General features: G+C 44.0%; 11 protein-coding genes across 14 annotated transcripts; 6 read left to right on the forward strand and 5 right to left on the reverse strand.

Annotated features, from left to right (window-relative positions):
- Positions 1-4,172: 4,172 nt before the first annotated feature.
- B3GNT9 (UDP-GlcNAc:betaGal beta-1,3-N-acetylglucosaminyltransferase 9) lies at positions 4,173-5,420 on the reverse strand (the record flags this gene model as incomplete). The annotated part of the gene is made up of 1 exon (XM_084294722.1): positions 4,173-5,420. One exon carries the CDS (start codon positions 5,418-5,420, stop codon positions 4,173-4,175), a length of 1,248 nt encoding a protein of 415 aa, XP_084150848.1.
- A 14,522-nt stretch (positions 5,421-19,942) lies between these two features.
- TRADD (TNFRSF1A associated via death domain) lies at positions 19,943-27,800 on the reverse strand (the record flags this gene model as incomplete). Its single annotated transcript, XM_084294403.1, has 4 exons — positions 19,943-20,517; positions 21,847-22,033; positions 23,727-24,004; positions 27,659-27,800. 4 exons carry the CDS (start codon positions 27,798-27,800, stop codon positions 20,213-20,215), a joined length of 912 nt encoding a protein of 303 aa, XP_084150529.1. The 3' UTR covers positions 19,943-20,212.
- A 2,759-nt stretch (positions 27,801-30,559) lies between these two features.
- FBXL8 (F-box and leucine rich repeat protein 8) lies at positions 30,560-36,655 on the forward strand. The gene is made up of 5 exons (XM_084294946.1): positions 30,560-30,733; positions 30,901-31,047; positions 31,162-31,297; positions 34,039-34,269; positions 34,691-36,655. The coding sequence occupies exons 4-5, from the start codon at positions 34,106-34,108 to the stop codon at positions 35,664-35,666; spliced, it is 1,140 nt and encodes a 379-aa protein (XP_084151072.1). The 5' UTR covers positions 30,560-30,733; positions 30,901-31,047; positions 31,162-31,297; positions 34,039-34,105; the 3' UTR covers positions 35,667-36,655.
- A 729-nt stretch (positions 36,656-37,384) lies between these two features.
- Positions 37,385-58,347, forward strand: HSF4 (heat shock transcription factor 4; the record flags this gene model as incomplete). The annotated part of the gene is made up of 13 exons (XM_084294766.1): positions 37,385-37,507; positions 40,326-40,434; positions 41,220-41,347; positions 42,894-43,018; positions 45,681-45,756; positions 47,086-47,150; positions 49,470-49,569; positions 50,327-50,451; positions 52,699-52,917; positions 54,808-54,913; positions 55,920-55,985; positions 57,131-57,218; positions 58,151-58,347. The coding sequence occupies 13 exons, from the start codon at positions 37,385-37,387 to the stop codon at positions 58,345-58,347; spliced, it is 1,527 nt and encodes a 508-aa protein (XP_084150892.1).
- A 4,621-nt stretch (positions 58,348-62,968) lies between these two features.
- DNAAF1 (dynein axonemal assembly factor 1) lies at positions 62,969-76,044 on the reverse strand (the record flags this gene model as incomplete). The annotated part of the gene is made up of 12 exons (XM_084294842.1): positions 62,969-63,066; positions 63,361-63,730; positions 65,454-65,522; positions 68,213-68,322; positions 70,131-70,345; positions 70,931-71,052; positions 71,321-71,487; positions 72,227-72,448; positions 73,360-73,451; positions 74,942-75,077; positions 75,581-75,712; positions 75,909-76,044. The coding sequence occupies 12 exons, from the start codon at positions 76,042-76,044 to the stop codon at positions 62,969-62,971; spliced, it is 1,869 nt and encodes a 622-aa protein (XP_084150968.1).
- Positions 76,045-76,632: 588 nt separating this feature from the next.
- Positions 76,633-82,726, forward strand: HSDL1 (hydroxysteroid dehydrogenase like 1). The gene is made up of 5 exons (XM_084294908.1): positions 76,633-76,764; positions 77,512-77,744; positions 78,407-78,852; positions 80,873-81,100; positions 81,810-82,726. The coding sequence occupies exons 2-5, from the start codon at positions 77,525-77,527 to the stop codon at positions 81,909-81,911; spliced, it is 996 nt and encodes a 331-aa protein (XP_084151034.1). The 5' UTR covers positions 76,633-76,764; positions 77,512-77,524; the 3' UTR covers positions 81,912-82,726.
- A 1,268-nt stretch (positions 82,727-83,994) lies between these two features.
- On the forward strand, positions 83,995-110,042 carry MBTPS1 (membrane bound transcription factor peptidase, site 1). 3 transcript variants are annotated; one of them, XM_084294856.1, is made up of 23 exons: positions 83,995-84,046; positions 85,778-86,266; positions 87,777-88,034; positions 88,417-88,620; positions 88,985-89,095; positions 90,329-90,438; positions 90,818-90,934; positions 91,018-91,085; positions 92,135-92,237; positions 93,030-93,181; positions 94,236-94,397; positions 95,006-95,150; positions 96,226-96,414; positions 96,958-97,130; positions 98,029-98,144; positions 100,654-100,810; positions 101,704-101,828; positions 102,836-102,913; positions 105,300-105,440; positions 107,055-107,186; positions 107,456-107,582; positions 108,248-108,378; positions 109,411-110,042. In XM_084294856.1, the coding sequence occupies exons 2-23, from the start codon at positions 86,080-86,082 to the stop codon at positions 109,605-109,607; spliced, it is 3,183 nt and encodes a 1,060-aa protein (XP_084150982.1). In that variant the 5' UTR covers positions 83,995-84,046; positions 85,778-86,079; the 3' UTR covers positions 109,608-110,042. The 3 variants fall into 3 exon arrangements, with proteins under 3 accessions (XP_084150982.1, XP_084150984.1, XP_084150983.1); XM_084294857.1 differs by having other exon boundaries at positions 84,027-84,150; XM_084294858.1 differs by lacking the exons at positions 107,055-107,186; positions 107,456-107,582; positions 108,248-108,378; positions 109,411-110,042 and adding an exon at positions 106,985-107,010.
- Positions 110,043-111,345: 1,303 nt separating this feature from the next.
- Positions 111,346-114,973, forward strand: SLC38A8 (solute carrier family 38 member 8; the record flags this gene model as incomplete). The annotated part of the gene is made up of 10 exons (XM_084294843.1): positions 111,346-111,522; positions 112,024-112,222; positions 112,370-112,514; positions 112,654-112,758; positions 112,963-113,020; positions 113,147-113,261; positions 113,381-113,528; positions 113,614-113,813; positions 113,926-113,977; positions 114,877-114,973. 10 exons carry the CDS (start codon positions 111,346-111,348, stop codon positions 114,971-114,973), a joined length of 1,296 nt encoding a protein of 431 aa, XP_084150969.1.
- Positions 114,974-115,669: 696 nt separating this feature from the next.
- Positions 115,670-173,508, reverse strand: NECAB2 (N-terminal EF-hand calcium binding protein 2; the record flags this gene model as incomplete). Its single annotated transcript, XM_084294452.1, has 13 exons — positions 115,670-115,698; positions 115,805-115,896; positions 116,036-116,113; positions 116,295-116,407; positions 116,519-116,575; positions 117,034-117,113; positions 117,235-117,353; positions 118,353-118,489; positions 127,712-127,809; positions 129,588-129,613; positions 141,000-141,108; positions 165,926-165,950; positions 173,314-173,508. The coding sequence occupies 13 exons, from the start codon at positions 173,506-173,508 to the stop codon at positions 115,670-115,672; spliced, it is 1,158 nt and encodes a 385-aa protein (XP_084150578.1).
- A 16,439-nt stretch (positions 173,509-189,947) lies between these two features.
- Positions 189,948-199,816, reverse strand: OSGIN1 (oxidative stress induced growth inhibitor 1). Its single transcript, XM_084294562.1, has 6 exons — positions 199,700-199,816; positions 195,437-195,540; positions 193,138-193,274; positions 192,594-192,785; positions 192,188-192,279; positions 189,948-191,502 (listed from the first exon to the last, which is right to left on the reverse strand). Exons 2-6 carry the CDS (start codon positions 195,519-195,521, stop codon positions 190,512-190,514), a joined length of 1,497 nt encoding a protein of 498 aa, XP_084150688.1. The 5' UTR covers positions 195,522-195,540; positions 199,700-199,816; the 3' UTR covers positions 189,948-190,511.
- Positions 199,817-245,316: 45,500 nt separating this feature from the next.
- Positions 245,317-259,508, forward strand: LOC311214170 (receptor-interacting serine/threonine-protein kinase 2-like). 2 transcript variants are annotated; one of them, XM_084294639.1, is made up of 13 exons: positions 245,336-245,409; positions 245,875-245,976; positions 246,694-246,859; positions 249,044-249,197; positions 249,392-249,547; positions 249,683-249,831; positions 251,584-251,633; positions 252,685-252,846; positions 253,632-253,717; positions 255,219-255,287; positions 255,961-256,126; positions 256,566-256,712; positions 258,093-259,508. In XM_084294639.1, the coding sequence occupies exons 3-13, from the start codon at positions 246,708-246,710 to the stop codon at positions 258,410-258,412; spliced, it is 1,611 nt and encodes a 536-aa protein (XP_084150765.1). In that variant the 5' UTR covers positions 245,336-245,409; positions 245,875-245,976; positions 246,694-246,707; the 3' UTR covers positions 258,413-259,508. The 2 variants fall into 2 exon arrangements, with proteins under 2 accessions (XP_084150764.1, XP_084150765.1); XM_084294638.1 differs by lacking the exon at positions 245,875-245,976 and having other exon boundaries at positions 245,317-245,409.
- Positions 259,509-264,282: the final 4,774 nt, after the last annotated feature.

The following is a 264,282-nucleotide window of genomic DNA, read 5'->3' on the forward strand; positions in this document are numbered from 1 at the left end:
AGGCCAGGCCTGGGCTCAGACTCTCCTCTCTGGGTCTGCTGGGGTCTCAGCACTCTGGGGAATGTTCTTGGCTCTCATATTAGCAAGGGTTCTCCGAGGCGTTCGATTACTTTGTGCTGTTTGATTTCTGCAGTTGGGGCTTGCTTCCGAGAACCCACTGCAAAAGATGAATAATTAAACTGCAGACAGGAAGCACAGTATTTTAACACTCCATTACTTCAGAGCCGTCTTGGCTTTCTTTTTTATGGTGTCTAAGTCAGCGGTGGCCTGACCTAATGAGAGATCTTGGCATTCACTAGCGGTTTATAAGTTCGGAGATGCATTCAGAGGTGCTGAATGTGAGGTTCAGGCCAGCTCAGCTCGTTAGAATGACCAAATCTGGCTACTTACATACAGTAGGGAACAAATTGCCTGTGTGTGGATCCTTGGGATTCAAGAAAACCTACTATGCTCTATTAGCTTCGGATATTTATGTCTGTCTTGAGGGCGTCTGCTTGCAACTGGTGGTACCCACACAGGACGTTTTTGTTTTTTTCTCATCATGGTTTATAGTAACTGACATGTAAAAAATATAGTAATAAACAAAATTACTAAGCAAAGCTTTGTAGCAAAGCCCCACTAGACAGTTAATAAAAGCTGCCCAGAATTTCCTTCTGTAATGGATGATTTGGGTGTTCTGGGAGGCATCGTGAGGCCTTACAAAATCTGAGTAGATTATGTTTAATCTGTGAATTTTGTTGTGCTTACAGAGGTAAAGTGGAGTGGTTGGTATCTGCTTTTCACATGCTTAATGCATAAGTTAATGTGCTTCTGTGCTCTCTTCCTTGCAGGGAAAACAAATTTATATGGGAAGTAAGGCCCTCCATAGGAAATGCATAGTTGGTTCCGTTGCCACTCCTGAAATTAGGTACTGAAGTCCACGTCTGAGCATCTGAAGCAAACAGCTTCATTTCAGAGTGGCGTTTCAAGTGTTTCAGTGTTCTCTCAGTAGTCTCTGTTGCCGAAAATGGAGCCAAATGTAAGCTTTCAAATACAAGTTTGCCTGTTAGCCTATTATGTATATTTTTAGCATTATGCTTTCTCTAGGTATGTCAGTTTTCCCTTTCCTACTTGATGTGTAAGCTGGGCAGCAATGCTCTTTTTACACATCCTGCAATCTGTGTAATCATTACCATAACTGATCTATCTCTATAAAATAAGTTGCATGCTTTTTATTTCCGTAACAAGCTGTACCAGAGCGTTCGGAGCTGAGTTGGATCCACCTCTAGCAGTTTGCTTCAAAAGGAGGTCAGTAGAGGGTTTTTTCTACTCATTCTAATAAGCACCTCAGATTTTTTAGGGGGAAAAGCAACACATTTTTTAGGAAATAATCTTCAGTCGAAGACTTTTTGCCTGCTGTAGCAGTAAGAGATTAATAAATTGCAGTGGGTACAGCTGTGCCCTCCAGTGTTTTCACAGCACGTTATGCTGTCATTTGGGGTCTGCAAACTTCCACTTCAACTGCAGAAGCAATGGAAACTTTTAAAACCAGATGAAACGGGCCGCACAGCAAAGACTGACAAATAAAAGCAGATGTATCTTTCATTAAAAGATGTTAGATTCATATTAATTGGACAGAGAAATGAGCTATTCCACAGACTCAGGCAAAGAAGTGAGCAGTTTGACCTAGTTCTGTTTCTGCCAGCCACCAGGATGTGTGCTGGCACAGGAGGATGTTGAACTGCTACTTTAATCTGGGATAAACGTACTCATTAATGCTGTGTTGTGGGTAGATTGCAGATCTGAAGATGTTATAGAGGGAGGAGCCAAACCTTAATGCATCTCCGAACATAAAAGGAAGATCTTAATAAAGACTGCTGAACCTGACCGGCTGCTTTGTAAGAAATCGTTAGGTAAGCTGTGTTTGTTTTTCTATTGTTACCATTAAATTAAGTCCAGCATAAGGAAAGACTTACCAAGTTATCCAAAACAATGAATAATGCATTTTCAAGTTGCTGTCTTCATGAAAAATACATGTGGTGTTAGTCTTGTGTGTATGCAGATGCATTCGACAGACTCACTCTGACAACTGGAGGCATGCCTGCATGCTATCTTTTAATTATGGTATAAATAACTTCCCAAACTGTAAACTAATCTCAGGTAATACGTTTCTGTACAGACTCATAAATACATAACATATCACACACTTGAGCAGATGGGCACAGCTTTCTCCCACCACTGAGGCTTATTCCTACACTTTACAGAGTTCCTTGTGAAGCTTGCACGAGAATTTTGGATTTCAGGCTCTTGTCCTGAAAATATCCAAAATCGGATTTTGGTTCTTTGATTTCTACACGGCCAGCCTTTCCATGGAAATACGTTAGGGCTTAAACTCTGAAGATTATGATAACATCTAAGGCTCTTTTCAATAGTCTGTTGATAGATACTACCAGCATATTTTCCTTCACATTCTGTGCATAGTTAATTCAAGAGCAAAGTCCAGCCTGCAGCTGGATGGGAGGAAGGCTACACCCAGGTCTGAAGTGCAGCTGTACTGCAGGCTCTGTTTAAGCGAAAGCAGCTTCCTGGAGGTTCATGACACTGCGATTGCCTTTGAAGCTGTGTGGATGTGTCCTCCTGAAGGGGGATGGCATCTGGGATACTCTGATGAATAGATGTTTTGTTGAGGGGGGGGGGAAATTGCAAAAGGATTAGCAAATCCAGTATCAAAAGCAAATCCAGGCTCTTTGCCTCAAGTATACCATTGCTTTTTAACCCAGATTTGGAGGGATTTGCTTCCTCTTTGATATCCAAAAAAACGATGTTCTGGTATGGTAATCTGCTGCTGGAAAAACAAAGTGCTCTGAAGTATTGACAGTTCTTTGAAAAATGAAGCAGTCCAGTGTTCTTGTCGGATGTTTAAAATATTTATAAAGTTACAGACTAACTGAAACACGGAAAGTCATCTACCAACAGAAAAATTGCTCTGCTGCTGCTTTTTTTTGCAATAAGTTTAGAAAGGCTTTTATTCTGAAGCCCTTCTGTCTGAAGACTGCTTTCTTCCTTCCCATGACACCCACAGCAATGTTGAAAGTCTTGGCTGCTCTTTGCAGCTGACTGTGTGCCAGGAAGAGCACCGAGGTCTGGAGGAACCAGCCCAGTCCATTGACAAGTTTTCCTGTGGTCTGAAGGAGCTCTCAAAAGTGATGCAAGCAGCAGCTCTGTGATTTCACTCTCACAAGCAAAAGGCCAAAAGGATCTCTCCAGATAGCTTTTGGAAGAGCTGGATTACGTGGTAAGAGAGGTTGGATGCTGTTGGACAGCTCTGAGTCTTCACTGAGCGCCAGTCAGCATAATGTAGAGTCTGAGCTCGCTAAAGTGCCATAAACTGCTCCCTGAGTCCTGACAGCGTGTCAGTGGAGCATGTCTTTGAACTCGTGTGTTGCTACAATTAATGAAAAATCAAGACATGAAAAGGGATCAACTGAAAGTTCTTCTTTTCCTTTTTTAAATGCCCTTCAGTGTTCTTACCCCTTCCCAGTTACCTACTCATATGGCTTCTGCTCAGCCAGCTGTGTCAGCCCTAGCTCCCACGCTTGTTTTCTTGTAGTTCTGCAACATATATGGGACTCCAATTCAAAGCTGTTGTTTTCTTCTCCTCTGAGGCTCACAGAAAGCCAACCAGGCAGTGGTGATTTCATTTGAGCACCCACTGAGGACACCTGATTTCCTTTGCTCTAGTTAACTGTGTAGTTTGCTTGTTTCTCATTGAGTCTGAGTAATTCCAGTCCTAATCAAAGGAACAAGTTGACAGCAATCCCTGTGCTTCTTGGCCTTGTCTCTTCTTTCTCCTTCCATTTTGCACGTCTAACAATGCTGAAACATCTCTCCAGACTGCATTTTGCAATGTGTCTGTACACATTGGCCTGCTAAGCACTAGTGTTACTCTAATAAATAATAATAAATTAAAGATACTGTTAGGATTATTTGGGCACATTACTGGAGAAGGACCTACGTGGTACGTGTGTGCAAATGGGGAATTTTGGCACATTTCTGCAATAGTTTTTGTTGTCTGCTCGTAAATAGGCTGTGCTAAAGCCCTCTTCTTCTAAAGTCTGTTCATTTGGTTGCAAAAATTTGACGTTCCCTTTCTCAGCTGTTTTTCCTTGTGCTTTTGTTGCAGTCTGCCTGCATTATCTGAGGGGCGATGCCTGTGTAGCTGCTTGAGCTTTCCTCTTCCATTGGAAAGGCTTCTTCACTTGCTTCTTCTGAGTACAGGAAAGCCTCGGGCTGTGCAGCAGGTTCCACATCAGCCAGATCTCAGCAACTTTCAGGCTGTGAACTACCATGAGATCTTTGTAAAAACAGGGCTCAAACGTCTGTAGGTGCGGGGCAGCAGAAGGCTTGACGATCCCAAAGGTCTTGAAACCTTCATGCAGAATGGGTTTGAGGTTGATTCTCTGTAAGCACATGCCCAAGAAGACATCGTCGATGGGGAAGAGTTCTACCTCTCTGCAAGCCCTGGAGAGCTTCCTCATGGTGCAGCTGGAGAGCAGAAAACCTCCTCCTCCTGCGTAGGCAGGGTAGATGCTGAGCCCGTACATGGTCTCTGGGATATAATATTTACTCTTCCGAACGCGGATGGGCCGGGCGTTGTAGATGATGTCCCCAACAAAGAGGTCCTCGGCGGGGTTGTGTCTCTCAAGGAAGTCAACGATGTTCTCGATGTTAACAAAAACGTCAGCATCGCCTTTAAAAATAAACTTCACGTTGTGGCAGAATTCAGCAGCCCAGTTCAGGAAGTGGATCTCCTTCAGGGTCAGGTTGAAGAAAGTGTCCATGAAGTCCCAAAGTAAAATGTCGCGGTACGTCTGACTCTCCTGGTGCATCAGGGTCTCCCATGTGGCCAGCGCTGTCCTATTCCTTGGTGTTCCCAGCAGGAACACTCGCTGAATCTGCTCCCCGTTCACCAAACCCTCCCTGCCCCAAGTTTTCCGGACGATCTCTCGTCTGTCGAAGTCTTCAACTACCGATTTGATAGCGATGAGCAGAAAGGGACCTCCGGGTGTTCTCTTGCATTTCTTGGGCTGGTTGATGAGGAGGTTGAAGTTCCTGTTGTCCTTGTTGAGGAGATAGCGCTTGAAGTTGAAGGCAGAATCGGCTGCTGGGGCTGGGGTTATAGTTTGGACCCTGGTGTTAGCTGCTTCTGCTCGTCTAACAGTGGGAATTAACTGGGGTTTGGGTGCTGTTGCCTCTGCTGGTGTGGGTCTCCCAGGTGCTCTGGGGTCAGAGAGTATTCGCTGCGTTGCTGAGGGCTGCTTCTGCGTCGGCTCCTTGTGCCCTTTTGGGGCAAAATGCTCCAGCTGGGTGTAGAGTAAAGAGCAAAGTGCGACCACCAGGAGAAGGGTACAGATCGCGTCCCCTTTGAGACGAACTCTCATTGTCCCCGTGGTCTTCCTGGGACTGCTAAAAGCTGTGTCTGAGCTGCCTGGCACCAATGCCCATCTGTAAATAAATGTGCAGCATGTCACCAAGCAGGATTTAGAAAACAAGCCAGCAAATACATTTTACTCATGGAAACACCAAGACATGGTAAGGAACTCGCTAAGAGATGCAGAGGTCCCAGACCTAACGCAGATCCCAGTGATCTGGCTCTGTGCCTTGCTTAGGTGTAAGTCACCAAGAAGTCATCCAACATCCTGAAAACCAATCCCAAAATACACCCACTCCCAAAATACACCACTAATCCGTCCTTCCTCCCATGTCCCTCCCTCCGGAATGCATTTTGCCATTTCAGAGGCTTTTTGACCTTGCTCTTCCCAAAGCAGGGACCGATGGACTGTGCCGTACTTCCATAAATCGTTGGGTTTTAATTCCTTTTGACTTGGTAACTGGCTGCTGACAAGCAGGTTTTCAGTAGCTGGACAATCACTGGAGTTTACCCCAAATGCAAAGTGAACTCTCAAACCAACTGTGATTTATGCCTTCAAAATGAATACATTAGGCACGATCTTGAATGCACATAAGGCCCTTTTGCTGCCAGTAATCTTTATAAAACATTAAATTGTAATAAATTACTTCTCTTCCATTAATAAGGTTAGAAAGGGTACAGGCACGTTGCCTCTGCCAACCTGCTCCTAACCACTAAGCAAGAGATGCACAAATAAATCCCAAAACACAGAAGCAAGGCAGAGACTAGCATTAGGAGTGTTTTATTCACATGTGAGAGGTGAAGCTGCCTTTTGAAATACAAGATTTGATTCTCCACTTACACTTTTCCCAGAGATGATCTGTCTCATTCCATCAGTTCTTCAGCTGCAAAAAAAAAAAAAAGGAGAGTTACAAGAAGGCAGAAAGCAGGACGTAAATCTAGTTCAGGGAGGGAGCTGGCTGTAGCCACACCAGCAATCTTTTACACTCCTATGTGATTTACAAATCTGTCTTGCCTGTTCCATATTAGTAGAAGATATGTTTGAAGGTATTACAGTTTGCTGTCGTTGTCTTTGAACAAGCTGGGAAGATGTTATCCAAAAACTTCTCAAGCCAAAGCCGTCTGCTTGCACCGCAGTCTGTCTTCGCTTAAGGGACTGAAGCACTGAGGCAGGACAGAAGAGGGTGGAGGAGCCAGGACTTGTGGTTTTCTACACAATTTTTCCTGTACTTAACTGTTTTCAGCATTGTTAAACTCAAGAGCACGCGGGTGGATTCTCAGCCTCCAATCAAGCCCCGTTGCCATCAGGCTGACTCACGGCTCCCGGGCAGCTACGGACTTGTCAGAATCGTGTATTCCGACCTAAACCAGGACCCTCCTTAGCTCAGTGGCACCCTTTTCCAGCAAATCTTTCTTCAATGTCACAGGTTGTGTCCCCTGCTAATTGTTTATTAACCACGATTTCTGTATCAGGCATAAGATAAGCTTTTTGTAGCTCAAAATGAGATTGACAAGCCTGGAATGCCGAAGCATTAAAGTGTGGCATAGCCTTACCCCCAGGGATGGATGCAGCATTTCAAGATTTATGAAAAATTAAAGCTATTAAAGCAGTTGATTTCTTGGCCAGCACGTTTAAAATTGTTAGATGCACATTTCTTGGATCTCCGTATTTGAAAATATTTTGGTTTTTCCACTGCTATTTAACCCCCCTCTCCAAGTTGCTGTTGAAATGCGGAGCAGCGTGCTACCACATGGTACCAGCTCTCTTTTTTCCAAGCATAACTTTGCTGTACCTTCTGCTTCCCTTCTAGGCCAGGCAGATGTTTTAACCAGTCCAGCTTTCAAATTATCATTATCTTCAGCCTGGTGAAAGAGTCCCTTCGAATGCCTACAAGCTGTTTGCATTTTACATCTGTTACCCTTGGTGAGTCCTGACTGTGGTCTCTGCAGCAGCCTGCTGTGCGTCTCGTGTGCTAAATCGTCCTTTATCTGTCACCACACAGTTCCCAGCAGGCTTTTTTTCAAATTACCTTCAATAATTTTCCAGAAGCTGCAGGAAATGAAAGGCAGGTCTCACTACTCCCAGGGCATGCCACTGAATTGGACCTGCTAAGGAGACAGAAAGCCGTGCCGTCCCTCTTATGTGGGCACACATCAGAAGCAACAAGTTTTGCTGGGTGATATTCAGCCACCTGAAAGAGGGAGCTTTTCTCAAAAAGACTCCTGGAAGCTAAAATTGAGGATTTTTTCCTACTTCTGCTGTAATGGGATAGGCAACCACGGCACTCTGTAGCGAGCGGGAGATGCGCAGCCCCTGGCAGGATGGATCCTGGCAGTGCTGGGATGTCTGGGTGTCTCTGCTCAAGCTCTTTGTAAAATCTCCTCTCTTTCCCCTTTTTAATCACAATTTTTCTTCCCTTTTCTGTACAAAAGTTTGATCTTATTTCAGCTGCCAGGCTCCAGATGGTAATTAAGGAGCTGGATAAAAGTCCTGGCTCTTTCCCGTGTTTAATTTTATCAGCTAGGGTTTGGAATAAAACGTGTGTGTCATGAAACTCATGATTTCCATGACTTACAGATTTATCCTGCCAGCATCTCAGGATCTGGCAATAAGGGCCCTCAAAAAAGCCAAGAAAAGCCCTAAATTGTTACACGCCTGGGCTGATAGCCCAGATTTTCTTCTGTGTTTTCATTTATTGAAAGAAAAGAATCTGAAATAGCAATTTTCATGCTGAAATGAAGCAGTTCAGCGCTGAATATAGACATCAAATTTTCAAAAGGAGTTGCCAGCCTTTGATGTGAATCCTTGATGGAATTATATGGGTTTTCCCGTCAAGGTTATGTATTTCCTTCTTCTGGAGGAAATGTCCTCAATTCTAACACAGGTGTCGGCTCTACCCATGGACGTCAGTGTGGGAAAAGCTGTCCTGTCCCTCGCTCGAGAGCGATTGTTGACTCTGGCATGTCCTTGAGCCAAAAATATTATTCATCCTCCTTGACACTGGGGAGAAAAAAAGACAAATTTATGAGGCTTTCGGCAAATATTTGATGCCAGAGAAAAGAGCACAGCAGAGCGTTTCTCAGCACAGCATCTTGCCACCCGTCTACATCCAGCGTGGGTGCCCCTGTGCAGGGATGTTCTGGGGTTCTCTGTCCAGCTTGTGAAGCATCGCTGAGGTTATGAAGCTGCTGCATCAAACGGTGCCCCAGGGGAGGCTGGAGTGATGGTGGGAAGAGGTGGAGGAGCCCTAGGTGGCCCAGAGCACTTTGTTCCACAGGTAGTGCAAAGCAGAGGTGAGCAACCTCGAGTCCAAAGCCATCCCTCCTCGTCTGGTCCAGCCAGCCTCCCGGCTTTCATTTGTTTAAGAGAAGGATTCTGAACGATGGCCAAGAGGTGCTGCTATAAAAGCAGTTAAATGATGATTTAAAAAAAAAAAATAAATGAATAAAAACCTGCTAATCCTTCATTCTCAGTTGAATGACAGGAAGCTTTGGGCTCATCCTGGAAATTTCCTTCTCTTGCAGCAGCTGTCATGTCTCCGTTACTTGGCGTTCCTGCTCACACGTGGGGAAAAGCCTCTGGATCCCGTTCCTGGATTTCGGTCAAGACGCCTTGGTGATTCTGGCACGTTGCTTTGTGCCTGGGAGCGTGGTGACTCAACCTGCTCAGCCTCGGGAAAAGCAGCTGTGGTATCAAAGCAAACTGAAAACGTCAAGGAAGAGGGTCCAAAACAGCAAAGCGAGGCTGTTTGGCCCCAGAGCAGCTTGCTGCCCTGCCAAGTGTTCCCACCCAGGTCCTCTTCTCCTTCCTGAAGCTGGAACGGCTGCTGGTAGGTTTGGGTTGTGCACCAAAGGGGCTGCGGTTGCTGACGGAGGTGTTTTACCTGTTTCTCTGTACGATGAGCTAAAGAAAGTGTTGGGGATCCACCACCACTGGCTTCTATGAGTTTCTGCAGTCCTCAGGGGAACCTGGAAAACTGGGGGTGTCGGGGGTGCTTTGAGACAGCACTTCAGGTTTTGGCTACTTCTGCTTTGCGTTTGTTGAACCTGTTTCATGCAAACAAGGCTCAAAACCCAAAGCTGGGGCCCTGCAGGCGGCAGGAGGGCTGTGTGCATGTCCCAATCCCAGCTTGTTTCCAGCGGTTTTTCCATCCTGGCTGTGCCTGCTAGCTGCCAGCAGAAGCTAGATTGGGCCTCCAGCAGAAGAGGAGAGTTGTAAAACTCTCTCTGCATCCCTGTTCCATCTCCTCCATCAGCTCTGCTCTCAGCAGAAGTGGAATTGTTTCTGTGCAGCATCTTCCCCATGTTAAATCCACGTGCTGCTGCTCACCTCCCTGCACAAAGTGCTACTGCTTCGCTCAGCCCTGCTGCTCCCATCCTGCTGTGAGCTCCTGGGGCAGGTCCTGGAGGACCTCACAGCAAAACTGGTGGCAAGAGGCTGTGCTCGGCTGTTTTGCAACCCTGCCTTCCCTGCCAAAGTGACACTGACTGGCTCTTGTGCTGGGAAACCACGTGTCCTCGTGACCATGTCACCAACTGCCCTGTGCATCAGGTCCTGCGGGTGCTGAGGACCTCCTGGTCCCCCAGAAGAAATCTGCTCCTTGCTGCAAAGAGGTTTCTGCAATTTCCAGGCTGTCTGACAGCTACTGGGGCTTCAGCAGCAGGTTATTAGATTTTCTTTCTTCTTTAAGCCTCGCTCTCCGTGCTGTCCCTCCCCTTGGCGCAGCTGCTGCCCAGCTCTGGGACCAGGCTCCCCCTCTGCAGCCTCCGTGCTGGGCAGAGAAACAGAGCTGCCATTCACCAGCACTGCTCCCAGGTGATGCTGGGTTTCCTCCAGACCTTCCCCTCCTGCTGGCAACCGCTCTGGCCTCCGACAGCCCCTCAGGGTGCCAGGAGCATCCCAGGCTCCTTCAGCCTCCTGCTGCTCCAGCTTATGCTCCTATTAGAAATCCACAGCACCAGATTAAATTAAATACATTGCTGAACAGGCAAATGCAACGAGCGTGTGTTTCTGCATGAAAGTTAGTTGTTTGTTCCCTTTGAGCTGTGCCAGGCTGCCGTCCTCCTCTTGTAAAGAAATCAGAAGTGAAGTGCTAACACAAAGGTTTCAAAATCTCAGCTGAGTTATCCCGGTGCAGGGCTTGCCTGAATTTTCATCCCATGGGTGCCTGGGCTTTTTAGGGTGCCTGCAGGGAAATGTCAGCATCCAGTGCATCAAAACACGCATGAAACAACTCGGGTTTAACAGTTTGAGCTGGTTTTGTAGCCTTTAATGTGAAAAAAAAATACGGTTCTGTGTTAGCTTGCAGTCTACAGTTCAGTTTCTGTGTCTGTGTGTCATGTAACCAGCTTTTGTCTTGCATGGATTCTTCTTTGTTCTTGTTTGTTTTCCACAGGCAAAAGAAACAACAAAACCCTCAACGTTGATGCTTTATGTGGGTTTGGTGCTGGACACGTCCCTTGCCTCACAGGAGGGATGCTGAATGATTCGGTCGTGCCTAGAAGACAGGGCGGGCTGGAAGGGAAGAGCTGCCCCTTGGCGTGTGGGTTAGTGCAAAGCCCCAGAAAAATGAAGTAAGAAAAACAAACGCTAAGCTGCCTAACCAGAAAAAAGAGCCTGTCTCGTTCAATTTTAAAGGCTATAAACAAACCAAAACCAGGCTGGAGGATTTAATTAGCTGAATGTCTTAGCAGAGCTTTCCCAGGGCTCAGGAGCAAGAGCCAGAGCCGGGTGAAGGCAGCACAAGGCCGCCCATCGCTCTGCAGCCCCTGGAGCCTGGTGCTGGGTCTCTGGGTGTCCGTCCACATGCTGGAGCTGCTCAGAGGTTTTTGGCCAGTGCCACGGCTGCTCCTGCCCCGTGCAGCGTCACTGCTGCCATCGCAGCACCTGGAGGCAAAAGCTCTGCTGGTGGCAGAGGCACGGGTCGCACTGCAAAGGCCTCTTGCAGCTTTCCTGGCAGAGCTGCGAATGAGCAGATGGGCTCCCTGCTGTTGCAAGACAGGAGCCCTTATTTATCTCCCTGCTTTGCCCCAGTCCTGAAACATGTGGTTTCAGCAGCCTCCCAGCTGGCCGGCCCCGTTTTATCGCAGCCTCTCCTCGCCTTGCGACACCCTTCATGCATTGGCCTTGCAGACAGCTGCTCGGTTCCCTCCTCTTAGCTTCTACCTGCCTGGGGGAAGCTTTTTGTCAGGTATTAAAACCGAAACAGTGGAGAAACGTTGGAGCTCCTGCTCGGTGCTTGAAGGCTGGCATTGGAAGCTGAGGGTTCCCAGTGAGGGACCTGCAGCATCCCCGTGGGGAACGGTGCAGTCCCACGGCCCTAAATCACTCAGGTCCACGTGGCATGGTTTGGGAAGGGCACCTCTGCTCGTTTAAGCAGCACAGGAGGAGAATAACGCCTTGCAGGCTCACGGTGGGGTAAGGAAGAGCCACATCAAAGCAACCACCCTCCTCTCCCCGCCCTTTGCTTCTGACAGATCCTTCCCCTGATGTGGCACCACCAAACAGCGATGCCAGCGCCTTAGCGTGGCCCCGCTGTTACACCTGGGCACAGCTGCCAGAGGGACTTCACGCTGACCTGCTCTACGAATTTAAAGGCGATTCCCAGGGCGTGAGCTTATCACAATCAGCCAAAAGCTGCTCCAAGTCCTGCTCAGTGATTTCCTGCCTCGCTGCAATTGAACTTTGTTTTTCTGTCCCTTTTTACTGCAACATTCCCATGTTTCACTCTGAGCACACGACTGTAACCCCAGGGAAGGCTTCGTGTCCCCTTGCTGGAGGGAGATGATTTGCAGACATAACGTGCTGCTCGGGGCTGGGAGACAGCCATTCTCTAAAAAAAACCCCAAACTTTCTCCTGTAAAAGCAACTGAAAACACGCACAGAAAGTTCTTAAAGTAAAGCTCAACCCATGCAGCCTGGGGGAGGGCATGTTCGGGGCTGCAGCAGCTCTGCTGCGTGTTAGCGATTTTAATGGGGGCTTCTGCACTTAAAAACATCTCCAGACCCGCGGTGTGAAAGGAAAAGCTGGAGGCAGAGAGCAGCGTGGCAAGGAGGAGGTGGGAGAATCCCCCCGCTCGCAGCCCAGCTCCCCACAGCCCCTAGCAGATACTTACATCCCCCACGATCGCACCGATCCCGCGTCCCCCCGGTTGTGTCCCGGCAGCGGGCTGCCAAGCAGGCACATCTGGATGCCGTTAGCGGGAGACATTCCTCAGCCTTCAAGGGAAACCGAGGAAATCCTCGCCGAGCAGAGCGGGGCTGGGGCTCCCGTTTTCACCCCAAAAGCCCCGACGGCTCCCCACGCCTGTGTGGGGCCGGCAGGGGCTCAGCCCACGGGGCTCCCTCCCCACGGGCACCAGCCGAGCGTCGCGGGGCGATGGAGCAAGAGCGCTGGGGAAGGAGCTGGGGCTGGTTCCAGCACCGACACGTGACGTGGCCTGGGGAGCGTGGATGTCCTCCAGCCCCGCGGCATGGACGGAGAGGGATCGGATGTGGTGCCGGGCTGGGGGCTCCCCATAATTGCTCTCCTTTGCTCCTTAAAACAGCCCGAGGAACGGGTAGGGTTTTTTTATTCTAATAATAGTTTTGTTGTCAGTATTTTTTCCTTTAGCAATGTGGCGTTTGTTAATTGTTAATCCCGTTGTGATTATTTACCTTGTAAAGGCTCAGAATTAGAAACTGAGGTTTGGTTCAGGTCGGAAGGAAAATCCACCTCGGGGTTGTTTCTTCCTTCTAGTAGGAAAGCAACAGGAGCTGAAGAGAGATTTGAGGGTTCTTCCCAAAAGACTGAACCAAAAACCCCACTTTCTTTTTTTTTCAATTAATTTGAATTACTACAATACAAAACTTTATTTGGAGCCAAATGTAGCTGTCACTACCAACCTGACTGCATTTGCACCGTTCCCTATCTCTTGGTTTCTCTGCAATGGAAGCACCAGCCCTTCTTCCCCTTCTAGATAGCGGCCCCTTCAGTATGCAGATTTTTTCATTTACACCAAACTTGTCATAAAAACGGGTTTTGATCTACTTGGTTGTTTTCACAGTTACTTGACGGTTTTTCAAACTCAATGTATTAATGCTTTTTAATAAGTGTCTGTATTTTTTTTTTTAATTCCAGCTCACATGTTTTGCTTTATTGAACACGATGTCACTGGGAAAAGCCACGATGTGAACAAGTTTCCGGAGAGCAACCCTCAGCCCCTGCGTGTGGGTGCTCCAGGCTGGGAAAGCTATTTCCTCCCGATCTGCAGCTGTCTGACATGTAGCTGCTCCTTGCTGAGTAGTGCAGCTGATGAGAAACCTCGGCCATAAACGTTACACACGTTTGCACTTTCCCCGTGCCAGCTCAAGGTACATTTCTCAGTCTCCTCTGTAGCAGGCTATTTTCCAGCCCTCCCGTGTGACAGTCACGGAGGTAAGGGCTGTCCTCCTCTACTCAGAGCTGTGGAGCCAGGGGAACTGTTCCCTCAAACCATCGGGCTCTCACAGCCCCTGTTTCCACCCTATTCCCCCACACAGGTTTTGGGACTTCCTGCCCTTTCCACGTGGTGGTGTGCTCCTTAAGTGCACCACGCACCAGATGTCTTCCCACCCACTGTATCATCATATTCCTGGAGGTGCCAAGCCATGCAGTTGGGGCACAGCTTTGTAGTTAAAGAAGGGCTGATCTCATGATTAAAGTACTGCCCGAGACTTAAGTGTTTTAGGGTGAATTAGTGCTCTGCTAGAGTTTGTAGCAGAAGGAATTTCCCCGAGTTCAGCCGTCGGGTCAGCCAGCAGCTTCCTATACAAACCCACTGGAGAACACATGAAGTCCAAGTTCATTACCTCCCCACCCACAGGGCTGGCAACTTGTGAGAAAGCTCACTAAGAGCGAGGATTACAGTGGGATTACAGTGGGATTACAGTGATGGTGTGGGCCTGGAGGAGCCCCAGGGACATCACGGCACTGAAAGAAACACAGGGACTTCTGCCACACATCAGGTTTGGGACAGAGCTCCCCTCCTGGCTGTATTTGCTGAAAAGCTTCATCTAAGCAGTAGCTGGAAACTGAAAAAACAAGGTGGATTAGCTTGGTTTTGACTTGAAATTGGAGCCGTGAATTTGTAGGGGGGCCACCAGCCTTGGGGTGTCCCTAGAAACGTGTGACTTTGGGCAGGACCCTATTTTGCTCCCAGCAGCTTCAGCTGGATGCTCCTCACACAGCTGATGATACCCGACGTGGTCAGAACTTTAGCGAGCCCCCTTCTTCTTATGACTCCATTAAGTGTTAGAAAAGAAAGTTTCCAAGGCTCTTTTCATCAAAACTATATGTTTATTTATAAAAGAGAATGGAAAAAAATAGACCAAAGTGCTTTCTTCTATAAAAGACAATACCGTGGAGGTCGAATGCCTTAGACCTGAGTATCCATGGCATCGCAGCCCAGAGCTGGAGGTGGCTGATCCAGATCTGGTGCTGAATATCATGGAAATTTGGAATTAGAAAGGTCAGCAAAGGATTTTTCCACTGATGACTAAAGGACTTAACCACACATCTCCTACTGATTTCAATTAGAGATGTATGGCCAAATCCCTTCACTGGCTTTCAAAGTTCAAGCCCAGTTAAATCCAGAGAAGAAAAATATATAATTTTTTGACTCCAGGCCTTAAATTGCCTCACCAATTGGGCCCATCTCTATGCAAAAGACAAACGGCCAGACCCTCAGCCAGCAGAAAGCAGTGTGCCTCACCAGTTCCATTTATCCACTCCAGTGAGGGTCAGACTGAAGAAATCCATTCTAGTATTCCCTCTGTTTCGGCTGTACAATAGCAGAAGTTCACAGCTATACCAAAATTTTGAGTTTAAGTAACTGAATTTGGAGCTCCATGATGCTGCAGGAGCTACTTTAGGTTCTGAGTCCGTGGGGAGCTGCTGTGGTGCGACGCAGGGGTGGCATTAAGATCCCTTTGGAAATGGCAGAGGTGAGACAACACGGTCCCCCAGGCAGCAGGATGTCTTCTCAGTGCTGAAGAAGATTTCAAAGCGAATGGCAAAATTAACAGCTTAGGAAAGAAAGCACAATTTCCTCACCCTGGGAAAAAAAATCTTTGCCTGGAGCATCTTCAACACCAAGCACCAATGACTTCTCTGAACAAGTATTTTCCCTCAGCCTACGCACTCTTTGGCCTTAATGTTTTTTATATCTTGACAGCGGTGTAAAGTTTTCTGCCTCAGTTTCCCCCAAATCTTGAAACAGAGACAGTTCTGAGACTTCCTAGCTATGAAACTGCAGCAAACTCTGTTTTACTTGGAGGCTCACGTTTTTTCATAAAGCTCGGTAACCTGCAGTGCTCTGACATCAGCATCCCATTCTGCATTAAAAATAATCCGTGTATCTCTCTTCGACTGTAGGGCTGAAACTGAAAACAGAAACCTGGAAAGCATTGCCGCAAGCTGTCACTTGACATTCATTCTTAATTTGACTTGCTACGAAAATCTGGAAGTAAATTTTATGATTTCTTTAAGTTCTGGCTCATGATTTTTAAGTGCTTCCGATCAATAATGCTGAAACCCTTTCCTTGTTTTTGAGTAACCTTGTCTACTGCAAGCAGTTGTGGCTTATAAGAACTGAAGCTGCTGGGAGCGAGCACCTTCTCCACCCCTCTTGATTAATCTGCTGTGATTGTGCATCGCCATCTGCAGCAGGTAAACGAAAATCCATGGTGTAGTTTTAACAGGCATCAAAGAGGGCTGATGTTTTACTGACTCTGCCCTCCAGGGCGCTCTGATCTTTTTTTGTGACAATTTTGGATCAAGGTGTTCTCTGAGTTTTCTTTATCAGAAACCTCCTATCAAAGTCTGTGCAGTGAGCACTTTGACTTTCACTCTCCTTTCTGTCCAGCTGAAGGCTAGCTCAGCTATGCCAAAGCAAGTCATTCAAATTCTCCTTTGGATGCATCTTTTATTCCTTCTGGCAGACTGAAAGGAGCCTCCTTCAAATGTGAAACACTGCTAAAGCTACAAAAACAATCTCTACCACAAAAAAGCCCTCTTGGATCCCTTCCTGTGAGCGTGTTTTGGCCTGGTTTCTACTGTTTGTTTTATGTTTTGTCTATTTCATTTTTTTACATAGAACCTATTAGTATCTTTACTTGCTTTTAATGTTGTGTGCTGGTTTGATGCATGTTCGATTCTGCTTCCTCCCCAGCCTCCCCACTACCTAATATTTTTTTCAGGCACATCTCAATACATAGAGAAGAGCTGTTATGGGATGAGGCCAAATTCAGCTGCAGCACTGCTTATAGCTTATCTCACACACTGGACAAGAAGGAAGATAATCGAGATGGGAAATGTGGTCTGCACAAGTGTGCTCTTCTTTCAACAGCCTGGCAGCCAGGTAGCCACCTGGGATGCTTATTAGAGCCCTTGGGTCCATCATTAAGCGCTGAGTTTCCTGATGTAGTAGCCAGTAATCCTCAGCATTCAACTCTCTCCAGTTCTGCATATCGCTTTACTATCAGAGGTAAAGAAGATGTGCTTCTAATTTCTTCAACAAATCTCTGCTAATCTTTTTTTGTTTGTGAGTGCTTCTTCCTGTCCTGCGTGGTGTAAGATCAGGTGCAGACACGGTGGTGTAAAGCAGTCCATCTTCTGGATTAAACAGGCATAAGCTCAGGAGTCAAGCCATAACCAACTGTCAAATCAATGCAAACAACACTAGGTATTTGCGATCCAATTTATCTATTTCATCTGAAGGCACTTGTGAAAATTGTCTTTATCTATGCTTGTGCTGAATAATACTTAATAAAAAAATATCTCTTTTAGCAGGAAGGACTCTGCCGGAGACCAGAATCGAGTTTACGTAGCATCTAACATATGGCTGCTGATGATGATGGCTGATCACTGAAAAGAAGGTATAAAACGGCCCCTGCTAACGATCCTAAACCGTGCCACGTGCTCAGCACGATTCCACTATGGAATATCACTGGAAAACCCTTTTCCTTTGCATCTCTGCAATGAAGGTACCTGTGAATGCTGTTAGAGATGATGATATTCCAGAAAGGTTGCCAGGAGCTCCAGCACTTAATGGCACTTTTGAGAGGGAATCTGTGAGTAAGAGGAAACACATATGCCAAGTGCTTGCAGGGTAATAAAATGCACAAGGTTTGCATTAAGAAAAAAAGAGCATTCATGCTTAGTCCTCTGTAATACAGCAATAGCAGCAAAGAAAGTTTTTGGACTTGAAATAGATGCTGAAGAATAACTCTCATTTTGAGCATTAACAGATGATATAAAAGCCAGCAGCTCACACCAGTGGGTCGCTGCCTTATAACCATATATAAATGTGCACATGGATAGCTGTAGACTGCAAGCTTAGAAGGAGTTGTTACAAATGAGACAGAAGGCTGTGCATATGATCTTGTTTTCTAAAAATATTTTTTGCAAAATCAAGAGCAAACCCTCTTGCCCTTGAAAGTATTTTTCAAGTTTCTGATGTGTCTTTGTGTTAAAGTTGTTGCTTTTGTTGTTGTTTGGCTTGGTTTGGTTTTGGGGGGAGGAGTTCTTTTTTTGTTCATACCATTGGCTGGCTGGGTTGCTGCCAAGCAGAGTTTCCCAGCCAGGGTAAGCTACATGCTTTGAGGTAGGGTCCCATAGCAGCCTAAATTAATGAAGGTTCAGCATCGCTGTGCTGGTCCCTAACGAAACCTGGCAGAGGCACTTGCTTCCTTTTGGGGGGAGCACTGGTACTGCTGGAAGGGAGAGGACAGGACACAGCGGGAATGGGGAAGATGAGGCTGCAGCAGCACTAACTTAGAATGACTTAATAAAATGCCACGGGGCTACAGTCTTTGTAGAAATGCGTGAAGTCCTGCTTTCTTTGCAGCTAAGGGCAAGATGGAGACAGTTTGACACCTGGAAAACATTCTCCCCTTCTCTGACCCCTTCCACTTCTTTTCTACACAGTGTCTGTAACCTTGGGGATCCAAAACCTGCAGACAAATGCCAGGTTCCTCAGGTTATGCTTAGATTGTTTGAAGCGTGCAGACACAGACTGGATAGAAATTGGTCATCTAAATCCTGCTGATGTGAGTCTTCAGGGAGCTGATGCTCTCAGCATGCCTTTAGGAGAAGGTAAGGGAGCAACACCAGCCTCACGAGCTCAGATTTAAGCCCACACCTGGATCCAAGTTTGCTTTTCTCTTTACCAAGTCACAGCTTTGACTCCAGCAAAGGATTAAGAGGTGAGTTGTGGTTTATAAGGCCATCGGGGCTTGTCTGTCTGAAAGCTGATGCTGTCTTGACTGCCAGTGGCCTGATACTTGTGTGTATGCACGGGCTTTGCATGTGCTACAGAGCCACTTTCTACACCTGGCATAACTTCCACTGGTTGTTCCCATGGCTGGGAAGGTCAAAGAGGGAGAGAATTAACAGAAATGTATGTAAAAAAAAAAACAACAGGAAAGCATAAGGAATTTGTCAAAGGTAGTCAGTCTGTTTGCTGTGCTTCATGGAATCCATGTCGCACTAGAAACTTTTTGCTCTGTGCTTTCTTATAGGCAAAGGTAAAACTCTGCTCTGTTGCAGTCTGCATCAACACACCAGGAGACAGCAGGCTTATCCCACTGGAACTGAACGCACGAGTCAGCCCTGGGTTTTGGGTGCCTTCTCTGGTAAGCGATATTTTCCCCTCAAAAGCAGGGCAGGTAAAAACAGGCCTGGGAGCTGATGCCCAATTGTCACACAGTGACAATGCAGCAGGGAAAGGCTCGGTGCAAATCCTGACCCTTGGGACACACAAGGAGTGAGCAATCCCCTCTGGTGAACTCAACAGGCTGAGGGCAGGTTTTTAAAAAGGGAGCAAAGGCACTGGCAGCCAGCTGCTCAGAGGGGCTGGCTCAGCTCTGTGGGCTGGGCTCAGGGTGGTATTTGATGCTGCAACACACATAGAAGAGCAGTTCCAATCTGCAGCCTGTAGGGAACTTGCTAGACTGTGTATTTTTTCTTCCAACTCTGTGTTTTCCTTTTCACAGATGCAGGCTTCTTCAGATTGGTGGGAAGAGCTGAATGTGATCTAGTCAATATATTATTGTTCACCATGGTCCAGAAGGAGCTGGGAATGGTTCTCTGAATTTAAGCTTATCCATATTGCTTGCTCAGTGCTGGAAATGTGTTCTACAGCAGTGATGTTGTGCCCTGTGGAAGATTACAACTGTCCCAGGTAAAGAGGAATCTTCTGGTGGCAAGATGTGGGAAGGAGCTGTGCTGGGGTAGGGCAGCACAGATGCACGTGCCACAGATGTTCCTTGTTTGAAGAGCAAAGAAGGAAAATGATTTAAAAAAAAATTACTTTTCCTTTGTCTTTGCTCAGTGTCATGCCTGAGGGCATAAATGTCTTCAGTATAAAAATATATCTATATATTGCAGCTTTCTGGGTGATGGCCCTGGGCCACATCTGACAAACACTGGTGGTGTCTGCTTCCCATAGGAATTCTCTGAGATGCCTTCTTTGCTTTTCTCCTTTCCCTCCCTTCGGGCCCTTTAACTTGTCTGGCTGCTTCACTGTGAAGGAAGGAAGTCAGGCTGAAAGCCTCTCTCGCCAGTTCATAGGAAGGGAAAGCTGACTTCTGGAAACAGTGAAATAAGGAACGTCAGAGCCTTGTGCTGGCCTCTGTGAGCACAGAACTTCTCCTCCATGGCACTGCCACCGACACGGAAACCTGTGGTGATTTTCAGGGCTTTACATTCCCAGACACTGGCAGCAGTCTCAGACACTAGCTAAAGCAAGGAAGCCCTCAACAATGCCACTGCCCTTTGGGCTCTAGGAGTCCTCATGGGAATGGAGGCCCAAGAGCTCCTCGGCCAAGCTGGTGAGACCATTTTCTTCCAGGGCTGCGATCAGTCGTGCTATTGTGGCCTTCTTCCCCTCCGACTGGATAAATCTGAGCAGCAGCTGATAGGCTTGTTCGTAAAGTCCCTCTCGGTCGTACTCGAGGGCCAGGTTGTCAATGACAGGATCTCGCAGGGCCCGGCAGTTCCTCTGCAAAGAGCGACCCACTTGCTTCCATTTCTTGGACACAAGCTTGGCAAATTTCTGGTGGTCGTCTGGGGTGAGTGTTCTGTTGGCTGAAAGGAACAGAAGGCAGATAAAATACAAGGTTTCGTGGCTGGTGTGATGTAGCCAGGGCCTGGCCAAAGTTTACTCAGTTTTTGGTGGAGCAGGGAGTGTGTTTGGCATGCACAGTGTGTTATTAAACAGCTGTGGAGCTGCTCTGCTTGTCTGCTGGTGTTTTAACACCAGGAGAGCACTGAGTTGGGAGCAGAAATGAGAGCAGGGAGGCTAAAGGGACCAGCCCACCGTGGGCAGGGGCTTGTGCACTCAGACAGCAATCCTCCTCTGCTGGAAAGGGAGAATAAACCGGAGTCAGTGTCCCCACGTAGTCTCCCTGCTCTGCATGTACGAGCTGGACGTGTCCCCTCAAGGCCCCTGGGGATGCCCTGCAGTACTTGTGCAGGGAGCAGGCGGGAAGCAAGGTGCTGTTCACACCACTCTGTGATCCCCAGGGGCAGTGGTGGTGGCTTGGGTGGCAATTTACCTGCTCCCAGCCACCTGCCCTGGCACCTCTGGGCTCCCTGCCTGGCTCAGGTCATTCTCCTTCTGAAGTCTTTCCATAATATCAGGGCATATGGGCTTGTCCCCACCCCACAAGCTTGTCACTGTCTATTTTCTCGTTTTCTCCCCTGGGATGAAAATGCCTCGTAGTTTGCCAGAGCTTGCTTTTCTCTAACGGGCATCCTCTTTATTTGTTCATCCTCTTTATTTGTTTCAACCTTTCAAAAGCAACTCAGCCAGGCTTTTCTGACCAAGGCCCCCTTCCCTACCTAAGCATCCTTAAAATACTGAAACACAGAGCAGGAGCTCAGCTGTTTAACACTGGAAGCTGCATACACAGTTTAAACACGCTCAAAAAAAAAAAAGGTGATCTCAAGCTAAAATTGCAGTGTGAGACTATCTCAAAGCTGTCTACAGTGGACAGACACCAGAGACAGACAGACAGTTGGTGTGCCTCAGAGAGCCTGGACTTAAGCAGTCCCAGCTGGAAGCGGGGCTGGTGACTTCCACAGCAGCCTTCCCAGTCTGATCCAACCCTGTGCTGTTGACTCACCTCGACCAAGTGATGTGGAGGGAAAGAAAACTACTCTGTGATTTTTGTTTCAGTATGAAGGAGCTTTAAAATGTGAGGAGGCTGCAAAGGGACACAGACTCTGAAGCATCTGGCTCTGAGTCACCCCAGGAAGAAAAGGGCTGAGGTGTGTGGCAATATCTTATTACTAATCGACCTCCTTCCTTACAGGGTGCTGCAGATCCTTGATTTACCTGAGGTAGACCCCAATATGAACTTTCATCCTCCCCTTTTGCCTTGAGGGCTCTCTGGCTGCATCCCAGCCACTCACCAAACTGCTGTCCCTGAAAAAGGAAGGTGAGTTGCGGGGAAGGAGAGCTGCCTTGGGACGGTAGAGACGGGGAGTTGAGAGACGCGCAGTCCTTTGCAGGCAGGTTGTTGTTGATGTTCTGGTGAAGGATCAGGCTCTGGAGATACTCCTCGAGCTCGGTGATCTCCTCATCCCGCAGGCGGTCAGGCTGTAACACAAACAGCATCAGTGGTTGGGGCCGGGATCGCTGCCGTGCAAAGCCCTTGGGGTTTAGCTGGAAGGCACCTTGTTAGCGCGGCTCATGGTGATGGTGTTCAGAGAGAAGCAGTGAGGTGGCTGCAGCTTGGGTTGTAAATCGGGAATCGAGTGAGATAATCTAAAGGAGTGCTGGCCATAAATGTGTGAATTTGAATCTGTAATGGGATATGAAATAGGCAGTCTCCCCTGGGTTTCTCACTGCTCACAGGTTGCACTGAACTGCTCCTAGCCTGGGTTTATTTTCAGCAGCCGTCTGCAAGAAATAGGGTGCACCACAGGTGGTGGGGTTCTCTGATTTACTCCACATGAGGGTCAGACCCACAGAATAGGGTGGTCTGATCTAATAGCTCATGGCCACCAAAGCAGGCAGTTCCTGCTACTCCCTTTCTCTCTGTCTGCCCCTCCATTGCATAAGTTTTGTTGTTCCTAGCACTTTCTACATTCTCCGCAAGCCAATTTTTCTTGCTAACCACGACCTCCAAAATAATCTGACCTCCAAAGAGGTCAAGACAGGAGAAAGGGGGTAAAGAAATAAGTCAAAGCACATGGGAAGAGTCAAAGTGGGTGAGTGCTGTGACTTGGTTCAGTGTTTAGCTCACATACAAGAGGTTGGTTCCAAGCATTGCCCCCAGCCAGTGACTGATCCTTCTCACTGCCCTGCTGTTGGGCAGCGGGCAGACTGAGTCAGTTGTGGGGAACAAAATAAGCCCATCTCTTTGTCCAGTCAGCTAATTCAGCAGAGGGAGGGAGCAGCAAGTAGAACTTGATAGGGTTTGTGATACGTGCTTGGTCCTGGGCTGAATGGTTTGCATTTCATCTCCCTGCTTGCAGAGAAGCACCCTGCCCGAACACCCTCTTGTGCCTAATTGTCCCAAGGAGTTGGTGACCACCTACTTCTGGGGATCATTGAGAGGGAACCAGAACTTTCAGGTATTGCTAGTTCCACGTGGTAAATAAAAAAGGAGACAAGAAAGGCAAGGAGTTTAATCACATCAAGCGCCTTGGTTTTGTGCTGAAATGACAAGATCCCACTGTTCTTGCTAGCAGGATTAGCGTGCCAGTGCCAAAGCATGAGATGAGCAAGATGTTAGACGTCGTCCCTGAGAGAGAGCCATCGCCCTCAGAACGGCAGCCTTCCTGCTGGCAGCAGATGCTGCCTGTCCCCGCTCTGTCACAAGCCCTTGGTGCAATGTGCAGTGTGTGTCGTGCTCGTTTCTAGGAGCAGGTGCCACTGCTGCTCAGAGGAGGAGGTGTGCGAGGCGGGGAAGGAAGGTGCTGGGCAGCGATTGCTCCACACGGGACTGCTCTCCTCCCTGCCAGCCTCACGGGTGTGTCGAGACACGTTGTGCCTTCTGCAATTCCTCATCTGAGTGGTGATAACAGCCACAGTAACTGAGCCACACAGAGACTGCAGTGGTTTCACAGAATCACTGTTGGCCAATTTAGGTAACGCTGTGGCTCTTCCAGGTAAGTGCACAGATCATTTCTGGGGAAGGGCAGAGCTGTTTCTCCATAGTACAGCTGAGAGCTGAAGGATGGAGAATTCAACAGCCCAGCATGCTGCAGCAGAGCAGGATTTGCAACCCCCTTCTTGCCTCCTGTGCTCCTCATTGCTGCCTTGCTTCCCTCCCTCTCCCATTCACCTTTTCTCTGTAGATGCACTCCAGGCAGCGATCCTCATCCTTCAGCATGTTGTCGAGGTGCTCGTTGCCAGCCTTCAGCTCCATCTCTAGAGGCACCGTGGTCATGGCCAGGGCGAGCTGGAGGTGGTTCTGCAGGGACTCCTGGAGCACCCCTTCCCGGTAGCTCTGCAGGAAGCGGCGGCAGTTCTCCTGCTTGCAGAACTTGAGCTGCACGATCAGGTGCGGGTGGCTGCAGTGCACTTTGAGCATGTCCACACCATTCACGCTGCCGGTGGAGTCTGGCAGGGAGAAGCGAGCAGAGTCACTATCCAGGCATGAGACAGACAACCCAGACCCACTCCCATCCACCACCAAGCCTGCAAGGGAGTAGCTTTTGAATCGTCTTCTCTCTGTGATAAAGTCCTCGGGGATGGAAAACCTGTATGCAAAACCAAGAGGAAAGGATTAAGTTTTTGCTGCCCTGCTACCACAAATCCCCTGAAGTACGGTGTCCAGGTGGTACTACAGCCCAGGTAATTATCCCAAAACAGTTTATTGGGAGAACTTTTGAGTTCAAGTTTCCATTTCTAGGACAGAAATGGCTACACTAAGCAGGTAGCACAACAGAGGCGTGCATCTTATAGATGAAAATGCACAGTTCAGCTCAGTGCTGAGCCAGGTTCCAGTCCCTGTGACTAGAGTTGTGTGCAGTGATAAAGGTTCTGGAAAGAGACCTAGTGTTTCTTCCCCACCCCGTAACACAAGGTAGCTTCTGGCTGGCTTGGAGCCTTCGATGCATCTCAGAAATGGCAAACAACAGACCCAGCTACACATGACAGACCCAGCCACAAGAATTTTGGTTGCTTGAGAGTGGACCTTGACTAGTTTAGCTTCTTTGCACAGGGAATTAATTCATGGTAAAATCTCAGCAAGGACAAGGCAGGGTTGCACCCTCTAACATTAGTGCAGGGGGAGCATGAGAGACATGGATGAGAGAGAGAGGTCAGGGCTTTGTCTCCCTTCTCCCAGCAAAGTTTAATTTGGATTAGCCATGTACCCTGACCTTGTCTCCCCAGGGATTTTATATGCTGATGATGAAAGTTTAAAGTATGTGTTTTTCTCTTTTTTTTTTTTTTTTTTTTTAGCAGAGTCCCGTGGGAGGCTGGCTGTGGCTGTACCACTTCCAGACCCAAATTAACCTCCCGGCCTGTCATTGCACAGGGCGGTTCGGCTGTATCAGCGTAGACTGGCAATATATCAGGTATTTCTAAACCACACATTAAGGCATTATTTAGATGTGCCCAGGGGAGACTTAAGGCAAAGCAGACCTGTGTGCTCTGCGTTGGCTGGGACAAGTGACCTGGCGTTTAAAAGTCTGTGCTAATGGTGGCTTTACGGGGTTTACACAGGGCTGGTTGCATCAGAAGTTTTAGTTTGGACTACATCTGTGACTGGGACTCTGCACCTAGGAGAGAGATTTTAATTCTGATTGTAATTGCTGATCAGAAATGTCCTTTTGTTTTTATTGGTTCCTTCATGGTTTTTTTGTTGTTGTTTTGTTTTGTTTTTGTAAGTGTTGAGCAAACAAACGCTTATGCAACAGGGCAAGAGCTGTACATAAAAAAAGCTGTAAAAAAAAAAAGCTGTACAGACATGGAAACCTTTATGAATGGTGTACAAGACAGCTATTTCAAAAGAGAGAGGATTTTGCACTCATTTCTTCATGAAGCTTCTGACAGCTTCAGACTTCATGTCCTTTTTAGGTCTGAATGGCATGGTAGCATTTAACATTTCTGTGGGCTTTCCATTAAATGTGCGAGCAGATTCACATTCCAGTGAAACGAAGCAAGCATAAATCGAGCCTAACTGGACAACTGTGTCGAGCTTCCTGCTGTTTCAAATCTTGGGATCAAGCTGCAAGACGAGCTGGGCTGTACTGGATAAACTAGCCAACTTTGCTAGACTGATGACTGCCAGAAGAAATTACAGGATAGCTGCACAAACCCAACTAATCAATATAGGCTCAACCGTATGACAGGTAAAGAGCACTGTGAGAGCTGTTCTAGGTAAATATGATAAACTCTTCAAATTAGTCTGCAGTCAGATTGGTGCAAGGGTAGATACAGAAACATATTTCCATCGCCATCTGCGTCTCAAGGCTTTTTTTGATGTAAATACTGTTAAGTGCAGTTGAAGTTAATGTAATTGTGGTTGCTTATATCAGAAAAGAGCTTCTACTGGCTATCACTCATTTAAAAAGTAGGCTTCTGAAGGAAGAAATCATGTTTCTCTAGCAGAAATTAAAGATTTTTTCATACTAGTTGCTATCTTCTCCCCTCCCACATAAATGTGTTTAAATAAACTTTCACAAAGCAGGATAATTCACAGGACAGTTCAAGTTGGAAGGAAGCCCAGCAAGTCTCTGGCCCAACCTCCTTTGCGAAGCAGGATCAGCCCTGAGGTCAGACCAAGCTGCTCAGGGCTTTATCCATTCTGGTTTTGAAACCCCCCAAGGATGGAGAATGCACGGTTGTTCGGGGGAACTTCTTGACTGTCCTTGAGGGGAAAATGTTTGTCCGTATATTCAGGGTCTGCCTTCCTTCTTGCAGTTTATGCCTGTTGTCTCTCATCTCCCATGCACCACCACAGAGAGTGTGGCACTCCCCCCCTGTAGGTATGGGAAGGCTGGTGCTAGGTCCCCCTGAATCCTTCTCTTCTCCAGGCTGAACAAGTCCAGCTCCCTCAGCATCTCCTCACCTGGCAAACAACTGCAGTCACCAAGCATCTTGGTGGCCTTCTGGGGAACTTGCTCCACTTTCCCAACGTCCTTCTTGTACTGCAGGGCCCCAAACTGGGTGCAGTGTTCTAGATGTGGTCTAACAAGTGCTAAGTAGGGGAGATAATCACTTCCCTTGTTACTGTTGGCCTTCTTTGTTGGCCAGGTTCATGTTCAGCTTTCTATCTACAGAGGCCTCCAGGCCCTTTTCAGCAGAGCTGCTCTCCAGCCAGTCCATCCCCAGCCTGTTCTGCTGCTGGGGTTCTTCCTTCTCAGGGACCAGATTCCTTCTCAGGACCAGGGTCCTTATGAATTTCATGAGGTCCCTGGTGCCCCATTCCCCCGGCCTGTCCAGGTCTCCCTGAATTGCAGCCATGTCCTTGAGCACATCATCTCGTGCCCCCAATTTTGGGGTCACCTGCAAACCCGAGTCCTGCTGTGAAGGGAGATGGCAGCCCCTCCACGTAACAGGGCTTTCCTTCTGACTTGGCTGCCCCTGCAGGTGGCGTGGGCACCTGAGCACAGCACTGGCAGGTGTTTCTGAGCATCAGGATAGATGCTAAGCCCTGCAGTGCTGCTGATAATGAATCTCTTTCTTCTTTTTGTCAGTTCATCTCCTGCTCTCTCTCTGGCTCTCCAACAAACAGGCTGTGTGAGACTGCTCTGGATGGAAGCAGAAATCTCTGAAACATAAACGGGCTGTAAATCCTTGGAGAGGCTCCTCTGTAGCCTCCTAAGGAATAAACAAGCACAGTCCAAGGCTGATGCAGAATCCTGAGATAAACTGAGGTGAGACCTGCAGAATTAGATTGTAGCCAAAAGAAGAAACCTTCTCCTGACTACAGCCCATCTAGACAGATTAATAACTCCAGGAAATGGGCACACAGCTGAACACACCCGAGTGCTACAGCAGCAGTGGGTTCACCAGCTGGAGGGCAATAGATGGCCGTGCTGGTAGCCCATCTCATTTGCAAGGAAGATACGTTAGCAAGAATGACAGCAAAGGTTTTACATCCTGTTGTGTGTCCAAACTCAAATCCCAGCCCAAACCTCGGTGCTCCCCTCAATCTGGCACCAGATTTCCTTACCCCTATGTGTGACATTAAAGAAAGGCATGGCATTGCTATGTGAAGAGATGAGACGGTCAGTTTGCCAAGGTATCAGAGAGGACGGGTACCTGCTAATGCCAACTTCAGTGCCTTGAACACGCTGGGTTTCTTCTGGGAGCTTTCGTAGAGAGATGGCAGAGCGATAGTCTTGCACGTTGACTGCAGGAAGAGGTAAGCGCTGCCGATCCAGGGAGTCGAGCTGCCTGCCATCTTCAGCACCCTACAGAATCACACAGCTGGGCTGAGAGACTACAGAGACAATGGCCTGATACCAGGTGAGTACAGCAAGCAGTAAGCACAAGCATGAAGGGATTACAGGGATCCACCCTGACTTCTAGGGGAGGTAGCGATGTTGTCAAAACAAGTGTAACCTTTAAGGAGTTCATTGCTGTTCTGTAAAGCACAGCACAGTGTGACGTGGTGTCATTAAGACTTGGCAGCTCACAAAGCTCTGAGTTTATTTTCCACTGGATCCCCTTCATTTCTAGCCCAAAGAGACTCCAAAGCAAAGAGTTTCAGTCCTCAGCTAAGGCAGGATGGTTGGGGTGCTCCAGGGGCACCCAGCAGTCCTGGTTCTGGCACGTTCACCATCACCTGAATCCCTGCTGCACTCAGAGGTTCTGGTCCCCTGGCTGTCCTCACTGAGGGATACATTACAGTGCCCACAGCTCCCTTGCTGCCACATGCTTGTGGCCCCTCAGGAGGGAAAACTGTGTACCTGAGGGATCAGTGCACAGCCTTATTTCTCCCCAGCACAGAGCCAGGTTACAACTAAGCTGTACTCTGGGACCAAAGACTGCAGAAGGCAAACTGCAAGTTGATTTCCCTGAGAATTTAGATCAAAAAGGTGTCTCAGATCTCTCTGCACTGGTGAGCTTTGACTCGTGGACACTCAGCCATATCCTTTCATTTTACATCCTAGCTCATTTATGATTCTTCTCCCATTATTTGCCTCTTGCAGCAACACTCCTGGACAACAGCGCATCCAGCCCTCCATCTTCATCGCGCCTGCCCCTTGCTGGCCAGCTAACACAACGCTGCATCTGCTGCAGCTGCACCCAGATCTGCTTCCCAAGGCAAAGATAAACCAAAACACCTCCCAAACTCCAGCTGCTCAGTGGTGCTGACACCGGGCAGTGCCAGATCGAGGCTGTGGCTGCCAGAGAGCATGCAGGGGATGGCCACAGCACCGCAGGAGATGGGCACAGCACCACTCCTTCCAGGTGCATCCACGCTGCCTGAGCACGTCCACGAGCTGGTTGCTGCAAGCTCCCAGGAGCTGCTCCCACACAGAGTGGAGCTCACAGCCAGCCCTTCCCGCACATCACAGTGACGAGTAATTTGGGGACTTCTGGCTCAGCCCTGTTCCCAAGTCCTGCCCACTCTTTCTGACTACTTGCTTACACCTCTGTCACACCATCAGCTGCTTCCCCACAGGCATCCCTTCCCTCCTACCTCCTGCCTTCATCCCTTCTTGCCTTCTGCTGTGTTGTGGTGACCTGGCAGTGTCCCCCTCACCTGCTGTCCTTCAGATTATGGGTGTGAAGGTGGCCCCATCTTTGGTCACTGGGACTGACCACCAGAGTGGCCTGTGACCCATTGCCATCCCTTGCAGCGTGACAAGTGCACCAGGATGTAAATGGGGACCCACCCCGTTTCCTTACTATAACTTGAACTGAGCCCAGCATGGAGCCTTTTACTGGTTCAGAAACTCCAGGAAATAACCAGTGAATCATGAAGTTCATACTGAAACTCCAGGAGTTCAAGAAATGCCTGTGGGATGGGCAGCGAGTGTTTCTGGGTCACGGTCTCCCAGGACACACAGCCCTTGTAGAAAAGCATCTCACAGAGGTGAGATGGTCTGGTCTGAACCTCCAAACAGAGGGAAGTGTGGGACTGGGGCTCCCATCTCCTTCCATCTCACAGAAAGAAGGTAACAGAAAGCTCAGCAGCACCTTAGAAAACAGCAGATGGGGGATATTTAAACAATTTAACCCCTTAATTCATCATCTCTTCCAGTGCAGCCACCCAGCTGCCCCCTACCCACCCTGAGGGGCACACGAATACAAGACCCGGCTTGGTCCTGCTCCCACCACTGCAGCACGGACCCCATTTCCCTGCCCAGGGCAGGCTCTCACCCCTCTGCAACCACCCGGGCAGTGCCAGGAGGCCTGCAAATTACCCCCAGCATCGGGAAGGGGCCCCTGGCTCTGTCATGCCCAACGCCTCGGGGGGCCAGCGGGTGGCTTGCCAAGCGCTCACCCCATAGCAGGATGCTTTGCCAAGCCCAGCCCGAAGCCCCAAGCACCACGCCTGCCCATTCCTAGCTCCCTTTTTGCCCGCTTCTGGCGCACGGCCGGCTACTCAACGGCGAGCTGCGAGGGGGCCACCTTCGTGTCAAGGCAAAAAAACACCGCCGCGATTTCCCCCGCTGCCCAGGCATTTCTCAGGAGCTGGGACACAGGGGTCCCTGCCATGCTCGGCCCCAACCCTAGCCCCCTCTGCGTGCCTGCAGGGCATTCCCCCGGCCCCTCCAGCAGCTCCGGGTGGCTTCTTTACCTCCTGCAGCCACTGCCGCCCGGCCTCGGCGCCGCTGCTTCCGCCTCTGCGCTCCTGCAGGGCCACGGCACCGCCCGCTGCTGCAGCGCTGCCGGGATGGCGGGCGGGGGCCTGGGGCTAAGCCCTGAGGGCAGCCAGAGCCCTTGGGCTAAGCCCTGAGGGCAGCCGAGGTTCCCCCAGCGCTTTCCCCTTTCCTCCGGCCCCTCCGCGGCCCAAGCGAGCGTTGGTGCCGCGCCAAGGCCGGCAGCAGCCGAAGGGGAAGAAGAGAGGCTCTGGGCCTCCCTCGCCTTCACGCCGCTGGGCTGGGTGCCGCAGGGCGGCCAGGGGCTCCGGTGGCAGGAGGGTGCCCACCCTGCGGCCGCTCGCGTGCGTGAGGAAGTGTAAGGCACAAACGGCTCCCTTCAGGTAGCTTGGGAAGCTGCCCGTGTCCGGGACTGGGGTCCTGGTCCCGTAGGCAGTGACAGCAGTCGCTCGAGTCCCCAGTGTGGCTTGAGGCTGGCGGGTCCCGGCTGGCACTCGTCAGCTTTGCCCCCTGATGCTTCTGAGGAGAGCGAGTGGTAAACGGGAAAAGGAAGATTGTCTGGGTCAGTAATTAGCGAAGTTCAGCTCTCACCCCCTCCCTTCCCTACAGCTCATTTTAATGAGGTGTCCTGGGATCGTTTCGCTGGGAAGGCAGCAACCCCGCAGCCGGTACAGCCGCCCTAAGGAGTGCTGTTTGCTCAGGGTTAACTGTGCGGGGTTTCCGCTGCAGGCAGATCCAGCGGGCTCCGTGGGTCCCAGCATGGTGGGAGAAGGAGGAGAGCTGCCAAAAGAAATGAGCAGGAGCCCAGCGCTGTTTGTGAGAGGAGACCTTCGGGACCCCACTTAGTAGGGGCAGAGCAGTGTGGTGCTGAGCTTGGTGAGGGTGCAGGGACATCAGCCTGGTCCCCGCGTCTCCTGCGGGATGAGTCGGGCAGCGGGGTCCATAGAGGCGCTGAATTCAGATGACGCTCTGGTTTGCTCCTTCCTGCAGGGATCTGTGATAGATCGCCCGTCTCTGAGCCAGGCAAAGCTGTGGTAACTTCGCCAAGAGCAAAGCAGCTTTTGTGCAAATCCCCTGGTTCTGTGGCACGCAAAGCAAGGAGCTGGATTTGGATCCTCAGCCTCAGGTAAGAGCATCCTGCCCAGGTCTGGTGTAGGTGTCCTCCTATTTTATACACGTATAAAATACATACCTATTTCATGCCATTTTACAACAACATTTCCATGCCAGGAGCAAATTTCTTAGCTAAAGGAAAAATCTGCATGAAATAAATCCTAGAAGGGGTTAATGCAGGCGGGCTCTCCTGGATGCTCAGGTCCCCAGGCGCAGGCAGCACCCAGGGCCCTCAGCCAGGTGCTTTCCTGCTGCCAGCTTGAGACAGTGGTGAGTCCAGGTACCCAAGGGTTTGTGAGGTTAAATGGCAGCAGGGGCTGATCCCAAGCTTCCCCTATAAAAGACCAGGAGTTGCCTGCCAGGGCCAGGTGGGGACAACCAGGTGGCTTGCAGTGGGGGGCTGTCACCCATTTCTGTCCCCTAAACATCTTCCCTTTGAAGTTAACCTATGTGCAGCGTGCCAAGGGAGTGAAAGAGGAAAAGGTCGCTGATAGCAAGTTTCTCTTCCGCCAGCCCTTGCCGAGCGGTGCTGAGCGAGCATCCCGTGTGGTGAAATCAAAGTGCTCGATAAGCACTCCGAGTCTCACCCCATGGTTCCCTGTCTGGGGAGTGAGGCTGTCGCTGAGGGGAGAGGCAGAGACTTGGCCAGCACAAGATTTTGGGGGTCTGGATTTGGTGGGGAAGGCCGGGCTGGGGGAGGATGGGGGCTCCCACCGAGCCTGGCAGCTCCAGCGTTGTGTATTAAACCCTGGGAGGAGGGCTGGTGCTGAAGTAGGAGCCAGGCAGGCCTTTTAATGCGTGCATTCCCATAAAGCATGTCGCAGCATCCCGGCTCCCACCCCGTGGGCAGGGAAGCCGCCTCTTGGCTGTTATTTTTGGCATCTCCTCCTCCGCTCCTCCCTCTGGGGCGCAGGCTGGGGAGCTGCAGAGCATGGAGGAGGCCGGGCTCTGCTCAGAGGTAACGCTGCTTCCCGCTCGGGCCAAGGAGGCTGCCGGGGGCTTCCCCGTGCTCTCCTGCTCCTGCTGGGGCCAGGGCTGCCTTGGCTGAGCCCTGCCCGCTGAGGGCTGACGAAACTCGATGCAACAGTGGGCAGAGCCTCTCCTTCATGCGGTCGACACCTCTGATACCTCGGTGGCTCACATGAGCCGGCCCAGACCCTGCTGTCCTCACCAGGTGGACCCGGGCCAACCCACCGCATCCGCAGGCCATGAGCCACGCTGAAAGCCACGCAATTGCTTAAACTAACGCTAATTATTTTTTGCTCCCTGTCTGCCTTCCTGCTCTCTCAGGCCGTGTTTTGAAGCTTTTCCAAAGGATTGCCATGACTAGAAATGTTTTTCTACTTTCTCAGAGGTTCGCAGTCTTTTCACATGACTCCAAGGGCTTAGGCTTTAGGTAAAAATACATCATGAAAATAAAAGGAGCTGCACATGTGAGATTTTAGGAGTGGTTCAGCATTCTGGCAAATGTCTATTGGAGGGATTAAATGCAGCTAAAAGCAGGGTCCAAGCTGTCAGGCGACTGTCAGAGAAAATGACAGAAGATAGCAAGTTCCCAGGAAGGAAGCAGGACTGTATTATTTGGCCGCTGTAGCTCTCAGTGGTGGGTGGAAAGGGGGTTGTCGCTGATACGATGGTAGATAAGATAAAATAGCTGTTATGCTGCTGCTGTCACACAAAATAATGAGTCACACTTCAAAGCAGTGAATTCTAGAAAAATATTTAGTTCTTTTTCTCTCTGCATTGTTTTTTGCATCGCTGCCCTGTGCTTGCTTCATGTTTTTCAACTCATTCCCTACCTAAAGTACCTCTACAAGTGTAGGCTTTCAGTTCAATGAAAAGTGTGGTGCTGAGATAACGCTGTGACTCCTGGACCTGGGCCTTCAAAAGCAAGAGGGCATGCCCAAAATTCATAGTGAGGTCGTGAGACCTTGCCCAGTCTTCAGTGCTAGCCCAGGAAGGGGAATGTTTGCAGGCTGTAAAGTTCTGTCATTTAAAAATCCCTTGCTTCCTTATGAGAGGAATGAAAAACTCTCATATTGGTGGTTTTATTTGAGCAGAAATGTAGAAGACGGATGAAAGAATTCTGTACGATGCCGTCAACCTCAGCCTTTGTCCCAGGTGTTTATTCTTTTGCCTTGTAGCTCACGTGAAGGGTTAATCAAAATGTGCTCTTGCATTTCTAAGTCAGACTTGTGTAAATGCAATTTTTAAGAAGTGGATTAACAGTAATAAAATATTTCTGTCAAACTGCCATGTCTTATTTCCGGCAAGGGTCACTGTAATTAAGCTACCGGGTTCTGCTATAAGCCTTTTGTTTTGCAATCAGTAAAAAATGGATGTGTAGGGCTGTTTTCTGTGCAGAGCTTCTGCTTGCAAAGAGTTTTTTGTTTTTTGTTTTTTTCCCCCTACAGTTTGAGAATCTGTCTCAGCTTTTTGAATACCAGGGCAACAGTGCTAGAAAATTCCCTTGCATTTTTATTACTTAGAGTAGCAAAACCTTGCTGCAGGAAAAATAAACTTTTTTTTTTTTCCAAAGGTTTGATCTTACATCTTTAATTCTTGAAAGGTATCACGAGCTTCCTAGGCTTGGTTGAAAAAAATGTGTAAAACAATTGGCCAGTGAATTTTCCCTGTTTTTATGTTGAATTTCAAAATTTGATGAAGTTTCAAGTTTGAAAAAGTATTGACCTTCTCTGCGATCTAGTCATATTGGTTTGATAAATCCTAACGTGTCTTTCTTTTTTTGAACAGGGAGCTTTGAAAATTAATTGCCATTTTGGAAGTTTCTCCAATTTTTAAACTTGACTGACTCAGCAAAATGCTTGCTCCAGTCCCAGAACTGTGGAACTACATCCCAGAGGAAATCCTCATCCAAATTTTCTATTACCTTTCCCTTCAAGACAGATACACAGTCTTCCAGGTGTGCAAACAGTGGGCTAGAGCTGTTTCTTCTAGCTCTGTTTGGCATTTCACAGAGATCAGGTAAGAGGAGCGGTTTTCTGAAGTCTGAGCATCTGCAGGAATAACAAGCTCATTACATATTAGTGCACATTGAATATCTACACCCCATATACTATAACATCCACCCCTAGACTGTGACATTATTGACATTATTTTTGACTTGTGTGTGATAGTATAGTTCATAACTAGCACGTCTTTTTATAATAGAGGAAATTGTGTTATGCTGTTGTGTTATTTTGTTTGCTTTTTTAAAATGCTGCTGATGGTTTAGGTGTTGGGGGAAGTATTACATTCTCAGGTAAGTTCCTTTAAGTTGCTGTTTAAAAATGGCAAGAAACAAAGTTATTGAATAATCATCCTCATCAGGACACCTACTTCTCTGATGGGTCTTTTTGGAGACTGGCTCCTCTCGCTCCTCTAACAGTTTGTTTTACCTTTTCAGATGTGATTCAGAGGATGAGGAAAGCATGCTGCAGAGCCTGGTCCAGTTCCTCAGCCAAATCAAACACCTGAAGATTGTGTTTGACCAGTCCAAAGAGGTCAACCGGCAGAATGTGAGGCGCATCTTAGATCTGTTGGCAAAACAGAGTCACAAACTGCAGCAGCTGTGCATCGTGTGCCATGGGGAAAACCCCTATTTCTACTCTGGCCAGGACATCCTACAGAGCATACGGAATATATGTGATGCTAGAAACCAGATAGATCTGCAGCATATTGATTTCCGAAAAATGCCCTTTACCCTTGATGACGAGCTTGTTGAACTCATAGCTACCACCAACCCAAACTTGCACAGTTTGTTCATCAACAACCGCACCCTGGTATGCAACGTGGCACCGGACACCATTAGGAAAGTTCTCAGAGCGTGTCCCAAACTCTCAGCCTTGGGGGTTTACTACGCCAGTTTGTCTGATGATGTATTTCTGGAACTGCTCAAGCCAGAAAGAGCAGCTTTCACACATTTAGACATTTTCTGTGAGCGCCTGGACAAATATATACCTGTCATCTCAGAAGAGCTCTGGGCTGCTGTAAGTCAAAAGCATCCTCAGCTCTGTGTAGACCTGGAATTTGATCATACAGTCCCTGCCTGCAAAATACCACGGATCCTAAAGCTGAACATACCTGTGAGCACACTGCAACTGAACACCTTTAATTACATGGTAAATCAGATTAGGTTTGTCACCCAGAGCTACAGCAGTACTTTAAAGAAGCTGACACTACAGACCACGTCCTCAGAGGAGTTAAATTCCTCGCTAATAGATCTGGCTAGGCACTGCCAGAAGCTGCTGGAGATCCACTGCTACTGTGTGGTGAGCCAGGAGGTGGTGGAAGCGTTCCTCACACACTGCCCCAGCCTGAAACAATACACTCTCAAGATCACCAAGGAGCGGCACCCATGGAAACCAGTGACAGTTCAGTGACCTCCTGCCTTCCTGGGAAAATTGTGGGGAGCTGCAGGAGTACAGTGAGAGAAGCTTTAGGGCTATGAGGAAAACGCTGTAAAATGCCCTCTGAGCTTGCTGAGACCATGCTATTTCACTATCACTGACTGTTCAATATGATGCACGCCCATTCAGCGGACTGAACGTTTGTACTCAAAAGTGATAGATAAAGGGTTATACAGAGAAATAGAGTTGCCTATTTTAAACTTTTTTTTTTTTTTTTTTTTTTTTTAATTGGAATATGGAGGACAAGTCTATTTTCCTCTCTGCTTCTTTATTTAGCAATAGCAGGAATGCCAAACATCCGTCACGGAGTTTTACAGAGGACCCCAGTGAAATTTAGTTTTGATTTTAAGTTTTAAGAGAACCTCAGGCAAATATATTATGTCAGGTGTCCAGCAACTACTTAGATGGACAGTTAAAAAAGTAACAGCTTCAGTGCAGCCATTTTGTGTTCCCTGGGGTACTTAGCCACGTGGATTCTGTGGGCAATAGCAACAAACTGTGGTCATCTGATGGAAAATCCACCCTAAATTTGATAATTCCTCTTGTGGCATTTTTGTGATTGTGAGCTCACCCAGTATCCAGATGTCAGGTAACTCCAGTTTGGAAGGATCTAAATAGGTTGTGAATTATGTTAGAAGATGCAAGCAGGAAAAAAAGCACTTAAGGAAAAACACTGGCAAGGTAGTAATAAAAGGCAAGTAGTAGTCTGCAAATATCCTTTTCCATCCTTTCTTTCTGATTCGCAGGAACACAGATTTCCAGGTTATAATTTGAATGCCTTTTGCAAAGACTTTTGCTTTCATTAAATTGTTAATGTGTCTTAGGAGAAGCAAGAGCATTTACGGATTTTTGTACCACCTTGCACTCATCAACTAATGGCAAAGGTACCTTGAACCTGAATTCGGATGTGTGTGTGTTTGCCTGTTGTGCCAAAGATTTTGGTGAATTGTTATTTGAAGAGCAGTTTCTCTATGGAAATAATCCTGGCATAAAGCTACATTGCAAGCACCTATTTAGACCTAGCTTTAAAAAATATTAATAATAATAATAATAACAACAACAACAATAATAATAAAGTATGTTGCCTTGTAGATTGTATGTGTAGCTGTTTTCATCAGCCTCTCATCTCACTGAAGAGCCAGATCGTTTCTTCTGGCAAATAACATGAAATCTGTAGCCAAGCCAACTTACGGTTTTGACTTTTCAAAACCTTGCCAACGATGTGCAGCCCTGAGGTCTGGCCAGGCCTTGTTCATCTGTGCTGGCCGGCTTCTGGGGCAAGAATATTCCAAAATAACACGTCAAATGCTATGACAAACCCGACGCTGCTGTGCCGGGCATCCCACAGGCTCTCAGCAGGTGGATTCACTCCGGTGACTTGCAAACCTCCCAGCGCAAGGTGTGCGGCACGTGTTCCCTCTGCATGACGCTGCGTATTTATTCACAGCTCTGTGAGATCGGCTGCAGTGCATTTTCATTCTGTGTATTGTTCTCTGGGGCTGGTGATGCCATCGCATTGTGCTGAGTTTTTAAGAGTGCGAGCAGCACTGCTGATGTGACTCCCTGGGAGCCTACTTTCCACTAGCCCGGGATAAAATTCAGTGGTTCGTTCTCTGTCGGACGTACACGCGTGCAGGGAGACAGGCACGCCGACAGCGATGGGGTTAGTATAGCTGGGACACTGCGGAGCTATGCAGGATTCACCCAGCTCTCTGGTGATGGATGGGTACTCCAGCAATGTGCCAGCCTTCCTCACCAAGCTCTGGACGCTGGTGGAAGATCCCGAAACGAACCACCTCATCTGCTGGAGTACGGTAAGTGCAGCGAGTGCCGGTTGCCACTTGAAGTGCCTTGAAAGGTGTCTAGAACCGAACCCTATAAAAATCCAGGCTCTTTAAGAGTGAAAAGTTTTCCACCTTGCTTCAATCTGTGGTCCCCAAAGTTTTCTAGAAAAGATGCGGAGCCCTTAAAGGATTTAGCTGATGTTTGTGTTACTTCACCAGGGTTTCTTAGCAGCCTCTCACAAGTGCCTTGGAAGTAGGCAGCAAATTGCCACAGCCAGCCTTCAGACCGCAGTCTAAAGCCTATGGCTTAACCAGATCTCAGGTTTGCCCCTTAAATTATTTAGCATTTTGCAAGGGCTTTACTCAACTTTTCATCTAGGCTGTGTGATGGTTGTGGTTTGTTTTGTCTGTATAGCTCCTTAGTGATGGATTGCTTTGTTTTGGCTTCTTATTTGTCACAGGGGTTTTAATATACTGAGTGAAATCAGAGAATAAAAATGATTTATCTGTCCCCCTGGTACAGCATTTTGAAACCACATTGTATTTTTGACCTGAGTAAGACTTGCTGCAAATAATGTCATGATTTGTCTTCAGCAGGGACTTAGAGAAAATAAGTGTGCATAAACTTGTTCTCCAAAAATAAGAATCTATAACAAGAGGAGATTTAAAGGGAGAAAAAAAAAAAAAAAAGTCTAAAGCAGTCTTTTTGCCATGTGTTTTTGTCAAATATGTTTTTCAAATAAAACTTGGGGTGGAATTTAAGCTACATTTTCATCCAAGGGAATGTCTGCTTTCCAAAGCTGGTATTGCATGTCCATACCTCCCAGAACCCCTAAGTTTTTGTACTGTGTGTTTAGAACAAGGACTTTCAAACTAGCAAAGATTACCTAACATGTATAAATAGCCCCTTCTCTGTTACACGCACATTATTCCACATGTTGGTGTTAGGTTGAGAGTTATTTCTTACCTCCCACACTATGCTCTGCTTTCCTGTAGCCTTACACGGGCTTATAGCTACCTGCTTGAGTGAAGCTTTTAGATCTAAGGCTCCCACGTTGCAGCCTCCTCTTTGACCCATCAGTGGTGTTGGAGCTGAGGACTTGTGTGTGTCTGAGATTTCTGGATGTAATCAGAGCTCTTGGTAAATAGGATGTGTAAAGAGCAACTGAGTAAACTGTGGGTCTTACAGCCTGAAGGAGCAGAGATGGAGGGAAAACATGGTAATGCTTTATATGTACAGTAAAGGCTGGTTTAAGGTTAAAAAAAAAAAGTCTGCCTTCCGTGTCCGTGGCAGATGGGACAAGAAGTAATGACATTAATTTTTGAAGTGGCAGATTCAGTTAGGAAAAACTCCTAGGAAATTCCCAGAGTAGTTTGCCTGGGCAGGGCAGAGGGTCTATGGCCCATGGATCTGCCAAAACCAGGTAAGACAAGCATCTGCCAAGGCTGACAGGCTGTAGAGACAGTTTTGTCTTGGGCAGAGAAGACTGTTGAAGTGTCTCCCAGCTTGTGCTCTTACGATGTAAGACCACCAGGGCACAGCTGCCTTACGGGAACATGCTGGCATGTGCGCAGTGTGTCAGTGAACATGCAGCATCTCCAAAGTCTCTTTGCCTGTAGGGCCTTTCAACTCTCCTCCTCTATCAAAAACCAGCCTGATGTGAAACAACCCCAAGCTGATACATCACTTGGCTGCAGGTAATGACACTGGACACAGCAGGAGCTCTTGCTCTCTACACAATCAAAGCCGATGTAAGCCCCTAGAAGATACGTTTCTCTGCAAGTTTACAAAATGTTATGTGCACCCCAAACTCAATGTTTGATATCATAGTTCCTTCAAACTCCCCTGGTTGCCCCCATCCATCCAGAGCAGAGATGGGATTTAAGGAAGTCCCCCTGTCCCCATATCCTGGAGACATTGATGCTGTTAAGGTCAGGGATTCAGAAAAGGCTGTTTCTAAGTGTCAATTGCAGATGAAAATTAATTGCCAATTCTTCTGTCCCTTGAAAAGGCCATGTGGATTTTTGTTTGCAAAACGTTTTGGGACAGCTTCAGTGCACTGTGTCTCACAGGCCAGCAAGGAAAGCACATGGACTGCAGCGTGCCTGCCCCTGTCAGTGATCCCAGTCTGCTTTGTGTTGTTTTGCAATCACAACTCCTGGTGATGCAACCTAAAAAGGGATCTTTTATCCAGTTAAAATGCATGTTGCTAGCTTGAGCTGTAAAGCATGACTGTTATAACTTGTATGCTATGCTCAGCCAAATTTGGGGTTGCACTTGTGGCTGTATGTTTCAAAAATAACCAGGAGATGGTCTGTAGAGCTTCTGCATGAGTGCAGTATGTCCAGGGATGATTTGCTTTCTTGCCTTGCTGTGTTTCTTGTGCCATGTCTCAGGGCAGTGCTCCCTCGAGGACTGCTGTGCTCTGAAGCAGATGGGTCAGACCTGTGTGAGCAGATTGAGGGATTGTGATGGTGATTACTGCTTTCCATGACTTTATTCGGACACCAGTCTTTCTATGAGGCCCGCACGAGAAGGGGCATCAATCATGAGCTACGAGCATTTTGGATGTAAATGTCTGTAGTTTCTTTCTCTCATCCACGGCCCTGAACCAAGCAGTGGCAAAGCTCATTCAAAAAGGATCAGAAATGTGGTCATAGAGGACTGGCTGTACAAGGACTGAAAGGAGCACATCATTCACTACAAGTTGTTGTCAGTCTTCTCACCTTCAAGGTGACAACTCAGAGCATGATTAGTCCTGCTGTAGACCTCAAGGGAATCACCTCCTCCTGGTCTCCCCTTGTGGTCGAGGTGTTCTGACTTCCCCCATCCTTCTCGCCTTTGCAGAATGGCACCAGCTTCCATGTGTTCGACCAGGGACGGTTTGCCAAAGAGGTGCTGCCCAAGTATTTCAAACACAACAACATGGCCAGTTTCGTCCGGCAGCTGAACATGTGTAAGTTCAAACCACACTTCCTAGGCCACGCGGGTCCCACATGACACAGGGAGAGTGATAGAAAGCTGGGGTAGTACAGGAAGCATGGAAGAGAATTGTAGATAGAAATGCTGAGAGTTCACATATACACGTATATGTTATAGATTTTGCCAAAGAGGACCTTTCACTTAGATCCCAGGAGAGCAATGTCCTTCTGTATGAAATTTCTGTTAGATTCCATCATAAATTATGGCTAAGAAATTTCAGCTACTGGGTTTTCTGCTTCCCTTCAATCAATTTGATCACCCATTATTATTTCTTTTCCATTTCATGCTTTATGGGACTTCATCTAGCAGCCTGATACTGTGAAACCTCCTTCAGAAACTGCTTTTCTTGAGTGTAGCATGCCCAGAGCTTATCTGTTCTCCTGGCCCTATGGCTGAACTAAGACCAGGCAGTATTTCTCCCTGCAAACCTCACTAATGAGGCATTTTCATCCCTTAACAGAGGTTTAGGTGTAGCTGTCAGCCACATCTAGATGATACTTGTATTAAACCTGGTTCTTTTCTGATAGTTTTCAGAGGTACAGTTTTCTATTGATGACTAATTCACTAAGTTCCTTGGTAAAGTTTTATCTTTGCTATTTAAGCACACAATAGCAGTGTTGTAAATATGAAGACAGTTCTAAGGCAGTTTAGTGGTGTAGAAAACCTTTTAGGATTTCAGAGAAGTATCCAAAGTAGATTTCCATCGCCCTTGACGGGGCAGGAGGCAGGGAGGCATTCACCCACATGCTCTCTACGCAGATGGCTTCAGGAAGGTGGTGAACATCGAGCAAGGGGGGCTCGTCAAGCCCGAGCGGGACGACACCGAGTTCCAGCACCTCTGCTTCCTGCAGGGCCACGAGCACCTCCTGGAGCACATCAAGAGGAAGGTGAGGGGATGCCGGGTGGAGGGACACGCAGGGTGGGACCCCCTGAGAGCCCCTCAAATGGTGCCTTAGGGGCTGAGGCAGGAAGGCTCAAGGCGGGAAAGCTGAGGCAGAAGCAGCGACCCCACCCTTTCAGAAGGTTCCAGAAAGGCTGTGCGGTGTTTTTTGAAACACCCCATCATTTGGGACATCAAAACATCCAGTGAACCCCTCAAATGGTGCTTTAAAGGCTGAGGTGGGAAGGCTGAGGCAGCAGCAGTGCCCCCCCACACCCCTTCCAGAAGGTTCCAGAAGAGCAATGTGGTGGTTTTTGAAACACCCAAACATTTGGGATGTCAAAACATCTCCTAACAGTATGCCCCAAAACTTAATTAATGCTCTGTGTGGAGATGTAACTCCCTTGGTTCATTTTTAAACCTGCTGTCTCTCCTAATTTGGTTTCCCCTCGGCTTTCTGCTAGGAGAGAAGTAGCGAATACTTGTGTCCTGTTCCCTAGATGTCTCGAGCAGAAAATGCCATGCTTCTTCCCAAGCAAGAGCCTTTTTGTGCCTGTCACTGTGGCTCTCCACCCTGCACCTAACCCTCCTACATCTGTTTTTTTGGGGGAGATTGACCAGAACAGCACCCTATAATTAAGACATGGTCATTACATGGATTTCTGTCACCACAACTGCTTTGCTCTCTTGATGATACCTAAAATACTTGTTTGCTTTTGGACCACGGGCTGGCATGCTGTAGACTGCTCAGCATAACTGCAAGATCACCTTGTGATCTGATTTCTAACCTGGGCTTGATTTTCATCAGTTTTTCTTTTGGTTGGTTGGTTTTGGTTTTGGTTTGTTTGTTGGATTTTTCTCTGCGTTGCTTAGTGTCACGAGATCTTTGTGTAGTGCTCCACAGACAGGCTTGCTTTGCACCACTCTCTGGATTTGAATCATTATCCTCTTTTCTACAGAAGTACAACATATCTCCTGGGTCTCCCAACACTCATCTCTTGTTGTTTTAGAAGCAGTAACCTACTTCTGCCATCTGCTTGCTGCCTTTTAACAGGTTATTAACCCTCCACTAAGGAACTGTTCTCTTACTGAATTAGCACATTGTCTTCAGAAGGGAACTTCAGAAAAAGCATTCTGGTAATCCAAGCATAATATACCAGTTTGAAACAGTTTCTCAGGTTTATTCCTATAAAGCACAAGACTGAATTCAGGATCTCTATAGATTAAAAGGAAATAATTAATCAAATGACCTAGTTCAATTTTTCCCTGTTCCTCATAATGCCATTTTTTCCAAGTTGACTTGAAATACATCCCTAGTGGAGAATTGCTTCCAACTCTCCGTATGAAAGCATTTTTCCTGCTCTTTTCTGTGTTTTATTCCATTGGCCCGTGCAGTAATACCCAGACACTTGTGAATGTATTGCTTGTCCCAGTGTTTCAGCACATCAGAGCCTGGCTGGTAGAAGTCCTGCACTCAAGCCACAGCAATGACTGTGTCTGTCCACAGCCCTTCCCGTGTTGGTAAAATTCACTTTGGACTTTTTCTTCCTCAGGTGTCAGTAGTGAAAAGTGAGGAGACCAAGATGCGCCAGGAGGACCTCAGCAGGTTGCTATATGAGGTACAGATACTGAGAAGTCAGCAGGAGAACATGGAGTGTCAAGTGCAGGACATGAAGCAGTGAGTTGAATCCTACTCAGGCTGCTTCTTTTCGGGCATTTGCTTCTCAAGAGATGTTGGTCTTGGGGAATGCTTGAAAGGAGGAGCCTTACACACCTCCCTCCCAGGGAGCATATACTGAGTCAGAGCAATCTTTGACTAAGAATCTCCTCTTTGCTTAAATATCTTTGTCCTAACTTTGAAAACATGAGTTTTTGTTATTTATGTATCCTCTTAGCAGTAAGCATGAACAGAGCAAATGCTGACGCAGGCATATATCTTAAGACTGTTGTGCTAGTGCCTGATGTATCTAAACAGCTGACCTTCGTTTTAGTCATAGGGACTAGATCTGTTGACACGACAACATGTAGGATTTCAGTGCAGAGTTCCCAATGAGGTACAAAATGCAAATTCATCCTCAGCCTCTCTGTCTTCTGTGGAAGGTAGACATCCATATTTTCCCTTTATAGATGAGGTGAGCACAGAGAAGGCCATACAGGAAGTATATGCATATTCTGGGGACTTAGATAACTGTGTTTCCTCCAGATAGAAATGATGGTAAAAAGAGATACGTAACTCTTTCTCACCCCTAGGAGAGAGAGCAGTGGCAGATTTGCAGTGGTGCTCTATTCAACTGTTTAAAAGTCAGAAATCTAACTGTCATCCTCAACATCCAAAATATAGGCCTGACCTAAAGAATATAAGAATACTAGAGTGATTGTAGTTTAGATCACTGGACCCCTCGCTCTCTGAAGGCTGCATCTTCTGACAAGGCCAAAATTGTTGTGTAAGAGCAAGACCAGGCATATGCAGTACTTCTAGCATGCAGTCACCTGACCCTCCAGCTGTCTGAGGCTGGGATTTTCTGAGTCAGACACGGTCACTAGGAATTTATGAAATGGATAGCGATTTATAAATCAAATATCTGGAGAGGTTTTTGTCTGCATCCAGAATTTTAATTCTTATAAAACACTTAGATTTTTTTTTTTCAAAAAAAAAATAAAAATTAAACAACAAGACTCAGAAGTGGTTTTTTATAATGAAAGCTGAGATTTGTGTGTTGTTAGATGAACACAACCTCCCAGACCTTGAGAGAACATCAGATACTGCAAAACTTCATTGCAGTCCAGCACCTTAAGTGCAATAGCTAAATATTTTAATCCTTCCTCAGTTTTTAATGCTGTTGTGGTTTAACCCAGCTGGCAGCTAAGTACCACACAGCCGTTCGCTCACCCTCCCCTCTCCGTCTTTGGGATGGGGGATTGAAATGGGAAAGTGAAGCCTCTGGGTGGAGATAAAGACAGTTTATTAAGATGGGAAAATAATAATGATAATAATAATAATATTGATAATAGTACTACTAATAATAATGTGTATGAAACAAGTGATGCACAATGCAGTTGCTCACCACCCGCTGACCGATGCCCAGCCTATCCCCGAGCAGCTGGCCCCCCCATCCCAGCCAGACACCCCTATATATTGTTCAGCATGACCCCAGATGGTATTTGGGCCAGTTTGGGTCAGCTGTCCTGGGCCTGTCCCCACCCAGCTCCCGCTGCACCCCCAGCCTGTCCTCCACTTAGTGTAAGCACTGCTCTGCAACAATTAAAACATAAGCTTGTTATCAACACTCTTCTCATTCTAAGCCAAAACATAGCACCCTACCAGCTACTAGGAGGAAAATTAAGTATCCTACCTGAAACCAGGACAAATGCATTCCACGCTTAGCATATGTGTGAAATCACATTGTGAAATCCAGGTACAGCGGCAATAAAAAGAAAGAGTCTTACTGCCTAACGGATATGTAGCAAAAGGCTTTATAAATTGCACGTATATGGGAGGTTTTGCTGACCTGTCAGTTTTGGTACATCCATACACTCTTGATATAAATTCACTGGCAAAACCTTTTGCAGCACAAACTTGGCTGGAATCCAGGTTTAGAGGCAGAACAGCAAATAAATGCTGCATCTCCCTCATCCCACCTCCTGGGACTAAATGTTCAAGGCAGCCCATAACTCCCCTGGGTGCTGCATTTGCAGACAGAAACCTGGGCCTGTATATGCTCTGTGCAATTGCAGACTGGATGTAAAATGTGCTGGAGGAAATTGGTGACTCCCATTGATAAAGTCACTACATGCGTCCTAGTTCAAGGCTCTAGGATGTGGAAGCATCCCTTTAGCTACTCTGGTGACTCCCAGACATGCCTTTGTACCTCAACATGCATGAGGTCCGAGCAGGCAGAATACACACTCTCTATATGTAGATCTCTTGGTCTTTGGGAGCAGTAGCAGGGAGGCTGGGCTTTCTTTGCACCAGCAGGAAGAACAGTCGTGATGATCCAAATCATCCAAAATCACAAATTTGACCCTGTTGAAATTCTGAGTTTGGCCTAAACGTTCCACCCAACACGCGTCCTCCCATTACCTTCCCCTATTTATGCTGACTTCTCTTTATTTGTTTCTCCTCCAAGCTTTGCTCTGTAGTTCTGAAATGGAGCAAGAACAAGGAAAGCAATCCTGTGACCCTGGGTGGGATATCTGGAAAGTGCCAAGTGCTGCAATGGTCCCAAAGTGAGACCAACTTGAGACCAGCTTTGCCGAGTTGGGCCTACCGTGTATCATGGCAGCACCATGGGTTGTTGGGCTGTTTCTGTGCTCAAAGAAAGTTTCTGTTTCCCTTTCAGGCAAAATGAAGTTCTTTGGCGAGAAGTTGTTTCTCTTCGGCAGAACCACTCACAGCAGCAGAAGGTGATCAACAAGGTAGTGGTTGTATAAATTCAAAACTCACTTGTACTGCACAATGTATGTCCTCCTCTGATTTGTCTTGTCCTGTAGTCTTCTCCATGCTCTGATACTGCAGTATATGTGTTTTCCCTTTTTCTAATTGCATGATGCTCCTGCTTGTTCCATGGGTCACAAAGCATAAATTACACCCTAGAGCAAAAGATTTTAATTTCCCTGTCAGTCCATGCTGTGATGTTAGTAATCACTTTTCTGTCCAAGCCCTGAGAAAGAGAGCACAGCTCTCACTGTTTACCGTATATGAGACCACCCTTGTTGTGGTGGTACCAATGCCTTTGGGCTTCCCTAACCTTTCCTTTTCTTTTGTACAACAGAGGAGCCTCCCTGTGCTGCCAGCACTGAGGCTGCAGGCTGCAGAACTGGCTAGCCATTTCCCCAGGGGGAACCTCCAGCAACTGTGGCATTTTAAGGGAGCCATCTCCCTTGATATCTAGCATGACCTGTACAGAAGAGGCCTCTCCAGTGATTCCCAATGGTGCTGATGTGACTGAGCACGTCACATTTCCCAGTCCCTCTGAGAGCCATGTCCTGACCTTCACGTGGCATCACAGTCATAGGACTGGATAGAAATGCATGAGGCTATCAAAGCTTCCTCCAGCTCTGAGGCTGGACCAGCCACACCACTCATTGCAGAGGCATTTATGCAACTCTATTTTGTTACATTTAGCAGTGAGTAAGAGGCAGCTGTGGTATATTATATTAATGCTCTCTTTGTTAGGAGGTCAAAGCAGAGTTCAAGCTGACCCAGGAATATGTTGCTAAGTAATTCCTCTCCAAAGCCATCCTGCATCATGTTTGTTGTCTGGTTTTATCAGCACTGACCTTCACAGAGCTGAAAAACTCAAGCAAAACAGCTGAGACCCCCATCCAGGGTCTCCCCTAGAAGTTTCTGTTTTAACTTGCAAAGTCTTTATTACATTTTCTAAAGCCTCTTATAAAGGGCTCTGAAAACTTTTACGAAGGCCAAGTCTGAATCTAGGCCTAGGAATGTTTGGTTGGGTACTTCACAGACATGTTCCCAGGTTGGATAGGGCTCGTTGGTGTTCTGCACGCACAAGAGTGGAGAGGGCAAGCGTTGATCATGTGCATCTAGCCACCTTCACACAAGGGACTGTGCTCATTCGAGAGTCCTGTTTCAGGCCCCGGTACCTCCTGCAGTTTGGCTCCCATATTTCGTGGCTGCTCCCAGCTTTGGGGTGGTGTCAGGAGGGAGGAATGCGTGAGATGAGAGCGAGGAGTGCTGAATCACTCTGCTGATTAACACCGGACTGTGATCTCTCCTGACAGCTGATTCAGTTTCTGTTTGGCCAGCTCCAATCAAACCCTAGCGGCGCTGGGATAAAGAGGAAGCTGTAAGTACCCTTGTGTGGTGGTGCGCACACGCTCACGGGTGCATAATGCTGCCCCCTCGCTAAAAGCACAAGCTCAGCTCGGCCAGGCAGGCGGTCACCGGACCAGGGCACCATGGTAATGGGGAATGAATGGGCTGAACTGCCGAGTCAGACCTGCTGACATGCCCCATTCAGTGGTCTTTAGAGAAGCACCGTGTCAGCTCGTGACCTTTCTTTGGGGAATACAGTGCGGGATGGGAGATGGGAACACTCATTAGTGGGAGAAGAAAGGGCAGGACCCCAGTGCTGGTCCCACAGGCACCAGTTTTGCCACTTGTCATCAGCAGGAGCAGGGCTGGGCCCAGCCAGACCACAGGCACCTTTAGTTTGACCCATAGTCACTGAACGAGGTATGTATCTGACACAGGCTTGGTGACCTTCAGGAACCTGCCTCCAGTTCCACCTTTATTACTTTGTGGCCTTAGGCAAGTCAGAAACTTCTCCGTGCCTCAAAGGAGACATCCCAAGAATTGCTGCTCTAGGGGGTTGATTTTCTTTAATCAGTGTCCTCATTCTTTGCTGAAACTTCATGTCAGAAATGTAAAGGAAACAAAGGATTTGATGAAGGAGCTTGTAGTCTGTCTGTACAAGTAAGCTGGATACACTCACCTCTGCCTGTGCCCTCTACCAAGCCTTCTGGAAGGAATATACACTGCTCAGAGAATGGTAGCAAAGAAGGAGGTTCAAGGGGAGAACATCAACTGCTCTGGCTCGCTGAGGTGCATGAGTGAAGAGATTTTCTTCCTGTAGAATGGGGACAGCAGAGAAATGAGATGCTAGATCTGATCTCTGATTTCCATGTCAGTGCCATGTAAGAGCTTTGCAGCCCAAGAAACATCATAGACCACTGCTGTGAGGAAAAAAAGTAAATCATTAGTGAGAGACTGGACTGAAAGGAGCAGAAGAGCACAGAACTACTTGCACAGCAAATACATTGGCCTCCTTATAAAGAGGGATCCTGCTGATACAACCCCACTGCAATTTGCACAGTGTCGTGCCTGTTAATTGAGTTTCTGCTTCCTTGGAAACGTGAAGAGCTGTCCTCAAGGCAGCTTAGTTCTTTTGTCTATATCTGCACCTTTAGTGCTTTATCTTTCACAGTCTTGCTTTCCTGCTTCTCTTTTAAATGCCACCAGAAAGCTGTATCATGCAGCCCAGAGCAGCTGGGCACAGACCAGAGGAGTGCCAGCTGGTAGCTTTGGACAGGATGGCTTGGTCAGTGGGTCCTGCAGGCACGCCTGACCTGGGAGGCTGTTAGCCGGGTTAGGCACCAAAGTATTTTGGTAACAAATGTTGGACAGGGAGGTTCATTTGCTGCACATGGAGCAGAGAGCTGGGCACTTGCAAAGTAATAGTCACAGGGCTGGCTATGATACCTTGGTTTGTGCAGAAGAGTAGCTTATGCCATAACAAGGTCGGTGTCAGGATGATTCAAATATTCTTTCTCATTCTTTATCTTTGGTTAATGTCATGGGATAGAAGAAGGCTGTTAATCAGCACTGAGTCCTGCTGTATAATGTATAATCCCTTTGCTGTGGGATCTAATTGCAGTCTGAGCAAACCCATAATTTCTCCCAACGTACCTAGTTCCGGTGTCTGTAGGATGAAGGAAGCTAGGATGTTTTTCCATCACACCCGTTAGATGTGACTATAGAAAAAAACTGCTGACTTTCCCTGATGCCCTCAGCCAAAGTGCTGTTTTCTAAATGTGCACTGAGGATGCTTTTCCTGACCGTGGGTCAGTGAGAGGAGGAGAGGGATGTGCTAGGCCGCTTTATAGGATCAGCACAGCAGTTACAACAGTGGGTGTGAAGCAAAATTCACCAGTTCCCAGTTTCTCTGGGACCATCTTGCAGTGCTGGTAACATCTCCATCACAATAACAAGTATGAGGAAGGGCGGTGCCATTTGGAGGCTTCTCCTGGTTTCAGATTTTTACTAAATTTTTTTTTTTGATTGTGGGTTCAGGTATTGCCACCTTATCTGGGAAACAAGTAGTGCTCAATGTATGTTATTGGACTTGCCTCTTTCAGGTAAGGTCTAGAAAACCCAGATCTTCTCTGCATGGCTTAAAAAGACCTATTTTAATGGTGACCTCCTCCAAGACCGCTGCTTCCCTTTCTTCTCTATAACACTGAACAAGAGCATACCTTACACCTAAGGAAAAACACAGTACCCAGGGGGAAACAACCCTAGTCTGAAAGATGTTTCTTGTCTGAGCAGTCATTGACCAGTCAGTCAGTACATGCTGGGAAAACAAACCTCTTGTTTCTCTTTGCAGGCCTCTGATGCTCGACAATGGGTTGGCAGCTCCACAAGTGTCCAAGTTCAGCCGACATTTGCCTACGGACCCCCTCCACGACCCCTATTTCATACAGTCGGTAGGTTTACTCCAGCCTCCAGGCTTCAGGGAATTTCTTTGGCCAAGGATGGGAAAATGTATGAGGCAGTAATAAAGACTTCAGAGTAAAGAGTTTGCAAGAGTCTGGCAGTGAAGAAGAAGAGAGAAGAGGTCTGCAAGGTGGAGTGACATTTATTTTTCCTTTAGCTCCTTATTTCCAGGGAGAGAAGGGTGCTTGCACATGCTCATGCTGCCATATTCTGTGGCTGGCATAGTATGAGAGCGGAGCAGTCTAGGCAAAATGTCAGGCATGGCAGAACCTCTCAGTAGCTGACACTTCAGTCACAGTGCTTGTTTTACACCCGCACCTCTGTGTAGTTGGAGGAGAGACCAGAGGAACTTATAAGGTTGTACAGTGGGTAAGAGCTTTCTGTGTTCCTCTACAGGGAGGACTCAAAAGCAAAGGGGTGAACTCTCCCTGAGATGGGGCCCTGTACTTTGCCTGTTGCCACAGAAATCAGTGATAACTTGGGCTGCTTTTTTTTCCAGTGAGCTCCGGCCCTGTAGCAAGCAAGGGAATGGCACTACTTTCAGACAGGGTTCCAGGACAGAGTGCATACTACCATCCAGAGCTCTTGGGCAAGACTTTTGGAGGACGGGGCTGGGTGAAAAGTTTTCTCTTACAAATCAGTAAGCTGCCTCTCTTCCTTCTTGGACAAGCAGAGAACCAGCTGACTTATTAGTGCTCTCTACCACCACAGAAGGATAAGTCTATATTATTTTTGCTTTCCTCTTAGCCATCGACAGAACCTGCCTCTTGCTTAAACAGCCCTGCAGTCGTTGGAGGACCCATCATATCTGATGTTACAGAAACATCACCATCCAACATCATAAATATGCAGTCCCCTTCTGATAACGATAGGTAAACATCTTTGGGTTTGAAAACGGGCAGAATTGGGTGTGGACAAGAGTAACTTCAGAAGAGTGTTTCCTGGCTCTAATTCTACAAGCTTGTGTCTAAGGTGTAAAATTCTATGGATGTGATGGAATGGAATACTTTAAACAGAATCACAGAATCATCTAGGTTGGAAGAGACCTCCAAGATCACCTAGTCCAACCTTTGACCTAACATTAACAAGTCCTCTACTAAACCACATCACTAAGCTCTACATCTAAATGTCTTTTAATGACCTCCAGTTCGGAATGTGAATCAGATTTTCAGAACTAGGTAGGCTTAATAACAGCATGACGTTTAAAACAAAGTCATGGGTTTCATGCTGATGGGTTTCATGCTGAGAACTTCCACTCCCTTCCTTGGGAAGTATTCCATGTTTCTTTATATTTTTGTTCTCAAGACAGTGACTGTCTGGACTTTCTCAAAGAATGAGATACCAAATTTGTTGGGTTTGTTGAGAGAAAGAGGGAGGAAGTTTTCTCTTTTCTTTGACAAAGAAGAAACAGAATCAAACTGTACATCTTTCTGCTAATGAGAACAGAAAGGTTGCATCACAACTTCCGATGTTTGACAATTCTTCTGTGAAAAGGTCCCAGTAACTTAAGAATTGAATGCAGAGGTATTTTAGTGCTTATCTCTTCCTGCCACGCACATTCAGTGTACTTAGGGCTAGTAGCAGAATAGCTACAACTATGTCAGTGGAAAGTAAGTAGACAGATGAATCATGGAAACAGTTTCTCAGGCGTAGAGGCAAGGCAGCTATACCGTAGAAATTGTCTGTAAATCTACCTAATAATTGAAACCACAGTCATAAAATTAGCTTGAAGCATATAAGGAGCTCCAGTTAAAAAAAAAAAAAAAAAAAAAGCATGCCGAAAGCCATTTCTAAAGCAGAATTTTTTTTAATATAATCTTCAATTTGCTTATTTCAGCTAATTACTGAGTGCCACCTGGTGGCCTCTGATCTGTGCTGTCTGCATGGCTCGTGAAGAGAATCTGAGCCATAATGAGTTCAGGAGTGTGGTACTTGCTAAATCAACACGAGCTTCTGGTAGGAGTTTAGGATTCATAAGATGAAAAGATGATCTAAAAAAAATTCCCAGGAGGGCTTTGTAGTGTCACATACCTCCCACATGTGGGACGTGTCCACATGTTGTCTTACGGCAAAGCTAGTCCATAAGTGCTGTAAAATACTTTCTCAACGTGGCTTCCTGTGCACAGCGCCTCTTTATCTGCATGCCATTGTCATTTTGGCTCCAGTTGTGCAGCTTCACAGGGAGCTGTAAAGTATTCTGCAGGTGGCACAGGGTAGATTTTTACACACAAAATTGGAATGTTCAAACCTTTGATATAACATGTCCTTCTAGGAATAACATAGAGTGCTTCTCCCACTGAAAAAAGGCAAACCTCTGCTTCCAAACAAGTAAATGATCTGGCTGGGACTGTCAGATCTTGATAGCCTCTGTCCCAAATGCTTCCAGGCCACAAGATCCTCTCCTGTGTCACTAGGATCTTTAGGGAGCTTTCTGGTCCAGTACCAACCCCAGCATGTGGAGGTCTTTCTGATCCCATTCCTGTCTTTAGGGTGGAGGCTTCTGCTTTTCTTGGGTCACTCTGTAGCCCAGTGACCATTCACCTGTATCAAGTCTAACACTTACCTGAGGAATGATGAACACATGAAAGTGTATTTTCCATATTTTCAAGACAGTCTAATTGAGTAAATTGATTATAACCATGACGGATGAAGTGAGTGAAAGTACTCCAGCTGAGCATCTTTCTGATATGCCTCTTTACAGCTCTGCTGTAAAACGGACCCCAGGATGGGCCCCTTCTAGCACTTCTGTGGGTGGATGCCCAGCCTTGATCTGGTAGTTTTAGTCTTCCAAGCTTGTGTTTGTCTACTGCTTCTGGCTGTGCCCCAAAAACCTGCTTCACTCCAACAGAGCCCTGTGCGTGCACATGCTGGAACCTTGATAAAATATAGCTGCTGCTCCCTTGCTCCTTGGAGATTTTCCACCAACACTGACCTGCCTTGGAGATTGCAAAAGGGAAAACAGGGTTGCTGGGAGAGTTTATTTGGCTGTCTGAGGAATGGAAAGACTTCATGGGGCAGTTTGAGAAGGGGAGACAAGCCCTCGTGCTGTTGCCCTTCCCAGTAGAGCGAGGCCTTTGTGGAGCAGACGTGTGTGGTGCTAAGTCTTGTCTCTGATGCAGGGAGAAGTGCCTCATGCTGATCAAGGAAGAGCCAGTGAGCCCTGGAGTGAAAGCCAGCACCGAGCCTGACGTGCCAGGCTGCAGGGCCTGCCCCGAGCCCCCTGTGCTCCCAGTCGCCATGGTTCAGTCTGTGCTGGAAGGCAAAGGCAGCTGTGGGGCAGTGCCCCCAGGGACCTCGCAGCCACCAGAAAGAAGAGGCAGAAGAGCACTGCTGGACAGGTGAGGGGAGCGAGGGAGAGCTGTGGCCCTGGGTGTTTCGTGGCCCCCTCTTCCCATTACCAGGGAGTTGGGTAAATCAACAAAATTCTAAGGAGGTTGATTTTGTCACCTTGTGCAACCTTGTGAGCTCCTTCCTGTCCCCATGGCACCTGCTTAGGGGGCTCTTGAAGCCCAGGGGACAGTTCACAGGGATAGGGGGCCTGTGGATGGATTGCTTGAAGGCCCCAGTAGAGTGAGAGCTGTCAGAGCATGCACATCAGCCACGGGAACAGGAAGAGGCTTTCTGCAGTGAGGGGCATTTGCCCCAGGTCTGTGTGAAAACTTGAGCCCAGACCAGCATCCATGTCTGCTGACTTGCAGGCCACTGAGCCCCATGACATCCCCAACAGCTCACGATGCCTCTCGTTTGCCTTGCTGAGTCTTCAGTTATGGAAACTCTCACAGAAATATTTGTGTCTGGCATACCAATACACAGTCAGCGATGTTAGAGTACAGTTCACCATCACCTATACATATCATAGGGCGTATAGGCGATAAGGCAGCAAAGAATTTGCCCCAGATGTGGGCTTAAGAAGGAAATCCTTTGCTCCCTTGCTCCCTTTCTTTTCCTATTCTATGCTGGGCAACCAGATAGGGGCTCTTCTTTTTAGTCTGCTCTCCCTTTGCATCTCCTGTCACCTTTCCAAGGTGCCTTTCCTTAGTCAGTGCTAGATCTGCCTTCAGGGGGCAGCCAGTCCCTTTGGCACCATCCCATGGGCCGTGTGGTTCTGGGGAGGTACTGGGAGGCTGACACTGTGAGAAACTGCAGCCTCCCCATCTCTGACTGAGAGTAAAAACCCATGAAACTTAGCTGGGTTTGCTGGGCTTGTCTCCTTGAAGTGGAGAGGCTCAGTAAAGTGCTAGGCATTCCAAGGCATGCCTTTATGCAGGAAAAAAAAAAAAATCATAAAAATAATAAAATCAGGAAATAGCAAGTGAGGTCACACACAGGGATGGAGAGCTGGGAGCTTGTGTTCACTGAGTGCAAAAGTCTGTTACAAAGGGACAGAAGTTTTGTGGTTTTGAAGCCAGGGCATGTACGTATCTTGCATATGAAGAGCAGAGAGAATGATGCCCTCTTGCAAGGGGGATTAGCACCGTGGTGGATTAAATTAGTTAACTCCAGAATATGTTCCTGATAGCATCTGCATATGGTGTAAGGAGGATTGGGAGGAAAAAACAAAACAAAACAAAACAAAACTTATCAGAAAGGTGTCTGGTTTCCTTTGGGACCTACAGAGAACCAAATTCCTCTTTCTGAACCCCATTGGCCACTTAAAAACATGTTATTAGAAGAAAAATCACTTCTTTTTTATTTTAAAGAGTCTGGATTTGAAGAGAAATGTTTATAGTTTTGGGGGATTAAACACAGCAGGGTCTCACTGTTGCTTCTTTAGCTGAACGTCTCAGGTACATGCCTGCTGGTAGAAGTCACTCCCTTAAAAGCCTTTAGTTACCAGTAATTTAGCCATCTTGGACCCAGGATAATGGGCATGTAGCTGGTTCTGGATCCCAACCACCTCTCTAGAAGGATTTTCTCTAAGGAAAGCTTTAGTTTTCCTAATCTTAAGGAGATTTGTGCAGACTGCCCGTCCCCAAACCACATACATCACCCAGGAGAGGAGTAGTCTCACTCATTGACCATCAGCCCAGTCTCCTGCATGCTCTTTTGGGTTATATTTCTGAGATTAATCCAAGTGAAATGGCATAAACCCAGGCTGACAGTGGGCTCTTGTTTTTCTAACTGTGGTTTAAACATAAACCTCACGTAGGAAGGCTTCTCAGTCCTGCTTTCTCTATGGATCTATGCGAGACTCATGCGTGGCAATGTTTTCCCTTGTCTTTTCTCAGAACAGATATTTCAGACCCCTTGGAGGGCACCGACTGGAGTTTGGAAGGGGTGCAGCTGCTGCTGCGGAGCCAGCAGTATGGCCTGGAGCCTGCCAGCCTCCTGGACGTGAGTGCCAGCCCCTCTGCCTGGGCAGCAACGAGAAGAGTTGGGAGGGAGCCAGCGGTACCTTCGGGCTATTAAACAGATGGACCGTGAGGCTTAGTCTTGTGCAGCCTTGGGTGGCACTCTAACTGTCCCAGGCTGCCAAAGAAACAGAGCTCTTCTTTGAGCTGCTCATAGGAAATGGCAGGATTTCAGGCTTTAAATGATGCTTCGGAAATTTCTTGTGGAAATTCATATATTTGAACTTTTAGGAGCACGAAATGGTGCATTTGGTAAAGGTAACATCATGAGACCCACATCCAATCCAATTGGTAATTGCTTTGGCTGGGTTAGTTTATTTTTTACATATTCTACATCTTAGATACTTCTAGATCGTGCTCATCTTTACTACCTTCCCCTTTTCCTCACGTTCTGGGAAACGCAGCCAGTGTCAAATTCTCTCTGCTAAGATCTTCTTCTGTCTGCAGTTCTCAGGTCAATTTTGTCTAGAAATGGATGGTGACTTTTTTTCTGAAGTGTGTATGCAGATACATAAAGATTTAATTCTCTTTTACTCTCTCTCTTGTACATACATTTAGCATATGAAAGGTTTTTGCCAGTAATCAAATAACTCTGTATGTAGTGAAAGAATCTATCCATTGAGAAGATGCTTCAGATGCAGGCACATGGCAAACTTGCATGGATAAACAGGGATGAAAAATCCTAAAAAAAAATCAATCTAACTTGCTTAAAGCCAGTTCTAAAGCACCTGTGATTGATTTTGAGCTTACAGAAAGCTTTTCTAATGGCCTGCTCTGTCACTGGCTCTGCTGCTTTCTGTTTCTTATTTCTTATTAGGAGGTGTTTTCCTGTCACTGACACACTTTTCTCTGTGCAACTGAACGCCACAAGAGCGAGAATGAATCATAAAACTGTACCCCAGCTCAAGAGCTGTTTTTCCCGGATTGCTCAGGCTTCTCACGAAATTGGTGCGCCTTTCAGTGCCCTAATTGTATTTTTCTCCCAACAGGTCTTTAATCCCAATTTATCTATGAGTGAGTGGAATTTGGCTGAAATGGAAGCCAGTCTGTCCCCGGTAAGAGACACGTATTTCTGAGATAATAGTTACGTAAATCTGAAGCAGCGTTTCCTGTAGGCAGAGCTTGAACTTAACTGAAGAAAGCTCATTTCTTTATAGCCAGAGGGCAGAGTGTGGTAAAGCAGTGTGAGTAAAGCATCCCCTGGGCTTAGGCTGAGGGTGCTGCCTTGTACTTCTCACCTATCTTTCCCACTCAGCCAGAGATCTGGTTTAAGAGACGTGTGTTCTGGAGTCCTTGATTGAAGCTGGCTGCTCCAGGCCCTCTCAGTCTGGATGTTACTTCCTAATAATATCACAGATTCATAAAGTGCCTTTTGCTGAAGTCTTTTACAGACTGTGCCTTTACAAAGCAAAGCCATCCCCGTACGTTTCAGGAGCAGCAAAACCACACATCATTAGAACAGAAGCTCCTACACACCTACACAGAAGAAACTAGGAGGAATTCAGTTTGATGGGTTTTGTTTGGAATTGACATTGAAACAGGCACTTCTAAGGAGCATATAATGATTAGATAAAAAAGGATTTTTTTTTTTTTCCTGGCTTGACTGGGGGTGATTTTTCAAAGCCCTCACTGCTAACTGTGTGAGATAAAGACTTGGATGTTTCTGCCACTTTTACAGAAGTGCAAGCCAAGTGCACTCTATTCTAATGAAGTGCCAAATTTCTATGAACATTCCTCACGATAACACTATCCTTTTTAGGTTTTGATTTAATAATTTTGAATTTAATATGCTGTTGCATTTCCTGAGGGTTAGGAAGGAGATTCTCTAAAGGGTCAGATAATATTTGCAAGTCTTGGAAGCATGGGTAGGTCTCTTTTAAAATGAAAACAAAAAAAGGCTGAGAGGCTGCTGCAGCATTGAATAGTTCAATCTCTGAGTCCACTGAATTTCACAGCACGTGGTGCTGTCTGCCCCTAGGATTACATCTCCGTTAGCTCTCTCCCTGTCAGATGTATCTGCCCTTGAGCACGTGCTGCTGACAGTTTTTACAACGTGCAGATGAGTTTGGGAGGACAACTGGCATTGCTGGTGGATGTAATGCAGCATTGATGAAGTGCTGATTTTCAGAAGTGGCCTAGTTCTAACAAGCTCCCCTGTCTTTGTATAATTGTACATTGTAGTTTATATTTTTGCATCAAGATGCAGCGACTCACGGTGGATCTGGAGAAGAATGCAACTGAGCTGTCATCAAAAGTGTTCAACCCATCCTTCAACAACACCTGCACAGGTAGGAGCACTGGCAGCTCTTGCAGAGGCGGGAATAGGGATGTAATTAGGGTGTTAAACATGCCGGTAGCTGTATGGGTCCTGTATTTCCTCTGGCTTCTGATGCGGAGGTGATCTCAGAGCTGCCAGCAGCCAGAGGAATGCTTATTTCTCAGTTTCACCAGACCTGAAGGGAAACGTTCAGCTGATCTTTTTCCCCCTTAGTGACTGATGAAGTGTGTCAGTGACCTTAAGTATGAACCTAGAAGTGTTTGTCTGGTCTTGGAATAGTGATATATTATTATTTTCACGTGTATTAATCTGGACTAGACCTGGAAGAGAAGCTTTTGAGAGCCTTATTCTTGTGCATAGCCACCTGATCCCACCCCAGAGTTTTAAAGTATAGTTCAGGAACTTCCAGTCTCCGCCTTAAGCTCAGCATCTTGCATGAGCAAAAGGCTTTAAAGCCCAGCAATACTGGAGGGAATTATTCAGCAGGTTGGGGCTGAAATGCACAAGGGGTGCATCCCCTCTTTGCAAAGCCTTTCTTTTCCATGCAGTGGTACGGTGCTGGAATAATGGAGCAATCAGCAGGTGTCTCCTTCTGCAAAGGTGAGGAAAACCAGACAGTTCTCGAGTGAAGGCGAAGAGAAGCTGCTCTTGGCCACTTCTCCATGCCTCCAGCTATTTGGTCACACCTCTTTCACCTCTTGTGAGGCACCTCACTATTCAGGCAGAACCCAGCTAGGTGACCCACAGGGACTCCCACTGATTTTCATGGGCTTCAGAGTGAGTCTGTCTTTGACTCAAATGTTTCCAAGCACTTTTTGCCTTGAATGAGGTCCCTCACCTCCTCTTGCAGCTGTGGTTTGCCACTTTTCAGTTCTCCTTCCATAAGAGCTGGTAGTATGCCTTCCAGAAACTGAGCTTTTTGTTATCTGTTTGCATTCCTAGGGAAAGATGTCGTTCTGGAAAGTGCCCAGCAGTTTCTCACTGATCGTCAGTCCGTCTTTGGAAGTGACATCATCAGTTTGCCTGAAAATTCATCCCTTTATGTTCCACCTGAAAATATGGCTTCCTACCTGTCTTCTGTGGGTGTCCAAGGGGATATCCCCTTAAACCTGAGCTCTTCCACTGACAACAACCAGTGATGTAGCTTCCAAGACATCATCTCCCTCCCACCCATCCAAGCACCCACAGGTTTGAATGTAAAGAAACAAAAGTGACTCAGAAGACTCAGAAACCCACAAGAGAGTTATTGTGACCTTTCTTTTTGAGTAGATGGAAATGGTCAGTAGTTGTTGCATTACCTGCTCTGCCCCTGGGCTTCAGTGTTTGTCCAGGATAATGATTTTAAAACAAAATGCTTCTCCTGGTGCTTGCTCCTATTTGGGGCGAGAACTCGGTAGGAGCTGTTTTTCTTGAAAATGCTTTTACAAATTTCAAACCTTCTACGAAAATTTGGGTGACAAGTAGCTTGAAAGTCCGTCGAGGACATCCTAAAATAAAGTAATCCCTATTAGTGTCTGCAATGGCAAACTGTTGGATTTTACTGGGGCAGCACAGATCAGCTAAGAGATGCATGACCCTTCTGAATGCGTTTTTTTATAAGTAGGAAATTAATTCTATGTGCCAGACCAATGCTCTGAAATTATTCTCTTACTATCTGTTCTCAGTTTTTGATGGGATGTGCTTGTGCCTCTCCCTTATCTTCATGGGATGAGCTAGGAAAATGAAGATCCCTCAGAGTGTGCAGAAGATAGTTTTGTGAGTGACCTCTCCAAGAATGTGTCTCTGGCCCTAGGGGAGCTACAGACCATTGCAGACCCCACAAACATCCCATCCTGAGTTGAGAGGGTTGTTGTTTTTTCCCCCAGTTTATTTTCTCTAACATAATGGCAGGGCACTCCATTCTTTAGAACAAAATAAGGGATAGACTCTTCTGTACACGCAGTTTTCCATTTTCAAACAGGACTGAGAGGGCGCAGTCCTGGTTTTAATGCTGGCTGAGTATTTCATGTCCAGTCTGATGACATTTTTCCTTGGCCTTGACCTGTTCTATTTCCCCTGAAGACGTGCCTGTTGGTTTATTAACGTTTGAAATCTGATGAAGCAGTTTAATTGATTGGAGCCCCTTTTTAGGAGGACTCTCAGCTGCAGGTACCTGCTCAGTGTAGGACAGAGGCAGAAGGGTTAGTCTACCACGTCCCACTACCTTTTCTTCTGGCCTTTGTGCATTTGAGACCAGCCTCCAAAGGTTGAATGAATCTTCCTCTTCCATGTGGTTTCTGACGACTGAGTTTCTCAACAAAGCAGAGCTTTGTTTTTTTTATGCTGTAGTTCTAATGAGAACATATTATTTATCTCAGTATCCTCTAATTGAGTTGCTTTTCCTTAAGAAAGCCACCCAAATGCAGTTAGACCAGGAAATTCACCTAACTCAGGCCTTCTAAGGGCTTGGACAGGGAAGTATAAACCATGCCAATGTCATTTGAAGAAATGTTCTGCTAACTTCCATCGCCATGGTGATTCTTGGTACTAAATTGTATTTCTGAGCATCTAGAATGGTCAAGCAGCATCCACACAAAAATGTAGGATGAATGCAAGCTCAAATTCTCCTTAATAAGAGATGCATGTTTTAAATGGACTTCCCTGTCACAGCCCATTTCTCCATCCATTTCTCAGTGTGTGAAAAGTTCAGAAACACTCACTTCTGAGCCCGTTTCTTCCCAGCTAGCTACTGCGTGGTGGGAGCTCTGTCACCACTGTAGTGGGACAGATTTTGCAGAAGTGATGTTGTGAGAGCTTCTGAATTAATTCCATCCACTGTTTTTGTGTTCAGGACTAAGGGAAAATTCTGGCAGCCCCATTGGCCTAGTATTTAGATGATGTTCTTGAGTGTAGCATGGACAAGGTTTCCTTTTTGACAGATTTTGCTTAGGAAGCTCCTCTAGATCAGCCCATTTGCCACTGTATTTTGTCATTTCCAGCAATGGAAACGTGTTGAGTTGCAGTCCGTTTGCTTCTTTTCTCAAAGGAAATTGAAAACTCTCTGGTGTCTCTTATCACCTGATGGAGTATGTTATCCCTGTTCAGGTTTTACATCCTTCTTTGAACCTTCAGACACTAGATTGCCTTAATGTTAACGCTGAATGTATTGATTCAATAAGGTATTTTGAGCAGATGTATAACTTCAAGCTTTTGAGCAGTTTTCCTCATTTTTATCAAGTCTGTCATATGCCTGAAGTTGGACATGTGCTTGGGTGTCTTACTGGATTGTCTAGTTGTGGGTGAAAAATGAACCATTTAGGAGAGTACTTGTGAGTAGACAAAGGTAAAGCTCAGTCAACGAGGGGGCCTGGCACCATCTTAGACTGCAGCATTTTTATAGGGGTAAGTGGCAGGCTGTACTCGCTGTGAGCAGCCACTCCTGGATGGTTCCTGGGTTTTTCTTTAAGCTTTTTGCTCTGCTATAAACATGAGATCAGAGATTGATGGAGTGAGGGTAACCTCCAGGAGCAGCATTCAAGAACCACTCCTGTGACGAAGCAGGCTTGTGTTCCTTGGCTTTTTACATTGTTAATTTTACTTGAAGGTGATGTGCTGAGACTGTGTTTTTGCACTATGCTGTACATTTGTAAAGTTTTACAGAAAACACTAATTAAATATGTTTCCTTTTTCTCATTTAGTGCTGTTCTGGCATTTCTCTCACTACTTTCTCCCTACCCCTTACTCCTCTCCTCCTTCCCAAGTCCTCACTGCTAAGTGATAATAACTTCCAGAAACTGAAGAGATTCATTTGTGAGATAAAGTAGGGCCCACTGATGGACTGAGATCGTCTATGTTAAAAAACAGGAGCTGGAGAGACCTAGCATGTCAAATGAGCAAGCAGATGAAGTTTTTAGTCAAAAACGCTGGTCAATGTGGGTATATTTGACATAAGGTCAGGCTCAGAGTAAAGAAATCTGTAGTTCCTGAAATCTGACCAGCAATTTTGAATATTTTTTTCTTGAACTTCACTCTTGGTATTACTTTTGGTAAATCTTTTGTTTATAAATGGTTTATCTTTTTTGTTCATTTGTTTGTTTCAGTGTGTTTTGACAATAGGCTCCTTCCTGCTTATTTCATCTTAGTAAAGCAGGGAATGTCAAGACAGGCAGTAAAAGACACAAACTTGATGTGGCAGCTCAACAAGAAGATGGGTTTCCTCATCGCACTGTGAGTCCACAGTTCACTGCTCTGCTCTCTTGGGCTCAGCAATGTGGCGCTGTTGGAGCGGTATCTGAAAATGGGTCACCGTGCTCTTCTCCCATCCTGACCTGGCAATGAGTCTGGCTGCGACAGGTCCCCTGTGTGATGCCCAGCATGATTTCAGCCTGTGCTGACAGAGGTGTCAAAGGCACAAGCCCTGGAGCTGAGGCCCCGTGTTTGAGGGGGCTCAGCACCAGCACAGGCAGTCAGGAGCCCCCCCAGGCTACTGCACGTGCAGGCAATGCAGAAGGTGATCATGCTTAGTGCAATTGCATCCTGCACATGCTGACATTGCTGTTCACGCTGTGATGTGAAATCCTCTGTGCATGCACAATGTACAAATACATTTTGAAAGCACTGTAGAAACAGCACAAAAATACACAAGGCAATAGCCTCAAAGAAGAGTTTATCCATCCTTCTGTCAGAGAAGGGAAGCAGAAAGTCCTCATTTTTGAGGACTGAGATCACAAATTTTGTTGGAATAATTTACAGCTTTATAAAGAGAAGATTTTTATGAAGACATTTTAAGACAAACCTGTTCTCTACTTCAGAAGGGGCAGAAGGAAAGAAAAAAAAGGTGGGGGAGCAAGGAGAAGGAAGCCAGTTCAGGAGTCACTGCTGTCATCTTCCATTTCACTTTGGCACAAAACTGCCATAAAAGAGAAGCTAATGAAAGAGTATTTCTTTGGTCTGCTTATTAATAGCAAAACTGTCTATTACTGACTGGCTGGCTATTTTTATATTTGAAATCCAGATCCTGAGACATGTATCACACAGAAAAATAAGGAAAATGCCAGACATAAGTAGATGCTTCACCACAGATTGCCCTAAAAGGTAAAAACATTTTCCATTCATGGATGCAACTTACACATCTATTTTTGCATAAGCAATTACGTCTATGAATATCAGATTCTTAAAATGTCATTAGAAGCAATCGTGATCTGTCATTGAGGTCTATGTGGTATGACAAATATTTGTGAGCTGATAAAAGTTAAAAATATATCGGGTTACAAGTAGAATCTTTATTTAGTTAAAGTGACAGAAACGTATTACATTATGAATTGAAACTATGTAGGTAATGAAACCATAAGATACAAACATTTCTAGAAAGAGGCAAGGAAAAAGAAAGGATGTGGGAGAGGGGAATTTAACCTTAAAACACTAGTGCCCTCATTTTTTGTGGTAGTAAACGCTCCCAGCTGCCCTGAAGAAATGAGGGATTTCCAGCACTTCTGTCAGTGGGAACACAAGGCACTTGCTACCTGCAGGTTACAGAGGGTTATGTGCTGCTTTCATGTTGGCATCACCATATGTTCTGCCCTGAAGGTCGTACATTGGAGGCTGCATTGCCTCTGACTGAAACACTGAAGTCCTCATGGTGAAGGCAGTGATTTTTTATACCACAAAGTGTTACGTCAGTTTCAACTGATGGTCCCACTGCTGAACTTTGCATTTGGAGAACAACTCTAAGCAGTCAGGCAGGCACAATGTTCCAGGTTTGGTTTGTTTTATTCAAAGTGATTAATCTAATCCCCTCTTACTGTCCTTGTCATCTTGTGGTTCACGAGGACACTCTTTGCCTTCAGCCAGGGTCTGTACTTCTCCATCACTGCCATTCCCTGTTAAAAAGCAAGTGAAAGGCAAGTGAAACTCACTGATAGTCTTTAATACTGGAAAAAGAAATGTAGAGCCCAATTTAAGTGATACAAAACAAGGAATTCTGTGTAAAAAAGAGAGAAGCATTTTAATTCTTAATTTATTAGGCTTCCCACATAAATAAAAGGAAGAGGTGGTTGTTAACTAACACAGTGGATTTTAAAGCTTTTTGACAAGATCTCAACAAATCCTTAATGTTAGTGTATGTAAGCCACCCGCCTTTTACTCTGTGATTAAATGTATTGCTGTAATCTTACCAGGGCAAGCAACTGTAATCTTGCTGTCCCCTTCCCACAGGCTTGGGTCATCTGGTTGATTGCAGGCTGATGACAAGAGTAGCTTATCAGTAGGTTCAGAGATAACCTCTTGTATCAAGGCTTTCTGGGGGTTAGCTTGTTTGTCTTTGGTCTCCAAGTATCTTTCTGAATTAGAGGGCTCCATAAAGAAACCTTCAACAAAGGGTCTTAGGCGCTCATTTTCTTGTGCTCTATGTGTCTTAGACACATTTGAAAAAATTGTTGTTGGAACTTCTACTGAATGCTCAAATGTGGTTTTAGTGTTTTCCTCTAAGGCAGAATCGCTGTCGTTTGTCATTTCAGAAATTATTTCAATATTTGGGTGATGTTGCTGTAAAGGCAGAAAATGTAATTGAAAATATATCCTTCTAGATATAACAAATGAAAGATAGGTAACTATCTCCTAAATCTGTACAATTGTCATCCTGGATGTGCTTTTCTCCCCAAATGTATGGAAGATCTGCTTCACACCCACAGCTCTTCTCCTTTGCAGATTGATCTTAGGTTAACTGCATGGCAGACATAAACCATGAGCTGACCATGAACTACTAACAGTTCAAAAAAGAAAAAAAGGGAATATTTCAGCAATTCAGCAATGTGTAGCCTCTAATACTTTTTTTTTTTGATCATTTTATCAAAATGAGTACAAACACATTTAAAAAAATGACAGCCATCATAATTGTGTAGACTAGATCAGAGTAGTCTGGCTCTTTGATTTACAACTTAGTGGTTAGTTTCGATCCAACCTGAAAACAAATTTATTTTTATATCAGACAAAATAAAAACAAAGCCCCAGTTTCCCGAAACCTCATGCCTCAAGAGCAAGCCACTGACAAGGGCAAGAGGATTCATGGGCTCAGATGTATTATTTTACCTTTGTCACAGCAGGAATTTAACCTCGACTCTTCCACTGCTCAAGAAATGTCCTTAACTAGGAGGCTACAGGAATTCAAGGCTGCATTTCTGCTAAAGAACCAATGGTATTTCATATAAAGTGGAAGGTTTGGGCAGTGATGCAACACGATCAAGACCGAGAGGTTGACATTTCACCACTGTGACTGACACGTTCTCATCTTCCAGGATCTCTCACAATATACTGAGTCTTACTAGTGCTGTTTTTAAAATATTACTTAACAGACTCTACCCAGTGTCTAATCTAACATCTAACCTGACTTCATTTAAGAACCGAACACCCTTAGGAGCGTGAGAGTTGCTAACACACGTTCCTTTATTAATCCTCTTTGTTATATTTGTCCTATTCCTTCTCTTATCTTCTAAGTGGAGGATTTGTTGGCTGACATTTTGCAACATTTTTGTGATGATGTGACAAGATGAGCAAATAAAACCCATGCCTTACACAAATGGACTGTAGGAAAACTTTACAAGTTCCTCCAAGCTGTTGCAAAAATGTGTACTGTATCAGCCTGTCTCCAGCAGGGCAAGAATGAGCCATCAGCAACACTAGAATCAAAGCTGTCCTTTTAATCTCTCTCTCTATTTTTTTCTTCTTTTTCTTTTTCCTCTTTTGTTTCTGTTTATAGTCTTGTCTAGCAGCTTAGTCTGAGCATAGCACGATGCTGTTGGGAGCACGAACCAGTGGGGCTGGAATGCGTTGTATATCAGTAGTATTAAGTGAAGCAGAGGAGTTTTGGTCTCTGTATTTTCAGTTGAAAAGTCTGATTTTATTCAGTAGTAGGCTATTGTGCTATCTACTCAGTCCTTTGCAGCATATTAGTACTAGTAAAGTATATTTTATCAGTAATCTTCATTGAAAAGCTGTATACCACTAAGAAGTTAATTTTATTTAACTGTTGCATTATTTGACCTTAGTTTTTCGTTTTCCTATTTTTACAATGCAAAAATATATATAAAAAAAATCAAATTGAAAGAAGATTTACAAGTGGATATACGAGATCTGATGAAACATCCATTTTAGTTTATAAGTGCAGAACTGATTGTATCTTCCAAGACAGCATTTCACAACTCAGGTTGTCCTTATTTCGCAAAACATTCATAAGGGAAGCTTCGTCACTGGAATTAATTAAGAATCTTACCTTTTGAACAAAGATTTCCTCTTCTGGGGGAAATTCATTTCCATCTATATCTTCTAAATCAGGCAGTTCCTGAAGAGAGTCATAAAACCAGTGGGAAAAGTTAGCTCTAATCAATAAAATATGTCATCCCTATCTCATTGGGAATCAACACAATGCTTTTCCAGATAAGAGGCAACAACTAGAAATACTGGGCTGTCATCTTCTCCAGGATGACATCTTTCTCTGTTAAGCATATGTGGGAAAAGTATAATTCATCTGTCTCCAGAAATACATGTAGCAGATGGGAAGGCAATAACCTTAATGTCATTGGAATGGTCTTTTCTACTCTGCTGTGTGACTAGGAGGTTAAAAACAAAAACAAGAACAAAAACAAAAAGGAAGGAAGGAAAATGGGTAAGCAAAATGACACTACAAAGATTTTTAAAGGAGATGTGGTTTATGTCTCTTAGCTGTTTCTTACTCATTCAGTATACTTAATCTCAACTGTAATCCATCTTTATGGGTAACAGCCAAAATAAAATCTGCCGTCTATTTGAAACCATTTATCAGTAAATTCTGATAATCTAAACACAACTAATAAAATAGTGTTTTACTGTGGAAGCCTTGTAATCAAGGAAGTGGAATGGTAAACTTGCAGAGAATTATTTTTCCTCAGACAAGCCCAATAATTTCATGTTTATATTAAAAAAATATTATCTAAGACAAATGTAAGTTACTGACATGAAAGCAAAAATGGGGTGTGGAAATACAAAATTACAAGTAGAATGTAATACCTCTTCACCAAATTTTTAATGCAGGCTAATACTGGTAAAAGCATCTCCTTTAGGAAGGTGTTTTTAGAGCTCACTGGTTTTGTGTAGCAAGTTGCTTGGCATAGCAGCATCAGGAACATCTAATCTGTACGTTTGGTGTGTGAAGACTATTACAGAATTAAAATCAACAAATAAAATGTGTTTCCTGATGTGGCTGTGGCTAGTGCAGCATGTCCTGAATTCAAATAGTTTTAGAAGAATGTGATGAAAAGTGTACAAATTAAGATTTGCACACCAAGATTAATGAGCAGAATTTGATGTAAATAGGGACATGAAATAGCTGTTAATTTCATTGGTGAAAGTTATCCTGGTTTAGGTACATGGTATGTAGCTCAACCACTGCCAAGGATTATGCACAAAGACCAGTTCTTGCACGTTTGGCTTGTTTCTGCTTGACAGAGGGATGTCATAACCACTGCATTACAAATCCTCCTCCACTCTTCTCCCTTATATTACTACTGAGACCATCTACAGGCGCGAGGATACGAACACTGTGTACAGTGCTGCTTCCAAGCTTCTCACTCACAGCATCTTCTCAGCCATTCCCCACCATGTCAATGCTAGCTGTCTCTGGAAAATCTGCAGTAGCGTAAGTATTGGAGGCTGTTGCCAGCAGCTCTTGCCATTACTAAACATCAGTTGGAGAACAGAGTAGCACAGAACACTGAAATGTGTATTAGTATGCAATTTGTTTAATTTTATCCTTAATTTTATCCTTAGAATATTCGCAGGTCTTAAGTGTTGAAAGAAATCCCATGTACATACATGTATGGTAAAGAGTTCTTTTTATACCATGTTACACAGTGGTGCCATACAGCATGAAGAAGAAAAGTTCCACTGAATCTTTGAGATCTTCACCTCGTGGGGACCTACAGTATTGCTATGTATTTAAAGCTTTTGTTTCAGCCCTGCAAGATCTTTGAAAAATAATATTGTATGTACTAAGATGTGCTGCCAATTCTCCCCACTGTCCTCGTTAAACTGATTATTAAAAGTAGCTGAACAGGAAGATGCAGCAATAAGCCCTCTACTAAAGCACTGAGTTGGTCCTTCAGTAATAGGATGGATTTTTTTTTCCTGGGAAATTAAGGGCATAGATATAACTGACCTTTCTAAAACATTCCAGAAAGAATTTAGTTAAATGTCTCTGTATAAGGGATTAAACAGTATATTAAATGCTCTGGAAAATCATAAGCTCAAAAGTTTGCTGTTGCTAATTGTGTCATAATCTGACCCTGTTTGTTTAGCAGTAGGGTTGCAATTAGAACATATCAAATAGTATTCCTTTGCACTCATATTGTATTTTTCAGTGGTATTACGCATGCCCTCATGGTTAAATGTTTAAATCATCAGATAGAAATCTCAGAAAATAGATGAATATATTAAAAATGTTAATCACTTAATATATATGTGGAAAATGAAAATTCAGCATTTCTTGAAAATATGCCTGAAAGTTTTATCTTGAGAACTAATTATATTATCTAATATTGCTAGCGAGCATTTACAATAAGTGGCTGGCTATTTCTTCCTTATGCTTTTTCCACAATCATTTACCTTTTCCAATGAATATTTCACTTGAGTTTTACCTAAAGGGACACATTTATTCACTGGATTCTTTTTATTGTGATTTCTATTTTTCAAATAAAAGCCCCCATTAACTCTCTCCACAGAGAAATCACAGAGCTAAAAGGTCAGCTTCAGGTGATCTATGGCCAAAGGACAAACCAGAATTTGGTAGCAGTGGTAAATCCTTTCCACATGCTGGAAAGAATTAATACCCTATAACTTTATTGTTATTTTTCCTTTGTTTCCTTCTACTTTTCCTAATCATGGACCTTTATTATAAGTCTAGCCGTATGCTTTATTCAGCCAGGATGTTACAGGAATTAATTTGGGAGTAGACAATACCCAAATCTTAGTTTTTCAAAATCTGAATCTAATACATACATCAAGACGAAGTTTTTCTGGTGTCTCTGGCTTGATCTGTTTGATTTCAGCATATTCATCCAGTTCAGGAAACACAGCCCTTTCAGCAACTGCATTCTCTCTTGGTAAATCTGAAGAATAAAAAAATAGCTAGTTGCAGAAAACTAACTGCATAAAAGGCTTTGTATGTTGCAACACTGTAGAACCAGATTGCTAGGGATCTGACTACTGTTGCAGAATTCACTGCTGAATCCAGTGCTTTATCTATCCGTCATAACCTTTGTCTCCCTTAAAATTTATAAATTAATATTTGCACTTTTTAATACTATATTCCATACATCTACAAAAGAAAAACATTCTTCCATGTGTGAAGGCACAGAACTGCTTCTTGTGTTACATCCAGCTTTTGCTGCCAGACAGAACACACAGTTTGTGGGAGCACGGGAAGCCTGTAAGCTATACTGTGCTGTCACTAAACCTAGCATGTTTGAGAAGTGGAATTCCACCTTTACATGTCAGAAGCTGCAAGCTGGACACTCAGATTTGTTTTTTGTTCTTGTATTAAAAGAATATTTTATCCAGAATTACTTGCTTTTCAACTCACTGCTATGGAAATTTAACGGGACATTTTCAGCTATGAATTAGCAGTTTTGAATCACAGCAGAGGGGAGCTACACTGAGACAGAGTTTGGCGTATCGTCTGTACTTCCACACTTTGGTTTCATTCTTTGCTGGGTACGTTACCAGCTAGCTCCTTGTTGAAGTTTAAGTGTTTGTAAGAACTTGTCTTGCATGAATCCTCTTGAATTCTTGCAGGAATACTTTCAGGTGGGAAGTCTGTGTTATCTCCCCTGTCTGGTATAAGTGTTATCACTTCATCATGAGCATCAAAACTTTCCTTTCTAAATTTCTCAGTCTTCTCTTGAGTTTCTTGCTCTTCTGATAGATCTGATGTCTCTGATGTATTATAATTTCCATCGTTGTTATCTGAATTTGCAGATCCTCCTACAGAAGAAATTAATTCATTTAACCTACTGAGTTAACCTGCCATCACTTATTCTAGATATCCAAACTGTACAAAGCCTTAGTAGCTTATCCCAAAATATGCATCAAAAGCTCCTACTTCGTTTAAGCAGCTATTCAGGATTTGTCAGTCCTCCTAGCAGTGCAGCAATGTTTTCCCATCTCAACTCCCCAGCATCTATAGTTCCCCAGCAAAATCTCATCTAGAGAACACACTGTAGTAAATAATTGTTTGGTATCTATAGTTAACCTTTAGGGGACTCACAAGTGACTACATTTAAATAGATGCTTGAGTATTTTGACGGATCAATTGCCAAAGTTATCCTCTACTTTATGCAATCTACTGCGTTGCTGGAAAAGTTTTACTTGCTAGTCAACTGTTTGACTTCAGAGCCTGTGAAAAGCCAAAACACACCACACAAAGACTCTTCTGCACTGTAGCACTTCTTTGTTATTGGCTTCAGTCTTGTTTATCCTAAAACATGCATACTGTTCTAGAAAAGGCTAGACTGGGGATTACTATTGCTCAGGACTTTACGACATCTTGAATACTGTGACAGAAGAATTTCTGGCATAAAAAAGAGCAGTAAGTCAGGGCGTAAATACGTGCTGGAACCACTACTGCCCTGATTAGCACCTGGTTGTTCTGATGTAGAGCACAACAGCTTGAAAAGCTGAGACAGAACGTGGTTTGCTATTGTTTTGTTTATTTTATCAGCAGTTAGAAAGGTGATGATTGCTTAAAAGCTTGCTGGTTAATCTAAAATGCAGTAAGATAAATAAAGCAGTTAGTATGGGAAAAGAAAATTTGTAAGTACATTTCAAAAATTGTTTCTGAATGCTTGGGAACTATTAATGTATTGTAAACATTCAAATCAAAGCAGACACAAACTTTTCCAAAATATTAACCACAAACCTGCTAGGGTGGCTGTTGTGTCTTCGTTTTCACATTTTGCACCTGTGTCTCTTTCTTCCATATTCTTCTGTCTTTTCTTTTCCTCTGCTTTTTGTCTGATTGCTGCTAAAGCATCAATGCTATCTTGGATTTTTTTTCTCTCTCTGGTTTCCCATTTTTCCCTTTCTGCTTTCTCAGCTTCAAGCCCTCCAACAGCCCAGGCTTCTGCACAGGCTCTAATGAAAACAAAAGAGCTCACTGCAATATAGTCATAAATGTTATTTCTCTAACAAAAGAGAAGTTTGAAATAATTCACAGCAGCATAAAGTATCGTCAACAGAAACAAACAAACAAAAAAACAAAACAAACCATCAGATAGCAATACCAATCCCTTATGCAACAGAGCTGCACATCTATCTTATCTTGCATGTGGAACTGCAACAAAAGAAACAAAGATATCCAAATGCCAGTGATTACAACACCAAAGATCCATCAGGACTGCTGATCGTGGCTCTGCTTTCCCTGACACCTGTTCAGTTTCTGTTGAAATCAAGATTTGCTTCTGTGGCCTACGGACTTTGCATAAAACAATTCTGGTCAATAATTAATTATCTTGTGGGAAAAAAAAAAAAAAAAAGGATTAGTTTCTTTTAAGTATGTAGACCTCTGTAGTGTAATTCTATTGTAATGAAAGTTACCCACCCTCAATAAATTTTCCCAGTCAATCTTCCTTTCCTTGCATGACAGTATTGCTAAAAACTGGATGTAAGATCATTAGTATTTGAGGCTTGCTGCTGTGTAAAGATGTCTCTGTTTCTTACCTATCCTTTGGGAAAACTGGTCTGTCATCCAGATATGTTAGCTGTTTCAGTCGAACAGTAAGCGTTTTTCTATAATTGGTGATTTTCTTGATCACTTGGTTTCCCATTAAATTCAGCACACGCTAGAGAAACAAGGGAAACAAATTCCAAAGTTCAGTTTTAAAAAAATAACAAAAATACACACAACAACTTGGATATGCAGTTTCCCTATCATTTCAAAAATCAGTGGTAAATAAAACATCCTGGTTGTTACAGGCAATCTACTAAAAAATTAATCACGTTTAATAACATTTTACACCAGCAGCCATTATGCACTGGACTACCTGACAAAGCTTTTTAATAGTATTCACCCACACACATGATACAAACCCTCAGCTGTATTCAGCTTACCAAATTAGGCATTGCCTCCAGAACAGTTATAATATTTGGATCACTTAAGTTGTTGTGGGAAAGGTCGAGAACAGAAATACTTGGGCATTCTTGCAAGTGCTGTATGTCTTCCACTGTTTCTAACTTGTTGTGAGCAATCTGCAGAGTGTTCAGGACTTTCAGACAAGCTGTCAGACAAGAACAGTGCAATGAAAGGAAAGGTAAGAGTCACTGCTTCACGGTGATTTTCTGGAGCAAGTAGAATACTGCACTTTCAACATTATTGTTTATACTGAATTCTGTATTTGTTGTCCTGCTTATATGTGCTTTTTGGCTATGCCTCCACAGATCCTTTCTTCACCTCAAGAAATAGTTGTTTGTTTTAAGGATGGTTGGTTGTTTTCAATTCACCTTTTGAACTAGTCAGTTACACAAAAGCAAGAGCTTCTGTTTCAAATTACCCTTAATGTACACAAATGATAATATAGAGGATTTTTTTTCTTTAATTTTCTGCTGAAGATGGAATAAATCCTTTCAACAGACATAAAAGATTTGGTAATCATGTCTGCAACTGCCAGCACATCCTAACTGTAAAGTAAATAGTGAAAACTGGATCGTCAGCCTCTCTGCAAAACAGCTCAGTACTGAGATGGTATTATGAAGTGAGGAAATACTATATTGTTCTGGGTATCTGCATTTAAGTAGTTATTATATGTCTTCTCATCTATTTAAACCGCATAACACATAGGTTTGACTTCAATGGAAACCTTGTGGACTTTGGTATTGGATAGTGTGCAACATTTTAACACGATTTAAAAAAAAAATCTTAAATCTACTGCCGCTAATAGTAACTGTCAAAGCTTAGCTGCTTATAATTTAAATATTAGCTCCTTATAAGTTAAAATATCTTGCACCAACAGTTCTTACAGAGATTCTCAATGGTCTTGACATAGTTGTTACTGATGTTGAGGGAATCCAGCTTTTCTAAGGATTCGAGATTTTCAATTCTGTTAATTAAATTGAGTTGCAAATAGAGGCAGCGCAACTCTGTCAGAGTCTCCAAATTCTCTATTTTTCTTAAGCCATTGCATTCCAGCCATAAACACCTCAATCCAGTATACTCTTCAAGGTTCTCCAGTCGGTCAAATCCTGCAGAGAAAGATATTTCAAAATGAAATTGTATTGGCTAAAACTAAGTCTTTGGAAAAATACATTTATTTAATATATTTAAACCAGAGCTGCTGAAACAGTCTCTGAGCTGTTATATTCAAATTGATGGCAATATATCTGCTGATTCAATTGGTCCATAAAGGAAGAAAATGTACCTACAAGGTACCTATTTTGGTCTGTACCTTGCGCAACCCTCTAGATTCTCAATAAATAATGAGAAAATAGTAAACACAAGGCCAAATGTAGAAGGTAGGTCTAGCATGCTGTATTTATTTAAAACATTCTTTATGCTATCATGAATAATCAGGATTTGGACTCGATGATCCTTATGGGTTCCTTCCAACTCGGAATATTCTATGATCTAGCCGTATAAAGCAAAAAATCTGCTCAAAGATCAGAACTGGATGATCCATGTTCATTCTAGCAACTGCTCTTTCTTTCAGTAGTATTTGAGAACATGCAGTTTGTTTACTGTTTGTTTTCTTCCTGAGCATTTTTATGTCTCAAAAGCTAATTAAAAACTTCTTTATGCAAGCATATTTAAAAAGAAAAAATGCATATATTTTCTTCTGAATGCAACCTAGACCAGCACGTTAATATATAATTTTTTCAGAGGCTTCTGTTTTGAAAAAATAGTCTTTCTTGACTCCTATTGATCCTTTGAATGAGTTCCCAAAATGAATTAAGTCTACATGTATAATCAGTTCACTTATCCACCTTCATATTGAATTATTTTGTTTCTAAATTACATTGTTTTATCAAATTAAATTATGTTTGTAATTTAAAAGAATGTTTTATACCTTACCTCAGTTAGCCATAAACTAGATATTAGAATATGCTAGAAAACTATTTAAGAATGATAAATCTATACACTCTTGTCCACACCTTACCTTTATAATGCAAGTAAAGTATATCATTTAAGGATGGGGTCAAGTACAATTTCTGCTGCTTACAAATGTCTCGCAGAATCTTTTTTGTCATTCTAAAATAAAAATAGGAAGCAGAAATGAACAAAATGTATTTCAGTGCACATTCTGAAATCTCTGTTTTTTAAACACATTCTAATGCAACATAGTTAATGGCTCTTTTATGCAAGAATAATAGCTACAGCTTTCAGGACTATACTCAGAGCAAAAAAGCTGTTGATTTTTTTTAGTGTCTTTCCATTTCTGCCTGTCAGAAGTATGTTACCAGGTTCTTTCTATTTCTACTATAAAAAAAGAAAGTAGGTAGGGAATCTTCCTGAAAAAAAGCAGTACGATTTTTGTTAGATTCTGGTTCCTTCCTCTCCTATTTTCTTTTCTCCACTCTTTGCTGTTATATGACCCCAGATTATTTTCCATTTCTCAATCTCATATTAATGAAATGAACTTTGCATTTGTGGCCATAAATATTTATCGGACTAAGTCTTACAACCGTAAGATTTTCTTGGCAAGAAAATATTTTCAAAATGGACAAGAAAAAAAAAAAAAGAATAGAAGCAGTGAAGGTGTACCTTTTTTTTTTTTTAATTTAATTTATTTTCTTTTAAATATTGTTGCTTACCACACTGAAATTCTTGATACTGCTGAGGAACCAAAACTCTAATACAGTCATCCAACTAGTCAATTGAGTTCTTGGGGCAATATAAAATATGATTGTCAGCCAGTTACTGCTCCATAAATCTTGGAGTTTATAAACTTTAAACCAAACCTCTAAATATGTACCATTTTCTTGCATTGTGAGCCCAGGAACATTATTGAATGCTATGTAGTTGCAATGTATTACACTGACTTTCATTGTGCTATTTACAGTAGCACTTAATCAAATGATCAGCATTCTCAGGCAATTATAGGATCATAAAATGTATTCCATAAGAACACTAATTATCTTATGTGCAATTGTTGCTCTCTGACATCATTCTTCATAAAAATTTAATTTTGAAGCATGGTAACCTGATTAGCCAGTGATGATGAAGTTTTCTATGTCTGCACAGTCTGATCTACTTCCTGATAATTCAGAGAGAGTCTTTCCCTTGGCTTTAAAGGACTGTAACTGTCTCCTATAGAACAAGCATGTTAAACAGAACAGGCATGTTCAGGTATCTGAATTCCCTCTGCTAAAAATTATCTTGACAACTATAATATTTACATTGAGATGAATTAATACAATGCACTGTCTGAATTCATATTGAGAAGTGGTCAAATCTGACAAAAGACCCCCAGAAGAGTTGGCACAATTTTTTTCGGATCCATTAAATAGATTACATCATGTATTTAAAAGGCAGTTTGCTACTGCAGCCATAAAAAAAAAAAGCAGTACAGATACTAGCAATACCAACAATTCCTGATTTATCAATTAGTCTCAAGTTCATCTTCAAAGAAATCATTCTCTTGAGGTAAGATTAATATGTAAAATAGTGAAACTCTATTGCCTTCAATGATGCCATGATTTAAAATTAAAAAAAAAATAAATCACTAACCAATATATTACCTTACACAGCCCCCCTTTTCTTCTGTCCTTTGACTGAATGAACTGGTTACTGACTTGTGATCACCATCTGATTTTTGTTCATTCTGTTGATCTGCTCTGGACATACAGTTGAAGGCTTTCTCTTGAGTTTTAACATCTTTATTGTAAGTAAAAAAAAAATAATAATAATAAAAAAAAAAAAAATTGAAGTTCAAGAATATAAGTTGGGGAAAAAGTGTCATGTTTCCAATTACTTCAGAGAAATACCAAAGAACACTTGAAGGTGAATTTCAAGAAAAGATGTTTTCTAACCACAACATTTGATGATCTTTTTGATGGAGGGAGGCTTAATTTTCTATAGAACAAAAGTAGTAAAACAACTAGTAGCAAAATAAACTGTTAAAGTATTGCACTTGTTTAAATCTGGAAGTGAGGTAGTACCCACTATTCTTAAGAAGGATTATCGCAATGTACAATGATAATAAACTACTGGCACCAGTGCTCTTATGGTCTTAGACATCTACAGAATATTACATTTAATTTACAATAATTTGAGTTTAAGATGACTGCTGAATTTGCATATAAAGAGACCATGATAGTGGGCTTATCTGAGTCATGGCAAACACTGTTTTTTTTTTTGTCTAGCTCCCACAAAGTTACCTTTTCGTACTCTTTCGAGGGTGTCTCCAGTGCTATACTCATTCAAATTGTCATTGGACTGTGTTTGAGTAATTGCATTTCCAATAGTTCTTTCAGATTCTTGCTCTTCACCATCTAGTTGTGCTCGTAGTCCTGACAGTGAAAGAGACAGTGCAAACAAAATGATTGTACCAGATCATTTACATATGGCTTTAATTAAAACTTCTAGAGGTCAAGCTAGATGTATGACTCCAATACAAAAGGTATACCTCCAGAAAAAGAAAATTAAAGAAACTGGAAAAAAAAAAATCCCTAAATTTACCCTAGCAACCCAAGTGGAAGAGCTGACCTGTGCTGACAGCATTTCCTTCATGTTCTGTGTGGGTCAAGTCGTGCCCCGTGTTGTTCGGGGGCTCTCCCACCACGCCTTGGGCAATGACCTCCCCTCCGAGGCCTGCGTCCAAGTCTCCATTTTGTGCTTGCATTTTATGAGATGTGATTTAGACAAAATCAACTCAAGTCGGTGTTTGACTTAAAATCCAACTGCCAGACAAGCTAATGGCTTTAGCAGGAGAACCTGTTGCAGATAAAAGACAGGACAAGATTATCCAGCCTGCCCTGTGGCAACCTCTCACTGTGGAGAACCTGAAAGGTGTGGGGGGGGGAACACGCAACACATCCTGCCCATTGCAGATCTCCCTCAGAGCAGTGAAGAACACAGTGAAGACCCCAAAAGTGGAGCAAGTCGCTTTTTTCCTCTCAGGGCTGGCAGCGCAAGGGGGCAGGGATGCTGCTCCTCCACCACACTGCATTCCGCTGCCTGCCAGCGAGCTGTCACCTGGCGAGGACTGCGGGTGCTGTTGCACTTCACCCCAATGTCCCTGAGGTCAGAGAAGACCTCAAATTATCCCCCCGCTTCCCTTTACCTGACCCCAAAGCCCGGCTTGAGGTTCCGGGCCGGGGATTCGAACCGGCGACCCTTGGGGTCCGCTGAGGAACGGGCGGCCGCGCGCTCCCCGCCCCAACCGCCGCTGTCGCCATGGCGACGCCGCGCAGGCCCACACGGCCCCGCGGCCTGAGCCCGGTAATGGCGGCGGGGGCGCCTGAGGGAGAGGCCGGGCGAGAGGCGGCCCCTGAGGGAGGCGGCCCCTGAGGGAGGCGGCTCCTAAGGGAGGCGGCCCCGGCGAGCAGGCCGCGGTCTGGGGGTTGGTTTCCCTCCGATGCAACCCGTTAGGGTCGGGAGGGGAGCGTGGGGGTCCGGGGTGCTGCGGGGGGGAGCGCGGTGCGTGTGGGGGTACGGCGGTGGCAGGCTGCGGGTGCGTGTTTTAAAGTGTATTTAACTGCTGAAAGCGCCGTGAGGTGCGTGAAAGGCCGGGAAAGGCTCCTGAGGCGTTTGGGAGGCTGGAGGAGGAGGGAAGGGCCCTCAGCCTGGCTGGCTGTGCTGGAGGGAGCTTGTTGCCGTGTGCTGAGCCCTCCCCTGCTGCTTATCCCCACTTTCATAGGTGATTTTAGGCGTCCAAAGGCAGTTTTTGCACGTTGAGCTTCCCTTTTCTGCTTGGGCTTGGATTGTGTTGTTCACAGGATTGTAGACCCATGTCTTTACAGCCCAACGGATGAGTAAGTAAGCCCTTGAGCATAGGCTAAACAGCTGCTGTTGATGTCCTCCATGGAAACTTTGTTATATTCTCATACCTACACGATTTGGTGTTATTTTAATTACCGAAGTTTTTTTTTGTTTGCTTTTCTGGAACGTACCGCAGATAGATTCCTAAAGATGCACTGCTTCTATTGTTTCTAGTGTTGCATCACTTTTAGTGGAAATATGTTGAAAGACATTTTCCAGTTGCCACTCCCTGATGTAGCACGTAACTGAAGCTGCCAAATCTCAAAGGTTTGAACAGTTTATGTGGCTGAAGAGATTATAATTGCCTGCTTTTTCTTGTTTTCCTTAGGCTTTTGATCACCATGGCTGCAGTGGATTGTTTCTATCTCCTGTACAGAGAGATCAGTCGTTCTTGCAGCTCTTATGTAGAGGCCCTGGCTTTAATTGGAGCTTGGTACACAGTCAGGAAGTGCATGACTCTTGCTTTCAACACCTACAGCATCCTCAGGCTTCACGTTGTTCCAAAGCTGGTTGGTGAGATTGATCTTGTCAAGCGGTATGGAAGATGGGCAGTGGTCACTGGTAAGAGACTGAAGCAGCGTATTTGCTTGTGCTTGTATAATGTGTTGTATCAGTCCTGTAAAAACTTGCTGGCGTACATCACTGGGTGAGCCTTGTGGCACAAGCTGGGGCCTGTATTGACTGGGGTTGGTGAATACAAGTTAATTTGCTTGAGCAGTGATACTGTAGTCAGTCACGGACAGCAATACTTGTATGGTGTCTTAGTAAATTCAGGTCCTCAGTGTGTTGACTGACTGCTGAAAAATAATCCCAGAACAACTTTTCCCAGAAATTTTAAGCTCTACCCCAGGCCTGTGTAAGGGGGCATGATACTCCATAAGCAACCTTAGAGAGAGGTGCAGCCGACGTATTATTTTTGCTATGGGATTTTCACATGTGCTCAAGTTCTTCAGTAAGGTTTAAGTCATGCACCTCAGACATCCTCTCATAAAGGTTCTACTCCAAGCTCTCTGCTATTATCACAGAAATAAGAAACTTGTGTGAGGTGCCATTGCAGAAGGTTGCTACTGACTATCTTTAGTGTTACGGTTTTGAGATCAGCATATTCAGTGCCACGTCATGTTCAGAGAAGGGAATAAAGCTGCAATTAAAACAACTGTCGAAATAGAAGACTGCACCTGTTCTGATTTTCACACTGCTGTTCTATTTTCTATTAATAACAGGTAGCACTGATGGTATCGGGAAGGCGTATGCTGAAGAACTGGCGAAACGTGGTGTCAACATCATCTTAATCAGCCGAAGCAAGGAGAAGCTGCAGGCTGTATCTCGAAGCATATCTGAAACATACAAAGTGGAAACAGATTTCATAGTAGCTGACTTTAGTAAGGGGCGTGAGGCTTACCAAGCCATTAAGGAGGGCCTGAAAGACAGAGAAATTGGGATCTTGGTGAATAATGTAGGACTGTTTTACACCTACCCAGACTATTTCACTAACCTGTCTGAGGATATGCTGTGGGACATGATCAACATAAATATTGCTTCTGCTAACATGATGGTGCACATTGTGCTGCCAGGCATGGTAGAGAAGAAAAGAGGTGCAATTGTGAATGTCTCGTCTGCATCCTGCTGTCAGCCCACACCAATGTTAACAATCTATGGAGCCTCTAAAGTAAGTTAGGTTGTGGTATTTGATGGTATGCACTGAAAAGTAAAAGCATTATAGGTGGTTTTTTAACATGTTCAGCAAAGATATCAAAACACTTGAAAGTTTTCTAGGGATTTGTTCATGTTTCACGTATTATGCTACACTTTTTTTCCTCCCCATTAATGGGCTTTGAGACAAGGTCTGCTACGTGGATTATGTGTGAACTGCAGCATAAGGGTACTCCTAGGAGAAGTGTCATCTTCCTCAGAGGAATGATGTTCAAATCAATAGTGGCAATTCTATGACCCATTGAAAGGCAGAGGAATTTCTTTTCTCTTCTGTAGCTGAAAAGTGTGCAGGGACATCTCATGGTACTTGCAGGCTGGTTATTTGGTAGCAAGAGGTATTACAGTTGTGCACAAGCTGTCACTGCAACAAGAGCTGTGGCAAAAAAAAAAAAAAAAAAAAAAAAAACCAAAAAACAAACATGGTGCTTCAGCAAACACCAAGTGGCTAGGTGGAGCAGAGGGCTTTTTACACCTCTGTCCTGTACCACACTTAGAAGCAGAAAGAACTTCCCCATAATTTTTCTTCCTCAGGAGATCCTGACATTGCTGAATTGGATGGGATAACTAGATGATGCTGAAGTTACCCCTGAAGTGTGCAGGGATGCAGATTTGTGCTGGATAATTTGCTGCTTAATCCCAATGAGAAGCAACCGAGAAAGTAGAAGGATCTCTTCCAGACACGGTTGTCTAAACCCAAAGTGTTGATTGCTTCTGGCTGTTGGTTGCTGCCCTCTGCTGGAGCCTAACCTCCACACAGCCTTGTTCCAGGATAGCTCTTGCAAGTCGTTCCTTCTGCCTGGAGCAAAGCCAACTATTTTACCCCAAAGTATAATTCCTTGTAGGTTGTCTTCAGTGTGGAAACTGGTTCAAGATTCCTGTTGCAGAGCATCTGTCTCTTGGTTATGCTAAGTGTATGTAGAACTGCACTCTGAGCTGTATCAGTGAAACGGCCTGAATGAAAAAGAACAGAATGAAACCAAAGGTCTACTAAAACTTCTTGCTTTAACCAACGTAATTAATCCAGATCCTAGATGAGCAATCCAGTTTAAAGCGTGGTCTCTGGTTTGGCACGAAAGTGGGAACAAGGTGTTCTGGCATCTTAAGCTTCCTTGTGCACTAACAGCATGGAGTGTTAGAGTAGTTGGTTTGCTTGGGTTTGGCTTTGTTTGTTTTCCTAAAGCAGGTGTAAGAGCATCAGTAGAAGATGCTCTTCCAACAGTTGGTTGGGAACCATGCTTTTGGAAGGTCATTGAGAATTAAAAAAAAAAAAATAAATCACTCACAAGCAGAGTCTAAAATGTTCTCTCAGATTTAACTGGCCAGGCAGCACAGCTGCAGCTTCAGCATGGCATCAGGCATTCTCCCGTGATAAGACTAAGTCATGCTCATTTTTCATTCTGATTCCTGTAACTTTGGTTTTCAGGCTTGTGCTTTCTCCTGCGATTTGGTAAAAGTATAATAAGCTAAAGGAGATGATGCAGATGCATATGAACAAATGCATGCTTAATTTTGCACAAGGGAGTCCCAGCAAGTAATTAACTTGTGGTAGATCGATTGAGTGTGTTGTTCACCTGTAAATGTTTTGAAGAATAGGACTTTTTTTTGTCCTTTTGACAGTAGTTAGCTTAGGAGTGTCTTCTTCAGTGCCCTCAGACTGAACAATATAAAAGTTACATAAAACTTCTGTACTTTCTGTATTGGTTTTAGGCAGAAATTCATGGATTGCTAAATTCACATCAGAAAGCTAAGCTGTCACTTTCTTCTGCAAAGTACTGTATTGTTTTAGGTCCCAGCAAACAAAGAGCAGCAAATAGAAATGTTGGTCAAGCTTTAGAAATGTATATTTTATGGTCTCATCTTTTAAAGTTAATGTTCCAAGTATGCTACAACTTTTCTATGGTTTTACTAAAACTTTGCAGTGAAACTTGATTGTAAAAACAAACAACATTGAATGTCTTCTGCTTTTGTCTTCCTAGACCTACTTGGACTATTTCAGTAGAGCGCTATATTACGAATATGCCTCAAAAGGAATTTTTGTGCAGAGCTTAACCCCGTTTGTCATCGCTACAAAAATGGTATCGTGCAGTAGTGTTACATCAAAGAGATCTTTCTTTTTTCCTTCTGCTGAAGAATATGCAAGTCAAGCTATTTCTACCCTTGGGTTATCCAAAAGGACTCCTGGTTACTGGAAGCATTCAATAAAGGTAAGAAAATTCATCCAACTATTTAGTGCTTGTCAGTAGAAAAAAAGCAAGCTGTTTACTTCCTCAAGAGTCCAAACAAAAAACATGGCAGTATTCTGAAAGAGTACAGCATATACCATAAAATTTAAAGGCATTGTGCCATCTTATCTCACTAATTCTGCTTAAAAAAAAAAAAAAAAGCTCAGCCATGCTTGTTTGTAGAATGAGACAGTGAATCCAATTCCTAGTTGAAATATGCAACAGAAATGGGAAAGAGACAATATTTTATTCAAAAGCAGGCCACCTTATTGTACTTGCTGCTTGCATGTCATGTGTCAAAACTATTAGCTCTATAGCATCAAGTAGAGAAGAAGGAGCTGAAGAAATGTGGATTACTCCAAAGCAAAGACCAGAAAGGGGAGGGATTCTGGCGAGATGTGGAAATTAAAGGAAGTAGACAGCATTGCTATTGAACAAACCAACCGCTTCGATATTTATTTGAAGAACTTAACTATTGTGCTGTATTCACTCCTTCCAAAAGGGCTGAATAAACTTTGGCGGGGGAGGGGAGCATGGGGTGGAATTTAAGGTTTAGTTGCTCATGTTTGAACAGGTACTGTTGTGCTTTGAGAAATACATGATTAAGAATTTGAGAAACTGTTTAATAGAATATATCTTAACCAGCTCCTTCCTCTTTTTTTTCTTCTTGTCTCCCTGTTTCTCTTCACAGTTCGCAGTGGGTGAGCGTATACCAGAATGGATCTGGGCATGGTTTGCACAGTACTTCTTAAGAATAATACGCAAGGAAGCTTTAACGTGCAAACTGAAATAGGAATATCTAGATGTCCAGCATAGATGAGTACTATATTCTGATCAGAGTGCTGCAAAAATCTTACTTGAACCATGTATTTACTGTAATATATCAATACCTTGTTAAACAAGTAGTGTGTAACCTAGACATCAGAAGTCTGGATCCTCCCTGCACCTTGGTGTTAAATAGCTCCTCCTCTGCATTCCTCCAGGACAAAGGGCTGGTCTTGTGGTGGTTAAGCTCAGATCACTTTGTCTTTAAGGTAATTGTATAGGAGTGGGTATAACTGTCATTCTGACAGTAAATCACTGCCTTTTGCATAGTGCTACATAACATCAACTGGTAATGGTGACAGAATTTGAGAATTCTCCAGCTGTGGCAGAAATGGACCCAAAACAAATGATGCTGTCTAAAAAGATGATCCCAGTCAACTGAATTAAGTCTCATTAATACACAGTTTTGTGGAACTTTTTTGTTTTTTTTAATTGGCAGATATGTGTGTTTTAAGTGCAAATGTTGTTGGTTTTGAATGATGTTTTTTGAGGTACTTCTCAAAATTGAAATGTATGGAAAGGTCATAGTGAGTTGTTTATATGACTAAGAAGGTCATACAGAGCTGTAAATGAATTGGAAAATAAGCTTGGTTTTCTTTCTTATTTTAAGCGTGAATGATCTGGGTCATGCATCAAGTGTTCCTTCAGCAAGATGAAGTGTGGCTGGAGAATAAAGAATGTAAAACCATATTAGCTAAAGAAAAATAATGAGGAAATAAATGCTTTGATTTAAAAACAGTGGTTGGTTTCCTATGATAATAAAAAACACTTGTTTTGATGCTGTATGACTTCTTATTTATATATTAAAAAAAAGTGTGTGTATATATATATTTGTTACAAGTTATCTGGTATTACACTGCTTGTATTTCTTGCAGACTCTAAATCTGAGAGTTGTCCTATCTAAAAGAAGGGTGTGATTTAATACAGAATAATCTAATACTTTTTCCTATCCAGTGAGATATTCTCAGCTGAGGTGACTCAGTTTCTAAATAACTAATTTGAAGTTGTGCCATATGAAAGACTTGACTAAAACTCTTAAAAATCTTAATTCTTAATACAGTGAAACCAGCCCCCCCCCTTTCATGATGGTGAAAATGCCTAGTATAGCTGCTGGGTTGCAAAGGAAGAAAAATGATAGTTGGTTTACTGTACAACTGCAATTTTTTTGTGTCAAGGGGAGCTTTCTCCCTTGACATTTGTTCCTGTTGTGCTCCTGCAACCCAGAGTACTCCTTTCTGGGGGGAAGGAGGGAGAGGAGCAGGCAAGGAGGGGTCAGGGCAGGAACTCATTAGTGTGTTTGGTCTGTGTGATCTCTGGTTAGCAGACCACACTCAGCTGGCCCTGACAGCTGTTTGTTTCAAAATTATGCATTAGGTGTGCGTAAGAATGACTTGCATGCGTTCAGAAAGGGGATTTAAAAGAGGCTGGGTGAAAAATGCATTTATTTTTAGCAAAGGCTTAAATACTGCTATGAAACTGGATAACACTTCTATTGCTGTACTTTGTGTTTGGCTTTGTCACTCCCTATTAACAGTATTGTTTCTTCACATTTCCTTACAGGAGTTAAAGTCCATTCAGTTATATCTGAATAATCTGCTTTTCAAAGAACTGTTCTCTAGAGTAATGCAGAGCAGCAACTCCTTTCATTTTTGAATATGCAGGAGAACACAGCCTGTGTATTTAGAATTGCTCTTCCCCAAAGCAATCATGTTGTACAGCTAAGAGCAGTTAGTCAGCTACAGGGGTATTAAATGCGCGAACTGTTAAATAATCGCCCAGCAGCTATTTGTAATTTAACCATCTGAAGCTCTGACCCACTGAAAAACGGGGCAGAAGAACAAAAAATTCTTCAGCTAGTCAAACACATTTCCCTCTTAAACTGTGCTTTTGGTATTCCAGGAGCAGGCGGGCGGTGGGACCCTTCTTTCCCCTTCCCCCCGGCGATTTTTAACCAAAACCGACCGAAATCTCCCCAGCCCTGAGGGCGGAGCGGGGTCGCCTCAGCGGCCCCGCGCCGCGCATGCGCCGGGCTCTCGCGAGAGCTGGGGGGTAAACAGGGCACAAAATGGCGGCGGCGGGGCCCGGGGCGGCGGCGGAGGCACGGTGAGGGCGGCGGGCGGGCGGGCGGCGGCCGCGCCCTGACGGGCTACTGCATCCTCTGCGCCCCCTCCGTGCTTGTGGGGAGCGCAGCGCCCTCAGAGCGAGCGGTAAACGGGCCGGGGGTAGCTGCTGCTTGTGCTCCCGGTGTCTGCACCCCTCGGTGTTTGCAGCACCGCTTCGCTGCGGAGCCCGCAGCCGCGCTCCGGGGGCTGCTGCCCGGGGCTCTCCCGGGGTCTTCCGCACCTCAGGCCGGCCTCTGCCCCCCTCCAGGGGCCGGGGGCTCCCTGCGAGGCCTCGGGCAGGCGGTAACGGGCGGTGAATAGCGGAGAGAACCGCGGGCAGAGCGCCCCCGGGCCCGGCCGGCACCTCCGGGCTCCGCTGGGGGTCCCAAAATTTTTGGGGGGAGGGCGGCTCCGGGGGCTGCTTTTAGGGGCACGGACATGTCCCCATCTCCCTGTGTGTTACGAGGGAGGCACATGCTCCGGGTTGTCAGCACGCTGCTCCTTCGCTCGGCTTTCCCTCAGATGCCATAGTTGTGTTTATTTTATTTTATTCACCTGTGCGGTTAGTTTTTGTTTTTATTGCCGCCTGGGTTGTTAGGCCGTGAGGCGATAAGGTGTGCAGAGATCAGCTGGTAGAGTCCCATGACCGCCTTCAGCTTCGGGATGAAGAGAAAAGTTTGTAAGCGCAGCTTGGTGTTATCCCTCAGGTGGAAAGAGAGGGAAATGCTGCTGCTGTGACAAAGAAACACTTCAGTGTTTTAAGAAAGAGGGAAGCGGCAGGTGTCACACGAAGACTTGATGCATTTTGTGCAAGGATTTGCTCTGGGATTGGTCCCACATTCTCCTGAACGAATTGAGGTCCTTAGGTCCTTAATAAGGCTCCTGCTTTTCAGTCCCAGTTGCTGTGGGGCTGTGTTGTTCTCTGTGGCTTTTCCTTGTGGTCTGGCAGACCAGACAAAAATGTTTCTCTTCCTTCGTATTTTAATGGCTTTTTAATTATCAGTTGGTGGTTAAACATTAGGAATTATTTTTTTTCTTTTTCTTGATTATTTATTCTGCTTTGGAGCGCAAAGGGAGGAAGCTTCCCTTCCATGTGGAAAACACTTTAAATGTTTAACTTCACATTACTGCGTTTCTAAGCTCTGCCCTGATGTTCTCAGGTTGTGGTAATGCACCTCAAGAAAACTTGAAAGGCTTCTTTCATGCTGGTAATCTCTTTTCAAGTATAGGGACTGCAGATTTGCTTCCTATAACAATATTTCTTGTCCTCACCAGCTCCTGAAATAGTATTTAAACCTGATTCTCCTTGTGTCAAATTATGTACCGTAGCAGTACTTCCATCAACAACGTTCCTGATGCAAAGGCAAACAAAAAAAGCCACGCTTTTTTTGAGTGTCTATGGATGCTTTTTATCATGCTAGTACTTTATATTGCTTTTTATTTTTTTCGTTTTAATAAGCCTTACGTGTCATTTCGTTCTTCTTATTCCACCTACGCAAAGGGTGGTAGAGTTTGGTTGTCACTGCTGTCTGTTCTGTTGCCAGGTGAATACCTGTGTATTTCACAGATGCTCTGGTGTGAGCCAGGGAGAGACTCAAGCATTCTTGAAAAATTGCTAACTGAAACACACGCGCAACTTTTTCCTTGCTATTTCTAATGCTAGCTGACAAATGATCTTCTGTGATTTCCATGCTATAACTTGAAGCTAACTATTTTCTATCTTGCCTTGCAGGTTGGCTTGTAAACAACTTTGCCAGTTCTTCTAGGGAGTTAACTTTGCCATCAGCAATGGAGTACAGGACTCAGCTACCATATCCCGAGTGACCACATCTTTCAGGACAAAATGGAGAAGAAGCGTAGAAAGAAATGAGCCTGTTTATTAGGCTTTACCTCAAAAGACCATGAAATCGATACTTTGGACACAGCTTTAAGAATATCCAGTTGAGCAGCACAGTGAAAGCAGTGTTTACTGAAACAAAAATGAACTAGTTTATAAAGAAGAAAAGTGTGATTTGATTATATGGAATTCTTGGAATGAGACCATTTTCTTCTATGACCATGAAGTTTGCAAACATCTGGTTTGTTCTGGTTGTTATTTTACTCTGTGGCAAACAACACTTCAGTACCAGGCTAGGGAATTCCTCCCATGAGGCTCACATATGTCCTGGATGTTCTCGCCTTACTCTAAAAGTGGAATTCACTTCAACAGTCGTGGAACATGGTAATAGAGCTAAGCATTAAAAAAAAAAATCTGTGTGAAGTTCAAGGGCATGTTACTGGACTGTGGTGTTTGTGCAGTTGTAATATTCAGAGACTATATGAGTAGATCTACTAACTTATCTGCATTTAAATTGAGAAATTTTTTTCAAAGGTTCTTGGTTTAACCTGGCACAAAATTTGAACATGAAGAGGAAGAGGGGGGAAGTAAAGAGTAGGTTAAAAGTGAAAACAGAGTGTGAAGGCTCTGATGGGCAGGTCTGGTCTAGTCACTTTGGTGTGCTTAGTAGTTGTTCACTGACCTGCTTGGTGGTATGGTTAAGGCTCTCATGTCTGTAAGAGGGCCACAAAGGAATGAGAAAGACGAGAAATGTGTGGGTTTGTCAAAAAAAAGTTTGAAAGTGATAGTACGTTTGTGAAGAAATAAGAAAGATAAGTGCAGAGGGAGCTGGTGAAAGGCAAACTAAGGCTGATACTGCTCCTGAAATGGCAAAGGGGAGCAGCAGAGCAAAGGTGGGTGCTGAATTGGGGAAGGTTTGTGAGGCTGGAACAAACACTAACAGGGTGTAGAATGCAGAATGCAGTCTGTTGGCATGGGCAGCTCTGTGCCTGCAGAACTGCAGGATGAATTTAATGAATGTGTGGTCTATGAATGGCAACAGATTGTGGAGGAAGGATGAGCAATGAGCTCATATCGTTTGCAGTGCTTGCAGGGTGCACAGCTGCCATTTAGGACAACAGCTCTGCTGTATCTGAAACTGTGGGGTCATGTAATGTGCTGACTCACCTGATTCAGTATCAGAAGTCAGTAGCTGAGTTGTCCTTAATTCATCCCTCGACCCTGTGTCTGGTTATTCCCTTGGGTGCCCATAATGTGCCCCCAGTGAAGCTATGTACCTACACATGCACAAGAGACCAGCAATGACATCTTGTGCATTCGTTAGCCAGAGGCTAACTGAGGTAAATGTGGCCGTGTATGCTGGGGCTGCAGTGCACCCACGAGTCCCTAATCCAGGTCAAGGACTGGGCTCTTGGGGACAGCTTTGTTTTTTGTGTGTCATAGGTGGTGCCAGTAATTTCCTCTAAAACTCAATACTGTGTGGAGGCTGGATGATTTTAATTCATGCATGTGAAGAAGCATATTGAATTGGCATATCAAACTGACGTATATATGAGTAGATATGCCGATATAAACGTCATCTTGTACTGCTGGATGTGACAGTAAACTTGTTCCTTCTCCCTACTCACCTCACTTGTTTCACCTTTCCATGCTATTTACAATTCTGCCTTCCTTTCAAAGGTCTTTATAATATTTTACAGATCTCATCATGCAAAAATTTTACGTAGTACACAAATAAATTGCAGACCTGTAAAAGCAAAAAAAAAAAAAAAAAAAAAGTACCTCAAGTTGTGATTATTAATTCTGCATAAAGAAATGTTGAGATCTTTATGAAGTGCATGCATAAGTAAGCTACTTTAAACATCAGTTCTAATGATCTGTGTTCTTGTTCCAGAGTATATTGTGGCTTTTAATGGATACTTCACAGCTAAAGCTAGAAGTAAGTTTATTTCAAGTGCACTAAAAAGCAGTGATATCGAGAACTGGAGGATTGTACCCCGCAACAACCCAGCCAGTGACTATCCCAGTGATTTTGAAGTGATCCAGATCAACGAGAAACAGAAGGATGGAGTACTGACACTAGAAGATCATCCAAACATCAAGCGAGTAACACCTCAGCGGAAGGTCTTCCGATCACTCAAATATTCAGACTGTAAGTAATGCTATGTGTGGTTGCATGAGATCTGCTTTGGAAAAATTTAGGACTGTTGCATAAATGAGAAGTGTCTTACAGTTTTTCTTTAACTTAGAGCAAGCTGTTTGTTTGCCTACGAATTACTGGGGTCTTGCCATAACTTTCCTAAAGCACGGCAGTGAATCCATCTCCAACGTAGAAAAGTTTCTTTTGCAGCAGTCAGTTAATAGACATTATGGATCAGTATATCCCTAGTGGATAAAGTGGAAGCTTTCGCTTTGACACCATTAACGTATCTAGACAAAAATAAATCTGTAACAATGTGATGTGGATATTTGCATAAACAGCAAATCTTTTGTTTTTCCTCATACTTTTTTTTTCTTGTCTGAATCCTACATAGCTGATCCTATGTTGCACTGCAATGAAACCAGATGGACTCAAAAATGGCAGTCATCTCGTCCCTTGAGAAGAGCAAGTCTTTCTTTAGGTTCTGGCTTCTGGCATGCCACAGGTCGCCATTCGAGCAGGCGTTTGTTGAGAGCTATCCCACGCCAAGTTGCTCAGACTCTGCAGGCGGATGTCCTCTGGCAAATGGGTTACACGGGTATGCCGTTGTTTGTTGATTTAGAATAACTTCCTTTGAGAAGCAAGTGAAGCGCAAGGAAATGTCAATTGGCTGATAAGCATTAATCTCGTTGGATGCCAGTTCCGGAAAGGTTGAGCAATGCTTTGTTTTGAGGTGCCCTGTATGCTTACAGAGCGCTCGTGTGTGTGTGTGTGTGTGTACTGTTCTTACGAGGAAGTAGTCGTGGTTTCTGATCTGTGGCTCAGTTTCTGCAATGGAGTAAGAGTTTTGTTTTAAATCCACAACTTAGTGAACGTGCAGATTAAACATGGAAGTATTCATTCACTTGGCAGAACACATTTGTTATGAAGCTGAATGAAAAACAATCCTTTTCTTTTATTAGGTGCTGGCGTAAGAGTAGCTGTATTTGACACTGGGCTGAGTGAGAAACATCCCCATTTCAAAAATGTAAAGGAGAGAACAAACTGGACAAATGAGAGAACCTTGGATGACGGTGAGTTACTGTGCATAGCTGGAAGACCCTTCCTGAAGGTGATGAGTGCTATTTCGTGTTGCAAAGCTGCTCTTGCTGCTGTGGTGGCAACACATCTGTTAACATCTGTTGAAACTATATGTCTTGAGATTTTATGCTTAATTTTTCAGTATCCTGAGTGCTTTGTACTCTTGCCAAATTCAACAAATAGCATTAAGATTCCAAGAGGGTGTTGCGTGTGCCTCCTTTAATCATATGTGGTGTTTCATCATAGCTTTTGGAAAATGTCAGGGGAAGAAAACATTGTGTTCTGCTGTTTCACAGTGCATATGTATTTCCGTACTTAGGAGGGGGAGTATGTTCCTTCTTTACTGTGCAGTCTGAAACTAATTCAAGATTCGCAAGCTTTCTGTATTTTTTTTCTAGTCTATATAGTTTTCATAGCATTTGTCAATGCTGGCTCATAGCCGTTGACATTCCAAAGAACATTTTATTTTCTGCAGTGTATTTGTGTTCCTTTTTCATGTGTTGGCCCTAACTTGCTCTGACCGTGTGCTTCCACAGTTACTCATTTCATACGGTCTGGGTCAGTGAGTCAGCTGGCAATTTAATGCAATCAGAATTCAATGCGTATATGTATCTTGCTCAGTGTTCTGTGCACCTCCATGGTTTTATTAAGCACAGTATTTCTTTGCATTGTGGCACCTGCTTTTGGTCACACTTCCTCTTAGTGCTGTGGCCAGATGGTTGCTGCACAGGCAGATTTTGAGTGTGTAAATATAGAGCAGGCAGTCCCCTAAAGAAAAAACACATTATTTTGTGAGGAGAGGAAAAAAATGTTTTCTTGTCATATTTTTCACCCTTAACCGAAATATAATTATTGCAGAGGCAGAATAAACCTCTTTTTAGAAGTTTACATATGCATATGCTAGCCTGGTGACTTGCATTTCCCAAAATAATTTGTTGTGATTCCCTTGTGTGGCTCTTAGTGTCGTTGATAGCAATTAGGTCTAGGAACAGACTGTGGAGTGTGCATTGCTCCAGGTTTCATCAGCTGGAAATTCTGGCCCCTCTGAATTCGATAGCAAAATGCAATTTAAGAAGATGAGAATTGAACCCAGTGTTAGCAGTTTGTTGTGAAGTGTGTTGGATCAATGTGATTTATAATATAGGTGTTGTTTATCAATGAAAATCCTTAACAATGAAATGTTTTGTCTTCTAACATCTTATTTTGTTCACTTCTGTCTGTGATAGGTTTAGGCCATGGGACTTTTGTAGCAGGTGTGATAGCCAGCATGAGAGAATGCCAGGGATTTGCTCCAAATGCAGAACTGCACATCTTCAGAGTGTTCACCAATAACCAGGTAGCAACTTTACAGGTGTTTTAATTTCTGCCTTTTAAGATGAATGCTGTTTTAATCCTTTTCTTTGAGAATACTGCAAGTACTTGAAAATGTTGATATATTGTCTTTAAGTGAGAAGGATACATCTTTCTAGTTAAAAGAAGCTTACTACAAGATGTCTTAATTTCCAAATCTGGTATATTTTTCAGAAATAACGTGTTAAAGTTTTTTATAATGTTGAAAATAAAAATATATATTGAGCACTAGAAATACTAGGAAACTGCTGTTAGTTTCGTGCTTTCTATTTGTGTTGTTTCACATCATCTTTCTGAAGTCTGTGTTGTCATGGAATCACTAGATTTTTCCATTGATAGCTTTTGTTTTCTTCTGTCTTACACAGGTCTCATATACATCTTGGTTTCTGGATGCCTTTAATTATGCAATTTTAAAGAAGATAGATGTACTGAATCTAAGTATTGGTGGACCAGACTTCATGGATCATCCATTTGTTGACAAGGTTAGTATGAGGAAATAGTCTTCTTGTTTGTTCAAAATGGTTTTTGGTGGCAGAGCCTTGTTGTAAATGCTGTTTGTGTGTAGGTATGGGAGCTGACTGCCAACAACGTGATCATGGTCTCTGCAATTGGCAATGACGGCCCTCTGTATGGGTAAGTTTCGGTGATCTCTTGGGTTCTGATGGACGAGGATTTGTTAGAGCTGGTCCAGAGGAGGGCAATGAAAATGATCAGAGGGCTGGAGCACCCGTGCTATGAAGAAAGGCTGTGAGAGATGAGGTTGTTTCTCTTGGAGAAGAGGAGGCTCTGGAGAGACCTCACTGCAGCCTTTCAGTACTTCAAGGAGGCTTACAGAAAAGATGGAGAACAACTTTTTACGTGGGCAGGTGGTGGTAGGACAAGGGGGAATGGCTTTAAACTAAAAGAGGGGAGAGAAATGAGATGTTAGGAGGAAATTCTTATCTCAGAGAGTGGTGAGGCACTGCAACAGGCTGCCCAGAAGGGTTGTGGATGCCCCATCCCTGGAGATGTTCAAAGCCAGGTTGGACTAGACTCTTGGCAACTTGAGTTAGTGGGTGACAGCCCTGCCCATGGCAAAAGGAAAAAAAGGCATATAAGTTCTTACATGGTTTTGGAAGTAGTTGTGCTTGTACTGGAGGGTTTTCTCTCCTCCTTTTTGCTGTAATCCGTTTATAGAAAGTGAGCAAAGTTAGACTCCCATCTCTCTCTCTATCGTTTGCCTTAGTAATACATTTGAGAATTACTTAGGTGAATATTTTTCATTCAGACAGTGAAAAGTTAGTAAAAGAACAGCAGGGCTTCCAACTGATACTGCCGCAGTAGTAGAAGCAGACATCTTTGAGAACAGATCTCAGACTTGAAGAACGCAGAAGGATCAAGCAAGAATTATTTGCAGTGTATTTGTAAAATAGATGCCTAAGAACAGATTTATTTTTTTGTCTTGAAGATACATGGTTTGGTGTAAGTTACACGTGAGTTACTAAGTGCTTGCGAAGTTGCTTTTAGTGATAGAGCATAACTGTCTTAGGCAGGACCAAAGCTTGTTTCTGTGCAGTTTAGATAGAAAGAAGGCCTGACAAAAATCTGATGGCAACGTGCCCTCTATCTGTATAAACTTATGGCTATGGTAATGTGTTTTTTTTTTTCTTTTTATTGTCTTGCTAACTCCCATCTTGTTCTAGGACTCTGAATAACCCGGCTGACCAGATGGATGTGATTGGAGTAGGCGGCATTGACTTTGAAGACAATATAGCTCGCTTTTCATCTCGGGGAATGACCACTTGGGTAAGATACTTTAATTGTGGCCAGCCACATGTGCAACCAAAATAAGTGCTTTCAAAAGGGAGCCTTTTTTAGAGGGGTAATCTCATGCAGCTGGTGTGTGTGGAGTGAATAGTGATAGAAGATTTCACGGAAGCTAGGACTTGTAAGAGAATGATGTAAGACCTGAAGCAAGAAGCTTAATACTCTGTCTGGGAGTACTCATCATTAATGTTGGCCCCTCTTGACATTTCTGATGTATTTCTAAAATGCCCAGTGCCTTCTGAATCATAGTTTGGAGTTTCTTGTGAGGACAAATCACTGCAGAAATGAAGCCAGCTCTTTTCCTTAAATCCTAGGCTTCCTTGGTGCTACGTGTAACATTGTGCTTACTTCATATCCTTTCTGTTTGCTGTTGACCGTTGAACTGGGGTAATGGTACCACACACATGATTTCAGATGAGGTTGCTTTGTGATCTTGATTAAGGACACTATTATGTACTAGTTTCTGTTTATACTGCTTCTCATTAGCCAGGTAGCTACATGGTTATTGTTTAGTTGGTAGTTTCATGCTCAGCTCAGATACTGGAGGATCTGGCAGTAATGTTGATGTCCCTTTCCTGGGTTGAGGATTTGCCGTACACAGTTTAAGCTCTTCTTTAAGTGTTAGATGACATTCCCTTATGTGGAACTGTAGCTGATTTACTAAATTATTTTACTGCTGAATTACCTGTATTAGTCATTTTAAATGCCCAAATGAAGCAAGTAGTGTTTCTAATGTATTAGGGCACCAATCCATCTGTTCTCTTTTCACAGGAGCTGCCTGGAGGTTATGGTAGAGTGAAGCCTGATATTGTTACCTACGGCTCTGGTGTGAGAGGTTCTGGTATGAAAGGTGGATGCCGCTCTCTCTCTGGGACAAGCGTAGCGTCTCCTGTTGTAGCAGGAGCTGTGACCTTGTTAGTAAGGTAAGGCTTAAATAAGAGTCCCTTACAAGATTCCAATACAGGAGGGTCATTTAAAAAACAAACAAACAAAACAAAACAAAAAACCACCAAACAAACAAAAACAAACCACAAACAACCTTGAAGGAACCCTCCAAATGAAACTAAATGGTGTTTACATTTACAAAAACAATCTCAAAGCACAGAATTGGTTTTCTCCTACCTGAGGCATTACTTTGTCTGATTGCTGATTGGCTCTAACCTTTCTGGGACTGTTTTGAATAACTATGTATTTGAAAATATAGTTAGGGGCAGCAGTTTTACAGAGTGAATTCATTAAGTGTTTGATCATTTTGAATTGCTTTTGTTGCTTGTGTAGAAGAACAGCTACTCAGAAGAGGCACCTACAGCAGGTAGCTATCTAAATACTCGTAAATTTTATTGTGTGGGCTTTTATGATTATTATCCGGTTGCGTAAGTTATCTGTTGCACGTGGAAGAATTTAAGAGGAAGATAGGAGTTGCAAGTCTCTACTTTGTACTTGTCACTGTGACTACCTAAAGATGAGAGAAGAGTTTTTCAAATACAGAACTCTTATGTCCAAAATTTGAAGTAATCGTTGTATTTCCTCTGTAAAATGATGCATTTTTCTTTGGATAACAAAGCTATTTCTGCCCACCTCCCACCCCTGAAAGAGCTACGCAGAGGAACATCCCAGCAAGTTGCCAGTTACAGAGGGTTGGATTTTCAGAATATTCTATTTAGCATGTAAAAATACTACCCTGGTTATAATGACAGCTGGTTATAGAGCACATTGTAAGGATGTAATTGATGTAATAATACTGGTTTTCAAGAGAAATTTGTCAGAAAATTGTCACTTCTATTTTCATCTTCAGCAATGCCAGTGAGAAATCAATTAATAACGGACAAGTAGGAACTGTAGATGTTCACAACAACCTAATTTTTGTTTGCATTTGCTTTAAATGAAATGACAACTTCAGGCGGAACAGTAGGCAAGACAAGCAAGAAATTAGAATAATAAAGGCCACCTAATGTGGTCTATTGTTTCCTATTTCAGCACAGTTCAGAAGCGTGAAATGGTGAATCCAGCAAGTATGAAGCAGGCACTTATTGCATCGGCACGGAGACTTCCCGGAGTCAACATGTTTGAACAAGGACATGGCAAGTTGGATCTCCTGAGAGCTTATCAGATCCTCAACAGCTATAAACCACAGGCCAGGTTAATTTTAATCCTCAATTAATCAACAATGTACTATAATCTGCTATATTTCTGTTAAGAGAGCAGGTGATATGCCAGAAATTCAGTTAAGCAACCCATGCTTATGCAACAAAGAACTTGCATAGATCTTACGTAATCCTGAAGCATGGATTTTGACAGGAGAGGGGATAAAAAGTCATTGTATTCTACTCAGGTTAGAGCAGTGTAGGGGCTTGAAGTGTCTTTGAAAGATGATTTTACTTTCTCTTCTAGGCTCAATTTAAGCTCTCAGATGTTATGGATAATGCCACCTAGAACAAAATGGGACAGTAGTCCAATTCTAGTTTTCCAGAATGAGAACGTTTTCACTGTGCTGAAAAGTTTCTTTTGCTTTGTGGAGAAAAAAACACCATGAAACTTTAAAATAAATAAATAAACAAATAATAGAGGGGAAAGGAAGATTTGGACATATTTGGGAAGTAAGATGAGTGCTTGAAACAGTAACTATGACTGGCATGTTTTAGCTATAATTTTTTCATACATCAGTTTTGTATAGCAGCCTGTACCCCTACTGTTGTTTTTTTTTTGTTTTTTTTTTTTAATTTTGCCTCTTGTCTCTTTGCTTTTAGTTTGAGTCCAAGCTATATTGACTTGACAGAATGTCCCTACATGTGGCCCTATTGTTCTCAGCCCATATATTACGGAGGGATGCCAACCATTGTTAATGTTACTATCCTTAATGGCATGGGAGTCACTGGGAGAATTGTGGACAAGGTAAGAGTCAACGTCGTTCCAAGTCCTGACTATTAACATTACTACAAGTTTCCCAGAAAGGATTATTTTACCTATATATTTCATAGAACAAATAAACTTTGTTACTGATGAGAGCAAGAGATACAGAGTGTTTGGTTTTAAAGGACGCACCCAGATTAGTAAGACTTGTCACCATGAACTATCTGCAGATTTTCCAACCGTGTGCTGGTTTCAGGGGCGTGTAGTACTTTGTCTTCGTAAAACCAGTTTGGATTGATTCCACTTAGAGATCTCTTTGTGTTCTGATAGCATTTAAGATCTTCTGGGTATTCTTTCCTCATCTCTTTGGTCTGGAGTATAAGAAATCTCAGTAAAGGATCCTGATGTTATTAATTGTGCCTCTTATGTGGTCAAAACAACCTGAATGTGTTGGGTTATCGAGGCCTGTTGCAAGATCTGTTATTTTATACCAGTAATGCTGAACATCTTTGTTGAAAAGAGAGGATTAAACTTTTTTTTTTTTGATTAAACTTTAAGGTTAAATATAGAACAGATAGGTAACTTGTCCCAAGTTACATAAGGCCCATATCTCAAAAATTTAGCCAATATAAATGAGCTTAATTTCAACATGGTAGTGTGAATCCCAAAGCCTGTTTTGTATTCGAGCTTTACACTAAAGGGTATAGAAGCTCTTATCCAATATTGTTAGCTAATTATAATGTTCAGACACACCTAGTGTGATCTGCTTGAATCTCTTAGAGCCATAAACTGTTTTGTTACAGAAAGGAAAGTTCATGTCTTTGCCAATACATTTTCACATAGGACCCCAAAACATTAAATTGGGTGCGCTTAGCATGCTGTCCATAGAGCTGCTTAGAGTCCTGCCTTTGAGAGGTGTACGCTTTGGATCATTAAGGCTGTCATGGTTACGTTAATTTGTTGGCACAACATGTATCTTTTTGGACTTTTTGTAATTTGGCATTATCTTCAGAAAAGCTAAGATGGGTTATTCCTGTGGGCAGAGGAAGGGGGCTGTGTGCACAAAAATTAGTAACTTCAAGTACTGCCTTACCAATGTCCTGTCTTCATTTCACAGCCAGACTGGCAGCCCTACCTCCCACAAAATGGGGATAATATTGAAGTGGCTTTCTCCTATTCCCCTGTGTTGTGGCCTTGGTCTGGATACTTAGCAATTTCTATCTCGGTAGCGAAGAAAGCAGCATCTTGGGAAGGCATCGCTCAGGGTCACGTTATGATCACAGTATCATCTCCTGCAGAAAATAAAGTGAGTTCTGTGTTTTGTTTGTGTGTGTGTGAAGTGGTGGTAATTATTAAAACTGCTTCACAGTATACAGATAACTTATTTTTATGGGATTAGTCTGGTCCTGTAATTTGATGCATAAGTTAAATTGGGGTCAAGGAATTTAGGAGTACAAATAATGATCTTCTTTATGTTATTTTTTTTTTTTTATTATGAATTCTAAGTAACATGCTTTGAAAAAGAGACAACTGAAGTGTCTTTCTCACAGAACCATCCTTAAGTTCCTGAGAACTTTCCGAGAAAATTTTAAGGTTTTGAATGTTTAAATCAAATGACAGTAGTAAGGTATTTCAAGTACTTTACGTTCTGAGCAGAAATATAAGCTGTTGAGTGCAGAAAACACAATGGTGATACAAGACAAATGTCAGCTCTTGGTTTCCAAAGCTGGTACTGGTTACTAAAAATAGACTTGATACTTCTGTTTTTCAGTCTTTTACACTCCACAGTTAACTGGTGAATGTTTAAGTGGGGGAAATGAATTTCACTGTGGTTTGTTCTGTCCTTCAGTCTAAGAACGGTGCAGAGCAGACGTCAACGGTGAAGCTTCCAATAAAAGTGAAGATTATTCCTACTCCGCCTCGTAGCAAGCGAGTCCTTTGGGATCAATATCATAATCTCCGTTATCCACCAGGATACTTCCCCAGGGATAATTTGAGGATGAAGAATGATCCATTGGATTGGTATTTATCTCAGTTTCTATTAAATCAGTATTTCTTGATTGTGTATTAATGATAGAGAATAACTTCACTGAATGCCAGAGGCCCCTGGCCTTTTTCAGTGTGCCATGGAAATCTCTTAGGTTCTGCATGCTTTTTTCTGCAGGTTTTTGTTGTTGTTCTCTCTGGTTTTTGTTTCATATGAAATGAAAACCTTTTTAAATACCCATTTAAGACACTCTTTGTTTGTTGTTTTTTTCCCCTGTGTGTTTTTTTTTTTTTTTTTTTTTTTTTTTTTTTTTTTTTTTTTTTTTTTTTTTTTGTTTTCAAGGCATAGTTCCTTTCTGCCCTGAATCTATGATGATTCTGAGATTTCTCCCGTGGAACTGAGGGAGACACTTTATTAGCTGCTTTTTTTCCCCACTTATTTAAAATAAAAAAAAAAAAAAAAGAGAGAAATTGGAAAGATTGAAGCAAGGAATGGCTGACCAGTTGTCTAGGAACTTCTCTGCTGACGTTCAGCAATTATTTACAGGTTGTCCTGTGCACTTCTTCTAGTTAGTGGTTAAAACTGCTCTTACTGGTTCTTCATTGAGGAGGAAGTCCTGTGAAGAGGATCTGGTTTTAATGCAGCAGTGCTTCTCTGTGATGTGCTGTAAATATACAGAACTGTGCTTTGTAAGGGATGTTCTCAGTCTCTGGCTTTGATTGTATTACCCAGCTTCGTAGCACTCAGAACCAGTCTCATTTGTGGAAAAAGTTTGCAAAGAAGGGATGGTAGTTGGAAAACCACTGGTTATCATTTGAAACAAATGGACCATTCAGAAGCTAAACTAGGAACTAATCTGTAATTACAGGATGTAAATCCAATTCCTCTATGCCAAATTAAAATGTTTTCAACAATCTTTTCTCTTGTCCTAAGGAATGGAGACCACATCCACACAAACTTCAGGGACATGTACCAGCACCTAAGAAGCATGGGTTACTTTGTTGAAGTTCTTGGTTCCCCGTTTACATGTTTTGATGCAAGTCAGTATGGTAAGCATGTGCTAATTGCCTTGTTCTCAGCACTGTTAACTTCTTCCTAAAACGGCCTGTGTTTTAGAAGACCGAAAATGTTGTGGGGAACTGAGATAGAATGCTAGATAGAAAAATATTACAGCAGGGGGTGTATCTGTTATTTATATGCTAATACTAAATTGTGCAGTCTAGTAGAATTAGTGCAGTTCTGTATCCTTATCTTGAAAAAACAAGAAGGAAAACACACCTCTGAGTAGGTTAAAAGCCCCTCTGCATTCAGTCCCACAGAGGTAGAACTGAATTTGCTGGGTTTTTGCACAGTCAGAATGAAGCACGGGTGAACTGCAGACTGGAATTGAAAGTGTCCATTCTGTTTTCTCAGCAGTAGTGTTTTTGAAACTTTGGTCTTTGTGGATAGATAAAACAGGGCAAAGTATTCTCTACAGCCCTGCATGCTCTCAGACCAGTGTAGTTCGTTTCTTCTGTGTTGGATTTAGAGGTTTGATAGATTTGCTAGTCAGGAGGCAAACTGAGCTGTCCATGGTCTTTTCTGCTTCAGTATGCCCTTCTAGTTAACCCTGACAGGCTCCAACAAGGTCCTCTTCTTCTTTGGTCTGGGGTGTTTCTCCAGTGGATTGTAAAGAGAAGAGAGTGTGTTTTCCTGACAGTTCTGTAGTTCTGGAAATGTGGTCTGTAGCGATCATCTGTTTTTCTTGATTCTTCAGTAAATATCGCACTGTTGTTTTTGAGCTCAGCAGATATGCAACTGGAGACAGAAGTGGTAGCCCTTAAAAGCATAATAAAATAGTTTGCTCTGAGACCTCTAGATTTATTACAAGGGCAGGTCTGCTCTGCGTGCACAGATTTGTCAGCTACAGCTCATGTTTCTCCTTAGGAAGATGGAAAAGCTAAGAGACTGGCTTTTAGATTGCCAAAATAGACTAAGGTGGGAGATGAGTGCTTTCTGTGCCTGAAAAATGCAGGTAGGTAGAGGTGAAGGAGAAAGCACTTAACGAGGGAATGGAACAGAAATATGCAAGTGGAATAAATTTGGTACATGAAATGAGGAAATGGCTGAAATAGTCTTCTAATAACTCTGGTGAAGCTGTGCAGTAGAAGCAGTGGGGGGCAAATAATGTGGCTCAGAAACAGTCTAAATCTGTTTATAAATAGCTACATGACAGGTATGCTTGCAGGGGAGTAGACTTGAAGCAGAGACACCTCTTCCAATCTTGCAACCCACGTTGAATGAAGTTGCTTTGGAATTGGAATAGGTAGCAGGACTTCATGTGATCCTGGCATTTGCTGGCACCTCTGAACATGGATGTGTTGTTGGTAGCGCGCAGTGGCAGGATGGCTGAGGTTGCAAGGGTTCAGTAGAGATACCTAGTCCCATCTCTTACTCAAAGCAGGTTTCTGAGGACGGTGCCCAGCCAGGTTTCGAGCATCTCCAAGGATGGAGACCTCATGACTTCTTTGAGCAACCCATTCCAGTTTTGTCTTACGTCTAAATGGGGTTTTCTGTATTTTAGTTTGCACCCATTGCCACTTGCCTTTCACTGGCCACCACTAAGAATAGCCTGGCTTTATCGTCTCTGCTCCCTCCCATCAGACATTTATTTATACGCGTCAGTAAGATTCTCCAGGAGCCTTCTCTTCTCAAGCCTAAACAATCCCAGCTCTGTCTTCCTCCACATGTCCACGGTTGTTGTACTGGAAGCAGCACCCCAGAACTGCCTGACCACTGCTGGGCAGAGGAAAGAACCTCCCTCATCCTGCCGGTGGTGTTCTTCCTAATTCAGCCTACGATGCTGTTGGCCTTTGCCACAAAGGTGCATGAGTGGCACACGCTCCCATTTGTTACCCAGCAGGTCTCCCAGGTCCTTCTCTGCACAGCAGCATCCCAGAGGGTCAGCCCATACAGGTACCGGTGTATGGACTTCCCTGGTGCAGGACTTTGTATTTCCCTACATTGAGTTGTGCAGGGTTCCTGCCATCCCATTTCTCCAGCCTGTCAAGGTCCCTCCGTGGAGCAGCTTAACACTGTGGCCCATCTATCACTTCTCTTTAATTTATATTGTGCGCAAACTTGCTGAGGGTGCACGCTGTCCTGTCATCCAGATCCTTAACCTGGTTTCTGCAGGACCTTTATCAGAAGGCTTTCTAAACTTTCTGAACACTGACTGTTACAGAATTGGCTGGGTTGCAAGGATCACAGGACTTAATCAGATTGCTCAGGGTATCGTCCTGGTGAGGTTTGTGTCGTCTCTGAGGATGGAGATTCCACCACCCCACCGAGCAATCAGAAAGTGAAGAAGCAAGATGACTTAATATTTAGGAGTAGTCTAAAAGCACAACCATATTTTTAGGGAATAAAGTATTTTCCTGTTCGTGCTTTTCAGTCATGAGTCATGCAGAGACAGTTGTGCAAAATATCCACTTGTGTTAATTTTTGCATGGGTTGTGTTAATACTGATAACATGACAACAAACAGGCTGGTGAACTCTGGTTTTGCTTTTACATGCAGGGACTTTACTGATGGTGGACAGCGAGGAAGAGTATTTTCCGGAGGAGATCACCAAGCTGAGGAGGGATGTTGATAACGGCCTGTCGCTTATAGTGTTCAGTGACTGGTACAACACATCTGTGATGAGAAAGGTCAAGTTTTATGATGAAAACACAAGGTAGCTATTTCTTTAGTTTCTGTAGGAAATACAATGTCATAGAACTGGTGTTTTATGGGCATAACTGTCCTAAAAACCCCAAAGGGGATACAGTGTGCCTTAGTACCTGCGGCACCTCTTGAGCTGCCTCTAAGAAGGAAGTACCTCAAGAGCAAAACTGACCTTAAGCTGCAGAGCTTAAGGAGAATAGCTTCCTATTTTACCGTGATCCTGCAACCACCCTTGGTAATGTAATCTTGTTTTTAAAGCCCAGGAAAACGTTTACAATAGAAAGAAGTAAAAAATTGGAGACTGGCAAAATAAAATTGAGACGTTTTCACTTTGGACAGCAGAATAAAAAAGAATTTTTATTCTTCAGTGATACAGTACTTGCAGGCTGTATCACTGGGATGTGCAGCCAATGTTGAAATTATTCCAGTATGCTTTATAAAGGGAAAATAAATTAATACCAATAGTAATGGTAAAGACCTTTTTAATTACTGTGGTTTCAGCCTGTTTTATGTTAAGATATAAAGATCTTTCTGCAACTTGGGAGCAAGTAACACTGCTTCATTAGAAAAAGTTAGAAGCAAATGACATGCCTGTGACTTTGCCTCATCACAGCCAAACAACAAACCTAAGACTGAATTTCTTTGTAGCAAAACAAAGTTTTCTATGGAATGGAATGTAGTGAGAGCTTTACAACATTAATATTACGTTACTTCTGCTCGGAAGGATAGATGTCAGAGAGACAGCTGCTCACATGCCCCGGAGTTAAATGAGGCTTTGAGAGTTTTGAGTTCGTTATTTTAGTGACTTGAAAAAGTCTGTGGAGAGAGACCTGATTTTTCATAACACAGACTCTAGGAGTACATTTTTTATACTAATTAACTGTGTTACACTTATTTTTATAGACAGTGGTGGATGCCTGATACTGGAGGTGCGAACATACCGGCTCTCAATGACCTGCTGTCTGTCTGGAACATGGCCTTTAGTGATGGGCTCTACGAAGGCGACTTCACCCTGGCAAACCATGAAAGTGAGTACTGGAGTCCCTTGCCTAAAACAGGCTGTGAACAGCAGGTTGCTTGTTTGGAAAATAGTTTCTGTGAGGATCAGCTTGAGTGAGAGTCGAGGGAACTGCTCTGAAATTGAGTGAAGAGAGTGATAAGTATGCTTACGTGATTGTTTCCTGCATCCAATAAATTTTCAGACAAGGTAACAAATGTCCTGAGTTTATGGTTGAATTCCAGGAGAAGGATATTCTTGGGGCATCCGTATTTGTCTGTACTATAAATACTGCTTGCCGAGATGAAGGCTTGGGTTAGTCATAGTTTTAGTTTTGCAGTTAAGTGGAAATCTTAGATTTTGAAGGAAGAAAATCGATTGGGAGTCCTTCCTTGGGATACTCCAATTTAGATGTACATCAAAGCATCCTAAGAAGCTTTGTAAATCCCTGTTCTCGCGATCTTTTGAATCGATTTCCCTGAAATGAGTGTGTTTTACTAGTTTCAAGTTCAGACTTTGTGGTTAGGGCACAGGTCCATGACCTGATTGCTTTCAGACTTTCTAGGTCTAGCCAGTCTTTATTATATTTTTTTCTGACCGAGTCACTTGATGTTTTCATGCTTTGTTTCTAAATCTCTGCCTTCCTACTGGTTCGTTTGGAATGTGTATGTGAAAAGAGAAGGCACAGGGGGCTCTGTACGCTCCCCAGCACTGACTGAAGGAGACAGGTTCTCTGTATAAATAATGACTCTTAGTGCGAGCTACTGCCTTTGATGAAGCTTTTCAGCTTAAAAAAGGCAGTGTTAGTCTCATAAATGGAAAAGCTTGAAAGCAGTACGTAGAGGTGAACCTGGAAAACGTGCACTTAGAAATAAACGCCTTATCTATATGTTTTGGTCAAAATACAGAAATTCGGATAAATGTTAAATGTTCCTGGGAATACTTTCTTCTGTGCTTGTTTTGCCAGCTCACTGAATTAGGTGGGAAGGAGGAAGTGTCACTTTTAGTCTGTAAATGCAGTTTTGTGATGTCTTTCAGTGAATTACGCATCAGGATGCAGTATTGCAAAGTTTCCAGAAGATGGCATCGTAATTGCACAGACCTTTAAGGATCAAGGTATGCTTTTTCTTCTTTGCGTTTTAAGTAGAACCTGTTAGTGCAAAGCAGAGTTACAAAGGTGCAAAAACTGGAGTGAAAAATGCATTAAGAGGCTGGGTATTTTTTCATTTTGTGTAAAATGTGCAGTTGGATATCTAGAGGAAGCTGCAATGTGACTGTATACACAGTTTTTATATAGTACAGCAATATTCAAGTGCATATGTGAAGTCTTTTGTTGTTTGCTGTATGTCAACACATCTGCATGTGTGTGTGGCTTTAGGGGAGGAGATTATGTTCCTTGTCCATGCTTCTCGCACCTTGCAAGTGATACCATAATATATATGTATGCAGAATTACTCTAATCATTGCCAAAATTGGTTTAAGTGTTATGGTAGCTGTGATCTAAGGGTGTAGGTAAAGATTTTGTTAGACAAAGTTTCGCCTACTACGTACTAGATTCTCACAAGGGAAGCATTTTAGGCGCACAGGAAGCCTGAGCTTTCAGACAGGAGTGATCTGTTCCCTGTGCACATCCATTCCCTTAAGTTTTATCGTAATACCTTTGAGTTGATGAGGTACTGATTCAGAGCTGTAAGAACAGCAGGCAACAAAGACCTGTTTTTAAGAGCCTTTAGGAAATGCTGTGTAGAATACTGGTCAGTCCTAGCTGACCAGGACTCTTAATGATATCATGGGTCAGGTTTGTGTCTGTGGATGTAGAGGATTTGAGTGTGGGAGCAGAAGTGTGTGCATAGCTTCTGCTACAAGCCAGAAGCTGTCAGAGGAGATGAGGAAGTGCACTGGAGTTTTGGGTGACTTAGTGTGCAATAGGCACATGTGATTACTTAATAGAGAAATGTTCTGGAGCAGTAAGGAGCTCATCCATGTCAGCCTTTGGGAGACCAGGTAGTACCCCTGAAATGCTCTGTGCTGATGGCTTACGTATTTCTGTGTGAGATAGGGAGGGAGACAGCATTTGACAAGTAGCCTGCTGCACCTGCTTTCTCTGAATCCTTTTCGTTTCAATTCATGAAACAAAAGAGCTCGATGTTTTGCTTCTGTTCTCTGAAGGCAGCATCTAAAGTAAAGGAGACTAAATGCTTGACTCAAATACTTTGAGGTTGGTCATCTTACTTTGTTTTTTGAAATGGGTGTTAGAGGTGGGAAGCTTTTCAACCTAAAAATCAGTTTTCTACAGAATTCATTTTAGTATCTTCATGAATTGGGGTGTTTTCTTTCTTGCTGTTTATGGCAGCCTTCAAGTTTACTGGAGATAAAAGCAATTGGATAGATTTGTCAGATGCAAAGGGCAGATTTACAGCCACGTGTCCACTGGGTTTTGCTGCACGTACCCATTCATGCCACAAGACCTTCCTTTGGTTGCTTTTTCCATGTTTTTCATTCACTGATTAAAATTGTAAATATTTTGCAAATGTGTTTGAAGTTGCCAGTTTATTCAGTCATGTGCATTGCTTTTGGATGCAGGCTTTTAAATGATACTTCCAAATTGCTGTTTGTAATACTGGTGCAAGTGTTTCAGAAAAGGCTTATCTCTGAACTGTGGCAGGGCTGGATGTAACAAAACCTGGCTCTACCTGCCAATTCAAAGAGCAGCTGGGGTGAGGAGGGAGTGCAGTTTGGCAAAGGTTGCTGTAGAGGCAAAGGTGGGAAAATTCATGTTACTTTTTTTTTTTCCTTTTGGCGTATGTATCCTCACTAAACAATACTTCTGTTTGTTCCTAAATTGAAAGCTGAGCAGGTGAAGTACAAGGGAAGTGGGTACTGCAGAGTTGCAGAGAGATGCAAGCCCAGCAGTCTTCAAGATGGGCTTTGACTGATTTAAGTCAAAGTCCTTGTCTTGCAGCTGCTGCTTGCAGAGAGACAGATGCTGTTTCATGGAAATTCCCTATTCTCTTTTTTGTTCCGTAGTAGGCTTTCTTGTAGGAGAAGGTAGGTATGACAGCAGTATGTTGGCAAAGAGCAGTATGCGTTGTGATGGCTGATTTTTAAGTTACCTTGTTCTGTAGACTTCTGCAGGACTAAAACAACATAATGTGATTTTTAAGGTAGATCAGCTTGATTTAAAACTTGGTGCTGAAAATATTAGGATTTTTGATTTTGGAATGTTGAAGTTCATCCAGGATCTGATGCCTTTTATTTGCTTCTGTGCGAAAGAAGGAAAACATTGATGTCAGCAGAAAACTTCACAATCAGGGTCTTGGAGCAGTTTGATTTTTATCTTAACACCATGTCTGTCTGTTTTTTTTTTTTTTAAAAACATTTTGCATTTATCTGTGACACAAAGACTGGCATAGCTGCGTTTGTAAGTTTGCAATGTAGACTGTGTTGATCTGTAGAAAACTTGATGTTTTGCAGGCTCTGAAATTCTTGTGCTTTCTTTTAGGTCTTGAAGTTTTAAAACAGGAGACTGCTGTAATTGAAAATGTCCCTATTTTGGGACTTTACCAAGTTCCTTCTGAAGGTGGTGGCAGAATTGTTCTGTATGGTGACTCTAATTGCTTGGATGACAGCCATCGACAGAAAGGTGTGTACGTTTGACACGCAGAAAGAATTATTCTCTTAGCAAGTGTCCTGTGGGTTTCTTACAGCTCTCCCTAGAAACAGCTGCTTTCTAGGGAAACTCTAAACATTCCTATGTGAGATTTAGCTTCATTTCTGTGGAACTCTGCTTAAAATGCTGTCAGGTGCAGTTGTAACTAGAGTGTGCCCCATAAATTATATATATATGAGACCTAAGATATTTATTTATTTATTTATTTAGGTCTTTGTCACTGATACTTGAAAATGTTGGGCTTCCATCCCTTGCCTAATTTATTTGAGTTTAAAGGAACTTACTGCCAAAGTGAGCTTTCCATCTTTAGCTCATTTCTGTCTTTTTCAAACATCTTCTTTAAAGTTTTTCTGGTTTCTCCTTGTCTGTCTTTGGATGGGTTCCAGTGACTTGCTGTAACACTAACAGATTGGTGTCTCTTGTGCAGCTTTAAATTAAGTAATAGAATAATGCTCTGTGACCTCCTAATGCTGGTAAATTCAGTGTGACCTATGAAGCAAGGAAAAAGTGGAAGGCTCTAAAAAAATCCTTTAAAGTTAGCTTTTGAGTTGCGAATCAGCAGCTGTGTCTCCCGCAGAGACATCAGTAGCTTTAACTGAGGTAAATTCCTAGCATTTGTGAATATAAATCCTTAAAATCTGATTGACCTCTTTAACAATCAAAGGTGAAGGTTTAAGGGACACCAGGATTATGAAGATTAATTCCCATTCCCAGCCAACTTTTCCCTGGTTTGAGAAATTCTGAGAAAAGTAGTTTCGCTGTATGGTGGAAATGGCTGGAAAGACACTGTCCCACTTCTGAAAATTGAAATTTCAGGGGACTGTGGAGTTAACCAGGGGGAGTGCATGTGCATTAGAGGTAGCTCCGGCTTAAGGCAGCAGTAATTCAGGAGAGAATCAACACAAGGTTTCGTATGTTGTTGAAGTGCAAAGGAAAACCATGATGAAGTATGTTGTGGTGTGGTCCACAACAGGCTGGGGACCAACAGCTTTTGTTGGTACTGCTTTTCCTTCAGCTGGGGTGTAGCCAGAACCTCTCCCCTTCCTTTTTTTTTTTTTAAGTTTGGGAAAGCAAATGAGTCAGAACTTTCCACTGGGGGGGGAACTACCTTGTTTTTAATTTTATTTGCAAAGTATTTATTATGTCATCTTAAAAATAAATAAATAAATAGTTGCTTCTCTTTCCCTCATATAAATAATATCAGAAGCCTAGAGCTCCCTGTATTTCCACTGAAAAAAAAATGGTAATTTTTTGCAGGAGCTTGACTGGCTCTGTCCAGACTGGAATTCCCATATTTAAGACGTGATTTTATGACTTTCTCCCCCAAAAGAGCCTGATTTGGTACACAAGACAAGAAATTTTCAGACTGAACGTATTAATGTTGTGTTTGTGTAGTGTTGGAGGAGGAGGGGTTAAAAGTTGCATCTTTCTAAAATCAGGCTTAGGACTTCAAAAGGAGAATAACAAGAGTGAGAAATTCCTTGTGCTTCTGAATGCCTCCATATCCTGTTTAACAGAAAGATAAGCCATTTGAAGTGTAGCATAATGCCTGTTTTGTGCTGGGGCCTGGGGCTGTGAAATCCACAGATTGCTTCTGGCTCCTGGATTCCCTCCTGCAGTACACCTCCTACGGGGTGACGCCGCCAAGTCTCAGCCATTCCGAAAACCGCCAGCGACCGCCGTCAGGAGTGGGCGCCTCTCTCCCGGAGCGGATGGAAGGTGAGAGCCTCACTTACCGAGCAGAGCCAGCACCCGATGGGCTGTCAAGGTGGAATTTGAGGCAGACCAAGGCAGACCCTTGAATTATGTGCCACTAGGGCCAGCTTGGGGTGAGCTCTGTAATTCTAACTGGGAGAGTTAGCGGTGAGTCAGTACCATAACGAGCTCCTGGTTTTACAGCAGCTCTGGTTAGGCAGAGGGAGATGTTGGGAACTCTCTTATCCTCCCAGTCTCTTGGTAACCCAGTCTGTCTCTGCTGTGAATCGCAGGTAACCATCTGCATCGATACTCAAAGGTGCTCGAGGCTCACTTGGGAGACCCTAAACCCCGTTCCCTTCCTGCTTGTCCTCACCTCTCCTGGGCCAAACCACAGCCTTTGAATGAAACTGCTCCCAGGTTTGTCTCTCATTTCTGTACAGAGTCTTGATTCTAAGTTCGGCAGAAGAGTCATTTGTTCCGTCTGCTTTTACAATGGACAGCTGGAATTCCTTTCCTAGAGAAACACCAGATTGTAGAGAGGAAATGATGATGAATGCCTCCTCAGTGAGTGATTCTGACTCACCTGATGGTTACACTGTATTGTACGAAACCGACTGATTTTAAAAATAGCTTCACAGGTCAACACACTGTTATGATTGAGTGATCCCAACTTAAAGGGCTTGCGTAAATACATCATCACCATGTGCTTTTGAAATACTTTTCTGAAGCACTTTCTTGGATAGCTAGCCCAACTCTGCCTTGTGGTGTATTTTTTGTCAGTCACTCAAAAGCAAATGCGTCAGCATGCTTGTCTGTTAAGCTCCTAATGGTAGCTTTTGGTAGTCTGCGTGCAAGAAAGAATTGCTGGTAAACAGTTGTTGGTCTAAAAGTGTCCCTGTGACATCTGCAGTGAACTTTGGAGGCCTGCAAGCTGCAAAACATGAAGAATGGACAGGATTGTGGTTTGGGTCTGAATTAGTGAGTAAGGTGCAGGTTTCAGCAAGGTTTCTACGGATGTTTCTACAAAGTTCCTTGTGTTACTGAAGTACGTGGGCAGACGTCTGTCTTTGAATTTCTTCTAGCAACCTTTGGAAACATCAGAAGTTACTATCAATTGACCTTGATAAAGTGGCCCTGCCCAGTTTTCGACAGAACCGACCCCAAGTGAGACCTTTGTCCCCTGGCGAAAGCGGAGCATGGGACATTCCTGGAGGTAAGGGTTGGAAAGCTGGAACGATGTTGTTTTGCTTGCTTTTTATACAGGCTTTAAAACAAACAAACACCGAGCAGACCGAGGGAGGACACGTGTTTCCTTTCAGTTGTGAAAATCATGCAAATACGAATAGGGTTGTGTTGTAAGAGACTGATGGGGCCAAAGATAAATATATTTACATATGAATAGTTTATTCAAAAGGAGTCATGGCATACAGGGAATAAAATTTTTGCTGGGTGCTTTTTTGGCCAGTCCAGGCTTATTTTGGTGCTGTTCAGACCTGTGGTAGGCAGCAGCAGCTCTGTCTTTGGGCGCTGTGTCCTGGTAATACAAAACCTCCTAATTAAAATTCCTTCTGTGAGTGCACAGATGCAAAAGCAGAGTCCAGAAGGGTTTTTCCTGAACGGTGCTTTGGGGAAGGTGTTAGGCAAACAAATGATGTAGAGCACTTGAAACAGCTTTAGTGTAATGGTGCTCTCCTTGTCAGCTCGGCACCGTGAGCCCAGCTGGAAGCTGTCTAAAAGCCTCACGCATGCTCTTTTCCCAGCCCGAGCTGCGCGACCAAATGGTGCCTTTAAAAAGGAGGGGCTGTGCAGCTCGTCCTCGCTGCGTGCACGTGCAGTCTCTGGAGCAAAACAAAATCCCTTTTCTCATGGCGTGAGGGTTTGATGGCATTTATAGAAAACATTTAGTGGTAAAGTTACGATCAAGTGCTTGCATCTCTTCACTTGTAATGCAGAACAGAAGGTGGCTGTTGCAGGGGAAATCTGGGTTATGCTTTGATGTTCCAAAGTAGGTCAAGGTGGAAATGCTGGTGCTTTTCTGTGAAGTTAGTTAGCATCCTGTCTTATTTTCGCTAATTGGTCTGCAGTTGTTAATCTTCCTGTCTGAAATATAATCTGATTATGGCTGTTTTGTCTCGGAATAAGAACTGCCATCGGATCACTTTGCTAGATAGCGTTAACGCTGCTAAGAAGTTGCAGCTCCTGTGGTCATTTGTCACTTCCAAACCTCCCTGCTCTGCCTTTCCAGGTATAATGCCCGGACGGTACAACCAGGACGTGGGACAGACCATTCCAGTCTTTGCTTTCCTTGGTGCCATGGTGGTTCTGGCGTTCTTTGTGGTGCAGATCAACAAAGCGAAGAGCAGGCCAAAGAGACGGAAACCGCGAGTGAAGCGACCGCAGCTTATGCAACAGGTTCATCCACCAAAGACGCCTTCTGTGTGAGAGCTCTCGCTTGCCAAAGATGACCTCCTTCTTACCAGTTGCTTTCCTGGATGGTTGGTCACTCCCAGTGAAGGAGCAGCGAATGCGGTGATCGTGCTGGCGCTACGCATCTGACATCATCTCATAGTCTTTGGTTTCTGGAGAGAAAATAACAGGACCTCAGTTGATCATCTGTACATAAAACTGCAGCTTTAAGCAGCCGAACCCACCAAAGACTTGAATACTGTTCAGAAGGCTGCTTAGTCACTACATAACCCACGAGGGGGAAAATGGACCTTTTTTTTTGTAAGCTGACCAAACTAAAATTTATTTGTTTAGAGGCTATTTTCTATATTTATTGTTGGGGAGGGCGGGGGGAAGAGTCACTTTAAGAACCTCTGCTAAGGGAACGCAAGTGCATTTTTTGGATGGGATGCAATTTTCTAGAATGCTCTAATGCTGAAGAGTGCAACTTACATTGGTAAAGGAGGGAGGGGGCAGGAGGGACTAGTACAAATCGGTGAGACATAGTCCTGCAGTTTATTTTTATAAAGCCAACTACCATGATGTTTTGTAATTTTTGGTCATGATTTCACCATTGTTGGTGAAGCAGATTTTCAATAAATATGTTATCTATATGAAGCTGAGACAACGTGCTACGTGGCTTTTCTTTCTGCTGCCAGTCAGAGGGAACAGGCTGGTGAGTAGAGAAAATTTTCTTGTGTCCACTTCTCCCCCCATATCTTTATCCTTAAAACAAATGTTCACTTACCAGGGAAATGGGGACTTTGACAATCCACAGTAAGGGCTGTCTATTTGTACCTTTGACTGTCTTCAAAGGTAACTGCAGAAAATATATCAACAGCCCTCCTATCAAAAAAGGGGGAGGGGATGAGCTATAGGGCTCAGCAGTGGGTAAAGCAGCCAGCCCACAGGGACTTGCAGCTTGGGGGCTGAACACCCCAGTAAATGGGAGAAAGGCAGAAAAGTGCCAGTGAGGAAGACCCAAAGCCCCCAGGGAAGCACCCTAACAGGGTCTTTGGTTTGTAGCTGTCTTCTTGGAGGGAGCCTAGAAAGCTTTGGTGCCTCTGCTCTGGCCGGTGCTAATGAGGAGTCTCACTCCTCTCGTCACAGCGCTAATGAGAGATTACAGCCCCAGTGCTGCCTTGAAACCAGAGTCAACTTGTATCAAAGCGCCATTCCGAATTAAGAGCCTTTCCCAGTGGCTGGTATTTTACAGCCCAGTGGCCAATTTCTAAATCATAGAGGTCAATTATTCCCGGAGCCTTTGGTGTGCAGCTAATGAAGGCCTGGGAGGGCCCTTTTAAATGGTTATAAGCCCCGCAGGCAGCAGAGATGTAATGGAGGTGGCAGGCACAATTAGCCATCCCTAATTCCTCCAAGCAGCTGATTAAAGTCTCTTTATCCGCCTTACTGAGATCAGAAGGGCACATATTTGGGAAATCAAAAATGCATTAGGGGCTGTCAGCTGGGGCTGGGGGCCCCATGCATTGAGCCCACGGATGCTGACATGCGCCGGTCCCAGGGGATCATTTTTGTGGAGCCTCAGCGTGTTCCCCCCTCCCCACAGGGGACGGGCCCCTCGCCCCCAGGTCCCCAGCTTTGGGGCGATGCCCATTCAGCCCTTGGGTGGGCTCGGGGGGCTCCCACGGTGCCTCCCATGGGGGTGGGGACCACCAGAGGGGGACGCGCTCCCTGACCACAGCCCCAGCCCAGTCTCCTGCCGGGCCACTGGGAGATGGAGGGGGGTGAGGGGCGGCCGCTGCTGGGACCACCGAGTGTGGGCAGTGCTGGGCTCTCCTCCGCTGGTGCCGTCTTCATCATGCTCAAGTCGGCGCTGGGTGCCGGGCTGCTCAGCTTCCCCTGGGCGTTCAGCAAGGCCGGGGGGGCCGTGCCTGCCATCCTGGTAGAGCTGGTAAGGGGGAATGGGGTGCCCAGGGATGGGGATGGGGAGGTTGAAAAGGTGGCAGAGCCCCCCCCAGAGCCTCCCTTGGCTCTGCTCCAGTATTGGCAGCGGTTTCCCAAAAGGGAGGTGAGACTGTTAGTTGAATTGGGACGGGAGGTGCAGGGGCTTTACCTTTCATGCAGCATTTGGCACTGGGGTTCCAGGACCCTTCCCAATGCAAGACACGCAGTGCCTGTGTCCTGAGCGATGCTAAAACCAGCCAGGACAACAGCTGCAAAAATTGCCTATAACATCCTTTAGACTTTAAGCTTTTAATCTCAACCTAAAGAATAGTTTTGGCTGCTACTCTCCTGCATGCCCCCACAACCCAAATCTAAACCCAAAGGCTTGCGTAGAAGTGTTTCTCCCCCTTCCTTTTCCCTGGGGCCGCCACAAAGAGGACCTCGTGGGCTGAGCCAGTGTCCCCAGCGGCGGGGACAGGGTGCACCTTGCCAGCTTCTGTCCCCGCAGGGCTCGCTGGTGTTCCTGGTGAGTGGGCTGGCGGTGCTGGGCTACGCGGCGGCGCTCAGCGCCCAGCCCACCTACCAGGGGGTCGTGCGGGCAGTGTGTGGGCCGGCGGCGGGGAAGCTCTGCGAGCTCTGCTTCCTCCTCAACCTCTTCATGATCGCCGTGGCCCTCCTCAGGGTGGTGGGAGACCAGCTGGAGAAACGTGAGTGTCCCCAGTGTGGGGGGTGAGGGGATGTGTTCCTGTGTTCCCCCCTCCAGGGACGTGAGGCTCCCAGCCTGGTGGGGTGTTATTTTGTTTGTGTTTTTTTTTTGGGGGGGTACCTCTGATTGCCTGCCACCCACCACGCAGTGTGTGACTCCCTGTATCCCGCTGGCACACTGAGCGGGGGCCCCCCCTGGTACGCGGACCAGCGCTTCACCCTCCCAGCTCTCTGCATCCTCGTCATCTTCCCACTCTCCGTCCCCAGGGAGATCGGCTTCCAGAAGTACTCCAGGTACCCCCGTGGTCACCCCGGGTCAGCCCCAAGGTCTCTCTCTGGGGGAACCGGGCTTGTCCCTGCCACCAGTGTCCCCTTAGGGACTATGGGACCCCCCCGTCTGCCCTCTCATGGCCCCCACCCCATGTCCCGGCAGCATCCTGGGCACGCTGGCCGCCTGCTACCTCACCCTGGTCATCGTCCTCCAGTACCACCTGCAGGAAGGGAGCCTCAGCTCGCCCCAGCCTCCCCGGCCCTCCAGGTAAGGCCAGCGCCATGTCCCCTGCGGTGGCACAGGGGCGGGTGCAGGGGGTGAGGTGGGGACAGCCCGGGGTGAGGGGTGGCAGCCTCCAGCCCCAAAATCATGTGGCGTGAGGTCCCTGCAGTGGCATCCGTGCTTCACAGGGCCACCGGGGGCCTCATGACCTTTGTTCTTCCTCTCCCCCTTCCCCTTCTAATGTTGCAGGGCCTCCTCCTGGGCCTCCATGTTCAGCGTCATCCCCACCATCTGCTTCGGCTTCCAGGTACGTCCCCAGCGGTCCCGCCTGGAGACTCTGAGGGGATGGGGCCGGACACGAGGCCCTGGGGCTGTGGTCATGGGCTCTGGGCTGTCGGAGGAGGGCAGGTGGCCAGCGTTGTCCCCCTTGCAGTGCCACGAGGCCTGCGTGGCCATCTACAGCAGCATGCGCAACCAGAGCTTCTCCCACTGGGTCGCCGTCTCCGTGCTGTCCATGCTCATCTGCCTCCTCATCTACTCCCTCACGGGTAATGCCGGAGCCTCCTGTCCCCTCCTTGCCCTGTGGGATTTGGCGGGGGGGCTCTTCCCTGTCCCTATGCCCTGTCCCCTCCCTGGGGACAGCCTGTTGTCACCTCCCCGCCTGCAGGGCTGTACGGCTACCTCACCTTCGGCGATGCCGTGGCAGCCGACGTCCTCATGTCCTACCCGGGGAACGACCCCGTCGTCATCGTTGCCCGCCTGCTCTTCGGCGTCTCCATCGTCACCATCTACCCCATCGTGGTGCTGCTGGGCAGGTGAGGGGGCACCACGGCAGCGTCCTTGTCCTGTCCCCTCCCCAAAATCCCGTGTCCCCAGTCCCTGAGCCGTCCCCGCCAGCAGGTCGGTGGTGCGGGACCTGTGGGCGCACCCCAAGCGCGGGGCGGCCCCGCTGGCTGACGGCCCCGAGCGGCGGAGCCGGGTGGCGCTGACCATCTCCTGGATGGCCGCCACGCTCGCCATCGCCTTGTTCGTCCCCGACATCGGCAAGGTCATCGAGCTCATCGGCGGCATCAGCGCCTTCTTCATCTTCATCTTCCCAGGCAGGAGAAGGAGGCAGGGAGGGAGGAAGGGGGTGGGTTGTGGGGTTAATTTTGGACCCGTTCCTGCGGGTTTGGTGCCCGTGGTGGTGCTGAGCATCCGCGCTGGTGGCAGGGCTGTGCCTGGTGTGCATGACAGGGAGCCAAAGCATCGGGCCACGCAAAAAGTGAGTGTGTGAGGGCACCGGGCCCCCAGGGGGTGCGTGGGGAGCCCTGTGAGGTGGGAGGGGGATTTGGGGCATGGTGGGGGCCACAAGGAACAGGATGCTGTGGGATGAGGGGTGGATGTGGATGGGGGAGTGAGGAGGGATGCAAACAGGTAGCAGGGATGTGCTCAGGTACCATGTCCCAGGGATGTGTCCAGGTCCCCTGTCTCAGGGATTTGCCCAGGTCCAATATCCCAGGGATGTGCCCAGGTCCCATATCCCAGGGAAGTGCCCAGGTCCCATGTCCCAGGGTTGTGCCCAGGCTCTGGGGAGGTGCTCGAGTACCAGGACCCTTCCCAGGTGGGGTGGCTGAGAGGGAGGGAAGGAGGGGACCATGGGGCTGTGACCCCAGAGCCTTGGGGTCTGGAGGTGGGGGGACTGGGTGCTGTTGGTTGCTTGGTGTCCATCACTGGGGCGGTGTGTCCCTATTGATTGTTGTGCCTTGCTGGTGTCTGGGACGGTTTGGGGAGGTGCTGGTGACCCCACGATGGAGCAGCGGCGTGGTTTGGGGGTGAGTGCCACATCTGGGGGGCTTGAGGGGACACTAGGGAGGTGAGAATGGGGTGGGGTGATGGGGAATTGGGGGTATGGACCCATAGGTAGGAGGGACGGGGGTGGCAGAAGGAGCTGTGGGGCTGTGCCCCAGTGGTGGGGCAGGGGGGGTGATGGCAGTAGGGTTGGGGGGACATTGTGCCATGGGGGGGTGGCTGCCAGGCTTTTTACTGGGCACCTTGTGTCATTGCCACAGGGGCTGGAAGGGGTTCCCCAGACCCAGGAGCAGCACAGAGGACCCCACAGAGACCCTCCCCTGGAGAGGGCTGTGTCCCACCAGGTCCCCCCCCAAACTCATGTCCCCACAGGGCCGCTCTCGTCGCCTGGGGCATCCTCTCGGTGCTGGGGGGCACCTTCGTGTGCGGGCAGAGCGCTGCCCTGGCCGTGATGGGGCTGCTGCACTGAGGGGCCGTCCCCCCACCCCTGTTCTGTGTCCCCCCCCAAAAAGAACCACTCGGTCCCACCACCCCGACCCCGAACACGGCCACACCACTGCTTTCTCCCATCACGATTTTATTTGGTATCGTGTTCTCCATTGCTCTACTGTTAATAAACATTTGGGTGAGGAAGGGACCTGGTGAGGCCCCCCCCCACACACACCCCTCTAATCCCCCTCGGGCAGCCCATGGGGTCGGGCAGGGTGTGCACAGACAGACAGACGGACAGGCACGCATGGACGGACAGACCCCAGGGTTGGGGAAGGGGGGGCATGACACAGCCACCCCCCAAGCCTGCGGGGCACCTGCTGCCACCCCGATAGGTGAAGGAAACCCCTGGGGACCCCCGCAATCCGAGATTACCATCCCTGCCACCCCACAGCCCCACTCCCTCTCCTGTAGACCCCATCAGGGCCCTACAGGGATCCCAACACCTATTTTTGGGGAGGTCAGCCCCCCCATACCCACCCCATCCTCATCATGCCCCCACCCCCTTGGAGGAGTGCCCCCAGGGATGGGGTAGCCAGGGGTGGGATGCGGGAGGTTTAGGGGTTTTTTGGGGGGGTCACAGCGGGTTCCTTCAGCACAGGCAGGTGACACTCACACCTCCCATCCTCCCGGGGCTGTCAGGAGGGGGGTGGACACAGCCAGGTCCTCGGCGCTGTCACTCTCGGCTCAGGGTGCACCAGGCGGCTGCAGGGGAATGTCACTCGATGTCACCCCCCCCGATGGACACCCCAGCCCCGTGATGGGTGCTGGCTGTCCCAAGAGGGCACCCTGAGGGGTGTCCGTGTCGTACCTGGTACAGCCACGCTGGAGATGGCCTCCGGCTGGCTCAGGGTGTCCACCTTGACGTGCTGGAAGCCCTTGCAGGTGGCACTCTGCAGGTGCCTGTGTCCAGGGGAGGGTGGGGGGTGACAGCCCCAAATCACCCTCCTGACCCCAGCCCCCTCCCCGCCAGCCATCCCACACCCCCTCAGCCAGGTTTCCCACCCAACCCCGAAAGCATCACCTCCACACCCCGTCCTACCTCTTCCAGTCCTCCTCAGTCTCCCAAAACTCGTAGACGATGAAGGTGACCCCATCGGGCAGCTTGACCGCAGTGACACTGGTGGTGGGGGGGAGAGGGGTGAGCCCCTGGGGGGGGCTGCACTGGGGGCACCCCATAGAGCACCCCCAGCCCTTGTCCTCTGTGGGGTGGCCCCAGCAGCCCAGCTCCTGGCACCCAAGCCTCCTGGTGACCCCCTTCCCGCAGCCCTGTCCCCAGATATCCCCCACGGGGCACCCACTGGAAGCAGTCCCTCTCCCCGGCCACGCTCTTCAGATACTGCTTCAGGGAGCTGCAGAACTCGCCCAGGTGCTTGTGTGACACCGTCATCTCGTCCCGCACCAGGAGGAGGTACTGGAGAGGGGAGCAGAGGGCATGTGAGACCCAACACACGCGGTGACACCCCTGTCCCCATGCAGGGACACCCCGGGGATGATGGTGAGGCCAGCACGGCCACACGCTCACCGTGCACGCTGTGCTCTCGCTGTCTGACAGCCGCTGGTGCAGGTCGAACCAGAGGGTCTGGAAAAAAAAAAAGGGAGAAGGGAAAGGGAGGCTGGGGAGCTATGTCCCCCAGAATTCGGAATCAGAAGCTCGAGGCAGCCCCAGCCTGGTGCTGGTGGCATCAGGGACACCAGGAGTGAAAGCCGGCACCCAGGGAGATGCGGCACGATGGAGATCTTGGTGAGGTTTTGGTGCCAGGCTCCATGGTCTTGGTAGCCCCACGTTGGCCCCAAATTGCCCACACCATGTTTGCTCCCCAGTACCTCACCGCCCCACTCCCCTCCTGCCCTGTGAACACTTGACAAACCATGAGGATTTTGGAAACATCTCCAGCACCTCGATACGTATCAGTCCCTAGATAGAGTAAGGCTGCCTCTGCAAGAGGCTTCTTTATAGGTTTATTCCTTGCTTAAGTAAGGCTCACAGCATCCCTCACTGCCACCACTGCACTGGGGTAGGTGTGCAGGACCCCTCACCTTGTCCTCCAGCCTGCCGATGAGCGCGGCCAGCCTGCTGATCTGCCCCTCCAGCCCGTCCTCCTTGGGGTCAGAGGGACCTGCGGGGACATCGAAGAAAAAAACACAACAAGGGGCACCTGTGGGAGCCTGGCAGGGAGCTGGGAACGTGCCAGGGTGTCTCCAGGCAGCTGGAGAGGACGGGACAGGTCCCCTGCTTACCAGTCTGGCTGCCCTTCCCGTGGTCCCTGGGCACCACGCGGGCAGGGGGCGCGTAGCTGGGCACGGGGCTGTCGTACCAGGGCTCCACCAGCGCGTGGCCAGCCTGGCCGGGGTAGTGCCTGCAGAGAGCAGAGCATCTCAGAGCTAAGGGCTGCTTCTCCCCACCCTTTTCTTGCCCTCAGTGGGTGGGAGCCACCCCGCATGGTGAAGGTGCTGCAGTGACCCCGGTGGGCAGCGAGCGGTCCCCGTCGGCAGGTGGGAATTGAGAAGGGGCAGGGGGGTCGCTGCCTTTTAATCCCAATTTAATAAGGAGCCTGGGGTTTGGATGCTCTGCTCTGATGTTGTTTTACAGCCCTCTATTCTTCTGCTTTTCAGGCCACCTCTTTGTATTAATGCTAATGCAAGAAATCATAGTTTTGTAGGGTTCTTTTTTTTCTTTTCTTGCTATTATCACCATGTGAAAACAGCCACAATATTTTTTCATTATGAGCTGTGCCCACACACCAGCACATAACAGAGAGGGAAGCCTTTCCTGAGCTCTGCATGAAGCTGGGCTCGTTTCCTCCTTGGCATTCCTGACAAGCTCCTGCTCTCCCCATTCTCCCCACACACTCGCAGGCTGGTGGGAGCCTTCAAAATTAGGGTGAAGGAGCCAATTATGTGTGTGTGGGGGGGCATCCGGTGGGATGTCACCCCAGCACTCAGGGCTTTCTGGTTTTAGATATGGTGAGAGGCAGATTCGCTTTGTGAGCATCTGATAGTGTCCTGAAATGGTTTCCGTGGCAACCTGTCCTTGTTCCTGCACGCTGGGGACATGGGTGACACCGTGACACCGCCACGGCTCCGCTGCGGTTTGGGCATTGCTGTGGAGACCCCCAGTGCTGTAGCCCTGGCTGCGCTTCAGAAAATAAAAACCTCAAAGCCATCTATCTCGAAGCCATCTCCTCCACCTTCCAAGGGCTCCCCCCAGTGCTGGGATGCAGGGACGGGGACAGGGACAGGGACAGGGATGGGGGCACGACATCCACATAAGCCACACAACAGCATCCTCCTTCCCCTCCACCCCTCGCAGTGGGGTCAGCCCTGAAGCAGACGATGAGGAGGAAGGCTCTGAGGACCTGGTGGGGTTGGTCTGCTCATCGATGGCATCCACGGCGCTCTCCACCGAGCTGAGCAGCGACTGGGTCTGGTTGGCCGTCTCCTTCAGCAGGAAGCGGGTGACAAACTGGTCCACGTTGCTGCCGCTCTCATAGACCTGCGGGTGGGGACAGCGTGGTGAGAGACAGTGCCAGGCTCTGGGTCCCGTGGTAATTGCTGATAAATTAACCCAGGTGGGGTAACGAGGCTAGTTTTACTCCACCCCTACTCCAAACGGAGTTTGACCTCACCTTGGGCAGCCTCAAAGTAGTTTTCAAAGAGGTTTGTCCCCTTCGGGTTGAATGAGCGGGTTGTGTTGTTGTTGTATTTTTGTGTAGAAGCTCCTGGGGTAGTGCAAACCTCTCTTGAGAGAGGCGATAATTAAAAATAATGCTTTACCAGCAGAACTGATCTGCTTAATGCACCTGGGTTGTCTTTCCCAGGACAGCCTTACTGCTCCCTTGCCCATGGCATGTCCAGCTCCTTCCACCTCCCATGAGTGACCAGCACAACCAGACCAGCACTGGCACAACCAGACCCACACCAGTCCAACCAGACCCACACCAGTCCAACCAGACCAACACCAGCACAACCAGAGCTACACCAACACAACCAGACTGACACCAGTCCAACCAGAGCAACACCAGTCCAACTCCACCCTAACCAATCCCACACCAGTCCAACTGGGCTTACCCCAGCCCAACTGGTGACACCAGTCCAACACCACCTTGCGCTGGTGTGGGACCAGCAAGGATGTGATGTGAGCACATTCACTGAGCATTCGGGTGGGGGAAACAGGGCTGCATTCCCAAATATTCCTGAATATCTGGATGATCTCCCGCTGGTTGCACTCTTGATAAGGAGCGGGTATTACACCGATAAATCTCCTCGGCAAAGGCATATAATCGCATTTGGGATCTGAACCCATTTCTTCAGCGCTCCCCCCTTGCTGCTTGCCTCCCCAGGGCCCCGTGCACCAGAGCCTGCGCAAAACCGAGGCGTAAATACATTAATCAGGTGCTGGAACAGGCTCGGCTGTAATTACAGACAGGTTTTGATTAAGCCCTGGCTCCCACCCCTGCTCTGATTGCTGGTGCCAGGGCATCAGCGGAGCAGTGATGAGCACCGCTGCAGTGTTATCCAGTGTGTTAGATGAGGCTGGGAGGGAATCGATGAAATAAATGGGGTGACATGCTGTTGTTTGCCCCATTCACTGAGGCTCTCCAGGACTCCATCACCTGCCTCCTACCAACGTCTGCACACAATTTCTGATCAGCCCAGGCAGATGAGCCTGCCCCTTTCAGAAAATAAAATGTATTTATGAAGAGGCAGGCCATGCATACACTTTTCTTCTCTGCCCTGGGACATCGGGTGAACTTTATTGTCCAGTGTAGAAGCACGAAAGTATTGCTCCGTTCTTATTGGGACATAAATCGCCTTGCTGCAGTTTTTATAGGTTTTGCTTGTGGCAGTGTTCATCCTGAAAAGCCTCTCACTCCTCTCCTATAATTCTGTGAGATGCTGCTGCTCCCCATGACGCAGGCACAAGCAAGAAACAAAGGGGCTTTTGTGGGGCTGGCCATGAGAGCTAGCAGGCTCCAGCTCAGGGTCCCAACTTATTTTTATATTATTTTTTATTTTGACCACTTTCAGGCAGCCCATGGATACAGGCAAGCCATCAGGTTAAAACTGAAGAGCTTGAAAAAGGCGATGCTTGATGCTGATGTAAACATCTGATTGCAGAGCTATTAAAAACCCTGTGCACTGAAAGCCACTTCAAGATTACTTTCTTGAACTGTGTTTTTGAAAACCTGATATATAATTATAAAGCTCCAGTTACTGCCTGTAAAAAAGCAGCCTAAATAACTGAACAGCAGCCCTCCTTCAGCTGGTGCAGTATTGCCTCCTTCCAGCCGGCCCTGATACAAGGGGTAAAGGGTTCAGAAAGCAGAGCTGGAGGGTCCTGATGAGAGCTCGCACATGGTCATGTGCACAGATCTGCACAAATTCCTTCACCACCATCCTTGTTTCCTCCCCAAAAATCAATCCATCCCCTCCGATAACATCTCAGTGCTCTTCTTTTTTTTTCAAGGTCACCACAAATGCAAGCAGGAGCCTAGGACGGCTTGAGCCCAAGTGCTCTGCAATGAAAATAAATGATTTTTTTTCCTCCCCACTTAACTAAGTGTGGCTGTTTGCCAGCCAGCCCATGACATTTGCACTCGGGAACAGCATCAGAAACGTGTGTGCTCAGATGCTCTTCAGCAATCCCCCAGGCCCTGCTGTAGCAAATGTCTCCTTTGGCGTTGCGAAAACAAGTCATTAAGAGGACCAGCTCCAGAGGAATCCTTCCCATGCTCTTATTAAAACATTTGTCAGCCTGTCCTAGGGAGATTTAATGAGGTTTGGTCTTATTAATTCCACCCCAAAGAGATATTTCCTCCTTGTTGTGCTTGAGAAGTTAAAATATTTATGGGGATAATATAATAATTGCTGCTCATTGAAGTCGCTCTGTGACAGCAGACCTTGGAGGGGTGTATCTCGAAAGGCTTCCCTTTTTCATCCAGCTAGTTCATTAGTTCAACACTAGAAAGACTTTGACACTGCAGCTGCTACCCTGCCACAGAGCATTTCACTAGCAAGCCTGGTTTGATCATGCTAATTAACCAAAAAAAAAATCCGTGTTTGTATTAGAGGAGCGAATTTAAGAGGCAAAAGACTTCCAGGAGCTCTGCTTCGTGTGATGATGGGTGTGCCACAGGTTTCAGTGTCTCCTGAGACTCACCATTAAAGCATATTTCCTCAGGAGCTTGAAATTCAGGTTAAAGAAAACACTTGCCCACGCTTTGCCTGTGGAAACCGAGGCTGTGACTGGTGCCAGCACCTAAAAGTGGGCTCTCATCACTGCGCTCCTGTGAGTACCTAAAGACTGAAAAAGGAGATTTTTTGATGCTGATCAGCATCTCAGAGCTTCTCTGCTGGCATTTTTAAAGGTCACTATTCAGCTCGTTAGGACTACAGGACGTGAGATATAAATGAGGACAGGCCCCCCGCAGCCCCGGCAGTGCCCACTTCCACCCCCTCAACACTTTATGGCTCAGGCATGTGCTGCGGTGTTGCCTTGGAGGGGCTGATTCAAATCCCTTGCTCATAATTGCCTGTTTTCTTCTGAGAGATATTTCCTTATAATTAGAATAGCACCCAGACCTTCCCCTTGCTCCTTCCCCGCTCCACGCTCTTAAATCCCTCCAGAAGCAGCGGCCCACAACTGATTGCCTGGCACACAATCAGCAGCTGAAACCTGAGGAGAACAGACACTTAAATATTTGATAAATGAGAGCATTACCATATGAAAGACCCTCAGCCTTCCTGAAATGTCTTGGAAAAAAAAAAAAAAAACACAAATGAGGCACCTGTTTGGATAAAAAGAAGAACTACGGCACCACATGGATTTTAAAAATCTTTCATTATACATTCCTCCTCTATAAATCCCATCAAATGTTGCTTGGGACTGCTTTCAAACTGCACAAGTTTCTCTCATCAGCTGCATTTTGGGGCCACCACAGCAGTCTGGGAGGGAAGAGGACTCCCAGATGGAGGCAGGACCCTCTTGAAGACAGCTCAGGGTCGGCCCTTTCTGACCCGTTTGCTTTATCTGGTCCCCAAGTCCTCCTGCAGTGCCTTTCCAAGGCAAATTATTGCAGAACTTCCTTCTCCTCATGCTGGAAAATCCTCCTGCATGCAGCATGCCCCCCTCAGTCCATGGGGAATGGAAAACTGGCATTTTTATGCCCTGTCCACTTGGTAGGGAAGGAACAGACTCGGAAAGCAAAATGTGGCCTCCCACTCCTGAACACCCTGACTATAATTAGCTTTTGTCTTCACACAAGTCCCTAATTAGCATTATTTGCTACCCACAAGAAAGTCAATTAATATAGGCTTTATTTATTCATTTATTTATTTCTTTTCCCAAGGAAAGTGGTGCAGCTCCTGTTTTCCAAGCAGGACGTACTCGCACGGCTCTGCAGATGGAGGGATGAGAGGTGGATGCGCTCCAGCTGCTGAAGGCTCAGCCCAGTTGTGCCAACCCATTCCTGCCGACTTGCCTTTCCCTTCCAAGCTACTCTCAGCTCCACAATCCCTTCCTTTTAATGCCAGGAGCAACAGCCCTGAGCTGGGAGGGGAGGGAAGGAGAAGACCCAACCCCACAGGAGGTCTGCAGGAGCTGGAGAAGGGCACCGCGAGCAGGATCTCTGGGGAAGCTGCTCTTCCCTCTCACAGCAAGAGGGGGGGGGGGGAACATGAATTTTGCAGCGACAGACTGGCAGAAGAGCAGTGAATAAACATCTCTGTCTAAAAATAAGCTCCAAGAGAGACTTTCTCAGGCTGTGCCTCCCCGCTGTGCTCCTGGCAGCCCGGCTGGATGTCACGCTCAGCCCCGCGGGGCTAGCGACAAAACTTCTTAGGTTATTCCTGAAAAAATACAGTTGTGTGACTTTTACAGAAGTCCACATCGGTTATCGGCCTTGCTATAAAAATTGATATTGAAATCTTTCAGTATTCCTGACTAAAAATGTTTTACATGGACAGATGACTTTGGGCTTTTTTTCAGCCCAAACCATTCACCAGATGTCGTTGCCGGGCCGTGTTTTACACAGAACCTAAACCCAGGATTTGGCTAACATACACCAATGGGGAAACCATCCTGTTCACCCCCTGAGAAACCACAAAGGATGAAACCTCTTCAGAAATGAGGGTGGGAGGGAAAGGATCGTTTTAAGGGGTGTCATCACTGAAAAAAGCAGAGCATGTGACAGCCCCACTCGGTGGTATTACCCAGCAGGCAGCTGCTCAGCTTTTCCACCTCCTTTCCACCCATTTATCTCATTACCCTCACCTTTACCACCTGCTACAGAAAGCAATAAGGGTGAGCCACCACAGCTGCTGAGCACTGTTTCCTTTCTAGGTATTGAACTCAATTTGCGAGGCAGAAGGAGGCATTAATTGGGGCTATGAGCCTGCTGGCTTTGGAGATGGGTCTTAGTGCAGAAGGTGAGAAAAGCTTCTCTGTCCTAGGTGGAAGGCTGCTGGAGAGCCTCTGTCTGCCAAAAGACTGGTAGAAATCAGGCAAATGCTACTACTTCTTTAAAAAGGAACATGAAGAAAAACGAAGAGTGGAAAGTCTCATTTCTCACAGAATTACAATAAATACCACACCGATCAATTGCAGTAATTGGGGCTGGACAGAGAATGCATTGCATTTGAATAAATTAACATAATCTAATCTAAGTCCTGTTGGCCAGTCTATCAACATTGCAATCTGCTGTTGATGAGTGTTATCTGCTAGATAAAGTGGAGGTGAGAAATTGCTGTGGGAGGGACACCAGGGCAGCAAATACCATGTGGAGGTACAGAGGAGTGAACCTGGAAGGCATCATTCCTCTGGACCACCTAGGTCAATGAGCACATGTCTTTGAGCACTGCTCCTGAACTTATTGACTGCATCCAACACACAGCATTAAAACCTGTCCAAGGAAAAGCTGCCCAAAAGAAGTGGGGAAACACCACTGTGACCTTCAAAGGTGGAAATATCCAGCAGAAAGGCAGCAGGGTTTGGCACAGGATGGCTGCTGTGCTGACACGTCCTAAGGCAGAGGCAAGAAGGATGAAATAATTTAACTCATAAATAATGTATGAGAACCTCTTCACCCACACATATATATGGACCTGAGGTCCCTATAGCTGCTGGAGCATCATCAGCTGGTACTGCAGCCAGCATGCTCAGAGCAGCTTCAGTTTTCCCTTCGTCATTCACAAATTCTCCCATCTAAATCAGGATTCTTGTGGGAAAAGGTGTTTGCAGTTCTTCTGGGTACAATGCCTGTCCACAAAACATGTGCCACCCTGACAAGAGAGGTGTGTGATGTATCAATGCTTGGCCATATTTCCAGCCCTGGTGCATTAAATCACCCCAGCTCCAGTCCCATGTCCCATCCCACACCAAACCGCCTCCTCCCTGGTCACACTGGTTTTCCTATTTACTGACTGAACAATGAACCGTTCACTGGGGGTTATATGAGAACATATCCTACCACTGGCTTTTTTTAGACACAGAAAGTTCATTTCCCTTCTTTCCAATTTAACTGTATTTCGCACAGTCATTGGCAGTCATTTGAAGGCAGCACGGGCAGTGCTGTATTGGAAAATAATTACGATGACAGATTTTGTTTTGCCATACGAGACCTTCCACTACCGAATCTAATTACTGCTGATACTTTATGAGCTCCTCCAGCACAAGATAATTGTTGCTTTTTCTTTTTATGAACAAGAAATAATCAGTTGTCTTTTAAGGTGAGAAATACAAACAGCAATTAAATGCCACGGTTATCCGGCCCCTCCAGAGAGCACAAGGCACCTCTTGTCAGAAAGGCAACACAAAAGGCAGCCAGGTTTCATTTATCATTTGCAAAGTACTTTTTTTTTTTTTTTTTTTTTTTTTTTTTTTTAAACAGGGAGAGAGAGGGAGGGAATAAGGACCATTCCCAAAAGATCAGTCATTTTCTTCAGCTGAAGAAATGTTTATTTTCATTTGGGAGAGCCGGAGCATGTTGTACCAGCTCCATCCCTCTACAGCACCAACCTGGAGACAGCCTGACAGCACGGTGGGGATTTACAGCTGGAATTTGCTGGTCCTCAGGCTCTAAGTGCTGAGAAACCACGTATCTACAGGAACAAACCTGCATGCTGAGCTGCGTGCAGTCACCACCCACACACAAGCACCTCTTGGGCATGGCTCCAGCAGGCGTCTGCTGCTTGCAGGGGTCAGGCTGCATGCTTGTGAAACAGTTACCCTGAGAAATTTGCAACTAAAGGGCTTTAGAGGGAGGTGGGGGCTGTTAAAAAGTCCCTACAGTCCTGAATGTTTCTATAAATAGGCCTCCAGAATTAAGGTAATGTATGTAATTGAAGTTGTCAGGATGCACTGATGCTGCCTGAAAGTCTATCCGATCTGAATACTGAAGATGAGTTTCACAACCACCTGAAAGAGTTTATTTTCCTTTTATTTTCCTTTTATTTTCCTTTTATTTTTATTTTTCTTCAGTTCTTTCTTCGAACAAAGCACCTGTTTTCTAAATAATTCATTGATAAACTTTGTACCACTTTGTTCACAAAACCACAGCAGGGACTGATCCTTTCAGTGAAATCCTGATTTGCCAGCTCCTTTTTCTGAAGGGTTCTCGCTTCATTTACTTCCTTGCCAGAAGCCTGCTGGGCGGTGAGGAACAGCAGAGCTCATGGCTTGATTAACTAAAGGTGATGACGAGGTGCGGGGGCAGCACTCCTCTCCCCTGGCTTTAGACATTGAGAAGTGAGATGTCTGCATCTGAGAGCAGCATCCTTCAGAGCCACCAGAGGAAAACACCTCCAAGGAGGCTTCACGCCAGCCTCAGAGACCTTCCCATTTCTCTCTCCCAATCTACAAGACCATGATGGGGATGACCAGCTCAGGTTTAGGCAGATAACCTCAAAACATCACAAATTAAGGCAGATGAATCCTGCCACAAGTTACTGAGTCAAGGAGGGAGAAGGATGAATCTTATGAAAGCAGTGGACCGGGATTATGAATAAGGTTCTGCTACAGATCTCTTAAGCAAGTTGATGCACTTATGTTCAGATCCTAATTTATAAAGAGGGGATGAGACATTCTCCTGTTGGAAAAGGCTTGGAAGGATTAGTCATATATATTAAGCTCATTCAAAAGTGATGGTGGAAAGCATCATGAACTACTGAGACTTCTATTAGCATGTTAACATGTATTTAAAATATTGTATCAGATCCGACTGCCAGAAAATTTGCTAATAATGAATATAAATGATGCGTGAGCAGAGTTAGTAACTTAATTAGGAAAAAAAAAAAAAAAAAGGTAAAGAACTGTTAAAGCTGTACTCTTTCTCTCTCTCTCTCTCTCTCTCTCTTTTTTTTTTTTTTAATTTTTTCATGATGTCTGATAAAAATTCACAAACATTTTGGACAGATCAGTGCTTGGTCAAAAAATTTTGTCTTCAGTTTATTATAGAAATATATTAACAAATGAAATACGGATCTTCCTTTCCTATTCTGCCCCCCAAAATAGATGGATTTCAATAAAGCAAGGAAATCAGATTCTTTACTCCGAATGAGAAACAGCAAATTTCTCTCCCCTCTGGTTATTAACTCCTAAAACTTCTTATCATTACCACATCTTTACAGTGGAGCAATCTGAGTTTTTTCTTGAGCTTCAGAGATAAATGGAAGGGAGATTTCAATCTGGATTGCTTGGAGGAAGCCTGGAATTGAATCTGGAAGCACTGAAAGATGCTTGGAAAAAGCAAATCCTCATCACTTGGCTCAATTCTCAGTGCTCTGAATTACCACTCATCAGTGAAGAGGAAGGCTGCTTGTCTCTGGTGGCGGCACTAATGAATGATGCAAATATGCTTGGGAGTGGAAGGAGAGGAAGAACTAATGATTCGGAGGCAGCAAAATATCACTGATACATCCCAGTTATTTTATTAAATGATAGGGAAAGCACAGGAAAGTTGTTTCAGAGGAATGGAGGCTCCATAAATACATTTCTCCTCAGGGTAAGACACCAAATTAATGGTTCACTTCTCAGTGAGGATGTTTATCTGGCACGGCAGCTCAGATAAACAAACTTCAATATGCTTCTCGTTGTGTGCTGTTTTCTAGTAGTCCATTATTTACAGTATCATTAAGGTATATGGTGGCTTTTTTATGGTGATCAGAGTGTACACGTCATTTTGTCTCTGGTTTTGTGTTTGCATGTACAAGCAGCCCTTGTTCTTTAACCCCTGCTCTTTCAAACATACAGCCTTCTAGTTTCTAATCTAAGTTATTCATATATGAATATACATGAACATTACTTTCATTTGTATATGAATATCTGAACAACCTTATTTCTGGAACTCAGGATGCCTCCTAACCCAGAAGCTCTACTTAATGGCAGCTTTATAATCCCTGACACAGCCAAGACCATTTTCCAGGCTTAGGAAGGGTGCTGAGACCCTCCAGAGCTCTGCCACAACGCCTCTCTGCCACCATCTGCTGCATGTGCACTTTGCACCTTGCTTTCACAATCTAGCCAAGGCTCTCAAGACTTTTCCCACAGTTAATGCAAAATTTCTACTGTCATCATGTTGCTGCAATGATCTACTTACCATGGAAATGCAATAGCACAGGGAGCCTGCTGAACAGGCTGAAGACATCTGGCTTTATTCGCTCTGTTAGTGTAGTATTTGCACTGACTGCTCTGAGCCCATGGGGCAGAGTTAGGACTCACCCTCTTGGTGTAGTCCATCGCCTTCAGGATGGAGAGGTTCAGGGTCTCCAGCGAGGCCAAGACATCTTCGTAGTCTCCCATATGATCAGCAAAATAGTCTGGGGAAACCAAGAGGGACACAATGAGAATAGCTGAGGTAACAACACTTCAGGGCTGTGTGGCATGGCAGTCCTTATTGGTGGAAGGGGAAATCAAAGACTGATTTCAGCCCTGGCATGGTTTTGTGGGCAAGCTAGGGTGCCAAAACCCAATATTTGTGATGGAAATGGTGAGCAGTGCAGCGAGGTGTGCAGTGAGCTGGCAGTGTGGCTGCCGAGTTAACCACTTTTGGTGTGATTGACACAAATACAGCTAAAAGCTGTTCCTTAGAAGCCACCAGAGCTGCTCCTTGGCACCCAGACTGAAGATTCAGGCTGAGGTGACATCTCTCCTGAAGGCAACAAGAAATAAACTGCAGAAAACGATCCCACTAATTAGGTTCTCTTGGCTTAATTAGCAGTGCCTATAGCTATTTACAGCCCTAGAACATATCCGAGGGGAAGGAGATTTTGGCAGAGACAGGAATGTCACAACTTGACTGACAGCAGCTGTTTGCTGTTTCTCTACAAGCCAAACAGCTCGTTCTCACTGCAGTGTGTTTATTTTTGTTGTTCCTCTTATTAGTAGTTTACTTGGAAAAAAAAAATAGATTTTAGAGGCAGAGGAAAACCCTTTCTAAAAGTCCTGAAATAAAAAGCTGGGCCCATACATTTTGGGAGAAACGAGGTTCTGTGGGCAGATCAGGGCTCTTGAGACCACCACCACTGTGGGAGGAGAAGGGTGTTGACTTTTGCAACCTCCCAATATGCAATTATACAGCTTTAGTTTTATTTATTGGCATGAATGTCTGAGGTCAGCTCTTTCCATCTTCCACCTTGCTGCTCATGGCTCCTACCTATCCATGGGCAGTGAGGGGACCCCAGTTCCTCATCCCACCTCTCTCCAGCAAAGCCCACCAGTAGCCAAGGTGTTTCTCCCCTTCCCAGAGCCCAGTTCAGGTTGCTGGTCAACTTGTTGCACCCAGTATCAGTGTATTTTATTTAAATCGGAGAGTGTCATGTACAGTTTGGTAACTCCATTTGTGTTTTCTAGGCATGTTCAGTTCTGCAAGCTGCCCTGTGACCAAGGAGCTCTGTTGGGGTAAGGAGTTACACGAGATACACAACTCACAACCAACTCCAAGAGAGAGCCCACAGCTTCCATTGTCGACAAAAAGAGGTTTTATACTTAAAATAATTCTTAGACTAACAGTTAGTGAATCAGAAATGGCAGGCAATGACCCCTGAGCAATCCCTCTGGGAAACGACCCCCTTCCAACAGAGGTGTGGGACAAAATGTTATTACAGGTTTTCTTTTCAGTTGTTAATTTGTGAGCTGTGGGAGGTGCACCAGAGATGCTCGATGCATTTGGCAGCCTGCTGTGAAATGCAGAAGTTTGCCTAAGGATAAACACCTTATTGCTGCTATGAAAGGACACTGGTTTATTGAAGTTGGGAGTGGAGCTGGAAGCCGTGACATTGCCAGAAATGAAACCTATCTCGTTATTGAGTTGATCCAGGTGCTGTGCTCAGCTCTGACCCCATTTATGCTGCAAGAAAGCGAAGAGAAGCATTCCCAACTTTCCTGCTGAATAAGGGAGGTGGCAGAGGCTGTGCTGAGTCCCAGTTTCTCCATTATTTGGAACTCTCACACAAAAACATAGTTACTTTTTATTTTTTAAACTTGTGGTCCAGCCTAAGAAGCAGTTTATCCCAATGAGACAGGAGTTAATGCTGCTTTTTATGAGTTGTCAAGCATCCTTCCAAAACACTGTGCCCACGTGAAGGGCTGTACTCACCACACAGCTCCTTGGTGTCCACGTTGCTGGAAGAGGGGAGGATGAGGCAGGGGAGGAAGCAGGAAAAAAGAGAGAGAAGAATTTAAGATACAGGACAGACAAGGGATGCACTCGGGATTTCTTTTGGGTTGAGCATAGAAATGGAGCAACGCAGCCTGGCCCCAGTCTGCTAAACTAAAGCCACCGGTAGCAGACTGGTCCTGCAGTCCTATGTGCTTGGAAAGAAAAATTGCCAATTTTACTTTTCTAAATGATCATTTCTCCTGGTCCTGCCACTACATAGCAGCGGCGGGGCAGTGCCCAGCTCCCATCCAGGGCACAGTTACTTAATATCAGAGCATTTAGCTCACTTAATGACATCTCAACAGACAGCCTCCTTGGGAAATAAAGATTAGCTGCAATCTATTTGCGCCTCCGATTCCCACACAATTATTTATGCCACTCAAGCTGCAGAGGTGCCTGGAACGATCTCATAATAGAATTATATTTTATCAATCCATTTACATCCTGGGAAGTTAGCTCTAACTCATCCCTGCTCTGACCTGTCAACATAAGTGGATTATGGAAAGAGATGCTCTAAATCCTGCTCTCGTTAGCCGCAGCCTCCCAAAATCCTCCTGGACTGATGTGTCTGGGCTCTTCCTACCCTCTGTGGGCTCAGGCTCTCCCCCAGCAAACCACATGTCCCAAACTGGAGCACGTTACTGTGAAAAAAAGTATCTATTATTCCATCCCCCACTGTTTCGCATTGCAATAATTATCTCCTGCTTCCAAAAATGGCCTTTTACTTCCTTGCCTCCTGACATCATATTATTTAACTTAATTGTGCTTGAATGTTAAGTCAGCCAAGATGGTGCTTTTAATTTTAAGCAATCTCGTATTAAGAATATGCCTAATTAAAGAAATTACTGCAGACTTTAAAAATATGGTAATGTTTCAATGAAGGAGAAATTAATGGGTGCTTGAGCATGGCCCATGGCATTTCCCAGGGCATTTCCATCCCCCAGCAGCGCACACACCAGGACCATCACAGCCACATCCTGCTTGATGTTTCAGGGATTTATCACCAACATGAGCCCTGCACAGCTCTGCAGATTTACAAGGTGCTCCTGCAGTTTAGTGCTTCAGTATTAAGTCCCCTGGCTATGCCATGAGGATGTTTTAGGATGCAAATACTCAGGATCTGGGTTTGAAGCCTGGTGAAACCCCAATAAGCTAAAAAGATAAAAACCACAACAAGTTGTTCTCATTCTTTACAGAAGAAAAAAATAATAATCTTTCTCAGCTATCAGAACACTTGGCTGGGAATCTGCTTTGAATGTTAAGCCTTCTGACATTAATGGTATGACTAATTAAAGACTTATTGAAGCCATAACCCAACTAAATAAGCCAAATATAATAACGTTCAAGTAGAGCTTCAAATGAAATCATTAAAAACTTCTGTGTCACACAGCTTTTCCCCCACACTGTAGGCCACCTCTATCTGGTTCCTTTCCAAAACAAAAGTCCTCCTTTCTTTGCAACAGAAAAATCAGGAAAACCTAAGTCTGGTTTCAGGCTTTTTCCTTCATTTTCCAACCAGAGAAACTGCAGCCAGGAGCGGAACAGCCTTGCACCCCCAAGTTCAGGGGGATGTCCACACTTTGAGGTCTCTTTCCAAAACAAAGCTGTACCTGGGAGAAGCTCCGTGTCTGTGGGACCTAATTTCTCCAATGGAAATAGGAAGCAAACCTGAGAGCTCAGATGCCAGCCTTGAGCATTTCCTGAAAAAAATCCAAGTCGTAAACTAATTTGGCCACAAAAGGGAGTGTTTATTGCTCCCCACACGCCTCCACTTAAACATGCTGTGATAATTTGACCAGATGAATGTACTGGCAGTAAGGAGAGAGTTTTCCCTGCTGCTGTTTCAAAGAAAAGGAAAAGTCCCCAAACTGTGATACTCCTCCCTTCCTCACTTTCAGCTCAGCCAGCAGAAAGATGTGCCAGGCTCCCTGAACGGGCAGCACAATCAGAAGCAGAATGGGAAATCATAAGTTGCAAATACATCAAAGTCTCATCTTCCCAGTGCATTTCTCATGCAAATAGCCACAGGGATAGGCTGCTCAAGCTCCTCTCAACACCTGAGCATCTTCTGCTGAAGATAAAAACCCTTTTGCTTGGGCAGATGAAAGGGTTGCATCAGCAGCCACATGGCTTAGCTGCTTCACCGGTACTGACAATGGAGATTTGCTGAAATCACAGCCTGCTTTTATTTCCATCTTCAATTCCCAGCTTTGGGTGTGCTGCAAGGCTTCAAACGAGCGTGGAAACAAATTATCCTCTAGTGTTTGCCACCTGCAAATCCGATTCGCTTTTAGGAGAGCCCAAAGAACAACATGTGCAGCAGGAAAGTATTGCTACATCCGATGATACACCTCCTAGTCCCAGCAGCACTGAGTTGTCTCAGCACCTCAGAAGTGGAAAAGGTACATCCAGATGTAAGAGGTCACAGATGGCCACCTTTGGCCATGAGTTTCTGAATGCAAAGAAACATATTTACACAAACCCCGAAGAAATTGAAATTATTCCAGGCAGAGCAACAGAAATACCAAATTCTGGACGCCAGCCAGGAGCTAAATGACTTTAATTCCCAGCAACTTTCCAAGCCCATCGTCTGACACTTCTGGAGAACTCTGCTAAATCCTTCCTGAGACCTGTTAAAGCACTCTCTTCACCTGCCCACTCACCTCGAACAACCTAACTCATGCTGAAAACCTCCCCTGCCGAGCAAAGAGGCAAATTTTGCCGCCGAAATCCATCTAAAAGCGTTGCACGTACCCTGTTTCAGCACCGACAAAGATGCTCCTGGAGGAGACCTTCTGGCACGATGGGGAAGATCAGCCCACCAGCACTTCTCCTCCTCCTGACCGTGGGTGTTGCTGGTGGGGACAGGCACACAGCAAAGTCCCACCTGGCTTGTGGCCACTGAGCAGCCAAGGGGGGAGGTTGGACAAGCAGAGCTGCTCACCAGCATCCATAAGTTGGTGAGATATGTTTGGGGCAGTGTTAATGCCTCAGACCATTAAAATTTGTGTTATGAAGGCTATTTCAGCTTTGACGGGAAAGAAGAGAGAGGGAAAAAACAGAGGGGGAAAAATAGGGGGATGGTTAGTATTGAATACAAACCAGTAATGGACTCTTGGTGATACTGAATCCACAGTTAGGCAGCACTCTTTGGAGAGCAACAGGTCCAAAATGCCTGGACCTGGCCCAGAAAGCCTGCTAGAGTGATGTGCAGGTGTCCCACCTCGCAGCACAGCACCCGGAGGCAGTTGCCATAGCACTTGCCGCCAGCAGTAATTGCAGATGTGATGGGAAGATATCTCCTGCAGACAACGACCCGCCGTGCAATTACATTTCGCTTGTAGCAGTAATAAACCTCATAAAAATGAAGTGACGAGGCTATTAAACTTGTTAAAGAGGCTCTCCGAAGTTCAAAACCATCACGGTTGGGTGTGGTGTGGGTTTTCCTGGGTCTGGAAAGGGAAAAGTCTTGAATGAGGATTGCTGATGCCTTCCTGGGGTCCATGCAGACCACAGACCCTGTTCCCTGTCCATGGCCACGTCATTTTTAAGGACTCCTACCTGCTGGTGCATTTCCAGGCTGGTTCAGCTGCGAATTATGTGACAGAACAAAACACCCAGCTCCAGTCATCAAGGGCACCGAGAAAAGAGACCGAAGCACAGATGCAAATGAAACAAATGTTCTGGATGCTGTCGGAAAGCACGCCTTTGAGTTCTCTTTGGTTGAAAGAGAAATAAATGTCACTTTTACAAAAAGGCAGGGGCAACAAGCTGGCACCTGCGGAGCAGCAGACATTTGTTTGTTCATTCATCAGCAAGTGCAATATGGCACGTCAGGCTGCCAGCCGTGCTCGGATGCACAGCTCCAGAGACAGGGGCTGGGTGCTGCAGGGCTGTAAGGATCCGCTCTTCCCTCCCTGTTGCTTCTATAAATGAACATCAAGAACTCACCCAAAAGGTGGGATGTTCTGGAAAGTGTCAATCATGAATCTGACCCCCCCCCCCCCCCAAAGTTTGTGAAGCCCAAGCAGAGACCATCCTGTACGGAACCACAGTATGCTGCTCATCTCGGGGCTTTAGTAGTTCCTTCACAAGGTATTTTCATGGTCTCTTAAAAATAACCAACAACTTCTGTCTCCGCTTTGCCACAGGTGGCCAGAACCTCTAACCACCCACTTGCAAAAGAAAATCTCTCAAAGAGCTCATAAAAACTCTGCGCAAGAGGAAGGCAACACAATAAAACGCCTGCTTACCGTGCAATTGATAGCATAAAAAAACAGATCAATACCGCACGCTGATTTACTGAGCCTGATCCAACAGTTGGTTCCTGAGCACAGTCATCACCTTAAATAAAACAGACATTTAGTACAGTACTAAACCTTTCCAAGTCTCGCTGTGTGCCAAATCCCTAATAAATTGCATCTAAACCCTCAACTTTTTTTTTTTTTTTACTTTTATTTTCTTTTTGGGTGGATGACTTGATCTTGCAAATATCACTCTGCCCACCAGTAGATCAAAGCTAAGAGGAGGCAGGTTTAATCACAGCCTTCAAGTACCTTCTAGGAGGGGTGGCACTTCCAAATTGATTAAGTCATTGATTAGTCTCCAATTTTTTTGGCAGAGAATTGGGCACCGGAGCCTGGCCAGGGCAGACATGAAGCAGGGACCCATGTGCTCGCCGGGTATTCCCTCCAGCTCTGCTTCTGGATCACAACATGAATTTTGTGACAGTTCCCAAATGTCACACTGAGACATTGAATTCCTTCATTTTGGCACCCCAGTGCCACAGAGAGCTTCAGTCTGTGTCCTGCATCTCAGCCTGCTTGTAAACCAAGCCCTTCACCTTCCAAAAAGCATCAGGAAGGAAAAGGAAGGTCTCACCATCCCCATCACTGCCTCACCACACACTGCTTCAGGGAACCCGAGGGCACCCACAAAGCCAGTGCTGCCCTTCAGCTGCCCGTGACAGCAGGTTACTTATTTACGTTTTTATCTTCTCGTTATTTCTTTTAGCTCAGTTTTCTAACCAAGCCATTAAAAGGAAAGCAATAAAATACTTTTCCCTTTTTGGAGAAAGAGAGTCTCTCTCTTTCTTTTTTTTTTTTTTTTCTTTTTATTTTCTTTTTTTTTTTAATCATTCAGAAACAGCTTCTTTGGATGAAGGAACATACAACACTTTGCCTGTGTCTGATTGATATGTAAGCCTGGGCTCACCTGATTTGTTTTGTTTGGGTGAGTAAAATATAAGTCTCGTCAAGTAACTAACTCAGTGCCAGCCACCCGAGCAATCCATCACCAACACCCTACCTTCTCCTCAGCTGGGCTGCCTCCAGCCTTGTGCTCATAATAAAACACAACTGTCCTGAATCTTTCAGCTCTTTCTCTCTCGCACCCAGCTCACTGCCCACGCTGGAGGAAGGTTCTGCTTTACAGCAGCTTGGAATGGATTTGGCTGCTCTGTAATCCTGGCCTGCACCAGAGACCAGAAAAACTAATTGCTGTGAGCAAAGCCGAGTGATGTGCTAATCGCCAGAAGTAAATGCTAAGGAACTGAGAGCGTGAGGTAAAATGAAATCAGCTCCCCTCTCCTGGTAGGCTTCGTGCACGTCTTGGTCCCCACCAAAAAGGAGGGGAAGGACTCAAAGCTTCAGGGTGCACGGTTGGTGGTACGCTGCTGGTGGGGAGCTAACAGAGGAAAAAGCAAAAATCAGAGCAAAGCAAAAAAACAGAGCAAAGCAAAAATCCCTCCTCTCTGCTGCTTGCTTTATACCCATACCTTTATTTCTCATGTGTTCTCCTGCTGCTTATCAGTGATATGAAACCCCTCTCCCCTAATTCAGCCTCAGGACAGAAAGCTTGTGCTGCCCACCCAGCAGCAGCTGGCACCTTCACTGCTTGATTGCAGTGCCCTGGGCACATTTACTCATTCAGAAAAAGCACATGGATACGTTTGTGAGGCTGAAGCTTACAACAAAAAGCTACAATCTCTTTGAATGCCTCCGTGACTCAGACAGAAGCAGCTGGTTGGAATTAGGTATCTCCGTCACTTGTGTTTTTAATGCAAGATCCTGGTGGTGTTCTGTTCCCTGGGAAAGAAAAAGCCTGATGCAAAGCAACCCTGCACAATATAAGAAATAAGAAGCCAAGACCCAGCTCCAGCTGGGAACCCCTGGGCTGTGACAATCCTCATGGTGCTGGCTCAGAAAAACCTTCCCCAGCCCTTACCCTTTGCAGCCACATCACTCCTGCTGCGCCCAGCTCCCCCCTGCCTCGGGGATCCCACACAAAGGCTGGCAGGGAAGCACCAGGGGGCAGCATCTGGGAACACCTCCTCAGATGTTTGCTTACATGAGCTTCTGTGCATTTTTTCCAGCTTTCCCCTTCCTCCTGATGACCTTCCCAGTGAGATTTTTTTTTTCCTAAGAACACTTTTTCTTTGGTGGAGCTTGGATCTGATCTGAGATGTGTGCTCGTGGAGCAATAAATGAAAAGATAACACCAGAGAGCCACGGCGACAGACCAAGATGCTTTGTAGCTCCACCAGCACAGCTGCTGAGCACCAGCTTTGGCACCAAGTGTTTATTTGCTTCAAGGAAAAGTGCAGCATCATGTAGCCTAAGCAAGATGTAGACACAGAGAAGAATGACCTGGGGCTCAGAAAACATTTTCCACAACCCTCTCTAAGTGTCCATGCTCCTGAGAGCCAGAAATTAGAGCCAGACATATAATTTTCATGCAATCATTCCATCCCTTTCAGAAGGGACTAGAACTGTCTCTTGAATAGGTTAATCAAAATCTCAGCTGATTACATGATCCGTAGTTTGTTTCCCAGAGAGCTAATTGAGAACATTCAAAATTCAGAAATTACATTGCTTCCAATGGGCACATCCATCTCCGTAATGTGGGCTTCGGCTCCCAGATGAAGCCGCCACCACACTGAATCAGGTTTGCAATGCAAACAACCAAGATTAGGGAGGGAAGAAGAAAAAAAAAAAAAAAAAAAAAACGGGAAAAAACACTCAATCATAATCATCATTGTTCCTTGCCCAAGAAGTACTTTCTGTTCAGATTTGAGAGGACTGGAGAAGAACAGCACCAGCAGTGCACTGCTGCTAACCCCTCCCTGCCCACAATGGACTCTATTGAGTGGACACCAGACCTAATGTAGGATTTGGGAAGGCAAAGCATCTCAGGGAGCATGGGAGGGCACTGTGGCATCCAGACGTGGGTAACAAAGTGGTGACAACAGACCCTTTCTGCCAGAGGAAAATAATTCCTGGAGCAGAAGCAATGTAGGCTGCAGGATTATCAACGGTACTGGGGTTGTCCAGGTCTGGGCCAGGGTTGTCCGCTGGAAGGATATGTCCGGAACTTCACGTTCACATGAGGATTGCCCCTGTGGTGATGCCAAGCTCTGTTTCTGCCCTGGTTGTCCATCAGCTGAAGCACAAGCACAGCTTTACCTTGTGCACACCAAACTCCCTTGCGAGGTGTTCCGTGCTTAACACTCAGGAACACGTTTTGGTCTCCTTTGCCTTCGTCTCTGTCCCCACCAGACACCATATTTCTCATATGCATCCCAAAACTAGGAGTTTTCAGAGCTCAGGGAGCTGCCCAGCCAGCGCCTGGCACCCCTGCTCCTCTGTGTCTTGCAGGACACAGCTGTGGTGACCTGCTGCATGCACACAGCTGTAACCAGAAAGTCACAGGTGCATGAGGCAGCCAGCTCCTGCTCATTAGCACTAACACAATGTTATCAGCTCCTGCACAATTACCTGTGAGTGAGATACAGGCTTGTCCCTCCTCATTTACTTTGCTTCACTCAGCCTGAAATGAGTTGTGGGTTAGCTGGGGCTGACCATATCTCAGGTGGCTTCAGCTCTCCAGGTTCCTCCTGGTACCCTATGGTGGGTTTTGTGGAGGTCCTGCAGGTGTGGGGTCAGTTTATGGGGCAGAGGGAGCTGCAGGAGGAAGGTGCCTCCCCATTCCCCCAAATCTTGCTGCTCTCTGTGCAATTGCATTTTCCCATCTGTTCCACACCTGGAATTTGGTACATGCTGGAAAATTCAACCGGTTTGGGTTCTGCATCTGTCCCAACCCTCCAGGAAAAGTGACAGTCTGGGGAAGCTGCTAAGGGCTTGTGAGAAGAGACAGCGCTTCTGTTAATTACACTGCATGCACGCTCCCATCTTCTCTAGTGCCTGCCACTGGAGAGAAGAGCTCATTTGGGGGAAGTGGGGAATATAGCAATTAAAAGAATAGCTATAAGCCTAGCGAGGAGATAATAAATGACAGTGCAGCAGAATGCTAATGCCATGTTCTGGCTCCTTGTGAATGGACGTGTACAGCTCATCAGAGACGTCCTGCTCCAGCGAGCAGATCTCTCCCCAAAGGATTGCCCTCTGCAGCGATGAAAAATATATGAGATACAAAAGGAATTTTTAAAATCCCCTGCCAGGACGACTAAATGAGTTTGGTCAACAGCCATGTCTGAGCTCCCCCTCCTTCCGCAAGGGCTGGCGGACAGCTCCGAGGGGATGCTGAGGGCATCTTGCTCAGAGCCAGGTCAACGAGAGGCGTGCAATGCAGCATGGACACACTGTTGTCCTGGAGGCTTGGCCCTACAACCACCCTGCAGCTCAGGGAGCACCAAAAGGCCTAAATAACTGCAAATCTAACAGGGTTTCCCAGGTGAGAACTAATCCAATGTTTTCTAAAGCCCTATTTTGCCACGAAATCATATATATATACACCCCATGTATATATATTTAAATATGTGTGCACAAGTTTACATATTATACACATAATTTGTGCAATTCAGGTAGCATTGATATCAGCGGTACCATGTCATTACAGCCCCATTAATCTTCAGGCAGCTCCCTGTAAAGCACTGCTGAATCCTGGAACAGCAGCCAACACCAGCGATGGAAAAGCACCAAGCAGCATCTTGCTTTTGTTAGCCACGGAGAGGAAAATGTCACTTGATCACCACTTCTCAGCAGCAGCAGGTTTTTGAATGTAATGTTGCCAAAAGCAATTGAAATACGCGACATATTTTGCTGCCAGCTGAAATAACCAGCAAGGATGGGGACAGCAGGAGGGGACGAGCATCCACCAGCTCCCCCGCACAGAAAGGGGACGTCCTGGCTTTGGGGCAGGTGTGGGACTTTTCACCCTCTGCAAACACTGAGCACCAAGAGTGCAATAGCAATCTAGGTAGTCAAGAAGAAAGAAACCTCAATAAAGCCCCTCCACCCCCTTTTTTTTTTTTGTGTGTTTCCCATCCCAGTTCAGACTTCTCCTAACCACACCTTGCTGCCAACCATGGCTTTTGCCGGGGGGCTGTGGTTCCCCAAACAGGAGCCCACACTCCTTCACCCCGTGGCACGAAGCCACCAGCTCCTCACAGCAGAATGGGTGCTCCAGCATCATCGACCAACCTCATCCCTCCACCCAGCCGCCCAACTTCTCTCCTTTCCACTACCTTCCCAGCTAAAGCAAGTCAAGAGACCAATACAGACATTAATTTTGTCTATGCATATGTGAGGCGGTTCCCCTGCTCCTAAAAATACTCCGGAAAATCGAATCAACATTTTGCAATTTAGCCGGTAACAGCAATTACTAATAATCAGCAGGAACATAACTTTCTTCATTTTCTACTCTAGCTGTAATGTAATTTCAATAGCAAACTTTGCTTTGCACGCTAAGCAAATTCGATGGGCAATACAAGATAAACACAGATAAAATGGAAAATTAAAAAAACAGCTTTAAAAATAAATTACATTGTCCTGTCAAATAGCTAATAATTTTAATTTAAATTGCCTTTGGGAAAGATAAATTTCATATTGTCCCTACATTTCAGTGCAAAATGGAAAAATATTAAAGAAAACCCATCTGGTATTTCAGGACAATGCTCTGAAGTATTTCAGAAGAGGGGCAGGTGAGCTCCTGGCTCCCAGGATCCACGGAGAGCTTATCCATACCCCACCTGCAGCTCGATAAATATCCCCACAAAGCACAAGGCAGCATATCCCATCTGCCTTTCAGCAATTCCCTTTCCATTCCCACGACTCTCCTGTTATTTTTTTTAATTTTTGATTTTAACCCCAAGGCACCCGGCCCCTCTCATAGCAGCTTCCCACTGAAGGGGAAGCGTGGGAAGGGATGGAGCGTTCCCAGCAGATCTTGGTAACGAAGCCACTTCAGATCCTTTGATTAATTATTGGATGAATAGTAGGTACCAAGCTGGTATCTGACATTTCTGATCTCAGGATAAATGGTGGCCACTCCACATATTGGAAAGGTGGGATTTTGCGACTCCGAAGGCTTTATAATTAACCAGACTATTATTATTTTTTTAAGCATTTGCTGCTCAACTCCTCATTTTAAATTGGATTCTCTTTTCATCTGCTTTTTTGGCTGGATTTTTTTCTCTCTGGAGGAACAGGAGTCACACTGAAATATGACTCAATGCTGCCTTTCATTTCGATTTCCAACAGCCTCAACCAGGCAGGCTTTTGAAAACGCTTTCCCCTTGGAAGGGGAAAAAAACCCGGTGGGGTGCATCCTCTGTGCCCCGGTGAGAGCATTCAGGTGCCACATTTAGCTTCACCTTTGTTACACCAGGAAACTGAAGTGTGCCTTGATGCCTCCTCTCCCATCGTTTTCCCCTGCTGCTGTTCCAGCAGGATGCAGATGTTACGGTGCTGCTTCTGGCTCCGGCCCCTTGCTATTGCTGCCTTGCCTGGGCTTTTTACAGACAAAAGTACAGCCACATCGGTCTGCTGGGGACAGAGCAGAGGCAAAGCACCCACAGCAAGGGCTTCAGGGCTTAGGCTTGCCTCCAGCAGCCGCATTTCCCCTTGGAGAGAAGGGGGCTCCTTTCTAGCAAGCTCTGGAGCAATGAGTGCTTGCCAGGGGATGTTTGGGGAGGGAGGCAAAGCAAGCATCACGAAGCACAAATCCTCCCCAGGTTGCTGTCTGTGAAATAGCTGGATAGGACAACGTTCACAGATTCACAGTTACCATTTATAGCACAGCGAAGCTTTTAGGTAGAGTGGAAAAGCTAAAGAGCTATTTAACTGCCCTCACGGGTAAAACTAAGCATCGCTTCAGACATCGTAAAGATCAGGTTGCACGAAAGAAAACAGCAGGAATAAAAAACAGAGAGAGAAAAAGACTCACAGCAGCCACTGCAACAAGACGTAAACCCAAAACAGGTGGATTGTTTTTTTTTTGCAAAGTTTGGCAAAAGGAGCTGCACGGCCATGTCCTAGGGGTCTCAGCTCTCCAAGCAGTGCTGCACCTCAGCACCACAGCTCCTGGCTCTGCCAAATGGGAGGAACTTACTTGGTGTTGTCCGAGTCAATGGTGTGGAAGAGCTTCTCAAGTTCTTCCTCGTTGAGTGTCCCATCCGAAAAAAAGGCCTGGAACTCCTCCAGGGACAGCTTCCCGTCATCTGCAAAGAGCAACATGGCTGGTGTTAGGGCAAAGCGGGGGCAGAGCAACCAGAAAACTAGGAGTTGGGTTCCCAAGGTTTGGACCAAAACCCCAAGTGCTGCTGTAGGACCAGCTCTGCAAGTGATGCGGGCTACACCGGTGGGATCTGGTGGCTTGCCAGGCCAAGCAGCATTGCTCCTGGGTGCAGACACACTGGCCATTAGCGACTAATTAGGTTAATTAAACCAAAGCAAGCCTGAAGCCTGAAGAGGAAAAGCCTGCAAGCTTCATCATAAAAACTAATTACTTTGAAGAAATTAAGGAGCATTTTGTCTACCGTATGCTCAAGTGATGCAGGATGCTCATTAAGGGACGTTGAACACACACAAAATGTCTCAGGGCTGGAGCTAACAACAGACCCCGCAGTGCCTTTTGCCATCACCATCTTCCCCACCACCATGCGTCTCCCAGTGCTGGACAGAAATGTAAGGAAGCAGACACGAGGCAACAAGAGACACATTTTGCTTCAGCTGCCAAGCGTTTAAATGCACAAGGAGTGTGTCACCTCAATGTTGTGCCTCTGCTTCGAAAGGGACATGAGGAGGCACAGAGCCCATCTGCCCGGCCATACGGGACACAGCTTGCCGGGTGCCTCTTGGCAAGTCTAGCAGCACGTGGAGGGATCACAAGGCAGAGGTTTAACCACGTTCTCCTTGGCACAAAGAGAGGAGCTCACAGCAATTCCATCCAAAACTAATTCCATTTAATTGTTGACTTGGGAGCCTCTGATTGTGTGCTGTGGACAAGCACGTAAAGGCTTCAAAGCCACAGCTGGAGGAAGCTCTTACAAAGAATTTCAGCCAAAAAGCAACAGGCAAGAGGCAAAAGAAACTTGAAAGAAATTGTAATTTACCTGAAGTTTCTTGTTCAAGGCACTGCCATTGTGCTGTGGTGGATGGCAGTGCCTTGGGTGGAAATATCTGCCTCAGCCCGTTGCTGCTGAGAGTCTTGCCATCCGCAGCCACACAAGAGAAGTTTGCAGACTGGAAATGCTGCCAACTTTGCAGCAGGAGAACGTATTATTTATTATTTAATCAAATCAATTATAAACCCTGGTTGCTTCTCTTTCAGGAAATGATGCTAGAGGACAAAATTAGCCAACGTACCACATGAACATCAATATTTCTTCCTTGAACTAAATCAGTCTGCTGTTCCTAAAACATATCTGCATCGCCAAATGCTAACCCAGTTTCCCCTGCCTGACAGAGATGAAGTTAGAGCAGTGATGAATGGAGTCTCAGATATCTATTTAATTGGCAATTACAAAAGGAACACAGCAGGAGAACAAAATCGCAGACAACAATGGGTGAAAAGGGTATAATTTTCAGAGCAGCACAGTGGCTATAGAGAGAGCCCAGCTGTCCGTATTGTTTTCCTGTGTTACTTCCCCAGAACAGGAGCCCTTCTCTGCTGAAAGGTTGTGGAATAACAAAGCACAGTCCCCTAACACATCCCACAGGATCAGGGCTCACGACTGCAACCAAGTCGTGCCCCACAGCACTGGGTGATCGGCTTCATTCCAACCCTGGGATGCTCATCGTCAAGAAAAGACTCAAAATTGTGAGTGCCAAGAGAAAAATACTTTGTTTAATGATAGCATTTCTGTCGCACTAGGTCTGAACACTCCTGTATCTCTGATGCGCTTTTTCTGCAAACCTGAAGTCACTGCTTGCTCACCGCAAGATTGTCCTTCCACATGGAGGAATTAATTTCCTAGGGAAGTCAGTTAAATCAACTTACTTGGAAAGAGAAACTAGAAAAACAAGTGAATATTTCCAGTAAAGTACTTTAAGTTGGGTTTCCAGTTCGCTCTCCTCTGAAAGAAACTGCAAAAGGTGTTTAGAGGATAAAGGAAAAAGGCATTTTCCTTTACTTTGCTTGCACCTTATAGCTTGCCTCTGTCACTTTACTCTTGCTTAACTTCTTTACTTATTCTGTTATTCTGTGATTCTGTGCTTCATCTGGTTGCAAAAACAGATCTATGAGGAGGAAACACAGAACAGCACAGACCTCCACTAGTACCAAACGGCAACATTCTGGTGACACCTTATAAGAAACTCGGCACAAATTCATGTGCAGAAGGCTTGCAGGTGCACCTGGTGTAGGAATAGTCCTGTAGCATTTAAGAGCACGGAGTAATAAAGGATGAGTGAAGGATCTAGCTGAAGCAGGAGATGACAATTAATTTTATTTATTTGAGACTTCACAGAACTGGTTTGCTCCTGGCTGCAGTTTGAATAGCGAGAGGTGCAATTTTTACTGGCAAACAGTCCTCAGGACTTTCGTTCCCCACTAGATAACACCATAAAGCAACAGTCAGCTTAAAGCTGATCGCTATTTAATACCAGCCTGACTACTTGCCTGCAAACACACAAAGTAAAAGCATGGCAGAGTAACGAGATAATCCTGGGGCTTCGTATCTATAATTGTACAACAGCCTGAAAGCGGCACGCTGCTGGAGCCCTGCAGGCAGGGCAGGCTTCAGGGAACTCGAGCGATAAGAGGAAGCAGACCAGGCTGGGATGTGGAAGTTAAAATTAAAATGATAGAAAAATCTTGGGTGGTGAAGAGGAGAGGATTGTCCACAGCATTACAGACACACGAGTTCTGTGGCCCATGTGCGTCCTGATAAGAGCAGATGGAGATGCTGCGCTCCAGGAACAGCCTTATCAGTAAAGTCACAGAAAAGCAAGATTTTCCTGAAGTGCCCACACCCATCAAGGGAGGGATAAGACTTCCAGAAACCTACTTTTTGCTGACAGCTGCTGGGTGGGAGAGATATAAACTCTCCCAATGAAGTGCCACGCACCTTATCAAGGGGCATTGTCGATCCCAGTTCAGCCTCACCCACAGCCCACGCACCCTCCAAGGAGCTCCCTTGGAGACATTTCAGTCTTGTGTCCCTGCTCCTGCTTTGGATAAGAAGGATAATAGGAAAAAAAACTGAGATTCTGTACCAAATCTCATTAAATAAAGCTTCCAGCTGTTTTAAGATATTAGAGAAGCCACCGAAACTTTTTCTTCTGGAGCAGCATGTTAAAGGCAGGCAACTTATGCTTGCCTACTCACCACCCCTTAAAAACTCGATGGCTTCAAAGGGTTAAACCCAGTACTTTAAGTGAACACCTAAGCTGGCAGCCAAGACAAATGTCAACAAGTGCAACTGCCTGCACAGTCGCCGATGGGCTGAAAAAAGAGATAATCAGGCTGCTGCTATCCCGCAATCATTCCTTCCTGAGAGCATCATCTTCATCTCAGTCCAGCTTTTCAAAATAATTCAATCACAGGCAAAAACCAAAGAGAATTTCCTGCCAAACAGAGCTGTCAAAGTTAAAGCGAACCAAGGAGGGGAGGATGTGATGGAGAACATCGGTCAGCCTCAACTGGGATTTTATTATCGTTCCATTTGCCACCGTAACAATCCGATGAGTCTGGAGGAGGCTTTGATGCCTCCTAACTCCTGCAATCAGGCTCTTCCCACCTGCTAATGCAAGAGGGAACATCAAGACAGGGCTCTAAATCACCCAAAGTATAGGAAATCTGATAAATCTGAAGGCTGAGTATTTGGAAATTTACTCTGAGATACAAACAGCTTAAAGCATCTACAAAATAAAGTCATTGTCCTGAGTCTGTTTGCTAAGCCCATTTTGAATTACCTCGGGTTGGGGCTGCTCATATATTACCTGGGTACATTAGGGGTATATTTTGTTACTTACTGTCATTACTGTCTGAGCTCTGAAATACTTCTAGCCCTGCCTAGTGTCCAAGCACCGACAGAGCTATGGGTAAGCAAATCGGATTATTGTGGCCAGTGAATAAAAATAACAACTGGATTTTTATTTGTCTCTGAGGTGTGTTCAGATACAGGGTCCAGGGAGAACATGGTCTGGCTTCAGTCGCAGACCCTTGGTCTGTGTGAGGTCAGCAGGAACGGCTTTACTCATGTAGATGAAGCTGAGTACGGACCTGAGCTTACAGACTGGGCTGTTATGAAAAACGACCTCCAGATCTGCGAAAGACGTAGATAGGACACTAAATGTGGGACCCCAAATGATGTCTTTCCACAGAGTTTTTGCACTGGGAAACCTGCCTCGAGAGCCAGACGTCCTCCAACTTCAGGCAGTTGGTCCTGATTTGAGCTGTCCCCAGTGGGGACATCCCAGCAAGCCCACAGGCCACATCCCCAGCATCACCCAACTGCACTGAATGACTCCAAAATCACCTTTTTTTCATGAAAGTTAAGTAACACCCAGCCCAGATGTCTTAGCAAGGGTTGGTGTAGTGCCAAGCGATCCACCCTGATGACCTGCAGACAAACAGCATTTCCATCACGGCCGAGTCTGTCTGAAGCACTCATTGCATTCCCTAACACCAGATGTGGCTGCTGATGGACTGACAGGTTAATGCCATACAAAATCCCTCAAAATTGGGATTTTTATCTTCCTACATCGCCTCTTCCCATCCCACACTCACACCAGGCCATACAGAGATGTAAGTTGCACATAGCAGGTGAAAGGACAACCCCTAAATAGTCAGCCCGTACCCTCCCAGGTCATTTATCCCAACAGCAAAGATCAGCTCTTCTTCAGTAATTCAAGGTATTTCTCTCTGTATCAAAACAGAGTTCATAAAAAATAAAAATAAAAAATCAAAACCCACATTCAAATATATATATATTTGCCAGCCGATGATGCAGTTTTGTGCTGAGACTGGAAGAGGTGCATATACAAATTTTGTGCAAGGCTTAACCCTTTCATTTTCCATTAAAAATGGAGAAAAGTGACCGCCACTTCAAAACGATTGCAGCAATCAGCAGAAAAGATTGAGCCACAACTTAAAGCCCAATTCTTATTCAGGATGACAAGTAATGCTGCACACACCCAACAGCCCGTGTCTGGCCATCGTCCCTTTGGGACTTGGCTTGGGGAAAAACGAGGATTGTTGCTGTAGTCAGAAACCTGGACCTTGTCCTCGCTAGAAATAGCCTGGCATCCAGCAATGTCCATTAGCATGCCAGAATTGTCACTAAGCTGCTCAGCTTTTGTCTTCAAATCAAGCCTTTTGTCATCCTAGAATTAGAAGTAATTCTGAAATTATTTTAGCAGCTATACATAGATATCAAATGTAGGCTGGTAGGCAGGGAGACTTTCAGGAGGGATTCAGCACATTTTCTCCCACTGCCTTTTCTGAAGGTTTTACTTCTTTCAGTTTTTCCAGATAATCTTTGTCCTGCTGTAATGAGCTCATTTAAATGTGTTTTTGTGTTGTTTTTTTTTTTTTTTCTCTTTTTTTCTTTTTTTTTTTTTTTTCTGCTCTCCCCCAGTACATTGGCTTTGGGTCTCACATCAAGGCTATTTCTGAAGGTCTTCCCCAGAAATTCCCATTCTTTCATAAACTCAGTGCTGGGATCAGACTTTGCCAGGGTACAAATAGCCTGGCCAGGCTTGACGCAATTGCTGCTTACCTGAGCCCATGACAAATGCTACCCAAGCATTTAGAAGAGGATGCAAAGATGCCAGTAGTCTACAAAGCTGTCTTACTCTACCATTTTCCTATAGAGAAACAAAAGGTAGCCTATTTCAGTTTCCTCCTAAGTTATATGAATGTTGTTCTTTCAATTAAAAAATAAATAAATTAATTAATGTCAACATTTGCCCCACACGTTGGGTGGCATGAGAAAAAAGATGGAGCTAGCCCCTCCATGTGCTGCTGCTCTGTAATAACTTAGGAAAACCGCGGGTGAGCTGGCCCCCAGGACAGCTGCTGCAGATACAGCTTAGCTCCAGACACACCACTGCCTCTTTCTCCGAGTTATTTTTCATCTGATTTGTCCTCAGCCTGTCTCCTTTATATTGGGTGCTATTAAAAGGCTGAGTGACTTTGGACAAGCACAGCTTTTCATCACCTCTGATTTTATTAGTTGTCTGTTCAAGCTGTTTCCCCCGTGAGATACACAAGCACGAGCCACCGTGGCAAAGCAGCAGGTTTCTGTGCAGGGCTTTCAACATCCCATCCCTCTCCCAAAGGCTTGGATTCTCCACATATTCCAACATCTGCCTCATTTTCTCCACCCCTACCTGGCCCCAAATTTCTGTTGCCCCACACTCTGCTGCCCCTGCCGCACCTGAAAAAAGTGCTCTGCAAACCATGCAAAATATACTAAAAATAAACAGTGGGAGAACAACTAATATTTGGATACGTGTATTAAAATGTTAAGTAACTAGTTTTTTTACCTATTCAACTAATGGTTCATTTTTATGCCTTAGCAAACCTGGGTGTTGTAAGGAATTCTCTGTGAGGCTAAGTATTGCTTTATATTTGTGAAGGAGGTGGTCTGGGAATCACAAGGACACAGTTAAAACTGGTCCTGAGCTCAAGGCAGAGGATTGGGTTTATCTGGGGGGCTTTTTGGCCATTCCCCCCCATATATATCAAAACCTGCAAGTGCTTTCAGGCTGTTGCAGGGCCCTGGTGTAGGATGGCCAGAGGAAGGTACCCGCGATGGTGCCAGAGACCTCCAGCAGACGTGGTGTGCTACCAACTTATCTCTGCTCAGGTCCTCAAAAACCTCTCTGCCTTCACCACGTGGGCACATGTTGGACGTGATGGTTTGGGGAACAGAGAAGGATGAGGAGCCCTCCAGCTCTACACGTGGAGTCCAGCTGAACATCTATCTGCTCCTTGCTCTCCTGAAAGAGCAGCACAACAGGCTGGAGAGGGACCACAGGGCACCACATTCACCATTTGCCAACACCATTTCCCTGCAGTTTGCTCAGATGCACAAGGAACAAGACCCAGCCCAGACCTGTGGCATCCCCAGATGTGTCACCCAGCCTGAAGAAGAGGCCAACACCTCTGATCCCAGCACCCCTATATCGTTTTAAATCCAGATTTCTCCGAAAGCTAAGCATGGACACCACATGGGCCCCCAGTGCCTCACCCTGCTCCTCATTAACTGGCTGCCCTCACGTGTTTTGTCTTCTCGAATGTGCAGATGAAATGCTGGAGCTGTTGGCTGTTGACAAATTAACGGCAAATTACTGAGGATTAGAGAGCTACAAACTCATCACTTCCCATGGCCCCATGAAACAATATCCAGATTGCATTGGCAGCATCTCCAGTTTTCTACCCAGCTAACAAGCGGTGCAGAGATGAAGACAGTGAATTAAACTAAGCCAAAAAGCAGATATCTCATTTGCATTCTCGGAAGGCAGAAGCTACCCTCCTGCGTTACAGTTTGCAGCAGATAGGACATCCAGCTCCTTGTGCCAGTGCTGGCGAGAAGGAATTGCTCGAATAGCAAATTGCAACTTGCATAATTAATAACTTGCTTCCACCTCTTAACCCCTCAAGCATGAAGTCCAGCTGCAAGCCTCCAACAGGAACACTTCATCTCTTGAAAGTCAATGGTCCCAAAATTCCCATTAAAATTGTTCCAGACTCTAACCCAAACTACTGCTCCTGTTCGATGGTCCCTCTCCCAGAAACTCCTGTTTCAATGGTTGGATCTTCTCCAGAAGCATCTTTGGGGGAGTTTTCTTTGCTCTAGGACTCAGCAGAGCTCCCTCCCATGGTCCCATGGGTTTCCAGGGAAATCGCTCATAATTTTATGCTCCTGCTTAATAAAGCTTCCACCCCTCCCGTTTATTTTCACAGGAAAATGTCAGCCCTATGCTCAGCGTCTCCTGCGATTCGTCCAGGGCAGGGTGGGTGTCTCAGCCCTGCCAGAGGTATTTAATGTCTCTGAACCAAGCAGTGCAGATCTTTGCCATGCTATTTCATCTGTTTGCTTTGCAAAACAGCTGAGCACCACAGAAGTAGAGCATCCCTGCAGGGAAGGCGCATCTGCTCTGGAAAGATTGCAAAGAAAAAAAAAAATGGAAAGAAAACAAATATGTATTTCTGCTCCAGCAAATTAGACAAGCACATCTTTAATCACACACTTTTGTAACAAGTTTTTAACAAAACTGCAGCATTTGTATCTTTTCCCTTTATTTTTCTAGCTGTCCATTTCAAAGTAGGTAAAGGAAAAAAACAGGACTATTGTCAGGCTTTTCAGTTTTAAGGACATGGAAAGATGTTTTGGTGTGTTTTCCACAATTACACATAAAATGGCATGCCACACCAATGAGCAAGAGTCAGCACAGCATCAAACTGTGCTAGAAAACCCCAAACCACCCCAAACTGGTGCTGGGGTAACAAATAGGTCATGGTGCAGGTCTGCCAATGTGATCTACACTTAGGTTTAAATGCAAAAGCAACCGAAAGCCCTCAGTGCCAGCACAAAAGGCACAGGGGAGTAGCAGACCAGCTCACTGCTCTTGGTTTGAAACACCCCCAGCACATGCCAGCTCACCTCCTGAGTCCCCAGCATCCAGCTCCTTAATTTGGGTAAATCTAAAATGAGAGGGAAAAAAGCATACGAAGGACCAAGCCATTGGAAAAGTGCCCACGAGCTTTCCTTCCAGCAGCAAACAGGGTCACCTTGCTGCCTCCCTTAATTAAACAAGGCTTTGGAAAGGAATCTCTGAAAATTGCAAGCCCAAAGCATTTCAGTTTTGCTCCATTTTAATCCTATCGTATTCCCCTGAAGACTCACAACAGCCTCTCCACTTTTATTTTTTTTTCCACAGCAAACCCCAATAAATTTCCTGCCAGCTCCAAAGAAAACGCAAAAAGAACAAAGAAATGTGCTTTTTTTCCCAAAAACCTCCAGCACAACTCCTGTACTAGCACAGGTCCCTCCCCACCCTGCTTTTTGAGCACTCGGTTATCTGCTGCTGCTCGTTAAAATGCTTCTCCTGGAGAACGAGTTTCAGTGAAGCCTTTGTGAATTTTTAATGCCCTGTGCTACTTCGCTTTTGCTGAATCCACATTTCCTCCGTGCCATCTCCTCAGAACCGGCAGCGTCTCCACCGTCCCCTGCGGCCACGCGCCCCGCAGCCTGTCCTGGTGTGACCGGTCACCCAAGGCCAGCAGGTCCCACAGGAGCACACCCAGGCAGGGAAGGAGATGTACTCTATTGCACTGAATTAGGAGAAAAGGGGGAGCATGGAACATGAAAGTCAAGGCTGGTGGCTTATTTGATAGAAGGCTGAAGCATGAACCACCTCTGCTTTCAGCAGAACTGAATTATCACAGGAGCGTGGTGGCACTGAGGGCCTCCAGCACTGTGATGCTGGGGAGTTTACAAGATAAAAACACTTGTTTGAGCTTTCTTCTCTTTCCTCCAGCTCTGCTAAGAAAATCATTAGGCTCTTTGTAGTTAAACAAAAGCAAACAAACAGCAAAGAATAACCCAGCAGCAACTCACAAAAACGTGATCCCAGGGGTTTTCAGCAGAGACCAGGAATGGCTCCACCTAAAAGCAAATAATAGTGAAGACAGGGGCTTCGATTGCTTGTGTGGGTGTCTTATTCACATAAAAAATACGGACAGTAGAATAATCTAGGCTAGAGCAAACAGAACGCTGCTTTCTCAAAAACATTGCCATTGTGGAGGGTCACGGTGCTGCACAGACCTGCTGCAAAACTCACTCACGGGCTTCACAACATCAGGACACACAGATCTTTGGTGATCCATGCCCTGGAGCACCACGGCTGGACCAGCTGAGCTGCTGTTCAGCTGGCAGTGTTATACAGGTTACCCAAGTTTCTGGGAATGCTGTATTTCTTCGAAATACTCAACACTACTAGCTTTAGCTAATGAAATAGAAAAGCTAGGTTCAGCCCTGATGACATCTCCTGTGATGTTAGATCAAACACTCCTCCTGTGGAGGAGGTGATTTATTAACAGAGATCGGACCTGCTTGAAGAAATCAGCTCCTTGGTGCAGGAGAAGGCTCAGCTACGCTTCATCAAAGGAGCAATTTGCATGGATGTTTTCTGTCCCGGGTAAAGCAGCACTAACAGCTCACATGTCGCCACCAAATCCATCATGGGAAAGCTTTTCAAAAGCAAGACAGACCTCATCACAGCCTCCAAGGAGCACAGCTCTCGCCTCTGCCTGCAGGAAACCCTTTAAACCTAGACATATTTCCAAACTGTTAGCAAAGATTGCATTTCTAGATTGGTTCAATGCGTGGAGCTATGGGTGATGTTAGCAGGATTTGGGAGCCAGCCCCTCTCCCTCCACTGACCTCAGTGACCGAGTTGCACATACCTGAGCTTGAAATATTTGTGTCTTATTTATGTATGAAGAAAAGAACATAAGAATAAGCTAGGGTATAGCAAACACAACAATCTTTACAAAAATGTTGGTGTTATAGAGAGCCATGGTGCTGTACAGACCCATGGCAAGATCTCAAGCACTGGCCAAGTAGACCACTGATGTTCCACTGCCTGCTTTGTCTCAGCAAGCCCCCACCAAGCACTTTTGAGGATGCTTTTCGGTGCTTTTGGGATCTTTTCCATTTTAGGGAAACCTCAGCAAACCTCCCAGGGAAGACATGAGCTGAGCTGAGGTCTGGTGACTGCAGGGTTTGGTACCACTCCTCCACAGAAAACCTCTGATGGGGGGCTCAGATGACATTCTACCACAGGTCATAACATATTTCCACCCTAATTAAAGAGATGCTGATTCCAAAAGTCATCTGCCTCTCTCACAGAGCACACTGGCATTTTTCTGCAGAAAGGCACTTGCTCAGCCCACTGGTTTTCTACCTGTGGCCATCCCATGGACTGCTTGTGCCACAGAACAGCCCCGCTCCAATGCCAGGTCAGCCTGCACAAACCTGAGCTGAGAAGAGCTGCGAGCAGCACTTAATCCCCATTCTTGTATAAAAGGATCAAAATGCTCAGCAGGTTGGTAATTCAAAGGTTTAGCCTCCAACCTCCACATATCAGAGCAAAAAATAAAATAAAATACACGCTGAGGGCTTAAACTTGAATATTAAAATTGTAGAAGGCAGGAGGTAAAAAAAAAAAAAAAAAATGCTCATACTGTTCTACAAGGGGCCAGTCTTTCTCTGTAGTGATTTACGGTATAAGAAAGCTGCTTGCTTTTATGTTGCCTTGGTTATCCAGTCACTCGCTGTATGAATAAATTTGCTTGTCTCAGTGCAAGGCTCTCAGAGAAAGCACATGGAAAGGAAGACACCGGCTCCAGCTACCCATAATTTATGGCTTGGTGTCTTTAAACAAAGGTAAATCTCTTTGCTCAGCTAATTTTTGTAGTCAGCCCCTAGCTGAAGATCCCCAGCCTCCAGCCAAGAGAGGACACAGCTGCAGAGGACTGGGACAGGACAGGGACATGTGGGGAAGCCACCATGGGAGACACCACTGTCAGCAAGGCAGGGTCAGGCCCCCAGTGCTACTGGTTACACCCTTTTTATCTACCCAAACCTGTACTCCAGCATCCATGGGGTCTCTCTTTGCCCACTTCCCCCTTACCAGTTCATTAAGAGGGAGAAGAAAAGGGAAAATGTCAGGTATCCAAATTCAATGTATTGCAAATCTATCCTTTTAGGAAAAAAAATACATGCAGAAATGGTCTTCCCAAGCTGATTAGGCAGCAAGGTGCCCTGGCATGAAGGATGCTCCAGCCTGGTCAGCACAGCCTCTGAAGGTATTTGTTTCACAGGGGCAACCTTCTCCCTGGCTGCTGACCTGCAAAATGTCAGGCTCCTCATTTAGGAAGTAACAACTGGTTCTGAAGAGCTTCAAGTGTCCGTGTCTTGCCTGAGTTATATTTGCAGGTGGTATATTGCATGAACATCTCCCCTGCTCAGTTTTCCTTTCCCCTCTTTTCCCCAGGAGTCTCAGAATTTATCATCTGCTCACGGTCCTCATTATACACAATTTTAATATTCCCTGCTATGTACAGCCCTTTTATAACTTCTTTCTCTTAACTATTCTTCCAGTTAAATGCTACAAAAACATTTCCCCCTCTGGTTTACAACTTGGAAATTCCTCCTGCAAGATCTGCATGCTGCAGTTCTCCGACAACTAAATGAGAGGATGCAGGGGAGAGAAAACAAGTCTGGCTCCTTTCTCTGAAAATCATAAATATTTCAGCTTGTTTTTACTGTCTTGTGCAAGTACTTCCAATTATAGTACACACTCCCGCCCCTGTTTAACACGTACCAAGCATATTAATTAATATCACTATCACTCCGGCTACAAAAGCACTAAAAAGACCCACCGGGCATGTGGCTGAGCTTGCACAGAGCCAGGAGCTGGGTTCCACAATGCCCAGGCACAAGGACCTGACTCCTGGTCTCTGTTAAGAACAGCAAACCACAGCAAACAGGTGTTTGTTCCTAATATAAAAAGCAAAATATGTATTATATTAAGGAGCTTGTTGGGGTAACTACACTGATTTTGGTTAATTTAGGACTGTTTGCTCTTATAAATTCAGCCTAAAAAGGTAAGGAAGGAAAATCAGCTTTGTTTAATGGAGGGTAGCATGTTTGAAAGCCAGCAAAGCAGTCAGCTGGAAAAGTAACATCTCCGTGATGAACAGAAAGCCCTCTGGAAAGGAAAACAAGTCTCAGCACACATCTGTTAGCAGGCTAGGTGCAAAGCTGCGTCTGTGTGCTGAGACAACCGAGCATCACTTAACTGAGCAACCACGTGCCGAAACAACATGCAGGCGCTGTGGCCTTCTGCAGCCAATTATTTTGGCTCAAGGAAAAGAAATCCCATGTTTACAGGCCCGGCACCAGAAGTGCCCAAAAGCCACCCACTCAAATCATTACAGAGAGCAGCACCCTAAAATCTGGCTCCTTTCACAGATGGAGGCGATGAATAACAGCAGGGCTGAAAGCATCTGTGTCTGCACTGTATCAGGCTGGGTGTCTGTGTATCAGCATCTAATTAAGGCAAAATCTTGGCAGCAGGAACCGAGCTCGGGTCCAACCCCAGAGCGCAGCCTGCACCAGTCCTCCTGTGCAGCTGGGCTGCAGCCAGAGCATCTTCCCTCGCCGCTGAGCTCAAGCCCGCACACAAAAATACTTCCTGAGGCTGCAGCAGGGTCACGGAAGAGAAATTTCCACTCTAAAACAAATGCCCACCTGTGAAAGTCCCTGAAAGCACTGAAGGTTTTCTCCAGAGTGAAATGCTACCATGCAAATGCAGGCACCAAGCACAAAGCCAGAGGCACTTGGGCTCCTGCATTTCCACAAAAATCACTTTTCACTCTTTGCTATCACAGCTTTCCAGGGAGAAATCCAGCAATTCCTGATCCCCAGGTCTCCCTGGCTGGAAATTACAGATCTAGACATATCATTGTTTTATCTTCAGAGATTTCTCTCTCCACTGCAAGCAGTGAGGTAGTTATTCCCCTCTCTCTGATCTTTATTATCTAGTAACCCTAGTAATCTTAAAAGAGTCAGAAAGATAATAGGAAAAAACAGATCCCCGTGATTTATAGTTGTTCCTGGCCAATTGCCTGAATGTAGGCTGCCAGAACAAATTTTCTCACAATTGTCTGGCAAAATTTGCTTGGGAATTATAAGGATTATTTGCAGCAGTGTATTTGTTCTGGATTCCATTTTTGCCTTATTTAATTCTAACAGCTATGATCGACACCTTCGATAAACATGGTGGATCTGCAACAGAAACTAATGAAAAGAGAAGGCAGAGCCCCCCAAGCTGGGATGAAACTGGGAGGCAGGTGGAGGAAAGCCCAGCTACCAAGAGAAAGAAGAAGAGTTGGAAGCTGTAAGTAGGATTTGGGTGGAATGGCAAGAGGAACAACACAGGCTGGGGGACAACAAGGTGCCTATTGAGGTGGTGAAGGCATTTTAAGGGGTTCCTATGTGCCAGTCACCTCTACTGGGGTGCATCTTGCCATTGCCACCCCAAAGCCTGTCACTTGCTCGTAATACACCAGGAGCACTCACAAACCACATTGCTGAGCCTGTTAAAGGCATGCTTCCAAAGTGATTTGGAAGCACCAGAAGACAGAAAGCTCTTTGGTTCACCTGCGTGATGGATAAACACACTGTTTGGCAAAGAAGACATAAGCTACATGGCAGCCAGAGCCCCCTGCTTTGCAGGGTTTGACTCCAGACATTAAAAATGAGAACACTCATCCTGGGAGCTTGTTCCTGCACCCAGGCCAGCCCCACTCCGGCACCTGGGCAGTACCTGCTGGGACAGACGTGTCTCAGGGCCACGCACCAGCCAGGTCCCCAAAGCCTGCACCACCCACTTCATCTGCCAGACCACTATCAGCCATCCAAGCAGAAAAAGTCCTTTCTAGGCATTTTAAAATTTCATTACTGCCGAAAAGTAATAATTAAAAAAAATCACCACAACATTAAAATTTTAGCAGTAGGAATATTGATTTGCTGGATCTACCCTGAAAAGCTTCCTGGATACAGCAACATGAGATATTAATGAGACAGATCAAAAAGTGCCTGAGGTGCTAAGCTACTGATGTCCATCAATGCCCCCACTTTCTGCTGTAGCTGGAGCCTTTGCCCTACCTCGTGCTGCTATTTCTAAGCCAAAAAGACCTTTGTATAAATACCCTCCCTCCTGGAGCAGGTCTAGGACTTGTGTCATAAACTCTGTGAGGGGAGATGTCAGGGCAGTTTTGCACAAAGACTGACCCATCTGAACACAGGAATACTGTTTCAGCTGAAATGGCCAGTAAGATAGCTACAGCATCCAGGGATGCCCGCACTCTGCAAAATTCAGCACAAAATCCACCACTTTTAAGACACTGACAGTATAACTTGTGGGTTTTAGCTAGAGAGATGGCAAGGAGGTAATAGCTCTGTAAATGTTTCATAGTGCCCTTTGCTGGCTGTCATCAGGCCATGTAGCTATATTTGCTATGCAGTGCCCAATTAAATTTCTCAACTTTGGCTCCAGAAAAAAAAATATATATATTCTTTTAAAAGTCCTCCTGACTAATTGAGCAGCTTTTCAAAGCCTGCTTCAGAAACCACAATCTCTTATTCCCACCTTTCACAACCTGTAACAAGGCCATTAAATCTGTCACCATAATGTATCCCATTCACTTCTTTTCAGCCTGAAGTCTCTAATGAGGGTTACAGAAGAAAACCCACAACTCCCAGCCCATGGAGAGAAGAGGAAAATAAAGGCTGTCTTCTCTGGGTTGCACGGTGTGTCAGACCATAATTGGTGTGCTTCAAAGCAGGCCGGGAGTGTTGGAAAACACTGGCCTCCAGATGTAATATTCTGCCCCAAAATGGTAGGCTGAAACAGTAACCCCTGCTTGATGTCTTCTGTCTGCATCTGTCATGGACACCCAAATGCTGGTGTTTGTATATTAAAGGAATTGAAACACCAACCAGAGCAGCAGAGACTGAAACTCAGCAACATTCAAGGCTCCTTGCCTCTCTCTGCAAGATCCTTCATACTTAGTTCCTGTTTAACCCCCAAAGACCAAAGAAATACCAGCAGGAGCCAGGAAAGGACAAAGAGGAGCCAATCAAGAGATACGGTACCACATAAAAAGTACATCGTGCACAGAAACACATCACACACACACACAAAGACCTTACGGGCTGAATACAGCTGCCTTGCCCCGCTCCCCTAAGCAATATGATTGCACAAACTGGTTGGAGCCCAAGCACAGATGCTTCACAGCATGGGGAGCAACTGGACAGGGAGGTTTTAGACCACCCTGAACCTCTACCAGCGATAAATACCAGCAGCAAGAAGGCTGGATCAATGGGGCAGGACAAAAACCTGGGTACCATGCAGATTAGAGAGAGGTTTCCAAGGCAGAAGCTTTTCTCCAGCCTGCTCCCCCATGCCTGGTCTGTCAGGGGCAGCTCAGCGAGGAGCAGAGAGCAGCGATGGCCCAAGGGCTGGTGCTTCTGCCCAGGCAGCACTCGCAGGAAGATGGCTTTTGGGGTCAGCATCACCACCTGAGCCTTCAGTGGACAGAGACTTAGCCTAGTAAGAAAGCGTGAGGCCATGAGGTGAGATATCTGACTGTCTCTGAGGTTCTAACCCATTTGCTGTCAATATAGAAATGTCAGGAAGCCTTGAAGGTTACAACAGTTACTGATTTTACCATAGGTTTTGCAAAACAGATGGATTTTAGAGAGGGTGGAGAAGAATGTTTGGAAGTCATGAGGAAGGAAGGTGCTTGGGTGGCCAGCACGGAGGGACATGGACATGGCTTTCAGGCCACAGGGCAGCCTGTACTGAGGGCTGGCAGGCCTCACACAACGGCTGAGCATGGCAGGGACTTCTGGAGATCACCTCATCCAACCTCCCCCACCCGAGCAGGTCCACCCAGAGCATCAGGGGATGATGATTTTTTTCTTTGCATCTGGTTTGATGTTCTAGCTGCAGGCTTTACAGCAAAAGGATGATGACACAGGTGATTGCTATCAACCCTGCTACGATGCCAAAATTCTCTGCCCCCTTGTTTCATGGATGTGCAGGACAGTGGGCACCAGAAAGACACGGACTCATTTCTGTGGCTCATTCATTAAAAAAAAAAAAAAAAAAAAGTCCACCTGGCAATTAACAGAAAACATCCGAAAACATCCTCTCAGCTGATTTGTACCTTGAGTAATGAGAAAGGGCGCTCTGCATGACACCAATTAGGCACCTGAGCTGTCAGATATTAACTGGAGTGCCAGCAAGCCAGTTGCCTGGAAGGCCAAGTGCTCTTTCTAAATAGAGCAGCTTTTGCTTCACAGGCTTTCATGGTGTCTTCCATTTTGGTAGCCTGCCTCTCTCAGCAGGGAGCAGCTTTAGGAACAGGACAGGAGGAAGAATTTAAGAGAGTGATGGACTGTAAAATTTTGCTGTACAGAAATAGGCAGGATAGAAATGTGTCTGTTGCAGAAATTAAATTTCTTGTGCTGGCCACTCCGTTGGCTTCAGTTCTTGGGGGAGTTTCTGGGCTGGATCCAAGCCTTGTCCAGCACAAACCTCTCACTAGATAAACCACACATGGGCCCAGGTTAAAGCTGGACTGCTACATAATTGGCAGCTAATACCATAGGAGGATATAGCAGTTAATGTTCTAATCCTGTGCACCCAATTCAAGGCCTGTTTTGCAAAATGAAGGTGGTCCAGCTAAAAAAGTATTAAAAACAAACAAACAAACAAAACCCAACATGATTCTAACATGCATTTGCTAAGCAGAGGTGATGAGAGAAGAGAAACAAGCCCCACAGATACCTACACCAGCCTATTCAATAACAAAAGTCAAACCTTGATTCAGTACACTAATTTCAAGGGTATAAAGGGTGGACAGAAGAGCTAGGCACATCTAATGACAGCTTGTAGGGAAGGACAGCAACCATCTTTCACAATTTCTGCATCATCTCAAAATTCATCTGTTGATAGGTTTGTTTATTATTTTGGGAACAGCGTGTTCCAATTTAAACAGATGTCATCTCTTCAAAGCCCTGTGCTGTGAACTCAGCAAGGACTTGGAAGGATAACTGAGCATACAAGAGAGAGAACAAGGAAAAATTTATAATATACAGGAATCTGAATAACTGAAAACAGATCCAAACTTTCCTCTTGGAAATAAAGGCCATCACACAGTTTTACAAGGTGCTTTTTGACTGTCACATGAAATCTAGACCATCTAAATGCAAAGTGTTTCTTTATTTTAAAGAAGATAAATAAATTCAGGCTGTTTGCTTGGTCATGGAAGAACCTAACAGATTTATCCATACTTGATTCATCATTGCATTTTTCCACTTAGATGTGGGTGGCTGCTAACACTGTTTTTGTTATGCAAGAATTATAAATATTCTCACTTCAAACTAATGAATTACTTTGGACGCACCAGAGAGATATGAATAGCTCAAGGTTTTCCCTGTGTGTGAGGAGCAGTAGCCAAGCAGAAGGTAATTACCCTGGTCTGGAAGATAAGTGGCTTTTGATGAGTAACTCATTAGGAACACGGACCACGAGGCTCCTGGGAGCTCACAGTAAGAGCAAATTTCAAAAATAGGCACACAGTTATGGCTGTGGAAGGAAGAGCTGGGTGTGCAACAGGAGGCTTATTAGGTAGGTGCTGCTGGTTATTTGTTCTGATACGTAACATGGAGGTATTGCAACCCTAGCTTGGCATCTTTTTAAGATCTGACAAAAGCAACCAAAGCCATGATGTCTTCATTTGACATTCAGACCTCGATGTCTCAGGTGCCATGCTACTGAAGTTCCAGCTGCTTACCACCATTCAAGCCCTGTGCAAATGCATTTTCCAAAAGAGCCTGAAGCTGATGGGGAAGGGTGGAGAGATAAGCATTCCAAGTCCTGTAACAACTTTGTGGATGATTACCATGCTAAATTCCCATTGAGTAATTTTCTAAAAGCGTTTCAATAAATTAACAAGGTAATAAGTAATAGATGTCTGCTATTTTTAAACTCAGAACAGTGCCAGAAAGAAATGTTATCTAACTGTCCAGCAGTTAGATGCCATAAAAAGGGGTGGGTCCAGGCAGGGCAAGCAAGCTGAAAGGTGACAGTTCCTTGGATTTCTGAAATAAAGAAAGGACTAAGGTACAACCACCACAGCAGGCAGGACATAAAGCTAGCAATACAGGACATTTGGCACATGTCAGGGAAAGTGCAGTGTTGTGCTGGGACCTCCATCCCATTTTCCTGACCAAGAAATCCCTTCTCTAACCTGACATTTATGATATGCCTCAGTTCTTTAATATATCAAACTGGGGCTGAGAGATGAAACTGATGCTTTTCTTTTACCTGCTTGTCTTTCTCTGCCTTTTTCCAGCCTTTAAAGCTTGGTATCTCCGTAGACCAAGGGGACAGCGGTGACAAGGGGCATTACTGGCACCATCACAAAGCCATCAGGCAGAGCAATGCTGCTGCTCTGCAGGTGAGAAGAGGAGCTCACTGTATCCACAAGGGCACGATCCTGCTGCCAGATAACTGGGCTCCTCAGTCAGTCTGATGTCCAAAGCAATTTACATTCCCTGCTGTATACAGCTGTATACATGCCACCATCATTTAAAGTGCAAATTTGTAACACTGGGATATTCTTTGTAAGCAAAGGTCTGTCCAACAGCATAAATCAGCTTTTATGAGCTCCTAAGTGACTCTAACAGATATCTGTGCACAACTGTTTGAAGGATGAGCCCTCCTGGGACAGGAATGGGCACAACTCCATTGCCCTCAGTGGCTCTTAACCAAGAAGCCCTTTTCAGCCACCACTCGTGGTGCAATCATGCTTCTGCTCTTCTTTTATTAGTTTGCTACGTCCCCTTGAGGCCCCGAGCTGATCATCCAGATCAGCTCAACTCTGAACCCTTCCCCCAGCACTTGAACACCAGATGTCTGTGTTCAACTGACAAATGAAATTATTTTAATTCACATTCAGACTTTTTTTTTTTGGTATTTAATTACCAACAGGAGCAGAAGCTATCCAAGAGAGCACACATTGAATGGTTTCATTCCTATACACACCTTCAAACACACAACTGAGCACACTCCAGCTTCACATCGTTCCTTGCTGGCCTTATCCTATTTACAGCCAAGAGCAGCTGGGTGGAGGCAGCAATCTTACCTGTCATTACAAAGAATTACCTGTCATTACAAGGAATTAATGGAGTGTTGTGGCTGTGTCCCTAGAATGACAACATCTTGAGCCACACTGTAGTGCCATGTCCCTTATCAGGGTCAATGTCTGAGCCACTTTCCAAGAGCGTGGTTACAGAAAATTACACTGACAACGCATCCAATACAGGTAACAATGCCCTTTGGAAAATGGCTTGATGATTCACAACCGTAGCTTTGCCAAATTACACGCTGAATATGCTGTGAACATAACAGATTGCATGTTCTGAGGAAAAGGTGCTTTCCAGTAAAGCTACTGGGGACAGGATTTATTTGCTAAGGGTGACATAGCCTTGGCCTTATTTGCAGCAAAACGTCCAGTCAGCTCATTGATCAGCAGTTCTGATTACCATGGCTAATGGCAGCTTCTTGCCCTATCAACATCTTCTCAGCTGGCTGCTACATAGCCAGCATTTAAAACCTTGTATGGGATGCACATCACGTTTAGTTACCCCGGCCACGGGAGCTGGGTAGCTGCAGGGACTGGAGATTTCCAGATAACAAAACTCCTGTTTCCGTGGAGGAACATTTTTATAACTGATCGTTAGCAATTAGGCTGGTCTGTCAAAATAAAACCATCTTAATCTTTCAAAGTGAGTGCTGGGCTATTTAACTTATAATTGATTAACAGCTTTCGGAAGAGAGGATTAAAGTACACAGTAGATACCTCAGATGATGGACAGCTCAGCTTCACGAGCCTAAAACAAGTTGCCTCCTTTTTCCCACCACATGCCAATTAAATGATTAAGTATTGTTTACTGGGACTAGAAGGATTACAAGACAGTAGGTGGATTTATTAGCAGGGAAAGGAAAAACACTCCTACATGGAAGAAAAAGGATTATTTCAAGTGACTGACAGCCATGCCCCTGCAAAGCACGACTGGAGATGGCTAAATTATTCAGTCAGAAGGTTACGTCCCAGCCCTTCTCCCTTTTGTCAGGCCATTCGCCAGTTTATCCGGACATCTCCAATGTGTTCATTGTTTCAAGGTGTGCTACCCAGACTGTTTGCTCAGTTTATCACATAGATAAGCTGCAAATTCAGTTGCTTGGTATTGTTAATGGGGAAAAGGTCGGGGACAACTCGTATTCATCACAGTCTCAGTCCTCCTCTGAGGCAGGAGACCAAGATGTCCTTCAGTGAGCAAGAGCTGCTTACTTAGAGGTCTCCCAGTACATGTAGGCACTGGGTGAAATCACCTTTGTACAAGTACCTAAACATGGCAGGAACAATAATATATTTTAGCATCTTGCACCAAGAACATCCTATTTCACACAAATTAATAATTTATGCCGAGGAGCTTTGGAAGGAAGAAGAAGGAGGAGAAGCTCTGGGTTCACATGGCCAGGCTCCATAATTACCATGCCTGAACTAGCCACGTTGCATTAACACCACACACACACCGCTTTTACCAGGCTGAAAAGTGTCAAGACACTGAAAAGACTTCCAAATGCAAGACCTCCTGACTGTCAGAGGCTGCACATAAAATAAAACAACTCCTTAAGCCTATAACACAAAGGAGTAGCATGGGAACTTCTATATTGCAATTTCAACTGGAGAGGCAGTTATGGAGCAAATCTTTTACGTTCTGCAGATGGGAACAAACTCAGCAGCATAGCTGAGCACCCAAAACTCATCTCACACTGCTGTCAGGACCAGCAGGCATGCACCAGCAGGGCCATAGCTCTGCAAAGACCCTCACCTGAGGACACCACAACAACTTTGAACTTGAGCCAACCCTTTACGCACCTAATCTCTGGATGGAAAGAGTTAAATGAGTTGCTGCAGTTAAAGCAGAAGGCAAAAGTTGAGCTCTTCCCTTCTATTTCTATAGGTCTCATCTCCAAGAGTAGCTTTAGCACAACTGAGGAAAGCAAAAGCTGCTGCTTTAGGATGGAGCTGCCAGCACTGCCTACCCTGGGAGTTCCATCCCTGGGGTGCTGCTGTCACATGGTGCTTGCTAATGATTTGTCACAGATGGTTAATTAAAGGGAGCAAAGTCCTTGCTAGACAAGAGCCTCCGCAGGTGTGGAGGCAGCCAAAGCCTGGTAACAGGGTATGATATTTCGAGAACCTGGGAGCTTTTGTTTTTTGCAGCCTGTCTAGAGCTCAGGACCCCTTCCTGGGATTCAGAGAAAAACCTGAAATGCAAGACTTTCATTTTTTCAGCAGAAGTCTGTGTATGTCACATGGGCAGCCCTTGGTGGGACATGAAAGCAGTCAGCTGACGCTCCCATTGATCCTCGGAGCTGTAAATGGTAAAGCAATGAAGAGGCTGAGTTTCAACAAATCAATAAATTAAAGGCCAGGATGTCAGAGGAAGTCATGAAAAGGCTATCCCTAGGGATACAAAACACAGAGATATTACAGCTGCCTCTGGAAACCTCTGAGCCAGGGTTTGCAGGGAAGGCACAGGGAGAGAAATATCCCTGCATGCCTCCTGCAGCAGCTGCTGTGAGCCATGGGGTGCTGGAGGGGAGTCTGCGGGGAGCCGTGACCCCCGAAGGCTGCAGAGGAACATGCTGGGCTAATTACAGAGTGAAGCAAGCCCCATTGCCAAGAGGTAGGCAAATATGAATAGCTGCCAAAGCAGGGCACCAGGAGTGGCAGGTGCTGGCCCCTCACCTTGAGGAGCCTGCAGAGGGATAGGGCTGCCAGCTGAATTGAGACTACATGGTGACAGCAGGTCATGGAAAAGAAAAGGTACATCCCGTTGGCCTCTCTCCACGGGGAGAACCACGCTCTGTTGGCCAGCAATGAAGCTGGAGGCTGACTGCACCAAAAGAAATGGGAATAGAAGCCAATATACAGAAAACTCCTTCCTCAGAAGTCTCCTGGCTTTGTGAACAGCACAGGAATGTATCACGTTTAGCATCTCTCTCCTTGAAGCACCCTTATAAGGTGGGGACATGTCACACACTAATATTACACGTTTAAATTATTCATTTTAACACCAGTTTCTTCTTTCCTACTAGCTGTTTGCATGTCTTTGTCTTCTATACACTGACTCTGCATCCAGCTGTGATGCTGGAGCTGATGAAGCACGAGGTGGGCTCCCCAGAGCCTGAGCTACCTCCCCAGACCATATTGCAATGCCTAATGCACCTCTGAACTCAATGTTTTTTTAAAATATACTAAGGTGGGAGATGCCTCTGACATCAGCCAGCCCCAGGGAGGCTTACAATGGCAGCAAGAGAAGGCTGCAGACCTCAGCAAAGCGACTGGGTGCTGGGACATCATCCCACCCCCATTACACTCACAGCACTAACAGTGACCAGGTGGCAGATACGTCACTGGAGACCTGTATTTGTTGTAATATTCTGTGATCTAGACAAGAAATGCTCCATTTCTGAGCCATGCAAGCATCCCTGTCTGATGCTCAGGCAAACAGCACCCAGGGGAGCACCCATGTTGGGGTGAACAGATGCTTGGATGCTCAGCATCCCCAAAACTGCATCTCCCTGCTGAGCCAGAAGTTCTTCTCCACTACACGGTGTGCCCCATATTTCTGCAGCAGATGTTGCAGATGGCAAGCAATAAGCTGGAAATCAAGGGAAGTATTAACAGTTGTTTTTTTTCCTCCTGTTGTGTGAAACGCTTATTACCAAAGCTGTCTCGCCACGTATGCAGGCTCCCTCACTCCACACATGGGTTTACATGGGGAAAACCTGCTGAAAAGCGGCATTGGGTACATCTGCTGGGCAGGGCAGCCCATGCAAGTCACCATGGAGGGGCATTTCAGAGCTGAGGGTAGCTGATGGACTCCCCAGGGTCAGCTCTGGGATGCTAATCTCTGCCTCTTTGCCCAAACCCAAACTCCCTCCGGTCGGATGAGCAAGACAAGAAAATGCTTTTAAGCACTAGGCTGCATCTGAGCAGCTCGCTGTCTGCCTTCTCCACACAGCCCAAGCAATCCCACCTGTTATCTGTGGTTCACTTGCTCGAACCTTACAAAGGGAGAAGCATCCGGGTACCTCGTCCTTCTTTGCCTTGGTAAAAGAGCCAAGACAAAACATTGCACTCTGAGTTCTGGTTCTCCAGTCCTATCACAGCTGTTATAAATTGAACTGTGTCTAAAATAAAAGCACAGTATCGTTTGGCTGAGTTTGAAAAGCAGCCACTGGAAATAACTGCATCAAGACTGGTATGTTAAGATGCATCCTTTTGAGCTGTGTTCAGCAGAGTAACATTTTTATTATTTTTTATTCCAGTAATAAATCACTGCAACAGTTAAGTGCTCAGGAGGCCGTGAAGTATGGCAGCGTGGGTGGCAAGAGCAGAAGTTCATTTTTCCCTGCAAGCATCACTTAGGGTGCTCCCCCCATGTCAGCCCCCTCAGCATCTCCTTGTACTGTGTTATTGCTCAGCTTAGTTGAGTAATACATTTCAGGATCTTATTGTGGTGTCAGGGCATTGACTGCTTACAGGCCAGTGGCAGCGATAGTCCTTACCAGCTCTTTCTGAAATCAAGTGTCTCCTGTTTAAATCTGGTAGGGGAAAAACCCTGCTCCCCTCCGTGCTCCTTGCACAGCCTCCCACACATCCCTCTGCAAACACACACGGTCTCAATGTATATTTGATTTTCTCATTGTGCAAAAGGGAAAGAATAGAGACAGGCCCTCGGGATTTAGCTAGGAGCAGGGCTGAATGGGACCCCACTGCCTGTTTTTCCTGTAGCCATGTTATCTCACAGCAAACCCACTCTTTCCTTTCTCGATGCCAAACCATTTAATGGAGACATCTCTGTGCTATTCCCCATCCTAGGGCAAGACCAGGCTTCAGCTGAGTTGTTCAGGTTTCAACAGGCATAAACCAAAAATAAACATAAATGCATACTGCCCCTTGATGCGTGTGCCCAGTCCAACAGGAACCAAACTACAAATTTTCACAGGTTAGGCCCATTTTACAAAGCTACTCCAAGATTACAAAGAGAAGGATCCTCGTTTATCACTTAGCTGTGATTCAGTTTTTAAGATGTTCTTTTCAGGCTTGTAAAGCTGCCCCAAATTTGGCAGATATCGCCATGCAGACTTGCACACTAGTATCACGTCTGCTCTAAGAATACCTCAGCCAAAGAAATGACAAAATCTCTTCCAAAGCTTAAACGGCATCAGTGTCAGACCCAGGAAACCAAACGGCATTTAAACAGTTGGATGTTACCATCTGGGGAAAAAAATAATAATGACAGAAGTTAAATGGAAAAAAAAAAAAAAAAAAAGCAAAATGTGAATGTTCAGACTTACCATTTTTGTCAGCTCTTCTGAAAATCTAGAATTGAAAGAGAAAGAGAGGAATGTTTACTATGTGGGTCAGCTGGAAGGGTTTGTGGTTGCAGTTAAGCCCCCTCCTCCCCCCAAGCCATCTCAAATGCTTTGTGGAGCCCACCCCTTTCAAGACCCAGCCCCTGGCCCCATAAAATGGTCAACCACCACCTAGGGACAGTATCGGCACGGTCAGCTTTGGAAATAATCAGTGGGTGCTCCAGCAGTTCATTCATTTCCCATCCCCTTTGCAGAAGAAAGCCAAAAGCATAGGTCCAACACACACACAGTGACACCAGCAGCACAGCCAATTTCTCTAGCATCAATAATATCTCTTAAACCAAGTGTCAGAGTTCTGCACTTCTCAAATTATTTACCTGGCTTTTATTTATTTTATTTTTTTAAGCAAGTTTCCTGCATGAGAAGGAGATTATACTTTGGCTTAAAACTACTGTGTGGAGGAACAGCCCAGAGAGAAGAACCAGATAGACTTTTCAGAAGGAAAAACTGCAAGAAGGTGTAGTACAGTGGAATTTGCCAGGGAAGAAGGCAGCAAAAACAACTGCTGCATTTCTTACTAGTCTAATCTTAGGACGAGTCCCCTGACACAACACGATTAACAGCAAAAGCTTTGTGCAAGGGCTGAGATCTTACAGGCTGCTGCTAAAAATGGCTGCTAGTGCAAGCTTGGCCGTAAATTACCGAAAAATTAAGATGCTCATAAATTGGACAGAAAAGGAAAAACTTTATTATCATCTCTTCAGACCTGACCCTATTAATTTGAGCCAGAGCAGAGATTTTTGGCTGCACAAAGAAAATTCCCTGCAGAGGGAATAAAAGCACCAGCAGGACAGATCAGAGGCAGCTGTAAAATGCAATCTCTTCTTTTCTGGGTCATAGAATCACTCCAAAAAAAAAAAAAAAAAAAAAAAAAAAAAAAAAAAAAAAGCCAGAGAAGAAACTGCTGTGCACAAGAAACCCAAGAGACAAATTGCATTGCAGAATGTGCTAGTTAAACGAGTATGGTTTAATTAAGCAACATTAATCATTCTTTTGCCAGAAGCCCTAGGCTGGACAGGGCAAGGTCGAAGCTGTACTTTCTGGCACACTTGGGCAGAAGCAGATGCCCTCTGCTTGAGGCACGTGGTGGAAGCAGCTGGGTGCCAGCCTTCAGGAGAGCCCTAAGAGCCCTACAAGGATTAGGGCTTGTCACCACAGCTCTTGGGCTGCCCATTTCCGAGAACAGCTAGAAGTCCAGGGGGAAAATCCTACCTGTCCCCACGCTTATGGACTTCATTGAGATTAGAAAGACCAGTCATGGCTTGTCTATGGGATGGAAGAATAAAGAATCCTTCTTTAGGGCTGGGCAAGCAGGACCTCAGGCATTCCCAGGGTTTTGGCACACGTCACTCGGCCATGAGCACTATGCCCTGCCTGGACTGTGAAACATTCCTCTTTTCCAGGCTTGGACACCCCATTTCCTCACTCCCAGTGAACACCTCCAGACAAGGCACTTTGCTTTCTGGATGCTGATTATTTCAGGGTTTTCTATTTCATCGCCACATCCTTTTGTTACTGCTCCCACTGCTCGGAGACAAAGGCATTACATAAATTCTAACACAGAAGCAGCAACGTCTATTTTAAGGTGCTGTGGGAGATCACCACCCCGCTAAGCACAACAGTCAGAGGGAGAAAAGGAAAGCAAGAACAAAAGTAAAACATGGCTTAAAGTGGGAGAACAGCTCAACCCATGGTGCTGTGTCCTGTGGAGCCACCAACCTCGCAATGAATTCTTGGAGAAAGAGGGGAAAAAAAATATATATATATATATAAAGTTGTCTATTAATAGGGAATCAGCCTGGCTGTAAGTTGATGTGCTAAACTACATCTAAGGCAAAAGCACCAAGATTTCATGGCCAAACCTGTTAAGGGAGGACCACATCAGCTACCAAGCTTTATCTACAGGACCAAACTGTTCAGCTTTTACTGTAAATGAACAAGATTTATTCTTCCAGCTTAATTGGACTACGAAAATTTTACACGCACAAAAATTAAAATAGGACACGAGGAGAGAAAGCAATGTAAGACAAAGCCATCTGTCAACACAGGCAGGCAGCATCAAGGTATGAATGAACATCGGGAGGCTGATAAAGATATAACACGCTCTGTGATAGCTTGCTGGTGCTGCCAAAAATGCTGCTTCTGTGAAGACGCCATATTTACACTAAAGGGCAAAACTAAAACAAGCAGCAGCACCCAGTGACCCCATTGGTGCAGTTTTTTGCCCAGCAATTAAGTTGCTCAGACTCAGTGGAGCAGCAGCAGCACCACCGAGCCTGGCCCAGATTGCTCTTTCTGCTCCATCGCCCCCACTTCCCCCATCACTGGGGTAATGCACTGCTTGCAGGTGGTCAACAAGAAATGATCCAGTCCCAAATCTACTACACCAGGCATCCCCCCATCAGCCGTGCTTTAGATCTATTAAGCAAGGCTTCTGTAGCACAAGCTACATTGCATAGTGAGGAATCCCATAACATGGGCCAGATTAGCCCACGTTATAGGATTTACTCCTGCAATGCACGCAGAGCTCTGTCTGCAGCATGCTTCATCCATTTCCGAGCTGTTTAGATGGATAAAAACCCTACAAGATTTTGAGGCAGCAGCATCTTTCAGGAGTTCCTATGGCTGTCTTTATTTCCACTCTGCTCTCAACTGGCTACTGCAGATATCTGGCAGAAGTAAGCAATTCAAGCTGCTGGTGGTAATAATAAACTTGAAGTAAAATTGATGGTTTCAAATTTAAACATTCAGCTCTGCCTTCTCTGAGCTCTTGGATTAGAAAAAGCTACACTGGAGGCTACTTGAGGGAGGTTTTCTTGGCAATTTTATTAAATTCACACACAGGCACTCCCCTAACAAGCCCAGGAATTATTACAGGGTTTGTAGAGTTTATTATTCCTTCAGCAGGTTAATATGCTGTTGATTTAAAATAAAGAGTGCAGCTGAGCTAGAATTCTGTTTTCCCTGATAATCTCAGTGCAGAATCAAGCACGAACAGGATCCAAGCCTCCTTGGAGAGGTAAACCTACGGATGAGAGAGCATCCAGACACCCAGAGAGATGTAAAAGCCTGATTAATTTTTTCACCATGCTCCCACACCCCTGTTCTTCCTTTCTGTTCCCTTCCCTACAGGTCTTGACACCTCATTCGGAGCTGAGCCAAGGTCTTACATCCTCATGGAAGGAAATTCCTCTCCAACAGCCTCTGTGTTGCTCACAGGCTTTTTTACATCCACAAGAAAAGCAGCTAACACCATTTTCACTTCTCCCTCTTACCTCCTCCTTTGTGTTTACCACCTAGCTTCATAAATCAAGGTTACAAAAGAGGGGCAGGAGCTGCTGCTGATGTTATCAGATATCCAGCACTGGATGCTACTTCTGCACTAGGGCTGCACTAGAAATGGCACCGTTGACAAAACAGTCAGAAAACGATGCCAATTTGGGAGTCTACATCTGGAAACACACACCTGGCACAAGCCTGGTATGTATTATCTTGGTATGTACTATCCAAACACCTTGAACGGGGCCAAAGTGTAAATCAGCTCTGGCTACGTAAGTGAGGGCGGAAGAGGAGAGCTGGGTTTGAAGCAGTCTTTATGACCTTGCTGGAGAAAGAAGGGGACAGATGAGGGTCAGAATTAGTTCTCAGTGAACCTCTCCAAGAAATAGCTTCACCTGACCTGAAAGCAATGGCGTTGTTTTCCTCAGGGGCTTTTAAATTAAAACCTAAAAGTGCTGGCCACAAGACATTCAGTCACTGCTGGTGAAGCCAGGGGGGACACGAGCTCTTTCCAGCAGAAATCAGAAGGGGCAGCTCAGTGATGCTGCCCAGCCCTGACACCCGCTGTGGGTCACACTGTTACCAGTGCTGGTTTCCACTGGAAAGGCAGGAAGAGATGAGTAAGAGCAGTCTGTAAATAAGAACCGAAGTACTCCCAGACAGAGCAATACCTGTCTAGACGTTTCCCACGCCTTGGGAGCCAAAAACCTCAGCTCTATATTGTATGTGTATACTTATTCACACACAGCAAATAAGATCTGATATAGGTTTTTCCAACCTCCAACCCATGTTTTCCATTTTATCAGTCTTAGGATATTTGCGGATTTGTTCTGGACTAGAAAAACCCATGTGTGGTTACGGTGGCATGAGTAGCACCGTGGCAATGTCAGCTTCCTCTCAAAAGGGGTTTTGTCCTCGTGAAGCAGGACAGAAGCTCAGAGCCCATAGAGAACGTCTTCAAGCAGCCCAGAAAGCTGGTGCAGACCACAGCATCACTGTGGTCTTGTCTCAGAAGCTGGGGACAGACCCCAGCAATCCACACGCTGCAAATCCAGAGCATTTGGTTCTTGTGGATGGGGCAGCCACGTGTGATCCCGACGTGGGATGCAAACACCCAGGGACAATCACCCGTGAGTGAGATTGGGATGGGGACGGACCCAGGGACACTATATGAGCTCCCCACTAAACACAACCTCAGCTTTATCCACCACCACCCTTGAAGAACATTTGCCACTCCTGGTTTTACTTGCCACCTGCTTTAGGAAGTGCTGAGGACTTATATTGTCTTCTCCATTAGTTTGTTACTAGGCTTTTGTTAATCTGCAGTTTTATCTATTTTTGCACTTGGAAATCTATGACTTCAAGCTGAACTATTAAACCTTTTTTATTTTTATTTTTTAAACATTCACCTGAAAGGACACAAGCAAAAGAAAAATGCTGAAGTAGCCCTAAGCTAGGATTCATCCTCCAAGCTGACAGCAGAAGACATCAGACCCTCTCTTTCTATCTCCTTCTTCCTCAGCCCTTCCTTTCACCCCACAACATCCCAGTTCTGTTTCTTTGGTGCAAAGGGAGAAGGAAACTTCCACTGAGCATCAGTCTTCCCCATGGTCCAGAGGAATCAGAACAAATTCTTTGGGGTTGCTCAAGTCAGAAGAAAGCCGGAACAGATGAGGAAGAAGTGACAAAGGTACCACTAGTACCAGCTCCATCTTACCCACTTCATAACCAAAACCAGGCTTAATCCACCTTCCCCAGCCCTGATGAACCACCTGCAGAGCACCACCAGCTGATGTGGATGCTGATTAAGCCACAAAATCTCCCAGGTCTTTACTCCAGCCCTAGAGGAGTGACACAGCCCTGGAGCTGGGACCTGCAGCCTCCCGAGCACATCCACATAGCACAGGAGCAGGAATGGGTTAATTGGAAAAATCTGCTCTCATCCCTGATGGTTTGAGCATGATCTTTGTTACTTTCCTGCTAATGTGTGAAAATTAACCTAAATGCACATTCCCCAGGTTGTTCACTCTATGTATTAAAGCAGGCTCTCACGGTGTGTTTGAAGAGCCTGTTACAACAAAGCCACTGCTTAAATTGCAGTTTCTATTGTAACAGAAGAAAAGGGAGAAACGGGATCTAAGGGAGGAGAAGGAAAAAGAAAGAAACCTCAAACCTAACACTCTCAGCAGCCATTTCTACTTTCAGCAGGTGTAAAGGGGCTCTGAGTCCCACTGTGAACAGGAAAAAGGCTCAGGAGCTTATTGAACTAATATTGCCAATGGTTCATGGCTCATTTTCCCAGCTCAAACCTCAAAGTGTAAAGCAAGCAAAACAAACAAACAAAAAAATCTATTTAAAGAAAGTAAAGTTGAACAGCTAAAGTACCATTTTGCTGGAAATACAGTTCTAACTCGGGAGTCTCTAGGTATAAAGCTAACGTTGCTTCCCCATTGCATTCATGTTCTGAAGCCCAGAGTGGTGTAAGATTTCAGCAATCTCAGGACAGGAGGGGAAAAAAAGCTCCCATAGAAGACCCAAGGATATTAGTTACATATCTCCTTTCAGCTTCTCCTTGCAGCAGCATTTCCCTGCAGCCACCCAGCCCCGCTTCACCAGCACGGCCATCCATCAGGCTCTGCTCTCCGAGCTGCTTTTGGCAGCTCAAGAAACACTCAAATTGGTTCATTCAGGGATCCGAAACGCCTGTCACATGTGTAACGAGGTTCAGCCTCGCTAGCCCATGCTGGGGATGCAGAAAAGAACTCAGTGAATTGCTGAGAAAGCGCCAAGGGTTCACCTGGCAGAGCTACACCTGCCTAAGAGGGGCTGGGGGAGAGCACGAGCTGTCCTTTACTACAGCCCATGCCTCGGTGGCTTATTTTTGCATTCACTACATTTTATTTTTAAAGCTAGGCACTGAGGGTGCCTGTGTTTAATTACTAGATGCTGCATTCGGAAAGGCTGTGTAATTACTCCATTGCACTCCGGCTGATTCCCCCCCCAGTCTCCTAATTCATTTGTGTGCAAATAGCCTCATTAGCCCCCAAATCAGAAAGTCCATAAATATCACAGCAGAGGCACCAGCCACCCCCCTGTGTACCCCCCAGACCTGGGAAAAGGAGCCCCGGGTCCAAGTCCCTTGCAGGCAGCCGGGACCATGCTGCAGCCCTGCTAGGCATTAGGGTGCAGGATCTGAGGTGCACCCCATGCCCAGGGAGCCTGGGGGATCCCTGCTGCAAGGCTGGGGGCATTTGTAGGATCTGAGTCCTGCATCCCCATCATGCTGAGCTGACACCAGGATTAAGGACCCAGGGTGCATCCCCAGGTGGCCCAGGGGCTGTAGGACTGAGGATGCAAGGCATGGGGTGCACCCCCATGCTCAAAGAAAAGGGAGGGTGCAGGACCCAGCATGCACCCCCAGACCCCGTTAATGTGAGGGATGCACAGCAAGGGGTTACAGGATTCGGGCTTCACCCCCATCCTCAGCCAGCCCACGGGGTGCAGAACCCGGGGAACAATCCTGATCCCCAATCCCAAACTGTTCACAGAGTGCAGGATCCAAGGAAATGGATGCAGGACCCCAAGCCCAGCCAGATTGGGGGTGCAGGTCCCAGGTAATGAGATGCAGGACCCGGGAGGTGGGGTGCAGGACCCCTTGCCCTGCTGGTCCAGGAAATGCAGGACCGAGGCTCTCCCTACCCCTAATCATCCCGAGGTGTACAGGGCAAGGGGATGCGGGATGCACCCCAAATCTCCAACCAACCGGGGATGTGGGACCCGGGGAAAAACCCTGATGCCAAACCGGTCTTTGGGGTGCAGGATCCGGTCGGGGAGGATGTGGGGGGATGCAGGAGGATGTGCACTCCCATGCCCAAACCGAGCTTGGGGTTGCAGGACCCATGCAAAGGGGACTCCGGAGCCGGGGAGGGATGCAGCGGGACTTGGGGTAAGGGACAGCGGCGGCGATGTGGGATGCGGGTGGCTGGGCAAATACCCCCTCCCCCGAGCCGAGGGGCTGCAGGAGCACTCACATCGAGGATGACGGAGGTGCCCTTCCTCTGCGAAGAGGCTCCGGGGGTGAGCAGCTCCCTGTCGGCGACGCCCTTGTCGCTCATCCTGGCCACCACCCAGCGCAGGAGCCCGTCCAGCCCGCGCAGCGCCGGCGGAGGTTTGCGCAGCAGCCTGTGCACGCCGGCCCGGCACGACCGCGCTGCCTGCTCGCACATCGCTCAGCCCGGCCTCATGCCGGAGCTGGGACTCCCTCCTCCTCCTCCTCCTCCTCCTCCTCCTCCTCCTCCTCCTCTTCCTCCTCCTCCGCACCGCGGGCGGGGGCGGGCTCCCCGCTCCTTTCCCTGCCCTGCCCGAAGAGGGGGGGAATTTGGGGGTGGGGGAGGTCACCCCATCCCCCTACAGCCCTCACCCCTTCCCCAACGCAAAGCATCCTTTCAGTTTTTATTATTATTATTAATAATAATATTATTAGGCTAAAAGGAGTGTTCTTACAGCATGGCTGTAGCCCGCCTAAATTTTAGCAGCTCTTTGTAAGGACAGCAGACCGAAGAAGTCTTGCTGGTAAATAAAATGTGGCCCCGACCCCATACCACCAAAAGCCCCTATAGGATGAATCAGTTTGGCTACTGCAGCATTTATGGCTACAGAGCTACCCACGGCACTCAGCTGGACAAAGATGCTAACCCCACAACTCCATGCTGGGAGGATATTCACTGTGATAGCAATATGCGTGTGTTCACCTGCACAGGTCAAGATCCCTTCTTTCAGCCAAGAAACCACCTTGCCCAAATGCCACTCGATCACTTCATCTCCCCCTCCATGCCCAAGTTCCCCCCAGTTTGAGCTGGGACCTGGCAGCAGACCGCTCTTTGCCATGAAGATTCATAACTCAGCTTGGAAGTCTGGGGCTGTTTCCGGGGCTTTCACCCAAATCATTTCTCATTAACGTCAAACCCAGCTCTACCTCATTTAAATTCTTGTTTTTCTTCTTAAGTAGATCTAGACAGGAGACTTTTCAGACACTCAGAGCAGGGGGAAGTCAGCCCCAAGCCTGGGCACTCAAGGGCTAGAGGAGCTGGCAGGGGGCAGAGGAACAGGTGGAGAGAAGTGAGGGCAGAAAGCACCAATAAATCCTGGCAGAGGGTGCTGGCAAAGCTCCAGACTAGAGGCCACCTGGCACATGCAGGGACTCCTCTAAAAGAAGGTCCAAGGCAGAGCAGAGGCTGTGCCAGACCCCTGTGCGCAGGCAGCTTTCATCCCCGGTTTGGATTCTGCCTTTCCCCCTGCCCCTCTCTGCACCACCGGGAGTTTTAGTTAATTAAAACCTTCCAGCAGGCAGGTCCCATGGCCTCGCTTGGTGCAAAATATCCTAATGACTGCTGGAGTGGGCTTGATCTGGCTGCTCAATGGAGGGAGGGGGAAGGAGTGACCCTGCTGCTTGGGGGCAGCGGGGGGAGCTCAGCAGAGCAGCACTGCCCACCCTGCAAAGGTCCAGGCATGAAGCTGGAGCCCGAGGTGCTCCTTTAGCCCCTGAACTGATTTATGGTGAGTGCAGAGTATCGATAAGACTACAGTGCAATGGAAAGGTGAACATTTATGACACGGTTATGCTCATGACCAAAGAAACCAAACAACCCAATAAACTCTTCCAAAGCACTGTTCTCACTCAGATATCACCTCCTGCAAGAGGACCAGTGCAGCAGCTGAGATGGAAAGCAGCTGGATTTATCCCAAGATGCGGGATAAGTCCAAAGAAGTTTTTTTTGAGAATTTGCTCAGCCCACCCAAGGCACCAGGTTGCTGCAGGTGGAGCCCAAACACAGTGCAGGAGCTCAGGTTGTGCTGGTGTTACTCCTAAAGGCAACCCACAGACCTCTTTGAAGCTTCTTAAATTATATAAAATACATAGATTAGCTGGACTAACCTAATGACTGAACAAAATTCCTGCAGCACCAGGAGATCCTACTTCTCATATCCCAGACTCCCTCAGAGCTCTGGGGTGTTTCTCTAGAGCAGTACAAATAATTACCATCATAAGAAAAAAAAATTTTTTTTTTTTTAAAGTAAAAATTCATTTAAATTTCAAATATATTTGTACGTTATATTTTGAAATAAGTTGCTTTTTTGTTTTATTTTGTTTTGTTATTTCAAGGTGAAGGGATGGAAGCAAACAAAGAGGATTTCTAGCAGGAAGGCAAAAAGCCTGCAGCTGAGCAGTAGGGAAATTTCTCCTACTGGGGGCTGTGAAATAAATTAGTCTTTTTTTTCCACACTGCTTTGAGTATTAAGGGAGCATTACACAGCTTTGTTACTCTGGTAATTGAGAAAATTAGCATTTAACAGCAAAACTAATTGCCCTTGCTTAAAGTTGCAGGCCACTGACTTGCTAGAGCTTGTAATTGTTTCGTTGTAGGCAATAAATATTTCAGCATTATTCCTGCAAGTTTATTACTTATGATAACATTCACATAAAGCAGAGCAAAATATTTTCCCATCAACATGTAATTTATGCCAGAACTATCAAAAACCCTTGGAAAAAATGAATCCATTCTTGATGATCTTTCAGTTACCCCCTGCTTCTCATGCCTGTTACACCTGATATGGGATCATATATAACAGTAGAAAAAGCAAAGAAAGAAGGATTGTGGACTTTAAAATTGATAGCTTTACATAAGCCTGTGTGTGGTCACGAACACCAATTAAAAAACCCATTGGAGTTATTACATCCAAATAAATTACTACCTTTTTATAACTGACCTCATGTGTTTTCTAGCCTGTCCCTAGTGCAACATAAACCCGTTAATTTACACCATTTTAATATAATCCCTGTAATTTAATGTGTTTCACCACAAGACATCAACAGGCCTGTGTGGCAGCTATGGCTTTCCCACCCCAAAGGGCAGCTCTGGATATTTTTAGCAGCGTCTCCACTAAGTGACCCTCAATCCATCGATAAGGATCCCCTCTGTCACATCCTTGCACGGCACCGCAAGGACATCTAGTGCTGAGCGCTGATGCTGCACAGACAGACTGGGTTGGGGTGAGGAACCTTTTCTTGGATTTTTATGTCCATGCAGCAACACAAAGTCTCCATGGGGGCAGTTTTAGGATCTTTCCCCAGCCTAAATCGCACATGGGGTGATGCAGTGGGGCTGATGGCAATGGGAGATCCGTGTCCTCACCTGCTTGCAGTGCCCACCTTCCTCTTTCTGGAGGTGTTTTGGGATCATCCCAAAGCCCAGGACAAATCCAGCAGCAGCTGAAAGTGACTTCTGAGGTTGGAGGTGGCCGCAGAGCAGAAGAAACTCATCTAATTGTGCTTCCATACAACCTGTCTGTACCCAAACTCACATATTAAAGCTGCTTGGGCAATGCAAGTGGGGCTATTCCTGAGAAATTAGGTATTTCTGAGGTGAATCTGAGACACCCGCAGCTGGGGCAGGTGGACAATGAAGATTTCAAAACCATCTTGCAGCAATATAAAGTCAGAGTCTTGCTGGCTGACACACAGGTGTATCAGTCAACCCCACTCAGATTTAGTATAATATTCATTGCAGTGCTGATGTGCTGTGCAGTCATGAGAGGGAGCTGTGCTCCTGCAGAGGCTGTGTGTCCATCCCTGCGGTGCTGGGCTGCTCAGGACGGACACATGGACAGGAACCCACCAAGCTGGGCAGCAATGAAACTGCTCTGCAGCTCCCGGTGCTTCAGGAGCCCGCTTGGGCTGCGTGGGATTTGGGCAAAGAGCCCATTTTTTGGTTTGAGGGGGGTGAGGAGGGCAGAAATCAGCAACAACAACAACAAAATATGGCCGGGCTTAAAACCAAGATAAAAACGTGTATAGGTGCGGGTTGGGGTGACCCAGTCCTTCCAGTTCTTCTGGGCTGGCCCCAGGCACTTTGTGCAACTCACAGCCAAACGCTTCACTTCTCTTTGCAGACTGCTTATGCTTCTAGTGCTCCTTTTGCTTCTGTTTGAGGGCAGGTCCGACTTGTCAAAAAAAATCAAAAAAGTCAAAATACTGAAAAAAAAGAAAAAACAAGGAAAAGTGTGTTTATGTTTCAAAAAACAAACATTGATTTAAGGAGTTTTTAATTAAATAAAACAGTATTTTTAAAGTTGTCTTTCCTTCTCTTTTTGGAAACTTATTGAAAACATAGGTATTGACAAAATTGTTACAAGTTTCTAAATAACTCCAGGAAAATTTTATGCTGTTACCTGCCCCTGCTCCCATCCCACTGCTGTCCCCCTCTGTTGGCCAAAACGCAGGATCCCAACTCTAACCTCACTGCCATCTCCACCCCATCTCATGCACACAGGTTTTTATGCTTTTAATTAGGGTTTGAGTCACACCTTCAGAAGCCCCAAACTATTTCCTGGCAAAAACCTGCCCTGACAGCGTTCCCACCCCATGCAAGTCTAGATTGGTGCTTTGGTTTTTGCAAGACATCTGGTAATCTCCTTGAAGACGTGTCTGCACAGCCTGTGCCCAGGTAATTACATAACATGATGCCCAAAAACCCTGGCAGTGAACATCTCCACATCACCTCACTGCAAACACTGGGTGCATCTTGGCAAAGCCCCGCTGGCTGTTCCTGCTGCTGGGTCACTGTGTGCAGCCATCAGCTCTGCAAAGCTTCTGGAAGATTATGGAAAAACAAAACAAACCATAAAAATAAATAAATCAATATTTTTATAACTCCAAATGGATAAAGGGATTCCCTTCATCTCTGGGGAATTTCAGAGGGAATTCCCCAGTGCACAGAAGATGTAATATTTCACCTTTGTCCCTAGGTTTATAGCAAGCGACTCCACAAGCTCATCATAACCTTAAAACCCATTTGACCTCCAGCACACAGAGTCTTGGTGCAACACTCCCCATCTCACCGCGTGTCCTTCATGCCTGTGAAGCATTTCTAGCTATTTGTCTCAAACTTGTAAAAACAAAATGGGACAGACTTGATGCTTTCAAGGGAGGTGGCTGCCTTTTGTACTGGAAAGTTGGTCATTTCTTTTGAGCCTTTTTTTTTTCTTTTTTTTTGGGAGGGGGATAGCCATAGGGGTAGTGCTGTCCTACTAAACCATTCCCTTATTCCCTTTTCCAGCCCTTGTTTATGGCTCTTATTCATGTTCTTTGGTGCTGGCAACCTCCAGGTGCTGGCAATCACAACAACCTTGATAGCAAAACTGTCTCCTACAACCCCTGCTGGAGACACCAGTGCTCTAGCAGGCTGCAGAAAGTACTGAATTGTCCATTTTTAAAACAAAATACAAAAACCTTAGCTGACAGAATAGCCTGGTGCTTTTCTAGGGCCACATGCCAAGAAGAGGTTCTCTGGATGACTTCTGGGGTTATGACAGCATAAAGTCATCATATGTCCACCCTCCTTCTGAAAGAATGGCTACGTGTGCTCAGTCTGTCGTGGAGGCTCACACGGCAATGTCCTGAACCCAGCTCCCCATACAACACGTTTCAGTCAGAGTCTGGCCCAGGACCAGCAGCAACCTTTCTAGAAGCATGGGCAGTGCCCTCTGCCACTGACAGGCAGATTAGATACAGTGGCCAGGACGCTGTGATTGGGTCTGTTCCTTCAATAAATAAACCAAGTTTTCTTTTAATCTTTGCTGAAATTAAAGTATGAGCTCACTTCAGGAAGTTTTTCAGTTTCCAGCTGTGCCACTGAGGTAAGCTGGCAGGCCTGGGGTGCACGGTCCCAGCCTGTGTAAATAGGCAGCAATAGAAACACAGAATTACGGCATCAGAGAGGTTGCAAAAGACCTTCTAGATCATCGGGCCAAGTTGGCCTACCGAGACCCAGTACTAAACCACGTCCGTCAGTGCCACATCCACACGTCTCTTAAATACGTCCAGAGATGGGGACTCCTCCACTGCCCTGGGCAAGGGATCAATAAACACCCTGCCTGAATTAGCTCAAGGCTTTTCACCTATGCCCCGTGCTGAATAACCATTATGGAAGTTGTAGTGGGTTTACATGGCAAGGTTTTGGTAGCAGGGGGCTATACAGGTGGCTTCTGTGAGAAGAATCTAGAAGCTGCCCCGTGTTAGGTAAGGACCAGAGCCGAGCCAATAAGTGATGTTGTTTGCACCTCTGTGAGAACAGAGTTAAGGAAGGGAAAAAAAAGAAAAAGAAAAAAAAAAAGAAACGCTGCTACACAGCAGCTGGGAGAGTGAGAGGAGTGAGAAACAGCTCTGCAGGTGCCAAGGTCAGTGAAGAAGGAGGGGGAGAGGTGCTCCAGACCTCAGAGCAGAAGTCCCCTGCGGCCTGTGGTGGGGCCCATGGTGAAGCAGGATGTCCCCCTGCAGCCCATGGAGTACCATGGTGGAGCAGGCTTCCACGCTGCAGCCCATGGAGGAGACCATGGTGGAGCAGGTGGCCCTGCACCAACGGAGGCTGCTGCCTGTGGAGGACCCCTCCTGGAGCAGGCCCCGGACCGGAGTTGCAGCCCATGAGGAGCCCATGCAGGAGCAGGGGGTTTTAGGGGGAGCTGCTGCCTGAGGGGGACGCAGGCTGGAGCAGTTTGCTCCTGGGGGATGGACCCTGTGGTACAGAGCCGTGTGGGAGCAGTTCTTGAAGAGCTGCTGCCTGTGGGCAGCCCATGCGGATCAGTTCCGCAAGGACGGCATCCTGTGGGAGGGACCCCACGGCACAGGGGATGAGAGTGACCGAGAAGGAGCAGTGGAGATGAAGCACTATAGACTGACCATAACCCCCATTCCCCCGCGCCGCTCGGGGGGGGGAGGTGGAAAAGGGTGGATGAGGGGAAGGCGTTTTGAATTTCTTTCCTTTGTTTCTCACTTCTCTAGGTTGTTAGTAATAGGCAATAAATCTTTCTATCTCCCTACTCCGAGTCTGTTTTGCCTGTCACAATAATTGTTGAGCTATCTCCCCATCCTCATCTCAACCCTTGAGCCTTTTGCATCGTATTTTTCTCCCCCTTTCCCTTTGAGGAGGGGGAGTGAGAGAGCAGCTGAGGTGGAGCTTGGCTGCCCACCTGAGTAAAAGCACCACAGAAGTAAAGTTCACAGTAAGGGAAATGGAGAGAATAGCTGGAAAGAAAAAAGGTGTGTGAAAAAAGGCTGAAAATTCAGCAGGGACCAGCCCGAGCTCTTCCCCTGGGGCTAGAGAGGAGAGGTTGGGCAGCCGTAGGAAAATGCATTTTTAACAAAAAGCGAGGTCTTTTCCCAGCTCAATGTAATAATCTCACTCATGAATGTGCTGAACACCCTATATAAAGGAGAACAAGACCTGTAGAATGGAAACAGCCTTCAGAGTGTGTTCAGCTGCTGCAGGACAACGTGGGACACACCAGCACCCCTAAAATCCCCCAGCCCACCTATGATGAACCCCCGAGGACATTTGCTCAAACAGCTCATTTGATCCAGGCTCATCCTCTTTTGGCCTTTTACACTTTTGAAGGCTTTCCTTCATCTCCCCACTCTGAGCCTCCTGTTTGCTGAGCTGCTCTACAATACGTCAGAGCCTTCTTATCAGGCAGGGTGGCTGCTACCTGCTGCCTCTGTAAGGATTTCAAAGCCAAACTTGTCCGGCAGTCAGATTTCCTAGGGTGGACTGTTGATTGAAAATGTAATTCCCATTTATTATTTTAAGAGCAATCAGAAAAGAAACAAAAATAAATAAACCATGTTCAGATAGTGGTTTCGGGGCGTGATCAAATGCCTCAGGAGAAAGATATTTGGGGACGGCAAGGGGAATGACTTGATACAGATTCAAAGTTGTTGCAAACCACAGTTGAAGACAAGAGCCCTGTGAGAGCTAGGGAGGAACAAGAAGATCTGAGCTGAGAAATGACATTGAGAAAGTGAGCCTGTTGAGTCTCCACCATTATGTGTTCAGTCAGCCTGGTTTGAATTTATTAAATTAAAGGCTGTCAGCATGAGGTAACCATCACCGGCAAACCACGTCTCCGTGCATGAATAGCTATGCTCTGACCTCAAACCTGAGTGATGCTGAATTTCCATCAGCAAGAACCTGCTGTTACCCATTATGAAATAAAAGAACCTAGTCGTATGATTTGCAGGATCCATCCCATAATAGAATCACAGAATGGTTTGGGTTGGAAGGGACCTTAAGGATCATCTAATTCCAACTCCCTGCCATGGGCAGGGACACCTCCTGCCACACCAGGCTGCCCACAGCCCCATCCCGCCTGGTCCTGAATGTCTCCAGGGATGGGGCATCCACAGCTTCTCTGGGCAACCTGTGCCAGTGCCTCACCACCCTCAGAGTAAAGAATTTCTTCCTTATATCTAATCTAAATCTACCCTCTTTTAGTTTAAAGCCAGTACTCCTTGTCCTATCACTTTTATCCCTGATAAAATGTCCCCATCATCTGCTGCCTTAGACCAGCCCTGGTTTATGGGGACCAAGACAACCTTAAAAAAATAAATATCCCATCTCAGCAGTGACATTCCCATTCACCTCTTCCATGTGTTTTCTTGAACTCACATCTCTAGCCACCACCATTCTTGCTGGGCTTTTTCCATCTAATATAATCCTCAAAGTAAACGATTTATGAAATATTATCCCAATAAATCTGAGTGTTAGGGGATCAAAGGAAAATGGAAATTACATTTCTGTATGGAAAGTGCTTAACATTAGGTCCTTCAGCAGGCAGGAGCCATTGGTCCTTCCTGGCCCTGGGAAGAGGGAGGGTCTGGGGCTCAAACACTCAGCTCCTAGCAGAATGAGCACTTTTTTTCCTGTGCTTTTCCATTTCCTTTATCAGTGCACTATCCGAGGACCATTGGGACTACTCACATGATTTCAGGGGGAAAGACAGTTCATCTGTGATGACATTCGACCGGAGCAGCAACGTGTTGTTCCAGCTGGGGGGTTGCTTTCAAAGCCCAATCATTTTCTCGCGCACGCTCGGCTTGAAGGCAGGAATCTGCTCCAGCAGAGCCGCAGCGCTTCCTCTCCAGTGAGCCATTTCCTGAAATTCGGATGGAGGGGAATCCATTATATTGTTTAAAGACAAGGGAAGAAAGAAAGAAAAAAAAGGTTTTGTTGGAAATGGATGTAACAGAGAGCAAGGAAGGTCACAAGGGCCAGGCAGCCTGGGAACGAGCTGGTTCCAAGCCCTTGGATTTGCTCGCCTTTGTTTCGAGGTGAGAACATTTCTTTTTGCCAGGTCTCGTCCAGCTCTCCAGTGACGTCATATCCAGATTATTCAGTAGATGAGACCTTTGGAGTACTACAGCAGGCAGTGTTTGTTTATATAGCTTTATCTTTTTCTCAGACACCTGCTTCTGCATCTTCCTGAAAACAGTTTATTTATGTGTATTTATATTTTCAGGAACAGGAACTTACTTATGTTAGCCTCCAGATGACAGCCACACAACGTACATAATGGCATGTCCATCCGTCCAGAGCTCCTCAGAGTGGCCTTGGGCTGCCTTTTGCCAAGCCAAGAGGATCACGCATGGGGAGTGCTGGAGACCCACATCGCTCTCAGTGTTCCTTTCTTTAAAAGAATAAGGGTTTGTGTTAAAAGGACAGAAACCAAGGGGTGATGAAAGGGCTGGCTCATAGCAGCTCACCCCTGGTGCACCTAAAACCCACCACCTCTATGCAGTGCCCTGGGAAATCAGGAGCAGAAGTCAGCCACCTGCTTCACAGCATCCATTTGAAGCATTATAAATTTGGGATTTCCGTTTTCCCTTGGGGGGCAATGCCAGCCAAATTTGGGGAAGTTTGCTGAAAATTTTACTGAAAAAGGGGAAATGCTTTCTCAAATTCGCTCACCAGGTCTGTTGTTGGAGAGAGGCAGAAGATCAGATGGAGGCTTTGCCGTTCCTGTGGGGCCGCCTGCTGCCCAGCGTGCCCCTGGGGAACCACGGCTATGAGTGGACTCAGCACCACTCACTGGGGACTTTCTTTGCTTCTTAAAAACACGGTTTCATCAAAACCAGGATTATGCAGGCAAGAAACCAGATTTAGCAGAACACAAATCTGGAAGGGGAAACATTAGCCAAAAAAAGGGAACCAAAAGTCTGCTCCAAAATCCCAGAGGTCACAGCATTTCCCACGGTGTCAGAACACTGAGACTGAGACTCTGGCATAAACCCCAGATCAAACACTGGTTTTCTATTTTTATTGGAAATTTCCTCCATTTCTACTGGAAAGTTTCTGAAATTTCTTACTTCCATCTCTGTGTATGACAGAGGGAGTACTTTAAAGCTGTATTTTCCAGGTGGGAAAGCACTGAGCTGTATACTTCTTACTATAATGCATTTGATCAGGTCACTGTATTGCCTGGTGCCTGGTTTAACATGTTGCCTTAATTCAGCTTCCTAAGCCAGCTCAGTTGTATTCCAGCCAGCAAATCTGCTGCCAAGTTGTTCACACTCGTGAGAAATTTCCCTTTGCTCAAACTTTGCAAAAGTGCGGTATGGGGGATGCGGCATTTTTGCAGTCAGGTCACTTGGGATGGCGTGAATCACGTGTAATCCATTCATACCAAACAATTCCCTCTCCCAGCTCCTGTGCCTCGTTGCTCATTAGTCACCTTAATTCCCTGGGCAGCTGCCAGAGATGCTGTGATGAGGGCAGCCTTTACAGGAAAGCTGATAGAGCAGCCCCTGAGAAGAGGAGTTTGGCAAACAGGTGCTGGAAAGGGCTCAAGGAAAACTTTGATTGCAACATTTGGGCTTACAATCAGGGGAAGCTTGTGGACATGAGCTATTTTTAAGCGACTTCTGGCTAGAGGCTGTACAGAAATGGCACATTCCATGGTGGCTGTGCAAGGTTCAGCCCCAAAGGGGAGATCAGGCACAGAGGAACACACGAGCGGTGCCCGGGGCGTGCATCGCCCTGCCAAGCTGTGCAGAAAGCACAAAATCCCCTTAGCCTCGAGCTACAGCACATCAGCATCTGCTGCAGCCAGCTTGTTTCCCAGGCTGTGGTTTGATAGAGCAGCAAATCCAGCCCTGGCATCCCAATGAGCAGATTAAAATAAATAATTACCAAAAAGAAAATAAAACGCAGCTGCACAGCACAAGGGATTCACATGGTATAAACTTGCCACCAGTTCATATTTGCTTAGAAACAACACTGATAAGTTACCTTTGTGCAGCTTGGCTCGCTGTCCCTTCTTTTTGCAGCCCTGTGAGGGCGGCAGCATCCCACGTGCAGCCCTGAGCACCTTGCACTGGGGGCAATGCCCCTGCCTGGTGGAGCGAGGCAAAACCTCTCTTGCTGCCTTTGAGATGCAACATCAGGATTTTTTCAGCCCAAAGGAGCATGAAACACGCTCTGCACCTGCAAGGCCAAAAGGCAAATCCTCCCCCTGCATGCCACCAGTCCCGAGGCAGGAGGGCAGCTGCCGCCTTTTGCTTTTTGCCTCTATTTTTCCAAAGACCTCCAGCTGCCAGGCAGTGTGAGTGGAGCGTTACTGCCTGGCCCAGCCAAATTTCAGAGCAAATGGGAAGAGAAACCTCTCCCCCGACCTCCTCTACCCCTCTCTGGCCTGTCACGATGCCCCTCATGCACCTTTTCTTGCCATTTTCTCCTTGCTGGATGAGGGAGCATAGCCCCTGTGTTGTCTTTGGTCCCCAGACAGGATGTTCCTGCAAGGGATGGGCTGAATTTGGTGTTTTTCAGGGGTAATAAATGGTAATAAATGTTTCAATTTAAACATTAGGATCTAATAAAAGCAAGGGGATGCTGAAGGTGGATGCCCCAGAGGCTGCAAGGGACGGGCTGAGTCTGGTACTCCCAGCACGTTTAAACTGTAAAGTCCATTTATTACCCCAGAAGAACAGCCAGGATTTTTTTATTATTTTTTTTTTCCCTGACTTACAAGTTCCTGGCTTTTTCAGTTGAAAGATATATGGGTCAGTTCACGAGCCTTGAAAGCTATCCGTCCCTCTGAGACCTCTGCTGACTTCGAGTTACGGTAACACTGGATACTGGGGTATTAATGCCAAGTTGCAAATGAGGTTTGCTCTGCTGGGCCAGCTCTCCAGAAGAAATGTGTGTTTTAGGCCTGAAACTGTGCCTGTGGTCTCATAAAAAAGCGCGGCTCTCCTGGTTCACCAGTTTTCTATTTCGTTGCCATTAAAGGAGTGATTTCGTCCTGCCCTTTGCTCGTCCTCTGCTCTGTGTTTGCCTCCCTGGCAAAGCGTTCAGTGGGCTATAAAAGTGCAGCTCCAGCTTGGAGCCTTACCCAATATTAATACCCCAAAATCCACAGCTTGCCGCCAGCAGTAACTTTACACCCTCGCAACCCCTTTCCAGACCTATTGCAGCACCTCGCCACCCCCAGCTCGCCTTTAACCAATATTTCACCCCGCAAATCCCCCTGACCTGGCCCTGCTCTGACACCGCAGCCTGTATTTACCTGCCGCAGGTCGCTGGGCTGCAACCAAGCGGCCTGGATGCGTCCCACTTCCCAAAAGTGGCTCCTGCGGTTATTTCGCCAGCCCCTTTCCAGCGAGCCTGAGATGTGGAAATTCACCTGCAGGGGAAATATCTTAAATAAACAGTGCTTTCACCTCACAGGCAGGGTTCCCCGGCTGGCGGTGGTGCTGGTTACTGAGCAGGGTCACACTCCCCGTGCGTGCTGCCTGACTCAGGATTTCCCCCCCTTTCCCTCTGCTCCAGCGTGGCCGTAAAATCAGACAGAGCCGACAGCAGCGCTTCCAAGTTGTGACTGCAAAAATTGGGCTGGAAAACGAAATCCATGCTGCTTCTTTTGCAGAAAGGCAGGGACGCTGTCTGTGCAGCCCCTCTCCTCTATGCTAGTGGGGCTTTGGGCAAGGTGCTGGATGGGTGTCTGTATGGAGCAGGAGGGCATGTTCATGTGGCAAAATGCCCTGAGGCGTTTTGCTTCTCACTTGGAGGAGAATTTCTCTGCCTCTGAGCTCTGCAAGGACCCAGGTTTGGTCCTCAGGGCTTGTTCCCAGAGCAAAGTGACCCTTCATGCACAGCAGATCTGTGCAGATTTCATGGCTCTGGCAGGAGGCAGGACTTGCTCAACAACAGCAAAGTAATAATAACAAAATTTGCTTTCCCTTCCCTTATTCCTCACTTGGCCACTCTCTAGCCAGGAGCTTGCTTTTACCCCCATGGCTTGCTTCAGAGCCCTGCAAGGCAGAGGCAGGCTTGGCTCCAGCTTGAAACCCCTTGTGCTAGCATAGCCCCCCATGCTCTGTCCCTATGTCCCCTCCATGGCACGCAGCTTAGCACAACCCCAGCAGCTGTCAGCTGAGCTGCAGTGATCAGCAGTGCTCTGGCTGGTGGCCTGCCCAGCTGGGAAATAACGCAGCTCCTTCCAAGCCACCACGATCTGCAATAGTCCAACAGCTCCCTAAGGCTCTCGGTAAGTCTGAGACTTACGCAGTCGTCGGGCTTGCCATCTGTCCTAATGCTCTAAAGACCTTTTAAACAGAGTGGTCTGGCCAGGACGTGGCTGGATTTAGTCCTGTACTCAACGAAAGACAGAAATGTGGCCAAAAAGTGAAGGCTGAACAACCAATTTTTTCCCTAAGACTATTCCACTGAAATAATTTCAATCCATGTACATATAAGGTGGCTCTTTTTAAAGAACTGGGCCCTTCTAAAAAGCAAAAGCTCACAATGAACATGCTCCAACATCTCCTAAGTCCTCCACCAAAGCAAGAAGTCAACGCAGTAAGTTTGTTAGTACAAAGCAAATTGCACAATGAGGTACCTGGGTTCAGACTTGTACAGTCATTTCTGCCACACCCGCAAGTGTGTTTGTTTAAAACACACCAGCCTTGACTACAAGGGCTCACCAGCATAATTTTTAAAAAACAAAACAAACAAACAAAAAATAAACAAAAACCCCACAGTTCTCTTTTTTATCTTGTTGATAAAGTCTTCAAATCCTTGTTTCTGTTCTGGCAACAGAAGTTTCCATTGTTCCAGTGGGTCTCCAGAGCTTGCTCTGCAGGGACAAAAGCTGGGGATGGAGTAGGTTTGTGGAGGGAACTAAAGGAGGCTGAGCAGCCCCAAAGGACAGAAAACATGTGCCTGGCATTGAGGGCTTTCTGATGCCCTGGGTTTTCTTGAGATCCCCTCTTGGTGGCAACCAGAGGTGTGAATAAAGCCCCAGAAACCTGCTCTGTCTGAGCTGAGCAAGGAAGCTACTTAAGGCTTCCCAGCCTGACCGGCTCCAGCCACTGCAGCTGCAGAAGGCTTCTGCTGGGCAGCACAGAGAGGACGCTGAAGGACAAGCAGAGCAGTCTCCAACTTCAGACAACTCACCGAGGTAACCTCCAGGCTAGGCTGTGCATGCAGCAATGAAACAGCACTGAAAGCATTTAGCACCTCGCAAAGCTGTGCCACTGCTGCAGGAGGAGCGCGATGTGCGGGAGGCCCAGGAAGACACTTTTATTTTTCTGGTCCTGTCACATGCTGCAGGTCAAGGTTATAACGCACGGAAGAAGGCCACACATAACAAAGCAGCTATCTATTGACTCTCACAGCCGGTGTTTTGGAACAATAATTCATATTTGTCTCCCTGGCTACAGGGAGCTGAATGGCAGCCTGGATTAGCACAGTGCACTCCTGCCCTGACAACTTTTTATGGCTGATGAGTGAACCACTACTTCATTCCCGAGTTCTGCTGCTCTGACAGCCCTCCAGGGCAGAACATAGGATATTTTCTAAGCACCAGTTATGAAAAACCACTTCCCTTTCCAGTCCTACACAGGGCAAGAGAGCCAGCTATTTAAGACACGGTAACCCAAGCCCCCTGACGTAGGCACTGGCTGCTGCCCTAGATAGGAGTTCCCCTGTGCGGACAAATTAGATCACAGTAACACGATGCTGGGTACAGGAACAATCAGCATGAGCACTGACTTTGACTCCAGTGATGGGAAGAGCAGCAACTCACTCAAAACCAGCCTTAACTCCCTTATTCCCAGTGTGCTCTGATGCCCCTTGACGTTTTTAAGCTGCCCTTTGGCTTCTGTTCTCTGGTTCGTTCACTTCTGATGCAGGAATTTGAGGCCTGACCCCAAATGTTATTTTTAGAAAGGTGAACATTGATTGTTTATTGATTTTTTTTTTCCTAGCAAAGGTCAGCTGCTGGGAAGGAATAGCACAATCCTGGAAGCTCAGTGCCCGAGCATCATGAAGGATGAGTTACAAGGTGAGGAAGATGGGCAGCTTTCCACATGGCTCAGGAGGACCGTGAGGGCAGCTCTCCTTTAACCGCAGTAGGATGAGGCAATTAGATTAGCACCATTAAAATAAATGGTGCTAACATATTTAAATAAATAAAAAAATCTCAAAAAAAGTAGTCAAATGTTGAATGGGGGACCCAAAGAGATGGAGTCTCCATCCTGGGAAACATGGAAAGCTTTCCTCGATGAGGCACTGAGCAAATGCGTCTAACTCCAAACCTTAGCCTGTGTTAGTAGGGTTGGAAGTGAGCCCTTTAAATGTCCCTTCCAACCTAAACAATCATAACTTACTTGACTAGGCCATGATTTGGGATCTCTCCCAAGAGAAGATACTAGGTAACAGGAAAGATCTGAAATCTCCTTGGCAAGAACAAATTGCTTGGCAAATAGCTTGCTTTTGTTGCATTGTTTAGACTCACAAAGAGGGAGAGGATGCTTTAGGGTAGTGTCTACAAAGGTACTCCAACCTGTTGGGCAAAGATACACAGAAAACAAATCCCATGTTGAGCTCTGAGGGAGGGGAATGAGGCAAGGTTCAACAGGCACAAACCACATTCTGGTGTCTGCCAGGAAGCTGATGAAGAATAGTTCATTAGATTTTGTCTTGGTCGGAGTTTTAAAGTCAGAGTTAAAAACAAACAAGCTTTAATAAGTCTGAAATCACTTTATTGAGAAACATTTCATACAAGTCCGTGGCAACAACATTCAGGTGCAATACAGCAACACTACAGACAAGCTCCTTGCACATCTCCCTGCACAATTTGAAGAGGATTCTTTTAAGAACAGCCACATACAAAGCTCTCCAGAGATATGTGCAGCATCCTGTCACATCAGCAAGTTTCAGTACAACACAAGGAGCAGAGTGTCTTTACATTGAATAAGATTAGCTGTAACTCCTAGGAGAGGTACACAAGGCTTTGTAGGTCTGTTGAGAATGCTGCTGGCAACATAAGGCATCATTTCCACCCATCCCTGCTCATTCAAAACACTGACTGAAAGCCTGTAGCAAGATGCTTTGCTAGAAAAATCTATTAGAAAATCAGTATAAAAATCATACTATTTACCATAAACCATCAAAAAGTGACTGTGCCATTTCCCCTTAATACACAACATTATTAGAAGATGACATTACGTTAGAAATTCACATTACAGTACACAACTTATTGCTTCTCTCTGAAATTCTCTGTGCAGCAGAAGCCCCACACAGGTACCTCAGCAGAGCAGTAGCTCTCCTTCAGTCCTGCTGTCCGTACAGCAGCTGCCAGGAATTTGGCCATCGCATTTTAGGAGTTAGTAAAAAGCTGCAAGATGGCAAACTGGATTTTTGTAATTCAGTACCATCACTTCGCTGAAGGAAAAAACAAAACAAAACAAAACAAAAACATCACAGGAATCTTTTGAATAAAAAGATACTAGATATTACATTTTGCTGGTGTTGTCGTCAGTGAGATAATACAGTTTTGACTGTGTTTCTGTGCCAGTTTATTTGAAGAACACCACTTCTATCAGTGAATTCTGGTCTAATAAGAACATACAGCTGAGCCACAGGAGCAACCAGAACCACATTGGCTTGTTTTGTTTCATCACAAACACAGCAAGACTGACAGACTCAGGGCTGTCAGCAGGCTGGCTGGAAATAATTGACTTTGATTGTTTTCCAGTTCAATTTTCAGCTACCTGGAAGGTGTCGACATAGAAGAGCAATCACTAGCTTGCCCCCTGCTTCTCCAGGCACAAGATTCAATGCCCCTGCTGCCTCCCTGCACAGCTGTGCAGGAAAGGAGCTGAATCCCCACAGACTGAAGGTACTGCCACGAAACCCACTCCATTTGGGGACTTAACCTTCCCAAATCCATTTGGTGACTTAAGCTTCCCAAATAACTCAGCAAGAACTTAGTAACTCTCCACAGGACCTTGGAGAATACCAGGAGTGGGCTTCACATTTGAGGATGTACATATCAGATTCTCTACGAAAACAGCAGTAACCCATTCAGACACTGTTATCACAGGGGAGCTTTTTTGTTAGGGGGGATTTTTGTTTGCTTTCTTTAAGAGAGAGCTGGCAGCAGCCAGAGCCCCTCCCTGCACAAAGCGTACAAAATTATCTCCAGCTAGAGGTCCTAGGGCATAAAGCCCTTTCTCCTGAGTGCATTCATAGGTGAATGGGTCAACATCTATGGGATTCCTCTTGGGATTGACTGGTTGGTCGCTGTCCATTGCCAAATCAATGCCATTATTTGGCAGAAATGAGAGGTTGGGGTTTGAACCAGTTAGAACAAGAGCCATGGAAACTTTATAAGCTTTCTGGTAGCCATTCTTGTCTTGAAAGATGCATTTCTTGTCCTTGCCAAAAGACAGTACATGATGTTCAGGTAGGCTAACGTAACACTCATATGGCCCAGCATATGCAGCTGACTGTTCTTTCATCATCTGATGGACCTTGTGGTATTCAGGATACATCATTTTGGGTAGCTGGTTAAAAATAAGACCTGGATCACTGACTCGCCTCCGGAAAACATGAATTACTGGAATATTGCAGTGGTGAGCAAAGAGAATCGCATCAGCAGCTGTCAAACCAGCACCTACAATCAAGACTGGGTCTGACGTGATACCAATACTGTTGTTCTTCACTGCTTCCTCTAGGGCAGAGAGCTGGTGATGGACATAGGAAAGGTTCTCTCCCTTGACCCCCAGCCAAGTGGGGCTATCATATGTTCCAGTAGCCAAGACTACATTTTCCGCATAGATAGAGAAGGGCTCCTTATCACCTTGGACAGTTTTGACAAATCCATCCACCTGAAAGACCTCCATACCCTCCTCAGTGAAGTTCCAGAGGGAGTCGCTCTTCTGCAGATCTTCCTGCACGTGGTTGGAGATGCTCTCTGCACTCACTTTCCTCACAGAGGTTACAACAGTCCCACTTCTAAAGTTCTTCTGCAGCCCTTTCTTCATCACATAATGTTGGTAGTATTGAGCAATGTCTTCTGCTGTGGCTCTGTTGTTTCTGAGGCCTCTGTAATATATTGCAAGCAAAGGTCAAGCAGCAGTTAACTAAGAGCCTGGAATTTCTCCCCTCTTCCACTGAATGTATCCTAGAGCCATCTATCCTGGCAGTATCGGAGGAGACTTATCTAGTTTCCCTGACTTCAGCAAAGTTTTTTCTGGTACATGGAGCTAGCAGTCAAATCTGCAAGCTGTTGGATAGAGGCAAATTACTAACATGAATCCCATTCCAAAAAGTCCCCATCCCTAAAAGCACAGTCACTCATTTGTGTCTTCCTCTCACGTGTTTCACTTTTATTCCATTTTCAACTCCTTTAAGGTTTCAACTGTTACTTATCAAGAGCAGAAGCACCTGAGAGACTGTGAAGCAGCTCAGATGATTATGCTTGTCATCAGGGACAGCAGTAGCAGTCACAGAAGTCAGAGAACCATGCCTTTTGCAAACGTTTTCAGACGACCTCATGGTCACACTGTGATCATCATGCCAGTGTGTGTTGAGAACATATGGCAACCAGCACTCCAACTTTATCTGGAGGCACTTAATGCAGAATGGACTTTTGATGGGGAGAGTGACCTTTCTGTCAGCAGAATCACCCATGACAGATGGGCAGTTGCATTCAAGGAGTCCACTCCAGGTTCCCAAATAATCTCTGGATGTTTGAGGGGGAAAAATAATCAGGCCATAGATATCTCACCTTTTCTTTTGCCTCAACCAGTCTTTGAACTGGAGATCTGGGAGTCCCATCCATTCCCCTCTGCTCAGGGTAACCATAGAGCCCTCGATAGACTGGAACAAGAGAGTTTAAACAGCTTTCAGTTATTTAATGTACAAAGTGAAATGTAACTCAAGTTTCAATAATGTCTCAGAACATGAGAAGCCAGTGATTTCATCTGATCCACTAGCATGGATGAAGCCATCCATGTTCTCCAAAGAGAAAAAACTCTTGTTCCCTCTTACACCCCTTTTAAACTCGCTTCTTCATACACATAAAAATCAAACGTGGGTGACCAGCACATTAGAGCACCTTTTGACTCCCCAGTCAACACCTCTGGCTATCCTACAGCATGCAGACCTAAGCAGTTAGGCTTTGATTCACTTACATGCCAGGCACCTCCAGGAGGGTTTCTGCCAAGCACCAGGTGGGGAATGGCTCTGTCGGTCTCGTGCCACCAAGTGAGGACAGATTCTGCTGTTCCACCAAAGTCTGTGTCTGGACGCAGAAGAGTATCAAACAGAAGAGACACAGGGCTGTGGGATCGTCCCTCCAGACCTTCAGACAGATACTCCAAATCCTGAAGAGAGACAAATCACACGCTCAAAACATGTGTCCTGGCAGGCAGCAGACTGCCTGTAACTACAGCACTTCCAGTTAGTGCTTTTGGTGTTCTGTGAAGTTCGTTTACTTGCGTGCAGCCCATTACTGCCTGAGGGCTACCTCGAGGATCTTAGCAATGCAGGCACTCCATACAAGGGAGATTTGGATAAATAGAAGTACTTTGCTTAAGGCTTATTCTGTCTGCATACTTTGAAATTTCTGCCTTCGAAAACTCAAATGAGTTCATCACTTGTAATTTACCCCTAGGGTGCTTCACTATAATGATACACTGAAAGCTTCTGCTAAAAAAGTATTTTCTTTACACAAACCTGGTCCAAAATGGAGACATGTGGAGCCTCTTCTAGTTTCTTCTGAAGAATAGGATGAGGATGAAGAGACTCTCTTTTGAAGTAAGGGGTGTAGCCTGACAGCAAATATGAGAGACAGATTCCTGAAGGTCCATTCCCTAAAAAGACAAAATAGAGGAGATTTTTTAGTCCTGCAGACAGAGCAGCCCTTTAAAAAGTGTTTCTAATATCCAGATCAAATCAAAGTCACTGCTATGTATACAGGATATTTTCTATTGTCAGAATACCAGTGACTGACCTATTGGATGCAGTTGGGAAAATCATTTTACCCTCGTGTCCCCTTTTACTCCTTAATTACATACATTTGCATTGCAAGGTTATGAATTTGCTTACACAAGCCACAGGCTAACCTCACCTGAAGGCTGAGGTCTGTGTCCTGCTGACAAATTGAGTTACTGCTCATCGATTTCTTTAAGGGTCTGCAAACTGGTCACATACTGACTGGGGGCCTCAGCTGTCCTGGATATACATTTCCCATCTGTGTAGAGTGGTTCACTGTGCACAGGATATACAGGATGTCCAGAAAACAGCGACCAAAACAGCTCTGCTCTGCACAGTGTGAAAAGCCGTGTAATAAGGGATAGCTGGCAATAGTGGTTTGACTGACAGATCTTGAGGACACTTGCAGATTGGAACCAGCTCTACCATGGTATTGCAGGCAGCGTGTTAAGGAAGAAAAGTCTCTCTGCCATGCCAAGACAGCCCCTCAGAATACAGCACTTTGAACAGATTGCTGGAGAGCTGAACTCCTCTTGCCAGCCACCCGACAGACAGTGGAAAGACTTGATCTGTGCGACTCCAAAGCCCAGCAAGAGTAGCCTGTGGAAAGATTTCACATGGCCGTTCTCCAGTATGTTTAATAGTTTACAGTGTCTGCATAACTAGCCGTCAGCCTCTCTGGCTCAGCTCTGCTGCTCGCTATGTGACTAACCACCATTACATAATGCAGTGACGATGTCGGGGAGGAGAGCTGAAGTGACAGAGCAGCCTGCAGCAGGTTGTGTTGACACAGTGCCCGTGCTGCGTGCATGAATCACTGGAGCAAAGGCCACTTGGGACATTTTAGATAGAAGGAGGCTCGGGCTGGAAAGCTAACAACGAGCTGAGCTATGTGAAGGGCAGCATGTGCCACAGCTGGGGACAAAGTCCCCAGTGCCGGTCCTCACCCAGTACTTAGTGAGGACCGGCAGCTGTGGGTCAGCATTCGGAATATTCCACTCACAGGAAAATTTTCCAAAACCCACGGAAATTAAACAAAAACTAAGCTGCAGCTGTGGTAGAACATAACACTTTTGAACTTACTCCTTTGCTTTGGAATGTACGAGGAGGTTCCTGAACCAAGCTTAAGCACCCAAGTGCACAACACTGAGCAATCGATGCAGAGAATTTATTTTCTGAACCACAGTTAAGTTTGACATGGATGGTCACAAGCAGAGCTGCTATTCCAGAAAGCAACTGCTTTTGTGAGCCTGCCAGTGCAGCAGCAGGAGCCTATGGGCTTCCCAGAGAGGGCTCTGAGGAAGCAGCTGGAACCTGTATGCAATGTCCAGCTGCAGTGAAATAGCTGTGCTGCTTCAGTCTGACAGCCTCCCCGTCCTGCACATCTTCACACCAGTTCTTCAGAGGCTTTAGGGACATCTCCACACTGGGTCCCTGTTTAGCCACACTAGGTACCTCCCCTCTCACAAAGGACATAGTAAAGTTACTATATAACCTGCTTTCTAAACTGGTGAAAAGACACCATTCTATTCAATTCTGCATAAAGTCGATGTACCTGACTTATACATGCCAAGAGATTTCTCATGCATTTAAAAAAAATCTAAAAAAAGGTTTACAGAAACATTAACAGCATCTGGAGCACTTCCTAAGTAAATCAGGCACAACAAGAAAGATCACACTCATCCCGCAAATCAAGCACTACAGAACATTAATCAACTTTCTGTGAAATGATTACCTCAGCAGAATGGTTGCTAACCCCTCTAAACACCCAACAGAAAAACCAGAGCCACTGAACTCATGTCCAAAAGGCTACCTTTTCCTTTTATTTTTTAAAAAAAAGGGTGTGTTTCAGGTTATTGAATAGTTGGTTCCCTACTTCCTACCATTTTTGGTACTACAGAAAGTTTGACTGTCAGGCAAAGGAGGCAGAAATATTAGCCAGGGATTTCTGGTTTGAGCATCCAACACACGGAACAAAAGCTGAAGACAGCAAGTCCAAAGCAACAACAGCATCAGAGAACGTAGACAGGAGAAAACTTACCTATGATCACCACAGGAAGCGTCTTGAACCCAGTCTTTTTCTGATGCCTGTTCAATATTGAATACATCTTCCTGTTTGAAAGCATTTAGGCCCAGGAATCAAACCTGTTAAAACAGAGAAGTTCTGAAACATTTTCTTGACAAAATTACATTACTGTCTATAGCCCATAGAAGAGGGCTGATACAAATTATTTCCTTGCACTGTACACCGTCACATTATACTTCTACCCTCAGGACAGGCCTACTCTTCTTTTCACCCTTTTCCCTCCCTAGAAGCTGAAGGATGATTCCCTGATTATATCACAGGAAAAGGAAAGGGCCCTTATCTTTCCCTACCACACATGAGTTTCGGTCCCTTCAGAACAGCTGGCAACATCAGTAACCCTCTGACTACAGTAACTGACATGTTGCAGCTTGCCAAAAAAAATATCGTAAACCCATTTGTGAGTGCTTTTTATTTTTTAAAGTAGCTTGTGCATTTATTATGAGGGTAAGCAAATCTCACTCGAGACTTCTGCCCAAAGGCTGGAAATCTCTTGGCTGCGTTTTCAAACACGTGCTGCTCAATGGCTAGAGGGCTTTTGGAGAAGTGCTAATACAGTTCCTGAACCTGAGGATGCCCTCTTTATTCGTCTTCCAGAACACAGAGTTCTAAGTTTGAATAAGTAAATAGCAACAATTCTTTAAACAAAACATGTAACATTATCTTAGAGGCTAGGTTGTCATTAGAGAACCTACAAAACACCTGATTTTGTCATGCAAATATTCAATGAGTAGTGAATCAAAGGTTTGTTGTGGTTTTGTTCTTGATGGTTTTCTTTTTTGTTGTCGTTTTTGCCACTCCTGCAGGGATCCCACCATGTTAAATAACTACCTCAGTTTTCCAAGGAATTAAACTACACTGTCACCAGTCCATGGCAGTCAAAAGTTCCTTCTACCACAGTAAAATGGAGATTTTCAAAATCCACCAGAAGCTTTTATGTTATTCTACTGAGAATACAGCCTTTAGAAATATTATTCTCAGCTGGGAAAGTTAAGTCAGAATCCACTGAATGGTACGACTTTGCTCAGCAGGGCATGCTCTCCACACCCTTCCCAAGCACAGCAAAATATTTGGCAAATGCACCGCACACTCCCATAAGGTCTGGCACATCACCGCCTCTGACACAAGCAGATGCCATCCTACGAGCGCAATGCTCCCCTTTAAGCCTGACATTTATATCCCCAGCAGCTACGTTAATGCCGTAAGACCCCGGTGATTGAATGAGCAGGCAGGACCACAGTAAAATTTAGGATTTGAAGAATCCCAGGCTCCAGGAGGAGACTTGTGAGTGCATTCGCCTGCAAGGATGTGACGCCTTCTTTGTGCACCAAGACAAAGGGGCACTGGGCTAGACTGAGAACTACTTCAAATTGGGTTCATTTAAGTAGAGAGGCACATAATAAGGCCTACATGTGGGATTTAAAACTAGCAGTTTTGTCCAAAGTGTGTATCACAGTTTAATAACATCTACTAGTTGCCTTCTACCACTTCACTAAGTCTTTCTCATGTGTTTTGCGTGAACCACATAAAAGACATAATAGCCATGTCTTTAATTCAAGTCATTTTGGGCATCTAGCTTTAAACAGAGTTGAAAACTTCATTTCCCAGCTTAGCTGTAACCCAAAGGCAGATGCACATACCCAGAAGACGAACTCTTCCATATGTTGCATCCATGTGGAGGCAGGCATCCACCCCTTAAGGCATACTTACCCCAACCCCAGTAGCAGCAGGAGCCCAGCCTAACTGGCCAAGTATTTCCCCAGCCTTTTGGGTTAAGTTCTGCCATGTGAGCCAAACCCTGCACTACCATCAGCAGATTGCGGTGTAAATCTGCCTGCAAATAGTTCCCCACCACAAAGCTCCAGAATTCAGCACTAGCACCCATGATGTCCTGCGACATCAAAGGTACAGATCACTTACCAGTGTGACCAGTAAGGTACCCACTCAAACCAGCACAAATCACAGTACTTATCTTACCTTTCCATGGTAACAAATAATTCCCTCTCCACAGCTGCACTACATAAGACAAGTTTTTATTAATTTTTCCCAACATCTTTTATCTCTGTGAAACTACTGGGAACCTGAAAGCGAGAAGGAAGATCTTTGGAAGGGCTCTTCCATGTCTCTGCTCCGTAGCAGGCTGCAGCAGCATGCACAGAAAGTTTACATGCACGCTGCAGGCAGTGGTAACCCAGCAACATCCGTGGGATTTTTGCTGGAAGCAAGGGCTGCGGAGCCAACCCAATCCTGCACAAGGCAACAGGTCCAGGAGAGCAAAGCCAATACGAGAGAGAATGAGCCCGTGAGCCTCTTCGTAAAACCTGGGCACAAGGTCATGCTGTTGCATGCCAGTGCTTTCCTGGGGGATCCCAAAGGGGACAAAAAAGGCACAAGGCGGTAGAAGTCAGTCTGGCAGCCTTGTTTGCAGTGCAGGAAGGTTGCCTTGGCTCCTGGCCACTGCTCCATGCCACCCTGCCCCACCCTGATAGAGTACAAAGCCAGCAGCCTCAGGCTGAGCGATAACTCCCACCCTCCTCCTCCTTCTGTACCTTTTGATGCATGAAAAGGGAGCATTTGCTGCAATTAAACCGAACAGTAATGGCTAGAGGAGCACAATTGTTACTCTGAGAAAATTCTTAGTTCTGTGCACATACATGACACTTTTTAGCCATGGTTTTACTCAAGATCTGGGTTCACAAAACCCCATTGTGACCATTTCAATGCTACATGCTGTTTCCCCAAGTTTTGACACCAGACAATTCTATCAACACAAGATTAACTGTCAGATGCTTCTGTTTATCCTAGCATGTCTCTATAAATGAAAAGCCCCATCCACATTCCAAAGCTGGCATTTCTATAATTTGTAATTAATTAATCTACTGCTTAGGAGAAAATGAACCAGATGCTGAACCTGTTATAGCTGTTCCCATCCTGTAGACTAGCTGTTTGACTTCAGGGGGCAAAACTGTGCTCAGTGTCACAGGCCAAGTGTTCACTTTCCCTGCCATTATAAGTAAAAGCAGATTATTTTTTCAGTTGCAGAATCAAGAGATTACATACACCTCAATCACCACACAGTTAATTCAGTGCAGCATATGACAGCCTGCTCTTGCAGAGACTACTGGAAAGTGTACAGAAGGCTGAAGTTCATTTCACATTCAGAGAGAGGTGGTTAACTAAATGCAACAAGAGAAAGCCTAGGATGGAACCCAAGACTCATCTCCTCATGCTTCTTTCATGTACGGTAGGCTGCTGGGCACTCACGTTTAGTCAGTTTAGTGACATTGATCACTGCTTTGGCTCCTGCTTTAGGTTTCCTACTTTAAATGGCTGAATCTTTCCTCCTCTTCATTTGAGAGCATGCTGCAAGCTCCACAATTCCTCTCCTCACTGCTTCCAAAGCATTTCAGCAATGATGTGATGTTACATAATCATTCTGGCTTGGAAAAGCACCCGGCTCATCCTGGACCAGACTCCGCATACCTTCCTGACACAGCCTTAAGCCTGGAGGGACTATAACTCACAAAGCCGGTCAGTATGGCCCCTACTGGCTCCAGGCTGCACAATTGAAACAGGTTTTAAGCAAGCAGAAAAAAAGCAAAGATGAATTAACAAGGCAATGAAACTAAATCATCTTTAGTAGAAGTAAAAGGCCAAGTTACATCAGTCATTTGCAAGCAGCTCTCCCTAGAACATCAGTGGGACTTTTGCTCAAGTAAGGACCACTAAGCAGGGCCTCTATAGTACATGGGGAGAGTTCAAAAGAGCAGTGCAGTCAGCACATAAATAATGGAAGAGACTGAAAGTGCTACTGTGACACTTGGGTTTAAACAAGAACAATGCTAATGTAGAAATGCAACAGTTTCCTTCAGCTTGATTTCTTCATCAACTCATCCACTTCATCAGCAACTATTTAAACTTAATTCATTAGTGCTTTTAAGAAACAGAAATCCTAATAGTTTTTGAAGTTTACACTTTCCCAATAGCTTTTAAGTTGTTCACTTTCCCACAAGTTTCAGGAGCTTTTTTCCCACCACTTGTGCTATCGCTCTCATATGCAAAGCCAGAGTACCCCAAAAAAGCAATGTCTGTGGAAAAATTCAACTTTATGGTACATAAAAATTGTACCTCTTTCTACAAACACCCCTGTGACATTCTGAAAGCAATGTTACAATATGCAGGACAAACAGAACTCTCTGTATTCACTTATAGCCTTCTTACCTTTAGCAGCAGGTCTGATGAGAAGTGAGATCTTCGTGAAAATGCCTGTACAGCCAGGAAAGCCAACCAGACTCCAAGCCTTGAATACTGCCTCTGCTCTAAGACAGCTGCTTAAATATAGTAGGCTACCAGTACTAAATGAGAGGTGGAGCCGAAATGAATGGAGGCGGAGCAAGGAAAATACTTATAAGCATGAGTCAGCAGGAATAGTTCCCTTCCCGGCTTGTGAATGAATGATGCAGAGTAACTTTCCTTAGTGATGCTCAGCTGATTCCATGACCACAGGAAACGCAGGTTTATAGGAGCCATGTATGGTGGAAGCACTACAATGAACAAATGCACTCATTTTTAATCCTCAGGGCAAATTAAAACCTGACATTTCATAAAATGCGACACTTCCTAAGGCAGAACTGGGTTTTTCCTTTATAGCAAAAAAGAAAGCTGCTACAGTGGTAGCTCATGGAGGGAACAGGAGCGATAGGATACCACTGAGTACTTGCTTTAGAACTGGAAATAAATTGAAAGAACTTCTGTGATTACTTTCTACCCACTTCGGACAGTGTTTGGGGCTTTAGTTTCACCTTATCAACACAAAACAGTTAACACACCCGGGGACATGTATGAGACCCCTGAGAGCACTGGCAGAGCAGGGTGTCTCTGTAGAGGTCCTGTCACCTGGATGGCTGTGCTCAGCAGTGTTAAGTCACCCAGAGCCACCAGGCACTGCTGTATTCAGTCACAAAAACCAAAATCAAGGAGATTAAATGGCACAGTAAATTTCTTATTCAATTCCTTCTACTTTTCCCATTTTTCTCTAGTATTTAATGTCACAATGCATTTCCTATATCAGACAGTTTCTAAATAGCAGTTATCCTCCCTCCAAGGTTTTTAGTGGAAATAAAATTACAACCAAGGTAACTTCATCACCATCTCTGGGGAACCTGATCCTACATACTGCCAATCATCAACTTCCCACAGGGTTGTTCTTCTTGTTTTTTTTTTTTTTTTTTTTTTTTTTCTTTTCTTTTTTTTCTTTTTTTTCTTTTTCTGGACACACAAGAGGCCTTGCTGTAAATTGTGATCTGGTAAAAATCCAGCTGCAAATTACCATCTTGAAAGCAAAATAGAATTGCTTAAGTTCTTCTAGTTCAAAGAAAACAAGTTTAGAGACTAGATCTTATTCTAAGGATTCCTATCCATCAGCGGCTCTTAAAATCAGGAGTCACTGCTTAGCTTTACACAGTATTAAAACTGTATCACCTTATAGAATTCAAAATTAATTTCACACTCAACACATATTGAGCTTAAGTATAAAGTGCTAAATAAGGACAGACATGCAAGAGTTGTTTATTCAACAGAAGAATATCTCCTGTTCTTTAACTTTTATTTTTCATGTAAACATGGGAATTAAATTGCCTTACTCCTAAGAAGTTTCTCCTATACCTTGTAGATATATTGGGCCTGCTAATATAGAGCTCAGGTGTGTGTGTATTTTTTCCTCAGTGAGATATTCTTATAAGCCTGCAGTTTATAATAGTTATAATAGCAGTAAAATGACTAAGAGCCTCCTGAGCCTACAGCAAAGGCTACAAAACCACAACATACTAGGATTTTCATCTGAGGCATCTTAGTCAATTCAGTGGAATAATCAAGCTCACTAAATTTGAAGTACAAATTAAACAAGTTTGTACTGAAGTAGGTAGCTCACTTCAAGTAGTAAGTACTGTGTATCTTTATCTCTGAGACCATCTATTTTGAAGCTATGATCTCCAGGGAGCCAGGAGGACTGCTGGTACTCAGTTAAGAGGTACTTTCAATAATATGATACAAAAGAAGAAAACAGCTCTTGAGAAAATTCTACACTCTCAAGACCCACATCAAAGTAGGATAGAGTGCAATCTATTTTAATTACACCAGAATCACATTTTTAATAAAACTATTGTTTCATTTAAATTTTAACCAAATGATCCCTCTAGAAATCCAAATCACTAAATCCATATGTCAAAATGAAGGGGGTTTTTATTTGTTTTTAAGGTTTCTTTCAAGTTGTCTGGGCCTTTATCCAAGGTAATATTTTCACAGTGCACTTATGCAACTCATACTAATTTTTTGACACGAGCAAAGGCTTTCAGATGTATTACCTACATACATGTTCGTTGGCTGGTAACAAACGTGATCAGTATCAGACAAGAAAAATTAAACTTCCAGAGAAATTAAGGCATTTGCTTGGTTAGGTGACTTAAAACTGTCCTGTTAGTAGGTTTTTCAAAAGCTATCTTTAATATAATGCAATATTGCATGTCAAACATTTTAGAAGATGTTCTAGTCAACACTTCCTTATGGCGTAGACACAATAGGAAACCATATGATGGCTTAGCAGGCTTTATCAACAGGAAAAACAGTGTACACATCTGCAGAAATAAAAATTGACCTCTGTGTACAAGATGAGGTCCTCTCCTAATTTCCCACTAGGTTTAGGAAAATTAGAATCTCTTTAATATTACCACTGTGCAAGAAAGGCCAGGATGTCTTTCCAAAGCCACCAGTTCTACCTCATTGTTGCACACAGTAGAGTTCTTCACAGGAATGTGTTCAAATATGACATTTCACCGTCCTTTCTTTGCTTGCACAATAGGACCATTAAATCTAGCAAGTTGGAGACTATTTTTTATAACTATCCTAACAAACACTACATAGCCTATGTATCAGCGTTTCTGTTTCTCCTTGTGTACTTTGTTCGGAAACAAATAATTCAGCCTAATGCACTGTCTGCTCAAACTTTCCAGAAGAGGAAGTAATTGTGTAATCTGTACTTCACCTGGCAGCCAGCCTCTGACTGGCAAAGGTACGTGATTCAGTTGTCTTTTCTTCTTGATTCACTGCAAGCAGTTTCATCCAGATTAATAAGTGCCCAAGATTTAAGTTTACATATGGGTCTCCAGCATGGCTTTGCATTATCTCTATACATAAGCTGTCTATGAGTATGTACTCACCAGTGGTACTAACTCCTTTGCACAACCTGACAAACATTTGGTGCACAGACTTAGAGGTCTTTAGAGGGCTTCCAGGGAAAAAACTCTTCCTAGCTGCTAGTCTGTAGGCTCTTTCACTGAGGTGCATTGCACTCTAGGCAGCTGAGATATGAGGATTTCATATCTCTGTATCACAAGGTACATGCAGATTTATCAGAAAAGTAGAAAATCAAAGCTTATTTTGCATGGACTTCTCTTCTTCCCTTTCAAAAAATAAAATAGTAAAGCTTAGCTTCTAGCAAACAATCCAGGAAACATACTAATCCATATTAAAACGTGAAGTGATCTGGCAAGACCAATATAATGCTTATGCTACACTTTGTGAAAATCTTCTTAAAGTCACTTTTTGGGAAAGAGAACTCATGACATTACAAATTGCCTTCAGATAATGTAAAGGATCAATTCCACCTTCCCTTGTACTGGCAGAAACACAGGACACAGCAGTAGAGGGCTACATTTGCTTTCATATCAACAAGCCTTGCACACACTATAACAGCAGCAAGGCAAACCATTCCCTATTGATGTGCAGAGGGGAATTCAAAACACACCACCTCATGTATCAATCCCAACCGGAGAAGGTTTGGGGCTGCAGAAAAGTGGGACAGACTTCACTGGTAGCCACTCACTTCACCTTCAAGTCATACCCTATAGTTCACGGTATTGGCAATCCTGGGTGCATTTGTTGCCAAGGTCTATTTGTTTTCCTTTTGGTCAGCCATGATACAGTTCCCAGAAATTAAACAAGTCAATATCGTGTTTTACCAAGGTAAAATCTGAAGAATATGCCAAAAAGCATGGACAGACTGTAGCACTGTTCAGAATGAACATTTTGCACCTGAACTATTCCCCATTGCAAGAAATTTCCTTCTGTCAAATGACTCAACACTTCATGTCACTGAGAAGTTATACCCACCCATATCCTACCTGTGAAACCTGTCAGATAGCCCTGTTTCTGCTGTCTTCTCATCCAGGGGGAGCCTAAAGAACAATGCCTCCCCAGTGTCAGAATTCATTGCTCTTACCTGTGATTCTGACAGCTCACTTGTGACACTTGTCTCAGTTGCTCTCACACCCATCCTCTCCACTAGCCAGATGTTAAGGTACACCATCACGCCATGCCAGTTTATCACAGCACACTGCATTGTTTCAGACATTAAAACTTCATGTTCTGCTGGGTATTAATAATCAGAGGAACACTCCCAGTATGATCTTGTGGGCCACATTAGTGCTTTGACACTTAGTTATTTCTTTCAATTACAACAAAAATAAATAAATTCTGCATGTTTTCCGTCTAGGGGAACTTTCTAAGTGCTTCAGTACCTCCCACTAGTTCCTCTAGTGCAGATCATTTAATCTAAGGCGAAGTCTCAAATAAACATTAAAACATTTGACCATCTGTCTATGTTATGTCTGTTCAGAATCTGAAATCCAGCTTTGCTGCTGCCAAAATGATATCCACCTTTTTACACAGGCAAGTTTCCACTTACATAACCGTATGTTAACTTACCCACCAAAATTAGAACCTATATATTTAATGAAAATAAATGGTTCAAAATCAACACTGAAATATTTTACTTGCCATTTTTTTTAAGCTCCAATCAAAAAAAACCCACATTTGGCACCAACACCACAACACAGACCCCAGTTCGGAACTTAAAAAAATCATGTCAGCAAGACGTTCCCTGAAGATGTTGTGGCACTCTCCAAATCAGAAGGGGCAGGCTGTGGCCACACCACTTCTGACAGCAACTGGATCCCTCAAGTACACTGCTTTGCTAAATGACTAGAGTAAGGAAGCCTTGAGGAAGCCAAAGGATTGCTTGGCTTGACAAAAAAAAAAAAAAAAAAAAAAAAGCAGCTTAGGAAACTTTGCAAGTGGGAGACCAAGTTCTGCTCATGACTTCCTACATGTGTTTGTGCATTCACATGGCTTCCTCTAAAGAAAAATTTGGCCCAGAGCTTGTGTCCTACTTCCCTGTGTCCCTGCCAAGGCCACATGTGTCCCGTGTTCATACTTTTTTTTTCAGCATTAGGCAGCTGCATCCAAGAGGAGAGAAGTAAAGGTTCACCCAATTCACTTGTTATTCAAAAGGACATTGACCTCCCAGTCTGATAAATGATTGAAATGTGTTTTTTTTAGTGCCCTTGAATATTGTTTGAGGAAAATAGAGAACAAAACCTTGTATTTTGCTGGAACTATTATAAAAAAAAATAATGACTTTTGTTTTCTCCCACCCTTAGCCCATTACCTTGAAGTCATTCTCTCCCTGTCTGTTCTCAGAGGGTGGTCTTCCTAAAACCATGAGGTCAAAGCAAAGATTTTCACCAATTTTTACTGACCAGAGGCATTCGCCACTTCCACCAATGCCTCTTAAAAACATCTGTTAAGAAATAAACTTGGGGAAGTGAGAACCAATCATACCACCCAGGAGGACTATGGAGCTCCACTGCATTCACACAGCTGTATCTTCAGCTAATCTGCAGTAAAACCTTGTATGGGCACTCCAGTGCTGACTGAGAATGCCTTATTGGGACATCTTGTACATCTTCTCTCTCCAAGCTAGTTAAGGGAGCAATAATGGAGAGTGTTAGCAGAGATCTAGCTAGTCCATATAAACTCCCTGAAAAATATATTCCCATTACATACAAAGTAGCCTACTATACTGTGAAATAGCAGCGGGTATCTCACAAAAATACAGGCACTGAGTTCACATACAAAGTGTCCATGCAGAGAAGGAGATGGCTGCACATGCATTTTTCCTGGCCCACCTTATGAATGGGGCCAGGATCCCCTCCTCAGATCAGTGTACGGGGATGATAGCCAAATCCAGTGCATTTTGTACTTGCCAGCACATAAGCTTCCTTTCAAAAACTAGTATGATGCAAAGAGGTGCAATCCTTTGGCCTTTGGCTCAAGGGGCTATGGCCATGCATGTTTCCCAGGACCAGGCCTTTGTGTGTTCCTTGTCCTCCAGGTACAAGATGCAGAGGAAACCTCAGCACACATTCACTGCCCTCGGGCCTCCATGATGATCTCAACATTGATGTGGTTTTGGGGAAAAAGTAAAGTTGTGCACTTTCACTTCTAACAAACAGCAGCTATGACCTAGTCAAAGATCAAACTGCTAAAGAACCTGGTAGGGACTTTTCCTCTTCTTATCTTAATGTCAGTATAATCATAAATATTTACAAGAATTCAGGATAAGAGAATGATCGGAAGACATAGCCTCTAATTTCTACAGTCCTATAGTCAGTATTCAGCTATGCTTTTTCTATCTATACTGGCACTTGGCAACTAATAGCTTAATAAAATAACTGTTGCATTATATTATGATGTGCCAGACTGAGCAACTTGGAAAACAAATGCCCCAAAGCACAAAACATCCCACAGAAGCTAACATTCATGATTTCCTTACTGGAATAACCAACAGAGAAGAACCCTCAAAGTACAGGGGACACAGATGCAGCCTGTGAGTACTGGACATCTTTGCTGTACATTTTCTCTTAAGGCAAAAACAATGATTATCAAATACAAGTGGGCAATTCAGAACTGGAAAAGGGGTGTGTATTAAAATGCATTTAACTCCATTACACAGTTCATAAACAGGGCTGCAGAAAGCCTTCAAAGATTCTTGGATTTGTTTCTTTGCCACAGCTTAAGCCATTCTGTAGTTCTTTAGCCTGACTTAATAAAATTCTTAACAACATCAAGATTCTTTATCAACATCAAGAATTACTTAATCAAGACAAAGAATTTAGTAGCTTTCCTGAAGGGCTTAGAAATGTGCATGGCTAAGGTTATCCAGAGCTAATATAGCCAACATCATAGGTTTCCATAAATTAAAATAAGCATTTCTGCAGCAGAACACACCAGTCTTTAGCTGGGGGGACGGGGGGTGGCGAGGATTAGAAAAGGACTGTGTTAGAGTGATCCCACAACTAGCCTCAGGGTTTATTTTCCTCATCCTCTAAAGCAGCTGATACTGGCTCATAGGTTGAAGCTAGTCAGATCCAGTTCACTAATTCTGATGTTCTTGACTTGCAGCATTTTCCTTCCCCTGTAACTTTTTAAAAGTCTGAGGGAAATTCAAAGAGCTTTTAGCATGCAAGCCCCTTCCTTTAAACATGGCTCTGAGGCAAACTGAAAGATCAGCTGAAGTGATACACTCAAATTAAGTTTTAGACCCCAATTTCCCTCTCTTACAATAGCACCGCTTACTACAACACTGACTGCCAGGAGTGAAATTTAAAGTTCATTGGAACTGCTCTGCATAAAACTGGGTGAACCAGTATCTTTTCCAAAGAGAATCTTATCACTTAGTCACAGTATAACAGTAATGCATTAAAGTGTAACAAAAATATTTCATAGGTCAAGGCTTCTCACTGTAATTGACAGCTCTGTCTCTAGACTAGTTTAAGGAAGCTGGAACATGAAAGGAGCTGCCATTTCCTGTAAAATAGCATGTGCTGTTTTGAAATACCTGCATGTATTCTTGAGTCATTTCTGTGCTTTAGAAACATCAAATATCCACTATGAACTCTGAAAAGATTTGGCACAGTGAATTTGCAGGAAAAAGGCAGGATTACTGCACAAGAATAAAGCTATTCAGTAACTAATTCTCCAATGCATGTGTTAGAAATACTTAATGATCTGTGTAATTCCACATTTATCTGATAGTCATCCATTTCCACATATGTCAAAGCTCAACGATGAGCATAAGTCAATGAAAAAAAAAACCAACAAGCTCCTGTAGCAAGAATTATCTATGTATGTACCCAGCCCCTAGCACAATATGAACCACAATCCCCTAAAAAATCTCATTGAAGTTGTTTTCCTAGGAGATCTCAATAAAGGTATTCTTGTTTCTCCTCCAAAGCTATTTTACTTTTCTTTTTTTATTTTTCCTTACTACAGATGAGACACTCTAGATTAGTCCTACACCCTTGTCAACAATGATTCTATAGAGAAAATAACTTATTTATGATCCACTCATGTTTTTGTCAGCTGCCTGACTGGCTGCAGCATGCCCAATTTTTCTGCTTGTCTACAGAGAAATTGCCCCAAGCAGGCATAAAATGGAGGTATTTCTGATTCCCCAGTCAATATTTATCTTGATTGTGAAAATACTAAGTTTGAATCATTGAGTAAAACCTCTACCAAAAAAACTGAACCCTGTAATTAGGTGACCCCTTACCTCAAGGCTGAAGCCACGCAGCATTGAAGCACCTGACTTGCACAGTTCAACAATGCAGACTGATAACATGCTCAGTAGGGCAGAGGGATGTGGCATGAGGGCAGAATGGCATGGCACCAAGATGATCAGTAGCATAGGCTATCAGTTTGATATCAGTTCCCTGGGAGCACTGACCAGTGTTTTATCTAAAGCTTTCTTTTGCACTCCTGACACTCTGAAGGTTAACCTTCAAGGCTATCAGCAGTAACCACAGATCAAGTAACAGGCAGCTTATGTCCTATTACTACCATCTTAGCTAGCTGTGCCTGTATACACATGTGAGTTGTCAACTGGTAACCAGGCCAGACAGATGTGAGAGCCCAACCAGCCTAGTATCCCATCCTCAGCATCAGGCATTATCTGACACCTACTGAAGATAAAGAATGAGACAAGCATGTGATGCTTGTCTTTTATCTTCCCTTGCCTTCAACTATTTGCAGCTGGACAACCAGCTGAAACCTGATGAGCTTTGTTCACTTGCTAGCCCCTTTCTTCAGGTTATTTTCATCTGGCTCCTAGTAATTTCAAATGGCCTATACTCCTTGTATCAGAAGGGAGATTACACAACTGATCCCTTTCTATGCCACTCAGCTCTATAGACTTTATTATATTGCTCTCAATTTTCTGACTTATTCCCAACACAGAAACTGTTCTATACCTTATATCAACCTGGTTTGCTTCCTAGATCCTTTTCCAGATCTATCATATCCTGACATGAGAGAAAGAGCACATCATACTGTGGTACTCCAGGCATAGATGAGCCCTAGGGTTATGCAGCAGCCTTCTGGTTTGGCCTCCATCCTTTCCTAGCACTTGATTTGCTTTGCTACCTGCAAGCACTGAGCTGATGTTTCCATAGGACTATCTACCATGACCTCAGATTCAAGTTCAAGATAGCTCTGACTGAGCTTACTTACCTGGATTTGTGCCATAGTGTGAGGCATCACATAGGAATTGTGCAAAAGTATGAAGTAATATGATAATATAAAAGAAGCGTACAGCTTGTTCTTCAAACCAATGCATGCACCCATATGCCTGATAAAAAGCACAGTGGAAAGCCTTGGAGACTTTCTGGATCCTTCTTGTTCACAAAGAAACCTCAACAAAATTGAAGGGCTAGTGTGTGGGAGGAAGCATGTTCTCACCTTAAACCTCAAGAGGGAGGTGGCCTTAGGTAAACACAGCAGAAAAGCCCAGAGAGCTAATACTGCACTCCATCCCCTGCTCTGATCTTGATCTGCTCTCATTCTCTTACCTGGAATAAAGCAGACAGTAAGAAGAGCTTATGCAAGGTCGCTCCTAGGTTTGCATCAGTGGCTGTTTTTTATGCACATTTGAAAGAGATGAAACACACACACATCCAGTGAATGTACTGAACCCTGAGCTTATCCAGAATAGACACAATAGATACTAAGCAGCACCAAGGTAACACACAGGACCTCTGAAATACTCCCTACCCTTACTGCAGCTGGCAAAATGCAGCCAAAGCTGTTGAGCCTGAGTGCCAAATCTTCCACATCTGCTGCCCACACAGCAGCTGACATGCTGCAGTTCATGTTAAATGTTAACCCCATTTTGTATGCAGGCTCCCTAGAAAAGTAGTATTTTCTAATGACTTTCGAGTTTTGCTTCTCCATTTCAAGCCAACAATGACAACATATGGCTAAGTCACTGGGGTTCTGCATCAGTCTCCACCTATTGCCTTTTATCACGTCTTCCATTATGTTTTCCTTCTGCTCTCCTTACAGTATTTCCCTACCTTCTTCTCACCTCCATAAAGCCCACTGAGCTACATTAAAGGCTTTTCTGCTTGTGACCATGGAAAAGGGGCCAGCCAGACACATATATAAATGTCTCAGCAGCAAAAATAAGCCCTGTGGCAGTTGTCAGCTTGTTCGTGTTTGATACCCCTGATAAGGAACACTATAATAGAAGCCTTAACTCCTAGATTTTTGGTGCCCAGCATAAAATTGCATTACAAAGTCAGTGCCTGTGAAAATCAAGTTGCACACCCATGCAATCAGCATGTCCTGTGGTGGTTAGGAGTTCAGCTTCTGGCCCAGAATCGCTCCAGAGTGCTGACTGGCTCTGCAAAAATGCATCTCTAAACAACAGTTGAGACTTAAAGTTTCACCAGAGGCTTTTTATTTGTAGTAGAAAAGGATTAAGATTTCAGAGTTGAGAAATTAAATTCTTGGCAAGTGTTTCCTACTGAAAATACCATTGAGAGAATTTATAAATTCAGTGGAAAATATGCAACAATTTCAGATACATCCAAATATTATGATATTTTAACACTAAAATAACTTTTTTTTTTTTTTTTTTTACTTCTAAGTGATTTTAACAAAAAATGCTAAGCATTTAAACTTACAATTAAAAAGCAAAGAAATATGCTTTGTTTCTAAAAGGAAATTTCATTTTCTCAGATCCTGTAACAAAACCACTACCATTAGTGTACATAAATATATCCGACACTTTATATTTTTTATATTTAACTGTTCAAACCAGCCTGTGAATATAAATATCAACTATGAGCACAGCTACAGAAAATAAAAAAGTGCACTTCGCAGAAGCTTTGCAAAGTAACAAGAACTACCACTATCAATCTTGAAAAGTTATCTTGAATTACATTCCTTTTCTGCTTTAAGGACTTTAATTTTAATTCAAGTGTACATGTGATTACAAAAGAACTCATGTTTAAGGGTAAGCATGTGATCAAGTACTTCTGCTGAGGAAAAGATTTGTTACAATGCTTAGTATTGAGAATTTCCTCAAGTTCATTGCTGAATCAAAGCTTTATACTTTAGGTCAAACGTTAGAGTACTCTGTGACCTTAAAATATAGTGAGACAACAGTAGCTTTAGCAAAATGTTTTGACTTACATGCAACTACAGAATCATGCAAGCTTGCCGAATTCCCTGCTACTATATGAGGTTTTCCACCTGTATTATTAATGAAAGTCATTATAATGAAACAATTCCAGAAAATCATGTTTTTCTCACCACAAAACTTTGCTACAGGATTCTGAGTACCACTCAGCCTTGGAATGCTTTCATACCTTGAAAGTAAAACGCATCCGGTATAAGGTCTTGATCTTTCTCTCCATTTTCTGTCATTTGACAAAAGGTAGCAAACTTGTCCTGCTGTCACAGTACTGCTGTTAGCCTTGAAACATCTTTAAAATAAATGTCATTATTAAGCCTTGTCCTGAGAGAGCACTCAAAGATTGTACAGTTCATCACAAATACATAAATATGTAGCAGAAAAGAAAAAAAGTCTAATCAAATAAACAAGTGGCAACCAAATGAATGAATAATAGCAGAAATCTTCTTACAAGACAATAGGAGAATTTCACATATAAGGAAAAATTCTAATCTTAAGATGGTGCCAAGTCTGTCGTAAGTATCACGTGTGCGACTACATATGAAATTAATGCTTTTAATCATTTAAGAACCCAAAAAGTTCTTAAAGAGAAGTTATTAAAGTTCTTAAAAGCTCTTAAACAGAGCCAAGGAGTGAACCTGGATGTCCTGGCTTGTGCTTCAGCTACTGGGTCACCAGCACAAAAATTATTCAGAACTGGTGCTCTGCTAGGATACGAGAACAAATTGTGTCATGCCTTTCTGTGCCTGATCATAAATACTGAGCAGCTTATTAAGTGTAAAAGCTTTCTAATACAGCAGGTTAATTGATTTCATATTTATTTGAAATCCCAGCTTATTTTTAGCTATAGAACATTACCCCCCAGGAATAAATTCACATTTGTACACTGAGTGGTGTTTTTCTGTTTGGTTAGTTTTGTTTTTGTTTGTTTGTTTGCTTTTGGTTTGGTTTTGACCCAAGATGCCTCCTCAGCCATGCAGCATCCTGCAATATACCAAAGCACTGCTCGGGCATGTTCTGTTGTAAACAGGCATCTCTTCTACTACAGCTGCTAAATCCTTCAGGATCACCAGGATAGAGTACATCTTGTATCAGTCATTCTTGCTAAAAAATAAAAAAATAAAAATCAACAAAACAAAAACAAACAAACACACAAACAAAAACCTTTACTGCTATGTAATAGGACAATATGGGAACAACCTATCACCTGGGTATTCCTGCACCTGTATAGATACCTTACTTTTCAGTTTCACACCTCTTCTGAATGTTGCAATTCTCTTCATCAGTTTCACCAGAAACTCTGCATATTTTTCCAATATACAAGTATTTATTTCTCAGTATGTACGTGGATAACTAAAACAAGCAATCTATCAAAGCAAGTTGGTTGAACTTTGTGTTAAAACTATTTGTATGCTGCATTTATTCCGGAGGCATGTTTGTCCCACTTGTTCTGATCTTATCTTTAGCCTGTACTGAGAAATGACTTCCATGAACTTTAGAAGGTCATCTTGTTAAACATCTATCCACTCTCCCCCACTCCTCCTAATCATCTAGAAATAATAATTAACTGAATTTGCTGGGAAGGGGATGGTGACTTTACTATCCAATTCACGTTATATATTTCAGATGACTCATATGCTGCTACTATGCTGCCTCCAAGGGTTTTTCCCCTACAAAAATCCTTACTCAAACTTACCAACTTATTTCTTCAGCAAAGGAGCAATATACATTTCTAAAACTTGCAAAAGCAGGCTTTGTGCTCTTGTGCAGGTATGAGCCCGTCAAAAGCAACATGCCACAAAGCAGAGAGCTTACATTTAGGACTCCATTGGGAAAGAGAACAACTGAGTCAGGCAGAACTCCATGCCAAACCTCTTTGGCTTAATATCGACTCCAATCCTTTAAAGATTCTGCCAAAGTCTTTGGAAATCAATTGCCTAATACCACACTTCGGGAATAATACTGGTATATTCATTGGAGCAGAGCAGATACTTCAAGCAGCCTGCAGCTGAGTGTTTGGTGCATTGTAAGAACGTGCCTAGCACAGGAAGGCAGGCTCACCAGTTACAGCTGGCAGAGGCAGAAAAAAGAGGAAAGTAACTCCAACTCTAGTTGATTAGATGCAGCAACTCTTCAGAGGAAACTTGCTAGCTTCAGCAGCAACCAGCTTCAGCTGGTGGAGGGAGGTGTCACAACACATCCTATTCTGCTAGACATTGCTCACTACGGAATTGCTCTAAACCAGCCAGGAATGTAGATCACAGTGCATTACATTCAATGAAGTTGCCTGTTGGGAAGTCAGCAGGACCCTCACATCCATCTAACTCCAAAACAAAACCTAGCAGCTTTGTTTTTTTAAACTCCTGTTTTGAAAGAGGCCCAAGACCTGCATAAAGAGTAATACATTAAAACAAGCCTGAAATTCAGGTTTATAGAGCTTCATTATAACAAAGTCTTGTATCAGGTAACATGAAGGAATTCTTTCTGGCTCAGTATCAGTGATGGATGAAAGGGAATTTGGTAGCTGTGATACCAAAAGATAGCTGCCAGGATTGCATACAACCACAGCCAGTTAGTTCCTTACTTTCACAAGTACATTTTTCATGAAAACTAGTATTGTTTTCCTCCTTGTTTTTCTCTGTGTAATGTTCAGCAAGGCAGTCTTTAAGGAATAAAAGATTTTTTTCAACTTGTAAATACAGCTCTAACATGTTAATTACCCAGTTCAATCTTCTCATCTGAAACATTACCAAGAATGAGGTTGTTGGTGGGAAAGATGCCTGCCAGCATTCCTGAAAACTTACTTTTGGAACATCTTGTGTTTTGTTTTTAAGGGAGGTCTGAACCAAATCATACCACATTAAATGGGAAGGCCTGCTGAAGCATAGGTAAGTGCTCCAATTAATTCCAAGGACATTTGGAACAGCCTTCCTCTGTAATTGGTATATTCTGAGGTTTGTAATATAGGAAAAGGCTTTTCATACACCAAGGCAGTAATCTCAAAGTCTCAGGAACAAACCTGGCAAAGAGAATATTAATCAAACTAAGATCAGATTTGCTTCCTTTCTAGGAGGCTTTTGTATTTTCCTAGAAAACATTTGTTGTAAGTGTGGAAAAAGACAAATTAATACTAAATTACAAGTGAGCATGCAAGGTTTTTCTAGAGCTTTGCATTAGACCAATCTCCCGCCATTCTCCTATCAAAGGAAAGCCCGGAAACTTGTCTTCCAATTCATGTACCTAAGTAAAACACAATTAGCACTAACCTGTTAAATATGTATATATAAGCTTATGGCTCTGTGGGCTGTCCACCCCTCTCCATTTCCTGGGGATGTGTTCCTAACTAGTGTCTGGGCCAATCACTACACCAAAGACATTTATTCAGACGAGAGACCTGAAAGAAGGTGCATGACTACTCATACAGTAATTAATCCCATGTGATGCAATTAGTTTATGAGTATTAAATGTTTGTGCAAAACATTGAGTTAATAAATGTAAACAGACTCTACAAACCTTAACTTGCTTGCAGTTGTATTTATGGTAGTAGTTTCTTTAAATTATACTCACAAGTAGAACTTCTTCACCTGGCTCACAGCAGTAGCCTGCATAAATAATCAAGAGTTAATCCTGAGACAAGTCTGCTTCAAGCTGCTTCCATATATATGAAAAGAGGAGTTCAGAGATTCCTTTCAAAACATTTTCTGCTGCTCTTTCAATTCCCTAACTGCTGCTGAGAGCAACACAGATGGGCTCTAGTTTCTCCAGTCAAACATCTGCACATTTTTAGCCCCTTGCAAAAGATGGGCAGGCTACTCCTGAAGTGCCAGAAGACTGTCAGGTACATTTTTAACCTTTCAGCTCTGAGGTTTTAGATTACTCCTGTTCATGCTGACAAAGCCACTGTGCTGCCCTTATCCATGGTGACAAGGCCACACTGATCACTTGCCTCAACTTCCTTCTCCCTGACTCATCTTATTAGTCTACCAGCATGTTCATTTTACCTTTGCCCTTATTCTAACTGCCCCATTCAGGGTGTTTTATTAGACTTCAAAATACCAAGTAGTGTCTGAAAAATCATGTTTATATTATAAGGCAGATTTTAACTGCATCTCACACACAGTGATCAGACAAGGAATATGCAGATGAAAGTCTCCTTGTCATGGGTAAGTAACAATCTGCTATTTCCTACAATTCGGGTTTCCCAAGAACTTGTTCAAGATGACTCTCAATATGAAGCTCAGCTGCAAGAAGTACAGGACTCAGGACAGTAGCACCCACAGGATAACAAGCACACTCCCCTCACTTCCAAATTACGTTTGAGTTAGTTGCACTGCCTGTTCAAAGAATAACAAAGACTCCGATCTGAGTAGAAGGTGCTCCAATATTTTGCTGAAGTAGAAGGAAACACCCAATCTGAACAAGTCTGAGATGCTGTTAAAGACTCCCAGAGAAGCCAGAAACCTGTTACTCTGCAAAGACATCCAAGCTTCCTAAAATAATGATTTATACTAGTTCAGAAAGCATTGGCACCTGATCTGCCCAGGGACATGATCTCTCATTGACCTACTCATCCCCAGCAAGATCGGTTGTAAGCAGGGAATCCTAGGAGGAATTAAAAAGCTTTCATTCTTGTCATGGATGAACTCAGTTATAAACCTTGTTTATAGCTCCCTGAATGTTCTCTGTTTACTGTCCAACAGTCCCAAAAGCACCGTTTGTCAATTCATGGCAGCACCATCGTCACCTTACAGTAGCACAGAGCTTTACTTCAGTCAGGCCATGCCTCTCAGAGCACTTTTCAGCCATGCCTATATATTAAAAGTGTTAATTTAAATTTGACATCTGATTTTAAAAGCAATGGGTAGAAAGATTTAGAAGGTGTGTCTTAACACAAATAAGTCTCTTTTCCTGGTCTTTCTATGAAAAGTGGGAAAGATACAGCAGAATACAAGAAGAGCACATCTATTTGAAACAAAGTTTACATTGTTGTTTAACAAAAACATGACCTGATAGATAAAAAGCAACTCAGATACTTGGGTTATCTCCAGACTTGAGTGACATTTGATAGGTCACTTGAGTTCTCTGAACTTCTGCTCTGATTGTAGTTATATTGCATGGGCATGGAATACTTTTCAAAGTATGTTTATACAGTATTGAGAAAAATTAGATTGCAATCCCTTTTACATCTTCAAAAGCTAATACAAACAGTTTAAACAGATCCTTTCTAGAGACCTGTAATGATTAACATGTGATTTTTTTACCACATAATTAGAGACCTTCTTTTCCAAATACGTAAGTATACCTTTCATGACTCCGGATGAGTAATCTGAAAATCCCAGCACTTGGTATATTAACACCAGAATAGAAATTTAACATATTCCGGTATTACATTTTCATGGTTTCCTGACGGCTTTTAAAGTTGTATACAGTTACATTTGTATTGAATCAATAAAATATGTTCCTCTCCATAAAAACACTGCCTGTCTTCCTGTGGGTATTTCATTGTCATGTCTCTAAACCAAGCATGGTCCTTGTGAACTCCAACTGACATGCTCAGAAAATTTCTGGCCACATGTCTGTACTAAATGGCCTGCAGCCATACCTCCTACAGCTTTGATCTGGTACAGCTTCACAACAGGACTGACCTGCCAGATTTAGATGGAGATGTCCAAGGAAAACAGCTGAACAAGCATTAAGGTGAAGTGGGAACGTTTAATATGACTGCCTTCAGAGGGTCTGTACCTGGAGATACAGGTCTCCATTCTGATACCAGTCTTAAGATGCTGAAAAAAATAAATAAATCAAAGGCAGCATGTTACAAATGGAGATAAACAATGCAGTATGTTTTCCTGGACGTTAGTACCGAACAGATTCCATCAGGATACTTGAAGTGCCATCTTGTGGAAGGTCAGCCTGAACTACTGAGCAACATCAGTAAATGAACAACACCGAAAACATTAAGTCTAGTTGCAGATTGTGGTCCAATTCAGGTTTTATCATTAGAGCTTGTCCACTGTGGAATCAGCAAGGTAATAGCATTCAACAAGATGCTGGCTCTTAGTCTGCTATCATTTGCATTATGCAAATAATATATTATTTCACAATATGAATATTGTGAAAGTAGTGTATGGCTTGATCAGAAACCCTTCCACTGTAGACAAAACACTAAAGAAACAATAGTTGGTGTGGAAAAAAGAGGAAAAAGTGGTTCTATATATGTTTGAACTACTTTCTGGAAGTGAGGTACTAAATAGGAGACTTTGCTTCTGAAATAAAGTAGCTGTAAATTACAATGATGGAATGAATCCTGTGCTAACACTCCCCTCACCCCCAAGTCAACAAGAAAGATACAGGTTTTGGCCCTGTAACAAGATATAATATAGTCTCGCAGCATAAACCAAGATAAGTTAGGATAAAACTGGCCTCATGAAACGCCAAGAGTTGTTCAGCACAGAACTATACAAGCTTTTATTTTTAACAGTACTCAAACATATGCCATTGTCACTTACCATATTGGCATTTTGATCAGTTTTCATTTAGAGAGTTTGTAGATTTGTTCTCCCCTGAGATCCTGAAGCATGTATGCTTCTTCCCATATTTGAAGTGCAGAAGTATGTTTTGAGATTAAGTACTTTCTTTTCAAGGAGGCAACAAAACAGAATAGGATACCAACAAACTCTTGGTGGCACAGCACACTGTGTTCTACCACTGCCTGCACTAAACTCTGCTGCTCCTGCAGAAGGTGGAGAGGAAAGAGCACTATTATTACACAACTAATAAATACCATCAGGCATTACATAGCAGAAATATTATCTGAGTTTAAACTTTCACACGTTTAATATGATGCGCTTTGAGAAAAGGAGAAAACCCCTAGATAATACTGTCTCAGGAAGACAATAACAGTTACATTTACAATTAAAAAGCTACACACTGCAAAGAAGGTAAGAAAATTCCAGCAAAAAGTTAATATTTTTCTATTTTACATATCACACCCACTTTTCCCTACTACAAGACTGAGCTTACAGAAACCCTACAACATTCCGGTTCCAATATCAAAACTGGTCAGGTAACTGATACCAGTACTGTTTATGCAGCGTGATAAGACATCCTCTATTGATTTCAAAATATATATACCACAAGTTATTCCAAACATAACTAACTAGTTTATTACTGATATTAAAGCACTTATTAGAAAGTTCAAAGTACACTTTACATTACAGCATTTGTTATTAGCATTTTACTTTTCAAATGCTAGAAATGCTTGTCTTTGTATTGCTTGTAAATGCATAAAAACAATTAAACAGCAGTATTTTTACAAACAGGTGACTTAATCATGAAGCCCTAATTTCAGAGGGCTTGCTGGCATGTATATCAGTAGAATCTGTACCTGGAGAACCACTAAATGTTTTTTTCAAAATGACCCCAAACCCAACTTAAGAGCCTGTCATAAGGCATTCTCAGTCCAACAGGCAGAAGTTGCTAATATTTCAGACTTCCAAATTTTACATCAGAATGATAACACCAAGAAAATCAAAACCCTTTTCACAACAGCTGCTTAGCATTACTTTGAAAATTATTACCTCAAATGTTGCCACAGAAAGAAAGGTTTTGTCTCAACCTATAGAATTGCACAACATTTACTGCAGGAGGATTAGATGTTACTGTACCAAACACTGTTACCTAAGGCTTGATTTCAACTCCTGTGAGTTCCCTCTTTGGCAGCTCCACAGAAAATGGTTATGCATGCTAGATGCCCACCACGAGCCAGAGAACTGAAATAAAGAAAGAGGAACACTCAGCAGAAGATTCAGATCCAAGTACACTCTCACAAACATCACTAATATATATATTCCAGGTTAGTTTCAAGAATTATTTAACCCATATTTGATCTTGTACTGTAAACCTATCAGAAACAAAATCAAGAAATATTAAATTAATTTATTTTAAAATTAAGTCAACACTGCAGTTAAAGTGAAGAAGCCTTGGCGTGGAGGGGAAGCAAGCTTAACATCGCCTTTGTGCTTGTTCAGCATATTAAATCTCATTGCACATGTCTGGACCCACTTTGAACAATCTCAACACAACGACCACTACTATAGACTGCTTTCCACTGCCTGGTCCTAGGAAACTCAGAACGGGGCTGGAGGATAAACCATAAGCAGCACAAACAGCCCAGTTCCTTCTGCCCACCTTCCCTCCACTGCTTGCTCATCCTACCCACTCCCTGCCCCTCAGCTGTGCCAACACACTGTGTTGGTCAAATAGGATCAAAACACTTTTGAGAAAGAAAAACTTTTATAATGCCATAAAAACTGGCTTCTTCCTCAATCCAATCTGCTTTGCCTGCTAATCCACTTTGCCTTGTGGCTCCAATCACTGCATCAGTCATCATAGCACAAATTAGGTTCTCGCTCTGCTTTTTTATCTCCTGATTAATATTTCATTGCTTCCAATTTGATTAAGAATAGTGAAAGAGCAAGACAGCTCAAGGAAATCAATAGTTATATGGAAAAAACAGCCTTGAAGCTTTGTCTGAAGGCTCCTATGAGCAGACTTGACTCATTTCACCGCCACCAAATGATGGAGCAGGGCAGGCCAGGGAGCACAGCCAAGGTCAGCTGAGAGTCCAGACCACCGCGCAAGCTCATGGTGACGAGGAAGGTCCAAGGTTGAGAGAGGAATGTCCAGGGAGACAAAGAACTAAAGCACATCAGTACGACTACCCTAATACTGAAACTCATGTCTCTACATCAAAAATAAGCACATTCAGGAAAACAAGGCTCCTTTGCTCCTCTTGCTGCTTCCTGTATGGATAAATAAGTGAATTCCATCTCTGTGGTTATTAGCCTGAATTGCTCATAAGCACTACTGTTCACTCTAAGCTTTCAGTAGTTACTATACTTATATAATTATGTATATATGTATACAAAATAACTGGCATCTAACTTAGGCTCTCAGGCCCTAATTGAGGGGACAGTGAAATCAGCAGAGTCTTTTCACTCAGTTTGATAGTCTCATACCCCAATATACTAAACACAGCTAAAAGGAGAAAATGGAAGAAATTAGTAGGAATTATTAAAGGAATAACTACACCAGGGAATAGAGCATGCTGGAGGTGGCTTCAGGAACAACTTGTGATATTTAACATTTTATTCAGCCAAACCAAACTGATCTGCCTCCAGAACAGCTCTGGATCTAATGGAAAAATTTGGCTATGACAGTATGCATCAAGATCAGTTTATCTCATGTTCATCCCATGTCACTCAGAGACATTTTTCTTTTGCATGGAATAGGATCTCTGTTCGGTCCTTTCTGCTCTCCTGCCAGTGCTCTGACCAGTGTAATCTGTTATTTTTGGTTTAAAAAAAAAAATAAAATAAAATAGAAATTGGACACTGGCAGCTCTGAAATATGGACTCAAGGTATAGGTAGAAGAGTTACCTGAATCACAGAAGCTAGATCCCATTTACTGTAAGCAGCAGGTTAGCATTGACTACTTCATCACACCACACTCATAAGAGATAAGCAGAAACTGGCCTCTTGTTGCAGAACATTTGATCTTTCTCTGGGCAAGAGGAGAATGACTTTAGTATTGTAGCTTCCTGTAATAAAACATAGAAAACGAAGTTCCCACAAGTTTCTCATTGATGTGTCCTTTAGGCAAAGCAGTTGCAGAGAGCACCTGACAAGGCTACCAAACACTAACCTCTCAATCATTCTCAAGAGAGAAAAAATGAGAGAAAACGCCTCAAGCCTCTTGTGAGAATGAATTGTTCCCTATCACTTTGGCTGACCCTGTGCACCACTTCTGGCATGATGAATTCCTATGGCTCCGTTATGCCACTGCTGCCTTGAATAATCTCCCTTTTTCAGTAGCAATATGCAGGGTGTGCAAGTTAGTGGTGGTAGCAGCAGTGCCATGGGGTGCACAGCTTGGAGTCCCAGAGCAAAATCTTCCCACAGGCATTGACTCTGAGACCCAATCGTTTCAGAATGTCCCAGATTCATTTCTGTACTTTCTGGGACTTTTCTTTTGCTCTTCTGAACCTTTAAATAGGGGGTAAATCCAAGGGACAATTTTAACTCTTTGTGAAGACACACAGTGTAACACTGGTTGGCAATTCTCTGCTCTCAACGAGAATACTCCTCCACCTCCATCAGAATGCCCTCAGGAGGGCCAAGACACTTGCTTGCCTTTGAAAGGGAAATGGAAGAGCATACAGAAGTCCATATTCCTAGAGAGACCAAAAACTTTATTAATTTGTATTTACAGGAGATAGAAGAAGTTCATTAATCAACACTTAAACACTCACTTCATCTCATTAGAGAGAAAAGGAAAAAAGTTTCACTCTGTCATTTATATTCCAGTGTAAGTGTTACAGGCAGAAAAGGCTTCAAGAGATATCTTATTTCCACTGGATTCTTCAACCATGATTCATATGACAGTACTGCTGCCAGGCACATGTTTTAATAAAAATGGAAAACAAGTTAGCCTGAGAATAGCTGTGTCTGTTCTGGGTTCAAATAAGCTTAAGTGACTTTTCTTCAAAGGGTAGCTTTAAAATGATCTCTGCCTTTTGTTTAGGGAAAATCAGTAACCAGCTTCTTAAACTTCTAGTCTACTAACTTGAACACTGTATTATATGGAGATGTATTTGTACCTGCCAGTGACTGGTGAAATCACAAATATTTGATATAGAAGAGTTTTAAACCTTCATTCTTCGTGAGACAGTCCCTTTAAAGAAGATGCAAAGATATTTGGAAACATAAAAGCCATTAGGTGAAAAAGCTGTTTTCCCACATCACGCAAACATTTAAATAACTAACTGAAATTCCTATCTCTGCTCAGATTGGCTCCTCTTTCTTTCTCCATCCTCCTCTTAGCAAATATCCATTTATTTAGGAATTGCATTTACTGTCCAATAAATATTTACTGTACTGGAAGCTAAAATACTCCCAGATTAGTGTGCTGAGCTAAATAACAGTCAATGTCCTTATTGTTTTCAAAGATCAGTGTCCAAATACAAGTACTTCAGAATCAAGTTGAAGACATACTAATAACAATGTGGATGAAGGAAATGTGGAGAAAAAAGCTTCCTGCAGAAATTTAGATAATGAAAAAGGTAACTCAAGTCTGTCTATCCAAGCCAGTGTTAGATACCTGGAGGCAAGTGACTGGGGGAAAAAGGGGAAAAATAAAACAAAAAAACAGTTTTCATGTTCCAAGGCATTCCAAAACCATTCATCCTTGGAACAGTCCAAATAACAAATCCCCCTTGTACAAAATTTTTCTGGCATCCTGGTCCAGATCTGCTTCTGCTCTCTCAGCTCCGACTGACAGCTCTTTCATGACTTACATTCTTCTAGCCCCTCACATTGCTAAACATCTGACTTCCATTTACAAAAGCAAAATTTTTGTGATTGTTTCTACCTGCTGGAATGCATCAGGACATTGAGAACACCAAGAGGCCCTAATTGCCGTCATCAACTTCATCTGGAGCCTCCACCCCACATCACCCCACTGGCCCAGGAACTGCATTTAAGCTCCAGGCCTTGTTGCTGGTCTTTGTCTGAACTGTGCTTGTTTTAGTGCCTTACTGGCTCTGTCTCAACCTCAGACCTACCACCTTGCTTATGGCTTGTCTGATGATCACCAGACCTGCTCTGTGAACCTCGTTCAGATGCTGCAGGACTGTCACCTTTGTTGGTGAGGACACTTCTCCTGCCTTCTTACCTTCCCTTGCAGAACAGCTCACTCTTATTCCTCTGTGATAGCAAGCTGGTGAATAAATGATATGCAACATAAGTTGTTACAAAGGGGCTGAGGGGAAAAATAATGGAGGTCTCCCAAAGGAAAGGGAGCTGAGGAAAAGATGTAACCACAGATTTCTCTGTGTAACTTGAACAATGAGAACAGAAAGAACCTACCCAGGTTCCAGGTACCAATTTGCTTGTTGGTGGAACTAAAGCCAGATGTGGAGTCCTTCAGCGGGCTCTGCTCTATGCAATCACAATTCCAGCTATCCAAGACATACCTGCTGCTAGACTATGAGAGAAAGCAGTTGCTTAATAAAACACCTGAATCTGAACAGCAGAGTTTCTCGATCCATTAGGCAACTGTTATTTTACTATGGTTCTGTGTTACTCAGTTTGGCCCTCTTTTCCACTAATGCACAATGTAAATTTTAAAGTGCTTTTCTAGTGTCACTGCATTTACTTATCTGTAATAGGTCAGGACACACTGTTAGTTCCATACGTATGTGTAAAATGTCACTTACAAACATGAAAGATGCAATCTTTCACTGTATGTATTGTTCTTTAACTGCCATCCTTTTAAGCAGTCTCCAAAAATCACCTTCCAGCACGTAGGCTTTATCACCAGAATTTGATTGCTTCCTGCAAGCCAGAACATAAAGGATATAAAGGGATGTTGTCCTGTAAAAAAAAAATAAAATAAATCCTTCTAATTTATAACTTAGGCATGTAGGAACTTGCAGACAACAGGTAAACTAAAAAAACCCTGTCCTAAGTAGCTTAAATAAGGCTATCCATAGATGCACTTTGTTACTAGTGCTTACAGCTCACAACATGAACGTAGCATGTTAAATACACATGTGACCTTAACCACAATGCCAGTGCAGACTTTTTCCCATCCAATACGATATGCACAGGATACCACAAAGACTGCAGTATAGGCTGGTTTCAAAGCAAAACACCACGAGCTCCCAACAGCAATAAAAAGGTCATTTCTGTGCTAAATAACATCAGTGAGTTGAGTAGTCCCAGTATGCTTACTGCGGATTGAAAAATAACGTAATGATGTACCAAACTTCACCCCAAGACTTCTCTACCACAATTTCTTATGGTTTCTAAAAGTTGCTTTCAGATCCTGCCCAGAGCCTACCCAGAAACCAGAAGAGGAATCAAACAGTGATTCATTCCCAGTTCCAAGAACCATCCCACATACTGTTCCTAGGTAATGAATATAGAGAAAATTGTACAGTCCATAGAAAATAGGAGAAACTGAACACTGTGACCCACACAATGGTTGAAGGAATTAAGATTGCTCATTCCAGAAAGGAAGGCGTTGAAGCATGATAATGAACTTAAAAACATAAAAGGCTGCTGCAGAGCTCTGCGCAGTGCAGACGAGGCAGGATGTGGTGCTGTAGAATTACCATAATGATCTAAGTGAGACGAGTCAACACAGCAGGCTAGGAAGACCTAAAAGAAATACCCTTCCATAAATGTCTGAATTGGTAAGAGTTATCTTGGGAGGGTAAAGGAAGAAAATCTTTCAGGCTGGGAAAACTCAATGACAAGATGAATCTTAGTAACAGCTTAGCTATTGTATTCATTCTGCAACAAGAATTAGAAACAGAACCTAGAGACATGTCTAAACGTAAAGGCAGTTCTGTGACAAGCAGAACAGAAAGATCTCCACAGGGATGTGGATAAAATGCCTTGCAAAAGTAGGGAGAACATTGAGCCCTGGTTTTACTGTGAAGGTGGTTGAGCAGTGGAACAGAACAGGTTGTGCAGAGAAGTTGTGGAGTCTCCCTCCTTGGATAGGTTTAAAACCTAACCAGACACAGCTCAGAGCAACCTTCTCTAGCTGACCATGCTTTAAGGGAGGAAGAAAGGGGGAATGGACTAGATGCTCTCCAGAGGTCCCTTTCCACCTCAACTATACTTCTAATTAACACTGAATTGAACACAATATTAAATTATCCACAAGTAAATTTCAGCCAGGCTCTCATCTGGATAGAAGACAGAAATAAAAAAAAAGTAGACTTTTATTCCCTAAGAAATGGTGGTAGATAATTTTGTACAGGAATCATAGCAAAAAATGCAGCAGAAAATAGAGGCATTTGGGCCTCCCACGTACACACCACTGGAGAGAACTTGTTCTTGGAAGAACTTCTGAAGATGCACCATGGAGAATGATCAGGAGGGTGGACAACCAGAAAGTCACTGGAGTCAAAGGAGCTGGAGGTTTCCAAACAGTGTCAGCATGGTCAGGGATCTTGAGGATGAAGTACCACTCTTGACCGAGAGTTCATTGCAAACTTTGGCAGGAACAACTATCAACTGAAAAAATAGCTCACATTTTTTGCCTTACTTAAGCAGTGACTAAAATATTAAAACAATGCTTTATTTATTAGAAAAAAATAAATAAAAATCACTGATCTTTTGTAACTCAAATTATTTCTACATGCAAGTTTTTGGGTAAAGTTTCTGAAAGCACATAAGTCACTTGGATGCTTTCCCAAAGCTCATCTCTCCATTGCATGTATCGTCAGTACTGCAGACAGCTGAACACTTAATCTCATCCAGACATTCCTGGCTAATAGAAACCATGATTGTGGCACTTCTCAGGTGCAACTCACTTGAAAACACTGGCAGGTTTTTGCGCATTTTTCCATTCCTGACTAAATCTTGCTCTGTTACTGCTGCTCTCCAGCCTGTGTTATTAATGGTGTGCTGTCTTTCATAACTCACATAAGTTATATAAAGGATTCCACAGCTCTTGCCTGATAGCATCAGGTGGGAATTTATCCAAGGTGCTTAGTTTCTTAAATAATTAGGAACAGAACAGACTATAATGGAACAATATAAAGGACTTTAATGCCAGGGAAGAGTGCCAAAACCTCTCTGCGCTTTTAACATGAGCACGAAGAGTGCTCATGTTAAGATTTTCTCAGACAGTTTGGTTTTATTTATTAACTGCAGGAATTTTTTCCTCATGCCAACACTGACGTGTGATCATAATATGCAAAAATCTACAATCTAAAATCTGGTAAAGTTCCAGGAAAAGAGTTGTACAAGCTCTGTGTTTAAAAGTTCTTATTGATGGAACCAATATTCAATCCATCTTTAAAAATGTTCAGCTAGCACTGAATTCAGCAGGGTCTGGAATGACTGGAGTTTACCCTCAGTATCCATTGGAGAACCGCAGCCAGTATAGACAGATGTTTGCTAAAGCATTGCTTTTATATTTTTCTGCACTTTTGCTTGTATCTCATCTTGATAAATAGATTGCACTGGCTTTTCAGAGAGCCTGAGGGCTCATGACACCAAACAGAGCTGAAAACAGTTACCTACAAAGAGAAGAGTGAGGTTGTGGCTTGCTTTGAAATGAAGAGCTAAGGATGTAAGAATCCAGAAGTCCCTGTTGCAAAATATGGCCTAAAAATCTGAAGTAGCAATTAATCTAATCAGTCACGTGAAGGCTGTCTTGCTTGGTGGGCTGAGCATGGGGTGCCAAGAGTAGTTGAATTCAGAGTAGCTGAATCTCAGAAGAGATTGGTCTCGCAATGTACCTCCCAAATTTGGGGCAGGCAATTAATTCTACAGCCCTCCTAAGGCAAATGAAGTTAAGGACACATGTACTGGGTTGGAGCCAGAGTGCTCAGCACTATATAATCAAACCCAGAAATGTATTTCAATAGTAACCTGGCTCAGTTGTGATTGGAGATAACCTCTGCATAAAAATGGATTTGGGCCCTGCTAGCTGTTTGGGAGGCGAAATGCTTCTCTAGACAACACCCCATCTGTTTTAGAGAGGCTCCACCACTTGTGTCTTGCAGCCCAAATTCTGGTTTTAAATCCTTTTTGCATTGTTCTCTAGGAACAAAGGAGGGTAACAAAACTCTTCTATTTGTACCTGTGCTCTGCTTTTGGCAGGTTTTTTCAGGTCACTGGAGTCTTGCCCTGCCTTCCACCCCGCCCTCTCTCCTAGGTCTATGCATCCTGACTGACCTAAGTGCAGTCTTTAACATTTTAAAAATTATAATCACTGGGTCCCTGTTCTTTTCATTTGCTTATCCCTTGATCACTGTTCTTACAGGATTATGCCTGGGAACAGAGAGATCTGGTTCTGTGTTTTCATTATTGTTCCTTTTAATGGATAAAGGCCATTCATTGCACTTTTCTATTGAGGAAGATCACGACAATTCCAAAAGCCTTCTAAAACCATGATTAAACTGATAAATAACCTTGATAATACTCCAAAGTTACTGAAGCACAAAGGGTTCACTTTTTTAGGACAGAATAAAAATACTGATTTACAGCGTTGAATCTAAAGTTACTAATGAATCTTTCTGTTTAATTTTTTTTCTGTTTAAAAAAAAAAGTCCAGACAAAAAGCCACGTTTCTTCATTGTTCAATAATTTGCACTGGGTGAAATTATTTGTTATCTTGACAAGCATCCTGAAAAACTTTCAGATATTGAGTCAACATCGCCAGATCTGACTTCCCATTTGGGGCTTGCTCTATCCCACCTCACTTCAGAAAGGTGCTGAGATATTGCAGCGATCTGTAAGGTGATCAATGGGGTGACATGGATAAGTACCCTTAAAAGGCCTAATACGTAGGGAGTAACTGAACTGTGAATTTATGGCACCTGAGCTCTTTGCTATTAATGTATTATTTAATATATAGTGTGTACAAAGAGAAGAAGGGCTTTTTTGCATTATTCATTTACAATATGCAAATTTCATAGCCAGAATTATTTGATTTGAAAGGCAAGACATTGTGCGCATAGTTTTTCCCTTATTAATATTTTTCAAAATGCTCAAAAGGGTATCACTAATTTGTCCTGAACATTCTTTACATGTCCCATTTACTACTGCTGCTGCTGTGCATTTTTAAATAGGATAGAGCAAAAAATTTGTATGTGAAAAGAACCCTCTCGCCTGAAACCCTAGAAGACTGTTGCTCTTCCAGATTATATTTGCTGTTTTGCACAAAGTGTAGCTTTCTATATAGAACATGTAGTTTGACTATATCTGAAAATGCTGATGTTAAACCTAAAATGATTCAAGCACCTGTGATAAGATGAATTTCCATCAAATCCAAGAAAGGTCTGCCTGAGATCTGCCTATGTTCCTCATCCAGTACTCCAGATCTGGCTCTCTTTCCCTCTTAGCAGCTCTCACCAGCATCATTTTTAACCCTCTGAAGCATACATCTTCCTGACAGACTTCTAGGCTTCTCCAAAACAGACCTGTCAGCTGGACTGTCCCCAACATTATGACCTGAAGTGCTCCAGGATCAGGCACCATGTATGTGCATGACTACCTTAGCGCCTTAGCAGATGAAGCAGCCCCATGCTGTGCAGGGCAGTTATAGGCACACCCCCAGGGCACATCTGAGGATCTCCAGCATGGAACTGGGAGCCTGAGCTTTTTGGGTTCCCTGTTTTCAATGAAACACACAAACCTGGGCTGACTTCTCTGTAAAATCAATTTTTGTCAACTCTCTAGGTGTTGAGTGAAAGACATGATGTGAAAATAGCTCCCTCTATCTCTGTGTTTCCCATGAAACTGTCAAGACTAAGTTTTTCTAAGATTCTGCAGCTGTTTGGAGTACAAGCTGTGTGTATATAGCTCACCTGGTGCTTTTTCTCTGTTTCCAAGGAACAAAAAAGTCAGGAAAAATGTTTATTTGCTTGAAATCCCAATAATTCCTGTGAATGAGAAATCCTTTTGGTCAGACCTGTCAGCCACTGAGCAACATTTATCCAGCTAATGCAACAGTGACCTCTGCTGTACAGCTGCTGCTGCTGTTTTGTATTTGTTCTGCTACATTAAATTTGCTGATAATATCCTTACAGATAAGTCAAAACAAGAATTCTTTCAAGAGCAAGAATATTTGCCTCAAGGGAAGAGCATTCCTCTTTATACTAATAGGAGAGATTCAAACCACAGAACATTTTTCAAGTTACTGGCACGAACATATCACAACCTAGTTTTAATGCTTTCGCTGGATATCAAAACCATTATTTAAATGACCCTTGAACTACCCTCATAAAAATATTCTTGTAATTTGACTGGGAAGGAACCTGAGGCACAAGCCACTGGGTGACTTGCCCAAAGTCACACCCAAAATCACTGGCAGAGGAATCGAGGTTAGAGGAACTCAGGATTTCAAGCCCTGCTCTTTAATCACAGGATCATCCCTCCCTCTGCGGCATCAGCAGAATATCAACCAGCCATAAGTGGTACTTGTCACGCCTGTATGTTATTCTCTCCACACCATCTATGTGACACGGAAAAAGCAACGCAAACTAGAACAAAGACAGGACACTTGTTTTCAGCTACTGCCTCTTTGATTACAGGAGAGCACCAAGCCCATAGGACACTCCTAAGCTTCTTGGTTTGATCTCACTGAAGCACTAAGCAACCAAAAATTCTGCCAAGTCAACAGCAGCAACATGTAAAAACCTCTGTCCTTGCCCTTCCCTCGCACCTCTAACTCTTCTCTCTCCATTCAGTCCTCCATGGGTCCTGTCCCTGTGCTGCACAGATGAGCAATTTGCGTCTGGCTCCTGTAACAGCCCAGCAACCAAACAGGTTAAAGGGGGCACAGGGTGTTGCTGTGCGATCCCACACTGCCGCAGCGTGGTGAGACAAGGCTGGAGCAAGCTGCAAACTTTCACTCAGCCCCTCCAGCCATAAGCAAAAGTTTTCTGCAGCGTAGTGAAGTAATTAGTCATTTACCACTGCCAGTGACTTCAGTTCAGCTTGTAATAACAGGAGTAAAAACCTTTCTAAAGGAGAAATAAAAATAGATAAAATGTTCTGAAATCAAATTTCAGTCTCAGCTGTGCAGAGACAGTGCGTGAATGTGGCAAGCTGCTTTGCTGGTAGTGTCAGTGGAACACTGAAGCCAGCTGTGGATTGACACTGCAGCTACGGATCTCCTCAGAAGAGCATGGGAGGGTAGCACTTATAAATTCTGAGGGTTTGGACCTCTAAAATTTTACTACTGAGCATCCAGGAATGCTATGATCCCTATATATTCTTCTCTATCAGGACATTATGGAAAAAAAAAAAAAAAAACACAAAATGTTTAAAATAATGTAAAAATTAAGGCTAAGAATATACTGTTTTGCTGACCAGATGCAGCTGTTCTCAAAATACTTAACACACAAACTCCAGAAGTTCTGTTGAGAAGAATGTCACAAACTGCTCTGTCCCCAAACCAGGCTTTGCTGAAAGAAAGAAAGAAAGAAAGAAAGAAAGAAAGAAAGAAAGAAAGAACGAACGAACGAACGAACGAACGAACGAACTACAAGATATACTGAGTGACAAGCAAAAAAGCACAGTCACCCTGCCATGGAGTAAAGGTATGTAGAAGTGTCTAATCAGATGGGCTGACTACAGGCTACTTAGGTATGACAATTTAAAAAGAACCAGATGTAGTAAAACTTATCTCAATAGCTCATTTTTGCATAATCTAGCTGTATTTTCATTGGTGTTGTGTATACACATGTATCTGTAGTGTTTTAGATTGAGACCTCTGAATATCTTCGAGCTTCTTCTCCTGTTTCCTATATTGCATTTGAAAACTTCAGCTATGTACCTCTTCTAAAAGGCATCTAGTTATTGTCTGAATAAATCAAATGGCAGACACTGAACTCCCATGCCTGATTGTATTCTCCCCTGACTGATCACACTTGGTGTTAAAAAGGTGCGCCTCTGTCCCACATTGCCTCTTTCTGTCTCCAGCCATCTGTTCATTACAGTGTCCCTTTTTTTCATAAAAGCACATCTGCCCATCCTCCCTCCTCACTGAAGAACCAATGGTCTGCAAAGAAGTAATTTCTCTGTCCCTTTTTGATAAGTGAAACATACAACACTCTCTACTTTCCTGCTGCAAGGTATTTTCTGCAGTGCTCAAGCTTTCCCGTGAATTACTTAGCTCTTGCCAATTTTTCAGCATTCTTTAGGAGACCTGCTAGAGCTGTGTGCAAACTCCCATCTCACTAGTACTCTCTGTACAAACATCACTGCCCTGTTTCTATCTCCCTTTCCTGCATTTCATTTTTGGAGGTACTGCTCTCCGGAAGTTTCATTTTCTGGGCTGGCTCATGTTTTGCTCCATGGTGCATTAGTTTCGTTCAGCCCTACCTTTACGAAAAATTCACTTTGCTGGAATGCGCCCAGCAAGCGAACAATCCAGATTTCTTCTGTGTGGCCCTTTAATAATCCACCATTCTTTGCATCAGTCACAAATTTATTATATTTCACATTTACTCTCGGATTATGGTAAGGGTCTTAGGTCTTCTACAAGCCCAATGAGGCCCTACTAGAGAAGCATCTAATAAATGGCAGTTCTCTCCAGCTATGTTCTTTGATTTTTCCATAAATATCTACTTCATCTCTGCTTAACATTTGTAAAATATGTTTACCTTTGTAAAACTTCTTATTTTAAATGCCATGTCAAACTAAAGGTTTTCACAAAACTGTTCTGGCTATGCAGCTGCCCCCTGACACTACAATCTCCAAGAATGAAGTTAATTTTCTCCTAAATAAATATTTTCTAACAAAATGTCAGCTAACAATATATTCTGATTCTTTCTCAGCTGAACCTTTTCCACACTTTCCAATGATTTAACTCAAAACTTATGTCAAGCAAACTCATCTGCAGTTACATCTTCATTTGCTCCTTGAAACCTGGCACAAAGACCAATGCTGTTTTGGTTTCACAGAATTCTGCAAGTTTTACAAAACATTTAATGCCTGCAAAATATTTCATGTTTGAGCCAAGTAATATAATCCAAATTTATACTTGTACAACACTTTGTACTTCTGCCATCTTGGCACTATATTCATAACATTCCTCAGAGCTAAGTGTAAAGCTATGTGTAAAAATATTCCAGAAAGCTGGGATAAATAGATTACCTTACCAACACCCAGCAAATGCATACTCTGTACCAGTAAGTACATACATTCACTTAGCATTCCTGAATGTTTTCCTTTAAATGGGATTCAGACTTGCTAGATCCATGGAACATTTGCCTATTGTGACTGGTGTGATATCATCCCCCCCTCTAGAAGCAATATGGAAGTTGCTACATTTTCAACTTATTTTATCTTTAGTTGATAAATTCAATAAGTTTTGTCTAGTTAGTTGACTTCTTGAAACAAACAAACAAAAAAAAAAACACCAACACACGAAATCTTTCTGGATCCAAAGAATGGATTACCACCAGTACTCTAAAAAAAGTACTTGGCAAAGACAAGAGATCTCTTCAGCTGCTTTTTGAGAACTTTTGGTTGCAAACAATTCACAGTTGAATGAAATATATTTAAGAGTCTCATTGGTTACTTTAGGGTTAGAAAGTGTTTTAATCCACAGTTTATGCAAGCATTCCGATACCTGTTTTTGTCAAAATAACTTGACAAAATCGTTTTGTCAAATTATTGATTTGTACTGAAATTCTAGTATTGATTTCTGAGTCACAAATAATTTTACTATCACCATCTGAGAATGGGTCATTACCATTGCTAAAATGAGAGGCATGTTCTCCTGCTCCTACCATTTATCCACTTTTTTTTTTTTTTTTCCCCCCAGTTTTATACCCTGGACAACACAAATACACCACCTTCATCTACAGTTTCCACTACATCCATTCAGGTTCAAACTGCCCTCTCCAGTAGTCCCATCCAACTCTCCAGCCCATTGGGTTTATTTTAACCAACCTGACTGTAGTCCTTTCAGTTCAAGGCACAACTGAGTCCTCAAGACAATTATTATCTCTACTGCAGGCACACTCAGATAATTCACAGCCTTTCATTGAACAGTGCACTTCTCTTGTGAGATTTGCATAAATACATCAATGAAAGCTGTATCTGATAGAAAGCTGAAGAGAATAATCTGTAAACACATAAACTAAAGAACTGAACCTTCCTCTAAGCTGGTCCCACAGTTTTGCAGTTCTGTAAGGATCCTGATGTTTTGTCCATCACATTCCCAGATGCCTGCTGGCATCCTCTAACCTTTCTGCCTCCTATGGCCTTAAAAAACTTCTTCCGGTCCTAGAACCAAGGGTTTCTGTTCCCTTCCTCAGCTTACAATGCTGAAGTATTCTCAAAATCCAGATCAAGTGTTTAAAACTCTCCATAGATAATTCTAGGAAATGCTATCTTCTTACTCACTATGCTACTGCTGCTCACCTGCTACTGTTGCCCTACTATATTACTGTTGTTACCACTGGTTTTGGTAGCACTTTTTAGTTCAAACGTTTGTATTTCTCTGTATCATTTCACTTTATACCAATCTGTTCTCTGCTGCTACAGAGACTCCCTAGCCTACCAGCAGAATCTTTTCACGCTAAGCACTGTAACTGCACCTCAGCTTTGCTTCAGCCACAGTTAACAGTTCTTCCAAGCAATGAGGTAATACAAGGGAAGAGAGAACAAACTTGCAGAAAAGGCAGCAAGAGAAAATAGCAGCTACAGGATACAGCACAGCAAGGCTAGGGCCAGAAACAGTTTTCCACCCTATTTTTTAATCTGTATTATTCCTTATTTTCTGCCATATGTATGAAATACTAGCAAGCCTCTCGAGTTTAAACTTGTAAGAAGAACCTGTATAAAGGAAAAAAAATTGCTACCATACACACTCTTAATTAATGCTGAAATGGACAGTTTTCCCTGTTAGCTAAATCTAAAAATAGGTCCCATGTTCTCAGAATGAAAGTGGATGTTTTGCAAGCCAGGCTACAAAAATTTACCAGAAAACCCCACTGATGAGACAGCAGGAAGAAAATTCAAGGACATTTTTCACAATATGGGAAAGATGAGAGAGAGTAGTGGTAATGTGGTGAGCTGGACAAAATTAGGGTAATGATGGGATGCAGGGAAGTAAAACAAAAATAGCTTTTCTCTAGAACCTTTTTATTCTTTTGTATATAGTACCATGAACTTCATTTATTTAAAAATAAGATAGGCTTTTCAGTTCCTAGATTAGAATGCTCAAACTAGCATGTGACCTCAGGAAACCAAGCATCATTGTCTATGTGATTCAGCATACACACTGATTTTTCAAAATATGTTTAGTATTTCCTTGAAAGATTGTGTTTTCCAAATGGTATGTAATGTGTTACCATATCAATATACGAATTCATAAGAAAAATAAGTTATTTTTCGACATCTTCATTTGTTTTATGTATTTCTGCTCATTTCATTACACCCACCCTTTGAATGGAGTTTTAGCTTCTACCACCGCAAATCAAGCAGTAGTCAGTAAACTTGTGAGGGGTCACTGTTTAACTCACTGAATAGGAAGCTTCTTGAACAGGATTAATCTCCTCCATCTGCCAACCAGCACAGAGGCCTGTAGACAGTTTTGTAGGAAGACACAGCGTTGTCTGAACACCATTCTCATGTCAAACCTGATTCCATTCATCCTTTTTGTGATTCTACACACTGATCAGACTTATTGTTACACAAGAACAAAGCCTTCATCTTCAGAAGTCTCTAGCAGACTGCAACGCATTAACTCCTTCCTAGTTTACGAAGAATATAAGTCATATGAAACCTATTAGAAACCATTTAAAGAAGCCTGTTTTCATCTGGTTCTTCCCTCATGGCTTTTCACATGCTGATGAAGTTCCTCTAAATAACTTATGAGTGTTTCCTCTAGAAAGACATCACAGACAGGAAACATGCAGAATCTGCAAAATAGTCCCTGTACTAAGAGGGGGGGTGGGGAACAAACACTGTTTACCAGTATATCATAACACAATTTTTGAGGACTACCACCGAAAAGATAATGGAGAAGATAAGCTGAGTATTAAAATTAGAGACTTTTAAGAAGAGACAATGATATTAAACTCTGTAGGTTACTCTGACCAATTGCTAGTCAGAAATGTAAAAGCAACGCAATACTATTAAACCTATTATTCTTAAGCTTAGAGTATTAAACATTCAGAAGTAGATCCTACCAAACAACTACAAATAGAAAACTCATTCCAACCTAACAAATCCAGGTTAAACTCCTTTATATAACCACTACTTTTAAAGGACCAACCTATTAAGAAAAGTTATGGCTACATGAATTTATCGTCTCTCAGGGCCCTGAGAACACCAACAGCACCCCTTATCAGCATTAACATGCCCTTATCAGCATTATCTGGAGCCCCCACCCACGTGCTGTTGGTCCACTGGCCCAGGAATGACGTTTAAGCTCATGGCTTTGGTGGTTTTTTTGTTTTGTTTTGTTTCGTTTTCTTCTTGCTCCTCTGTACTACATTGTTGGCTTATCTGTGCTGAGCTGATCTGGATTTGCCCTCAGACCTGCCTCTTTGCTCAGAACTTGCATGGTAACCCCCAAGCCTGCTCTGCTCCCCTTGTCTAGGTATGGCAGCCTTTGCTGGTAAGTGCACTGCTCCTGCCTGCACCCTGTCCCCTGTGGATCCCTGCTCACCTTCCCTTGCAGAGTAACCTGTTCTTGCTGCGCTCTGATATTGGTAATTGTGAACACCGACAAAAAGAAAGAACGTAGTACATTTTTTGGTTAAATAGATAATCTATTTGGAAAAGAAGAACGGGAATATAGGTTAAATCATTATGGTAGACTTTCTCTTATAGTTTGGTTTTGCTCTGTAAACAAAAAAAGTGGAGTCAAGCACAGCTGAACTTAGGTGAGACAAAGAACAGCTGGGATATATTGGATTAAAAGCTTATTTGAATTATAAGTAGCTCCAGCAGTGATGAAACTAAGAGTATGACTTCTTAAAGAATTTTGACTTGCATCTAGCATTTTAAACTCAAGTATATTACAGCTGCAGCATGAACCTTGAACCTAGTGACAAGAAGGTTCTTTAGTGTCTCAAAAGAACTTACCTCTTAATATTGCACCACTCTTTCATCTTCATACATGTATATGCACTCTCTCTCCTCTGCTGAGCTCCTTATTTCCAAACAGCTTCTGAGAAGTCACTTTCTTTGGGAATCTTCTTCCTGAATAAAATATAGTTCAGACTTTTGAAGTTATTACAATACAATAGAAAGGGTATGGACTAAGAGTGTAATGATGGCTCAGCACTGTGTTCCTTGTACACCAAGCTTTAGGAAGCTCATAAACCTTTGCTTGTAAAGTCTTAAATTCAATCAGACTTAGAATTGTTATTAATAAACTGTGACATAATGGTTGTAGTTAATGTTGTCTTTCACTGCTGTCAGCCCGTCTGATTGCTTCGCTTACTTTTATTTCCATCTGTTGCGTGCTAGTAACACAAGCATCACAACATGACACCGCAGAGAGACTCTACCGTGCTTTCTGAAAGCATCAGGAACTGAGCATCAGGAACCTTCACCACAACTACAGGAGCATGGTGAGGTTTTGAGTTGTGCTATACCTGATCTGAGTAAGAACACAGTTCCATATATATATATGTATATATATTTTTTTTTTGATTCCATATAAGATGTAGGACAGGAAAGTTGAGCAATTGCTCTTCAAAAAAGCACATAAACTTCTGACTTCATCTTCTTGATGACATTTGGGGGGGAGAGGGGAAGGGGAAAGGAGGGACCTACAGGGGAAAAAACATACAAAATTAGATAACTTTAATTTTTGGAAGCCACATGTAACAACACAAATTGGACTGTATCATGGTTTTGGTTGGGATAAGAGTTATTTTTCTTCATAGAGGCTCATATGATGCAGTGTTTTGGATATTTGATGAAAATAGGGCTGATAACACACTGATGTTTTAGTTGTTGCAGAGCAGTGCTTGCTTACACAGAGGCCAGGACTTCTCAGCTTCTCATGCTGCCCTGCCAGTGACGAAGCTGGGAGTGCACAAGGTGCTGGGAGGGAACACAGCTGGCCAAAGAGATGTTCCATGCCATGTGATATCATGCTCAGTAAAAAAAAGCTGGGGTAAAGAAGGAGGAAGGGGGGATGTTTGGAGTGATGCTGTTTTTTCCCAAGAAACTGTTGCATGTGATGAGCCTTGCTTTCCTGGAAGTGGCTGAACACCTGCCTACTGATGGGAAGCAGCAAATTCATTTGATTGCACACACAGCTTTTGCTTTACCTGGTGAACTGTCTTCATCTCAACCCACGAGTTCTCACGCTTTTACCTTTCTGATTCTCTCCTTCCTACCTGGGGAGAGTGAACAAGTGGCTGTATGGTACTGAGCTACCTGCTGGAGGTAAACCACAACAGGCTGCCTGGCTTAATTTACCTATTATAGTTATGAAAACAGCTGTTGTATATAACTTAAAACTTAAACATTTAACATCTGACAATATCAAAGTTTAGCTGAAGATTTTCATGCTGGCTCTCTGCATCTTACTCTAGAGTCTGGAGAAAACAGGCACTGGAAAAGAATGTATCTCTATTCTGGACAACACCACATCCCTAGAGTCAAAAGCACAAAACTAGACACGCTTCAGGATACCAGTATAATATTAATATTTCTTTAAATATGTGGCCATAACATATAATATTTAGTATATGATATGGTATTTGTGGGGTCTTTTCGAGGACTCTGCCTTCTTACATTAAGCCAGCTTCTAGTGATACAAGTGCATATGCAATCCTGAGCCAACTGTGGAAATCCCCATTTTAGATGATGTTAAGCCTTTAGAGTTGTGGCTAGAAGGCAAAGCAAAAACAAAGCTGTTCAACCATGAATATCTCCATATTTGTTTTTTATTATTTTTATTATAATGTTGTTTGCTTGTCTCACTTCCCACTCAGGAAGCAATGACAGGTCTCTGAAAATAGGCAGCCTGAGCAAAAACGCAAACAATTTAGGCAATGCTACTCTCCCCACTATTTGAAAGCTACACATGATAAAAATTTCCATAGAGAAAATCTCAAACAGGCCTTGTCTCCTCTTGATGCTTCAAGATGAGTTTCATCTCCACTGACTTTCTTACCCGAACGTGTAGGTAGCTAACCAGACTTGCTAGAAGTCCCTCATTTATATAATAAGATGCACCAGATTGTAGTAAATGTTTTCCATGTGAAGTTTTAACATACTTGACAGCTTTGTGGCAGCCCTAGCAAAAGGGAGGGAGGGAATCCTGCAGCTCATTCTTCTTAGTGAAGTTTTCTCATAATTTTTTTCAACAGTTCAAAGCTAATAACAGTGTTAAACAGTTGAAACTATTTACTGTGTCACCTCCATTCTCAGAACTACAGCTCAATTATTGTTCAGAAAGGTTTTTTCCAAAAACCTGAGAGCTGTGCTTATACAGCCTGTCAGTTTTGACTTTGTTTAATCAGCTTGATGTAAAACAGCCTTTTCTGTGTACCCTAACATCAAAGAATATTGCTACATATGACTACCAGCTCATGCAGTTAAGCAATTAGTCAAGAGACCAGTTCAAGGGAAATGTTTTAAAATATTTATATTCATTAGCAGGGTCATATCCACATGGATGACTAGCTACTTTTGTTGAAAGTGTCTCATGTTTTATGGTACAGAGTTAAATGGTATACTTTATTCCCTCAATAGACTGGGAATCGAGAAATTGTTGCCTGTATTTTGTTTTCTGCTCATTGCCTCTTGTCCTTTCACTGAGTAACAATGAGGTCTGTGCCACCAGTAGGCACAGGGCTATACATCAATAAGATCCCTCTGAGATCTATCTTGAAGCTAAACAGTCCCGACTCTCTCACCTTCTCCTCCTATGCCAGATAATCCAATTGCTTAACCACCTTCCTGACCCTTTGCTAGACTCACCACAACACGTCCGTGCCTTTCTGGTTCTGGGAAGCCCAGAAGTGGGGATACAACTCCAGATGTGGTCTCCTCAGTACTGTGGGAGACGTCTCTTGACCTGGTGGCAATACTCCTCCTGATGCAGCCTGGGATGCTTCTGGTCCTGCTCTGCCACAAGGGCACATTGCTGGCTCACATTCAGCTGCTTATCTACCAGGTACCCCGAGGTCTCTTCCGCAGTGCTGCTTTCCAGCTGGTTGGCCCCAGCATGTGCTGGTACAAGGTTATTCCTGCTGTGTGCGGAACCCAGTGTTTTCCTTTGAACTTCATGGGATCCTCTTTGCTCACTTTACCTGTTTGTTTTGCTTCTGCCTGGCTGTACAACCACTACCCATTAATCCAGTGACTCGCTAAATTTGGTGTACAGACTACTAAGTGCATACTGTTGCATTTTGCTTTAAAATATTGTCTGGAGTTGTGTATACTGCTGTGGCAATATTCATTTAATGCCAACTGCTTCTTTGTTATGAATCTGAGCTTACGTCTAGCATCTACGTAACCTGGAAAGATCCCAGTTTTTCCCAGAGCCTGTCTGCAGATTCTCTTTCACAATTTCTAAATGCTTCTCTTTTTTTTTTCCAAACAAATGTGTTTTCTTGCTACCTGTTTTCATGTACAATGGAAGCCAAGAGGAAGTGGGTGAGTAAGTCAGTTGAAATTGATAAGCTTCAGTGTTTTTTTTGTCTCACAACACAAAGGGGGAATTTGAGATGGGTCACTTTTGTTGCTACTTCCTGAAAGGAACATAATACAAAAAAGCCTACCATAACAATCCCACTTTTCACTCATGCCACATATTTTCAGCTTAAAAATCAGAAGACTAAGTAATTAAAGGTTATATTACAAGAACAGTCTACTTTTCAGTTATCTGCCATATTGAAGTGGATAGTTAAATAACTGAGAGGATGAAAAGTCAGGATACCAGTCCCAAAAGAAGATTATGCTGCATTGCAATGATAACAACACAGTAAAGCATATATGGATTAATGCAAATATGGATTTTCTAAACCATCTGACTATTCAGTACTATTTTTGGCCCAGGCATCTTTGTAGATCAATGTTGCCTTCTGAATAGAGCTAGCAAGACTGCTGAACGGGTGACACGTTACCAAGGACAGACAGCACTTGGGTTCTCCAGCCTGTCTGGAAGCTGCCTACATGTCTCTCACTGTGCCTGTTACCACTTTCATGGGAGAAATTACAGTGATTTCTATGGACTAAGCAAATAAAAGTTAACAGGTGGAAAGTGCTAAATAAAAGCTAAAGATTATAATGTTTAGCAAGAGTGGAGGAGTTCATATGCAATGTTGCATCTCAAACACTCAAATTCAGCCCCTCAAACTACTTGTCTGCTATGGAACTGCTATTAAAAAAAGAAAATTAAAAAAAAAAAAAAGAAAAGAAAAAGTCTTGCGCTCTTAATTTTCTTCCAAACTCCTGGGTCTGTAACAAAGATGGTTTCAGAGGGTTTTGCTTTGGCAATTTCCAAATGATCATTGCAAGATCTGTCAGAACTGCAAAGGACTGATGTTTTAAGTAGTATTTTTTTTAACAGGATTTAAGTCCCTTAAGTAGATTTTTGCCAAAAAAGAGCTGCTTCTCTCCTCCTTTAGGCACTGTCTCATCTCACTACTTATGCAACTGACGAATTCTAGCCCAGTTAAAAATTTCACAGATTGACAAAGGCGGCTTTGATCTGCACAGGGCAGTGACACTTGTGGTTCGGAAGACTGTTGGGAAACCAAGGTAAATTCTTTTTTTTACATACTTTGGCTGACTTCCACAGGAGAGGAGGAAGTACTCATCTCCTGGAGCGTGGGACTAGATTCCATTTTAGTATGTTAATGACCAAATTCAAACAGTGTGAACTCAACAGAAGTCCATTTCAGTAGGGCAGAGTTTCACTATAAGCAGGGTGTTTTGCTAGATGAATGAATTGCTCCAGCAAACGTCAGTGGACTTTCACAATTCTCTCTCCATGGCACCGCAAATAGCGAATGCAAGTAGCCTGCAAGTAGACTTGATTATATAAACATTTAAAAGGAAGTCAATAGCAATTTGCATTTTTCAGATGCCTTTAATGTATCTATTGGTGATAACTTGAAAGGGAGGGGAAGCAAAGCCCCACAGTGGAAAAATACAAATGAAAGCCAACATCTCTCCAGAGAAAGCACTTTAGTTGTGATACATTCACTGGGCAAAGGAGAAGGTAGAAGATATAGGGAAGATAAGAAAAACCTGGCCTACTGACAAATTGTTTCTTCTGCTGAACTCCATATGGAGATGCATCTTATGATAGAAAAAATTGTGTGAGGAGTTGACTTATCCTGACAGGACAAGTAGGTTAACGGACAGACTGATATAAAAAGAAATAGGTAGAAAAGGTATAGGAATATGAATGAAATGAAGGTTTGAAGAGGAGAAAGTGAAGGAAGAAATGAGGGGGAAAGAAAGAGGTGAAAGGACAAGGATAAAATATAGTTTTCCAACTAGATTCTATCATTGCCTTGAGACCCAAACATAATATGCTAATTGCCATACAAGCAGAATTGGGAGAATAAAGTGGGAAAGAAAGGCATGAAGTGACTAAGAGAGGACAGTAGGTCAGTAAGAATGCAGAGAGCACAACCAGCTCTCCTCAAGCTTCATCCTGTTCTGTCATCCCTCAAGCTCAAGTCTCAGTTTCCATTCAAATGGTTTGTGCGCTGTGCACATTTTTTTAAAGCTGCTGACTGCTATTCCTCCCTCGGACACCAAAACCTTGACTATTTACTAAAGGTGAAGGGCACATAGTGCAATATTCTAACCTTTCAATTAAATGTAGAATTGTCTCCTAATTTGGGACCATAATGAATGTAATTCTGACTTGAAATTTACTTATGCCTTATGCTGATTAAAAAATAAATAAATAAATAAGAGTTGGTACTAATTTGGTAGACTTTTTTTTTAAATTGATTATTTGTGCTCACATTTTCATATTTCAGGCTTTTCAGGTAGAAAACCAAAGCACTTAGGGTCAAGCAAATTAAAGGGCTTGTTTTGCTTGGCATTTGTAAAGGCTTTGAAAGTCTGCTTATGTTTTCTTGCATACCTGTGCTACACATTCACAGAAAGGTCATCCGATCTAGGGCTCTGCCATTTCACCATTAGCCTTACTGGAACTATTTATCTGCAGGTACGTAATTGATCTGGAGGTTTAGCATTTCTCCACCCTGTCTTAACACTGCTTAGTACACCATGTTCCAAAACAGATCACAAACTCTTGGGATGTGGACTAGTGTGCCTTTTGTTTTACGAAGCATTTAACAGATTCCTATATGGTACCATAAGACGATAGTTTTCTGTAGTCTAGGAAAACTTCATAATTCCTGTAATTGTGAATAAGACAAATTATGGGACACCTGTTTAAGATTCCACTATTTAAAATAGTTGGGTAAAGCATTAATAAATTTCTATGGTGCCATTAATTAGCAGAGGTGCTTGGCAATCTTTATTTTATGGAAACTGCCTAAGGCCAGCAGCCGTGATACTTTTGTTTAGTCATATCATTACTGTCAGGGTGAATTTATGACTGTTTTCCAAAATAGCATTTTGGGGTGGTTTTATAGCATTTGGGGGATGGGTGGTTGAAAAAACTTTCTTTAAAAAAAACAAACAAACAAACAAAAAAAAAACAGTAGAAGAAACTGGAAGCATACATGTAAGTTCAACTGCAAATCCATGAAATGGACAGCATAATTTTGCACCTTGAAGAGGTACCTTGCATTAGGGCAGGTAAAATTTGTGCCTGTTTGGAGTCCTATCTTCTAAAGCAGTACGATTATATCATTGGCTGCACTCATGCACTTCAGCTTACCTTTTATAAAGGTGAAATAAAGAGCATTTGAATCCTACACATCTGAAGCCTAACAAACAGTTTAATATTCACTTCTCGCAAGAGCTCATGAAATACACTAGGAGCAAAAAAGAAATAGCACCTTAGAACCCATCTTTCCACAAGTTATCCTGTACGGATGCTCAACTGGAATAACCAGATTGAGAAATGATGATGGGAACTCTCCCATCAAATATCAAAGTGCAGTATTTACTGAACATGTGTCAGACGTCTTGGTATTTGGGTCATCTGAATGCTTCAGTCTTCTGATACTGTGTCATTCTTTCATTGTGCATCCTTGCTCTATTAATGCTTTGTCTTATGCTGTGGTCCTCCTTTAATGCTGCTACTTGTCAAGTTCCCACTTAATTTTACATTTGAATGGAACTGGGTTCACTCTTATTATAGGGGTGGAGGCCTACAAACCACTCCTGTCTTAAACCATGATATCCTTTAGGCATCACCATTATTTCTACTTTCAGGATGTTAAGACCATCCACGTGTTTGCATTTCCCCTGTACTGTATTAGCTTGCAAATGATGAAAAAAACAGTTTGCATTGAGAAATGCATAGGTTAGAAAGGTTCAGTAAGTCTGTTGTATACATTAATCCTTTCTGGAATGCTTTATTCTGGCTATTTTCCGTAACTGAAAATAAAAAATTAAAATAAACTAGAAACTACTTCTGACAGTCAAACCAATCTTTATTTTTGTTAAATTTTTCTATTTACTGTATAAGATGGCCCTTGTGGCCCTTGTGTGATGGCCCTCCAGGGATTTTTTTTCCTTGCTAAGTATTTATTAGTTTCCATATTAAGTGAGAGGCTTTATATTTCCCTGAATAAACGATGTGTAGTTAAAACACCAATCAATTTTCTTGCTATTACTGAACATGTTAATCAGTAATAAATATTTAGTTAGTTCAGACCCACACTAAAAATTGGCCTGCCTGTTTCTGGTTTCTGCAAACATGGATTAAAAGCAAGCTTTAGAAGCTTTTTTTTTTTTAAGCTGAAAACAATAGTCAAGAGGGGTAATCAAATGTGGGATTGTTCCAGTACTCAGCTTCCCCAGCACGTGACCCTCTAAAAATACAGAAGTAACTCACACTATTTCTGTCAAAGAACTTGTAAAAATTAAGTCCTTTAAATTCTCTACAAAGATTCCTCTAAGAAGGTTCTTTAATTAGTTGTAAGGACTCTTAGCAGCAGTGATTCTCCTGTAGTAGAGTCTGCCTGACAGGCTACTACCTTAAAGAAGGGAAAACATTAATAACGTGCATTTTGTAGAACTGTAGACAACAATGAATGCACTGTTGACAAATTGAAGTCAAAGACAAAGTGGATCCTGGAGCTCCAGCAACTTGCCCCATTTCCTGCTTTCTGCAGGACTGTTACTGCCCACTTGTTTAACCTTGCTGGCTCACCTCCCTTGTACTAATTTCACTTTTGGAGTGGTGTGCTGAGCAGGGAAAGCTGAAGCTGTTTAGATAGCTTTCAGGAAATAACTCACTGCGCATGAAGGTGCACTCCACGCTTCCTGCTTGCTGCATGCTTCCTCTCAAGCTGCAGAGTCCCAGCCACATGATTTTTAGATACATGGGGCTTTCCCAGCATCACAGGAGGATTAGGTAACTGTCCTACCACTTGTTCCCTCCCTGCTTGGGGTTAGAATTTGACCCCAAACCCACAGAAGTCTGTGGACAATTTCATTGACTGAAGCTGTTTTTGGAGTTGGACTATAAATAAAGACACTCTGCAAGGAGTGGAAAGCTGAATAAACCTGATCAACCCAAATGACTGCTTTTTCCTAGAGTCTCCACCCTGCATCCAGCAATCCCACCCTTCAGAGTGAAAGTATAAGCCTAGCAGGAACACTATTAGGCCTTGCAAAGTTGTCACAAAGCTACAGATATTGTATACCTCTGGCGATTTCTAGCCTAGCCTTCTGCTTGAAGCAGGACCAGTGGCAGTGCTGGATCAGGTCAGTTGTGGCTTTGCCTAGCTAAATCTAGAAAATCTTACAGGATGGAGACCCCACAGCCTGAGTGGCCCACTGCTGCGTTACCCACCTGGTGGAAAAGCTTTTTCTAGCATCTGACCTCAACCTCAGAAATTGAAACTTCTCCCTATGCCACTGGCTGCTACCTGCCCCTTGGCTCTATTTTCATAGTGGGTTTCCAAGTGGTTGCAGACCTCTAGAAGACCATCCCTTAACCTCCTTCTTTGCCTGACTAAATAAGCCTAGCTCCCTCAATCTCTGCTTCTAAGTTATGCGCCCTAGGGCCCAGACAATCTTGGTTGTTATCTACTGCATCCTCTCCAGTTTCTCAACATTTTTCTTTGAACCAAATGCCCTAAAACTGACTGTAGGATTCTAGATGCTGCCACACCATTGCTGAGGCATAATTTTTTTTACACCATTGTAGAGGCATAATGAGTTCTCTCACTTTAACTGTACTTCTAACACAGCCTGGTCCACAATTTCCCCATCTGCAATGAGAGCATGCCGTGGGTTCATCATCAACCATAACCCACCATAACCCCCATATCCCTTTCAGCTAGACTACTGTCAGCTAATGGATCCGGATTTCTTTGCAGACTAACAAAACCCCCATGCTTACCTCCCTTCTAACCAAAGAAATGACAATTTGAAGCCTGTTTTAAGCTCTACTTGACTTACAAATTTTAAGGGGATTTTGTACTTGGGCTGTAGGGTTGATGTACTGCAGAGATAAGCACTGGCTACAAGATCTGTGTACAGCTCTAAACACATCTATATTTGGCTTGGATCCAATACAGTGTTTTTCAGTGTTGTACGAGCTTTCTTTCCCTGTTGGGATTCTTCATGGTGTGTGGGGAAAAAAACAGTTATCCATAATATTTTTCCATAATCTCTCTCGATTATGGGCAGCTAACAAATCAGCCTGTGAAAACACAGCTGCGGTCACTAAAGAGTTACAGCGTAGATAACCTACCAGGAAATTTTAGATGTTTGCAGGCAGCCAATAAAAGGAGAGATAAACAATACAGCTGACTCATAGGCAGCAAAGCTCCAGCTGTCTTTGAGTGCTGTATGAAACAGACTCGCACCGGGTATCTGCAGCAGTTTCACTACAGTGTTTGTAGTTTTTATGCCTGTATTTTTGGAGGTAAGTGAACTTTAGCTTGCAATTTCTTTTACTTGGACATTTGAATATTAGCTTAACTTAGAAAAGTTTCTCTTGTCCCAAGGAAAACATCTTTGCTACAGATTACTCTGAAAAATTGCCTTTAACATTAGGAACATGAAATGAATGGCTTTATAACAATCTCCCTCCTGCCCACCCCAGCTAAGGGAAGATGACAAACTTGGCTGAGGCTTTTAATGTCCTTTATTGCAGAAATTGCTGAAGAAACACTGATTTTGTGATTTGTCAGTGAGCTTTGAAATGGGTGTAGGAGGAAAAGCATTAAAAAGAGTAGATCTATTGGAAAAATGGCTTTAGTACCACACTTGCAAGTTAGGGAAACTTTCTCTGTAATTTCATTAAACCATGTCATGTTCTGTGATTAGTACTTCCAACAACTTTAGCAGCCTTGGTGAAGTGCTGCCTAAATAAGATCTCTCATTTTAGGGTCAAATTCTTTTGGAGACTACCAGCAAACAAGTCTAAGTCCAGGTGTGGAAAAAGAAGTAGAAACCTGAATATAGGGACAGTGTTCCTCAGCATGTCATGGTTTGTAACAGAACAACTGAATTGCTTTTCATTTATTTTTACAGAATCTCTAGTTAAACAAGGTTTTGCAAATCCAAAAAGGAGCTGGTTGCTATCTCTTCCTTTTAATCTAAATAGCAAACTAGTGAGAGTTTCAAGAACTGTTATAGCTGTACTTAATTCCATTTTAAATAGAAATACATAAGTTCAAGAATGGTTTAGATCCCATATTCATTATTTTAGCCTCTTTGTACTATCTTTGGAGTTCTGAATAAATCATTTTGATTACTTAAATGTTTGTTTGCGTTATTATGTACATGGTACTTGTGGGTCCCTTCCATCTCAGGATATTCTATGAAATTACATTTCTATCCATCACACAACTGATGGATACTAATTTGTTGTCTACATAATTCAGTATCACTTTAAAGCCACATTTTATATTATAAATAATGGCCCTGCATTTCCAAGTGATCAGATGGAAATATGAAAAAAAAAAAAAAAAATTAATTAGCACCTTGTGGCCTGGGATGGTAAGTTATGGTCTGGACAGTCCTCTGCAATTGGCACATTTTCGCTGTCTTTTTAAGGAAAGTCTGATACAGAGTGGTAAAAGGAATTACCTTTTAGGATTAGGATAGTGGTTATTTGGGAAGGGGTGGTGCAACTTCACCATGCTTTATTGGTAGTGACAAAAAGTAGGCCTAAAAACTTATTTCTGCTAATTTTTCTCCCAAGGCAGCCATCTAGAAATGGCCAAACCATTGCCTGTAGTAGCCCAGGAGGATTTGGATAGCTTTACCTTGAGCAGGACAGGCTCAGGCTTTGCACTGAAAGCCTTCCATGTTTCATGGAACACACAGATCTCCGTGAGGCTGCTGACCAGCCAGAATGCTACAGAGAGGTACGTGTCTTCTTTGGTCTACTATCCATGCAGGCTGGCAACACAAAACTGCACTGATAGTACCAGAATGAATCATGGCATGCCCACAATCATCTGACCCCAAACATCTCTCCATTCCTAGAACTCCCAACTTGCCAAGAGGCAAATCAGATGCAGTAATACTAAAAAACAAGCTCTACTTCTTTTTATTTTTATTTTTTTCCTTTTATGAGTTTTAGAAAAGTAGAGATTAATCCTGAAATCATTCATTATCTCCATTACAATAATGTCTTCAGACCCTGACCAGTAATATTGAGCATGCCACGTATGGCATTACACTTTCTGGAGAAAGAGACCTCAGCTGATTTTCATCTAAACCAGCAAGTGCACATGAGGAAATAGAGCAGTGGAAGGAGGGAAGGATAAGGGTCAGGGTTGCGGAGCAGTGAGATGTGTATATATGTCCCAATTACAAAACCACACCACTAGCAGCTGATGGGCATCTGCCTATCTGCCACAAAATTTCAGTGGGGTGACAAAGGCACAGAAAGTTTCTGAGAATAATTCCAAGATATTCTGGATGAAGCAAGACACAAGCATTTTAGGGGAAATCACTGACCTGATTGTTTATCAGGAAAAGAGTCTGATATGCAGTAATGGATTAGTTACAACTCATTTGTTAACTGAGAACATTGCAATTGAGGTAACTTTTGTTAAAAGTAAAATTCAGATGTCTTAGTGGAATACATAGTGTTTAACTTCTTCCATTATGAAGACAGGAGGAAAAACAGTATTTTAGATTTAAAAAAATAAACTTATTTGTTCCTGAATTCTGGCAGCATTTGCTGCCATTTTGACAGTATCACTGTCAATTTAAACTGAAAACTTAAATACGTAAGGTTTTGTTTTGTTTCTAGGGAGCTGCTTGGTTTTTAGGCAGTAGAAGTTTAGCAATTTTGTAATCTGATCTAATGTTATTTGTTTAGTAGCTAGTTTAAAGAAAAATCAACTCTCCATCTCCTGTTCACATTTTCTTTAAAACATAAGCTGTAATTAAATCAACTCACAGTAATCAACATCTTGCTCCTCTTTGAATTTAACATGCTATGCTGATTTGGTGGCATCTTGTCACTTAAACTTCTTCCCTAAGACTGAAGCCTGTGCCCTGCTTTTCTCTCTGCTACCATTCTGATCCCTTGTTTGCATCACACTGGGTATAGGAAAACAAGGAGAATAAGCTGCAGCCTACTCTGCCTGTAAAACTTTCAACTGTGTGCTGATGATAAATGCTTAGATTTGTGGAAATAAGTGCTAAAACAGGTGGGGCTGTGAATTACTAACAGAGATTGGCTTACAGGCTTGTGAATCAGTACCACAAATATGAGAAACAGAAACTGAAGTCTGATGACTTAGGATAATGAGAATGAGCTCCAGGTCTGTTGAAATCAACTGAATTTTGAATGAATTCCAATGGATTTTCAGCTCAAAAGTAACACAGATAATTACAAACAAATATACAACAAAAGCTGAAAGTGTGGCAGGAGTTATTTTCCCTAAGAATGCCCAATTTAATCAACAATGCGGTGTTTCCCTTGCACAAGGAATTAATTGCCTGGAGTTCTTGGAAAAATCTTACTCTTCTCATGATCAAAGCAAGGCTTCATTACACCCTGTAAATGCAGACTACTTGAATTCAGGTATGCAATCCAACTGCAGCTGAACTTAAATATGACAAAGCTATTGGAGTAATACTGCTTTTAGCAAATATGAATTCAGTTTGTCATGCTTTGACAAGGCCATCAGATACACATGGAAGCTCTTAATTTCCTTGTATATGTGGGTCTCGCTAAAAGCAAAAGGATACAAGTTCATGAGGGAAAACTTGATTTTTCATAATCTAGCACCTCACGTATCAGCTTTTTCCCATCTTAGCATTTCAAATGCTGCTTCAAACTGTGCTCCTGTGTTCATGCTAATCTATTCAGGGTTCTCTTACACTAAGCTAGGAAAATACACTACACAAGATATTGCTTTATTTTCTTACAGTGGTTTGGAAGATGGCACAAGCCAATGTAATTCTACCAATAAAACCAGTATTGTGTCAACTGTATGGTTCTTTCTCATTTCTATCATCTACATGATCTTATGTCTTGCTGAAATTCCCTTCAGTCTACCCAGCCTCTAATCTCAGCTCTCTTTTTACAGGGAGAGGAAGCTGCTGCTTCAAGATATAGCAATTGTCAGATGCTGTAAGTCTGAACGTCTCCTGCCTGCTCTTGGGATTTACCAGTACCATGGACTTGTGGGGATAGTGACTGAGTGGATGAGCAATGGATCCCTCCACTCGCTCATCCATGAGGTACGTAGGAGAAGTAATCTTTTGTGACAAAGCTAATTACAAGCTAAGCCAAAAGGGAGCAACCAGCATGTAAATTATGGACAGTAGTCACATCTGCTATTCAACTTCTGCATTGTACTTTTGTTTACTGTCAAAATGAAAATGTGAATGGTAGAAGTTTCACTCTAGCAAAACCTGTACTTTGTGTTCTTTAGCATCAGCTGTACCCAGATCTTCCGTTTCCCTTGCTCATAAGGATCTTGTCAGACGTGGCTGAAGGGTTGCATCATCTTCACAGCCTCAAGCCTGCTTTTTGCCACTGCAGCCTTAAACCTTCCAATGTCCTTTTGGATATGCAGTACAGAGCCAAGGTGGGAACTTTTTTTTATAGCCTGTTTGTGTGAAGTCCAGTGACTGCCCTATAGTTGCATGTATTTATTCTAATAACAAACATTTAGCTCTGAGATGGAAGTACTGTTATAAAATCTTTTCTCCTGTCTCTGTAGATATCAGATTATGGTCTAACCAACTGGAGGAAACAGCAGCTGAGGTCAGACCTGCAGAACTGCAATCAGAGAAAATGCCAGGATTTAGTGTACATCCCTCCTGAAATACTCAGAGGCGGCCTTCCTTCACAGGAAGGCGATATTTACAGGTAAATGGGATTTCTAAGGGCAGGTCATACCTGGTCCTTACTAGATCCTATAATGTTGCTGAAATACTTATTTGCAAAGACACTACAATAAAAATGCCAGATTTATATAATGTAATCAGACAGTATTCCATGTGAGGCTGATTACAGCAGTGAATTAAATGTGAAATTCCCCACATTTGGTGAATAATATCCTATGGTTAAAAACTGTTCTACAAGTTCTTATGTAAAGTACTTACAAATGGACCCAAATTTTTAAGACTAATGTAGCTGCCAGAATATTTTCCAATGCCTTTAGGAACCTAGTGACCACAATTCATGTGGTTTCTAAGTGTGAACTGTTGTTGGACTTAATTTCAGGAAGAACTGTTCATGCCCAGATAAAAATCCAGACCTCAAGTGTCCCACTAAGGTCCCAAGCAACCTGCTCAGATAATTCACTGAGCCACTCAAACATTCATTCTTCTTAACTTTAGTAGTTTATGCAAATGAGTAAGACTAGCTACTGTCACATCTGTTTTGGAACTGTAAAATATTTTGTAGCTGTCTTGAAAAATGAGACAACCTCAAACTGCAACTATTTTCTGTATGGACATGCATCTTTATAATCTGTTTTTATGGAGCCTGTGGACTAATGCTACAGGTAACTTTTAAGCAAATAAAACTCCTGCTTTATTGCCACAGAGACAGGCACTAAGGTGAGTCAAACAACACATATGCTTGAGACCTATAAATGATGCAACTGATCTGATTTTTCATAAACACAAGACTTTTGTGACAGAAGAGAGGAGGCTTACTTCAAGTGCCATAATTAGTTTCCAACATGTCATTCTTATTTAATTTTAGATGCTCAGATATAACTCAGTGCATGAGAAGTGCACATCTAGATAGTGGTGTAATACAGAAAAGTGTCATATGAAGTATGGCTTAGTTGCATGTAAGCTACATGCACATCCATGTTACACCGTATTTTCCTAAGGGGTATTTAAGTAAAAGCACTTTCAGACTTTGTGGAAATATAACAGAATAGGGGATTCTCTTACACATGTAATTTAGCAGTACAGCAAGATATATGAATATACAATTAAGTTTATTCTAGAATTGCTTCTTCCACTGTAGACTGCTTTACTTCTGACTCATCTAGCCTGCTTTTTCTCTTTCTGCAGGCTTCTTGCTTCTGCCTCTAATTTTTCAGATTGAGGGTTTAACTGTATTTTAGACCACCTTAGATGTGGGTTGTACATACAGAGCTATGGTATCACTGGAATACTTCCTAGTCCATTAGAAAAGGAAAAAAGTATCTGGATCTCCAGCAAAACTTGCTGAAGAAAACAGACATGCAGGGGATGAGAATCACGTTTTTGGTAGCTTAACTGACAAGCCTGTCGGTACCTGCTATTATGTCCCCTTCTTGCTATTTAAATTACTTGAAAGCAGAACAGAAGTGACAGAGGGCAACAGAAGGTTCTGAAATCTTCAAGAGTAAATGTATTGAAGGTAATAACCTGAAATGTGATTCTAACTGATCCTATTCAAAAAACATATGTGTATATATAGTTCTAACTTGATTTATTGTAAGAACTGCTTGTTTGAAAATCAAAGCTTAATGCAGAGAAATATCTCTTCAAATTAGGAAGAACTTTTATAGGCTTTGTCTTAGAAAATTCCTGTCTTAAATCAATAAACTTGCTCTCGGGAGTAATGAGAACATAAATATGGATTCCAAGTTAATGAATGTTCCTTCATGTTTTTCAGTTTTGGAATAATGTGTTGGGAGAGCCTAAGCAGACGGAAACCTTTTGAAGGTATTAATTTCTATTGTTCGTGTATCATTTTATCACAAACAGCATTGGTTTTTTTGGATGTCCCTTTGCCTTCTATTACTGTTAGAGCTAAAGATCAGAATCCCTCAGCAGATCCTCTGTGTCTCCCGGAGGATGACCTTTTCTGCAGATGAAAACTGTAGCTTCTTACGCAACTTGTAGCATTTCTCTGTGCTTGTTGAAGCACTCTGTTACTCATTTGTGTTTCCTGATTACCTTTAGGGAGAAACAATACCCTTATTTTTCACTGTCACTTCAACACCAGACAATGTTTTGGTGACAAGTAGCTAACAGGATGTGCAGTATGCTCACTTTAGAGTTGCCATGAATTTCAAATCCCCAATCAAGAAATGCCAGTTTGTGCTAAATTCTCTTAAAGGAGAGAATCTTACCTTCTTAGATAATAGCAAGCAGTTTTAAAGAACATGGTTTGTAAAGCACTATGCAATAATAGTCAGTGGAGAAGGATGATCCCTATTTTATGCAGGTTGATGCCAAAGAGACCCCTTTGCTATGGGCTCAGTTCTGCGTGGCTTGCTGATTAAAGGACTCCTATGTTTAGTAGGCTGAGAAGGACCTTTCAAAAATATTGTATAGGAATAGTAGGTTAATATTCATTCACACAGCTTTCACTTATGCCTGCCATCTTGTGGTTGCCTGAAGTATTTTTTCTGTACAATAGGATTGATGTTCTTACAAGGTGTAAAGCTTTATATAAACTGTGTGCTTAGGATATACCCTAAATAATCAGATGTATATCTGAGGGGTCTGTGCATGTAGTTTACAATGCATGGGTACATCCATTTGTCATTTCCTGTTAGGACAGTTCTCTCTCCTGAAATGTCCTGTTGCAATAACTAGTTACGGTTATTGTTAAAGGCTAACATCCATTAACTGCAGAGTAAATATTTATTTTTGCCTCTAAAAGTAGCCCTTGTTTTAATATACCTGATATAGCTTATGATGAATATCACTTTAAAAGTTCTGATGTCTTTAATGTCTTTTTGTGGTGACACTTTCCCATCCATTGCAGGTCAAACAACCCTGCTGGAAGTTCTGATGGGAATCGGCAACGGCTTACGGCCTGGGATTTCGGAGGAGTTTATACCAAGCAATTTGCCCCAGAGGAACACGCTGTTGCACTTTATCACTCTTTGCTGGCATCAAGAACCAGATTACAGACCACATACTGCAGGTAACATTCAGGGTTGGCTTTCTTTACAGAATCTATACTTGAGACGGTCTTACTGGGAACATTGCTCTGGCACTCCAAATCAATGACAGAATATCTGAAGTGGAGGGCAAAGCAGCCTTTACATCAACCTCACAGTTATGTAGATTTTTTTTATCTGAAGCCTCCTACCAGAGGTGGCTTACTGATCTCTGAGATTATATTTTAGTATAATGCTTAAAAAATGGGGGGGAGGTGGGTCTAAAGAAGAGGATATTGGCTAAATGCATTAGTCTAACAAAGACTGACCTGTCTTAAGCATTTCTCATTTCCAGTGTTTAACCAGTTCCCTGTGAGGTGTGCTACTGGTATTTGTTAGTGGAACTGTTATGTTTACCCTGTCTCTTTTTTAATGAAAACAGAACAAGAAATATTAAGACTATGATACTTGAGGACTACTAAGCAAATTTTCAAAGCTAGACATAATGCAAATTGTTTCCTCAGCACTTACATATAGTTTTACTGTGTTAAATTTATATATTTGTGTGTAAGCCTTCTGCAAGGGCACATCTGTATAAACAGTTAAGAAAAACTGATGGTTCTTTAGAATCAGTTCTAAAAGGAAAGTAAAGCATGCATGAGGTACAAGCTGTATTTGAACTGATTTCACTTAGTTCATCTAGCTGCTCAACATAATGAAGTTAATACTCAATAGCATGCTTAGTGAGGTTAGTTGCAATACACTGTCTAAATATATACACACTTTCATATGCAACATGCTATTTTAAAACGCTTTATTCCTCCTGCAGAATGTGTAGACCTTCTAAATGGAATTTTGACTACTATAAATAAGGAGGCAATATCTAATGCAATCTACAGTCTGATGGATGCAAAGGTTAGTGCAAAATTACATTTTGTTCCTGTATAAGGATGTTACTTGATTCTTCAATTACAGTCGTTGTGGTCCAAAACGGGAAAAGGCTTTGTCTTTACTGCTTTACTGAACATGCCAGAGACTACCTTTTGGCACTTCAAGTTCATTCAGGAATTGTGTTTTTTGTTGTTTTTTTTTTTTTTAAAAAAGGTATTGTAAGGTTTTCTGGCTGGTCTTCTCTAGAAACTGTCAATTGCTACAGAGATTATAAAAATGATAGCTTCTTGCCAGTCACCAGCTGTAATCAGACTGGAAAACATGAGTGAGAACAAATATCAGCTTCAAGCAGAACACACTAAGTCTAGGATCAAGGCCAATTTTTCTTGTATGTACTGGTTAAAGATATTTATTCCAAAACCTGACAGTGTTAATACCTGCTCCAGCAATGCACTCTTCTGTCTGCTTCACTGTTTCTAAGTTGGCATGTTTCAAATGTAAAACACTGCATGTCCTCAGGTCTAAGAGGGTTCTCTGATACCTCCTGAATGGATGGGGAATGGTAAACAACTGAGGAACACAGCTAACTCCATATTAGCTTATGTTGCCATAGGAAATCTGGCACAAATCTGACTGCCACAAGAATTGCTATAGCCTATCTAGTTAACTTAGGCACAGTAGAGAAACTACAGTGGCACATTTCAACCCTTGACCAAGTATTCCAACTCCATCTGGACTTACAAAACCCATTCTGTATCACTGATTTTGTTGCTGTGTTTATGTGAGCTACCTACGTTACTGCATGCTAAATTGTTTCTACATGTTGCAATCACATACTGGGATTATAAAACAGACTTGATCAATGCTTTAATAGGTGGCATAGCTATACTTCACATCACTTTATTACCATTTATATTTATGGAATACTTGGCAACATGTAGCTAAATAATACTTCAGTCTCCATTGAGCAAGACTGCTTTTCTCTTTGCTAAATTAGCAATGACCATTATTTATTGTTCAAGTAACTAGACAAATAATATATCCAAAATGACTGGGAAAAAGCTACTGGAAATTCTTGAAAATTGCTCGATTCATTAACTGGTGAATTGTGAAGAGCTGGAACAAATCTGTTGCAGACATACAACATAGAAAAAAGTTACAAGTGTAAACACATCCTTATTGCAGACAGTTTGGCATATGAAACACAAGATGGTCCTGCTGTTTAGATACTTGGAGGACATGTTATAGCTAGCCCAATGTAAGTATTTCACTATAGGGCTATTCTCACCTTTTCCTGCATGATCCCAAACTGGATTTTAAAGTAGAAACAGTTACAGAGTAGATTTAAGTCAGATTCTACAATTCAACTTACATGTGTTAAAATGTGAGGCTGCTCTAGTTCACTATCACCATGTATCAGCATACCCAAGAACATATAGTGTCAGTGTAAATTCCTGCTCCTGACAACTGTGAATTGAGCAAATATTGGGTATTCTTATAGGCATTCTTGTACTACTTTTTCTAGGAGACAGCAATTAATGCATGCAAAGGTTCAGAAATCTACACGTTGCAGACAGGCATACACAATTCGGAGGTGAGTACATGGCATGCATCTGAGAGTTTTACAAGAGTACTTCATGAGCTTCTTGTTTCTCCTGACAGTGCTGACACCACATAATAAAAACACTCTACAGCTAAGTGTCCTAACCCTATCCCTTGCTAGGACAACTACATCCAGTTAACCAACAAAACCCTGTTTTACCTTCTAAGCAGCAGACTCTGCTCTTGCAAAAACAACCTTATCCACTTAACAGTCACTTTGAACCACTCCTTGAAAATGTCCTAATGAAATGGCAAAAATCTAGCCTTTCTTGTGGTGTTTTCAAAATGTCATCTGGGAAAAAAGCCTGAGGCTGAATTCTAGCATCTGCAACTAATTTTCTTAAAGAGCAATGACAACAGCTTTGTGATCGCTCCAAAATACTGTTAACTCCCATTTTCAAAGTGATTTTGGCACTTGTTGCAGGCTTGCCAATACCAAAAGAACTGAACAGGATAGAAGTAAAATCCAGGATAGCTAGCCTACAGATCTGTGCTGCCGCAGCATCACAGGCAACTAGCTGAAGTCGAATTAAGCATGTCTACAGGTTCATACCTACCTTACTCTGCTCTGTGAAACAGCCTTAGATTTCAAGAGGAAAATGTTTAGAAAAGGTTTTGGAAGAGCTTCCAAGAGGATAATTCTTCCCTATTTTCATCTCTTTCAGGTCATATGTCCACAAAAGAACAACAAAGTAACAAGCAAGAAAATCCCTCTTGTACTACCAAGCTTGTCAACTATTCTACTTGATAGCAATACAAATCATGCAGGAAGAGAAAATATTCCTGAGATGGATCCAGCCAACTTCACCCCACAGAACGCAACAAAGAAAGGTCTTTACCTTGATGTATATATTCAGCTCCAACTATTCTAAGAAAAGGATAAACATTACTAGTTGTTCACATAGGCACATGCATTTTCCAAGTACAATTGTCCATTCTCAGAGCTTTGCCACCTACTGGTATCATCTGAAGCATGAGCTCACTGCAGAAAAGCAGAGACACTGTGGTATCTTTTGGTTAAGTGTGTAGATCAAAAAGCCTCTCTGAAAAACTTCAGAACCCTGACCCATAATATACAGCTGCCGTTCCTTGGCACATCAAATATTGCCTGTCAAATTTGACAGAACAAATACATTCTGGAATCTGTTGCCCTGTGTTAGAAGGAATAACCATATTTTCTTATCAGCTAATTAGAAAAGGAGTTAGGTTCCTGTTACTGTTCAATTGCTGTTGCAATCCAAGGGTTGCATCTTATTCTTTTTTTTTCTAGCTCACCCAGGCTCTGACTGCAGAAAATCTTTTTGTACTCCTCCATTATCTGGTCCAATGGCAGGCAAAGAAAACAGTCAGCATAAGGACCCACCACTGGCACTTAAGCACAAACAACAAACTACGCACCCTGAACAAGCAGTGACAGGTAAGACTCCATTTCCAGTTGAGAGGACAACATTCTCCCAGATCAGACTTTAATTGACGATCAGATTGTTTAGAGATTGGTAGAAACAGATTTTTTTTTCCTGAATTCTCTTGCACACTTGCAGGTATTTTTAGAGTAATAACTGCCAAAAACAATACAAATGTCTAATGAAGCTATTGGTACATGTCCTCAGAAGTTCAGGCATTGGCTACTGTGAACATTAACTTATTGTTTTCCAGGTTCATATCCAGGCTGAGAACAGGCCTGGAAAAAAAAAAAAAAAAAAAAAAAAAAAAAAAAAAAAAAAAAAAAACAGAAAATATAGCACATAAGATATGAAATACATTGTTTGTTAAAGTCAGGAAAAAAAACACAATTGGGGGGGAGTTTTAAGGTGTTCTATAGTGCTACAGAAGTAGGTACTGACAAAAAAAAAAAGGGGGGGGTGTGACTACAGAGAAGGGGGAGGAAACATTCATTTCCTTTCTTATGTGGTTTGGGACTTTCCTACTGAGCTGGAAACTGCCTAGTAGGAAAGCTTCTGACTTGTGAAGCCTGCTCTACTTATAGGTGAAAAGCTGTTCCTTGTTTTTTTGTTTTCAAATTGGCCTATGATAGCTCCTACGTCTGGCTGGCCATTCTTCTCCACTTCCATTTATTACTGAGAGATGGCATAAATTCAGGATAAAGCAGCAGACTTGTCCATACAGGAAAAGTTCATTGCATAACTCTACTGTCCAGACTCAGAAATAAAGAGGACAGAGGCATGTTCTCCAAAGTAACAACGGCCTGCAGCTATTAATTTTCTCTTGGTGTATGGTATTTACTGGACATCAAAAACCTTAATGTTGGTACTGAGTATTCTAATAGGCATAAGCCTAAGCTGTCTGTGAAGAGGCAGAGCACAGTGCTCTTGATCATTTTTGCGAGAAGTATTAGTTTTGTTACTAGTTCAGCTTTGAGATATATGTTCGATTTCCCACTTTCACAATACATTTCAAATAGTACTGCTGTCCTGAACTACCTATTGGCTGTTCTTCTACTTTCTACAGGAAAGTTTTCACCCAAACTGCATTGTGCAAGTTTTGATCTAGAATAGGGCCAGACCTGAAAATCTCCTCCCTTCACACAATCCAAACAATCTTTAAAGATGCTTATCTTCTGTAATATGTTCTTCATGAGTTTCAAACAAAAGATGGAAATACATTGTAGTTGTTATAAACAAAGAACACAAACTAACTCTTCCTATTCCTTTCTTTCTCTACTAAGTCTATATTTCTAGGAGCTACATTTATCAGTGTTGATACTACCACTTTCTAACAACTTCTGGAAGAAATGAACACTTAGTGGATCTTGTTTTGTTTCCTTTTTTTACTCAAGGTCCTTGCTGCAAAGGAAACTGCTGTCAAATATTAACCTGCCAGAGAGGAACCATACTGAGCTGCATGACAGAAGGACGCCTCAACCACATCCTTGATGTCCTTCGCTCACAGCAAATGCTGTCTCGAATGGATTATGAAACAATCATCTCTTACCCCACAGTGACTGGCCGTGCTCGGGCATTGTTAGATGTTTGCCTTTGCCTTGGAGAGAGGGCAGCACAAGCTGTAGTGACTGTACTTACAGAGACCAAATGCCGTCCTCTGGGACGAGGACATTGCACAGACTGTCCTGCTGAGAAAAATAGGCTGCTGCTGTGACTTTTTTGAGGTCTGTTACATGGACCAGAGCACTGGTAATTTGGAATGGTAATGATTCACATTCATTCCTCACAACCTGTTGACTGAAGTCAATTCTGCCTGCAGCCCATGATTTTAGTCCTCTAATGGAAAAAGCTAGCTGGATTAAAAGGTCAAGTCAACCAACTGTCTGCAGAAATTAACAAGACTGGTATAACAAATTCTAATTTGGACCTCAGAGACTGGAGGAGTGTAATGTGTGCCAGAGAAAATATTGTTCAAGTCAGATGACACCTTATTTCGTTGATTTTGGAAGACTGGAAAATGGATTGAGTTCTTTTGAGATCACAGTATAGAAGAACAGCTATTACTAAATCCTTCCAGCTAAGCACACTGAAGAACAGAGTACTGGATGAAGAGAAAAGTGAAGCTCTGTGAAGGACAGGTGTTACTGTGAAAGTCTTAAAAGAATTAAGAAATACTTACTACACAGCGCCTTAAGTAACTCTAAGAAAACTTACATTGTGCATATAAATTATTTTCACTCACAAATGGTCATATGCTCTGAAAACAGGGTACTGATAGTAGCGCTTCAGAGAGGTGGGCCTAAAACATTTGGTAAATAGAAAAATGTTAATGCCTTACATCCATACTGCTCTCCCTATGACTATAGCTCAAATGTAAAATTAAACCAAGTAGAAGAGGTACCAAGCTGATCACTTTTGAAATGGTGGTTCTGTTGAACTGTAAAGGAAAGTAGAAAATTATAATGAAATTATAATGAAAATGAGATCGTAAAAGATGCTGGTTTTTGAAGGCACAATGGGATTCCTTCAAACTGCAAGGCACTAGATTAACATGAGAAAACTTGTTATACACTCTACAAGTGTTTCAGATGCAAAACTGTTTCCCTGCATTGCATTTGTTCTCTCTACAGTTTCAAACTACTGATCTACTTCAGTAACTTCAGTAGTTTGGCAGGTGGTAATATTAAATTTAGTAATGATGTGTTTTCTAGGCATGCTTAAGATAAGAGACTTGTTACATCACAGACTATAATACTGCTGGAACCATAAAATTTAGCTATCATTTTTTATGCACATTCATTAAGCTTTAAGACAGCCTTGAGATGCTATATTGTTACACTTAAAATCAATGTCGAGTGTGTTGAAAATAATTTTGCCTATTAAAGGAACTAAACACTAACTTTGCTGGTTTTTTTGTTTTTTTCAATCCACGCTTTAAATGGGAACCTTCGACAGACCAGATTTTCCTTTACTAGGAAAGGACGTCTCTTTCTTGAGGGAAAACTACTGCTGCCATGGTGTTTGCCTCCTTTAGAAGGCATAAGATAATCAGAGTAAAACAGATAATCATTTGTGAGTTATTTGTAGACTTTTAAGAGGGAAGGTAACAATATTATTGAAACTTAGTTACGAGCTTTCAAAAAGTCATTCCATTCAGTTCTGCTGCTGGACGTTTTTATAATTCTGATGTGCGCCAGCTGGCAGACTTAATTTTCTTGTCATTATTTTTTTTGACATAGAAACAGTTTTGGCTCTCTGGCTCTCTTACTCTGAAACAGCTTTCTACTTGAGAATATCATTTGATGTCAGACTTAATCTCAGTCTTAATTTTTAATTGCAGAATTGGCATGAAACAAGTTGGAGCAGAAGTTATCTGTTTTTACAGACAGATTTTTGCTCTCATATTTGGCTTTCCAAGTTAAGTATCTGTAATAGGATGTGACCTTGCAGAATTACTGATCCATTACCATTGTGTTTACACAGATTTTTGTCAAGATAATCCAAAAAGACAGTTTGTAACCAATTACAAACCAAAGGCAAATCTGTTATTTCATCTTCAACTGAGCCTGAACAGAATTCTTTAAGTACGTTATTCAATAATGAAGTCTAATCCATATTCAGATTTTTGACACCTACTCAGCTGAAATCAGTATGTGGCTTTACTGAGCCTTTTGAATTGATAGCCTTGGCTAAAAGCATTGCCATAAACCAACTGTGCCACTGCCCAAGCCTTGTTATTGACATACATAAGCTAATGCAGTTTTGTCTTAATATAGGCAAATGCATAGACTGCCTTATAAATCTCCCCTGTGCAATATAAACGATTAAACTTTTGGGTTTGTTGACAGTTGAAGCTGTTGGGAATATTTTTTCCTAAGCATGGTGTTTTGGAGGGATGCTTTTACTTCACTGAAATCAAACTGCTGTTGACATAGAAACCTGAAATTAGAATACTTTTATTTTGTCTCACCAGATACATACTTATAAGGCCTGTACTATTTGGTGATATAACAAAGACATTAATATAGATGGGTTGATCACTGATTTTTTGATCACTATCCTTCTACCTAAACTATGTTTATTAGCAAAGATTTCTACCGTCCTTGCCCCTCTTTTCCACAGTTCTTTTTATATCACAAAACAGTATAGAATTAATAACACTGAGCGAGAGAAAAGAGAGCAGAATCAAACTGTTCTTTAATATCTGTGGGAAGAAACAAAGCTTGAAGCTGATGAATGTTTAGTGTCCTAGAAAAGAAATACATGTATATAAGGAAATATAACGTAGGTAACTGGAAAAGAGCAAAGGGATCAAAAAAGGCATTTCGGGAGTGAACATACAAAATGATTAGTAAAACTCCCTTTTGCAGTTACTCAAAAAAGACAAAACTACAACTAATAGATCTTAAAACTGATGAACCACATTCAAATTCCATTCAGATTTATTAAAGGAAAAGTAACTGAAGTAGGCAAATGTTTATTTTTTTTGGACTTAAATTTATTGGAATTGGAATCATTAATTGGAATCTATTTTTCTTGAAGCTGGCTGCACCTATCTTTTACTGACTAGTAAAAAGATGACTGTCCCTTGCCCTTTTTCCTATCTATACAGCACCTTTATCTCAGCTGGGATACTTCCTGCAATGAAAGAACATCTGCACTAGAATTTGTTGAGGTTAATTTGTGGAAAATTAATCTGAGATACTGGAATGAAGCTTCTAAGAGATTAGTCCTTCCAGTAGGGAGCAAAACAAAGCTATAAATACCACTTGATAGTTGTCACCAGTACCTGCTAAAAACAGAGTTCCAGAGAACAACCGACAAAGGCAAGTATGTACCCGTAAAATACTTGTCTAAAAAATTTTTAATAATGCATTAATGGACTAGTAGTGTACACCAAATAATTTTTACACCGGTTAGGTAGTGTAAAACGTACAAAAACTAAAGTACTAACCTCAAGTATTTTTATGATATCATTTCGAGTTTGAATTCCGTGTGGTCTTGCAAACATTTTCATGTTTGCACAACTTTAGTATCTTGAGCTATCCGTGTGATTTTAAGTACATATATAAATACTTGTGGGACTGCTTTCTTAGGAAAAGACTCAACCATCTTCAAGGCTGCTATAGAGAATTTAGGTTTCTTCACTACCACTTTTTTGATTATGATACTATGCAGCTATTAACTGTGCTTTCCCCTAGTAGTATATGTTGTCTCTAAGGCTGCTGCATTTTTTATGCATGAAGAAATCTTGTATTATACTATATTTCCTCTCTTTTTTTCCTACCCCCCTGCCTTCTCTGCAAAATATTATATTGGAGCTTAAGAGGTCTTAGTGGAGTTTTGATTTTGTTCCTCATCAAAAGAAGTAATCCTTTGCTTGCCTTGCCTGGTATACCCTTTACTGAGCACACGGTTGGCTTGACAAGTGGTTCGTCAGCCAAGTTAAAACTCCTGGATTTTGAAGTCCACCATGAATTAAACTACATGCCAGGGTCTGCAAAGAACATATGTAATGAGTTGTGTTAAATTTAAGTTAGCGTAGCTGCAAGAATGCATTAACTGTAAATTCAGTATGTATTAAAAAAGGGAATCTGGTAATTGCAGAATTGCATTTTGCTTAATCACAGTGCAAGAAAAATAGTGAACAAGACCCTCAGATGTACTATTTCCAGCTCCTGTGCTGATAGGAAACAATTTGTGATCAGTATTTTATTACTTCTTACCTTTACTTCCCTTCTCTACACAAGAATACATGTCAAGTAAGATTTAGAGAGATCTATATTCCCAAACTGACATCTTGATCATTCTTTTCTGTTGACCTTTCCTGTTCCACAGAAGAGACACATCAGTTGAAGGAACTGTGGGCTCTTTCAAGCAGGCTGAATTAAATGAAGAACAAAAACTTCACCCTTTGAAATATGATAACCTTCTGAAGTATTTCAACACAGATTTCCAACTGCTGGTCTTGAACTTTCCACATAGCAAAAGCAATGCCCACATGAGCAGAAAACACAGCTGAATTTCACCCTTTCAGAAGTGATCTGGCTGTGCTCCAGGAAGTTCTGTACAGTTCGTTCTTTCTTTAGGTTTCAAATAAAAGTATTCATATTAGGTAACAGAATGACTACCAAAATTATATTTGTTTTCCTTTGTTGACCAAAAGGGCACTATTTTTTTTTTTCATCTAGAAAAATCAGTAGAATGTTACCTGGGGAAAAATGCTGAGATAAGTAACTAAGGAACACATCTGGAAACTAAAAAACAAACGTATGAGACTTCTGACCTTGGACTAGCTGCAAAATATGTTCCCAACAGAATTGTCTGTATGCCACTTACACATGTTGTGATAGCGTCCTGTCACAAAACAACAGGAAACAAGAAGGAAAATGATGTTTTTTAATAGCCTGCCACATTTACTTGTGTAAGTCACTGAACTAGGCAGTGTTTTCCATTCCATGCTGGCAACGTTTAATCTGCAAAACAGTATTCAGCTCCAAGCACGGGCTGAGGAGAGCCCAGACAGGAGAGGAAGGTTGATAAGCAGTGAGGAAACCTGACATGTAAGGACAAGTTGATAAAATTGTGTTTGTTTGGTCTAGCAAAGAGGAGACCAGAGAAGCCAGAACAGTCTGGAGCAGAGGTAGCGAACATCCAGTAATGCAACAGCAGGGCTGGCACCAACCCACTCCTCTGTTCTTATGGCTTTATTATCCAGGAGCAGCTCTCAGCCTGGTATTCAGGCAGATTTAAAGGACATTGGGAAGACAATCTCCTCCCCTCCCACACCCAGCACAGTCAGCAATATTCGGGGATCTTTTTTTTTTTTTTTTTTTTATTATTAACCACACAAGAGCTCTTCCCTAGATGGACTTAACATAAACAACAGTGACATGCTAAGCATTTTCCCTCCATGTGCCCATTAGTTATTTAGGGACCTATTTACGCAAATCACAAGTGCTTAACTAAAGTGATTTCAGGAGCAGCGAAGGTCTTTTTGCTGGGAGTTATATAACATGAATATTCACAACTACGCTGTAACTCAATCAGCATTGACTTCACTACAACCTACCTGGGAATTCACATGCCTCTTTGCAACTCAGCTATCAGGAAGTCAAAATAAGGAAAAGCTGGTTTTGTCTTGCATTTTTTAAGCAATAACAAAGAAAGAGCCCTGAACTTATTCCCATCCTCTAAGTATTCAAGAGAAGAGAGATATGGATTCTGTTTTCATTTATCACATCATTCAAAATCAAAACTAGATAGTTTTCAATTTCATTTTCTGTATGAAATAAATAATAGGGTTAAAAGTTTGATGTGCTCAGCTGGTATACTTAATCTTAATGTGTTTAGTAAGGACAGTTTGGGTTATTTCATTATTAGTATGTCAGTGCAGCAATTTCATTCACTTTTAGCTGGGCTAGGGCATTTCTCTTTTAAAATCTGATAGCAACTCTTGTTTTCTTTGCCCAGACTGGCCACAAGAAATAAAAGCTGTCCTTTCTTGCCTGGTAATCCATAGATTCATCAAGAGAAGATACACACAGGGTAGCTGGGCTTCTCCTGCTTCTGACAGTGCCAATC

Source organism: Netta rufina, assembly GCF_964035555.1.
Source record: "Netta rufina genome assembly, chromosome: 13".
In the NCBI taxonomy this organism is placed as follows: domain Eukaryota; kingdom Metazoa; phylum Chordata; class Aves; order Anseriformes; family Anatidae; genus Netta; species Netta rufina.

What these genes read in the sequence shown, in the direction of transcription:
- LOC311214170 (XM_084294638.1), top strand. Translation starts at nt 245,334, where the DNA reads ATGAAACAGACTCGCACCGGGTATCTGCAGCAGTTTCACTACAGTGTT. An exon ending in TCCACTCGCTCATCCATGAG is followed by an intron (nt 249,198 to 249,391) that starts GTACGTAGGAGA and finishes TGTGTTCTTTAG; the next exon opens with CATCAGCTGTACCCAGATCT. An exon ending in CAGGCATACACAATTCGGAG is followed by an intron (nt 255,288 to 255,960) that starts GTGAGTACATGG and finishes CATCTCTTTCAG; the next exon opens with GTCATATGTCCACAAAAGAA.
- FBXL8 (XM_084294946.1), top strand. Translation starts at nt 34,106, where the DNA reads ATGCTTGCTCCAGTCCCAGAACTGTGGAACTACATCCCAGAGGAAATC. An exon ending in TGGCATTTCACAGAGATCAG is followed by an intron (nt 34,270 to 34,690) that starts GTAAGAGGAGCG and finishes TTACCTTTTCAG; the next exon opens with ATGTGATTCAGAGGATGAGG.
- MBTPS1 (XM_084294856.1), top strand. Translation starts at nt 86,080, where the DNA reads ATGAGACCATTTTCTTCTATGACCATGAAGTTTGCAAACATCTGGTTT. An exon ending in AATGACGGCCCTCTGTATGG is followed by an intron (nt 91,086 to 92,134) that starts GTAAGTTTCGGT and finishes ATCTTGTTCTAG; the next exon opens with GACTCTGAATAACCCGGCTG. An exon ending in CATCTCCTGCAGAAAATAAA is followed by an intron (nt 96,415 to 96,957) that starts GTGAGTTCTGTG and finishes TCTGTCCTTCAG; the next exon opens with TCTAAGAACGGTGCAGAGCA.
- HSDL1 (XM_084294908.1), top strand. Translation starts at nt 77,525, where the DNA reads ATGGCTGCAGTGGATTGTTTCTATCTCCTGTACAGAGAGATCAGTCGT. An exon ending in AAGATGGGCAGTGGTCACTG is followed by an intron (nt 77,745 to 78,406) that starts GTAAGAGACTGA and finishes TATTAATAACAG; the next exon opens with GTAGCACTGATGGTATCGGG. An exon ending in ACTGGAAGCATTCAATAAAG is followed by an intron (nt 81,101 to 81,809) that starts GTAAGAAAATTC and finishes TTCTCTTCACAG; the next exon opens with TTCGCAGTGGGTGAGCGTAT.
- OSGIN1 (XM_084294562.1), bottom strand. Translation starts at nt 195,521, where the DNA reads ATGCTTTCAAACAGGAAGATGTATTCAATATTGAACAGGCATCAGAAA. An exon ending in ATGTCTCCATTTTGGACCAG is followed by an intron (nt 192,786 to 193,137) that starts GTTTGTGTAAAG and finishes GTCTCTCTTCAG; the next exon opens with GATTTGGAGTATCTGTCTGA. An exon ending in TGGTTGAGGCAAAAGAAAAG is followed by an intron (nt 191,503 to 192,187) that starts GTGAGATATCTA and finishes AATATATTACAG; the next exon opens with AGGCCTCAGAAACAACAGAG.